General features: G+C 49.5%; 3 protein-coding genes and 1 long non-coding RNA gene across 11 annotated transcripts; 2 read left to right on the top strand and 2 right to left on the bottom strand.

Annotated features, from left to right (window-relative positions):
* The first annotated feature begins 9,692 nt into the window (after positions 1-9,692).
* On the top strand, positions 9,693-52,037 carry EPN2 (epsin 2). 6 transcript variants are annotated; one of them, XM_027683812.1, is made up of 9 exons: positions 9,693-9,802; positions 29,150-29,924; positions 38,645-38,757; positions 40,237-40,329; positions 40,603-40,759; positions 43,100-43,270; positions 44,797-44,889; positions 45,790-46,005; positions 47,599-52,037. In XM_027683812.1, exons 2-9 carry the CDS (start codon positions 29,330-29,332, stop codon positions 47,928-47,930), a joined length of 1,770 nt encoding a protein of 589 aa, XP_027539613.1. In that variant the 5' UTR covers positions 9,693-9,802; positions 29,150-29,329; the 3' UTR covers positions 47,931-52,037. The 6 variants fall into 6 exon arrangements, with proteins under 6 accessions (XP_027539613.1, XP_027539608.1, XP_027539614.1 ...); XM_027683807.1 differs by having other exon boundaries at positions 38,645-38,769; XM_027683811.1 differs by lacking the exon at positions 9,693-9,802 and adding an exon at positions 13,759-13,779 and having other exon boundaries at positions 38,645-38,769.
* A 6,138-nt stretch (positions 52,038-58,175) lies between these two features.
* B9D1 (B9 domain containing 1) lies at positions 58,176-61,869 on the bottom strand. Its single transcript, XM_027683814.1, has 7 exons — positions 61,779-61,869; positions 61,068-61,136; positions 60,868-60,979; positions 60,704-60,800; positions 60,183-60,245; positions 59,300-59,367; positions 58,176-59,171 (listed from the first exon to the last, which is right to left on the bottom strand). The coding sequence occupies exons 1-7, from the start codon at positions 61,854-61,856 to the stop codon at positions 59,026-59,028; spliced, it is 633 nt and encodes a 210-aa protein (XP_027539615.1). The 5' UTR covers positions 61,857-61,869; the 3' UTR covers positions 58,176-59,025.
* On the top strand, positions 60,240-63,874 carry LOC113967851. Of its 2 annotated transcripts, none has more exons than XR_003534302.1 (3): positions 60,240-60,356; positions 60,711-60,950; positions 62,775-63,873. It is a non-coding gene; the product is annotated as an uncharacterized LOC113967851 (long non-coding RNA). The 2 variants fall into 2 exon arrangements; XR_003534301.1 differs by having other exon boundaries at positions 60,264-60,356; positions 60,680-60,950; positions 62,775-63,874.
* A 5,999-nt stretch (positions 63,875-69,873) lies between these two features.
* On the bottom strand, positions 69,874-221,209 carry CACNA1H (calcium voltage-gated channel subunit alpha1 H). 2 transcript variants are annotated; one of them, XM_027683805.1, is made up of 36 exons: positions 221,088-221,209; positions 188,273-188,365; positions 186,815-186,926; positions 185,047-185,180; positions 180,095-180,192; positions 175,055-175,214; positions 167,482-167,797; positions 153,497-153,589; positions 150,829-151,609; positions 145,844-146,253; positions 119,221-119,372; positions 118,059-118,244; positions 117,339-117,456; positions 115,656-115,811; positions 112,806-112,896; positions 110,059-110,267; positions 108,297-108,731; positions 107,532-107,632; positions 107,029-107,152; positions 106,832-106,900; positions 106,538-106,722; positions 104,394-104,520; positions 103,680-103,805; positions 102,803-102,892; positions 101,863-102,076; positions 94,073-94,224; positions 92,112-92,221; positions 90,955-91,088; positions 89,981-90,051; positions 82,817-82,895; positions 80,938-81,059; positions 80,020-80,352; positions 78,199-78,351; positions 75,728-75,911; positions 71,837-72,039; positions 69,874-71,138 (listed from the first exon to the last, which is right to left on the bottom strand). In XM_027683805.1, the coding sequence occupies exons 3-36, from the start codon at positions 186,905-186,907 to the stop codon at positions 70,005-70,007; spliced, it is 7,143 nt and encodes a 2,380-aa protein (XP_027539606.1). In that variant the 5' UTR covers positions 186,908-186,926; positions 188,273-188,365; positions 221,088-221,209; the 3' UTR covers positions 69,874-70,004. The 2 variants fall into 2 exon arrangements, with proteins under 2 accessions (XP_027539606.1, XP_027539607.1); XM_027683806.1 differs by lacking the exon at positions 78,199-78,351 and having other exon boundaries at positions 71,861-72,039.
* Positions 221,210-277,473: the final 56,264 nt, after the last annotated feature.

Here is a 277,473-nt window from a genome sequence, read left to right as displayed (position 1 = left end):
TGTTACATGATGATGTCCTGCTGCACTGGAGAAGTATTTGGGAGGGGGGTCCCCAGTGCATCACACTGAATAGCCCTGCTGGTCATCCCTGCTGCAGGAACTGGGACTTCCATGTCGTTTCATGGCACGAAGTGGTGTTGGGGAGGCTTAGGTTTGATATTAGGAAAAGCTTCTTCCCCCAGAGGGTGGTTGGGCATTGAACAGGCTCCCCAGGGCAGTGGTCACGGCTCCAAGGCTGCCAGAGCTCCAGGAGTGTTTGGACAACGCTCTCAGGGACAGGGGGGATTGTTGGGGTGTCCTGTGCAGGGCCTGGAGTTGGACTGGATGGTTCTTGTGGTTCCCTTCTGACTCAGCCTCTGGTATTGCCCAGCAGCAGAGAGTTGGAGGCACCACAGGGCACTGGATGCCTTGCAAGGGCTCAGATGAATAATTAGGACAAGAGTTTGATAGTGGGAAAGCTCCAGTTCCAGGTGCATAGGGCTGCGTGCAGGAAAGCAGGGCTGGCAGTGATGTGGAGGATGAGGTGGCTGGAGGAGCTCAGGGAACCTGTGGAGTAACAGGAACAGGCTGGACTGAGCACACTGAGCAAAAAGGATTGGAGTCACTTCTTGGAGACCCTCAAAAACACCTTGGGAAAGGGTTACAGCCCCTCTCCAGTGTGGGCACCTGTGTCTTCTCCCTCTGGAGACCAGGAGAACAGCTCAGGTTCTACATCCCAAGCTGATACCTGCTTGCTGCTTCCTCAGCTGGGATCAGGAATGCAGCCTCCAGTGGTTTGCAGCTGTGCTGTTCTTGGCTCCCCAGGGCAGAGACAGCTACTGGTTCAGTAAATTATTTTAGCATATGTTTAAATCTACCTGTGCAGGATGGGCTTTGAGCACCTCTGGGTGCTGAAGGCTTAGGAAAGGTGCCACCTGCCTACGAGGCTCAGTGGAGGCTTTAGCCTTGAGGGTGGAAAACATGCCAGTGAATGGAGAGTCTAAGGATGGGGCTTTTGGGAGAAACCCAGGACAGCCTGTTTGGGAGAGCTGAGAAAAACAGTATGTGGGTGTGCTGCACTCGGCCTCTGCTCTCCAAGATGATAAACATGAAGGTTTGGAGCTGGGAGCCAATGTGTGGGAAGAGCATCCATTCTGCTTAAAACCAAAGGTGTCCAGCCCAGAAACTGAACACCAGTAGTGGTTTATAGTGAATTTTGGAGGTTATTGGGAGGATATAGTTGGAGGGGAACTTCTCACGAGGGCACGTAGTGATAGGGGATAAAGGGGAATGGCCTTAAGCTGAAGGAGGGTGGAGTTAGGTTAGACTGGGAAGAAATTCCCTAATATAAGGGTGTAGAGGCACTGGCTGCCCAGAGAGGTTGTGGACTCACCATCCCAGGGTTGTGTTCCAGACCAGGCTGGATGGGGCTCTGAGTACCCTGGTCTAGTGGAAAGTGTCCCTGCCCATGGCAGGGGGTTGGAGCTGCATGATATTTAAGGTCCTTTCCAACCCAAACCATTCTGTGATTTTTATGATAAGTATTGAAAGTGGGTGAGCAGACAGAATTCCTTGTTGTGTTCTCCTAGGATGCAGCAACACAGGGCTTGGACACCTCCCTAACCAGAGCTGTGTCTGCAAGATGCATCTTGAAAGAGGCACTCATTGAGTGACAGCATCTCCAGTTTCCTGCCTTCCCCCAGGCTCTGATCTCAGAGCAAAACAAGAGGTCCTGCCCTGCCTGGAGGGAAAACACTGGAGTGTCACGTTTCTTTCTCAAGTGCAGGCTGGAAAAGCTGATGCAGACACACTTTGAAACACGGCTGTAATGAAGAGCAAGGCACACAGGCTGTTTGGGTGGAAGTGCCTGTCAGCTTTCATTAGAGGGTCAGTTGGTGGCTTTTTGGAGGAAACCATCTGCACGGCACAGCCCTTCCTCTCCAAGTGGGTGAGATCCTGCTGAGTGCAAAGCACTTCTCAGCTGAACTGTGCAAGTGTCACAAACTCTCCTTCCGGCCCACTGGTGACAGATGTGGGGGTTTCATGACATCAGGCAGTTTGGGCTTCTTTGGCTTCCACCCTCCTGGTTTGGGTTGTTCAGCTGACGCGTTTCACCGAAGGCCACTTTCGGTATTGCTAAAAATCTGTGGCTGCACCATGGTTTGCACCCCCTGCCCCCCCCAACACGCTCTGAGTGATGTGCAAGCATAAAAGAGGCTTCTTGAGGGACAGAGGAAACTTGCTGTCTGTAGCAACTTGCTCTGCAGTTATTTTTGATTGAGGTTGTTGTGGTTCGTGCCCCAGAAGATGCTGGGCTGTGCACAGGCAGTTCCCAGCAGTGCTGGAAACTCTTGCCTTCTCTGATCAGAGATGTTTGATTTCTAAAGATCAGAAGGGAAACAGGTTCATTTGACTTCCTCTAATGTTCACAGGGTCAGGGAGTAATCCTGTATTTCTCCATCTCAGCCCATAAGAATGTGGAAGCTCGTAGGAGTATTAATTACAGCCCATTATAACCTGCTTGACTAGGTAAGATGCTCAAATGGTTCCTGAGACCTGCTGTTGTTGAAGATGGACATTTTTCCCCAGCTAAGGAAACCTTCTGGTTTTGAGGAGCTCAGAGCAGGGCTGATCCATGGAGCAGTCTGGTCAGATAGTGTTAGGATTGAAATTCTTGCCTGCAGTGCTGTGCAGTTTGTTTGCTTTGTGGAGTCTTGATGGCTTGTCGTGAATCTCTTCCAGCCCAGCTGGTGATTTTTTTAATCTGCTTTTTGATCACACAGGGACCATGTACTTACAGCTCTGCACTGCTGTTTAGTGTTTTTTACATTATGAAAATTCCTGGGAAGCCCTGTTGAGGACGAGATGCTCTTTGTGATGGGACAGCAGAGACACATTTGGAGTCACTGCCGTGAAGGCAGATATGAAAGTTTCAACTGGCTCTGTGAGCCTGGGAATGGAGGAAGTTACTTGCAGAAGTGGGAATCAGAAACCTAGAAATTGGGCCAAGTAATTAAGGACCGGCTGGGTGCTGTGCAAACACAAACCAAACGGACAGCCATTAGTTTTCATCTGTCAAGGGGGAAAGCTACCAGCTTTTCAGCTGGGATAATCATTGATGGGCATCCAGCTGTGATCCAGCACCACTGTTCAATGTGTTGGTTTAAAAGAGTGAACCCCAAATTACTGCAGCTTCCAGTCCTTGGTCTGCTTTGAGGGCCCATCTTTGTCTCTGTCTGAGAGCAGTGCTGTGAAATTCGAGCTAAAAGTGGCTGTAGCTGTGCAGCTCAGCTTCCAGTTGTGAGCACCACAACTGTGGTGTGATAGTGCAGATTTCAGCCTTGGTACCCCTGGTTGACTCCAGGTAAGTGGTGGATGAATTGCTGCACCTGCTTCCCATGGCCAAGGAGGTGCTTTTCTGGATTTTTGTGCTTAAATGTGAAACACCTTGTGCTGGAGTGTACCCTGTCCTCTGGGAGCAGTGGCTGGGTGCTTGGTTTTAGGTACACATCACTTCCCACCCCTCCTACGAGTGTACAAAGTCTTTTGCCACCTTCTCCAGCCAAAATTCCTGTCCCTCCAGGAGGAGAGGAGACCCAAATTTCAGAGGGTGCTACAGAGCCAGGAGCACAGCTCTCCTGACACTCTCCTCATGGTGAACCCCACAGGGTGGTTTCCCTCAAGGAACAGCTGGGAGGAGTGAGGATAATCCCATGCCACGTGAGATCCTTGTGCAACAACACAGGTCATTCTGCAGTTTGGCTGTTATTGTGAAGCCTCTGTCGGTCTGAGGATGGGCCTGGAGCAAAAGGGAGGGTCTGACTCTTCTGGTGACATTCTTTGGGTGGCTGCAGGAATGATGAGGAGGAACTCTGGATGACACTGTCCATCAGCTCCATCCTGGCAGGAAGTCCTCTTGTCATGACAAGGAGAAAGCCAAGAGGGATAGAACAAACTGTACCAAGTGTGATGGAGTACTTGTCCTCCAGCATGAGCTTACAGGCTCTGACTTGGTGGCTTGTTTTGGGGAGCCAGATGGTGACACTAAATGAGCCCAACTTCGCTGGGCCTGAATCTGCCACTCAAAGCTATGCAGATGGTCCTAATGGGTGAGTAATCCCAGCCTGGAAACAAGCAGCAAATCCAGGCTCTTCAGGTCAAATGTGCTCATTGTATCCTATAAAACAAGAAAAATACCTTCTCACCAGTCAGCGGGGCCTTGTGTGGTCCCATCCCCTTCTTTTCTGCTCATGTGGTGCTCATCTGGCCCTCTGGTGAGCTGGTTCAGGGAGCTGAACTGGCTGAGAAGCAACACTCCCCCCCCAAAAAAAGTGATTAATCTTCACCACAGGTGGTATGAGCTGGTGTTGGTGGTAGGGAGGGAATGGGAAGGGGTGGTGGAGGAAGGGCAGGAACCACAACACCCTGACTTAGGTCAATTAAAACTTGTGGAATTTCGCCCTGAGGCTTTAGTGGGATTTAATGTAAGCAGTGCAGTAGCCTTGGCTCCTTGCTGTGGCATGGGAGAAACTGCACCTACGGAGCAGTAAGGAGAAAGGAATGAGGGGAAGGTGCCCACAGATGAGAACAGCTCTGGCTTCTAAAGAAACACAACACTTGGTAATTACTAGAACTAAGCACATTTCCAACGTCACTGCCTCTTGCAGTGTCAGAGCACATTCATTTTGAGAAAACCAGAATGTGCTGGGCTTGCATTCCCTCTCCTCTTTTCATGAATCTGCAAACGTGTTCAGAAAAGGTCTGTTTTGAATACCCATATTAGAGGTGTATTAATTTTGAACTTGTCAAAACGAACATTTGCATTGGAAACAGTTCTACAAGTTTGTCTGCATCACAAATGAAACGAAACCCCTCCCGCTCTGTACTGATTCAGCTTGGGTTGATTCCAACTGAACTCGGGCACAGGTTCACTGGGCTCTACTCTCCCTCACTCAGCACCTTTCTGACTTCTCCCTGCTCACTACAATTATTTAAAGATGCTTGAAGGAACCAGGCTAAATGCGATGGGACCTCAACTGTTATTTTGGTTCTCCTTGCCTTGTAGATGAAGCCTCTAAATGTGGTAGGGCTGCAGACCCTGTGGATCCATGTGTCTAATTGAAGCAGACAAGACTGTAACTCAGACTTTGCATATTTCAATGAAATATTCATGAATCCAGGAGGGAATAACCCGGGGTGAACATCAAGTTGTATAATCTGAATATATTCTCTATCACTGTCAGCAATGTGCAGACAGCTCAGAAAATACTGAGGAGGGTCTGTGCTTGTTGAGAAACGTCTCACTGCTTTGGCTCTAAGGACAATAACGATTGTGTTTGCCCAGACTATTTAATTAGCAGATTTTCCCAAATTGGGCACTTAAGGACTTAAGTCCCCATTTACCCCATGTGAAAGCATGTGGCTTCCCAGGAAGGCTGAGAAACTCCAGCTCCCACCAGAGTTGGTGTGAGTGGAGGGTGCCCAACCTCCCAAGACAGGAGGCAGGTTCTTACTTGGCTATTTAATGCAGACTGAAGTGCTGAACACCAAGCACACCTTCATTAGATGATGCTCGTCTCTATTTTTGAATTGATTGCTCCGAAGACCTGTAGGTTAGGAGTGGGAAGGAAAATCAGTAATGGAGCAAAATGACTGTGATTTAGAGATCGGATTGCACACAGCCAGAGCCATGCATCAGGATAATGAGATTCAGTCTTGTTTGCTTACAAGCACTGGAGACAGAGGCAGAATACGCGATCCACCAAACCAGCTCTCAGGAAATGAGAAACAATAGGGCGAGGAAATCAAATTTCAAACTGCAGGGATATATTTATCAAGTTTTCCTTAGGATTTTTTTGCAGAGCTTTTTGGGTGTCCTCGGCGCAGCGTTTTCCCAGTGTTTTTTCGGGCAGCCGCCATATGGCTGGAGGATTAGATCACTGTAAAGCACCGTCGTTTGTGACCTATTTGTTAATGCGGGGCTGGGGTCAGCGACGAGGGACGGACGCACTTGTCATTGTTCGGCGCTTTTCAAGTGCTGTCCCTGTTGTCACTCACACCGCGGCCAGACATTTGGAACAAACTCATTAGCTAATTAGTGGTGTGCTCAGCCCCACGTGGCCGTAGTGGCTGTGTGGGCGATATTCCCATTATGGCTGTGGAACAGGCCCTCCCGTGGCTTCCTGGCAGCTGCTCTTCCCTAGGTTGGTTGGGAGGGCAGCGGTGGCTGGGCGGAGCTGGGGGAGGATGTGCCTTCCTCATCTTCACTGGGAGAGCCTCTTGCACAGCAGGTATCCCACTGCAGCACTGCTCCTTACCCTCCTGTTCCTTGTCCTGCTTTTCCTTGCCGTGCAACAGTCCCTCTACACCCACTCTCTGGGGTCACTGCCACCGTCTTATCCCCGGTGACCAGTGACAGGACCTGAGGCAATGGCATGAAACCACGTCAGGGCAGGTTTGGGCTGGATATTAGGAAAATATCCACCCTCAGAGGGTGGTCAGGTACTGAACAAGATCCCCAGGGCAGTGGGCACAGCACCAACCCTGACAGAGCTCAAGGAGGGTTTGGACAGTGCTCTCAGGAACATGGTGGGATTTGTAGAATCACAGAATGGTTTGGGTTGGAAGGGATCTTAAAGACCATCTTGTTCCAACTCCCCTGCTGGGGGCAAGGGCACCTTCCACTAGATCAGGTTGCTCCAAGCCCCGTCCAACCAGGCCTCGAACGGTTCCAGGGATGGGGCAGCCACAGCTTCTCTGGGCAACTTGGTCTGGTGAAAGGTGTCTGTGATTCTTGAGGTTGTCCTGTGCAGGGCCAGGAGCTGGACTCGATGATCCTTGTGGGTCACTTCCAGCTCAGGATATTCTGTGATTCTGGGATCTGCTGTCTCCCTGTGGATTGCTCTGCTGCCTGGGTGGTTGTGAGGGCGGTGCCGCGGCAGTCGGCTCCTGGAGCCGAACTCCCACTGCAAATCATGGCCTTGAACTCTGGTTCTGCCAACGCAGCTGAAACTTTGTGGGCTGGGAAGGATTTGAGAGTGGCTTGGGTCAATATCCAAGGTGTGGTACAGCCTGTTCCAAAGAGGGATGGGGCAGGGCTGGGGTGGGAAGTTTTCAGCGCCGGGTCCTGATTTAAAATCACAGGACAAATGCAGTGACCTCCTGTTTCTAATGCAAAACAAGGGCCACGGATGCACTGCCGTGAGTCCTTTCTCTCCTCAAGGGACCATCCCTTTGCAGCCTGGGCAAATCTCTGCTGGTGCAGCTGTGTCACTCTGATACCTGCCCAGTGGAGCAGGAACACTGCAGTTTAAGGCATTAACATGTAAATGATAGTAATAAAAAAGTGTAATTTTACTTGACTTGCTTGTTTTGCTCACACTAAGTGGCTCGATCTGGTTGATAGAAAACAGATTTTTTTGTCAGAGATGTTCCAGCTGCAGGAGCTTTTTGCTGGGTTCGCTGATTTGCACACTTCGACTGTAGAAAGACACCTGGGATGGAGCTGGGAATGGTGAGGAAGCCGCCTCCTGCTCCAGAGAGCTGTCTGCCCAGACCTGGAAGGAAGACAGGCAGGAGAGAAGGCAGCAGGAACAATCTTGTTCTTCCCATTTTATTTTAACCAAGAGCTTTCTTATCCTTCTTTAGAGCTGTCAGCACCTGATCATTAGGATTAATGAATGTGCACAGAAACATTGGGCTTCCATCATTGCCGTTTCCTTCTAAAGAAGAAAAGGGGGAAGGATTCTTTCAGCTCCTGCTGATAGCATCAGATGTGCGCTGATCCCTTATATTTTTCACCCAGAATTTAATTCTGCCTACCTCTCCTAGCTCAAGGTTAAGAGCTAAGCCAGCATTGCAGCTTGCTGCAGAAGATTTGGAGCTTCCCAGCTCCCAGATGGTGTTCAAGGCATCGGAACTTGCAGCATTTCTTAACAAGTTGCTTTTACTGCAGCTCACTCCGTGTTTCACTGCAGTCCCTGCTCTTCTGTATTTAAACCTCAAATCTGTGGCAGATTTGATACCGACTCCATGGGGAAAAGGGCTGAGCTGGTGGATGCTCCAACCCTGGAAGTGTTCAAGGCCAGGTTGGATGGGGCTTCGAGCAACCTGGTCTACTGGAAGGTGTCTCTGCCCATGTCAGGGGGTTGGAATGAGAGAGTCTTTAAGGTCTCTTCCAATCTAAACCATTCTGGGATTCAACAAAGTTTGCAGTGCTCGGCTGGACCCTCCTTTCGCTTTAAAGCAATACCTCATAAACTGGAGTTTGCTCCACCTTTCCATTGTTTTGTCATGCTTCAGTAAGGCAAGATTCCTCAGGAATTTGGGTTTTAAATAACCAGTAGCACTGCCCGGAGCCAGCTGTGATCCGAACAGAGCCAGCTTGTCCCCTGACCCACGCCAACCCCGACCGTCTCCCGAGCAGCGATGTCCCGTTTCCTTGAATTGTCTCACAGTTTTACGAAGGGAACAAATATATTCAGGCAGCATTACAATGGGTCCACCAACCTCCTCCAGCTTGCGATGCCGGACACAGGTTTAGTCATTATCCCCAGAGGGGAAGGACGTGTGCTCTGACCCACCCAGACCGTCCGGCTCCTCCTGCTGCGTTCGTGCCTCTGTGTCCCCACCAAGCTCCCCTTCATCGCCCAGTGTGGCAATCCAAGAGCTCCATCCCTGATCCATAGATATGTCCATAAAGTGTCCCTTGATCCATAAATGTGGTTATTTTGTACTGCTGTCTTTGGCAGGAGGGGGAAAGTGCAGTAACCGCGCTGTGCGAGGCAGTGGGAGCTGTGCCAGGGCAGGCTCAGGTTGGACAGTAGGAGGAATTTCTTCACAGGAAAGGTGATGAAACATCGGAATGGGCTGCCCAGGGAGGTGGGGGAGTCACCTGGAAGCGTTTAAGGAAAGACGAGATGTGGCACTCAGTGCTCTGGTCTAGTTGGCAAGGTGGTGATTGGTCACAGGTTGGACATGATGGTCTTGGAGGTCCTTTCTAACCTAATTGATTCTGCGATTCTGCTTCGGGGGCTGCCAGCCCACATTGGACCATGATTTTTGGGGGATCCCTGGCTTGGAAATGTTTCCCCTGGGAGCTGTGAGCACAGAGGGGTCTCCCCAAGCCTTCTCCTTCCATCAGAGGCAGCCAGGGGTGCTCTCTAAAGTGTTCCCTGATCCATAACTGTGGTTATTTTGTACGGATAGACGTTATTTTGTATTACTTGACCCTACTTTTTGAGGGATTCCTAGCCCTGAAATCCAGGGAGCCCTGAGGGGGCTTCCCAAGCCTTCTCCTTCCATCAGAGGCAGTCACGGACCCTCTCTAAAGCGTTCCCTGATCCGTAACTGTGGTTATTTTGTACTGACAGACGCTATTTTGTATTATTTGATTCTGTTTTTTTGAGGGGATCCCCGGCCCTGAAATCCGGGGAGCCCTGAGGGGGCTCCCCAACCCTTCTTCCCTCGGAGGCGGCCACGGACCCTCTCCCGGGGGTTCTGCCCGGCGGGCGATCCCCCCTTGTTCCTCCCTGGCGCCGGGTCTGGCTGCGAGGAGCCCCGGCGGAGGTCGGAGAGAGGGAAGGAAGGAGGGGAGGCAGCGAGGGAGCGAGTGAGGGAAGGAGGGGACGGGCAGCGCCGCGCTCCCCCCCCCGCCCTCAGCGCGGCCGCGCCTCGGGGCCGCGCGCGGCCGCCGGTTCCGCCTCCTCCGCCGCCTCCCCGCGGCCGCCGCCGCCATGTTGGATGGTGCGTGTGGGTGTCAAGCGCAGCCCGCGGCCGCCGGGCACCGGGACACCGGGACACCGCGCCCGCCCCGCGCCCGCAGGTCAGCGCGGCCCCCGCGGGGTGCGGGGCTGGGTGTGGGGGGGGACGGGCGGGGCCCCCCCCCGCCATCCCCTCCGCGCGGTGGGCGCGGGGTGGGCGCGGGAAGGGCCCCCGGGGGTCCCCGCGGGGCGGGCGGCGGGGCCGCGGTGGCCCTTTGTTGTCGCCGGTGGGCAGGCGGGTGGCGGCGGGGACGGGCTGGGCCCCCGCGGCCCGAAGTTTGGGCCTGGCTCCCGATGGGCCTCCCGGGGCTGCGGGGGATGATGGCGGGGGCCGGGGGGGCGGGGGGGCCCCCGGCGGCGGCCCCGGGGGGGGGGGGGGGGGGCTCCGGTCCGCCCTGCCCGACCCCTCGGCCCGGCGCTGTTCGCCTCGATCGCGGCGGGGCGGGGGTCATTTTATTCTGTTTTGAGTAATATCGCCATTTGGAAGGTGTGTATTAGTGCTTTTAATCATTTTAAAGGTCTGCTTTATATAGCGGGGTTGGACTAGATGGTCTCCGGAGGTGCCTTCCAGCCTTAACAAGGGGTCTGTGATATATCTCTATCTACCTATCTATCTGTTTATGTATCTGTCTATCTATCTACATATATATATTTTTTTTAATTACCTGCAGTACCTGTGATGCTACAGATTGGGGTTGGGTAGTCAGCCAGCTGTATTACATTGAGCATTATTGCTGGGAAATGTATTGAACAGTAATTATCACAGCCTGTCCGCTATGGAAGCTCCCTGTTTTAAAGCCATAAGGCTTTAATATAAATACTGAAATATTAAAATACGAGAATTTCAAGCCACGGGGCTTTAACATTGGTAGCATTTGGTCTCAGTTTTATGGGTGTGTAATGCTTCTCCCTCCCCCTTCTCAAGTGTGGTATCGTCACTGAGCTGAAAAGCCAAGTGAGATTTAAAATTTACAGCAATTGGACATATTTCTTGTTCTTACCTACTAAGAAAATACTCTGAATTATCTACGTGCACATCCATTTTCAACAGGAGGTCTAAAGAGTAGTTCAGCTTGGGAGGGCGTTGCAGATGTTACAGGCTGTAGAGCCTGACTTTAGGAGTTCAAAATGTAAATCAGGCCATGAGATTAAGTTTTATTATTCTGTCCACTGAAATACATGTTTTATGGTAATACAGAACTCTTGCATAATTCCAGTGTGTTCTGTGTTTTGTGAGACACAAGGTCATAGGAAATCGTATTGTTGGGATGTAGAATGTGGGATGTTAGAATGATTTTTGATTAGAAATATAAATATATTGTGGTGATATTATTAGTAAAATGTAGCCTATTTAGGAATTGCTTCTAAATATGTTTGTCTTGGCTGATTCTCAGATATGTTATTTTTGAGCAAACTCAAATACAGTGTTTTATTGGGAAGAATCAAAACTTTTGATAAATTTTCCTTTATAAACTCCAAGTAATGGTAAACTAGCTTGACCGAATTTCAGAGATAATGTCTCCTATATTAAATATTTAACTAAGTTATCAAACTTTATCAAGCACAAATGACCCATGAGTGTGCATTCCTGGAGGCAGATGCTGATAAGGCTGAATTGATTGTGGGTTACATTTGAGGAAGTTTGACTTGGGGGTGCTGATTGTAACTTCCTTGTTGCCATGAAGTAACTCTGCGACATCACGAGGGTTCTCCTGCAGGGCAGCTTGACTTTTATATGTACTGAGGGATGAAAATTAATATCAGCCTTTAGGAAATGAAATCTGTTGCCAACAGGATCATAGAATCATGGAATGGTTTGGGTTGAAAGGGCGTTAAAGCCCATCCAGTTCCACCTCCTGCCATGGGATAACACCTTCTGTTATCCCAGGTTGCTCCAAGCCCTGTCCAGCCTGGCCTTGGACACTTGCAGGGATCCAGGGGCAGCCACAGCTTCTCTGGGCAACCTGTGCCAGGGCCTCCCCACCCTCACAATTCCTTCCCAATATCCCATCTATCCCTGCCCTCTGGCAGTGGGAAGCCATTCCCCCTTGTCCTGTCACACCATGCTCTTGCAAATAGCCTCTCTCCGTCTTTCTCCATCTTTTCATGGACTTCTCTCCTTAGAAAAAAATAATTGCTCCCTTCCCTAGGTAGGAGACAAGTAGTGTTGGGTAATATTTAGGCTAAAAAAGTCCTATCTGTGAATTCTCTGGTGGTCCTGTGAGGACCAGAGGAGAGATCCCTGGCTGTCAGGTGGCCTGGCCAGTGATGTTCACGTTGGTTTTCACCTCCATTATTCCTACAGTCACTTTTAATGAAGAGTTGACAAACATCTGATGTCCAGTGTAATGCAGGGAGCAGAAATGGATTCAGCTTGGACTGACCACATCATTATTTACATAACTGGTTAATCATGCTAATTTTGTTCCAGCTGTCAGCCATTTGATTGCTTTCAAACTTGGAGCTTTTAAGAAGCCTCAAATCTTGGATCACTGCTGGGAAATGCCAAAGGCCTAATTTGTTACTTCATAAAATGCTGATAGCCTCTCTTGATACAGAAATTAGTGTTTTGCTTCTGTGGTTGGTATTTGTTGTGTTTTTCTTTTTTTTTTTTTAAGAGAGAGAAATCATTAAATGATAATCAGTTTTAGGAGAAATACATTACAGAGCAGTTATGATATTCCTGATTGTGCTTTTCTTAGGTCTCATACGTAGGATGGGGAAATGACTGTCGGTTTTGTTTGGTCTAGAAGAATATAAGTCCCTCTAATATCTTTATTTAATGACTGGTACTCAGGAAGCAACTTTCCAGTCTTCCAGTGCCATATTTGCAGAGCTCTAAATTGTCTCTTGGGAATAGCACTAATAGAAAATGAAATGTGCCTGGTTTGTAGGAACGCCTGTAATGTTCTTTTTCCACTTTGCCTCGCTCTGATCTGTGCAGGGGAAAATATCGAGACGTACCAGTATCCTGCTGGCTTAAGTGCTTCAAAGAACAGCAGGTTTTTGTGTTTTTCAGTAGCCTGGCTGCTCATTAGGAAGGCAGGAGACTCCATGGAGGAGAACAACATGGATGCTGCCCTCTGGGATAAAACCTACCAGGGCTCATTGTGGGGCCGCTGGCATTGGAGTGCCCCGGGTTGGTTCCAGGCTGGTGTGCGCTGGAGAACAGACCGTGAAAAGTCCGAGTTAGTTTAGGTGGCTGTTCCAGGGTTGTTTTCCTGTTCTGTGAGGGAAAAGGATTCAGAATTGGTTGAATGTCAGAGCAGGTGACTTCAGAGACCGTGAGCTCCAGGGTGGATCTGGACCTTGGTGGCTGAGCCTCTCGGTGAGTGGAGCAACAGGTAGAGAGCTCCAGAAGAACTGGTATTCCTTATTTATCGTTCTGCAAATAACAGTTTTGTCTTTGGTTTCCAAATTTGGCGTTTGCCTGATTTTCTGACAAGGCTCCAAACCATTGATAAAGGCAAAATAGTTGCCTCAGACACTTTTGAGGTGTGTTTGGTAGGTAACCAGAGGTTGTAGGCAGCTTTTAAGGAGAGAGTAGCTTAAAGGACCAAGCTTGAGTTCCTTCAAACTGTAGTGCACATGTTCAGTTACCCACAAGAAGCGAAATGCTTGTAAATATCTGTCAGTGGAGTTTGTATGAATGATTATACTAATTAGAAAATATTTTATGTCTGTTGGTTGCAGTCTCCCTGGACACTGGGGGTGTTTGCAGAATTTGGTTTGTATTTTGCTACTGAGTGTTTTTACATGGAAATACAACTTTGATTCATTATGCTAGTGAGATGCTTTTTTTTCTGTGTATATAATTTTTAGCTCATTTTTTGGTATTGTTACAAAAATTGAACTTGATTTGGTCTCAGAACCAGTCCCCTGGATTGCATTAATTGTTAATAGTGTGTCTCTGTGTTTCATATCACTCAGAGCTGTGAACAGAAATGCCTCTAACGAGTGCCTGGAGCTCGTGTCCAAGGTCAGGCCTGGGCTGTTCACGCTGCCTGTGCCTTGGCTTGCAAAATCCAGCTCTTTCCAGGTGGGGAAACCAGAGCTCAGGCATGAACAGGTCCCCACTGGCAGTGGGAGTGCAGCTGGTTCTACCTCTGGGACTGGGTAAAACCAGTCCCAGCCCAGGCCTGGATGCAGCTCCGCCTTGGAGGCTCCGCTTATCTGTGTTTCTGGTGGAGGTGGCTGGGGAAAGCTTTAAGGAATCTCAAACACAGTATGTTTTGTTGTCCTCAGACATACAAATTGTTTGCAAGTAATAATTCTCCTTCCACAGTCAGGAGTCGACTTCCCTGAGCTGTCTCAAGTAATTAGTTGAAATTTGTGCATGAGACCTCTGCAGTTCCCTTCCACGTTTCTGCAGCTCCTGCCTCTCCTCCCAGTGCTGTTTTATTCATGTTGTCTGCAGTTGCTGAGTCTTGTTGTGTCGCTGTATAATAAATACTAAATGTACAGGTCATGAGGAGCAGGAGAGTTTTGGAGGGTGACCCAGGCAGGAGAAGACTTTCCTCTCTCTCCTCCTACTTTCTTGACTCATCACTACTCGTCCTTTGCACGTGTGTGCATCTGCTCAGTGTTTATTTGAATAGCAGTCCTGGTTCCTCCTCCCCTTGTCTCCTGGTTGCGTTTCCTATGACATGGATTTGATCACCTTTAGACCCAAAGTCTTGGTTGGATGTTCTTTTTCAGCAGGAACTCCTGTTCTTATCCCTCCCAGTAAAATATTAATCTGTGAATCATTTGCTCTTTTATGCTCCTAGTGCAGCACTCAGCGAACAATACTTCAACAAATTAAGTCATAAATTTTTTTTTACAAGTTCAAAGCTGCTTATTAGTTTAAAACTAGGCCAGGCACCTTATCTAGAGGTGTTTTCTGTCCACCCTACAGGAATCTGAAGACTCACTTGCCTTGTTTGCTTTTCAGTGTTGCAGAAGCAATGGCTAATTTTGGGGGCTGCTGTTTTAGGGTATCTCCTTCAAGATCTATGGTGGAGTCTGGGGGTCAAGGCTGAAATTCAGCAGCCAGACATTGATTTAATCTTCCTCCTGTGTAACCTCATGGAGACTTTCCTGCCCTTCTGGAGATGTCACTTACATAATGTGATGTCTTCTAAAATCAGCCTGGGAGTTTTCATTATTGAAAAGCAGAAACCCAGGCAGAGTGAGCTCCCTGCTTCTGGTTGGGTTTGAGTTTTGCCACCAAGAAATGCTACAATACACGTTGTACCCCTGCTAGAAAAAAACTGTCAGCACGGGCAGCAAGGCACTAATGATGTCTGGGATGTTCTTTCGCAATTTTGTCTTTATTCTCTGAAATCATATTAATTTCTAGACTTAACATCAATTTAGTGGTTTCTGAACCTTTGCAAGGGCAATGGTCTTTTCAGAGCTTTGCTAGAACAAAGACATTTTAAGAATCTTAATAGAGAATCGTATAATCTTATTACAACTGCTCCTGTTTAAATCACTTCCTTGTACTTAAATAGCAATCTGTCACCAGCTCTTTCTTGATTGTAGTTTTTGTCAGTCGCAATTCATCCCCCTCCCTGGTTTTGTTGTGCTTTTTTTCTCCCTGATTGTGCAACCCTCAGGTTGGCAAAGCTCCTTCTTTCTCAAGCAGTTCTTCTGGCTCCGTGGGGACTGATCACAGGAGTGAATTGCTCACCGGTGTGAGGGTTGTGCAGTCCACAAACAAGACCTTTATGGGACAAAGCTCCCTGAAATAACTGGTAGAGACAGTTCTGATGTTCCTCAGGGAAAGGCAAGCCAGAGTATTTGTAAAGGTAACTTCCTCTCCTGAGGCACAGTCGTGAGTGAGCCCCTCTAACAGGTTTCCCTGTAGGAATTCTGTTCCCAAGAGGTTCCTGGGGTGTGTTTCTGGCTGGGTGAGCAGGCCCCAAACAGCATCTTAGTTTTGTCGTTCTCCTGATTTTTATTTATTTATTGTTCCTTTTAGTAATGAGGATTTCTTCAGCCAAATCTGTTGACCCAATTGCTGCTGAAGCTGCTTTTCTACTGACTTTCAGCTCTGTTTGGACAGGGATGAGCCTTGTGACAACAGCAGTAAGGCAGAGATGTTTGTTCTAACCTATGAAATCAGCCAGAATTCAAGATCATTAATTAATCCTCATCCTGCAGTTCCATTTAGAACTGTTTTAACATGCCTGTTCCTTGATGCAGAATGTGCTCTGCCACATGGTGCATGTAAAGGAAAGCACTTCAATTATTATTTGAAAAACAGGACTTTAAAGCTTTTAATTATTCACTTAGCTAATTAATCAGTGAAACACCCTAGCATTTGGTGACATTGCTGGAATGTGACTGGTGATGTCTGTTCAGAGATTCCTGAATTGTGCATCATCAGCAATATTCAGATCCAGGGAAGATCTGGTGCATCTTTAACATGCCTCTGATCAGGTACTTTAATTATTTGATTAAAAACTCTTTCTCTCATGGCCATTTGAAAGCATAAACTTGCCTCTGTTCTGTTATCTAATAAAATATTTGCCTTCTGAGCCCATCCTGCCTTATTGCAGAGGTTTGATTGTTTCTTGTAATGTTCTGCTGCTTGCAGTGGTGGTTTTTTTTTTATTTTTAGGGGCTTGGGATGCTTATTGCCAGTGAGAAGTGTTACTATATTTTTGCTGCTGTTGTTGAGCAGAGTTCATTAAGTTAAACTTTGTCTACCAATTTAGAAGAGTTTCTCAGAAAGTAAAGATAATGCCTCTGTTGGAATGTTCTTAGATAATCAGCAAAGGTGACACCGAGTGCTTTCCTTAATGTGAGCAAATGCAGAGCAGAAATCAATATTTAATATTGTAATTTTTGAGAATCTCTACAACTTGTATATGTTTTAAAGGCAGAAATTTCTACTTGCTGCTCAGAAGAACAGGACAACTTGCACTGAGCCGTGGTTGTTATGCAGCCCATGTTTTTTATACTTTTTCAGCCAAACAGCTGCTTTCTGAAGATTTTATTGGTAGTTGGATGATTCCTCTGAAAGATATTTGTGTTTATATGTTTACTGGTTCTCTTGGGAAGATTTAATAAGGAAGTAAAATACAGGAATGTTTACAATTGGTTTTACTTGGCTTTCAGAATTCTTAACTTCCAGAGAAGCTGAAGTATAAAAGCTCGAGTTCAGCAAAGTCACTTTTAAACTGGTTTATTGCAGAGAAGCACTGAGGTAGATCATCAAAGGATTTTTAGTCTCCAAACTGCTTAAGTGTTGTATTTAAAATTTACAAATCGCTGCCCCCTTTGTGGAACACTGGGACAGACTGAAATGTCTGGCTCTTTTTTACGTTTGACTACCTAGAGAATAATCTCCTTTTGCCCAGCCTGCTGCTTTAAACACACTGAACTGGCATTTTGGTGTCTTGTCTGCCAGCCAACAGTGTCTGTGTATATTTAATTTCATAATAATACAAACTTACGATGCCTCTAAGAGTATTTACATGGGCTTTAAAAGTCAGAACATGACCAGCTGAAGGTGTCCAATATTTGGGGGGTGCTCTGCAGGGAGCTCTGCTTTCCTTGCAGGCTGCTGAAATGTTGAGGAGGTGAAGAACAGCAGGAGAGTTTTGTAGGTTCTCTTCATTATTCCTTTTTTAATTTGCTTTGTGAGGGGTTGGTTTCTGTTCCGCAGGTGATGATCTGGATCAAGCAAAGTGTGTAAGCACGTCCTGGCCTTTGAAGGTGTGAGGGATTTGTTGATCTGGGACTGGCAGTTGATGCCAAACACAGCACCTGGTTGTTTAGTGCTGTTGCCTTTCCAGGTGTAAATGCAGGAAAACACTGGAACATCCCGAATGCAGGAATACTTTTGCTCTTTATGTGCCACACAAAGTTGTGTCTGGATGCTTTGGCTTATAGCCAGATTTTTAATCTTTTTTTTTTTGTTATTGTGTGTGTCAGCTTGGATAGTGTATATAATACTATAGTGCCTTTCCTGTCCCTGGAAATGCTGATTTTTAGTTTTATTTTAAGGAGGGATTTCTTCTTATTATTCCGAAGAAAAATAAACTTTAAAGGAGGAGGAAAATTTGTGCTTGTTTGTTGTTTTTTTCTTTTTTTACTTTAGTTTATACTTTATAGAAAGGCCTGAAATGTGCTGTCAAAGTTTTGTCTCTCATCTCACCAATTCAGAACTTAACAATTGAGCCGGGGAAGGTGGGGAAGGTCTCGTAGTTGAAGTAAGAGAAAGGGAGAATTAAAAAAGCATCCAGTGCCCATCCAACCTGTGAGACAGATGTGCCTTTGGAGGCCATGAGGCTTGTGCTGCCATCAAGCCCAGCTAGTCTGTTGTCAAAACTCCTATTTTAATAAAATATGGTGATTTTGGCATTTTCTCCTTTCATGGGAAACCAGAGTAAAGAGAATTAAGCCCCGCCTGCCCCTTCCGTGCTAAACAGATGCAAATCAACCCCCGTCCCTCCAGTTGCATCCTCTCTCCTCGCGGGTTTCTACATTGTTTTGATGAAAGCGGTTCTGGTGCCAACTCCCAGCCCAGAGGGAAGGTAGAGGAAGAAAAAAAAAAACCTCCCTGATCCCAGCTCGGTGATTAACACATCTTTTGGAGCTTGTAATGTCACCGTTCTGCTGAAAACAAAAGTTCCGGCGGCTTCGCAGAGCGTGGGGTTGTCAGAAAGACAAACATCAAAGTGGCAAGAAAAGAGGAGTTTATTTAAAATATAGGAGAAAGACTTAAAACGTTCGTGCTAACCTATGAGAGCTATTAAAAATTAAAAAAAAAAAAGCCTTTGAAGCCAAGCATTAAAGATTTAATAGTATTAATTGAATTAAGCTGTGGGAGTTGAGGATATGTAGACACATGTGTATGTGTTCTGAGACATCATCTGTGTTAAGGGAGCAAAGGTATTGAGGGTTGAATGAACTGCACTTGGTTTAGAAGGGCCACCTTAACAAAAAACTCTTTATTCTGGGAATTAATTAGAGTAGAATCCATTAGAACTGAGAGTGTAAACACAAGGACAAGGTACTTCCAGCCTTGGTGTACCTGGGCAAGGCAAAGCCAGCAGAGGAGTTTCCAATCTACATTTAGGGATAATTTTGTTTATATTATTAAGGCTGATTTATTTTCTTTAAAGATTAAATTCCTTTTCCTTTCTCTGTTATGAGGACAGTAATTTAATACCGTTGGACTCCATGGTAAGGTTTCTCCCCATCCCTTTTCGGCTTTGGGCTTTTTTATTGGTGGCTAAACTTTCATGTCACTTCATAATTATTTTCTCTCAAGAGTGGCTGATTTTGGTAGAACTTACCACTGTTTAGGAAGAAGAAGTTTGTCCCTCCATAGCTCTGTAAACAGACACCAAAGAAAAATCAGATTCAAGTGTGTGGCACTGTAACAATTGCAGTCACCTGGTGTTGAGGGGGTTTGTTGTTGGTTGGGTTTTTTTTCTTTTTGCAAATTAAAACCTCATTTTAATATATTTTCCCTGGACATTCACGAGCAGGGAAAAGCCATTTGTAGAAAAAAAGAGTAATCAAAGCTTGGCTTGGTAAAGGAAGGTGATGTCCAGGGGGGGAGCAACAGCAGGCAGGATTTGATTGCCGTGGAAATACTGTTGTGGAGAGACACCACCAACCCTCTCAAGAGGGATAACAAAATTGAGGGTCATCTCAATACATTCATTTTTCCTTCTTCGAGTGTGAGGAGGGTCGTGTGAGCCCTCCTTGCTGCAGATGTAGCTCCTAAATGATTCAGCTCAGTGTGTTGTAGAGTATTGATGAATTCATTACTGTTCCCTGATGGATGTTAATGGGCTGGGATTTCTTCAGTGCATTTGGACTAGATGGAAAAAAAAAAATAAAAGGTTAGAAAATGGAGTGGGTGAGTTTTTAAGCCACTTTTCGTGTTCTGTTTCTAAATCTAAGCAGAGAATGTTTTTCAGTGACTTGCATGAAAACTGTGGTTAAAGGAATAATCACCAGAGCAGAGATACCAGGCAGCTCTGGGAGGTACAGAGAGGAGCAGCACTACCCAGGGGATTTACTTGCTTTTTGTTTGATGTGTTCCAAGCCATAATCAGCTATTATGGAAACGCCAGAGGTGGGTATTGTCTTCTCCATGTGGACTCCAGATATCTGGAGTCCCAAGGCCATGGGCAGAGTTGCTGGTTGCAGAGCAGCAAAGCTAAGAGGGTATAACATGTTCTCAGCAAGAGCTGACTGGGAGAAAATGACCTTTAATGATGGAACAGGCACAGATGCTTTTGAGTAACAAGTCTTTGTCATCCTCTGGGAAACGAGCAAGTTGACTCCCACTCAAATAATTTTCTGTCTAAAAATCCAAAATAGATAAAAGAGTAGGTAGGATGTTACTGCTGGAGGACAGATTCAGAAAACTTGAGGAATTGTTATGCTGACAGCTGAAAATTCCTGTATATCTGCATAGGAGAATTTGGGATTCACTGGCATCTTCAAGCCAGATTTTTTTTTTTCCTCATTCCCCCCAAATCAACAAAATAATAATAAAACAATAGCAAATCATTGCATTTGTGAATATGGATAATTCTTATTAGTGACTGAATGAAGGAATTGTAAAGTTTTAAGCAGCATCATGAGGAAAAATCCTTCATGTCAAATGTGCTGATTTCTTTTTTTAAACCTTTAAGTGATTCACTTCCATCAAAGCTGAACTTTAGAGTACAGCTCAAAACCAGGAACTGGGGCAGCACAGAAGTTGACCAAAGTGACTTATTCTTGTATTATTCAGTGTTCTTGAGTTCTGTTTCATGATGAGAATCCAGGGTAAATCCAGGCTGCTGGAGGCAGGGTTGTGCCCTCTCCTCTGGAATTGCCTTTCCTGCCAGGGTGGTGATCCTGCACTGGACAGCTCTGATAGGAAGAGGGAGAAGAAGTAAGTTTGTTTGGAAAAGATTTTGGAAACTGTGTGGTGTGTACAGTGTGAAAAGGTAGAAAATACAGAGGAGTAAGAGGGAGAGCTGAACATTTAGTGTTGCAGGACAGAGCTAAAATCAGTGTGGAAAAGGAGCAGGGCCAAGATTTTATGGCTTTTGTTAATTTTGAAAGAGCAGAGGACCAAATTTCCTCCTCCTCTGTGGCTGTCCAAAATGGAATTAATGTGCTCCTAAGGCAGCAAAAGGTGATTTGCCAGAAGCCCTGTTTGCAGTCCTTGCCTCAGGTACCTGCTGAAAGCAAGTCCCAAAGCTGAACCATCCTCTGGAACTTGCCCAGTCTGAGGTTCCCGGTGCGGAGTCGGAACGGGAGAGGGCTGTGGAACTGCTGAAATGACTGGTACTGCCCTTAGTTGTGGTGCACTTGCAAGTAATTACAGTGACCTTGGGATTAATTGGTTGGGTGACCTGAGCTGTGAGAAACCCCAGCTCTCCCCCGGAGTGCGGGATCAGCTCGCTGGAGCGATTCCATCCGGAGATCTCCAGGCAGCAGAGCAGCAGGAGCAGGACTCTGCCTTCCACAACAGCCCTTGGCCAGCTGAGAGCTGAGTGTAACGTGAAGCCACATCCTCAGTTCCTCTCTGAGCCCGACTGCTGAGCAGCAAATCCTGGTGTAAAACCCTGGGGTTTGGGCATAACATTCCTCCAGTGGGGGCGGGGGGGATGGAGCATTTTGGGAGATATCTTTCCTGCTTTGCAATTTTACAGCAACTTAATTAGGCATAGAGATACAGGCTGGTTTGGGTTGGAAAGGTTTTTAAAGCCCATCTCATTCCACCCCCTGCCATGGGCAGGGACACCTTCCACTAGCCCAGGTTGCTCCAAGCCCTGTCCAGCCTGGCCTTGGACACTTGCAGGGATCCAGGGGCAACCACAGCTTCTCTGGGCAACCTGTGCCAGGGCCTCCCCACCCTCCCAGGGGAGGATTTCTCCCCAATGTCTCATCTCATGAGCTACAGGTAGCTCAGTTTTCTGAGGGTTAAAGGACTCTGATGTTGTTACCAGTTATGCCAGTTGAATTAAGACAGTGTGTTGACTTTTCAAGATGATTGTGCAAATCTGGTGGCTGTGAGGGAAGGTACTTGAAATTTTATGCCATGAATGGGCTTTGATGAGTGTGAGTAGGATATTAAATCAATCTCCATTTTCCTTACAGGCTTGTAGTTTGTGCTGGCAGGCAGCACACTGAAAAGAAGTAGTGTTTTGGATGTAAGGACAGGGGTGATTGAAAAAAGGAGTGTTTTGGTTGTATGCACAGGTGTGTCTCTTCCTTGAACAGTCCTTCTCCTTAGAAATTCATGTTGTAAAGTAAAAATATTAATTAATCCCTCAGCTTCTACCAGTAGTAGCGTGGAGAGTTAAACTGTTTTTTTCCCCCCCCAATCTCTGTCATGATGAGCATTTGCCTTTGGCCTGCTGAATTTATTAATGTGGTTTCATGTCTGTGGTGTGTAGGTGGGTTGGAGAAACTGCACTTGGTGACGTCTGCCTCATGTTAATAAAGTGCCAGATTAATTTAGTTAATGAAATCATTGGGTAATTAGTCGTTAGCAGTAGGTACCTTCCCAAAATATGGAGTGTGATACACGAGCACAGATCTAGATGAGTATGAATTTAAAAAATTTCAGTTCTGTAAGAAAACACTGGGGTTAAGGAGTGGAGCTGATATTTTGTGGTCTTGCAGGTTTTTTGGCTGTGTTGTTTGCAGTCCCTCCTGTGCTCAGGCTGAGCTCTGAGGGCCTGAGCAGGTGCCTGTCACCCCATAAGCAGCCTAAGGGGCAAGGCTGGACTTCTCTAATTAGTAATAGATCGTAAGACACATCCTCTGGCAAGAATATTGAATATCCTTCTCCCTTCCAAAAGGGAATATGGAAGGAGGGAAGTGTCTCCTGCTGTCCTTAACTCTGTTTAAAATATTATTCAAGTATAACCCGGTAAACTGAATTTATTTCAGATTGTTACCTTTCAGTCAAGGGACACATTGGGTGATTCATTTTTCTACTCAATTTGTGAGAATAACTGACAAAATGCTTTCATTCAAGCAGGTAATCCCTGGGGAACAAATTCCTTTGGAGAGTTTGGGGAGGTATTTTCACTGCCCTGTTGGATTAATTTGCATTTAGAATTTCTGGTTCAGTGCACAATGGCTTGACCTCACGCTGCTCTGTAATTCTGCAATATTCTGGTGTTCACTGCACACCCAGCCCTTTGCTGTGGGAAAAAGAAGCTGAGATGTGCCCAAAATACAGGTGGCACCGTCGGTGACACTTGACCCGGCCGGAGAAGGAGGGTGTTATTTTTAAAGAGCTGTTGTCAAAGCTCGTAAGCCTAAAATTAGCTCCCGGGGCAGGTCGGATTGGGATCGTTAGCGGTGATCTCAGGGCTCTGACAGAGCCTGGCCCCTCTCACAGCCCCGCAGAGCACATTTGCAGCCGCTTCCCACGCTGTCAATAATTCCAGCTGGAAAGTCAAATGGAGCTGGGGATGTCAAAGCACCACCAGCGCCTCTGGCTTGGTAGGTCCCAAAATAACGTGGGCAGGTAGTGCTGCCGTGTCCTGATGATGTGACATCTCTGCTCCTCACCCCTCTTTCCGTGCCCTCTGAGGAATAAGCTCCCCATTGAGCTCAACTCCTGGTGATTTAAGGAGACATGGAGTGGGAAAAGGTGTCACGGAGAAAACTTCAACAGATTGGTGCCCCTAAATCTCTTTTAGGGCTGAATGTCCATTCAAGCTGGAATTACTCTCTCTCTCTCTGAGCCTGAGACATGACTGTAAAACCACTGCAGAATCTAACCTTGGGAGTCATGAATATGCATCAATCTGAAGGAGAATTATCTTTCAGCATTAACTCTTTAAATAAAGAAATAATTTGGCCACCTGCTGTCTGTGAAAGCTGACCTTGTTCTCTCATTTGTAAAAGGGAGTGGAAAGCTTCCAAAACTTTGAATTTTGAACCATTTCCTCTTCTCAGAAATAACACTGAAGAAGACAAGCATTTAAGCTGTGAAAAATGGAAATGAAATCTTTCCTCTGGACTTAACCCTGTTCTTCAAACCCTTTGCCAACCTGTATTTGTAGCTCGTTTCCTAAATAAGTTTGAAGGTTGAGGAAGGGCATTGATGGTAATTTCAGTGTCTTCATTTGGCTGTTTAATTCCCATGAATTGCTGTTTTCTCTGCTGTACAATAACGAAAGAGAGCTAATAAGTGTGTTACTTGTTGGCTTTTATGTGTAGTGCCAAGCTGCTTCTCTGCTCTCAGTGCTCTCCTCCAAGTGACCACAATGTACAGTTGCCCCTTTTCCTGTTTGGATTTGGGAACAAGGTTTGTATTGCAGTTGGATATTATATCATGGGCGGTGTAATGATACCCTCTGGTCAGCCAGTTGTTCTCTGGGAATTATTTATGAAGAGAGTGGGGAAAAAAATCCGGGAGAGAAAATTTCTCCGGTAGTGTGGGATCCGGTGTAAGAAAAACGCCTTTGCTGTGATTTTTTTTCTGGATTACATTCCTGATTTTTATATGAAGGTTTGTGCTCAGTTTTTTTTTATCCTGAATTTCTGACCTGTCTGTGGAAAATGAGACTTTCTAAACCACAGTGGGCTTGGATTTGTGCACATAACGAGCTATGCCAAGAAAACAGGGCTGTGAATTTAGCATCAGGCAATGGGAATCCTTTTTCTTTGCCATAAATAGGAGCTGGCTCCCTGTTGGGGTCGGGGTTGTGTTTGTGTGTGTGCAGGTGTGGTGTCGGTGTCTGTCTGGGGGAGCTTCTTCCCTGCTCAGCATCTGGCAGCTCCTTCTCTTTGCCTGATTCTTTGCAGACTGGCGAGAATCTGATTTATCCTGGAATCCAGGTCCCTGGGGATCACCTGCCTCTCATTCCAGCCTGATAGCAAGGAGAGCAGATCTCTAGGTATTTGTGTGTATTCCCCCCTGAGAGGTGATGCAGGAAGGCAGGGATGTCTTTATGTAGATTGATGTCTGTAGAGACAGATCACACATTGACTGAAATAATACCTGTTTTCAAACCCTCAGTTTTTATGCATGTTACTTACAGTAAATGTCTAATCTAACTATATATGTTGTTTGTAGTACTGTTAATTAAGATTTTATGCAAGTGCCTGGTGAACTTCCTGTGTTTAATGTTAATTTTCACACTTGATATTAAAGGCTTTTTATATATTTCTGATCCATGCTGAGCTGGACTATGTATATATTTACCTTCAGGCTGATGTGGAGAGCAGATATCAGTGCAGACAAATCCTGGTTGGAGTTTTACATTCCAGAGGTGTGAATGGATTTTGCTGAAAGCCTGTCTATAGGTGGATTTGTGTAGCTGTTTTTCTTTGAACTACATTTATTAAGGACTTCGTGGCTTGGCCCCATTTCTGGGTTAGTCTCAGCAAGTCCAAGATATTTCCTCTTCTAGATTTCATTTGCTGAGTTTAATCTCTTGTGAGATAGAGAAATGTTGAGAAGTTCAGTCAGTAATTCCTTCTGCCTGCATATTGTGTGGAGAAAAGCACCAGGAGAACTCGTTGTGTAATGAAACTGTTGGAATGGGGAAAAGGAAATGGGGTGTTCCCCTCCAGGTTACCCTTGGAAGCACAGGTGAGCTTCACCTTGTCATCTACAGGCCTAGTTCCTTCTCTATTTAAAGATGACAAGCTACTTATAAACCAGAGAAAAAGGCTCCCTCTTCCCCTCTCCCTTTAACCTTCCACGGAAATCTTGTCAAGCTCAACGGGCCTTTTTCCTGTTGGGAAGGAGCAGCAGCTTTAATCAGCTGGTCTTGCTTTCTGCTTCCTTTGCAACTCTCCCGTCAAAAATGCAAACTCACATTTTTGCTGAGGTTGCAAGTGCATTGTGCTTCCTTGTGGTTTGTTGTGAGAACTCAATTCACTGAGGTTTCTGGAAAAAAAAATAAAAATCTAAACTTTCTGTGTCAGTGTTTGATCGCGCGTTAGAAACGGTTCCTGTTTCGTGCAGTCGGGATGTTTGGCTTTTTGATCTCTTTAATGATAAAAGAGGCTGTTGTGGTGTTTCAAGACTTGTGATAGTCAAGCAAAATGCCCTCCCACATGTGGTGAGGAAGCAGGGAGTATGTAAAGCAGGTACCAAAAGGCTCACAGGGCTCCCGAGTAGGGTCACTGCCACTGCCAAGCAGTTACCTGGAATATTGGTGCAACTACCACTAGAGAGGAATAACAAGCCCAGCAGCTTCCTACTCCAGTCATTCTTTGTGCTTTCACCAGAGTAAAATGAAATTTAGAGTAAGTTGACTTCAGTGGGTTATGAGTAGAATAAGATTAAAACATGTCCATCAAGAAAAGGAAAAAACCCAGACATGAACGTGGCTCTCATTAAATGCCTTTGTTTTCATGATTCAAAGATATGAAGGTGAAGGATCATGGCAGCCTCGATGGATTGATGGTTTCAGAGCTGTTACTGAACAACAAGTGAACTATTTTATTTCCTGAAAGAGTGAAAATGGCTCATTTCACTTAATCCAGTGTGTTCTCTTCTGGAAATGTTTGCTCTGATTGTTCTTCCAAAGCCCTGCTCCAGACTCACTCTCTGCTAGTAGCCACCTTCAGAAGCTTCACACTAGAAAAGCTTCCAGTTCAGGGTCCTGCCTTTCTTCCCTTGGTTTCTCCTCTGAAACCAGATACCTGGTTTCCTACTGGGGCGTAGCTGGGAAGGAATGAAAGCTCTTCTCTTTCTGGGGCTGTTTTTTGGGACCTTGACAGCTTTATGTTGCATTTAATCAGCTCCAAAAGTGAGGCCAGGGTTGGATCATTCTTACTCTTCTCACAGGCTGCTGTGCAGCAAAGCTTGGGAGACTTCAGGTTGAATCTTTTCTCTGTGCACTGGATTTGGTGCAAGAGGGAGAAAGGGGGAGCAGTCAGAGGGTTTGGAGCTTGACCTGGCGTGTGAGACTGAGCCCTGATGGTCTGTGCCCCTGCTTGTGTTGAGAGGAGATGATTAATTCTTCAGGGATTTACATGTGAGGTGTTAAAATGATTTTTTTCCCAAAGCTTAAACGAAGTTGTAAAGTAATAAAACTTCCCTTTTTTTTTTTCTTGGGAGATACACAGGTGAGGCACTTGCTCCTATATGTACTTGTCAAAATATTTTGGTAAGGCCTCTCATCTCTGGCCTTGAAGAAATAAAAGTCTCATAAAACAGGAATGTTTTTTTTCATAGATTTAATGCGGGTTAAGAGACAGGAAACGGGGTTAGGAGTAAATGGTTGGTTCTCACAGGGAAGGGCTGTTCCCAGCCAAGTGTCCTGCTAAAGATCAGTGCTCTTGCAAAGATTCCCTTTTCCAGATTGTTCCTAAATAAGGTGGGCAAATGGAAGCAAATCGCTCAGATTTGAAATGAATTTGAATTGAAAAGAAGGATGAAAGGTTGAGACCTGCTGAGGGATAAAGTGGCAGATGAAAAAATGCACAGGGAGAAGAAACGACCCCGGGTTCATCCGCAGGAGCAGAGACACAATTCCCAAAAGGCACATGGACTTTACACAGAGATTTGTGTTGGAGGATTTTAGCCTTGATGGACTTGTTATCTTGTTTTCTAGTCCTCCTGGGTTTGATTTTTCATGTTATTTACTGCTTTTCTGGTTGGATGACAAGCTCAGTCCTTGTGGGGGGTTGGATTCTTCTGCTCTGGGATCTGTATAACCATTGGAATTGTGTTTGTGATGTGCCTGGCACTTGGATCCTCTGCTGGCTCCACTTTTACCAGCTGAAGAAGTTCCTACCTGCAGCCTGCTCCTAGTTCTGTGTGACCATCCAGATGCCCCTGGATCCCTGGTTTCTGCTTTGGCTGTGAACTTGCCTTACCCATTATTGACATAAAGAAATGGTTTAGGATAAATAAGATATGTATTGTGGGCTTTTTAAAATTAATTTTTTTATTTTTTCTTACTGTTGCCCTGCCTTTTGCAAGTTGTGCATTAGAGAGTCATCACAGGGGCAAGTGATAATTTGGGCAATGTTAACTTTCTAAATGCCATGTTTATGTATGTTTATAGTGCACAAACTTGTAAATGCCCCAGAAGATGCCCCTTTTTATTCCTGTTGACATCAACCATCTGCCAACACATCAACACTCTCCTACAGCTGGTTCCAAATACTGGGGGAAACACCATTTACCTGAAGTTTAGTGTTGATCTCATTTAAAGTTCGTCTTCCATCATGTCATAGGAGTTTTTAATCTGCCAAAAATTAACCTTAGTGGAACGAGATAAAATACAGTAACTCACTGGAGTTGTTCTGTGGTGGTTTAACTTGCCCAGAATGGTTTTCTGGGAAGGGAATATGTCTTTATGCTGAAATAAATCCTCTAGAGCTGCTGTGACACTGAATTCTGCTCGCATTCCAAATGGCACCGTCGTCATTTGAAGAACGATAACAATTCCAGGCTTGAAATCTGTGCTTCCCTTCTCTCCAGTGTCTTTGTAAAGGGATAGGGTTGGTTTTTTGGAGTGTTTGGAGAAACATTAGAGGACATCTGGAATGGGCAGCTCTGTTCATGTGAGTTTGGTTGCTGAGTCCTTGCTCAGTGTTGTGCAACTGGTGAATATCAGGGGCTGTTCTGTGTTAATGGAACAGCAAAATCTGCCAGTTTGCTCAAGTAATTTATTCTAAAGCTTAATAGGCCTCTGTTTACTTGAAACAGTGACCTTAACTGAAGAACTGACACAGCTTTCCAGCTCCAGAGCTTGTCCTTGAGTTTTCTTGCCAATCATTTTGGCTTTACAGTTCCATTCTCAAATAATTAAAAATCCTTCTGTGCTGTGAGCAGAAACACAGAGCAGAAAGTGTGGGTCTGACGAGTGTTGTCAAATGTGCAAAATAAATGCATTTGGGGAAAAAAAATTCCCTTCTAATCTGCTTATCATCAAAGGTCACCTTGAGTTGGAATGTGTCATTTTGGGGCTCAGGTCTCTTCCCTGGGCCTCAGGATCTCTGAGTGGGCTTTAAACTTACCTGGGGTTTCAGAAATGGTTGATTTTTAGGAAGTTTGCTCATTCCCTTGGTTCAGATTCCTACAGGAATGGGAGCAGTTGTCAGTGTTAGAGAGAAGCTGCTAAACACGGAATTTCTGATGTGGTTTGATCTCAGCTCTGTGAGCACTGTAATTAAAAATTCTAGGTTTTTACTTTGGAAGCTAAACCTGTAATTTCTTGGACTTTGGTTTGATTTTAAAATTTTGCTGTTCCGTCAGCACGGTCGTTTTCTTCCTTTTGTTTTGCTCCGTGCTTCAGGTTTTTAATCTTAGATGTTTAATGTTACTCATGAGAAGAGCAAGTTGTTTTCAAAATGAGAAGAAATTCGGGGAGAAAATTCATCAGTTTGCTCTAGGAAATTTGTCCCAAGTGGATGCAGATTGTTGGCTGTGCAGGAACACTGATGTGCTTTGTTTTCTTTCCCTCACTCAGGTCGTGATTTTCATTTTCTCGTGTCATTCTCTTGAAGAGAGGAAATGGTTGTAGTGGAATGTGTTACAAATAAGCCACTGATACGGAGCCTTTGCAGTTCAGAAACGTTCATAGAGGAGCAAATTTAGCCCTTTTCTGTTTGTGTTCTGCAACCTGCCCGGGCAAAAAAGGGAACTAAAAATGACGACTTCGTCTATCAGACGGCAGATGAAGAACATTGTGAACAATTACTCAGAGGCCGAAATAAAAGTTCGGGAAGCGACCTCTAATGATCCCTGGGGTCCTTCCAGTTCGTTAATGACTGAAATAGCAGATCTGACTTACAACGTTGTGGCCTTTTCTGAAATTATGAGCATGATCTGGAAACGGCTCAACGACCACGGCAAGAACTGGCGACACGTGTACAAGGCCCTGACGCTCTTAGATTACCTGATCAAAACCGGCTCCGAGAGGGTGGCCCAGCAGTGTAAGGAGAATATTTTTGCCATCCAGACGTTGAAAGATTTCCAGTACATCGATCGAGACGGCAAAGACCAGGGCATCAACGTGAGGGAGAAGTCCAAGCAGCTGGTGTCGCTCCTGAAGGACGACGAGCGACTCAAGACGGAGAGGGCCCAGGCCCTGAAGACCAAAGAACGCATGGCCCAGGTGGCCACTGGGGTGGGCAGCAACCAGATCACCTTTGGCCGAGGCTCCAGTCAGCCCAACCTGTCCACCAGCTACTCAGAGCAGGAGTATGGAAAGTCTGGAGGATCCCCAGCGTCTTACCATGGCTGTAAGTACAGGCAAACACACGGGAGAAGTTTCCTCTTCCTTTTCTTTTGAGAGATTTTGCATCCAGATTTGCTGTTGGAGGTGAGGGTGAACCTGAGGTAGCTCAGTTGGTGGGAACATGGTGCCAGTAACACCAAAGTTGGTGTTCAGCTTTGGGTTCAGTCCCTTTATGGGATTCACTTGAGTTGGACTCAGTGATCCGTGTGGGTCCCTTCCAGCTCAGAATGTTCTGTGGTTCTGGTTGTGCTGCCTTTGTGGATCTGCTCCATGGCATTAATGTCTCCTCCACTGCCTGGTTAAATGTTTGGTTTGGAGGGGATGTGTGTGTTGACTTCATTTCAGAAGCAGTTGTTCTCTGGCAGTTCCCAAAGGCAGCATTGTCAGGCTGCTTTTGGGAACGTGCTCCGGTGTTTGATGTGGTGGGAGATTGGGAATGGATTTTTCCTGTTTTTTTCCTTGGAAATTCGTTCTTTTTGTTAAGTATAATTCATGGAATCATAGAATGATTGGGGTGGAAGGACCTTAAAGCTCATCTTGTTCCACCCCCTGCCATGGGCAGGGCCACCTCCCACTAGCCCAGGTTGCTCCAAGCACTGTCCAACCTGGTCTTGAATTCAAGAAAAAAATTAGAAATACAGAATATTTCCTGGATGATTTTGCTACTTTATGCTGCTGCTATTGTACTTTGGCAAGAGTGCTGCTGTTTAATTTCCTTTATTGCTTACTCAGCAGTTCTTGGAGTAGTAATGCTTTGAATTTGTCTGTATTTAAATATTTATACTCTCTGTCTTTGGTGTGTAAGTATCTCTACTAAATACTATATTTCATTCTTAAAAAATTAATACAATGATGTGGGAAGAACAAATTCTTTCTGCCACTGCTTGGGGGGAACTCCCTGTCATGTCAGGAAGAGGCCTGATTTGGCACTAAATCCTCCTTAATGTAAGTAATGATCTGATGAAAGCTGCTTTGGCTGGAATGTCAGTGGTTGTGGTCTAATTCTGAAGGAAAATCTTGTCTTTAAATGAATGTTTAGGGTGTGTGGAGGGCTGTAACCCAGCCAGGGTGGAGAATCCACTGAGCACCAGTTCTAGGAATCTGAAGTTTGTCATGTCCTGGGTCCCAAAGTGCTGCTCAAATCATAAATATGTGAGTGTGCAAACACTTCGTGGGGAAGGCAGGAGGAGGTGGCAGGAAAATCAAACTAAATCTGTCCATTTAAATCCATGGAGATGAGCAGGAAAAATTATTTCCCAAAAAAAGTATTTTGCAAATAATGTGCATGAAGGTTTTCAGGGATGAGATTTTTTAAAATCTTTTAATTAGGAGTTGGAAAACAGACCTCTTAGTTTTTGTGTAATAACCATATTTCTGTGTGTTCATATTTTCTATATGTACATAGGTTTTTTATAATAACCACACTAGAGCATTGTTTCAGTGTGACTTTTTAAAGCACATCACATATATTGTTACCACAACAATAACATTTTTTTTTCTTTTGAAGTCTGTGGATCACTGGTGACTACAGCAAAAATTCTTAATTTAGGATATAGCTTGAAATACTGTTTTTAACTTGGGCTGATGGACTAAATAATAGTGGCTGAGTTATGCTGAGCACACCTTGGGTTCCACAGGGTTATTGTTTCACCAGCTCCTGCCTCTAATTAGTGCCTGGAACTATTGTTTGGCATGTTAAATGCTACCAGAGGCTCCAAACTATTCCTCCCGGCAGGGTTGAGCAATGCAGGGTGTGTTCCTGAATTGTTCCTTGGGAGAAGCAGCAAGTTTGGCTCTTCTTTCACTCCAAAGTGTGGATTTAGTGGATGCTCCCATTTCCCTCTGTGTGTCTCCCGTGGCAGGATTGCTTTTGAGGTAATGATTTCTTAAGCTTTTCTTCCTCCTCCCCCCCTGAGCACAGACCTAAGAAGCTTTAGAAATCTCAGGCTTTTTTTTTTTTTTCTTCCTGGGTTGTGGCCTCTCCTGGACTTCTCACAGTGGATCAGCCCAAATACAGATGGCTGTCGGTTTTTATGTTTTGAAGTTTTAATGTGTTTTTGTCAGGTTTAACTGAGCATAGCAAAGCAAACCAGCACCTTTCAGAACAGCTGGGCTTCAATACTTCTGATATTGGAAAATCTTTAGATTTTAGAAAATCTGATATTGGAAAAAAACAGCTTTATCCCAGGAAACGAGGAAGGAGTTTCACTAAAATCCAGACATTTAATCTGTTACATAAATGTAGGGTCATTCCCGTGCCTTCTAAATTTGATGGAAAAGATGCTTTTCATTATTTAAAGTGAAAGAGATTGTATGCATCCTGTTTTATTTTTTTAAATGCTAACCTCCTTTTGTTCTGAAAAGATGGATTCAGTGAAATATGTGAAAGGAATTAAGTTATGCTTGGCTCCTGGGAAATATTCTCCTTGTAGCAGCTCGAAGATGTGGTTGCTGCACTGTATATTCTGGCAGAATTCTCTTTCATTCCTCTGAGCCTTTGAAGAGGAGATCAGAGACATTTAGATTTGCAATCTATAGCATGAGGTTTGCTTCTTAAAAATGTACATCCCTCCTCTTTGCTAAATATATCACATGTCTTCTTAACAGTCAAATATCAGTAAAGTTTGGGAGAGTTAACAGCCTTTTTGCCAACATCACTAAATGAAATATTTTGTCTCTCAGTGGTTTTGGCATCAGCACATTTTACTTTTGTTCCTCTTTAGTGGGGATTGCAGATTTTGGGAGTGCATTCCCCTTGCTTGAAGAGATGATGTCGGGATATAAAATCTCATTTTTGATGCTTTCTTGCAGAAGAAATGAAGGCTGAGCCGGCTGAAAGAGCTGGGTAGTTCCTCCAGGACAGATCACTGGGGGAACAATAACTTGCAGTGGATACTGTGCTGGATTGTGCCTGAGGGATCTCTTTCCTTTCTGTCACTTCCTAAAAGTGCAATATTGGATAAGTCAGTGACCCCTTTTTGCTTTGGTTTGCTCAGAATGTTGAATGAGCTGCACTGCACAGACTGAACACTGCAGTGCTCACACTCCTGCTCTTCCCAGACTCTTAACACCTGTGGGTTTGGATCCAACAGTTGGATTTTGTACTTGATGTTGAGCCAGAAAGGGTTTTCTTAAAGACTTGCTGGTCATCGTGTCCCAAATTTATCATTTATGAAAAAATAAAAGCATTACTTCCAGCCTGTGCAGTGTGGGAGAGTTCAAGATGGAAAAGGATCTCTTGACTGTTGAACAATCATCCCTCACTGCTGCAGGCAAGACTTGGCAAATAAGGACATTTCTCCCCATTTCCTTGTGGATATTTTCATCTCATCTCTAACAGTCCTTTAGAAACTGTGCAAAGTGAAATGGGGAAACGTGAGAGTTTTTAATAAGATCCTTTCCCCCAAAGCTTTGCCTTAATGACTTGGTTGGCCCTGAAGATCTCAGTGCTTGGGTAATTCCAGGGAGTACCTTATGGTGTGTGAATGTGAAAGTATTAGTATATTTTTGCTATTTAGTCTCATAACCTGGAGGTGGAAGCCAAGAGAGATACTAAAGCAAAAAGCAGAAATAAATCTCTTCCCAACCTCCATCTTGTCAACCAACATCCTGGGAACAATTGGTTTTATTTTCCAGTTGGCAATTAATGTTCAGATTAGGAGCTATTAAATATTCCATGACAATATGCATAATAGTTCTTTATTATTTTGGAAAACGTGTAAATTCTCTGGAATTGCAGGAAATCTGATGTCAGGTTTTATTTCACTGTGGAGGATTGTTCTTGTGTGGTGCTGAACCCAAACCTACTGGGGAGAGGAAGGAATATGAGGTGGATATCTGAAATCTTTTGGAGGAGAATTTCTTCGTGTCTAAAAAATTGTCTTTATGTTGGACATCAGTCGCCCGGTTTTGAAAACTTCAACCTCCTGCTCCTGGCCTTGTTTCATCTACAGCTGCCAGTGACCACTTAAATAGGATTCTGGATTTATGGCTGCACAGGGAAAAGTAGGGTGTTCTTAATATAGACCTCTTAAGCCTGAACTGGGGTGGTGTTCCAAGCCTGAGAAGTGCTGGTTGTGTTTTAAACCCAAGTTTACTGAGGCCTTACTGCTTTTTCAGAGATCCAATCCTGTCATGCCCAAGCCAGGATGTCCCTGTGATATTTTGGGTTGTCCACACCCCCTCCCCTTTGTCCATGTGCTCCCGTGGGTTTGGGAGGCAGAGCCAGGCTGGGGTGGCTTTAATGCCCTGATTTCATTGACACAAATGTGTGACCTGCTTTCAGAGCAGCACTGCCCCGAGGTGGGCTCAGCTCAGCTAAGCTCAGCTCACATCCATTATGCAAACAGCCTATTTGAGAAAAGATTGGTGAAAGATGGGCTGAAAAGGGCTTTTATGGATCTTGGGAAATGCCAAGTCTGTTAACCTTTCCTGTAAAGATTCTGGGAGCAATTTTCTTCAGGTGAATTAATGAGTTTTTAATGTTTCCAGTGATTATTGATATTAAGTTGACTCATTATTTAAAAGCAGTTTTGTGAAGCCTCTGCAAGGTTATGTTCTCTCATCTATTTCAGCTTTCTCTCCACTTTTATTTGGAGTAGAAAGTAAATCAGAGGAATTGCTGTTTGGGGTTTGACATGATAGGAAATTCATAGAATCCCAGAATGGTTTGGGGAAGGGACCTTAAAGCTCATCCAGTTCCAGCCCTCTGCCATGGGAAGGGCACCTTCTACTATCCCAGGTTAATCCAACCTGGCCTTGGACACTTCCAGGGATGGGGCAGCCACAGCTTCTCTGGGCATCCTGTGCCATTCAGGTTTCAGAATGCTCCTGTTTTTAAAGTTGGATTTTTTTTTTAATTTATTTAATAATTAGCAGGTTTTTAACAATTTGCAGGTTGGAACACGTCTCTGCCCTTCCATCTTAGTCAGGGAATATATGACTTATCATCCAACAATGAATCTGGATGAACAGTTTGGATAATTCCCGTAGTTTGAGGTGTCGAAGGAATGTGGCAGACTCCTGTCAGACATCACTTGACAACTTGATTAAATTCTCTCATCTTACATCTCTTTTTCTGGTGAAGGTGGGAAGTGCCATTGGTGTATCCAGGCTTCTGTAGTGGCACTAAATTATCCAACTGTGTCTGTTCAGCTGGATGTAGGGATCACCTGGGAGGAAAATGCTCCTAAAACCAAAACAAACCTCAAGGATTTGTTCAGGGTTAAATGAATTTCAGAAGTGCTCTGTGTGCTCAGTACAGTTAAATCCTGCAGGAAGGTTGAGCAGCTCCACCTTGTCACATTCAGAGGTGTTATTAACTCTCCTCTTGTGTCTGAAAGATTCTTTAATTCCCAGTGGAAAGGTGGATTACACAACTCCTCCTAGATTAAGCAGTTTGCTCATGCCTTTCCATCATTTGAGAGGCTAGATTGGCTTTTTGAACATATCCCATCTTTATTGGAGTGGTCTTTCATTGGAAGACTAACAAATGGGATCCCTGCTTGGTTCCCAAGGGAATTTCTGTCGGTTTCTGAGTTCTTACCTTGATATTAATCTCATTTTTCAAGTCAGCCTTGGTTTTGTCTACATTTGTGGGTGCACTGATTGAGGGAGGAAGCAGCTTTTCTTTCTGAACAGATGTGACTGAGAAGTGAAGTCTGTTCTTCAGAATTCCACCTGCAAATCAGAAAAAGAAAAATCCCAGGAATAACGAAACCAACCCCAAAACCCAAGCACAGCCTTCTGAATGGAAGTGCACAGTCTGACTGGTGTGCTGGGAGTGATTTTTGTCACTAATGCAGGCAGTGACTCTGCTTTCCGTGTCCTGTGTATTCACTTCAGCTCAGCCAGATCTATCGACATCTACAGAGGGCTTTTGATATTGCCAAAATATGGGAAATTATCAATAGATGTGTCTGAAAGACGTCAGAGCCTGGCCTGGGGACAGATGGTGGAGCAGAATCCTGCTTTAGTGATTAACTGAGGTTGGAGATGATTCCCTTGCCGAGCAGCCCTGTGGGAGCAGATTCCCACCAATTTGCTTCTGGGCAGCCTGGAGGGACTGGGATCTCCAAATTCCCAACAAAGCAGGGCTTAGCAGGTCAGAATTGATCTATTGAGTCCTATCTTACATAAACATCTGAGTTAACTGTCATGTGCTGGGGGATAAGGGATGCTTTGTGTGGCAGCGATCCTGTTACTAAGGCAATAACCTTTCTGCTGGATCCTGGGAATTCAAACCTTAATGCAGGATGAGGCCCAGATAGGAGTGAAGTTGCTGCATAAAGCATGTCAGGTTACTCCCAGGAACAGTGTTTTGAATATTCCTTAATCCTTTCTCAAACAATTTGCTGGCAGCTCTTTAATGTAGGTGGTTTTATAACACTGCAGAGGTTTAAATGTAAAATAGCAACATTCCTATAGTTTCATTTTTTTTTTTAAATGAGGCCCAAGGAAGAATTTCAAATGGGCATTTTTCCTTTTTTTTTTTTTGGAAGTGCCTTTTAGAGTTAATGAAACCAAGTAGAATGAATTGCTGGAAAAGCCTGAAAGTGAAAAGAAATAATTTATATCCGTGAGACACCGCGTTATCCACGTTCAGATCCTGGAGCTGCTGATGTTGGGCTCTGCTGGGAGCTGTGAGCTCATGGAGCTCCCTGCCAAAGCAATCCAGCCCTTCCTGTGCAGGGCTGGGAGGTGAGGACCCCCCAGGGGAGGGCCAGTGGGATGCAATTCCCGCTCCTTGCAGCTTTTCCGGGCAGAAGGGCCGTGAGCTGCTAAAAGCTGTGACGGGTGAGTGTGTTCAGCAAGTCCTTCCCGTGGAAACGGCAGGAAAATCAACGGGATGAACCCGTTCCACATCATTTTAAAGCCGTTGTACCATCAGCTTCTGAGTTGTTATGGAATGTAGTAACATCAACAGGGATGGAAAAGCTGATTTGCAGGAAGTGCAGGAAATCCCATTTCCCCCCACAATTGCAGTTGAAAAACTGGAAGACCAGGAGGTGCCTCCTTGCTCATGGTCCAGGTCCATCTGCTCTCAGGTGACTCTGTTGGTGTCCCATTTGTCCCACACTTATCCAGCTCTGGTTTTAAACTATTTACAACTCTTTCCTTCTCTATTCCCTGCTGGAAAACTGCTCTTCTCTACTTGTCTCTTAAATCTATTCATGGTCAATTTGTACCATTAGTTCTTGCCCCTTTATCTTAAATAGCTTTTCTGGCTCTGTGGTGTTTGCAAACCTGATATGTTTAACAACCATAAACTGCTCAATCTTCTTTTTGCAAAGATAAACACATAAAACATTCTCCATGCTCTGAGGGGAAGTGTTTCCACCTCCATTCTGGTTTTGAAATCACCCGTCTTGGATTTGAGTGACCAGAACTAGTGCTCATGTTCAACCTCTGTTGGCTGGGAATTATCACCTGCTTTAGTTATATTGTTTTTAATAGTCCATATAATATATTAGAGAGCCTGGCTGTGACTGTTGGAGCAAACAGGCTAAATTTAGTTATTTCATTTGAAAAAGGAATAGAATTGAGGGATGAGTAACATCTCTGTTGCAGTAAGGAGCTTGTCTGGTTGGCTTGAGAGCCTCAGGATCAGCACAACATGGAGGGATCGTTCTGGGGGATAAATTAATGTGTCCCTTTAGGAACAGAGTGGGGTGGGATGGAAAGGTCATTCCTTTTTTAGGGAGAGTCACCTGCCTTGAGGCCTGTTGGAGGAGAGAGGAAGGTGCACTTCTTGTTTTGAAATGTCATCTTTGAGAGACAAGACTGGGAAGTGTTTGGAGGATTAAAGTAGTGATGAAAAAGTGCTTTTTAAACATACTTTGGCAATCTCAAACATGCCCAGCTGGCCTGCTAAGAAGAAACTCGATTTCTTAGACCTTGCCATGCTAGTTTAAAAACATGATTACTCTGTATTAAATGTTAATGTATATTTTGCCAAACTAATTATTATTCCAGCCATTAACTACAAACTTCCTTGCCAAACTGAGATAAAATTTCTGTGTGAATGATTTGATGCTAGAGAATTATTTGTGAGAGTGAGCACAAAAAAATGTTTAGTTACTGTCTAGTGCTAAACCTACTAGTGTTGTCCCATTGGGATGGGAATTTCTGCATGTTGCTGTCGTGAAAACATCAAGAAAAGATGGTTTGCATGTTGAGAAATTGCACATTTTAGCTGTCAAGCTCGAGTGTTGCTCGCGGAGTGGGGGAGATCACAACTAGAGCTCAGCTAATGGAAATCTTCATCCAAAAAAAGACCAACCAACACCAAAACCCAAACAACGCCCCCAACCCATAGACCAAACTCTTTTTTAACAGAGAATGATACAGTATTTGTGTAAATTTGGGGTATGAAAGGCTGGCTTGTTTGTCCCTGAGCCTGCTCAGCAGTTAAGAATAGTTCTTTATCTTCCCATTAGGACTGTATTATTTTACAGAAAAGTGGGTGGTATCCAGTTTTACCCCGAGATTGGCCAACTCCCAGCAAATCCTTAGTGACATTGGGAGATGTGAGAAATATCAACAAATGTTTTCTTGAACAATTAATTCTCTGCATTTTGAAGTCGGTGTCCTACCCCCAAAGTTCTCAGGGGTGAAAACAGGGGCAGGGGGGATCCGGTCAGAGCAAGAATCAAACGCGCCACATGTTTGTTGTTGTTTGATGTATTTGATGTGCTAAACGTGGTGGGTTTTGTCTCCCAACAGCGACGTCCCCTCGAGTTTCCTCGGAGCTCGAGCAGGCCCGGCCTCAGACGAGCGGGGAGGAGGAGCTGCAGCTGCAGCTGGCGCTGGCCATGAGCCGGGAGGTGGCGGAGCAGGTCGGTGCCCGTGTAGGTTTTGCCTTTGATAGTTGAGATTGCAATCCTGGTTTGGTTTTTTTGTGTTGTTTTTTTTTTTTTCCAGTGGCAGCTTGGCTTTGCTCCAGGTGGAAAGGCCATTTTGGAAGATATTGCTCTTGGTTTTTTTTATTTTTGTTTTTGTTTTTTGTTTAATTATTATTTTTGTGGGTGTTTTTTTTTTTTTAAATCTCTTTTTTTAAAGTAACTCCAGCCTCCGAGCTGTTGAGACTAGTGGAAGATGACAGTCACTTTGCGAGAAGACTTTGTGTGGGAGGATGTTAATCAGCACATTACTGAAGATGTTTTCAGCTAATCGTGCTTCCAGCTCTTCCTGGTCCTGAAAACCTTCATTAATGTCAGTGAATTCTGATTCCAGTGGAATTTTGAATGGTCTGGTTGTTTGGTAAGAGTGTCTGGAACAAGAGGGTGACCTGACACAAAGTACCAGAATATATAAAGAACCTGGTTTAAAGCAACTTGATTCCTAATCTGTCACCTGAGTTATGTTGCTGTGCTAATTCTTAAGAAGTTCATTTTGAATTTGGAGTAAATGATGGATAAATAATTGTGGATAAAGTTTGCTGCATGTTAATATATAACGAAGTTGAATCTCACCTATGAGTGAAAATTCAAGTCAGCCCTGCTGAGTGAAATATTTTAGAGGTTTTCTGTGACAATTTAGCTTAAGCTGCATGTTAAGCATTAGTATCTCTGTGCTTGGAAAGGAAAACTATAACCCAGTAAACTTTATCATTATTGAGCAATAAAGGGAAAGAAAATATAAATCAGAACCTAATCAGTTGAAGTAGCTTGAAAAATGACAAGGGAAATACCAGCTGGGGGATTAGTCAACTTCTGAAAGATGTGATGCAAGCAAAGACATTTAAAGTATTTGAATGTACCACAAACATTGTAGTTTACAGATGTTTAAACCTTCAAATTACAGGGAGTTGGCTCAACTGATTCCCTTGGTGTTCTTTATAACACTTGTATCAGTGTGGAGGGAAGCTGAGAAAAGCCAGGGAAATTACAGTTTAGTTCCCTACAACCTTCAGTGGTTCCAAATCATGGTGAGAATTTAAAAACAGGCCCTTTACTCGAAGTTCTGTGGTGTTTCTACCTAGAAACTGAATTTTGGAAAGAATGTTACATTTATATTCCCATCAGGAATAAAACAACACGAGGGTAAATGTCAATCAGCAAACTGGATTGTGATGACACCGCTGGTGTTCCAGGGTCGGGGTGCTCCTGACCTCTGGTTGAGGAAAGAACCACAAGAAAATTCCTCTCCCTCTCTCAGTTATGTCCAAATTCTAGCAAATAATCCCACCAGCGGTGGCAGGGAGGGCTGGCCAGGCCTTTCCTGGTGGTGTCCTGCCCAGGGGTTGGATTCCTGGAGGGAGCAGCAGCCCAGTGCAGGCTCATGGTCTATATCACCAGTGTTGATTTCCTTTGCAGGAGGAGCGCCTCAGACGCGGAGATGATCTGAGATTACAGATGGCTCTGGAGGAGAGTCGCAGAGACACAATTAAAATTCCCAAAAAGAAGGAGGTAGTGCCTTCGACTAAGAAACTCCCGGTTATGCTGCCAAAAGCTGAAATACAGTAACACAAAATAGCTTAATACTGAGCTCTTTTATGCTTTTGGGATTGCTTTGTTGTGTAGCTTAAAGCTTCTTCCGTGTGGGTTAAATTTCGAACTACTAGTCAATGCAGGTGTGTAAAAGGAAAAAAAAAATAATAATAATTGCTTCTTCACTCTCACGGGTTTGTACTTCGGAGTGACAATGCTCTTGATTAAAGCTCAGATTATTCCTGCCCTCAGCACACCACTTTGTTGGACCTGATGGATGCCCTGCCCTCCTCGGCGCCGGCCCCGCCAAAAACGGAGCCGTGGGGACCTCCCGCTGTTGCAAACCAAACTGATCCCTGGGGAGGATCCACAGTTGCAGCTCCTGCCTCTGACCCGTGGCAATCATTTGGTAAGAAGAAAACTGCCAGGAGGAATGTTATTTAAAGGGTTTTGCTTTTTGATGTTGAGCTTTTCAAAGTTCCTCCATGTCCGGTGTCACGCTCGTGTATTAGTCCATCTTGATTGGTTCCCGTACTCTAGAACTGACATTCCCCAACTCATTTCCAAGCAGAAACAAATGGAAATTTCACTCTTCTTAAACAGCTGGGTTTTTGTGTGTGCATTCTATCCGTTGTCCTTCAGGCTGGTGGTTCTACAACCTCTTCTTTAAAGTCATTTACATCAGCATTCAACACACCACCAACAGGTTCCTGATGAAAATGTTGAAGTTTAATAATGAAATGCCTTGTTTGGGGTTTTTTCCCCTCCTCATGGTGGCATTTAAGGCACCTACAAAGCTGCTGGGCCAGCTGCAGGTCATCGTTCTAAGTGTCATCTGTTTCTCCTTTGGTGACAGGAAATCAGAAGAAGCCCAAGTTTTGGGCCCTGAGGCTATTTAGTGTATTTTTCCATGGTTAAAAACAAACAAAATCCGACTTTCTTCAATTCTCCTGCTTGATCTGTCACCCTCTGACAGGATTTTCCTTGCATCAGTTTTGGCTGGAGTGTTTTTTGTCAGTGCCTCCCAGCTTTATTCCACCACAGCACAACCCCTTACTCCAGCTTGCTGGTTTCTTGGCTCCCAAGGATAGTCCTGAAGGTATAAGATTTAGGAGTTTTCTGATAAAAAGAGTGACTCATTAAACTGTATTTCTCGAGTCCTGCATGTGCTGTGGTGTTCTAGTGGAGCTGATGGAAGCCCCGGGAAGGGATCTTCCCAAACACTCTCATTTCCTGCGCTCCCTTTATGAAGGAAAAGATGTTTTGGGAAGCTTCAGTTGATTGGAAATGCTGTCATTAGCATTTCTGGTGGGGCATTGCTGTAACTCAGCACTGAGGACAGATAAAGGAAATGTAAGTACCGGTGTGGGAATAGTTTGGCTTCCTTGGAGAGTTCTGGCATTTCCTGGTGTGGAGCTGCAGCGAGACCATGGGCCTGGAGATGAAAGAAAAACCAGCAAATTGGGATTTGTGCCATTTTGTGCAGCACTGAATTGGTTTATGAGAATATTGTGATGCCAAGGGTGGTTGTTATGTAGTTTTGAAAATTCAAAATAATTCTCAGTTGTCACTTGAAAGCCACTTGGTGGCTGATGATAATGGTTGTGCACGTGGGGCTGATCCTGAACTGCTCTGGGTTACACAGTCCTCAGTTAGGAATTAAACCATTCCTGCCGAGAAAGTTCATAGGGAAGAGGAAATGTTTGCATGTCCTGCCTGGTTTGGAGGTAGTTGATGGCTGTACAGTTGTACAGGATGTGCCTGGGAAGTACTGGGCTCCCATTCCTGGTGCTCCAGGAGGGGGATGGATGTCAGGCCTGAGCAAGAATGACCTTCCAGCACCCACCTGGCCCACTGCAAAAGAGACATGGGATTTACCTCAGTATTCCTGGGGTTTAATAACTTAAAATATTGGTAGAAACAAGAACAGAATTGCTTTGCTGAAAAGCAATAAATTAGGTTGGGGAGGAAGAAGAAAAACCTGGCAGGAAATTGTAAATGATGAGGGGAGTTTCCTTCTCTTTCCTTCTCCCTTTGTTTGGCCTTAAATTTCCCCTTTACCCTCGTGCACAACCCGAAGCAGTTTGGACATTGAATTTGTGCGAATGAAGGGTTGTCACAAATTTCCAATAAAAACAAGAATCCTGAACATACAGGCTTTGGGTTAAAAGAAAATAATAAGGGATATCAGTGGGAAGCTCAGATTTGTGTCAGGAGTGCTTACACACAGGAATAAAAAGCACAGCTGGCTCAGGGAAGCTGATTATGTTTTTAAAAAATAACAGTATGGTTAAAAGAGTTGGAAAATATCTTAGTTGTCTTTCTCCAAGTGTTAGTGTTTGGTATCTCATACCTTTTACCTCTGGGCTTTTTATAAACTTACTTTTCCCTGAGTTCATAAATAGACCCTGTGATTTAGGTCACCTCCAGTCAGGTATTGTCAGTTGTGGTGGCAAAGTCTGTAACAAAAGCATGTTTATTTTCTTGTTGGAACTGCAGATATTTTTATTCAGTTTGAAAGGGGGGGATTTGTTTATTCATCTGCCTTGCACAGAATTTCCTGGCGCTTGTTGTTCAGGGCATGTGACATTGATGCTGAGAGTTATCAGTGTTCCTGGTGCTGAACTGCTTCACCTGTTTATGTTCAGTGTTAATTGGCAGTAAAGGCACATAAGAGAGGTTAATCTCCCAGGAAAGCTTTCCAAAGTGAAGCTGGACTCACTGGTGTTCCCGCTGACTCTTTTTGCAGGTGCCAAACCAGCTGCTTCCGTTGACCCTTGGGCAGCACCAGCAGGATCCACAGCTCAGCCTCTGTCCAAAAATGACCCTTGGGCTCCTGCTCAGTCATCTTCTACTGCAGCAAAACCTTCTGTGGATCCCTGGGGACCAGCACCTGCAAACAAACCTCTCTCTACTTCTGGTGAGAAACAGCCTCATGTTATTTGAGTAATGAGGAGAGACCCCGATGATGTTCTTGCATTGTGTGGTTCAAAGCAGCTGGGTGCTGAACAATGTGCAGAACTGGTCTGTAAGATAAAAGGGAGTTGTAATAACTAGCAGGAAAAAGAAAATCAAAAGTAATTATTCTGACTTAGAGCTCTGAATTCGTGGTGCTGCTTCGTACTCTGTCCCTTCTACATTCTCCTCTTGGTGTTTGTGGCTGCCTGCTGGGCCCTCGGGACTGCTGCTGCTCTTGGGTTTTATCTTTAATTAGACAAGGACTTAATTTCTGGCAATGAACGATCCTATAATTTAAGCTTTCATCATGATAAACAGCCCTGCAGATGGATGTCTCTGCAGATGTAGATTGACAGGTTGAGCAGCTCCACACTCCGAGGAGACTTCTGGAGGTGCAAATGAAGGTTTGTTCCTTCAGACTGAGGGTGTGAAGTGATCCCTGAGCCCTGGGTACCAAGGTGCTGATGTAATTGTCTGTTCATGCTCTGTAACTAATGCAACCTTGATGAGTCTTAATACCTGCTATTTTCATATCAGCACCGTGGCTAAAAGCATCCCAAATGCATTTTCTGCCAGTCCTTCATCCCGGTACATAACAAACAAAGGAATCTGAGTACTACTAAAAGTTGTCTAATCAGCTTTCCACTGGGCAAAGGGCAATAATTGGATCATTGTGAGAATGAGTCTTTAACTTTGTTTTTCTTAAGCGTTGTTTTTATACTCAATCATCACTTGTTCTCTCTGGGTTTTGTCTTTTTGTGCTCTTTTTGGACCTTCATATTTGCTTGAAATGTGTTAAAGGTGAAAACTAAGTTAGAAAAACATTTCAACTAATTAAAAAAAAAACGCCACACGAACTTTAAAGCTTTTCAGGAGTGTGATTGCTGGTCATTTGGGTTTGGGTTGCTGCCTCCATTCTGAGGTAAGAGTGTGGAATTTTGAAATGGTGATGTTTTCAGTGGTTGTGAACTCTGGGCAAGTGCTGGTGCTTCAGCTAACGGGGCTTTGCCATCTCAGCAACCTTTGCTATTGCATTTCTCCTCCTTTTCACTTGGGAAGCACAAGTCAAATCATCACTGAAGCTATAACAGTGCTAAATTTGGCTTTGGAACTCTGTTCACAATGTGTTTTACTTGAGGGCTGATTAACACTTGATAGTTCAGACTATAAATCCATTTCTCCTTCTGCAGCAATATCTGCTTTCTCTAGTGCAGACAATCAACCAAACCTCAGCATGCTCAAGGTGTGCCCTACACTGATTGAAAAGCAAACTGCTCTGAATTAGTTGTTTAATTCTGTAAGAAAGAACAATTTTCTGACATTATCCTTCTCCCAGCTCCTGGGTAACTCCAGGACCACTCCAAGTGCTGCCCTGGAACCCAACAGTCTTGGTAACACAAATGGGTTAGGAATTGCTTCCAGGAGGATCAGGTGTGGGATGCAACCGAAGATGTGTTAATGACAGGGCTGTCTTGTTGTTTTGAACAGGAAGTACATCTTTTGACCTCTTCAGTAATTTGAATGGTACAGTTAAAGATGATTTTTCTGAATTTGACACACTTCGAACTTCCAAAAAGCCAGGTACGAATCCAGTTCTTAGCATGTGGACAGGTTGGGTGATAGTCACAGCAACAAATGTCTCTCTTCTTAAATTTGATTAGAAAACAAAAATCAACTTTCACAAAGGGAAGAATTAAAGCTGGTGGTAATGCAGCAGTAAAAGCTTTTTGTTCACGTTTTGGCCTGTGCATGAACTTGTGGGGAATGGGCCTTTTGCACTGTAATCCATAGAATTGCACTGCGTGACCTTTGGCTGCATTGACTCAGAAATTTATTTGGATTTTAAATTCCCACTATCCAACGAGTTTGGAGCAGGGCTTGTGCTCAGAGAGTCAAACAGAACCATGCTGACTGAATTCCTCTCATGTGTAAATTCTAGTAGGAAGATGAGAAAATACACTTCTATGAATGCTCCGATTTATTTTTCCTTTGGTCATTAGTGACTAAATCCAAACTGCCAGACCCTCAGTGTCAGGGCTGTGATACTGTGTGCTCTCAGGATGGTTCTGCCTGAAAGAACAGTGACTAATGCCCAGCTGGGCTTTTTGAACAACAAACCTGGGTGGAATCCAGCTAGGAAGGGCACAGCAGTGGTGTAGGGCAAGGGCAGAAGCCAAGGCTTTTGAGTATCTTTTCCTTGGAGCCTTTGAGTCCCACCTGGAGCAGCAGAGCTGTGGGAATGCTCATCAGGGCAAAGCAGGGAACGCCTTCAGTAGAGCTCTGCACCTCTGACTGCAGCTTTTTCATGCTCTCCTACAGAACATTTGTCTGCTTGCATGCTAAGGGTGTCCCTGACACACTCCAGCCTGACTAATCCCAGCGTTAGAACTAAACATTCCTGCTGTCAGACACTTCAAGGTTCTCTCTGCTTGGCCGTGTGGATTAATGGGAAGTTTTGTTTGTCTCTTTGTGTTGTTTCAGCTGAATCAGGTTCCACTTTGCCATCTCAGCATAGCGGTACCACAAGTCCTGATCTCTTTGATTCCCAGCACTCGAGTGGGACATCAGGAAAACAAAGTGCAGCTCGGAAAACCCCGGAGTCCTTTTTGGGCCCCAATGCTGCTCTGGTGAACCTGGATTCTCTGGTGTCTAAGCCACCACAACCTGTTACTTCACTGAATCCATTCTTGGCACCAGGTCTGTTTCTGCACAACCCTCCACGTTTCTGTTTTAGCTTTCCCTCCCTGTAGGAAAACTGTGCATAACTCAGTCCTGGTGGATTTAAAGGAAGGAGTTTGGGGCTTGTTTTTCTTGGTTGCTTCAGGCAGCAGATCATGGCTGAGAGCAGGAAGGTCTCAGAGAGGCATCCTGGGCTCATCCAGCATAGCGACAGTCCCTGAAAGCACAGACTTTCTGCTCTTTGTCTGCAGCTGAGCTTGGTTCCAGCAGTTTCCCTTCCCCTTTTGCCCTTGCACTCTCCACATTATCTGCCTGCAGCCTGAGAGCAAAATTCAGTGGGTTGCTGATCAGGCTGTCTTCAGGCTGGCACAGTAAACCAGTTCTCATCTGAAAACACATTCTCTGTATATGGAAAAAAAAAAAACAGGCTGTTGCAGTTCTCCTGTAAGCTGGGCTTGTTAGAAGTGAGCCCTTGCTTAGACCAGACTCAAAGGGTGACATTAAACACGTGGAACACGTATTTTTTAAAAGCAGAAACGTGCACTGAAATTTCCGCGTGTTGCTCACATGGTGAAAAACACCTTGAAATTCTCTTTCAGGATGGATTTTCTTCACTCTTCCAGTGGGGGGGGAAAGAAAAAAAAGAGTCAGTTTATTAAAGTCCTTGAGCAGGAAAAAGGCAGTGATTCTGAGCAGCCTTGGCAGTGAGCGCTGAGAGGAAATCTGTGTATCTGCCGTTACCGGTTACTACAAAAAGTTTGTGAGGGGTCACTGGGCCATCCAAATAACGCTGTGCACGGACGGTAAAAGGAATTTGCAGGGTTGGCAGCAATCCAGGGAACCTCAAACGCTGGGAAAGTTATTCTCTGCTTTTTCTAGCACCGCTGCAATTCGGAAACAAGTTGTTTACTTTGTGAATTCTTGTCCAAACTCGGTGCCAGAAACACGAAAATGGAGTTGGCTGGTGAGGTTGTGAGGCAAATGTACAAATCAGAGAAGCACAGAATAGTTGGGAAGGGATCCTAAAGATCATCCAGTTCCACCTCCTGCTGTGAGCAGGGAGACCTTCCACTAGCCCAGGTTGCTCCAACCTGGCCTTGGACACGTCCAGGGATGGGGCAGCCACAGCTTCCCTGGGCAACCTGTGCCAGGGCCTCCCCACCCTCACAGGGAGGAATTTCTTCCCGGTATCCAAACCCTACTCTCTGTCAGTTTAATCTGCAGTAAAGGAGCACAGAGAGCCTGCAGGTCTCTTCCCCAGTGCAAATTTTAAATAGCATTTAAAAACTATAAATTAGAGACCTGGGTGTCATGTTTAGGCATGTTCCAGGTAACCAAATTTGCAACATCTCTCTCTGGTCAGTACTATCAGGAGTGGGAACTGTTGGTCAGGGAAGGGATGTTTTGTGGGATTGATGGGTTCAAGGAAACAGACTGTACTGGTGCACCAGGGAATTTGGTGAGTGGCATCCAGGCAGGTTCTCCCCAGGGTGTTTTGGGTTTGGGAGTGTATGGGAATGAACAAAGGGTACATTCTTGGCCAGAAAAGACGATTTCCAGACCCTGGTGTTGATGTCAGTGCCATCTCTTTCCCTCTTCCCTGCAAACCAGGCGCCGCTACAGCCCCGACTCCAATCAACCCCTTCCAAGTGAATCAGCCTCAGCCGCTCACCCTGAACCAGATGAGAGCGAGTCCCGTGATGGGAACCAGCCCTTCCTTCAGTGCCGTGCCCCCGATGAGCATGGAGCCAATACCTCTGTCTTCCATGGCCCCCGTGCCCGTGGGGATGGCACCGCTCCCGGCGATGGGCACCGTGGCCTCGATCACCAGGATGGGCCAGGGGCTGAGCATTGCAGGATCAATGCCCCAACCTCTCCACAGTACAGGAATCCCGCCGTCAGCCTCCCAGTCTGCAAATACAACTAACCCTTTCCTCCTATAAAGACCCAATTAAAGGAACTTTTCTTTTCCTAGTGTTTCCAGGCTGAAGTCTTTACAGCGGAACGAACGTGGCCTGTGTGGACTGAACGGTGTGTGAGAGACTTGGAAGTAGATTTGCAGTTTACAGTTATGATCTTTGAAGAGTTGTCTCTACTTACCAGTTAATCTAAATCTAGTCTTTGCTACAGATGGTACCTTACTTTGGCTTGTTGAGCATCATGTGAAAATGTTCAGACTTTTCACCAAAGTTAGATTTCTGCCCATTTTGTTACTTTGTTAATCATTTCAATACACTTTCTAGGGAGAGAACCTGCCATTTTAAACTCCGTTGGCTATTTTGTAGATGTCAGATCATGTGCTGGATCCTGAAAATTACTATTTACCTGCATCTGTCACTTCCTATGCCCATATGATAGACCTGAGATTCCGAGTGCTAGTGAATGTTTTGCACATAACTACACACAGTTCTAGACTGTTGGTTCACCCATAGTCCTTACTCTTAGAAAGAGAACGATCCGGAGGGCCCAGGTGGCTGGTTTTTATGCATTAAACATTGCGAACTCGCACTGCTTGTGGTATCTGAGGTGTGACCGAGAAAACAAGCTTGTCTCTAAAGGAAAATAACACAAAAAAACCCCAGACTAAACACCCAAGAACATGCTCGAGTTGTCGATATGCCGTGTGCTGTCGTGCAGTGTTGAATTTGTACACTACTCTAAGGACTCCTGGAACTCTCTGTGAGTGGCTGCACTCGTGCTGAGTGAGTGTCCTGCTCTGTGCTTGTCCAGTACCAGCTTCTTTGGAAGTTTTTTCCATGTGTATTTTGTTTTTATTTGACTTACAATGTGAGTTGAAAGAAAAGGAGAAAAAAAAAAAAAGAAAAGACAAAAAAAGGACAAAAAAAATGAAATACAGTGGGACAATGAATTCAGTTTCACCGGGGCAAGCTTTAAAACTAATTCAGGCTTAACCTTGCTATATGCAGTTACTCTTGTATACTTTTGCACATATTTTGTTTAGTACAGTTTCATATTTGAGTTTGCAGAGTTACCTAATAGTCCTTTTTTTGCTAATTTTTATAATGTGGTTCTTATTTAACTGTCTGGTTTTGATAGATTTATCAAGTCTGGCTGAAAAAATTAAGATATTGGCAAATGTCATTTTTATGGTTTTAATGCCCTCTTATTTATGGTTTTAGCTCTTTGTTTCTGTAAAGAGAGTTTAAAAGGGAAGATTAACACTAAAATATTTACTTTTAAATGAAATATTCATAATGCAAATCAAAAACAAATCCTCGTGACTAATTATTTTTAGAAGAATTGAATTTGAGCGTAACATGATTTAAGACTACATTAAAAAGAAAAAACACTAAAGTCGCCTTTCCCTTGATTTGTTCCCGTTTCCCGACCCCCCCAGACTGGACAGACTTTTAGCCTTGATGGAAAACATCACAAGAGAGGCTGGTGGTGTTTTTTTTTTTTTTCCTCTTGTACTACTTCTTGAGCTGTTAAAAATCCTAATGTACAAACCACGACTCGTTTAATTTTATCGACTAATTTTTCCCGATGGAAGGTGCACTCCAGAGAAAAACCGTTCACTGGGAGCTGAACTGTCCCTTTTTCACTGGCATGTCTGGACTCCTCGGCACCGACCCACGCTCAGGGTTCTGGTGCAGCCCCGGCACAGCGCAGCCGAGCTCTGCTCCCAAATATCCGTGGGCAGGGATGTCCCAGCGCTCGCTCCTGCCTTGAGGGCATCTCTGCATGTATTGATGCATCTTGGTGGCCTTTTCCCTGCTTAGGAGGGGGGGGGAAAACCAGAGAACAAACCACAAAGAAGTGACCAGAGTTGTGTGTTCTGGTGTGCCGGAGCCGTGTGCCGCCGGAAAGGGACTGGGGTCTGTCTCCTGGTGGGAAGGGGAGGCTGAGAGACTATCAAATTTAGGGTACAATCACAGATTTTTAGCTGTGTAGGTCAGTGTAGCTCTGTTAGTGTGCGGAATGCTAAGTGTGTGGATGTTTCTATGCAGATTGTGGGATCCTCTTGGATACTGTGGAGTTGGGCGAGGAGGAGCCCGAATATTCATCTGCTCTCGTTTTTATATAGGAGGAAAGAGAATTACTGTCCACACCCAGTATGTCTTTAAAAACAAAACAAAACCCATTCATGTTGCCTTTCAGAATAAGGAAAAAAGACTTTACTTTTTGTTGTTGTTGAAGTTACTGAGAGGTGTAGACCAGGAAGGGTGTGATTCTTGCAGATGGGGGGGGGAAGTGCTTTCCAGCTGATCTGTGGCAAGATTTATTTTTTCCAGTTTGATTTTCTCAACAGTGGAATCGAGACCACTCGATGTTTTTTTCCCTTAGTGTGTCGCCTGAATTGCAGTTGGATGGGGCACTGTTCAGCCAGAAGTCCTGACCACATCCTGGGTAACTTTTTGGAGGCGAAGGTGGGGTTGAGAGTAAAGCATTTAAAGTGATGAAATGATCTACATGACTTGATAAAACTGTGCTGTGGGCCTGGTAGGGAGCCCTGGCTTTAGTGAAACTGCTGAATGGCCAATTGTTGCTTTAACCAAGTCACTTCTCCAAGAGCTGTGTTCCTTTTAATTGAATACACATTAAATATGGAGAGAGACATTTATGGCACAACAAACCATGACGGGGCTCTCAGAGGAGCCACGGCCCAAATCCTGGTGCTCTAAAGCTTTAGGCTGAGACTAACCAAGCCCAGATCCCAGCCTGGCACAGGGCTTGTGGCAGGAGATGAGTTTAAGAGGAGAAAGGGCTGGTTTGGTAAATCTTGGTTGCTGGGCTGGGCCGTGTCCCCACCTTATGCAGGAGTGGGTGGCACTGAGGGGGGTCCTGCCTGGGTGTGCCCCAAATTGTCCATCTCTTTTTGTGATGATTTAACTCCTCTCCAGGATAATCCTTCCCCCTTCCTTGCCCTCCAGTGTTCCTGCACGGAGGACGTGTGTGTATCCCATCACATCCGCTCTGCCCTATTTCTCCGAGCTCATTTTCCCCCTTCTTCTCCTTCTTTTTCTCACCTTGCAAATACTAAAAGTGCTTTTTTTTCTCTTGATTTTTTTAAAAAATGTTAGTAGCCCAAAATAGCCTTACTGGTCAAATTGACCAAAGAGAAAAAATGTTAAATATTTTGTAAAATAAAAAAACTAAAAAAAAAAACTTAAAAAAAAAAACAAACCAACAACCCACCCTTGGCGTAATTTTACCCCCCAAATAAGCTCAGTTATTTATTCAGTTTTATACTATAGAGAAACTAAACTCCATGGAGGGGACAGGGAAGGAAAAACCGTGGTGGGCTGTATTGTTTACAGCCTTTTTGGAGTCCCGTAGCCAAGACAACTCTTGTTCCCCATCTCCCCCTTTGCTGTTACAGTTTCTAACGTGTACTGTACGTCTGAATATTGCACAGGTTGCGGAGAAATAGGTGGTTTTATTTTTCACAGCAGAAGCTCACGACGACTCGCTTTCCTTCACGAGTGTTACAATTTCAATATTTACCAAACTTTTCATAATCCCGGGAGCCGGCTGCTTTTTACGACTTTGTGCTGACTTATTGACATTATTTACTGTATAAATAATTTATCATTTGTACTATTGTATCATAATGTCTGTATCTTTGTGTCATTTCCCCCCCCCGCCCCGCCCCCCCCAGCGATGTCACGGATGTGCTATTTAACCAATGCCATCAGAACAGTGGAAAGACACGGGGTTTGTAGGTGACTGGTCAGAATTAAAATTGTATTGCTTATATTCCAGCCGTGTTGCTTTTTCCAAGCCTCTGCGTGGCGTTTCTAACCCCTGTCGCAACCAAACCCCGTCGCCGCCGTGCTCGGGTTTGGTTTTTCCAGGAAGCTGGTGGTGGATTGGTGGAGCTGATTTAAGGCCTGTGGTGCCAGGAGAAATCTCACCGTGACTGAGCGATGCTGCTTTGTACGCTGGCGATGGGATTCCTTGGATGCATCCAGCACTTTCCCGGGACAGGCTGCTCTGGCTGGGAGAGAGGAGGGTTTCTATAGCTCACTGAGCTCGGGATCAGTTGAGACCTTACTAACTCAATAAAAATGAAGACTTGTTGTGTTGCAGGTGACTGAATTCCTTCTTTAAGCCACGTTGCCCCTGAAACAGCTCCACAGCAGTGGAGGGATCATCGGGTGCTGCCTCGCTGGGTTTATGTCCAGGCAGGAATCTGGGGAAGGTGTTTGTGGAATGAGGGTTGGGGAGCTGTGACGGAACTGCCTTGAGGAGCCCTTGCTTCCAATCTTTGTAGCTCAGTCTTGCCCTTCCCGCAGCCTTGGCTCTGTCCCGTGGATCACATGGCCCTGTCTGTGGGGAGCAGGGAGCTGCTTCCAGCCGGGAAGTGATTCCAGCTTCTAATTCTGGCTGGTTTAATTGAAGGGCACTTCATTAGCAGGCGGCGTCAAGAGCTGCCTCTCCAGAGCCCCTCCAGGTTCCCTGGCGTTTGTTTGCTGCCAATCAGGCTGATCACTAATCAATGATCACTCATTAATGCTGAGGCTGCAGAGGGGCTGGAAACCTGACTGCGGGAAAGGTGGCTTTGGGGAGAAAAGCCTCTGTTTTGGTTCCATCCCCGTGGCCCAGAGCTGGCTGGGGGTGCTGGGTAAGCAAGCTCCCATTTCCCTGGAGAACGAGGTCACCTCTGGTCAGGCCTTGGAGTCATTTTGCTTCTGTGTCCAGGCCAGTGAGGAAAACAGGAACGAGGTACCTGTTGGCTTTTGTACCCCTGGTTTTTCCAGAGGGGATGGATTGCTCCCTGCTCCTCACTGGAGGGCTCTGTGTGTGTTTTTATCACTCCTCTGACTGGTCTCTCTCAGCACTTTACTGTTTTACAGCTTTAAACTGACACAGGGCAAGGTTAGATGGGATATTGGGAAGAAATCCTTCCCTGGGAGGGTGGGGAGGCCCTGGCACAGGTTGCCCAGGGAAGCTGTGGCTGCCCCATCCCTGGAAGAGTCCAAGGCCAGGTTGGATGGGGCTTGGAGCAACCTGGGCTAGTGGAAGGTGTCCCTGCCTATGGCAGGGGGTGGGACTGGATGGGCCTTAAGGTCCCTGCCACCCCAAACCATTCTGGGATGTTATGATTCTACTACTGAAATTGCACATTTGAAACTGAAGCTGCTCTCTACAGGGAAAACACAGGAAGGGACCAAAGTGGAAATGTGGTGACTCTCTAACCTCTTCTGAAGGAGTTGGATACCGGCAGAGCCGAGGGGTTGCCGAGCGCTCCTCAGCTGATAAATCCCGTGGTGAGAGGAGATGTGGTGGGTGTGGGGGAGGTTTCTGCTGACCTTGGGCGAGCTGCTCCCCCCTCCCCGTCCCACGTTTCCTCCTGCTCTCCTGTGCAGGGAGGTGGATTTGCTGCTGTGCAGGGGATGAGGACTGTGGATAAGTTGTTATCTCCAGGCTCCTCCTCCGCGCTGCTGTTGCCGAAGTGTTTGTGCTGAGAACGTTCGTGTTGCCCCTTGTTTGTGCTGGGCCGAGTGGTGCAGCTCTGCCCCTTATGCTCTTTTTCATGGAACTGTGAGGAAAGGCCTTGGACCAGCTCGTGCTCTGGCTTTGGCAAGACCCCTGCAGAGCTCCCTGCAGTCTGCATTTCGGGGAACCACCGTGATTGATGCAGCCCCTCACGTTCAAAACTTCCACCTTTTTGTGGTTACCTGTCATCTGCCTCCCAGGTCGTCTCCTCCCCATTTGTGAGTTGGGACGTGAGTGAATATGGATTTCCTAAGGACAGGTGTTTGTTTGGGAGCTCAGGACTGGGAATGGTGAAGAGCCCCTGTTGTACATGGCAGTAGCAGCCCCATCTCTGTTTTGCTGTGGGTTGATTGTACCCTGTAATTGTGGAGGACTTGAGGTTTCAAGGAGTGGGAGGTTCCCCTTGGTGCCACTTCTCATGAGGGCAGTTAATTAACAGCAGTCTGGTGATCAATAGGGAGTTGGAATCCTCCCAGAGTAACCCAGCCCGGTGCTTTGCACAGGGTGAAATAATAAATCATGGATGGGAGAGTGTGGGGAGCCTTGGGGGGGCACAGCACATCCTCTGGCTTTGCAGGGGGGAGCCCAGGGCTGTACCAGACCTGGGTGGAGTTGTGGGACCTTCATGTGTTTGGTAACTATCTCTCTGAGTGATTAGGAAAAATTCCATGGGCAGGGACACCTTCCACTAGCCCAGGTTGCTCCAAGCCCTTGTCCAACCTGGCCTTGGACACTTCCAGGGATGGAGCAGCCACAGCTTCTCTGGACAACTGTGCCAGGGCCTCCCCACCCTCCCAGGGAAGGATTTCTTCCCAATATCCCATCTAACCCTGCCTTCTGTCACTGGGAAGCCATTCCCCCCTGTCCTGTCATTCTAGGCCCTTGTCCAAAGCATTCCATGATCAGCCTGCACTCACTTCCACAGCCTGGATGTGCTGCCTGACCTGTTCCCAGCACTTGTTCAGCAAATATGTTCCTGTTCTCAGGTGAAGGAAAATCAATGACATCTCAAATCGCCCGAATAAAGCTGTAATAGAGGTGGAGTTTGTCTTCCCAGCTCCCTGCCTGCTGCTGCCTGACAGGAAATCTCTCTGGGACATGGGAGCTGCCAGCTTTGCATCTTCATTGCTTAGAGATCCTCCCAGGCAGGAATGGCATCGTGGGTTTCAGCCCTGTTTAACCACTGGAGCTGCTGGAGATTGGATCAGAGCTCCATCCAGCCCGGGGAACTGTTGCTGGAGCAGAGACACTGGATTTCAGACACTGATAAGCTGAGTGATAACCCCGTGGTGAACCCACTCACTCTGCCGGCTGCCCTGGGATCAACACCCAGAGCTGGCTTGGTCAGGGGCTGGAGGAGAACATGCCTGGCTGCTGGAGCAGATGGAGGCAAAGATCCTTCACAGGATGCTGACTCAGCATGGACTTGTCCCACCCGTCCACCCACTAACTCCCGTGGAATTCCCCACAGTGCTGTGGCTGAGCCACCTCTAGGAATGCCGAAGATGGAAAATCATCAGACACCTTCCTTGTCCCCTTCCTGTCCTGGAACCTGTCAAAATCAGGCAGTAGTGGGGTCCATGTTCTTTCTAAAGGGCTTTCTTTTGGCTTGGGAATGAAATTTGGTGGTTTATCCAAGCTCCAGGGGGCCAGTTCTGCCTCGATGGAGCATCCCACGCAGAGCCCTCGGAGCCTGTGGGCTGCCTGGGGTTGTGTTGGGTCATGGTGGTGGTTTTTTTTTTTTTTTTTTATTTTTATTTCTTTTTTTTAATATCTTCATTAGCAAGTCTGGCACTAAATGTAGTGATATTCTCTGAGGTGAATTTGGGTCCTTAAATATCCTGGCCTGAATAGAGGTATAAAAATAGAAGCCTTGCAGCAGTTACGTGCGTCTGCTGCTCTTCCCTCTGAAGGACGAGGCTGAATCCCTCCCATCCTGCTGGGAAAGCAGGTTGTGTTCTGCCCTCCCTCCTGGGGGCTCAGCCCTGGTTTCCATGCCCAGAGGATGGTTCCTAAGGGATTTGTGGCCTGAAGATGGCCAGGCACTGGAAAAGTGTTGTCTCAGGTCCTCCCCACCTGCTGTCCTGTGCTCCCCAGCCCCGGTTACGCTGCAGTGGAGGGTGGTGAGTGCTCTGTAGGGGAGTGGGAGCTCTGGTTTGGGGGTTCTTTTTCTTCCTGTGCTCCAAACGTGGAGGTTGTTCCTGATTTGCAAACACCCACGAGTGTCTCAGCCCTTGGGGTTTGGTCTCACCCGTGTTTGACTCCCAGAGGACTCCTCAGGTGGTGGAACAAAACCCTGGGGGTGTCCTCCTGATGAGAAAGGGAAAGGGGCTGAAATCCCTTGTGGGGTGTGCATGGGGTGGCTTTTGCCCAGCTCTTTGCTGTGCTCCTGCCGAGGGGTTGCATGGCCTGGAAGACATTCCAAAGGGATGTTGTTGGCTGCTGGCGTGCCTGAGCCTCGGGTCTCCAGCTGGGCTGGGTGGTGGTGCAGGAGTGGGGGGTCCTCATGGGGGGCTCAGATCCTCGAGAGTGTCCCAGGGACACCTTGGACATGTCCTGTGTGGGCTCTGCAGAGCCACCTGCCCATCCAGCTGCTGCTCGGTGCCATTGGCACTGCCGGGCCAAAGGGACAGGCCCAGGGTGGGGGTTCCTGCTGGTTCTCCCTGGTGCTGGTGGGTCCTGATGTCCAGGACCCCGCATCTGTTCTGTCCTCCTGAGACCCCAAAGACCTGGATTTATCCTCCTCTATCTCCAGCATCAGGTCCTGGCACGATGCTCCAGTGACCTTGGCATGAACGGCTCATCCTGGGGCTGAAATGCCACAACCCTGAGTAGAGTTGGAGCTGCAGCTCCAATTTCCTTCAAATCTGGCTGCTCTGTGCTTCTCTCTTTTATTTTTCTGACTCTTTTTTTTTTTCCCCCTGCTCCTGACCCGGCACTGCTGCTGGGGGGCAGTCGCTGTCAGCTCTAATCCAGCTCATTTTCAGATGGAGATAATTCCCAGCCGCCGCAGTGCTGGTGGTGTAAAGCAGCCTGGCTGCCCTCGGGGCTCTCCGGCGCTCAGGGATGCTCACATTCCTGGCTCAGTCCCGTTCCCTGTGGCGCCGGGAGGTGTTTGCCCCGTGCTCTCGGGACAAGGGGCAGTGCCAGGGCAGCAGGCACCGCTGCACTAATTTCCATGGAGAACAGGAAAAACGTGGGCGTCCTTCGTTCAGCCTCTCAGCCGATTGTTATTAACCTCCTCCGACACCTTCCTAATGGTTGGAAACTGCCACGAGAGGGCAGGAGCTGATGCTGCTATTCCTAGTTTTGGTAGAAAAGGCTGTAAATAACAGTTCCTAAGGACTATCCCAATGATTTTCCTTTTTCTGGAGGGTTTGGTCCCCGAGCTGCTGTTTGATCCGTGTCCTTGGCTGTTTCCCTCCCAGGGTAAGAGCAGGAAAACCCCCATGGAGTGAGCACGGTCCAAAGCTTCTCCAGGCCAGGGGAGCAAAGGGAGCTGCTGCACAGTCCCCAGATATCTCCCAGCCTTCCTTTGCTTCCAGAGGGTCCCTCTCCGCTTTGGGATGGCTGAAGCCCCTCCCGTGTCAGGACACACGTTCTCAATGAAGGGTTTTTTCCTGCCCATCTCGAATTAGGAGGATAATGTCCAATTTCAGTGCCTGGGAGAGATTTCAGAGTAACAAAACAGGAGCTCCAGCAGCAGCTGAGAGCCTCGTGCCGCCCTCTGTGCCATCCGGGGCTGGGAATTCCAGTCCAGGTTTGAATAGAAGGGAGAATGATTAACCAGGAAACGAGCAGGGTGCTACAGCTGCCTGGAGACGGCTGAGAGGAAATCACTTCAAGCCTCTGCTGCAGCAAGGCTGGGTTTTACTGGGTTCTTCCAACCTTTAACTGCAAGGAACATTTAAAGGTCATTAAGATGTGCTCAAGATGTGTCAAAAAAACCCCCAAAATCCAACTAAACCCAGAGAAAATAAGCAAACCCCCCCCCCTAATAATGCAGGTGGCAGTGTGGGATCTGCTTGTAGAGCATCCTAAATATCTTACAGTGCCTCAAATCCTGGCTTATGGAGTTTAGGATTTTTGCTTTTTTAGATCTTTGCTTTTCACTGCTTTAACCTTTCCAAGGGTCCTGGCAGCTTGGCTGGGAAGGGGAAAGCTGGGTTGGGTCTGGTTGGTCTCAGTGGGGTTAAACGTCCAACAGGAGGAATTCAGGGGGTTGTAGCACCAGGATGCAGAGCTGTGTGTGAATAAATTCGGTGTGTCCTTGTGGGCACTTGGGTTTAACAGGTTCCTTGTGCCTGGGAACTCTGTGGGGCAGTTTTGCTCCAGCTGGAATGGGGGCAGGTAACTGTGCTCAAGGGAAAATGGATGTTCCAGCAGTAGTAGGTTCAGTGTTTGCCTCTGGAGTGTTCCAAACACAGATATTTATCCTGCTACTGTAGCAAACTGCTTCCCAAATACTTCTGAAAAGGAAACAAAATTCCTTTTGCCTCCTCTGAGCCAACAGGAAATATTTATTAATTTGGATTCCAACATGACTCAGTTCAGAGATTACATGAACTGTCAAAACAACTGGTGGAGGAGCTTTACTGGAAGTGTGGAGTCAACAAAAGCAAGACAGGAAAAATGTAAGAGATGAAAAATCATCCTTAACCACATTTGGAAAAGCATTTATACATGGTATCAAAGGTGCTAGTGCTCCCACAGCGATCACATGATGTTTTCAGAAATGATATTTATTCAATCTCACTGCTCAGCATGAAATAAGAACAATCTCTGCCTGGATTCTTTGTCCTGGAGGCTTTGTGGTTCCTCACTGTGTGTTATTACTTGTGTTTCTACAGTTTGAGGTCTTGGTAGTTCACTTCTAGGGTGGTATCCTCACTCTCCCAGGCACCTCCTGGGATTTGCAGTCAAACACAAGAGGCTACATGCCCAAAATTCAATCTGAAGATGACTAAGCAATTAGTCATTCCATTGTTACAAGCACTTCTTTCTCTCCTGTGCCTGTAAGAGCAGAGCCTCGATGATTTAGGGCACAAACAAAAGCCCTGAGCAGCAGAAAGACAAATAAATATATTTAGACAATTGGGTTTATTCAGCCTAAAAGAAATGCTCAGAGGGGGATGCATTTCACTGGACTGTTTTTGGAAGGTGCAATAATTTCAGTTCCCCATTTGTACCACAAAAAACCCCCCAAATTACTAAAAAGAACAGGGTTTGCAATGATTTTTTTAACCACAGGAAAACTCCTGCAACCGTGAACTTTCCATTTCATTATTTATATAAAAAGTGTACAAAAGGCTGTTATAAAAACATTTTGTCCCAGACTGTGAGACAGTCTGATACTGCTCATAAAAATGCTAAATATTATCTGATGGCATTAATTTGCATAATACTTCAACCTGTAACTTACTGAAAGGATTGTACTTGGTAGTTATTCCTAAGCCTCACGGGCTTGTGTTTCTTTTGGAATAATTCTCTCAGTTTAACCAGCTCCCCCTTTCCCTAAAAAGCCACAAAGTGCTCAACTTCTCTGTGAGCCTTTTGAGCACCTCGTGGCACAGTTCAGTACTTGTGGAGCCCTTGTGCCCCAGGCCCCAGGGAGGGGCTCTGCAGGTCACTGGGGGTCACGTCGTAGCCCAACTTCTTCAGGTCCTTGGTCATGATGTTGAAGGAAACAGTCACAAAGCCTTGGGATCTCACCCTCGTCACTGCAAGAGAGATGATGTGAATAAATCCAGGTTTTTGAATGGCTGTTGAGCTCAGATATCCAAGGAGGATCGTTCTCAGCTGCTCTTCCCACCCACAGATGGATGGCCAAGCTTAAGCCAGGACTCACCTTCTCGTCCCTCTCCCTGTGCCACAACTTTGGGGTCAGTAAATTCCGGGCGTCTCCCTGTGAGCCAACTTGGAGAAGAACACAGAAAATAACGAACTGGGTTGTTGAGATTGATCCAGTTCATTACATGCATGCCAAAAACACACAGAGGGGTTGATCAGACTCCCAGCTTTGGTTTGCAGTAGAGTTTGGAAGCTTGATTCACTTTATTACCTACTTCAATCAAAGTTAAATTTTGTCTGTCCAAGGAAAAAAAAACAACCAAAACTAATTTCATGCACATTATGGTGAATCCAGGTTATTTCTGGGATAGACTCTTCCTGTGGCAAAGGAATTGTTGGAACTGATTCACTCCTGATCACCCAGAGAGGCTTTGAATACATAGAAAAATAGACAAATTAGTGTAGGGCCTACAAAAAGGGAATCAGAAAGAGAAGAAATCAGCTGAATCCTGACAACACTGTGCAAGGGAAAAACCTCAATGCCCTCAGTTGCTGTGTACAGACTGCTCTTGGAAGGATATGTGTGTGTGTGTGAACAAGATAAAGGTTACAGCAAATGCATTCCAGATGGGAGAAAAGGTAGAATGGGAATTGTTTTTCCATGTTCTTTGCTTTCCAGGTTGCTTTTAATGTGGCTGTGCTTCAAAAAAATATCCTAAAAAGATTTAGGTAGTAAGTTCAGTACAGTAAACAGGTAGTTAACATGTTTTCAGAAAGCTTTTCAAAATACTTAGACAGCTAAAAATGTGATTTTACCTACAAACCACAAAACTACCTGGTTATGGTACAGAATATTCACGTCTGCACCAGTGATTTGCTGGACATGCCTTTGTGACCAAGGGCAAGAAGGACTTTAAAAACATAAACTCATTAATTATTACCTTGTAAACTGCTGCAGCCTCGATGTGGACTCTGGAACAAACATAGCAATGGTTCTTCTGTGCCTGAAGCAAAAAGAGACCCAGAGAACTTCAGAAATGGAGCAAACAGCAAGGGTTTTTATATTTATAGAGGCACCAGAATTTCAGACACATCAGAACACTGAACATCTAGAGGTGGGATACTTTTTCTTCCGAGAAAGAAGGGTTTGTTTCCATAGGAACAGTGTATATTCCTCCATTTCCAGAGGTGGGAACGAAAGCTTACTGAGTGCTGAGAGTGATGGGGGAGAGGCAATTTACTGTGCTTCATATCTGAGCTTTTTACAGGCCAGTTTGGGCTTTACAGGTGTTCACAGGACTAACAAAAATTACTTAATGGTCAGAGGCTTCTAAAAAATCCAAGCCCTTTGTACCATGTGGACAAGGCATGACGAGGAGACACGGGAGCATTTTTGTTTCTGAAACAACAGAGTAACTGGAACAAAAATCTGTTTCAGTCCTGAAGACAGGTTGTCACTCACCTTCCAGGCGTGAAGGGCACGTGAACAGCTCCATAACCTCTGACCACGTCGTGTCCAAAGAAGTCAGGCCCGTAAACGCTCAGCACAATCTGTGGCCCTGCAAGGAAGGGGGTGTGAGAGGAGGGGCTGGTCTAGGGGCTGGAAATCCCCCCCCCAGCACTCACAGCCAAAAGGGTTGGTGCTCTTGAAGGTGATGTCGATGGGGAAGTTCCACACGAGCGTGGTGGGCGAGACGTCGCTCTTGGAGGTGATCTGGGAGATTCCCTCCTCCAGACCCTGCGGGGGGAAGGTGGAGTCAGCTGGGGGCTGAGGGGGACCTGGCAGCCCCCAGGATGGGGGTCCGGGGGGCACAGTGGGGCTGTACCGCGGTGGGAACCCAGTCCTGGCCGTAGACGAAGCAGAACTTGCAGTAGAGGTCGTCAAATCCAGGGAACTGTGGGAGAGAGGGAGGTGTCAGTGGGGATTTCTGGAGTGAGGGTCTGCCTAAGGAACAGTGCTGAGGGCAGAGCTGAGGGCCAGGGTTTGGGGGGGCTGAGACCAGGCAGGGTTAGGAGGGGCTGAGGACAGACTGGGTTTGAGGGAGCTGAGACTGGGATGGGTCAAGGGGCTGAGGCCAGGCAGCCTCAGGGGGGCTGAGATTGGGCTGGTTTAGGGGGTGCTGAGGCTGGGCTGGGTTCAGGGGGCTGAGGACAGGCTTGGTCAGGGGGGGATTGAGACTGGGATAGGTCCAGGGGCCGAGGCCGGGCTGGTCAGGGGGACTTAGCACTGGTTGGGTTTGGGGGGGCTGAGGCCGGGCAGGCTTAGACGGGCTGAGGTTGAGCTGAGTTAGGAAGGGCTGAGACTGAGCTGAGTTACGGGGTGTTGTAGCCAAGGTGGGTTCGGCTGGGTTGGGGAGGCGGCTGAAGCCGGGCAGGGTCCGGGGGCAGAATCTCATCCCGCCGGGCGGACACGGGACCGAGGACCTGTCTCCGCGCTGTCGGTGCCGGGGGCCTGTCCCGCATCCCGGGGGTGTCCCAGGGGTGTCCCCGGTGTGTCACCCACTTGCCCGCTCTCGATCTCCCGCGGTCTCACCCACCTGCCCGCTCTCGATCTCGCCGCTCACGGCCAGCAGGAACACGCTGGGCGCCGCCATGGCGGCCGCGCCCGTTGCCATGGGGACGGACGGGGCGGCGCGGCGGACACGCTTCCCCCGCGCCCCGCTTCGCTTCGCGGGGCTCCCGCTCCCCAAAACCTCCCCAAAATGCGGTCAGACCACCCCCGTCACCCCCGGGACAGCCCTGTGTCACTCGGGACAGCACTGCTGCCCTCAGCACGGCTGGCCCGCAGCCCCTCAGCCCTTGGCCGCCCCGCCGCCCGCTCCCCCTTTATGCTCGCACCGCCCCACATTTAGAATTCCTGGCGTTATTTTTTATTTAGTATCAAGGTCTGTTGATATTTTTTATTTAATATCGATGTCTGTATCAGCGCCAGCCTTCCCAGCAGCTGGTCCCAAGCCTGTCAGAGTCCAAGGAGTGCTTGGACGATGCTCTCGGGCACATGGTGGGATTTTGGGGTGTCCTGTGCAGGGCCAGGAGTTGGACTCTGTGATCCTTGTGGGTCCCTTCCAGCTCAGGGTATTCCATGATTCCGTGGTGTCGAGGCCGTGGCCACTAGATGATGCTGCTGGCCGAGCTGAAGCAGCTCCGGCTCCTGGGCGAGGGCCAGAGCCACGGGGTGTTTCCAGGGAGGAAAAGTGGGAATAGTGATGAATTTTGTGGTCTCCAGAGGGTCAGTCTGCGAGCCAAGCTGATGAGGAGAGGAGGAGGCCAGTGGGGCTGTTAGTGTCCACAGCATGGTGATTATTCCTTATGGATATAAGCATAAACGCCTCTGTAATTCTGGGGTCTGGATGAGGCTGCCACGCTGCGGAAGGGAAGGGGAGGAAAACGGGATGAGGTTGGTTTAATGAGAACGTACTAAATAAAAGGAAGGAGGTGAGTTTGGTGTGTAAACAAGGTGGACGAATCCGCTGAGGCTTTGCAGAGCTGGAACCGCCAAAATCTGCTGCCCGGAACTTCTTGTTTCCCTGCAGGGACCACAACGTGACGGTGCTGGGCTGGTGACATGATGGTGATGTGACAGTGCTGGCCCTTTGGGACCGTGGTCGTGCCACTGCTCCTGCCAGGAATCTTTGCTGCCCACACTCACGTCAGCGCCACGGAGACTCAGCAACCCGGCCACCATCTGCCGTGCTTCATCCCTTCGCCTCCTTTCTCCATCCCACACCACGTTCCCCTCGCTGTGAGGAATTTGTGGGGCGTTTGGTTGCTGCCAGACCCTCTGGGGAAGGACGGGAGGAAAGAAGGAAGCCCTGGCTCGGCGCCTGTTTGGGTTTCCCACTGTAGCCAGTCGGAGCCCTTTCACAGATGGGCTGAGCAGAGATTTATGGCCTCAGTCCTCGTCCTCATCCGCTGTCTCCTTTTTCCCTCCCTTTGGCATACTGGTGGAGGTGGCTGTGCTGCTTTGGCTCCCTGCAGTGCCACACCATGGGCTATTCATTGCAGTCTTTCCCTAAGGAAAGGCACCAAGACAACCTTTTCTGCTGAAAGGGGTGCTGTGCATAAATACTGATGGCCCTGCCCATGGCAGGGGGTGAATGAGATGATTTTTAAGGTCCCTTCCAACCCAAACCACTCTGGGATTCTATATTGGACTGAAAGTAAACTACCATTACACTTCATGCTGAAAAATACCTTCCATGTTCCAATAACTGTATTCTCTGTCAGTATCTATCTCAACTCGATTTTTCAGGCCAAACAAATTTGACCAAGAGAAGAATGGAAGAGAAAAGAAGGAGAGATGGGAGGGAATGCCTGAAATTTTATCCTTTCTCCCCTGCCCTTCAGAAATGCTTCAGAGAAAATTCATTTGAACTGAAAATTATCAGGGGGGGAAATAAAGCAGTTTTGGAGCATCTGTCTGGAGCAGTTAGTGAGGCTGTTTAATTAACACTGCATTTGGCTACCAGCTACCTTGGAGCTTGCTAAGAGCCAATTTAAGGAATTTTTTTGTTGCCTGGCAAGTGATATACAGGTGCTGGAGGAATTCTATCAGCACTGGGAGACCTTCCCCATGACAGAGGGACAGCAGGAGGCTTTTTCAGCAGCCGTGAGTCATCTGTACCTGCCTCTGGAAGGGCTCTGTCCCCTCCCAGCCATAACAAGACCTTTTAGTCTTTCCTCCCTTGCACGCCCGCCTTGTTCTAATTGTCTGCACTTTTAATCTTCATGAGCAGAACGAAATCCCAAGCAAGGAAGTGTTTTTATCCTGCTGGAAAACTTAATTAACGATCCATCAGAGAGTTTGGTTTCCAAGCATAATGAAATCCTGTGGATCACGGCGACTCCACGGGTGTCATTTAACGAGGCTGCCACATAAAACATTCACCTCTTCTCCTGGACTTGTCCTGATCCTGTGATTTGTGATGGGACTAACGGGAAGCCTCACAGGGAGGAAGGACATGTGCCTGGTGATCACTGACTTGTCATCTCTCGCAGGTGCTGTGTCCAGGTTGGATCCCAGCTCCAGAAGAACCATTCCTGGTGTCCCTTTAGCACTGACCCCCGTGCCGAAGGCACGTCAAGAAGCTGAGGGATTTATGTTTTCTTCATTCCCAGAAAGAGCCAGGGGTTGGAAAGATCCAAACTGCTTGGAGCTCTGTCACTGAGAGCTTCTGAATCAAGCTCTGTACCATGAGCTGAACAGGCTGCCTGGCTCTGGGTCCATGGGCTCCCAGAGAACTCTTGGAGTGTCTGCGTGCCGATTTCCTAGGGATTGCCTCCACACTTGTGTGAGTGGGAATTGAGCCCTGGGGAATGAGAGAGCAACGGGGGGCTTCCCTTCTCCTGGGAAAAGCTGCCAGGCAGCTGGGATAGGGATACCTGGGGGCTGGATCTCCTGCTGTGCCCATTGCCCATCACCCTGGCTCTGGGCTCCTGCAGTATAACTGCAGCAGCAGCAGCAGATCCCTGTGCTGCTGCCTGGGAAAGGGAGTGGATGGACATCCTGTGCTGCAGGGAGGTAGCAGGAAGCAGGTACTTTGTCTCCCTTACCTGTTCAACTCTGATTACAGCAGCCTCAGGGCTGATCCATCGCTGCCAACAGGAGCTTAGGGAAGGCGGGAGAGACACAAACAAAAATACAGTGGCACGGCAAACAGAAGTTTATTTTTAATTCCAAATATTTATGATCAACACCTGCTAAATGGCCAGTGAAATACATTTTATGGCATCATTTATCTGCAATAAACCGGTTTTATTTTTAGACTGTTTGCACAACGTTGACTCATCCCTGCCTGTGCTTTCTCCCTGCGAGGAGGCTGCAGGGAGCTTCCCTGCCCTTTGTCTTCCCTGCCTTTTGCTCCTGCACTCAGAGCTTTTCCCTCTTGCCGCTCAGATCAAATGGCATGGAAGGAAGGGGACATTCCTGCTGAATTCTTGCTGAATAAATGTAATTTAACATTCAAATGTAATGTAACATTCAAAGGTTTAGTTTGTGGGAAGGCATCTGGGTGAAGACAGATGTGTTACGTGTCTAAATCATGGAATGGTTTGGGTTGGAAGGGACTTAAAAGTGCCTCTCATTTCATCCCCTGCCATGGGCAGGGGCACCTTCCACCAGACCAGGTTGCTCCAAGCCTTGTCCAACCTGGCCTTGAGCACTTCCAGGGATGGTCCAGCTCTGCCCCCACGTCCAGTCCTGTGCCAGGCAGGGCCCTGCTGGGTACGGGAGATGTCGCTGCCAAGGAGCTGCGAAGTGTCTGGTCTTCCATGAGGAATTAATTTGACTGGAACTTGTTATCATGGGTGAGATTTTTATTTTGGTTAATGAGCAAAATTAATTAGTAGCTTGGTCTGAGCCAGTCAGAATAAATTGACAAGCAGGCAGGAAGGGGGAAGAGGATGAGGAGGACCCCAGGAGCTGGTTCCCAGCAGGGTCATTGGATTTGATAAGGGCATGAGGAGTAACCAAGCTCTGGGGAAAAGAGGGGAAAGAGCATGAAGTCATCCTGCTTATCAGCTGCCCACTCTGGTGGTGACTGCATTTTCTGGGGATAACTCAGGTGGGAGAGCTGTTCTCTGTGCATCTGACAAACCTTGGGGATGTCTCCACGGGCAGCTTGTGCCTCTGCGTGGGGAAAAGTGGAATCAACAATAAGCTGCTCCAGGGGATTTCAATCAAATGTTCAAATAATTAATCTGGTTTCTTCCCTGTGGTGTGACAAAATGAGAGTTGTTAGCATTTTCTCCCTTCCATCATTAACAGATTTTTTTTCTCACTGGATAGTCCAGTGGCCACAGCTGGAAAAAACAACCCAACCCTGACATACAAGTGAGTCACACAAGTCCTGGCATGAGGGACAGCCTAAGGTGGGGATGAAACCCTCCTGGTGACACCTCTGTGTGCATCAATGTCAAACCAGGGCATCATGGAATAGAATCAGAATATCTTGAGCCGGAAGTGACCTACAAGGATCATCAAGTGGTGCCAAAACCCACGGAGTGCATCAGTGCCACCGCACATCCCTCATTCCAGAGAAAACCCTCTGCACCCTCCCAGCCTCCCAGTGGAGCTGACCCCATGGAAAGGGCTAAAACCCATCGTGGGAGAGGCAGAACTGCCTGTGGCAACACCATTCTGCTGGAAGAGGACGGAGCACCCACCTGGCATGAGCTGGAGTTATTCCAGGGGCACGGCGGGGTTCCAGCACAGAGACACGTTGAGCTGCTTAAAAACCAAGGAGTGACAAAGATTTCCCCTCAGCCCATGCTGTGGCTCTGTCAGGCTGTGCTAAAATTCCTAATTAAGTGCTCTTGTCTGGAAGATGAGCGGCCTCAGCCGTTAAAACACAGCCACAGCATTGAAAGCTTAAAAGGGGAAGTTTAATGGATAAAGTCAATTTAATTATTTATCCTAAGAAAGCTTGTACAAATATCAAATGCTTATTAGCATTCATGCAACCTGTCTGATCTCGCAGCACAGACAGATTAAGGGTTGGGGCTAATTTGGAGTCACATTCGGTTGTTGGTGATTTTTAAGGCTTTTCTTTTTTTTTCTCCCCAGCACAACAAAGAGAATTTCAGATTGAGAAATACCCTTGAAGCAGAGCCCCTGTGAAGGCTCTTTGTGATGGTTTCCTCTGCCCCTTCCTCAACGTGGTGGTTTTTAATCCCTGTTTGATCCCCACTCCTCGAGGCGGCTCCGAGCAAGCCCAGATGGACTCGGCGCCCATCCCTGAGGGCTGTGGGTTTGCTGGAACGGAGAGTGGTGGGGCAGAGTCTGGCTGATAAATGGACATGACTAAATTGTCATTAAAAATGCAAAATAGGCATCGATCCAATTAAATAATCATGACTTGCATTTGCCCGGTGCTTTTCACTTCCGATCTTAAGCAAGGCTTGCAGAGAGCCCGGGGGAAATTGCTTAATGCTGCAGAGATTTAATCAGCAAGAAAATTAACTCTGGGTGATGTTAAATGGGTTCTCTGTGCTGGTCATGGCCAGGTCTGGGCTGAGGATGCAGCTCTGAGGATTTTGCACCTGCATGTCCAGGTGAGTGTCCCCAAAAGAGATGTCAGGGAGAATTTCACGGTCACTGTCTGCTCTTAGAACGTTCAGTTGGAGCTTGGTTCTCCCCACACTGCTGGAATGTTCCTGCAGGCTCGTGGATGGAGTAGTTTTGGGTCCTGCTGAGCTTTGTGGGGTTTGGGAATGTGTGGCTTTGTCAAAAGGCACAGGACTTGGTGTGAGCCTGGGCAGAGCCAGGACCAGTGGCCATGGGAGCAAATATCCCAACTCATTCCTGACACACTGCTGTGGCCTCAAGCCCTTCCAACTTGGTCTACAACCACCTCTCCATCACCAAGATCAGCCTCCAGCCCCGTGGTGAGAGGCTTTTCCTCCAGCTCTGTGGCACCATGAAGGGAATTCAGGCACTGGGGACGTTTCCTTTCCCAGCAAAGCTAAATAATCCCAGCAAGAAATAACACCCTGAGTGTCCCCCCTCTGCCCAGGGACACACTGGGGCATCCCACACACCTCCAGGCAGCATTCGGGGGGATTCACCTTCCCTCCTTCCTCTCTGCTCCTTAAACTGCAACAAAAGGAGTTTCCCACCGTCCCCAAAGTGCTCTTAATAATGACTTTTATGACTCTTTCCTGGAATTCCTCACTATCCCACTGAGACAGAATCATTATTTACAATAATCCTAAATGACTCCTAATTACAGCGGCGCAGGTGCTCAGAGGCACAAAGCTGGATTAACAGATGGAGGCCCCTGTGTGAGCTGAGGGATCCTCCGAGTTGGGAGCGGCCCCAAACACCAGCAGGGATGGTCCAGACTGGAATCTGCAGCCCCAACGGCCACGTTGAGGCAAGAGGCTTTAGGGAATGCCGAGCTCTGGGAGCGGGATGGAGACCTCGGGCATCTCTGCGGCACAAAGTCAGGCCATGCTTCCAGTTTATACAGTTTAATAGATGTGAAACAAGATACATTTCCTTTTGAGTAATGAATGCATAAATAACAGAAGATATATGTGAATGCATAAATATGAGGCGGCACGGAACGAACCAAACGAAAACCACTGGTTTCATTTATCCCCCCCCCCGGATGTCTGTGCCCTGACCTGCTGGCACATCCTCGCCACGGACTCACTCATTCCTGCTCTTCTTTTCCATCAGCTTCCCATGGTGAAGCTGTGCCATGGGGAGAGGGCCTGGAGGAGGGGTGGGGAAGGGGCAGGGACCGGAGGCTAAAAAAGAAAAATCAACCCCAAAACTGCAAAAAAACCCCCGAAAGTGGTGTTAACAGTGACCTGGATTCCTCTAAAGGCTTCTCAGTCGGCGCTAGAAGGGCCTTGGGAAGGGGATGTGTCCGGGTGTGGGTGCAGGGATGAGGAGGGAAGACCAACAGGGAGTGCAAACGGGGGGGTCACGGCTGCCCCCAGGGTTTGATTGAAATTGTTCTGCCACAAGGACAAATCATCACCTTAAATGCTCACAAAGAACTTACCTAAGACAGTTCTTTACACCTTTACATACTGTATCAATAATTTACTTAGAACTGCAGTAAACAAAATACATTTCTTAAATAATTTACTATTTATTTGTTTTCTTTTTTTTAATCACTCTGTAAGTTTAACTTCTTTTGGTTTTTTTTTCATAGTTTTTTTTCCTCTGTGACACAAGAAACCGTGTTTGTGCACGTCAGTTCAGATTATTGCGACGTTTAACCTGAATTTCAGTTAAAAAAAAAAAGAGGGGGGAAAAAAAGCAACAGGACAGTTGGACACACGAGAAGAATGAATAACTTATTATTGCACTGGCTACAATTCAGTAGTGATTTGGTTTTTTTTGTCTGTAGTTAGGACAACCTCTAAAGTACAAAAGAAAAATGAGCGAGACGTCGATAAGCATCAGCTGTGAGGAGAAGCCGGTGGGATGATGGTGGAGGGGAGGAGAGGAAAGAGAGGGAAGCAAAGAAAGAGGAGAAACATTTGGAAAACGAATGGCTGGAATAATTAATTCCACAGAAAACCCAAGGAAACACCACCCAGTTGCGGAGTCACATGTAATGCAAAAAAACAGTATCTCTGTTTCTCTATAAAAATATGTGCATTATGAAGACAGAGTTTTTGTGGGTCTATTTTTTTTTTTTTGGTCTTTTTTTTTCCCCCTTGTTTTGTATCTCACAAATACATAATTTCTATTTATATAACTGCTGATATACAGACAATGTACAGCTCTCAGCTCCCCGGGCACTCCCCGCGTAACGTGACAGCTCCAAAAGGTGCCTCGGTAAAAGTTGAGCATCTTTAAAAAAAAAAACAACAAAAAACAACAAACCCAACAAAACAACAAAACCCCCAAGAGAATCCCCCAAATCCCAACGGCCGCCACCTCGGACCCGAATCAATGTGATTGAGGCCATGGAGGTGGGGTGGGAGGGACGAAGCGACGCCCCCGCAGCGACTCCACCTTCCCTTTAGAAAAGAAACCCCGAAACCTCTTCGCAAATCCCCTCCCCAAACCCCGTCCCCATTTCCTCCAGCCGTTTGTTTGGTTTCTCTTCTCATTTTTCTCTGTGTGTGTGTGTGTGTGTGTGTGTGGTTTTTTTTGCAAACTTCCGAACCAGTGACTGCGCTGGAGAGGGAAAACCCCGCTGAGCAGCCACCCGCGACCCCGCGGCCGCTCGGTGCCCACCGCGGAACCCCCACGTCAGTGTCAAGCCCTTGAGACCCCCCCTTTCCCCCCTCCCAGACAGCTATACTGGGTCATCCACGCCTTCTTCTGTGGCAACAGTCACGGGGGATAAGTCCTGCTTCCGGAGGGGGCTCTTGGCGATGCCCAGCAGCTCTTTGCTTCTCTCGCCGTTGCTCCGCTGAGTCTTTAAGTGATCCGGCTTTTTCAGTTCGGGGTCCGGCCGCGAGTCCGGCGTGGACTGCCCGCTGTCCAGGAGATCCGAGAGGCTGCTCAGGGAGCCGCCGTCCAACTGCTCGAAGGAGAAGTTGGGGATGGTGAGGTGCTCCCCCCGGCACTGGGGCTGGCCCCGGCGCTCCGCTTTGGAGCCCGGCTCCCCGGGCTGGCTCTCTGTGAGCTCCAGGGATTCTCTGTAGGCCGGGAACTCGCAGGACGGGGTCCTTCTCCTCAGCATGCTGTTCTCGGAGGGCTTGGTGCGCGGGGCCGCCCCGCCGTCGTCCTCCATGGGAGGATCTATAGAAATGCAGGGCGGGCTCATCTTCTTCTTCCTCCGGGCGCCGTGGATGTAGTCGGACTCCGCCTGGACGTGGGCAGAGGGCCGCTGCTTTTCCTCGGCGGGGTCCTGGAAGCCGCAGTCCCGGTCGCCGAGGGAGGGGCAGATCTCGATGGAGTGCCGCCGCTGCTCGTCGGCCCAGCTGGGCTTGCTGAGGAAGCCCTTGGTGTCGGTGCTGTAGAACTTCTTCAAGTCCTTCTCCCTGCGGCTGCCGGAGAGGCTGCTTGTGCTGCAGTTCTTGAGGGGCACCGGGGACGGGGCCGGGGAGATGAAGGGCGAGGCAGAGCGGCTCCCGGGCTCCGAGTGCTCCTCTGCCCAGTCTTTGGCCGAGCTGTTGATGTGCCGAACCTCCTCGTCCGCCAGGTCGGAGGGCTCGCCGGGGCAGCCCTCGGGGCCGGCAGGGCTGGGCGGCTGGCTGGGAACGCCGCGCTGGCTGCAGGGATGCTTCCGAGGCAGGGGGCTGGGGGGGCGGTGGGGGGAGCCCGGAGGGGTGGCCGGCAAGGAGGCGGCTGTGGAACGCAGGGGGCTGAGGCTGAGGGTGCTCTGGGGCCGCTTTGCCGATGGAGGTGTCTCTCCAGGCTCGGCTTGCGGGTTGTCCGCCCGGTCCGAAGTCTGTCCGTCCACCGAGTCCGTTCGAAGGGCCTCCTGGAAGGGGAGGAGAGAGTGGGGAGAGAGCCTGGGGATCTGCTGGGGCAGCAGCACTTCCAGTGGTGAAACACAGAATCATGGAACCACAGTATGGTTTGGGTTGGAGGGGACCTTCAAGATCATCTGCCATGGGCAGGGACACCTCCCACTAGCCCAGGTTGCTCCAAGCCCCGTCCAACCTGGCCTTGGACATTCCCGGGGATGGGGAGTCCATGGCATGTGGCAGAACAGTTGGTTGGTCTAACACACCCCGTACCACCCCACTGCGCCAACCCCATCAGACCTTCCTGTACAAGAGGATAAACCTTTCCTGGCCAGGGCCTACGTGTGCAGGGCTGGGATCTGCCGGGCCTCGGTCTTGCTCTAGCCCCAAATCCTGAGTCAGCACAACCCAACACAGTGACCCGGTGTAGGGCTGCCTGGAGGCTTCTCACAGCACTGGCAAAATGGAATTGGGCACCTTCTCCCCTTGCTTTAGCCCTTCCTTCCTAGAACAGCACATCCACGGAGATCAAAGTAGGTAAAAAGGGCCTTCCCCTGTGTGCCACTTGCTGAGACTGGAGTGCATTAAAATTCATGGCACAGAAACGCTTTGTTCTAAAACGAGAATTCTACTCTCAGCTCCAAGAAAAAAAACCCAAGAGAGGACTGGAGAAGAGGGGAAGGAGCCGGGTGAGTGACTACAAAACATTTACCTCTGCAGGTTCTTGGCCTCTCACCTGCCTGCACAGCAGCTTGCTGAGGACAGGAGACCGAGGTGTGACGTTGGGGGGAAGGACCTTCCAGCGGTGCCGGCCCTCGTGGCTGGGGGAGCAGACAGACAGCTGGAGGGACTCCACTGGGACCCTCAGGGAGGAACACGTGCCCACGGGCTGGGAGCGGATGGAGGTGATGGATCCTGGGACACAGAGAGAGAGAGAAAGAGAGCAGTCACTGCTTGGGTGGGAGATGGAAAAGTTTGAGGCAGAACCAGGGCCCACAGGCTGCAGGAGGGAAAAGGAAAAGCCTGCTGGGCCTGGCTGAAATCCCAAACCTCAGCATAAGCCTTGGGCAGTGCCAGGATTAAAAACCAGGTGTCCCTTGTCCTGTCTCCTGCTTTGAACACTCAGGGATGGAAGGAGGTTACACATGGAGGAGTCTCTGCCATTCAGCAGCATTCCATGGGGTTCTGCCTGCTCTGGAATATCCTGTTACAAACTTTACACTCACAGCCTCTTTTTTCTGTTTCAGGTAATGGGAACCTTCTCCTGCAGCTGCCACAACACTCAGGGTGTCCACCAGGACCACGTGGCAGCAAAGGAAAGGCAGGGAGTGGGGTTGCATTTGGAACCCTGACATTGCTGCTTTCCTGGTGGCATTGATTTGGGTGGATTTGTGATCCATCTGTTTGGAGAATGTGGATTTGGGAGGTCTGGTGGCTCTGCTGGATAGTCAGGACACCTGGGTTGTCTTTGCAGTGCTGCCAGGGATGGGCTTCAACCTCACACTGCTCTGCCACATGGAGACACGAGCAGCACTTCCCACCTACAGCCCTGGAGAGCCAGTGGGAGCCCTGCCATGGAATGAGGGGCAGCACTGATCCATTCTGTGACCAGGGACAGGACCTGAGGGAACAGCTGGAGCTGTGTTAGGGGAGGTTTAGGTTGGATATTAGGGAAAGGTTCTTCCCCCAGAGGGTGGTCGGGCACTGAACAGGCTCCCCAGGGCAGTGTCCAGGAGTTGGACTGGGTGAGCCTTGTGGATTCCAGCTCAGGGTATTCCAGGATTCTATGACTTCTCTGGGAGCAGACACCCCTGGCAGGCACAGGGCAGCTTTCCCATTCACCACAGCCCAACCACCACCACCACCAGCCCACGAGGCACAGCCTGGCTGAACATGGGCTGATCAGCAACTTGGAACCTGCTCCAAGTGCTCTGACAATCCCTGAGCTCATTTAGCAGGCTGGAATCACTCTCTTCCTGAAGGCTCCCAGTCCCCTGGCTGGGTCTGAAGGCAATCCCTCCTCTCCAGCCCCTTCGTGGTGCTGCTTTACTGCATTTCTGTGCTGTTTGAAAGATCTCTTGCTTTTCTGTTCTTTTGGCTGCAGGATTTATTGTCCTCATTAGCTTGAAACCCAACGTTTGTTCCTCCATTGCTGCTCCATGTTAAAAACACAGTTATCCATCACTTCAAGAGATCTCACCCAGAGGTCGAGAAACTTGAACCTCTGACAGAAAACATCCAGACACATTTCAGTTGCATTTCACAGAGAGATTTGTTGTTGGGGAGAAAGAAAAGTTAGTGTTTAATCATTTTTCTTTTGGAGCTTTTCTCCAGAACTCCACAGAAGGAGCAGAGCAACGAAATTTCCACCCCACTTCTCCCTCATTCTTTTTTGGGCTCCTCTAGACCCAGAATTTCAGGCTGAGTCTGTGCTGTTCATCTGCTACTCCAGGCTTTATAAAATGCTTTTTATGATGCAGAAAAGCTATGTCATAAAATCTGTCACAAACATGGCCATAAAACCCAAACCCTATGTTCTCCCCCCTGTCCTCAGTTGGAATTTCCTCCTGTTGGAAGCTTTCCATTGAGCTCTCATACAGGAAACCCAAACCCCCTCTAAACTGCAGGCTCAGGAACACCAAAGATCTCTGGAGTTGCATATTTTTTCTTGTGTTTTTCTAGGAAACCAGGAAACTGCACCTAAAACCAAAATATCACAAGATCTGGTCATCTCAGAGTGTTTTTACTGTGTGGTCAGTGGAGTACTGGGAGATGATGAGATCCTGAACTGACCTGGGGAGCCCATGGAAGCACAAACACTAATGGGAGTCTCCATGGGCTCAGTTTTACTTGCACATAATTTATGGGACTATGACTGGAAGAAGAATTTGGGCAGCTCAGGAGCAGCACAGCTTGGGGCGATGCTGGTTGGAAGCATCTACCACCAGGTAAAAAGTCATATCCCTGTCCCATCCCTCGCTCAAGTGCTCGTGGAGAGAAATTTGGGAAACATCACAGAATTCTTGGTCACTTCTACCCACCCCTGCCAACTCTGCAGCAGCTCTATACAGGTATAAATCCTGCTTTACACCCACTCCAGAGACGAAAACCAGCCCCAGGAGCCCAGCCATGAAATTCAACCTCTGTTTTCTTTCCTTAGCAAAGAATTTGCAGGTGAAATAATAATAAATACTGAGCAGAGAACACGAACTGGTGCCCAGAGAGTTTGAACAAATAGAGAGTTGTTTCACCCAAGGAAATCAGAGCAGACCTCACCAGCCCCACCAGGGTCTGCAAACCCCCCACTCATCCATCCGAGCAGTTCTTGCCTTTCAAACCACACCGGATCAAAGGAGCTGGGGCTGCTAAAAGTTCTTGGGAGCCACTCCAGGAGCACATGTGCTTTTAGGGAGGCAGATACTGCATTTCATATCGATTTCCCCTTCAAACCAGCTCACACAACAAAAGAGATGGAGAGGCATTTTCAGGGAAATGCAGTGTGGGTAAGTGTCCCCTCAAAGGCTCTGTGGAGCTCGTGCTTCCTGGGTGGTGGGGGCTCTCCATGAGATTCATTAGGAAGCACTGGAGAGTGGCTTCTAATCCTTATACTAATCCCAAATAAATTTCTGCAGCTCTGAACTTGATGTAGGGTCTTAAAAGACACTGCCCTGAGGCTGCAGAGTGCTTGAAACAATGGATGTGAGGAGCTCTGGCTGGAAGCAATTCCAACTCTGGCTTTTATTCGAGTTGATGTCATTGATCCTTGGGCCGATCATTTCAGGAGGAACGTGCAGCTCGTTCCCTTTTCCTCGGCTAACAGCCTGTCCTCTGTGCCTCAGGCATTGCTTGGGAGCCCCACTTCTCCCCAGACACCCCACCCACTGGCTTTCTCCTGGGAAAATACAGGGATGTGATGAAAACATGGAATTATGGGAAACAACCGTGGTGCTGATGGTCACCAAATCAAAGCAAGCCCTGCTCAGGCCACCTTCAGCACAGGCTGGTTGCTCCCCATATAACCATCACGTGCACCTGCTGCCCCATGGCTGGAATCATGGAATCATTTAGGTTGGGAAAGACCACTGAGTCCAACAATTAACCCAGCACTGCCATGTTACCACTAAACCATGTCCCCAAGTGCCACATCTGCGTGGTTTCTGAACACTCCCAGGGATGGTGACTCCACCACTGCCCTGGGCAGACTGTTCCAATGCCTGACCATGCTTTTGGTGAAGAATTTTTCCCTAATACCCAACCTAAACCTCCCCTCGTACAACCCGAGGCCATTTCCTCTCATCCTGTAGCTTGCTCCCTGTGAGCAGAGCCTGATCCCCACCTGGCTTCCCCCTCCTGTCAGGGAGTTGTAGAGAGTAGGAAGGTCCCTCCCTGAGCCTCCTTTTCTCCAGGCTGAGCCCCCCCAGCTCCCTCAGCTGCTCCTTCCCCAGCTCTGCTGCCTTCCATGAACGTGCTCCAGCCCCTCAATGTCTTTCTTGTGAAAAGCCCATAACCGGACATGGGATTTGACGTGTGCCCAGCACACCTCATCACTTCCCCAATCCTGGTTTTGTCTAGGAAGGGGAAGGGAAATCTCCACAAGCAGTACCTCTTTGGGCTTTGCAGGGATAGGTTTCCATCTCCACCTCGTGAAGGGGGAAGGGGGTTTTCGCTGGCATCACGGGCCGGAACATGTAGCTGTCGTTGGGCAGGGAATGCATCCGGGACACGGAGATCTTGCGGACTGTCAGCAGGTTCTGGGACTCCTGGGGCCTCAGGGAGGCTGAGCTGCCCTGTGAGGACACAGAGAAACGGGGGTCATCTACAGTGAGCTCCTTCCCATGTGCTTTGTCGTTCAAAACCTCCTGCAGGTGTTCCCCTTGGGGTGTCACCCACAGTGACCATCAGGACGCCACAGGTACACAGTGCTGAGAGAAGAGCTCAGCCTGTGGCTGTGGTCAAGTGAGACATCAATGACCCTCCACTAAGTCGATTCTTGGACAACATCACAGAGAACAAGCAAAGCCCACCCATTAAACACATGAGAAAACCAGTGCTTATCACATTGTTCTGCTCTGACACTCCCAGGGACACCTTCGGTCTGTCCTGGGGGTGATGTCCTTCTCCTCAAAGCTCTGGGACAGAGGAGCCAAACCAGCTTCTGGAAATTCTTGTGCTATCTCCCCAAACCACACACACGGGTAGACATTTAAACACACACATCGACACCCCTGCAAACCCCGTGGCCTCCCTCCTGTGACGTGGAGCATTTTGGGCACCACCAACCCCCAAAGGAGGCAGGGGGAAGGAGAAGACACTGTGGCAGTGAGTTATGGGGCTGTGGAGCCTGTTTGGGGGTAGCAAAGGCATTTTTCTTTGCTTGCTATCACTATGAAATGGGTCTGGTTGGAAGTGCCTGGACAGAGCATCTCACAAACCTGAAATCTGAGCCCTCACTGCCTCTCCCAGGCACTTTGTCACCTCAGGCACCTTCCAGCAAATCCATCCCGGGGTCTTAGGGAGCTTTAGGGACCCAAAAGATGCCTCTGTGGTGCTGATGGAGAAGCTGTGAGAGGTGATGCCACGACTTGGCCAAGTGCTGGGGGAGCTGGAGCCCCTGGAGCAGGATCTGCAGCCTGGCTCCCTGCCCCCAGCTTTGGTCCTAGACACATTCCCCTCACCACTGACCACATAATCTAAAATACAACTAATCACTCTGGTTTTCCTTTAACGTCAGCCTCCCAGTGACTGATTGAAAACATTTTCCCAGCTGCATGTCTTAAATTAAATGTATTTTGCTTTGCTCTGCTGGGCTGTTTTCCCTCTCTGCCAGCAAAACCCGGCCCTGAGATCCCTCAGGCTTGGAGGTCACCAAGGATCTGGTTAAATTAGGTTTTTTTCCCATATATTTCTGGTTAAAAAATTTCTTTCCTCAGCTCCCTAAAGACACACATCCCAAGATGAATTACTCGGTGCTTTTACCCTGTTGAGCTTGGCTGGGAAGCCGAGGGGGACCAGCAGGAGGGATTTACAGGTAGCTGGCATCCAGCACTGCCCGTGGTCGTGCCCAGGAGCCCTCAGGGTGCAAGCCAGGTCTCTGAGCTGATGAATTAATGCATCAGCAGCGTGGCTGTGCCAGTTGGCCCCTGGCCATCACAGCTAATAAGCTCCATCAGCACAGCAACACCTGAGCTGGAGGCAGGCGGGTGGTTGTTAACACCCCGCAGCCACACAGAGAACAAAAGGTCTTGCTCCACTTTCTCAGCAGTTTAACAGAAGGATCAGAGGATTTGGCTATTAAAGCTCAGTTTGTCTTTGCAGGCTCTCGTATGGACGGGACAAATGAACAGAAACCTCTTCTTGACACCAACCACCTCAATTTTTAAGGTTTCAGCTGTTGAGGCCTGATTAGGGACGTGGGCGAATTTCAAAAGGCTGCAGGGCCACTGAAGCAAGTCCTTGAAATATGAAATGTGGGCTGGAGGCTTGTTGGCTCCCAGCTGGTGAGCTGCTCTTGACAGCCTGATTCCATACCCTGGAAATCAGGATGGGACCTGGGCATTGGTTCAAGGGGCAATAGGGAGGGACTGAGCAAAGGGGGCTACAGCCCTTCTGGTCTGTTGGGGGATCTCCCAGAGCATCTCCTGAACCCACAGCTCTGGGGACTGCTGGAAGCCTGACCTGCTGAGCTCCTTCTGCCTCTGTTCCCTCAACACTGTATCATAAACAAGTTCTTACAGGAACAACAATAAAATCAAATTTGATGGTGTTTTCACCACAAAAAGGCTCTGCCTGCAGCTCTCGGTTTGATGTTTGAAGACACACTGCTCACACATCACACTGCACACCACATGTGACACTTCTTTTAGGGCTAAAAAGAGGATTTTCATTCCTATCCCACACATGGCTGCCGGCAGAGTCCTCTGGGATGTGGTGTTTTCCCAGCACGAAGGACAGAGGCTGGAAAGGACGGTTGTGGCTGTGAAGCGACAGGTTTGGGACAATTCCGACACCACCAGCAGCTGCACAGCACCAAAGCACCACGTCACAACGCAGAAGCAACAGTGTGACATCATTCACCTCAGCCTGGTGGCCTGGGCTTTTGTGGGAAGGTGGCAGGACATGGTGGGAAACAGAGCAGGAGGACAGGAATTCCATGCTGGGAGTCTCTGCCCCCTCCAGCGTGTCTGAGTCTGGGATGGCTAAAGACACACTCTCACAGCTCAGCACCTCCTTCAAATTGGGGAGATAAAAAGCATCAGTGGCACAGCAAGGCTGGGTCTAAACACTCAAACATGTTTGCCCCATGGCATTTCCTAATTGTCCTGTTCATCCAGAGCAGAAAGGTGGGCTGCAAAAAACTGTCAGAAAACACAGAGCATCTCAGAACACCTTCCAGTGCAGCTTGCAGGGAGCACAGGAGAGACTGCCCAGGACAGCCTGGGTGTCCCAGATCATGGAATCACAAATCCTGGAATGGTCTGGGTTGGAAGGGACCTTCAAGACCATGCAGTCCCACCCCCTGCCACGGGCAGGGACACCTTCCACTACACCAGGTTGGTCCAAGCCCTGTCCAACCTGGCCTTGGACACTTCTAGGGATGGGGCAGAGAGGAGAGTGAGGGAATTCCCACAGCCCCACTGCAGTGCCTCTGCCTCACTGCTGTGCAGGGAAGGGAATCCTCACCTGAATTCCAGCAATCCCACCTGCAAGGGGAACTGTGTGGCCAGGTCCCTGCTCACGCTGTTCCCCTCACCACCTCTCCCTGCAGAGTTTCTGGGGTTGAAAGGAGGCTCTGCAGGGCTCCTGGTGTGCTTGGGAGGTAGTGGAAGATGAGGAAAACCCTAAGAGGATGGACTCAGTTTGCAATCCCAGCCTGTGTGAAAGGATGTGCCCTCTCTTCCCAAAGTGAGAAAAGCAACCTGGCTGCTTCCCGCGTATTTTTCCTGCAGAAATGTTTATCAGGAACAACATTCAAATAGTGAATTCCCCATTGCTGTGTAACCAAATTTCTTCTTTCTTGCCTTAATAGAGTCTGATAGATTTTACAAAAATCTAATTTTATGTAACTTAATCTCACCCCCCCCATTGATTTCATGGTAGATTCATTTGTGATCACGGTGACAAAGCAATTCCATGTTCACTCTTAATCATACGCTGCTGACATGGGATAAGGCAATTATCTCATGCCTCTCCTTCCCCTCCTGGATTTCTGATTGCACTGTTTTCCTACAGGACTAACAGGAACGGGAGAGCAGGTAGTGTCTGGAAAACCAACCCAGGAACTTCCAGCTTCTTGCTGAGGGGCTCTGACAATTCCCAGGGTCCAAGTCAGCTGTGCCCCAAGCAGAGTACAGGCCAGTGGGGAAGCTGCAGTTTTTTACCAGTGCCCTTCTGATCTCCTCTGGAAATCCCAAAGTGGGATTAAAAAGAACCCGAGGAGTATGTCTGTGTCCATGTGAAGGGAATTTATCCCATGCCTTGCTGTATTTGTCAGGGCTGACAGTGCCAGCATTCCCAGGGCTTTAGGAGATTCCTCCCTGGTCCTGCTGCCCATCCTAAAGGACAAGGAGTGGCTGGGAGAGCAGGACAGGGACCTGTGGCTGTCATGGTTCCGAACTTAAAATTCACAACCTTGGAATGAACTGGAAGCGGCAAGAGATGGACTTTCAACCCTCCCCAGGAACAATGGCCAGGACAGCGTTTCCAGCAGCTTCCCCCTCCGGGAGCCCTTGGGAGATGACTCAGGACGTGGGGGTGGTGGTGACACCCCGAGGGACCAGCAGAGCCGCTGCCCTCCCACGCTGCCCTGTCCCTTTGGCTCTGTGTCACCTGGGATCTGACTGTCTGGTGACCATCCCCTCCCTGCCCTGAGCACAGGAGCTTTCTGGGAGCTCTTACCAGGGCTTGGTGCTTCACCTGCACCGCTGCCTTCCTGCTCTCCTGAGCCCTGCAGGGTGCCCGGCCCGCCGGGGCCACGGCACCGCCCCTGCTCCCACCCGGGGCCGAGGTGCTGGTCCCTCTGGACATCTCCAGCTCGATCTCAGCATCCATCTCAGCATCCTCCTTGGCCTCCTTGTTGCTCTCCTCCAGGTGCTTCATCAGCACGGCCACCACCACGTTGACCAGGACGAACTGCGCGATGAGGACGAAGGTGACAAAGTAGACGGGGGAGATGACGGGCAGGTAACTGAGGCAGTGCTTGTCCTCCCGAGTGCATTCTCGGAGAGTGTCCTGCAGCAGGGGGGGAAAAGGTGAGGGATTAACAAGGGCTGGGGCTCTGCTCGGGCTCCAAACACAGAAACATCCAATTAACACGCCCTGGACACAAAGGCTCGCACGTACAACTAAAATGGATAGAAAATATGAATTACAAAGAGGGGGATTGTGTTGGCCAGAGAGGTTGCAGACTCCCCACCCCTGAAAGTGTTCAAGGCCAGGTTGGACAGGGCTTGGAGCAACCTGGTCTAGTGGAAGGTGTCCCTGGCCATGGCAGGAGGTGGAATTGAATGAGCTTTAAGATCCCTTCCAACCCAAATCATTCTGGGATTCTGTGATACATCCCAAGGGCACAGGACACAGAACACAAGGTCACCTCTCTCAGTCACAAGGACTGGTATAATTTTCCTGAAACACTAGATGAAGGAACAAAGTTTCAGGCTGGGTGAGCCTTAGGACAAATCACTGCCTGAAAACACACCTGGCTTTGAAATCAGGAAGTTTAACTTGGAGGTTTTAAGAGGGAACCTTTTTGTTTTCACACAAAATCTGTTTGAAATCTTCATGTACCTACAGAGAGAAGAAAGAGCCCAGACACACCTTCATGATGCCATTCCAGTTGTCCCCCGTGGACACCCTGAAGAGGGTGAGGAAGGCCATGCCGAAGTTGGTGAAGGTGGCGTGGCGGCTCAGACCTTCACAGGGATTTTCATCGCTGCAATCTACGGGACAGAGAAGCAAAAACACGTCAGTGGAGCCACGTCTGCTTACCCAGAGCAGCCCCCCAAACCTGGTGGTGGGACCCTGGGCTGTGTCACACTGACAGGTGGCATCGGGATGTGGTGATCTCATGGTGGAATGAGATGAGCTTTAAGGTCCCTTCCAACCCAAACCATTCTGTGATTTCTCTGATTCTCTTTATGGGCAGAGCCAACACAAAGAGACCTAAAAGGAGGTGGAAGCAAGCAGAATTCCTGGGCTGTCTCAACAAATCCTGCTCTACAGCATCCTTTGTCTGTTTTCCTCTTGATTATGTCCTTGTCTTGATGATTTTTCACAGGGTGCATCTACCATGAGGGATAATTCACTGAGATAAAGTGGAGCAATTTGACATTTTCCCCCCGAGAATTAATATCCTAATGAATGCAAATTGAACAGACGAAATATCCCTCTTCCCATAAAACACAGGCTTGTTAAATATTCATCAGGTCAGGCAGCAATGTCTCTTGCTTGGGCATTTCACTCTTAGGTAATTATTTGGAGATAAATTGGAAAGAAAAAACAGACCCCCCCCCCACAAATGACCAGCCCTGGGGAAACGAGTGCTGATGGTGCCTGTGGCTGACATGGGCTCGCAGTGAGTGAGTGAACTATTTCCCAGTAAATTCCCAGTTTGCTGCCCCACAGCAGGCCCCAGGCTATGATCCTGGGGCTGGCATTGCCAGTGTATGTGTGGAAAACCAACCAGGATTCAGAGCAGCAGAAGGTGCCTCTGTGAACAAGCTGTTTCTCACCCTTGTGACAGAACAAATACATTCATATATCTAGATATGTAATATAAACCCACAGTATTTCACTTGGGGTGGAGGCACAATTAATTTTTTTTCCCCCCAGAATTTGTTGGAGGCTGAAAAATAATTTGGTTTTGGCTGAAAGAATTATTCTGCTTTCAGGCACTTGCAGTCTGAGCAGAGGGCTGGACTCATAAAAGGGATTAATGACAGCCATAAACCCTCCGTGCAGGAAGGGCCCTTCTGGTGCTCCTGAAGCCCTAATTGGGATGGAAGTGTTGAGGAGGCAGACACAGCTCCTTCCAACAGCATCTTTAGGGCAGGGACTGCTTTGCCCTGGCTTTGCTGGCTGTGTGTTTGCTCTCTGCCTCCACCTGGTTTTAGTGATGGACACATTCCTGACCAGCTCCAGTGTTCTCCAGCTGGAGGAATAACTGGATGAACCAGGAACTAACTCCCTGATTTCTGTAGAAAGGGGAAGGTGATGCTGAGAACAATGGACAGACAAGCCCTGGGCAGCTGGAAGAGCAACGTCAGCCAAGTGCAGGGAGCTCATGGGGCGTGTGGTGGAAGCTCCGAGGAGGGACATGTTTGTGGTGGCATCTCTCCAGCACCACTCTGACCACCATCCAGCTTTGCAGACTCATGTTCTGCCTTCAGTAGCAAACTTCCATCTTTGTGAACATATCCCCGCTGGACAGTTATATTTAAACAGTAAATAGTTCCTGTCCAGCCAAGGGTGGTGTTGGACAAGTCTCTTAATGTGTGTTTGTGCACGTTAGGCAGGTTCTGTGTTACATCCTCATGTGTCACCTGCGACCCTGAGATCAAGAGAGAACTTTCATCCTCAGAACATGAGCTGTGAAAGCTGAGGAAGGCCCAGGAACGAGAGAGAGAAGAAAGGAAACAGCGAGATACCAAATAAACATCAACCGGATGAAACGGAGGGCGTCGGGCTCATTACTCACCGAGCTTGCCAAACAATTCCACTCCCAGGGCAGCATAGATAAAAAACAGGAGCATAAAAAGTAGGCCAAGGTTCCCTACCTACACAAGGAGAAAGCAGAACAAGGGTCAGGCAAGTCGAGGTCACAAATTAAATCACTCCATCACATTTTAAACACAAGCAAAGGAGGGACGGGTGGCCAGAGGCAAATCAACCCCTGCCCAGGCTTCCAACACCCTGGTCCCCTCTCACAGTTCTGCTTTAATGGACCCAGAGAGCTCCTCTGTGGGTGGGAATGAGCAGATACTCCATGTGCAAAGCAGTCTCTGGTGCCTCTCCATCACCCTCCACTCATCTGGAACTTGGCCACTCTCAGGGACACTTCCCTACTGAGGGGTAATTTGTGACTTGGTGCTTTGAATTTCAAGGGCCTTCCCCTTCTGTTTGGGACTCTGAGCATGAAGACAGTGACAATAACAAGCCACCAGAGGAACTGCCTGGTTTCCAGAGGTTCCACTGGCCTGGAGGACTTTCAGCAAAGGAACACGTGCTCCAGGGAGAGGTGAAGCTCTCCGGGGTTTCCCCTTTGCAAACATTTCTCAACAACAACTTCCTGAATTTTAGCTTTCAGGGTCTCCAAGGAAAAGCCTTATTCCACACACCAGCACTGAAATGCAGGCACCTGGCAGTTCTAGGTGCTGCTGGAGGTGTTAATGAGCCCTGCAAGGTGACTGAAGGGGGGTGAGAGAAGTGAAATGATGCTAAAAGGTTCTTAATACCAAAGGCATTACAGTTATCCACACTGGAGTCCATCACCACACGGGATCCAGGCCTTGAAAACATCTCCAAGAGCAGATTTTTTTTTGTGATTCGGGCAGAGAACATGAAGGGCAGAGCAACCTGACCTGCTACAACCTGCAAGTAACTCTGCTCACATTTATCTCTCCTGCCACTTTAATTGCTTGTGTCTATCAGCTCTGACAGAGACAAAGTGATCGAGTTCCCCAACCACACGTGGCATCACAAGCATCATTTATCCCCAAATAACAGTGAACTAGGTGGTGATCCAGGTAGTCAGGCAGAGGGATTCCTGACCTCCAAGGTCTCTTCCAGTGAACTCCCAATTTGAGAGTTTTCTTCTCTGATGTGGCACAGCCACGGTGGTGTTGGGGATTTTGACCACACTCTTTAATTTGATCAGAAAGGTTATCAGTGTGATAACTGTTATCACAAAATTAACTCACTAAAGAGGGGTTTTTTTTGTGTTAAAGAAATGGGAGTAGTCAAATCACCCAGTGGAGGCTGTAAACCTTTAATTGCTGTAAACCCTGAACTGGCTACTCCATGCAGAGCTCTGCAATTCCACTAACATTATTACCATCCTCCAGTGAATAACAGAGATAAAACAGGGATGGTGGATGGCTGGGCTGGATTATTTCATCTGCCTGTACTGTCTTCTGGAATAATGTTTCCTAACTTGTGTCTGCTGGACCTGATGGTTTGGGAGACATTAGAAGGCAGCCTGCAAAGTGACTGCAAATGAGAAAACACAAGAAAACAGGCACATGCACAAATACACACACACACACACACTCTGCCAGGGAGGCAAATGAGCAAATAATTAAAGGGAAGGAGAATAAAAGTGATAAACAAGCCTTCTAAGTCAAGGGTATATTAAAGCCCTGCAGAAGAGGGTTTTGGATTTTGCTCAAAGCAGCCTGAATATTTTACTGCTATTTTAATGCCTAATAAATCAGCCTGCAAACTTATGGCACTGATGAAATTCCAAAGAATTTAGACTAACAACAAAGTTCTTACCAGGTTATCAGTCAAAACCATCATCTGGCTTTCAACATGCAAAGGATGTTATGAGCTGACATTTGCTCATAAACAATTTGCTACTTTCTAGTGGGCATTAGCAAAAGACTCTGTATTTATGATGGTGACTAATTGCATCACTGAGCCAACGTGGCTCATAACAAGTCCTTCAAAGGCCACAAAGTCTCATAACAGAGTCCTTCAAGGCACCACAGGCACAGCTTAAAAATGCTGAAAGAGCCCTGTTTGCTGCTGTGGGGTTTGCTGTGGTAAGGGGGTAAAGGTGATAAAGGAAAGGGGAAAGGGAAAGGGAAAGGGAAAGGGAGAGGGAAAGGGAGAGGGAGAGGGAAAGGGAAAGGGAGAGGGAGAGGAGAGGGAGAGGGAGAGGGAGAGGGAGAGGGAGAGGGAGAGGGAGAGGGAGAGGGAGAGGGAGAGGGAGAGGGAGAGAGAAAGAGAAAAAGAAAGTCTTCTTCAGCCCATGGCCTCCCCCAAGGCCTGAGCACAGAGAAGGACCCAAGGCTTGTTCCCAGGGATGGGCTGAGGTGGAGGCAGCAGGTCAGGCAGTGGCTGTGAGCAGAGGGAAGGCAGACTGAGAGTGTCTGTGACCCCGGGTGAGTCATTCCTCTCCTGCAACTCCACGTCCCCACCTCTAAGTCCCTCAGGGATAGGTCAGTAATATCTCCAAAGTGCTCAGAGATCTACTGAGACCAGTCAAGTAAAAGATGGGGCATGAATCATGTTGCTGGAAGGAATGGGAGGGGGCAGGAGTACAGCAGCCAAAGGCTGGGATGCCTAGGCTGGACTCTCCATCAGGAACACAAATCCAGCTCTGGTCAGAAGCCTCCACTCTGGCAGCCAGTGACCCAGGCAGGCTCTGAGAGGTGGTTCTGCTCCAGCAGCACTGAACAGGTCAGCTCTGGTTATCCATCCAACTCCCCCTGACTTGGGCTGGGCACAGAAAACTCCAGATATTCCCTTTTTCTGGCAGCCAGGGGCTATCCATCATTTCCTGGGGCTTCAGCACTGAGGAAGGCTGTGGACTGCAGGGAGTGAAGCAGAGATGAAGAACGTCTTGGAGATGTTCCTGGTGCCCTGAAGTACCTCAGAGAAGCCACAAGAGATGGAGATGCTGGTGAGCATCTTGTGATTCCTCCTGGACCTTCACTTCCCAGAATCCTGGCTGGCAGAGCTGTCTGTGTGCCTGGGACAGAGGGATGCTGTGGGCAGAGTCCTCTGTCCCACCCAGAGGAGCAGGGAGGGCCTCTATGAGGAGCTGCCACCCTCTCCTACCATTAAAAGGCCAGGAATAGCTTTCCTTTTCCCAAGGAAAGGGACTTTCCACACACCCAGCTGGCCTCTGCTCTCCCTGCTCTGGGAGTAAATGTCTCCTCTGGTCCCAGTCCTGCAATGCCTGGGTGAAGTCAGTTCCTCCTGTGCCTCTTCCAGCTCTGACATTCATCATTCCTCCATCACACCCTGGCATTCCAGTTGTTGATGCAGGCAGTGCACACAGCTCCCTGGAATGCCTGTCAAGAGCAATTTCTCACAAAACTAAGCCCCTGCCAAACCTTTCCAAGGACATGAGTCCTCCTCATCTTCCTTCCATCCCCCTCCAGCCAAAGCAATAATCCTGGCAGCGGGAAAGCACAGGCTAATTTATGCACTAAACCCCAGAGAAAATGGACACATTTGCTAGAAAAAGAGAGGCCATCTGTGAGAATTCCAGGATTAGTAGGAAGGGCCAGACAGACAACCTTGGAGGCTGTCACTGGTGAAACCACAGGCCACCAGCTGACCTGACCAAGCTGTGTGTCCACTCAGGCCCACAGTGCCAGGAGCCAGCAGGATGGTGCTTTCTGCACCTCAGGATTTCTGCTTCGCTGCTCTAATCCCTCAGGCATCTCTGCAGCACAGCCCCCACACACCTATCGTCCAAAATCCACCTCATCCTGGTCAGACATTCCCGTTCTTGCTCTCTGAGTTCACATCACTGGGGGTTTTCAGTGTCTGGCAAGAGCAGATCATTCCTTTTGTCCCCCAACTGCTGCGAGACAACGCCAGAAAAACCTCCTCAGAAGCTGACACTGAGATAAGCACAGGAATTACAGCACCAAAAGGAGATAAAGTCCTGGGCAGGAGCAAACTACAGATCCTGCCCTTCAGGGCACTGATAGAACAAGGAGTTCTTCCCTCTTTCCTTGGCAGAGAGTGCACCCAGGGGGAGATCCAAGCTCTGAAGACAAAGAGGAGGTGTATTGTACAGCCTGCACTTAATTAATGTGCCATCCATGGATCAAGGGAGAAAAGAGAAGGAGAAAGAGCCCAGATTTTTTGATAGGCAAGTTTCACGTCTTGCTGTTGTTGGCCCTGCAGAGGAAGGTGGGAATTGGACTGGATTCCCTTTGTCCTCTCCATCAGGAAGAGCTCTGGCAGCTCAACAGTGACTGCAGGGTTTCTTGGTGGTGGTTGATGCTGGAAGTGCTGTGTGGGGGATTCACTGACACCAGGAGCATTTCAACCCAGCCAAATCTGACAGCAGGTCATGCTACAGAGAGGGTGAGCTGGGCTTTGGAAAGCAGGAAATGGGAAAAGGACTAAAGGGCCACCATCAAACAGGAGTCTCACAGAACAGACTTTGCTTACGAATCCACCAGATGTACAAGCAAGGAAACACTCAGCTGATGGATGAGTGGTGTAATTCATTATTGAGCCTTAATGGGGCCAGAGCTCATAAAGAAGAGGAAAACACTTGAAACAGGTCTTGAAAACCTGCTTCATATTTAAAGGAGTTCAGTGCTCTGCTGTTTGCCAGACTGCAAGAGATTATTTTATCTATCATCGCTCCAAAAAGAAGCGCTAGAAGAAAAAAGCAAAATGACATCCAATGACCAAATAAACTTGGCTAATTCACGCTAAAAACACCAGATATTTTTAGCAGAAAGAGTAAACAAGAATGTATTTCATTAACAGGGGATGGCTGATTCCCTAACACTTTGCATCTTTAAAAAAAAGAACCAGGTGGCTTTTTTTTTTTTTTTGCTGGGACTAAGAGGACATGGGGAAGGTGGGCAGAGGAGGTGCCATTTTCAGATCCCTCCCTGACCATTTTTCTGTCTCTCTGGCCTCTCCTAATTTTTTTTCCTCTATTCCATCTCATTTTTTTCAGAGATGAGGTGGAGGAGAAGGTCTCTGATCCGGTGGACACGAGGTTACCAGACAAGGAAGGTGCAGCAGGGGAGGAAAACTTTGAAAAGAGCAGCTCAAGGCTTAGTCTGAAGTTCCAGAAGAGACTGAGCCTGTGACAGCCTCAATCTGGGATCAAAATGCTGCATTCCCCCAAATCTGGGGACAGTTGGTTCTCCAAGTGCTACTCAAACTATATCTACTGCTGAATAAAAAACAAAGTTGATGAAAATCACCCAAAAGAAAATAAGTGTTCTGCACTGACAATGCCTTGTCATCGTCAGCCCATAAATGGACACCACACAAAGAATTTCCCCCCAAACCTTAATGAATAAACATGAAATTAGCTTTTTTTGTCACTTAGAAGCCGCATTCAATGAGGATTTTCCAGCTGTGGTTTCAGGCTGCTAAATTAATTAGGGTAGGAACTCTTCCCCTGCCTTGGAAATGAAAGCTGCAGCTTTGTGAAGAGTGATTGTTGTTGGAGAGGTCACCCCAAACTTCCCTTCTCATTTTCTCAACTTCTCTGGAGGCCAAACTGGCATTTTTATCTGCATGAGATCTGCCTGGAATATCCCTGGGGTTTTCCCTTTAACAGAGACCTTGGTTGGAATGTAAACTGCAAGAACACCCCAGAGAAACCAAAAGCCTGGCCTGCAGCCACCCTATTGTTTGGGGGGCAGAGAAACCAGGGAGGGAGAGAAAATATGATCTGCAATCACAATGCTTTTTGAAAGAAAGAAAGAAATCAAATAATCTCTAGAAATGCCAAGCCAGGGGCCAGGTTGGGAAATCCCTGCTTTAGTCTCAGCCAAAATCCTTCGCTGCAAAGGAAATCTGAATACCAAAGGGCAAATGTCTCAGATTAGAAACATCTTCATGGCAGTGATGAAAAGTAAATGCAAATGGGTCTTTCCAAGAAAAAAGAATTTCCCCTTGTTTTCCAGTTCACTTTGAATAGATCAGAGGCTGGTTTGTACTCAGTAACTAAGTCACAGGGGTTTGTTTGGGTGATTACATGGAGTGGTTCTACTGATTCTCCTGTGGCCACTCATCCTCTGGAAGAGACGCCAACACAGTGTCTGCTCTTGGCCAAGCCACATCCTGCTGTTCCCAGGGAATTCCTCTGCAGACAGCTCCAGCTGATCCACATGTGGCTGCCCACCACCCCTCCCAGTCCATCCCAGGACACACAGAATGGATTGGTCCCACTCCTAAAGCCCCTTCCAGCAGCTCAGCTGTGGGATGTTCTGGAAGGGTTGAAAACTAAGGACTTGTCTGACCATGTCTGTGCATCCTCAAAGTGCTGCTGCTGAACTGCCAGGTCAGAGAAGATGACAGGGTTCTGGCACCTCATTTGGGACCCAGTTCTGGGTAAAGCCTGGCAGTAAATGTTTCTAGCACTGTCTGCTGGGATACAGCAGCCTGGTGATACAGGAAATTGGAATGTGCAGCTGACCCTAAAGAGCTCAGACCATGGAACTCACACACCACCAGAACACAGCCTAAAGAGGACAAGATTTAAAAAAACAAAGGAACCCTAAACTTCTCAGAATTCTTCTGATGGAGGACTGCAAGTCAGCAAAAAGTTTCTTTCATTCTTTTCTCACATAAATAGGTCAATAAAAACGTGCTCTCCAGGAACTGAACACCTGAAGGATCCTATCAAATGTCCAGACTGGCAGCATCATTGTTCCTCTTGCAGCTCAGGAGAACGTGGTGATTTGAGACTCCACTCCAAGCTTTTAACACCCAGAAACATCTCTCAAATTTGCTTTTTAGAGGCTGCAGCTCCTCTGGCAACAGTGTCCACAAACATGGTTGTTCCTGCCTCACAAAACTGCTGAGTTGGAAGCTCCCGGTGCTTTCACCAACATCCTTCTCTGTCTGTCCTTGTGTTTCCTGAACCTGCCAGTGAAATCTGTGGTTTGTGAGAGCTTTGACTTCCAAAGAGCTCTGACTTAAAAGAGCTCTGACTCTGTTAACTCTTTTTTCATCACTCTGGTTCTCCCACCTAACACACACCACGTGAGCAGGACATGCCATGAAAAACTCTGCTCCCAAGGCTCAGACAAAGCTGATCATCTCCCCAGGTGGCTTCTAGTGGCCACCAAATGGTGGCACAGAGCTGTCCCCAGGCCCACAAGGGGAACACACCAGGCATGGATGAAGTCTGGGGGCTTACCTGGGGAAGGGCTTGTACCACCGTGTCCAGCAGAGCTCTCATCCCTGTGGCCATTTTCAGCAGCTTCAGCACTGAAATGAGAAGCAAATCCTGGTCAGCAGGGCTGGGGAATATTGCAAGCAAAATCCATCCAGGAAATCCAGGTTCAGATCCTTTAGGGAGGGTTTCCATCTCTCTTACATCTGTTCATACATGTGGGAAGTTTGCTGCATCCTGGCAGGGCCCACAGAGCAGCTGAACATCCCAAGCACTTCCCACACCAATTAATGTTAATATCAGCAAAAATAGAGTTGTTCTCCAGGTGTTCACCTGGAGAAGAGAAGGCTCCAGGGAGACCTTAGAGTCCGTTCCAGTGCCTAAAGGTACTCCAAGAGGGACTTGGAGAGGGACTTTGGACAAGGACATGGAGTGACAGGACAAAGGGGAATGACTTCCCACTGACACAGGGCAGGGGTAGATGGGATATTGGGAAGAAATCCTTCCCTGTGAGGGTGGGGAGGCCCTGGCACAGGTTATTCAAAGAAGCTATGGTTGTCCCATCCCTGGAAGTGTTCCAGGCCAGACTGGATGAGGCTTGGAGCAACCTGGAATAGTGGAAGGTGTCCCTGCCCATGGCAGGGGCTGGGATTGGATGATCTTTAAGGTCCCTTCCAACCCAAACCATTCTGGGATTCCATGAAAACAGACCCAAAGCCACAAGAACTCCAGTGTGCCCAGGCAGGAAAATGGGAGAGTGATGGGGAGAGACTTCCCCAGTGCAGGGCATCATCTCAAGCTCTCAGTGCCACCACATCCCTCTCGTGTCTGGGTCAGTATAAAAGGTCTGTGATCCCAGGTTTCAGAGCCCTGTCTAAGATGCCACTGGAAAAACTGTTCTCTGGTTGACATGGAACCAGCAGGACTGGAAGAACAAACGGCCAAACCATTCCCTGAGGTGCCCGGAGGGATGGCTGAGAGCCTGGAGCAGGACACACCTCTGGCTATCCTGAGCACCCGCATGATGCGGATGATGGTGGGGTTGATGGGCAGAGCAGCGTTCATCTCAATCTCCTCCAGGGTGATTCCCACAATGGACAGGAGAACTATGGCCAAATCCAGCTGATTCCACCTGCAGAGACAGGAAGGGCGAAAAAATTAAAATCACACATGAACACAGCAGGGAATTGTATGTTAAAAACAGGCTCAAGCAGCTCCCAAATGCTTCTCCTCTCTCCCATTTGGGCCCAGGATCCTCTGTGTGGTACAAAAGCAGCTCCCTGCAGCTGGCACAGACACCCTGTGAGCCACAAGCTCTGGGAATTGATGGAAGATGACTGGGAAGTGTCCTTGCCTGCCCCCAGGCTAGAGGGACTCATGATGTGATGCAATACAGCTGCTCCCACGCTGTCACCTGTCCCTTGAATTATCCCACTTGAGTATCTTCGTTGATTTATGGCCTAACACTTGTAAAGGGCCTTTCACACCAGCACTGGGAGGGCAGCAAGAGGTGAAGAAACTGTTGTGTCCTGCACAATTTCATCACTAACATTGCTCAGAGCAGCTTCCAGCCACTCAAGTCGGGATAAATGAAGCAGACAAGCTGATCCTGTGGAAAAGTGTCCAGTCTTACCCTCCTCCCCAGCAGGTCCCCAGACCACGACCTGCTCTCACACACATTCACTTCCTGCTCAGTGGAATGCAGAATGAAACCTGTAGGTCTCTGCAGCTGGGCTCTGAGGGCAGAGGGGCTGAACACAATGAGCTCTGTCTGTGCCAAAAGGCTTTACAAAGCCAGCAGCAACCAAAGGACTTGTTTCGGGGGGACTCTGTGTCCTTAGATTGCCAAAACTACTCTTTGGAGGGCTGGGTTGATGCCAACAGGTTGTTTCTGACCTCTAAGCTGAGCTGGTGGAAAGGGAGGCACAGGGGGAAAGGATGCATCTGGAATTGTGTGTGATTTCCAGAATTCCTGCTGCAGTTCTCAGAATTTTTAGTCCCTACACTGGGTGAAGTTTGCACCCACAGCGAGACAGCCCTTGGCTCTTCCCTGCACTCAGCAGGCACTCAGTGTACATTCACCCAGCATCTGGCTCTGAAAGTGGGTCAGTTCAGCTCTGAATCCCAAATGCACAGGAGTTTAAAATACTCTCACCTGTCCTTAAAGAACCTTCGGAAACCAAACGCCACCAACTTCAGAAGGGCCTCGAACACAAAAACGATGGTGAACACGTAGTTGCAGTACTTCAGGGCTTCATCCAGGGACTGAAAAGAGAGACCCCAGTTAGACCAGCCCAGTTATTCTTTCCTAGACCCCTACCCCCCAGAGGAATTGGCAGGGACAAGGGTGACATAGGAACAGAGATAAAAGAAATAAAGTCGTAACAGCTTGCAGAGCTCGGTAAATCACACAGCAAAACTCAAATAAAGGATTAAACACTGATTTAAACAAAAACCTCAAAAGCACTAAGATGAGTTGGCCTAAAACTGTCAAGTTCAACTTCAGTGCACAACTTGCTCAGTCTGGGGCAGACACAAAAAATTTCACTCCTTCCCCACCTACTGAAGTTTATTTCTGAACTCCCCAGCCTTGGGCAGAATAAAGGACTTGATGGATCATCTCTTGATTCCAGCGTGGCAACCCCTGGGACAAAGGCTTTGCTTCAAAAGCTCAGAAAAATAAATAACATTGGAGCTGGATTAAATCTTGCCTTCTTGAAAAATGTTACATCTCTAGAGCTGGGCAAAGCGTGTCCATATTTGGTGCAACGTTCACGCTCTCCGTGGAGCCGCTTCGGAAGTCAGGAATCCACAGTGTTTATACTCCAGGATGATGAGTGTTTATAACGGATTTCATTGGAGCTACAGGCCAACAATAGCAAAAGAATCTTGCTGGGACCTCAAAATAGACAGCTGGAGAGTAAAACAGCTCTTTGGGTGGGGAGGGATTGGGGGGAGAGGAGGGAGGGAGGGGAATTTAGCTCAATATAATGTAGGCCTTTGTAATTTCAATAAGAAAACGATAATTATGAACATCCAAACAGACAGAATTGGGAATAAATGCAATAGAGGAGTCTGCAAAGCATGTCAGAGGAAGGCCCAGGGCACAGGAAGGTTCTCCTTGTCACCTCTGTGTGATGACTGGGCTTTGCCGACCCCACACACACGATGGGGTCACCACGGCATGACCATACACTGATTTTTTGGGAATGAGAGCTGGAAGTTTTTTAGGTGTTGGTATTCCTCACTTCACTACTCTCTCTACTTTTGTTGCAGTGTCTAAAACAAAATGGCAGCTTAAAAGAACACGAGACAATTCCCTACTCCACTCGGCTTCTCACATCATGTGTGATGGTTTGCAGTTGGATTTACAACACTGCGTTATGTGAACCGTAAACCAAGTGTAAATAAGACCTAATCTGGATAAATAACATTTACATGTGAAACAGAGGCTGTTCTGCAAAGGAATTATGGGGCAGAGCAGCACACAGGCAGCTGGGGTAAAATACACACCTTCCCCTCTGGCTCAGCATCCAGGGGGAATTTGCAGGTTACCTGGCAGACCATGGAATACTGGGAAAGAAAACACTGAGCCCCATAATATGATGGGAGAGTAATATATGGACAGGTTGTATGATCTATGCCAAAGGTTTGCTTGGGAAATGATGACTTCAGGATCTGTAAAGAAGGGTTGTACTTATGAGTTGGTTTATTCTAAATTCATTGAGGAAAAGAAACGTTGCTCTGCTCTGAATAACTTCAAGTTTATATTTCTTAGTGGAATGTCCTAAAACTTTGGACTGTTTTACAGTCAGTCACGTCTGGGATCAGGGGAGGAAATATTTGGATTGGTCTTTTCCTAGTAAAAGTTTAGTTCCCTCTCCACTAGCCTCATCCTCTGTTGTTGGGTTTTTTTTTTCAATCAAAAGCAGGGAAATGAAGGTTTTGGCCAAGGTAAGTGACTCCCAAACGCTAGAGGTGGCCTGGAGTTGGATGGATCGCCATGCTGAGGCTTTCAGAGAACAGGGAATGGTCAATGGTATCCCAAGGGAAGAGCATCCTCCGTTCCCCACCCTGCTGGGTTTCCCAGGTGCCAGACTGCTGGGCAGCTCTCACCTTTGGCTGGTTGTAGTGCTCCATGGACATGGTGATGACGTTGACCCCGATGATGAAGGTGATGAACAGGTCGAGGTAGTGGCTGGTGCAGAGGCTGTGGATGTATTTCCGTGCCGGGGAATAGTCGGCGTAGTAGGGCCTGCGCTGGGCTTCTGCAGGGAGAGGGAGAGGCACGGGATGAGCCAGGCCCTGCTGCAGGGCTGGTGCCTGAGGGTCACCTCATGCATACCTGCATCCAGGGAAAAGCCTGTGAAGAACTGAGTCAAGAAATCCGAGCGATTCCACCCTCAAGGGCCTCGGCGGGTTATCGGGACGAGCCAAACCTCTCGCGCCTGCTCGAGGCACCTCCGCGGCTTCGCCAACCTTCTCCCTCCCAGGCACTCCCTGTCCTTGCTGCTCTGCCTCAGGCTCGAGGAAAACCTCCTCAAGGAACAGGGCACAGAGCAGGCAGGGTGAAGAGCAGGGTGGAAACAAGACCCAAAGCCAAGAGAAAAGTTCCCAAAGCTTCCGACCCGGCTAAGGCTCAGCTCCGGGTCAGAGCCAGGCTTAGGGCTGGCCTTGTCAGGCTGGGCTCGGCATCTCCCCAATCCCACTGATGTCAGGCATGTTCCACGTGGGAGAAGAACACGAGCTGAGCTCAGCTGCTGGGACAGGAGGTTTTTGGGGGGTTTGCAGGGCACATGCTGAGGGTTAGTAGCACACAGGAGACACCAGCAGCCATGGAGAGGGTGCTCAGCACTGGGCTCTGCAAGGACAATCAGCACAAGCTCCTTTGGAAATATAAATGTAAGTTCATAGGCATAAAATACATCATGAACCAATATATATATACACATATATATATAAAACCAGGGCCTGGCTGCATCTAAAAACCTTTTTAGATTCAAGTTAAATATCCATTCAGGCTGTGACCACACGAATTTTCTATCTCTGCCTCTGGTCATGACTCCTCCTTTTTTCTCTTTGAAACAGGGAAATTTCTGCATGTGTTCCAAGTTCCTGGGGCTGTTCCAAGGAGAGTGTCTGGACCGACCCTGGGACTGGGCTTACTTATCCTGGGATTTACTGTGTGTGTCTCTCTTAAATGAGACTGTGACCACAGAGATGGCTGTGGGCACTCAGATGGAGTCAAATTCTTTTCAAACTTAAGAAATGTAAATATTCAGAGTTTACATAAGGCCAGGGCAGCATTACTGCAGATTTTGCAAGTGGAAAAAGACACGTTAGGTCATACCAAGCAGGAGCAGGATTGCTGTTAACAGAGAGGGGGTTTTGCAAATATGTCAGCAAATTAAGCTTTAAATGCATGAGCAGCTCAAAAAAAGAAATTGCTTTACCTTAAAAATATGGAGGGAAATGAGTTCAGGAGTGCTCCCTAAAATATATCTTCCACTCCTCTCATCCTGCTAATATCTTTCAGATGACTCTTTAAATGTGTGTGGGGGGGTTTGGTGGTGTAGCTGATGCCAGATTAGAGTCCAAACCCCTAAAATTAATTGGATAAAGGGAAACAGAATCTGTTGCTCTCTTTCAACTACAGCTTTTTTTTCCGGTAGTTAAAAGTACAGTGGAGGCATTTGAAAAACATTTCCTTCTGACCAGGGTCACCAAGACTTCTTTTTATTTTTAAGGGGTGTGGAAAAACAAGATGAAAGCAAAGAGAGTTGGTTTTGAACACATTTCTCTGTTGCTTTCATGTGCCTTAATCCTACGAGTCATCTTGGGCTGGCAGGGCTGTCTTTGCTACTGAGCTCAGCGTGCCTAAAAAATAATAATAAAAACATTGCAGGCTGATATTTATTTAAGCCTGTACAATGTGCTTTCATGTGTATTCAGGATTACAACATACTTTTTTTTCTTTTTTCTTTTTTTTTTTTTTTAAGGAAATGTCTTCTTGGGAATGCAAATAATCAGCTCATTGGGAGGTCTGAGAATAGCCTTAATAGCTAAAGGTAATATTAGGGGACTATTTATTGATGACTAATGGTTGATTAATGGATCTCAGAAGAACATTAGCAGGGATGGGTTGGCAGCACATAAGGAAAAGAGGTTGCAGGTGATTGTAACTCCCTTCTAACCTGCCCAAATGCAGCCATTGATTCACTGTGCAGCAAAATATCAGGTGTTTATTATAATTTATAAACTGCTTATATAAGGATAATCACAAGAAGACATTTTCCACCATAAAGCTGCTGAACAGAAAACCTTCTAAGCTGCCTGTCAGCAACACAACTCATTCTTTATGTGGGCTGGAGATAAAACAACTAAGGAGGAACCACCCAGCCATAAAGGTGGGTCTGTTTTACAGCCCAGAGGTGTCTCAGAGGTCTCTCTCTCAGCACAGGCTATGCCTGGTCCACTCTCTGCTCAGAACACTTTAACTCGACACGAGATGAGGAGCTCTAGGAAATGCCTTTAGGACACACACGACCTGAAGCCAAGGTTAACACACGGAAAAGAAACTTCTCCAGGGGAGACACATACAGGGACACTGTGGGATCAAAGTGACAATAAAAACACATGCACAGTGCCGTGCTCAGGGCAGGAACCCATGCAACGTCCATTAGAGGAGATGCTGCTCATGCCAGGCTGGGGGAAGAGCCGGGATGTGCCGGAGGGACACGGCAGCGGCGGCTCCCGGCAGTGCCGGGGTTGGATCAGTGGATTCCAGGATGGCAGAGGGGTTGCAGCGGGGTGGAAGCAGGGACAGAGCAGCCACAGCAGCTTCACTGCAGCTCTGACCCCTCCAGTAGGAGGGAGGCTGCATTGCAGAGCTCCAAGGCCCCAGCTCTGGTCATTCCCAACCCCTTTAGGAACAGTTTCACCTCAGCCAACAGCAAAGCAAGTGGCTCTGACCTCCTCTCAGTTCACAGTCATTTTTAACTCTAAGTGAGAATATACAACCTTAAACTCCCCAGTTTGGGTGCGAAGTGTTCACTGCTCCAACAGCCTGTTCAGCCAGAGACCTGGGGTCTGCAGGAGAACTGGGTGAGGAGGACTGTGGACCACGGGGATGTGGGCACAGCAAACAGGGGGGATTTAATCCATCATTAATTGCAGGAGGCCAAACACAACCTGTGCCTTGGCTTCTCCAGGGAAATGTTTTTTGGGATGAGGCTCCCACCAGCCAACCAGCAGACTCCTGTCACCACAGAATCATGGAATGGTTTGGCTTGGAAGGGAACTTAAAGCCCATCCAGTCCCACCCCCTGCCATGGGCAGGGGCACCTTCCACTAGCCCAGGTTGCTCCAAGCCCTGTCCAACCTGGCCTTGGACACTTGCAGGGATGGGGCAGCCACAGCTTCTCTGGGCAACCTGTGCCAGGGCCTCCCCACCCTCCCAGGGAAGGATTTCTTCCCAATGTCTAATCTAAACCTCTCAGTTTGGAGCCGTCACCCCTTGTCCTGTCACCCTGTGCTCTCTAAATAGTCCCTCTCCATCAAACACAGACAAGTTTCCCTTCAGCTGATGGTCTGAACTGGTGAAAATGCAGGAGGGAAAGGAAGAAACCATTAAACCCATGAAAAAAAGCAAAACCACAGCCCTTTCTCGCCCCTAATTCTAGATGTTGGCTAATGCTTGAACCTCACCTCCCTGCAGAGTATTTAAACTTCTTTGCTTGTGATTGTGCTGACATGAAAATTAATGAAGCACCGTCTCCCGGCTTAAAAGCATTTTGGTTGGCATTATAATTGCCAGCTACAGCTCCTCCATTACAATCCTCTGCATGAAACATTAGAAAGCCCTAATGGGTTTATCCAGGCTTGGCACAGAGCAGCTCCCTACCTGCAGCTGCCTGGAAAAATAAAGGAGATGGTTTGATAATTCCCTAGCTGGAAACACTAAACACTCGGATATACAGTGCCCAAAATTTTAGTTACAGCTCGAAATGTTTCTGCTGGATACACACAGAGGGTTGTGGCACTGAGAAGATGCATTAACTTAAATACCTCTGTGTGCTGTTTGAGACTGTTCTCCTCCAGAGAAGGGTTTACAGTCAGTGCTTTGAGAGGAATCTCTGCTGGGTCTTAAAACTGGCCTTTCTCTTCCACGATTCCCAGACACAGCTCTGCTGGGAAATGCCTCGGAGGAACACATCTGAGGCCACAAGAAATCGGGGAAAAAGCTTTTCTTTTTCAGAGTTCTCAGGTTTTGGGGTCTTCCCTGGGACCAGTGACACAGTGACACCACTGCAAGGCACTCCCTGGTCCCAGCTGGAGCCTTCCCTGGGCTGTGATTCTGTGATTTCCAGCTTTTCCAGCATTACCTGCCCTGCTTGCATCACCCAGGGTCAGCCAGACCTGCTTCCAGCCTTTGAAGCCCAGAGCTGACCTGACACATCTGCTGCCTTCCCAGCAGACACAGGACACTTGGATTTGGCCCCATATCCTGAAGGCAGAGGAGATCAAGCTGATCCACATGTTTTTAATGAAAAACTTCAATCTGGGGAGGCTGGTTTGGGTCTGTGTCTTCTGAGAACCTCATTAAAAGGTTGGGAGCAGCAGGATTGTTAAATTCCACTACCCTTATCCACCCACAGATACAGTGGATGGAGCAGTGACGGCCTCAGGAAAATATTCTGGTTTATCTTGAATTTTTCTCTTCACATAAAAAAGTTCACTGTGCAGTCCTGCCTTTAAAACCACATCAAATGCATTTCTACAGGGAACTCAACCCCCTGCCCTCTGTTTTCCTGTGAGCAGAGTTAACCTGCTGTCACCCTGTCCCCAGTCCCTCCAGGAAAGTGGCCCTCAGACGGGAAAGAAACGTTCTGGAATGCTCTGAGGTGGTGCCTGACAGCAGAGGTGTGGGCTGAGAGGGACCTTCCTGCTGAAAGCACCCCCAAACCAGACATGGTGACTCCCCATCCCACCTGCACGGGGTGTGTCCTGCTGCAGGGCTGTGTCCTCCACGGAGCAATCCCTCTGCAGAGCCTGGGAGCTGCACCCAGGGACCATCCAGGTGCTGCTAAGCCGAGGTTTAACCCGTTCCCAGGCCTGAGCCCAAGCCTGCCACGGCTCCGTGGTGCATTTCTGCATGTGCAGGTTTGGACAGATGCCACGGAACCCTCAAAGCACAGAAGCACAGGGGACACCACAGACAGGAGACAGGACACAGAGACAGGGTGCCAGGCAGACAGTGAGCCCAGATGGACAAGTGTTGCTCAGATAGTTCATTTGTGGGCTATGGTGGATCTTACTCCTGTTAACAGCCCTAATTGTTCCTTCTCTTGTGGTCTCTCGAATGCTAGATACGGTGACTGAATTAAAAGCAGGGCTCTCTCTCAGGCTTCCCACGTGGGCTCCTGGCTCCTCCACTGCTTTGCTGGGCCCATCCTGCCACGTGGCCTCACCTGCAGCTCCATAGGGTGACACACAGAGAGCTGGGACACATGGAAGCAGTGGAAGCTGCCATCCCACCCCTGCACACACACACACACACACACACACACACATCCCAAAGAGACTCTGCCACGCACGGCACCAAGCACAGCTCACATCTTTCTGAGTCTGCCACGGGTTTTCAACAAATCCATCATCTTCTGATTTACCCAGGAGGTGAAAACTCCTCCCATTGAAATGACCAAAAAAAATTAATTAAAAAAAAAATCCATTCAAATGCCAATAGCAATCTTCCAAAATGCATATCAGATATTTGATTTCACCTCGTTAACTGCTCAAACTCGAGTGCCAAGCTGTCCTTGCTGAACAGAGGCAGGTAGAGCCAGACAATCTAAGGGAACCTTCTGGAAGCCCAGCACATGGCCAAATGTTTTGCCTCTCAGTTGCTATATTGCCTTGATCACCTTCCAGAAATCTGTCCTCCTCCCTGTGTGCTCTCAGTGAAATGTTACAACTCCTCTGTGCAGTGCCTGGGTCTGCACTCTAAAATATCTCCTCCAGTCTATCCTTGGAGACAGCTGGATAAAGAGGGGCAATGTCACAGTGTCCATCACTTTGACAGGGCTCTTTTTGGTGTCTAAACACCAAATCACAGCCAGGCTTTTAATAAGATTTACGTCCTAGTCAGGAACAGCAACTGGCTGTGGCTAAGCTGTGCCTCCTTACCTGTGCCATGGTCTATTTTCTCTAAGGATGCTTAATGTTCTCTGTAAATAGCTTTTTTTTTAAAATCTCATATAAACTTCGAGTTTATCTGAATGTCTTCTCTCAGCACATTGGGGTAGAAATTCTGCACCAAGAAACTCAGGCAGCCTGAAGCTGATTTCTCTTACTGTGCTGGGAATGGTGCCTTCAGCATTCCCACCCTCGAGCTCAAAAACCAAAAGGGGAAATGAAGTTGCATTTAAACTCTTCTGAATCTCTGCAGAGATTCAGTGTTTGCAGGTGGCTAGTTTGAGCTGGGCTTTATTTTAACCCTTAGCTACTTAACTCACAAAAACCAAATGGGCTTGGCCTTCACCCTGGTGTCAGGTCAGCCTGTGGAGACCACGGTGCAGACATTTGGTCTCCCATGGCTCTGATAAAGAGGACCACAAGAGCAGGGGATACAGGGATACAGCAGCCCGACTCCAGCCTGGATGGATGGAGGGAATGGGATGGGGTTTCTCCTAGCAATGCCTGTGCCCACTGTGTCCTTCGAGCTGGGCTGAAGGCTATTTTCCCAGCTGAAAATGGATACCTATGGCTTGATGTCTGGGAGACAACTGGCCATCTGTCACAATATTAGGTCCTTCCAGGAGATTACACAGGCAGGCAAAGGGACACAGCACTGCTGTGGCAAGCAGGGCCTGAAGCACTCCAGCCTGATCCCAGCCTAAGCTCATCTCTGATCACAGTGGGCATGTTCCATCACTTACTCCCCAAAAACGCTTGCCAGCATCTAACGCAGGTTATCCCTGCTCACTAAACTTGTGGGAAGTTGGTGTGGCCGTTTTCCTGGCAGTTTTCCTGGAAACACCCACCAGGCAGCTTGTCCCAGGTGGAAGCTGCCGAGGAGCTGTGGAGGTGAGGATTAATCCAGGTTTGGGTCAGGAAAGGAGCACAGGCTCAGGTGTTTTTCTGGTCTGGTTTGATGGTCCCTGATGGATCCATTGAGAAGCAGATTTTGGGCCTTTTGTTGCACCCTAATGGTCCCTGCAGGGCAGTGTTTCCATGGAGACTCCTTGCACACTGGGACCCAAGGTGGGTCCCAGCACACTGCTCAGCAGGGAAGGGCCACCCCAGCCTGCGACAGGACAAGCATCTCTTGTAATGGACATTTTCCAGAGGAGAATTCCCCGGCCAGCCCCATCCTGGGGCTCCTCTCCTCTCCCCAGGTGTGTCCATGCCCCCATGCAGGTCCGTGGCATGCGGGGCCATGCGCCAGGACTCTAAAAAAAGCATCACAACTATTTTGTCTAAGAAAAGAACTAAGAAATCAAACCACCACCACCACCACCATCCTCGGATGCAAGCGGCACGTTAAGCCACGGGGTGCCCCCGGAGAGGCCTCCAGGCACACGGGGAGCTCACTCCCCACATCCCTTGGACACACTGAGGTGCTTGGGACACCCCAGCCTTGCAGAGAGGGACAGAGGGCTCTGCCTGGAGGAGGATTTTTCCCCCGAGCCAGGTAAACAGGTAATACTTCCCACCAGGCTCATCCAGGACGGCTCCAGGGCATCGGCAACCCGAGGCTTAAGGCACCGCCAAAGAGGCAACGAAGCAAAAAAACAACCTCTCAAATCCCATGGAAAACAAAACCGAAGGAAAAAAAACAAAAAAGATCTGGCTTTGGGAGCAGGCAGGGCTCAGAAAGATTTTGGTTTGTAAGGCAGTCTACCGACCAGACAGGTACATCTCCTTACTCCTGCGCTTTTTCTCCAGGCGTCGGAGTCGCTTCTCCTCCCGCCGCCGCGCCTCCTCCGCCTCCTGGTGCTGCCGGCACTTGTGGAAGTTCTCCACCACCACCCCCACAAACATGTTGAGCACGAAGAAGCTGACGATGAGCAGGAAGGAGATGAAGTAGAGAAGCATCCAAGGGTTATGGTTCTGGATGGGCTGGTGGGGGAGTTAAAAGACAAAGGGAGAAGTGGCACAGACGAGATGTGTTTAAGGCAGGGCTTTGGGTGCTCTGCAGCAACAAGACAGGACAGTTGTTTACTGTGGACTGGGAGGAGATTTTTCCCAAAACAGTTGCCTCTCCTTCGCCTTCTCCCTCACTAAAATGTCACTTCTGGTGTAAAACCCACCATAAGTTGGCTTACAGGATTTAATCATTTTGGCATTTGTATCATACAGCTAAAGATAAACCTCAGTGGATGTGCATCATCCCACCAGCAGGATCTTTTTAGCTAAAGATAGGCTCCACATTTCTTTTCTTATTTGAGATGTGGGCTCGTGTTTCTCAGTTGTTCTGAGATCTTCAGAAGCCGGGGAAAATTAAGTACAAAGTGTTACTGTAGCTACTATGGGGTGCTAATGGGAGACTTGTGACTTTCCTTAGAAAATGCCATATAACACAGCAACTGAAGGTCTCTTTCACAACATTCCTGGTTATTTCCCATCCTCGAGTACCCTCATTCTCATTAAAAGCCCTGTCAGTGCTTGCTTGTACTACATAGGGAGCTGTAAAAGCAGCTCGGTGGAGAATGGAGAACTCGGACAGCTCAGCGAGCAGTCAGGACCTCAAAGGTCCTGTAACTCTGCTCTGTCCTGGGACTTCAAAAACGCTGGAGTCACCCAGGCATGAGACTTCTGAGAGCAACTCCCTGCACTCTGCAGTACCTGTTGGTCAATGCCCACGGCGTCCAACCCGTCGTACATGATGTTCACCCACCCGTCCTTGGAGGAGAGGACAAACAGGGACATGAGGGCCTGCAAGAAGACAGAAGACATCGGTCTTGCCTTTTAGTCCCCAGAAAAGAAACCAGAACCAGACAATCCTCGTCAAAACCAGTCCACAGCTCATAACACATCACCCGGCCTGGAGCCGATGGACAAGTGCAACAGTTTTTGTTTTACTATTTTCTAAACCTGGTTTAAAAGTGAGCAAACGAGGTTGTTACTGCTCCTTTTCCCTCACATATAGGCTGACTTTTGCTCAGGCTTTCAGGTCATCAAAGCATAATTAAAAATCAGGATTTCAGGCTGGCCCAATGTCACGTAGTTTCAAAAAGCAATGATATATCCCAGCTCCTACTATGGGCTGACTTGCTTTTCAGCCAGGAAAAAGCACTTTTTTTTCATTTTCGAACATAACAGCTAGAAATCAAGGGACTAAAAGGGACAGTTGAGGTTCATACACGAGAGACTGCATCCCAAAGCAGTAGCTTTTATTTATAGGAGACAACACTCTCCTATTAACAAGGAATTGTGTAACTCTAGGAAGACTCTCTCCAAGAGATCAAGACGTGACCCGATCCATTTTTACCCATAGAATTATTTACCCAGAGAACACCCACAGAAAATTTTACTCCTAGAATCGTCTGGGGTAGAAAAGAGCTCTAAAAGTCATCGTGTCCAACCATTAACCCAGATGAATATTGAAGTCATTCTTGGAAACTTCCTGTGATGGAGGTTCCAACACCCTCCTCAAGCTGCACATTTTAAGCGTTCATTGATTAAAAGCTGGTACAGAAATCCCTGCAATGAAGGATTTTACCTGCCCCAAGTTGTCAAAGTTGTACTTGCGCCGGACCCATTTGTAGCGAGCGTTGGTGCAGTCGCTCTTCGTGGTGATGTTTTTGACATCAGGACCATCACAGTAGTAGAACTTCCCTTTAAAGAGCTGCATTTGAGAAGCACAAAGAAAAGAAAAAAAAAGACACCACCAAAAAAAGCAACTTTGAGAAGTCTGTTCTCTGATTTGTCTTTCTTTCCCTGAGCAGAGTTGGTTGCCAAGTGGGAATTCCTCTCCCTTCCTTCCAGCTCACACACATGGCAGGAGAACCCCTCTGGTTGAACCTCAGCCCTGGGACACTGCTGTGTGTTGCCTCAGACACAGAAGGAAGGTGATCCTGCAGGCCAGCCCTGGCTTGCTGGGAGGATGATGATATCCTGTACATCCCAGCACACAATGCCAGGAGGGATTTGGGAATTTGTCTGTCCCTTCCCCAACCCTCAGGCAGGCTGAGCCGGTGCTGTGCTGTCCCTCGGGGAGGTCTGTCTGTCTTCTAATCCCGAGGACCTCCCAGTGAGCAGATGTCAACCCCACCCCGGGGCATTTCTCCCAGATCCTGGCTCTTCTTTCCTGACTGAAATCTGTTTTGGGGATATTTAAGCTCATTACTTCCACCTTAACCCCAGCAGGTGAGAAAAGCAGCTTCCCTTTTGCAGCAGTCACTTACAGATGGCCACAGTGAGGGAAATACTCTACCTGGACCCCTAAAATCCCAAAGATAATGAAGAAAGCACAGCAGATGAGAACAATATTCCCAATAGGTCTCAAGGAGGAGATCAAGGTTTCCACCACCAGCTTCAGACCCGGGGCTCTGCTGATGACTCTGGAAAAAAATGACAAGACAATGAAGCTTTTAATTTTTATGCATGACCTGTAATTATCCAGCTGCTTTTCCTCTTCTCTGGGCTGCAGGGAAGCTGACACAACCCTCCTCTACCTGCAGGCAGCGTTCAGAGACAATTAATGACTTATCTGGACAAGCAGAACATCCCCAGTCACATTAGATGGAATTCAAACCGTGTCAGACACTCTGTCAGCAGAGTTGGGCTGTTGTTGGTCAGAGCGAGGAGGGAAGACTCTCTATGGGCAGAATATCTTAAAATTCCCATTATGGGGCTGTTTGTACCTCTGTCCAGAAAGGTGTTCCCTCTGAGGGCTCCGATCCGAGCAGAGGGGTCCAAACCAGGCAGGAACCTCCTTCCTCACACAAAAAGTGTGAACAAATTTACAGTGGTGCTGGAGACTCTTTCTACAGGTGGAAGAGTAGAGGCCTGGGCCCCCTGACAACTTTTCAAACAACGTAATTCCAATTTGCTTCCTAATTAGTTCCTGAGCTGCCCCTGAGCTGACAGGAACCTGTGAGCAGCAGCTCCACAGCCAAAGGGTCAATCTCATTAGGGAGCAGGTTGCTGTGAGTGCCCTGAAGTAGGTTTTGGGTGTTTTGGAGAACAAGTGTGTTGCTTTCCCATACGAGTGCCTGGAGAATGGCTCTCCCACGGGTGTCTCAAAAATGTGCTTGCACACCTGAGTGTAACAAGCCCAAGCAGGCTGTTCTAGGAAGGGGAAGGTGGGTGTTTTGACTGAAGAACATCCAAGCTGGTTTTAGGAGGGGTCTGTAGAGGGGACAAGGTGAGTCCTTGCACGGAATGATGCCTTTGTGGCTGCCAAGCCCAGAGAAAAGAGCAGAGCTGTGTCTGCAGGGACAAGGCCTTTCCTGTTTGAGAGAAATCATGTGGAGTCTGAACTGCACCTCCAAAGTGTTAGGAATGGTCCCTGGAGTAATCCTAGGAGAGGCTGTGCTAAGTGAAACCATAGTGAGAGGTGATGAATTCCTTTCTATTCATAGGATCTGGCCTAGTTATTCTCAAAGACTAATTTTCTCTTTTCCCTTTTGCCTTTCTTTAGGAACTGCCTGTGCCCTGAATTCTGTTCCTAGTTATGTGGGTCAGACAAGTGCCCTGAGGTGCTGCCAGGGTGACTTGGCCAGGGTGACTCAGTGGCTCCTGGTGAGCGAGCACTGCCAGGGGACCCTGATGCCACCAGCAGAACAGAGCATGGGAGCAGGAGAGGAGGCAGAAACACTAAATTACTTGTCACTGAGGGAATACAGAGCAGCAAAAAGCTGCTCTTCTTGTGGTCCTGGGCCTAAAACATTGGCTCTTCCTATCACTCTCACAAGTATGGCTTTGCACCAGAAAGCCAGCAGGTTTCTGGAGGTGACTATCTCATTTCCCCTGAAATTTCATTTAAAAAAGGCTTGTGTTTCTTGCCAAGCAGGATGGAAATAGAACTGGAGCCGGGAGTGATAGAAATCCCCCCAAGCACCATCACTCTTTGTTATTGCATAATCACAACCTCGATACAAATTCTCTTTACTCCTCTCCCCCAGCACTGAAAGCTCTCCCACCCTGTGCCTGGCTGAGGGAGGGGTTGTTGTGCAGTGCTCTGAGCAGGCACTGGAGCTTATCAAATCCCTGTCAGCACCTGTTCAATGGCAAATTCTCTGCCATCCAACGCCAGCTCTTCGCTGGGGGGCTGTGCAGTTGAAGAAGGAGCCAGACTGATTTGTAAAACCCTGATAAAAATGCAGTGTGGAGGAGGCACTGGCTGCACTCGCTGCCTGAGTACAATAACACCTCTCACTCCAAACTCCAGCCGCTCGTTTCTGCGCTGGAGAAGATGAATTATAACTCATTTCACTGTTTTCAAACAGTTTCACCAGTTTAGTGCTCCCCACAGATGCTTCTCCTCATATTGGATTTCAGTTTTTCGTGTTATTAAGCCAGACCTTGATGGATCATGTGCAATTTTTTCAGTCTCTTCGATGTACCAGCACATACCGGAGAGGTCTCAAGGTCCGCAGAAGCCTCAAAACGCGAAGGACACCCAGGATTTTGGCTCCTCCTGCTGATGCCATGGACACAATAATGTCAATGATAGACACAAAGACCAGGACTCCATCCAGAACATTCCAGCTGCTCTGCAGGTAGGTGTTCTCCCCAGAGAAAAAGCCAAGAGCTACCACCTACAGCCAAGAGAAGAGAGACATTTAAATCTTCCCCCAGATCATAACTATGCCACGTTCTGGTCTTTGCCAGGCCTCGCTGTGGGCCATGGAATGAAGCTGTAATTACCTTAACCATCATTTCAGCCACAAAGATGGCAGTGAAGATGTAATTAGAAACACTGAGGAATATCCTTTCCTGTCAAACACAGAAAAAGAAAGAAAGGCGAAGTTAGAAAACAAACATCTTTTCTGTTGCAGGGTCTTGCCCCGAGAAGATGAAGATGTGGATGGGGCATCGAGGAAGAAAATGAGCCAGGTACTCACTGTGCTCTGTGGGTCTATGTCTGGTCTCTCCAGTGCAATAGTGATGCAGTTGAGAAATATAAAGACCAGCACCACGTGATCAAACATTTTGTGGGCAATGACCTTCTGGCACATCACCCGGAACCTAAAAAATGGTGGGGAGAAAAAAAGGTCCTTCAGGTGTCTGGGGCAGTAACAGACTCCTACCCAAAAGCCTTCCCCAAGTGTGCCACCAGCATCATCCCAGGTGGTGAGCCAGTATTTCCATTCTTCAGCCATGATTATCATTAATTATTAATTACTATTAATGCTGGTCAAATCACTCTTCTTCCTAGACAGGCATGGAGTGAACCTCACAAAACTTCTGCCCACACAGAACAGAAGAAGTTGCCTCAAAATCAGGAACTGGATTTCTAAAACCCCGTTATCAGAGAGGGAGTTTTCTCAGGGGAAGACTCGCTAGGAACGCACCATTCCACCACCACAAAAACCTGCTGGGCTGGCATTTCACTGGGATTTCTTACCGATTCTGGGGGGAAAACAAGTAGAGGGACCAGTCTTCGTGAGTCTTGCACCACTGGGGTTTGTAGGGCTCCAGGACTTTGCGGATCCGGTAGCAGTAACTCTGGGAAAAAAAGAAGAAACACCTTTTCTTCCTCTTTTATTTTCCTGCCTCTTTAACTTTCACAGGCTTTTTGTGAAAGGGGGGGGAGGGGGGCAGTACATGGGATTTCACAGTGCCTGTGGGCTGTCACAGCTTTTGGTGGGTGTTGTCACAGCTGTCCAGCAAAACAGGGAGGAAAAGGGGTAGAACAGGGGGGTTGTAGAGTGACATATAAACATGACTTGTAGGCAGGTGTTGTTCTGACACCCAAAGTTGTGCCGAAACCAAAGAGGCCTGAAACAACCAAAAAGCTAAGTAGGAAACATTCTTTTCAGACTTTCGAGATGCCAAACAGCTCTTGTGAGAAAAGACATTCACTAGTTGTTTTGTCCACAGCTCCTTTTTGGAGGCATCCTGGGCCAGTGGGACAATCTTAATCAGACCAAAACCGAGGCAAATGGATGCACATCCCCCTGTGGGAGACCACTGCAACAGCCCAACTCAGTGGCTTAAAAAAAGAGATCTTTTAGGAAGTGAAGGCCTGTCCCTCGGATCGGGATCAGCGTTCCCTACACCAGCCACGAGGCAGCAACACATTTCCACGACGGATTTTTTAACCAGCCCTCACGGGAGTGGAAAAGCCACTTAACACAGGAACCCCCAACCAACCTCCCCCTCCACTCACATCCTCCATGTCGTCCTCGTAGTCCAGGGCGTCCTCCTTGTGCCCGTCGACGCGCAGGAAGAGCTCGCTGGGCACGTGCACCATCTTGCCGTTGCAGTCCTGGAACTCGGGGGGCAGCACGGCCACGGGGCTCACCCCGAGCGAGTGGCGCACGGGGGGCAGCTGGAGCAGCTCCGGCAGCTCCAGGGAGCCGTGGTAATCCAGGGATTCCGCCCGGCGGTGCAGCGAGGGCCGGCTGACCGTGCTGGACTTGGCGTCGTCCGAGTCGTCGTCGGTGCTGCCCTTGCCCTCCCCGGAGAGCAGGGACTCCCTCTCTCCCGACTGGTTCTTCTTCTTGAGGCTCGGGGCCCTGCCCAGGCTGTTCCAGCTCGAGCGCCGGCTCCCCCAGTTGCTGCTGGTGCCCCAGTTGGCGCAGGGGGAGCTGCGGAGGCTGGACTGGGAGAGAAGAAAGACAGTTGAGGGTTTGCTTGCAGGAGGAAGCCAAGGCACGTGGCGTTTTGCCCAGATTGGAAGATCCTTCTCGTTGCGAGTCTCGCCTTCCCCTGCCATCTTCCCTCGCCGTTCCCATCCCATCAGGCCAAAGCCCTGGGATGGGAGCCCAGCACCCGGCCAAGGACATGTTGAAGGTGCTCCTGATCCTCACCTGCGGCACAGCTGCCAATCCTCTGTCCTGTGTGACCTCCCACTGCCCTGACAACACCAATTCTCCAGGAAAACCAAACCCAAGTGTCCTTTGGGAATCACGCCCCTGTTTCCAATATTTTCTCTTCAACTGAACGCATAAGGCAGTGGAATGAATGTTTTTCTCACACAGATTTCTGGCACAGATCAGGCTGGGCCAGTGTTTGGCAGGTTGAGAGAGCTTAAGGTCAGTGCAGAAAAGCCAGAAGGAAACTCCTTTTCTCTCCATGGCTTCCTCCCAGCACAAAGCAAGGCAAACTGCCTCCCTCCTCCTCCTCCTCCTCAGTGCTGGGCAGCTCTTCCCTGACTGCTTCATCTGCCTCTGGCTGGTGGCACGGACGTGCTCTCCCAGAAAGGATTCAAACGATGAACAGCCCTCTCCAGCACCTCACCATCCCATGAAAGCCCAAGGCAAACAACAGTCATCTCTATTTTCTTTTCAAAAGCATTACATTGACTAAGCAGCTTTACCGAGGGGGATAGTGGCTCTGCCTCTGCCTGAAGTGCCTTCATGGTCTGCTGCCCTGATTTGAACATGATACTGCAGTTACAGAGCACAGGAACGGGACAATAAGCGGCAGCAAAAATCCACTTTGTCTGTTGACCCGCTGCCTGTTTACACAGAGCTGCCCTCCTGCTCCCCTGCTGCAGGCAGGCACAGGCAGCTGCCAAAGCAGAGCTCCAGCCAGACCTCTGCTCCATGAGCTGTGCCTGCTGGCAATCCATCAGCCTGCTCCTTGTTCCCTCTATTTCCCCTCCAGCGGGGCTGCTGCGCTGTAACCAGAGCTCAGCTGGGTTGGGAAGGACAAACGAGGCTTCATCCCCCTTGTAAATCCAAGATACAGCCCCCAAACACCGAGGGGGGAAACAGGTCTCATCCTCATGGGATTGCCTGGCAGCTTCTCTGAGACATCACAAACAGCCAGTGTGGTTGGGAAAAGATTCCTGCCCCTCCTCTGAGGGGTTTTGGGGTAACTGTGTGAACTTACGACTCGTCTCAGGCTGTGAATCTCCACCGAGGTGGCTTGGCCTGGACTTCCAAGCAGGAAAACACCAAATCCCGGTGCGTCCCGGAACCTACCAAGGACTTCTGATCGTAGCTCGCGGGGTCCAGGGAAGCGTTGCTGCCTCTCCTCGAGTCCACAAAGGTGTGCACGGAGTCCATGTGTGGGGAGCACTTCGGGGTGGGCATCGGGGTGGCCGCCGTGCGCAGGATGATGGGAGGGGGCATCGACCCCCTGCCCTCCAGGTGCCCGTTGGGGGTGACAGCCAGGGAGTACATCTTCATCTCTGGGCAGAGGGAGAGAGGACACGGGGTGAATGCTCAGCTGTGGGAATCACTTTTCCAAATCACAGAATCACAGGAACACGCTGAGCTGGAAGGGACCCACAAGGATCATCCAGTCCAACCCCCAGCCCTGCACAGAACCATCCCCAAGAGTCACACCCTGTGCCCCAGAGGATCAGCCAAACCCTCCTGGAGCTCTGGCAGCCTTGGGGCTGTGCCCACTGCCCTGGGGAGCCTGGTCACTGCCCAACCAGCCTCTGGGGGAAGAACCTTTTGCTGAGATCCAACCTGACCCTGCCCTGACACAGCTCCAGCCATTTCCTGGGTGCTGTCCCTGGTCCCCCCAGAGCAGAGCTCAGTCCCTGCCCCTCCTCTGCCCCTCCCCTGCCCCTCCCCAGGAAGTTGGAACTGCAATGAGGTCTCCTCTTCTCTTCCAGAGAGGATAAGATCCCCCCTCCCCACTGTGTTAAAAGGCATCAGGCAAACACCACAACCTCCTAAGAGGCCTTCAGCCCCACCTGGACTCGGAACTCACTGCTCTCCAAAGGAATCATGGAATTATAAAATGGTTTGGGTTGGAAGGGACCTTAAAGGTCACCTTGTTCCAACCTCCATGCCATAGGCAGTGATGCCACCCACTAGATCATGTTGCTCAAAGCCCCGTCCAACCTGGCCTTGCACACCTCCAGGAAGCTTCTTTTGCTCACTGTTTCTTGGGATTTAGAGTGGAGTTATAGTTATGAGGACTAGGAGAAAGCCTCTGAGGAAAGGACACTGAGGACTGGCTAAATTCACCCTTTTAAGTTCACCTCCTGTCTGTGTCCTACAGTGTAGCACAAAGATTTTTGTCCAGTTGTGACGTGGTCCAAGTCCCTTCACAGGGAAGGCACTCAGCAAACAGCAGGGGACAGGAAATGGAAGCTGCTTTTACACCCCCATCCCTAACAGAGAACTCTAATGGCACTGTGGTCATCACAAGAAGCATCTTTTTCAGCTGTAGGGCAAGGACAGGCTGTAAAACCCACGTGCACACTGAAGCCAAACCAGACCTAACACCTCCAGCCCTACAGAGCGCCAGGATGCTCCAAACCAAAGGCTGGTTTCAAACCCAAAACTAGAGCTGAACTAGTTCCTGCTTTACTGGGCTTGGTGGGTCCTGGTTTCATATCAGAAATCAGTTCATATTTCAGAACCAATCTCAAGGAGGGGGAAGGATCAGCAGCAAAGCAGGGCAGGGCTGCAGTGAGGAATCCAAGTGAGTGCATTCCCTGCTCTCTGGCTGCTCTTGCAGTGCACTTTGCTTCTGTTGGATCATCTGTTCAGCTGCTGGTTTGTGCACAAATGCCTGACCTGCACCACAGAAGGCCATGGGAACACTGCCATTCACCCTGGGGGTGGAAGTTTCAGCTCAAAATTTGCTAATCTGCCAAACACATTCCTCTTGGCCCTGTATGTGTTACAGACCAATGGCTCTGCAATAGAATTGTTAAAGCCTTTTTGCTGTTTAGTCACCAGTTGGCACCTCTGAGACTTAGGGAGACACACAAGCACTCCTGGACTTCAAAGGCAAGTTCAGCCTTGTTTTCTATTCCTGTATTACCTGAGAAGAGGTGACAATGTTTTTTTCCCCCCTAGAAATCTCTTGTTATTTGAAGCTGCTCAACAAATAGTTGGTGCAAATCTGGTGTAGAGTTGTGCTGTGGGTTCCCTGCCAATTATCTGCAATGGATATTTGATCACTTGGTGTTTGGGATTTGTTGCTTCATCTGCAGACTGAGTAGCTCCATCACCTCGCTGTGATCCAGCTCTGTCTCAGCTCCCCCAACAAATTATTCTGCCCCTTCCTCAGCTGAATTCCATCTGCTCACCACAATCAATATCATCTCCTCAGCTGAAACAAAACCCAGTTTAGAAACATTTAAAGTAATCCTAGCAGAGCCCAAGCTGGGAATCAAAGTACAGAGGAACTAAAGTGGTTCCTGTTTGCCATCATGCCATTCACTCTGTTAAAATATGGGATCCCTCCTTGTCACCTCCCTGGCTGCAAACTCTGCAGAGTGAAGGCTGTCACCTACTATTCCATGTTTTTAGTGCTCTGGTGCAGTGTGGCCTTACCTCAAATCGATTGCCAGACCCTCCTGTAACACAAATGAGCAGCAACATTTCCATCAATCAAACCTCACCCAAATGCATTTGTGTGGGAAACCAAAAAAAACAGATGAGAACATGATTGATTTGAAAAGCTGCTGAGAAGTAGGGTGAGAACATTGCTGTCAGCAAACCATTCCGAGGGAACGGGACAGGAGGAATGATGAGACACAGCAAAATATTCTCGTGGAGTTTAAATTAGAAAAACATCTGTTTAAAGGAAATATCAATGCTCATTTAGCTTTCGCTTTGCAGAGCTGCTCTGTGGGCTCAGCTATCGGATTAGCTGCCAAATAAAAGGGATTCTTCCAGTTTCCCCCATAAGTTCCTGTGAGAAGATATGGAAGCAGAGTCACAGCTGATCCCAGGAAAATGTGGACACAAACCCCCACCTGTTGCTCGGAGGTCTTTCAGCTTCTCAAAATCATCATCAAAGTTGGCAGATGTCTTGTCCTCATCTGTGTCTGACCTAGTGGCATCACCCTGCAGAGAGGAGGGGGATAATTAATAGACATGATAATTTGGATTACTCAGCACCTCTGCTCCCAACAGTCAGTTTAAGAGCAGCCCCAAGGAATGACCCCAGGCAAGTCCCTATTCTATATTTTGATTAATTTTCACACTTGGACAGGAAGGAGGATGATGTGGCTGTTCCTGCCATGTTGTGTTTCCTACCACACCAACCTCCTGGAACAGTGATTCCCAGAGAACACCAAAATGCAGCTGCAATCACAGGAGTGACCACGAAAAACTGGCATGGTGGGATTCCATGTTTACACTCCCCACGATCCCAGCTGAAAGCAGTCAGGGTTTGATGTCAAAGGATGCTGGAGGGTTTTTCTTCTTTATTTGACAGCCCTGTAAATTTGACTTAGATCTGAAAACCCAGCCCTGGTTTGCTTCCTTCAGGCCGGCTGGTAACCGAGATTGTACTGGGAAATCTCTCGGCAATGCTGAGGCAGAGGGAATGAGGCAGCACAGAGAACAGCCAACCACCCTCACCCTGGCTTTCCTCCTGAAAGTCCAGTTAATTTTCCCTTTCAAACATATCTACTACCAAAAATGATCAGCCTGGGACAGAAGAACTTCTCCTCCTTGCTGCGGGAGAGATTCCAGCAGACTGTTGGCTTCGCTCTGGCTGGATTCATCAAGACTGCAGAAAATGTGTGCAAATTGATAGCAAATGGTTGGATTAAAGCAGCTGATCCCAGAAGAAGGAGCACAGTTCCCTCACTGATGCCTGAACAAATCACCACGGTTTCTAGAGACACGGCGCTGAAGTGGCAGCGAACTTAATTTCGTCCGTGATGGATTGCAAACTGGTGCAGCCAAGCAGCCAGGATGACTGAAAGGCTTGAGCTCCCTTATTCATCTTCTCTGTTTTAGAGCAGAAACACCAGCAGATGAAAGATTTGCATGATTTCAGAAGGTTTGTCCGCTTTCCCAGAGCAGCTCTGGGGTAGATTTCAAACTGACACGGGAACAATGTAAGCACAAATATGCAATTATGGTCCTGTTTGAAGTCTGGCTGCTTGTTGGACTGAGCACAAATGTACTAAAAATGGGTTTGTGGCCATTTAAGCCTGTTCTCTTCTAGGCATACTCCTGGCAAACTCGCTCCACAGGCAGAGCAGAACCTGGGATCAAGCTGGGACCGTGTCCTGAGATTCACAGGGCAATTTTTTTGTCCTTGCTGAAACACTGCTGATGGTTCTGAGTTCAGAGCAGCTCTAACGTGCACCCTCTCAGCTGCACAAGTCTCCCAGGAGTCACTCTCCAGTTAAGTAAGAGAAACACCTGAGCAAAGGGAGGAGAAGTGCCCTCGGTGTCTTTAGTGACTGCTAAGAACAACCCCCTGTCAGAGGGCAAAGTCAAAGGGGACAAAACAAGGATTCTGCCATATTCCCAACCGACCAACGGAACCAGGGATGACAAAAGAAAACCCAGCTCCACTGATACTTCTTCCCAAAGTTATCCAGTGAGGCTGCAAACATCTTTGGTTCACAACCAGAACTGGGACTCTGAGCAACCTGGTCTAGTGAAGGGGGTTGGAACCAGCTGAACTTTAAGGTCTCTTCCAACCCAAACCGCTCCAGGATTCCATGATTTATAAGTGCAAGGCTTGACTCGAGCCCTGGCAGCTGAAATCCAGCCTTGAGAAGGGTTTTCTGCAGCACAGCTGATTTCTCTCTCCCAGACAAGTGAGAAGCCCACGGGCTCCATGTCAGGGTTTACAAGAACTGGGAGTGGAGAGCAAAATGTGCCCTGCAAATGTCATGCCCGTGGTTGGTGGCCTTTTCAGAGGCAGTGCTGGGTGAGTAATATAAGCTTTGCAATCCAGTGCTTACACACATTTAAATCATGGTCCATAACAGCTCTGAAAGGAGCCATTAAGCCTGAGCTTAAAGCCCAGCCATTTGTCTGGCTCAGTGATCAGGCACTCAGAGGGTTCTGCACTCAGAGGCTGCCCCTTCCTGGCTTCACATGAGCACGTCATGAACCTCCAAGAGGGCAGGTAAGGAGTGGGATCTGTTCTGTACAGAGATACCTGCAGGCTGCCAGGCTGCTCAGCAGAGAAAACTTTCTTCTGCCTTAAAGCATCATCCTAAATACCTCAAAATTTAAAGTCTGAAGCCTTGAAATGCAGCTTTTGAACAGCTGGGCTACTTGTGCTGCTGTGCAAATAACACAGGAGGGACAGAGTCCCAAGGGAAGGTTTGGACTGAGACCCAGTTCACATCCTGCCTGGTCCACATGACTGGAACTGGCTGGAATATAAGGTCTTCCATAGAGTAGAATATCTATATCTATATCTATATCTATATCTATATCTATATCTATATCTATATCTATATCTATATCTATAAAAAAGATATATATATACATAGAATAGATTATAGAATATAGAATATGGAATATAGAATAGAAGGCCTGAGATTTGCCATAAAGAAACACAAAACACAGGATATATGGGAGACTTGCTGAGTAAAATTACTCCTAAATTATTTCTTCTGTGTCACACAACAGACCCTGGAGCAGATCAACCAAAATCCTGGTCTCCCCAGCCCCCACACCCAGTGGGCCTTAATTACGATTCACAAGAGCTTCATATGCCCAGCCCAGCTCATCTACACCCCTCAACTTTACATTTCGGGCTGTTTGCATGGTGGGATGTTGCACTGACACAGACCCATCCCTGCAGGTGTGTCAGTGCTCTCCCTCCCTCTGCTCCCACCTCTTACCTCTGCCTGGAATCCCTCAACCAGGATGGCAACGAGGAGGTTGAAGAGCACGTAATTCCCGAAGGTCATCAGGGCCACGAAGTACAGAGCTGCCCACGAGGAGGTCGAGGCCATCCCGTTGTACAGGACCACGTTCCAGTCCTCCTGAGTGAGGATCTGCAGGGAAGGGAAAGGGAAGGCTCCAATTACTCCTCCCATGCACAGCAGCCACGTTCAAACACTGTCTCAGCCATTCCTTCCCCTGCTTTCGACCTTTTCTGAGCGTAATCACTCACAGGTCTCACGAGACGAGGCAGCAAAAATGTCCTTTATTTAGATCTTCACATGAGAGCTCTCTCCTGGCCAAAGCTCCCTCTGGCACTCCCTGTCCAGATCCCAGATATCATAACATGAAGGATGCACTCATCCTAATCCCATTATTTCGTGGAGGTATTGCCTCCTTTGATAACCATCAGCAGATAACAGACCTGAGGCCACAGATCTTGTCTCCTTTCAGGCTGCTCTTTATAAGGCAACTGGAGCTGAAGGAAAGGGTAAGGGACAGGATATTTGATGGGATAAATGACATTGGGTGGCTTAAGAAATTCAGGGAAGCAAAGCGGTTTCCTTTAGGTAAAAGCACTGACAAGCTGGGCAAAAAAAACCCAAACAACACACATCCTTGCAAAAAGCCTTGCTCCAAGGGATTTCCTCAGAGCTTTCCTGGAGCTCAAAAATCCCGGGGCCTAAGCAAAATGGATGACAGATTCGTGTTCCACATTAACTTGTCCTTGCAGTGAAAACGGCCTCAAACTCTCCTGCAAACAAGGCAGCTTTGGGGAGACAGGACTGAATTTAGCTGCACTGAGTCACGTCACTCAATACCCTTCATGGGACACAGGACTGAGCCCTTGTGCTCTGTGCCAACTGCAATTCCCAAGGGAGTGCCAGAATAAATGCAGAAATCCGTGTGTTGGTGAGAGAAAAACGTGAACCTCTGAGGCTGCTGCTGATTTGCCTTTGCTCCTTTGCAAGAAGTTCTGTTTTTCACAGTTCTATTTTTCTCCAGACTGGTTTCCACCCTGAATGATGCTGTGGTGAACACCTACCCTGTGTTGAGAAACTTGGCTTAATGTTACTTACACCGTGCTCCACTTGTAGCACTGGGGCCCTAAAGTCTGAGCCTTGAAACAGAAAAGACTAATCTTTGTATTAAATTGTCCTTGAGACAGCAGCTTATTGTGGAATATGTCAGTAATTTCAGGCACAAACCAGATCTTGGCTGCAGAGGAAACACAGTTTTTTACATAAAGACTTTCCCAGCACCTCCAGCTCTGATTTGTGACAGTGTTTGGCACTCCCAGTTACACGAAATTGTTTGCAAAGTGCATTTTTGGGGCAGTGTAGGTAAGTTAGGAGACAGAGGTCTCCTTTGCAGAATAGGGGCAGAATGAGCAGCAGACTGTGGGTCTTGATCTTACTGATTATATAAAAGGAAAATAAGGGTGGATTTCCTTCTTCTTTTGCTCACAAGAGACATGCACAGTGCTGATTTTAGCAGATTACTTCTTTATCAGGGCTTACAGACACAGAAACACAATCTCTCTTCCCTAATAACTAAACTTGACACTTATTGGAATAGTTCTGTGAAATAAAAAGTCCACGTGTTCCACATTAAAACTCTCCCAAGGACCCAGAGCTTACCTGAAATACAGTGACAATGGCCCAAAGCAAGGAATCAAAATTCTTCCTATCTGGAACTGTGTCTCCTGTATCAGTTTTCAGGCTGAACTTGCATCCAAAAAGATGCATGCCAAGGATGCTGGAGTGGGGAGAGGGGGAGATGAGAGAAACATTATTGTGGGAAATACGGTTGCAGGGAGGATTGCAGTGATTTTTTTTGGACACTTTTCCCCTCCCAGTGTTTTGGGTGCTGGTGGAATCTCCTGGGAAGACGGGATCTGCTCCAGCACTGGCATGATCACTGCTCAGACCCTGCAATTTGGCTCTTCTGTGCCACATTTCATTACAATTTTCGACACTAAAGGGATCTCCTTCACCTAGAAAATGACAAACCCTGTTGCCAGCTCCCTAATCCAACTGGTTTCCAACAAAAGGGTCTTAAGGAGCATTATAGGGTCAAACAGACCAACGTCTTGGGGTCTGCATGACCTCCATTCCAAATGTAACACTGGTACAGCCAAAGGAGCCTCTCAGGGACCCAAGGAGCAATTGTTGCCTGTTTGTGATCTTCATCCACCTACAGAATTAGAGAACTGCAGGAAAAACAGACTGAAAAGGGGTAAACAGTCTGTTGTGAGCAGTTCTACCCCCCAGGAGCCTGCAGTGTCCCACTGTTCCAACCTCAACGTCCCTTAACCAAGCTGGGCAATCAACCAGAGAAGAGCTGCAAGCCTCTGGTACCTGAAGATGAAGATGAAGAGCATGAGCAGCATGCAGAAGGTGGCCACGTTGTCCATGGTCTTCATGAGCACCACGAGCTGGCGGCGCAGGGCGGGCATGAACCGCACCAGCTTCAGCACCCGGAGCAGCCGGAATGTCCGGAGCACAGACAGGCCCCCGTCCGACTGCCCAATGATCTCCCAGACACTGCAGGAACACGGGACAACAGCTGGAACCAGCAGCACCACCCGGGGGAAGCCCTGAGGGTGGTTTTCCCACAGGATTTCCTACAGGGATCGTGCCGTTCAAGCCCCACGGGAGCATTTATCTGCCTGTTCCTTTATTGCTTCTGGAAAACACCTTCACTCCCAGTTCACCTTCACATCTTATCTGCACAACTTATCTCCATCACAGCTGGATTTTGATTTTTTAATTCCCTGGTTTTCTGTGGTTCTTCACAGCACATCCCCTGCCAGGCTGCACCACTCCAGTCTGTCCCAAGCCCACCCACAGACCGTGGATCATGGGTTTGTACCACGAACATTCAGAGGGATTTACATCTGCTGGGGGGGGTTGGTTTCATCAGGCCACAGAATGACCTGTGTTTCAGGTCTCTGTTGCTCCTCCCTGCTCTGAATCAAAGGGATGGGCCAAGGGAAGCCAAGAGCACTATCCTGGGTTGCATCTTGAATTCTCTACCCCAAATTACTGACCAGCACTGCTGGAAAGAATCCCAGCTCTGAGGGGTGCACAAGTTCTCACTCACGTGTTGTGGCACCCCCAGCTTAGGCTGGGATGGTGTTCCCTGGGAGAGGACAGCAGAGCAGTGCCCTCTTTACCTCCTGCTTCCCCAGTTCCAGCCTGAGTTATGTTAATTTGGGACAGGGAGGGCACTCTGCTGGGATATGGACACTCACTGCTCTCCTTTCCCAGGACCAGCCACTCTGCACTTTGGTGGAAAATCGCCCCCAGTGCCAGATGTGTGGCATAAATAGACTTTGTTCTCCATCTGCCAGATCCATTTACTTTGGACAGCCCTTCTAAATGACAGGGATCTAAAATGCCAGCACAATTATAGCACATCCCAGCCCTGGATTAACACATGCCACGTCATTCCTGCTCCCCAGCCCACTCCCCAACTGGGCTGAGCCCTCAGAGAAGCAGAGAAAAAACCAGCAGTGACCTGATGACAACGATGATCCCGTCGAAGATGTTGTAGGGGTTCTTGATGTAGCCAAAGATGCCAAAGGCAAGGAGTTTCAGGAGCATCTCCAGGGCAAACATGCTGGTGAAGACGATGTTGCTGATCTCCAAGGCATTGGTCAACTCATCCGGCTACAGGGCAGAAAAGCAACGGGGTCAAAGAGATGCACAGAGGAAATGGGAAAGGCTGGAATGTTCCTCCCACTGGGATTTGTGATAATGATGCACAAATGCTACACCTTCCCATATTCCTCCTGGAAAGCCATGGAGGCAGATAAATGTCTGAGGGGAACAGCAGACAAACCTCGTGGATGGTCCCTGTGAATCTTAGTGGAAACACAGAATCCCAGCCCGTTCCTGGAGCAGCTGCAGAACAACTGTGCCCACTGCATGGGCCCAAAAAATTAAAGCTTTCCAAAGGAGAGGGGTTATTTACTGTTCCAAGATACAATTATCCAGGTGAATGGCTGGTGTGGCTTCTAAGCTTCTATCTGGACTCACATGGGTCAGGCTGTTTTTACTGCACTAACCCCAGCAGAACTTTATGGATAATGCAATATCCAAACCAGGACCCCTGGTTTGGATAGATGAATATTCACATAAAACCGATATTAAAACAAAGTATTTTTCTTCCAGATATCTCTTCAGAGAATTAGGCAAACAAGTGTCAGTGAAAGTCAGCAGGATCAACAGTTTTATGTCCCTTGAGATATTTGTCTCCCTTTGGAAATTGTCCCAAAAGATCCCAAATGATCTTTCCTTCTGAAGCCCTGGTTAGTAACACAGAGCAGATTTTGTTCAAGTGACAGCAGCGTGGACCTGAGAGTCAGGATTCCCTCCAGGATCAGTGTGGGTTTCTCTGAGTTTACAAGGCTTCATGCAGCTCAAATCCAAGATTTTTCCATTCCCCTCCTCTGTCACCAGCACCAAATTACCTTGGGCTACAATCTTGTTTTCAGACAGAGCCTGAGATCTTCTTTTCCTGGCAAGTGCAGCAGTGACTGTCCAGCCTCCAGGCTCTGGCACAGCAGGGACAGACACAAAAGGAGGGATGGGGTTGGCCCACGCCCTGGAGCTGCTCCCTCAAACAGCACCAGGCTCTGCAACGTGCATTTCTACATTTCTAGTTCAAGGCTTGTTCCTTTGCAAGAGAAAATGAGTCTTTTTCATTTCCTTTTCCTCGGTGTAATAATATTGTCTAGGAAAAGGTGTGATTTTCATATCTGACTCATCTCCTGGACTGACAATGGTTTCCTTTATTCCCTGTCCCTCATTAGACACCATGGTAAGAACTGGCTGTTTCTTGGGGACGTTGTTGCACTATCTGAGAGTCCGAAGGGAGAGACCATTGTAATACTGTGGCACCACCACATTTAACTCCACACTCTGCAAACCAAACCCTTGGCAATGGAAGGAGAGGGTGAAAGAGTTAACTTGACTGCAGGAAGAGCCCAGACATCCCCTCCTACAGGCAGTGCCAACCTGTGGGCTGCTAATGAACCATCACTCACAGCTAAATCACTTTATGCAACAGTCTGTCTGTTGCTCAACCATTTATCCAGGGAGAAAGCACTGAGAGCTCAGTCCTCATGGTTACAGTCCATACACACCAATTCCCAAGGGACACCAGAGGAAGGACTGTGCAGTTTTCAGTTCTTTAGTCTCCAGGAAGCACATGAGCAGCAGGATCACCTGCCCGCCCTCCTCACACCTTCCTCCTGCAGGGAGGGGATTCCCACCCTTACATCCACCCCATTCCCCTCCCTGATGGTGCCAAAACATCCTGGGCAGAGTCTTCCCTCAGCAATGAAAACACAGCTAAAGAAAAGGGGTGCTCTGGGGTGGCACTGAACCAGAGCCCTGACAGAGACTGAGCTGAAACAGCCCCGTGGGCTCCCGGGAGTCTGAAAGTCACAGTGGGGACAGGGGACACAGTCACTGTAAGTCACAGTGGGGACAGGACACCACTCTCACAGTGTCCTCGAGCTGTTGGTCAGGACCTGGCATGTTTTATGGGGTCAGACAAGGGCACTCCTGACCAGCAGCAGAATAACCTGATAAATTCTTGTGTCCCTCTGGCAGCAGATTGAGAGCTCTGGGACAGGCTGTGATTGAGAGTGTGACTGACAGTGGGACAGGGTGTTCAGGGCAGGCTGGGGATGGCTCGTTAGAGTGTTGAGGCTGGGAAATTAGTGACAATCATCAGCAAGGAATCACACAGAATTATCTGAGGTTGGAAAAGACCTCCAGGATCATCGAGTCCAACCTCTGACCCATCCCCACCTTGTCACCCAGCCCAGAGCACTGAGTGCCACATCCAGTCCTCCCCTGGACACCTCTAGGGGTGGGGACTCCACCACCTCCCCGGGCAGCCACTTTCAATACCTGACAACCCTTTCCATGAAGAAATTCCTTCTGATGTCCAACCTGAACCTCCCCTGGTGCAGTTTGTGGCTATGTCTTTTCCTGTTGCTACTTTCCTGGGAGAAGAGACCATCATCATTCCTGACAGGAACTGCAGCTTGGTGGGGTTGTTCTGTAGCACTTTCTGCTGGGACACATGGAAAACCTGCCCACTGCTACCTCCAGACCCTTGTACTCTGCCACACAGCAGCCACCTCATCCTTTGAAGTCAAGCTTAGTGCAGTGCTCTCCAAGCTCACCTTGCTGCTGCTGCCAGATGTGCTACCAAGAGTCACAATTCCATCATCAAAACTTGGAGAGCTGGTGATCACTTCAATCCCCCTAATCCTGGAGTTATGCAAATACAGAATCAATAAGGCTGGAAAAAAAACCTCTCAGATCATTGAGTCCAACCATTAACCCAACACTGATGGGAAGTCATTCTCAGAGCTATTACCAACAAAAGCATGTCCTCCTTGAAAAGAGTGAGCTGAACAAACCTAACAACACCCTGAGGCAAATAAAAAGAATTTGTAGGTTGTTACTCTCTAAAATCCCCATTTTCCTAAGCCAAGGTCAATATTTTTCTGTGGCCTGTTGAGCACATGGCATCTGCCAATGTCATTGCCTGAACCGATTTACCAATTTCCTCTGACAATTTGTGCCCTCATTGCTTTGTCTCCAGCACCGTGACTTTTGTTTTGTACACAAGTTCAGGGAGCGCAGGAGAAAAGCTGCAGTGATCTGTCAGGGGAGGGAAGAGAGGGGAAACAGAGGACAAGGAGGTGGCCCAGATGAGGTCACCGGGAGCCGTGACGAGGAGCTGACCCAGCAGATCGGAGCCCGGGGCGAGGCTGATGGACAGCAGGCACTGCAGAGCCAACCTCGGAGCAGGGATCTTCATTATCCTTCAGGGATCGTGTGTGGCGTGAGGCAGAGCTAACAGGGTGACAAGGACTGCTGTCAGGAGGGGTGTTGGAGCAGGGGCACGGAGGCAGGACAAGGATGGATGGCCCTGAGCGCCGGCCAAGCCGCTGCCGGGAGCTCTCGGATTATTGGAGTGGAAGCTGAACAGCAGATGAGCCAAACACCCAGTGCTGCAGCCTTCAAGTGTAATGACCTTCTCTCGACACCAACTGGAGCCCGGAAAACGCTCCATGGATATTTTTATGCCTCATGAACTGGTTTATTGCTCACAGCAAACATTTCCCGCTCCTCTCGCTCCCCGATGAGCAAAGATCCAGGAGGAGGGTCAAGGAAGAGCCACTCAAAAGCCAAGACGGATGTGGCCATCCCCCTGGAGTCAGCCACTAGGAGACACTGTTGTTTTGTTCAAACTGAAGCCAACCCCAGAGCAGGAATTTTTTCCAGGAGTCTTTTTCTATGGGTAAAACAAAATGTTGATTTGCTGAAAACAAAACTTCTCATGACGAGGATTATTTTTGTCCAACTTCCTGGCTGGAAGATAATGAAGTTGCCCCAAAACTCAAAAATTAGTGAAATGTCCATTTGGACCTTCTCAGAAAAGGAAATCTCAGGCTTTTGGCTTGAGAGGTGGTTGTGTCATGAAATGCAACTTCCTTTCTAGCAAGGAATGGTTAACAAAGCTTGGCAGCAAAATGATGCACTTCCAGGAGAGCAGTTCTAAAGTGCCAATTTTTTTGTAAATCTTAACAACTCTGACAGGGAAACTATTTGCCCACCATTGGGCTCCAAACTGCATCAGGGAAAGATTCCCTTTTCAAACTCAGTGAGAGAGCACGACCCCTCATCAAATGTGGGCATCCCCATCCACATCTTTTGCTGCTGCAAATGTTGATCTTTACATCAGTCCAGGTTTTCAGAGCCAGGCCAAAAGGCAACCAGGTGGCATTGCAGGAGGATACAAAACGCTCAGGAATCCCCACGATGGATGCAATATGGGATATGCAATATGGGCAATGCTGTCCCACTGGTACAAGGGTCCACAGTGCCAGATGTGAGGGCTGGAACAGGAATTGCTGGAGACAACCAGCAAAAACGAGCACAGAGAGTGGTTTAACCCACAAGTCCCACTGGCAGGTCCCAGCTAATGTTCAATAAAGGTTCAGGTTTGAGTGTAAACTTTATAGATTTCAGATTCAAATTCCCATCCTTTGGCTGCAGGAGTTAAGTTTCCCACTATTCAAGGGAAGGGGGATCAATCTGTGAGATTTCAGCATCCCTGAATCTGAGTTTAAAGGAAGAGCAAGCCTCGACTGCAGGCAAAACACGTCCCACCTCCGCTCACTCTGAAGGCCATATTTATGCTGCAGAATGTTTCAGCGATTCAAAACTATGCTTTTATTAGGGACAAACCTCAAATGTTTCAGCAGTTCATTCTGAGTTCAGATAAACAGACAAAAAAAAAAAAATCCTTTCCTAAATAGTTTAGGCCTGAAAAACCTCACAAGGCCAGTTCTCTTTCTGAGAATCTGATACTCCCGGTTTTAGCAAGGCGCAGCACAACCCCCAGAGCCTTCCTGGAATCAAGAAATTCAATAAAAGAGAAACCCATAATGGTCAAATTATTGATGGCTCCTACAGGCAGAGAATGAAGAAGGGGAGTGGGACTTTGCAGCCTTAGATTCTCTTTGTGTAACTGAATTACTGCAGTTCTTCAAGGAAGATCATCTCTTTGTGCCTCTTTTCCCTCTTGCCCATCTTCCCCCTCATCTCTTTTGATTGCTGCATCCACAACCACCTATTTTACATAATTTAGGCACAATCCCCAGCAGGACACTGGGGCTGGGGCACCTTTTTGCTCTGAGACTGAGGAGAAATAATCACACCTGGATTAAACTGGAGAAAAGGGCTGTTGGGCACCCCGTCCTTCCTGCTGAATGAACAGGGAAAGAAGTTTCCAGAGTGAAAGATGTGCTTTGCTCCAGAAATCCTCTCCCCAAAGGCCAAGGCAGCTCCTGAGCTGGGAGAGCCAAGGCTGGCAGAGCCACGAGGAGCAGTAAACAAACCCTGGACATTTAGTCTCATAAACATCCTTTGCACTTGGGTTGTTTTTTTTTCCCTCTAGTCCCGAGCCTAAAGCTGTCAATGGGATTTTGAGCACTTGTTTATGTTAGCTTTTCTGCTTTACATTTTTAAGCTGAGCCTGCAGAGACTCTGACCAGGCAGAGCAATGAACTGTCAATGTGCACTTTGCTTCTGGACACCCCGTGTTGTCTCACCTCACTTTTGAGCAATCACAATTTTCCAGTTACCAGGTATTCCACTGCAACAGACTTCATCTCTCTGCAGTCCCTGGGATCATCCCTATTTCACAGAATTAAAACCCAAAGGGAAAGCAGGAGAGGCAGGGAGCAGGGGACAAGGCATCCAGGGACCTGACAGACCCAGTCCCATCCCTGCCATGGGCAGGGACACCTTCCACCAGCCCAGGTTGCTCCAAGCCCCGTCCAACCTGGCCTTGGACACTTCCAGGGATGGGGCAGCCACAGCTTCTCTGGGCAACCTGTGCCAGGGCCTCCCCACCCTCACAATCTGAACATTCCCTGGACAAGAAGGGAAGGAGAGAAGCAACATCTCCCAAGCAGGGACTCGATACAGCCACAGTTCCAAGCAGAAGAGACGAGGCTGCCCTACACTCTGCAAGCTGCTTGTTTTTATTTACAGCTCCTTCATTCCAATGCCCCAGGAGCAATCTGGGAATTGGTCCTCTTTGAGGGAGTTTCAGGAGCCAGGGGGTCACGGTGGAAGCAGAGCTGGCAGGGAATGGAAGTGACACCCCAGCAAATGTGAAGGCTACATTCTGACCTTTATTTTTCTCCCCTTCTCTTGCTTGTCAAAGTCTAACCCGAACAATTCTGATATTTCTAAGGTAAGTGAACAACCAACCAAACAGAAAACCCCCAAGCAACTGCAGACCTGGCTTCTTCCTCCTCTGCATTCCCTGCCCTTAAAAAATAGGAATGATGCAAGTGGGCTTTTCAACTTCTGCATCTGAAAACATTTCTTGTGTAAACCATTTTGATGTAGTTTGTTTACTACAAGACTGGACTCCTACTGTCTTAAAATCAACTTCAAACCAGTTTAGTCAATCTAGACTGAGGTTCCAACCACAGAAATTGCCTTCCTTTCATGTGATATAACTTGTCTTCCTAGGAAAAAGGGTTTGGATGGTGTTCTCCCATGCACACGAGAGCAGTTCCAAGTTATTTATGCTCTTTGGCCTTGGAAAGGGATCAGGGATTTGAAGCAGGATGCCCCAGCTCCAAGAAGACTGCCCTGGTCACAAAGACCTTTGCTATTCTGAGGTGCCACTGCCCCAAATTTAACAGCCAGCCACCACAACCTCCCAAAAACCACAAGCCCTGCTCAGGAAGGGTTTATCTCTCATTAATGTCTCTGCTAAAACTGTGACATGGAGGAGTTTGTGCTTCCTGATGAAATAAGTGTTTTGCTGAGAGATTTCCAAATGGGCTCTGCTCAAAAGTAGGCTGGAAACAGAAGGAAGGAGAGATCTCGTCCCCACACCTCCTGATGGATGTTCCCTCTCTGGCTTTGGAATTAAAAATGAGAATTTATTCTCTCAGTCACCTCTACTCTCAGGTTTTATGCCTTCCTCTAAACGGGATCCTTCATGTGGAGCGATAACAGTTTAATTGAAGATAACTGATGGTAATTTTTCCTCCTTTCAATTGACCTACTTGATCTCCTAATGCTCTCTGGAATTGCTTTTACCTGGCTGCTCCACGGCATGAAAGTCACAGCCAGTAATTCTGCACCCAACTGCAGATGCCAAATGCAAACCACTCCACTCCTTCCTGGAGCTCTAAAATGGGACAGGGGTGGAGGGAGGGAGGAGGCTGCACATGGGACACTCCAGCATTAAAACCAGAGCCAGCAGAGTGAATGTTAACCAGCAATGCCCATATTCCAGAGCCACACACTCCCTGGGATTTTTGTGTCAGTCCTTCAGGTCCGTTTGGCATCGGTATTGGGAAGGAATCCTTCCCTGGGAGGGTGGGGAGGCCCTGGCACAGGTTGCCCAGAGAAGCTGTGGCTGCCCCATCCCTGCAAGTGTCCAAGGCCAGGTTGGAGCAACCTGGGCTACTGCAAGGTGTCCCTGCCCATGGCAGGGGGTTGGAATGAGGTGGGCTTTAAGTTCCCTTCCAAGCCAAACCATTCCATGATTCTATGTCTCCTGGCTGGGAGTATTTTCTACAGAAGAAACCCCAGATGCCACATTTTCACCTCTTGCAACACGAGTGACAGCTCAGAGAGAGTTTGTTCTGTGGGATAATCAACTCTGCTGTAGCTTCCTTAGCAAGCTTCCCAGGCAGAAGGTCCCACATGGCGCAACATATTTGCAGTATTACTTTCCTATTTCTCAGTTTCATTCAGCAAAATGCAATTTCATTTCAAGCGACATTTCGACGCCAAGCAGGATTAGATCAACTGCTGCCTCCTCCACCCTCCCGAGGAAAGGACCTGGGCAATCTGAAGTCTTATCAGCAGTGGTTCACAAAGCTAAAGCTACTGCTCTTGAAAAGTAGGCCAATCAACTGGATTATATCTTGATGGAGGATCACTTGGTGTGACAGATGGCTCAAAAAATAAGCCTTAAAATGAAAGAAAACCCCCAGACTGTATAAAATAACCCCCCAAACCAGGCCAGAAGTGTTCAGGTTTAGTTATCAAACAAGAAGGCACAGGAGGAAGGAGCCAGCTCTCCAAATAACCAGGGAGGAATGCCTCCAGCAATACAGCAGAGCACTGGAATAGCTCACCCAGGAGAGATGCTCGAGCGTGGACTCTGCACACTGGTCACACCTGTCAGCCCCAATACACTGATTAGTGCCAAGGAAAAATGGGAATATGCCTGAACCGAGGACAGGGAACGTCTCCTCACTGCTCCAGTGCTGGGTGCAAGCAACAACCCCCCTTCAGTCCCAGCAGGAATTGTCCAGGACACAGCACGTGTCAGGAGATGCCTCTGGCAACTTCTCTCTGCTCTGCACTGGGGCAGCCTCACCCTCAATCTTGGGGCAGTTTGGGCACCACTACATGAGGAAGATCTGAAGCCATTAGAGAGAGTCCAAAGGAGGGCAGTGAAGATGGGGAAGGGCCTTGATTTGAAGCTGTGTGAAGACACTGAGGGCACTTGGGGTGTTCAGCTGGAGGAGACTGAGAGGAGACCTCACTGCAGGTACAACTTCCTGGGCAGGGACTGAACTCTGCTCTGGGGGGACCAGGGACAGCACCCAGGGAATGGCTGGAGCTGTGTCAGGGCAGGGTCAGGTTGGATCTCAGCAAAAGGTTCTTCCCCCAGAGGGTGGTTGGGCACTGCCCAGGCTCCCCAGGGCAGTGGGCACAGCCCCAAGGTGACAGAGCTCCAGGAGGGTTTGGATGATCCTCTGGAGCACATGGAGTGACTCTTGGGGATGGTTCTGTGCAGGGCTGAGGGTTAGACTCGATGATCCCTGTGGGTCCCTTCCAGCTCAGCATTTCTTTGATTCTGTGATTCCAGAAACAGGCCCATCCCTGGTCCCCCTTTCCCTCTCCTCTTTGGCAGCTGTTAAACACAAGCAGGTTTCTCTCCACTGCCACCTCACCCCACATGGGTTTGGTTCCTTTAAGAGCCTCTGGCGAAAATCCAGGGAAATGATACAGCCTGACTCATTCCCATCCATATGCTGGTGGAGTCCTTCAGAGCCCCGGTGGATCCGTGAGCTGTGACATCTCCGAGCAGGGCCTGTGCTCACTCCCATCCAATTTATCTGGCTTATCCCTCACCAGAAAAAAAACTACACTCACGCAAGGAATTACAGTCACACTGCAAAGCTGTTTGTTCTTGACCACTATCTGTGCTGAACTCAATCACAAATGGCCAAAAATCATCAGCTTAATGCCCAAAAAAATCAGCTTTGTTTTGCTGGTTAAGCACAAAGCACCCATTAAAAAAAAATAATGTGTCATTCATACTGATTTGTTTTCCTTTTTATATATGTATTAATAAATACATTTTTATATTTAGGCTGAAAATATCTTGTATTCCAAATTGTTAACTAGAAAGAAGAGCTGCAGTCTACCTTTTCCTTTCAGATGGAAACTGAGTCGCAAGATATCAGGAGCTGGAATGTTTAAGAATAAGATACACACAAAGAATATGGAAATTTGGTACAGCCTCTTTCAGACAACAATGAACACCGAGACCCTGCCTTAGGGAATCTGCCCAGGAAATGAAGGTTAATTGTTGATTTTCTTTGCTAAAACCCTGCAGCCACATCCACTGAGGGTGGCAAGAGGCTGAACACTGATAAAGACCCATTTCCAAACTCTTTGATGATACTTTAGCAATGATTCCATGATCTTTATCCCCATCCAAACCACTGTCTCAGTCTCTGATAACAGAGAGATCAAAGGCCTTTGGGTTGTCGTTAGCAGGCAAACTCAACAGAGGTTGTTTACTTCACCCAAGCTAATGGCACTGGAAATATTTAATCAAAAAATGGACACACTCTCTCTATTACTGCCAAGATGATTCAGAAGGGGCCACTTAAATCTATTTTGTCAAACCATTACTCATCCCTTGCTGATAGACCTTTATGGAGAGTCCCTTTGAAAAATGCACATTCGTGATCTGTGGGCTCTGCCCTGGTATTGGGACATGAAGCACATCAGGAAAACATGACAGAGGGCTCTGATGGGAAGAACAATGTGGGGAATGTGTTTAGTCTGTCTCTGACAAAGACCTTGACTTAATCATCTTCTAAGCTCAAGGAGAGGAGCTGAAGTGGCTTGATGGGGAAATAAGTTCAAGGAGAGGGTAATTCTTCAGAAAAATGTGAGCAAATTGTCTCTAACCAACCTCCCAGTGCTGAGTGGAAGAGGGAAAGATTGAAGAAGATTTGGAGAGATTTTCTGAGGTTCAAGGATCTTGGGGTAGAAGAAGAAAACAAAAATGTTGGGTGGACATCAGGAGAAAAGCTGGGGTTGTGTCTCACCGAACAATGGGGTGTTTCCTACCTGAGACTGTGTTCTTGGGACACCAGTGCCTACAGTGAGATTCTGAAAGTCAGGACTCCCAAACTCTTTTTCTAACTCCTAATCCAATATCTTGGCTCTCACATGATCCTAAACATGTATCAGAATTTGGGCACAGGTAGTTCTTTACGGGTTTCCCTTTGGGATGTGCAGAGAGAGACTTTTATGAATCCCAGAATGGTTTAGGTGGGAAGGGACCTAAAAGCCCATCCAGTTCCAACCCCCTGTCATGGGCAGGGACACCTTCCACTAGCCCAGGTTGCTCCAAGCCCCGTCCAACCTGGCCTTGGACACTTCCAGGGATGGGGCAGCCACAGCTTCTCTGGGCAACCTGTGCCAGGGCCTCATAGGAAAGAATTTCTTCCCAGTATCCCATCTAAACCTACTCCCTGTCAGTTTGAAGCCTTTTTCCTTGTCCTATCATTCCAGGCCCTTGTAAATAGTCCCTCTCCATCTTTCTTGCAGGTTCCCTTCAGGCACTGGAAGGCTGCAATTAGGTCACTCCAAAGCTTCTCTTTTCCAGGCTGAACAATCCCAGTTCTGGTTAATTCCAAAGAACCAGGGACATTCACCCTCTAAATGGCATGAAACCACCTCCCACTCTGATATCAGGAGGGTTAATCCTGTCTTAGAGCCCGAGGATGGACCAGGTGAGTTGAGCTCTATTTACTGTGGCTTTTGTGACACTGGACCCTTGGGTTCTTAGGATCCAAATCACTGCCAGGGTTTGGATCTTACTACTTTTTCCACAGGCTGATGAAGCTTGAGGACACCCTGTGGGGACAACGCAGCCCGGGGAACCTCCAGCCCTTTTGTCTCCCAAGACAGGACTGCACTTGGTGCAGACCCAATTTTGATACAGCTCCTCTGCACCTTCCAGAAACGCTCCTGAAGAGCTTAAAATTCAAAAGCCTCCTGAGGATGGAAATGATTATCTGCAAATCCACATCTGTAACCCAGGCAGCAGCTCCTCCCTGCTCAGCATCAAAGACAGCCTGGGAGGGAGCCAGGAGAACAAATTCAGGGGAAATCCACCTTTCCTCCCCTCTAGCAACCCCGAAGCAACCCAAGCAATTGTTACAAGCTTACTTTTGTCCCCAAAACCCCAGTGCTGTGAAGAGCCCAGGGTGCTCCAGCCGGCAGCCAAGGCAGGCAGATGGAAGTTTGGAGCTGCCGAGCTGTTCCTGTGAGTGAATTATTGATCCGTTCTTTTTAGCCACGAGCACCAGACTAAAGCTGCAATTAAAACCCATCCACGGCGATCAAAAAAGAAAAAGCAAAGACAAAAAGGTACAAACCCAGAGTCTGTGTCTGCCAGCAGCCTGCAGAGTGTACAGCTGGAAGGTTACAGCGGGAACGAGCCGCTCCCGGGAGCTCATCACTCCATTTTAGCTTTTCAATGTGAAACACAGAACGCCCTGAGTTGGGAGGGACCCACAGGGATCACCCACCCAACTCCTGGCCTTCAACAGACACCCCAATAATCCCACCCTGTCCCTAAGAACGTTCCCCAAACGCTCCTGGAGCTCTGGCAGCCTTGGTGCTGTGCCCACTGCCCTGGGGAGCCTGGTCAGTGCCCAACCACCCACCTTTTCCTGAAATCCAACCTTAACCTGCCCTGACACAACTCCAGGCCATTCCCTGGGGTCCTGTCACTGGTCACAGAGAGCAGAGATTGGAGCTGCCCCTCGGGGGGAAGCTGCAGACCCTTCATGTCTGAGAAATTTAAAAATAACAACTCCAACCACCATCGTCCCTCTCGCTCCCTGAGACAACAGCAATTTGTTTTGCTGAGGCAAGAAAGGACAAAAGAGGTCAGGAAGGAACTCCAAGGCACAGCTGCCCTTCAGCATAGTTGGATCACTTGGTAATTCCAAGCTTTCACTTCGTTCAGCATCCAAGTGGGAGCACAAAGCAGCAGGAGAGCTCAGGGACTCTTGTTCCTCACCAGGTGTTTGTATCTTACAGTTGTTGGATTTTCACCTGGCAGAATTCCTTGATTTCAGTGGAGCCACCACTGAGTTTGGAGGTGGCCCAGTGCTTCCACATTTCCACCATCTTGACAAAAAACCCCAATGAAATGAAATTATATTAAACAACCACCAATATTCAGAGATGACCAAGGATCAATATTCACAGAAAATAACTGTGCTGACTCTGCAATGTGTTTCTCCTGTAATATTTATTCCTAGCATTGGGAGAAGAACACAAAAATCTGGAAAACAGGACTTAAAATCGGAGAGGTGACTTTCCATTGCACTTTTCTCATTCCTTTTGTGTGAACCATCCCTCACCCCCACACCTGCCCTGGATTTCAGCATGTTTTTATTGTTATGGGGACAAAATGGTACAGGGAAGGAAAAAAAAAATGTTCACTCATTCTGATTTTATAGATTACAAAATCACTACTGAAATAATAACATTCGATTCTATTAACCCTAATTAAAATTACTGTAATTCATTACTAGCACGAGGCTTGGACGGGGCTTGGAGCAACCTGATCTAGTGGAAGGTGTCCCTGCCCATGGCAGGGGGTGGAACAAGATGAGTTTTAAGGTCCTTTCTGAACCTTTCTGTGGTTCTATGATTATTCCATTTGGGACCTTCTTCCACGCCACAAAATGTTTTCCTCCTGGCAGTTTTTCCCTGCTGTGGCTCCGAGGAGCGGGAGCGACGCTTCTCCCGCAGCAAGAGCCACACAGGAGGAGCAGACACACAGGAAGGGCTGCTCCAACCTGACCTCACAGCTACACCAGCTTCTCCAGGGCTTGGATCCACCTCCCTGCCCTGGGAGCAGGGCCAACCACCCCCTCCTGAAGAAGCAATCCAGAGGAAAAACCCAACCTGATCCCCATCCTCCAAGCGGCGATGTCGGCGCTCACAGGAAACAGGCAACACAAGGTTTAATTTGCAGAGAGTGGGAGTGAAAGAGAATCCAAATGAAATCTCCTGTGCAGTGGCTTTAATAAACTAGCAAAGCTACAACACCAACCATGTGCAAACAGCGAGCCCTTGAGAAGGCAACTGAGCCTGCAAACGCTTCTGCCTTGACGGAAAATCCTCCTCAGGGGTCTCCAAAACAGATAGACCATGGTGAAAGCTGTCAAATTATTTTATGTGTGGGATACACAGTGGATCTCAAGCAATTATTTGCTAAAACCCAGGACTTGCTCAAAAATGCTCTTGCTGGAGAAGGTGGTGAGTGTTTCCATGGCAATGATTGCCTTGGTGACCATGTGCTGCTAAACCACCCCCGACCTTTGGGCATCTGAGCACAGCGAGGGGCTTCCTCCTTTGCTGTCTAATGATGTTTTTTAAAATTTGAGTTCATCCCCGTCCAAAAGTTGCCTAAGGTGGTTGTGCAGAGACAAGAGAAGCAGGAATTACTACCCAGAAGCATCCTCTGTTGTCCCCTGCCCCTGGTACCCAACCCTGAGTTAACCTTTCCACCAGTCAGGTGCAAAGCAAGCCCAGCTCCAATCCTGGCTGGTCCTGAGCAGTGCTGAGCCTCCATCTATAAACTAGGAAATCAAGCACAGGAGGCCCAGGAATTCATTAGCCCAGACATCAAAAGCACATGAATCTATCTGCATTTAAACCTTCTCAGAGAGGTCACACTGAGAGACAGTTGTGTTAACAAGGTGAAGAATCGAGCTGGCACATCAAAAAGCAGCTTTGCACATAAGCAGGTTTCCTCCCAGGTGGGAAATTCATCCAGATTTCTGTGGAAGAGTCCAAAATGTGCCTGTGTCTCCCTCCAAACAAACTTTGTGCTATCACAAAAGCTTTATCCTGAGCTCATGGAGCAGAAAATTGTTGCATCTCTGCCTTTCAGAGCTTTCCTTCCCAACTTTTATCACTGGACACAAACTCCTTCTGAGCGACCGTTGGCCCGAAACCTGATCCAACTGAACCATTACATGAGTTTCTTTGTAAATTTGCACAAACCCTGCACTCTGCAACTCCAAAGTGGTTTCTATGGAGATGCCAAAAAAACCCCACCAAAAAAACGGAACCGCACGGCAAAAACTTGGGAGAGCAGCAAACGGCAGGGGAGAGGAGTGTGAGGAGGGAATTAGAGCCCTGTTAGCTCGGGGCTGAGGGGAACAGGGGTGAGTTACAGCTCTGGTGACAGGCATTACCCACAGTGACACTGCAGTGAGCACCACGAAGGGTTTAATTAACTGCAGGCAGCGGGGCATTAACAGGGAGAGGAGAGCCCACCCCATTCCCGCATGGATCAGGAGAGGGAGGGATGTGAGCATTCACAAGGCAGCAATCCCTGTGCATTAAGAGCTTCTCAGAAGAGCCTCTCAGAGCAGCTCAGCCTCCTTAATCTGCACTACTCGGCAGAGGAGTCCAAACCTTGCAGCTCCCTCCACGGGCTGTTTGAGAGCCTTTGAAACAATCCCAACACACAACAGGAAGGATGCGATTGCTGGCAATGGGTGTGAACTGTCCCACGGCCCCACCCCATCAGTCCTGATGGCTTCACCATTTGCATCTCTGAGACAGAGCTTTCACATCCCATCCCATCTGTAAGGTCCTGCTGGATCAGAGTTCTGGTCTGAACTGGTGCCCAGCTTTCCTGACAACCCAGGTTAGGTCCCAGTTTGGCTCCACTCACAGAATCACAGAATATCCTGAGTTGGGAGGGACCCACAGGGATCATCCAGTCCAACTCCTGGCCCTGCCCAACAATCCCACCCTGTCCCTGAGAGTGGAGCATCCAAACCCTCCTGGAGCTCTGTCACCTTGGCGCTGCACCCACTGCCCTGGGGAGCCTGGTCAGTGCCCAACCAGCCTCTGGGGGAAGAACCTTTTCCTGAGATCCAACCTGACCCTGCCCTGACACAGCTCCAGCCATTCCCTGGGTGCTGTCTCTGGTCACAGAGAGCAGAGATTGGAGCTGCCCCTCATGAGGAAGCTGCAGACCCTGATGAGTCTCCCCTCAGTCTCCTCTTCTCCAAGGCGATTCAGACATGGAAAGGTCCATGGACATGGCAAAAACATCATATGTTGTGTTCACACCATGACCTCGAGCCACACAGAGCCCAAACCTGAGTGCAGTGACCCTAAAGAGACAGAGCCACGAGCCCTAAGCCTCCAACAAGGCCTTCCACACCAAGTCCACTATTCCCAAGTACATTTGAGACTTTCCAGACAGACAAAAGTCCTGTTGAAACAAAGGCTAAAAGCTATTTTTTCTTATTTAAGCAAATCTCCATTAAAATCAACCAGCCAGGCCTTCACACTTCAGTCTGTGCAGACACAGGAGGGAGGGAGGACATGGGGACAGTGCAAGTGTGGCAGGGGACACTGAACTGCCCAGACTGCCCTGGCTGGGGCACAGGCAGAGCATCCCTGCCTTCAGCCACAGGAATCAGGACATCTGTTTTTAAGAGAAAACACAATAAATGATCTGGAGCATCTTCTACCTCCTGGTGAGTGGTCACCCCTGGGATTTGAACATATGGCTGCAGCAAGCCTGGTTAGTGCCAGTCTGATTCTTTAACTATTAAACCATCCCCTCAGGCTCTGTATCCTGTATTTTCTGTGTGTTCATACAAGGGAAAAAGAATTTGATTTGGGGTTTCGAGAATTTCAAACGAGGATACACAATTAGAAAAGGATTTGCTTTGGATCATGATAAATAACCCTGGGCTGGAGAACCTCAGAAAATATCTGTTCTTTGCTCGGCTGTGAGGGCACAAAGCCTTCTGCAGGGCTGTTTTACATGCTTTCCCCAGAGCCCAAACTTGTTAACCTTCATTTCACTGCATGTTTTCAGAGGAGTGACAGCTGCAGCTCTAAATACAGCATTCAGATTTCATGTCAGAGTTAAAAAATCCAATATGTATGAAACCCTCTGCTATTACACACCGACTGGCAAGGAGGGGGGGGAAAGGAGTGGGAGGAAACCCAGAGCGTTAAATCATTTCTGAAATACAAAAGGACTTCTGCAAGCTCGGGTAGGAAACATCCTCTCCACTGTTCACTGGGGCAGCTTTACCTGTCTGTTAGTCTGAGCCTGCCTGTCCATCACTCTCCCACAGCTTAAACTCAGTCTCGGGAACAGGGAGAATCTGTGCTTGGGAAAGGAAGGAGCTGAGGAACATCCTCAGCCATCAAACTCCCCACGCTGCAGCCAGGGAGTGATTCCTGCTGCTCTGGGGGGTGTCTGGATATGGGGGGAGCCCAGTGGGAAGGAAGGGATGTAAATAACATCATTCCAGCCTGGAAAGAGCAGGCACAGTTCGGGAAGGAAGAGCAGGGAAGAAGAGGAATGGGAATGCTCTTTTGGCCATCTCTGAGAAGTGTTTTGGTGGGTTGTGCTGTCCTTGGGGAAGTGGGGAGCCATCCCCCCATCCCCTCTGGCTCGAGGTGCTTCCAGAGGCATCCACAGCTCCTGACAGTCCTCAGCTTTAACTGGGATTTCTGGCACTGAATCCCCCTGCACTTCCACGCTCTGCAGCTCAGTCCCTTGTACTTTGGCACCACAGCAGAGGATCCCTGCCAGCCCTCCAACGTACCATATCAGTAGTTCTGCTTTAAAGACATTCAAGATGCTGATCTCTCCTCTTGGCAGCTTCAGGAGACTTTAGCACAAGTGAGAGACCTTCTGCAGCACAGCCCCATAACACAGGCCACTGGCAAGGAGATAATTGCCCAGCAACCCACGCTGCTCTGGCCTCCCTGGCTCAAACTCATTTCCACAAATGACTTCAAACTGCACTCCCTGCACCCCTGACCGGGACAAACGATGCTCACAGGGTGGATGTTCTGCCTCTGAACCCTTCAGGAATAAAAGAAAAACTCTGATTCTCTCCAATATCCCACCCTCTCCCTGTGGTTTGATTTATTTCTTCTCATTGATTGGATTTGGGGCAGCTTGGAGCTGTAAAATTCCTGCCTGCACTCTGGATAGCTGAGAGCAAGGGGAACACAGAGCCAGGGCTTTATTGCCCTGGTCCCATCACTAAGCTCCAGGTAGAGCTGCCAGGAGCAGCCAGCACACTCTGGCTTCACAAACCCCCTCAATCCAAACAGACAAATCCATGTATAGTCATGCCCAGAGCCAGGGAACTGCAGGGTCCATCCTTCTGCAAAGTCAATTCCCTTTGGAGTACAGAAAATAAACTACTTTTCTTTCTGCTGCTTTCTCCAGGGGCACTGGACTAAAAAGTTTTGGATCTGTCTGTGTGTGGGACAAGGAGAGGACAAGGACAGGGAGAGAGGAGGTGCCAATCTGTACAGGGATCAGGCAGGAGAGAAAACTCCTGAGAAATCCCCTCATGGGGGAAAGAATCCAAGGGGGCTCCTGCCCCATCCTCCTCAGTGGCAGAGTCCCTGCTCTAACAAGCTTTACCACTGATGCTCCAAGGCCTGTGAACAGTGTTTTTCCCAAATTGGGAGTCAGGCTGTCTTTAGGGCTGTAAACCAGACAGAGCAAACAAAAATAGAGCTTTAAAAGAATGCATGAAGGAATGCCAAACCTCCCTCTTTCTCCAGCAAGAGTCTCGCTCCTTTCAGATGCAGTTTTCTCCCCCCCACACACCTCTCAAAACCACTTATAAAAAAGCAGCCCCATCTGGTAACAAAAGACCCAGGAGAAGCTTTCAAGGAGGCATTTAAAGCTTCATTCATAATTGTGGGAAATCTCACTGTCCTGGGTGGAGAATCCTGGTTCAAACCCGAGGGAAATTCATGGCCGGGGTAGAGGGCAGCAGGGAATGTTCCTGGTTGGTTCTGTGCAGGGTGGTTCTCCCTGGTGGAAGGTGATAGTTTGCTACTCTGAGCACTTTTAATCCTCTGCCTGTGGTGGGTTCAGCCAGTTCTGCCTCTCAGCTCCAGAGGGACGATGTGCAGGACACCTGAGCAATGCCACAATCTCCACACTGAGCTTTCACCCTGAATTACCAGCATTTCATACACTGCCAAGTACAACCCCCCTTTCTGCCCAGGTGTGGCATGGCTGTTTTTTTTTTTTTACACCTTCATAACATTTTCTCAGTTAAATCCATATTTTAAGCCTTTCTGTGTTCTCCAGGTCTGCAGAGAAAGCAACCACGCACAGGGAATGGCTGGAGATGCACAGAAGTATTAAATTAAACAGGATCATTTCCTTTGTTTCCTCCCAGCTGGGAACCACAATCCACATGCACCGTCAGTCCATGGCACAGCACCAGCAGGTTCTGCCTTCCCCATCTGCAACCCCCTTGTGTCCACTCCTGCTGCATTTGGGTTGAATTTGGGCTCTAAACTCAGTTCCAGAGTCTACCTGCAACTCCCAGGCACATTAGGAAAAAAATTCTTCCCTGTGAGGGTGGTGAGGCCCTTCAGGTTGCCCAGAGAAGCTGTGGCTGCCCCATCCCTGCAAGTGTCCAAGGCCAGGTTGGAGCAACCTGGGCTAGTGGGAGGTGTCCCTGCCCATGGCAGGGGGTTGGAATGAGATGATCTTTAAGGTCCCTTCCCACCCAAACCATTCCATAATTCTATGTTATAAACTGGTCCAGGAGAGCTGCAGTGCTCTGTTCCCATTCCCACTGTTATTATTACTTGTAATGACACAGGATCACAGAATCATTAAGGTTGGAAAAGCCCTCTAAGATCATGAAAGCCAACCTTTGACCAAACACCACCAGCCCACGAAACCATATTTTGAACACTTCCAGGGGTGTGATCCCACCACTGCCCTGGGCAGCCCCTTCCAATCTTTCAGGAAAGAAATTTTTCCTAATATCCAACCTGACACATCCAGCAGGCCCTGCCTGGGAGCCCCACATGGCAGGTTGATGTGCACAGAACAAAACACACTCCTTGCCTTTCAGACCAAAAATCCAAGGAAACACAAGATGGATACAGACAGCCCGGGGAAGAGTCAGGAAACAAAGACATCCCCTGCTAACAGCAGTGTTCCTGCTAGACCAGCAGCTGCATCCCTCCTGAGTCAATCCAAACCACTCCTTGCTTCCCACCACGACAGGGCACGATCCTCTCCAAGCCTTGCCAAGATGCCTAAGCATGTTTTCCTGCCCCCACGGGCTGTTTGACTGTCTCAGTCTTTTACAATTCCCCCTCTGCTGTTCTCTGCTATCCCTGCTCTTGTCCCAGCTGGGAGGATGGAAAGCTGCTGCCACATGCTTGGGCTGCTCAGAGGGACCTGGCTGGGGCTCTGCATGTTGCCTGAGGGCACAGTGATGTTTCTGGAGCTGCTGGTTGCAGCTGCCACGAGCCACACGCTCCAACTCTTCCTTGAACTCACATCTTGTCATCGCTCAGACAAGGGACTTGCTTTGGAGCACCCGATCAAGGCCAAGCCTCTCTCACAAAAACCCACTCCCAGATGAAAAGAACTGAGCTGGCAGCCAGCAGGAAGGCACAGACTCAACACACAACACCACTCTCTGTTTGGGAAAAGCCACTTCCTTCATGACGGGGTCCCTCTGCCCGGCTGTGCCAAACCTCCCTGTCCCGGAGCACGTCAGAGCCACTGGCACACAGGGTTTGAACTGGCCTCCCCTGGCTGTGATTTACACACATCCCTGATGAAATGCAGCTGGCAAGTGCACTCTGCTTTCGTTCTCAGGGCTGTGCTACACTTGGTTTATTTTACCTGCCAGCTGAAATGCAAACAATCTGTCTGCATCCCCCATGTCCCGGCCCGCTGCCATCGCGTGGGGCTCGCAGGGCTCGGGAGCCTGGCAGGGCACTGAGATCTGGCTCAGCTGAATCACTGCATGACCCAGATGGAAGAAACACATCTGGTGGGTCCTGCACCCTGCGGGGCTGGTCCTGGTGCTGAGCACATCTCCAGTTTCCACCCAGCAGCCTGTGCTGGGAAGGCCGTTCCTGTCACCTGCTTGTGATTTATGTGGCCAATCCCCCACCACAGAGAGCAACTAATGGCACAAGTGAGGGGAAGGAACCGGTGGGAAAACGTGCCCGCAGTTCCACAGGGAATATGTGAATTATTCCCCAGGCTAATGAGCACATCCATAGGAACCAGCCCAGACTGCAAACCCCCCTGTTGTTCTGTCTCTCCCCCGACTGCTCGGCATGTCAGCACTCCCTGAGTTATTACCCTCACTTTCTGCACTGGAGAGGTGCTGTTCCTGTCTGCTCAGAGGCACAGGAATGGAAGGATCTCATATGCTTTCCCTTATATAGTAAAAAAAAATATACCAAGAACATATGATCCAAGAGAAGGAAAACAGAGCAGAGGAGGAGTCGGTTAAACGAGAGGGGAGAGTAAGACAGAGAGGAGGCTCCTTGAACACCCCTTGTGTCAGGCTCCACATCCTTTGCCATGACAGCTCAGGTCCAGCAGACAGTGATTTAACCCTGAGCCAGGGTTAAATCTGCTTTTCCACCCTGCTTTTACCCGAGAATATTTGCCACCAGTTCATACCACCTTGTCTCTGACCCTTGATTTCCCTCCCCAAATGACACCTTGCCAGGTGTAAATGCTGCTGGACCTGAGCAGCTTTGCAGCCTGAACTGTGCAGAGGGATCCCCAAACTGTTCCTGACCTGACAGAGGGTCTGTCTGAAGAAAAAGGGGGCCTGGATGAAGGTGGTCTGGAGAGCAATAAAAACATGGTATAACCTTGGGGCACAAAAGGTGGAAAACGCCCCTTCCTTCCCCAAGTTCACCAGACAAAGCCCTTCTCTTCCCTCCCAAGAGGTGGAGGCAGAATTCAGGTTATCACAAGTTGTTTGTTGAAAAAGCCAAATTTCCATCACTGTGTGTGTTCTCCACTGACCAAACCAAGCCTTGGGAAAGCCCACTCTGGGACCTCAGAGAAGGAACAGGGAAGGGACAGCCTGGGATGGACCTGACACACCACAAACACATAAACCAAAGGACTGCTGAGGGCAGAATAAGCCTCCCATCATTTATGCAATAAGCACAAACACATTGGGTGGATTTTCTCATTCCAGGACTGGGGGAATCTGTTTTCTTCAAGTGCAGCCAGTGTGTGAGTTCTTAAAATTGGATCCTGCAGAAATTTGGAAGAGTGAACAAGTTTTGCGAGCTGAAAGTGAGACTCTCAGGCCAGGATAGTATTTTATTGACTCACAACTCAAAAGGAATTTAAGCAATTTGCTTCAAACACTGCTGAAAGATTCTCCTCTGCTTTCTGAGTAAGTGCTGAGCTTTCCATGCCAAACCAATTTTTCAAGGCAGAAGTGACAAATGCTGAAGTAGGACGTCACCGGAGAAGTGAGTTGCTACTTTAAATCACACAGAATTACTTTTACTCCAGAATAACAAAATGTGCTGCTCAAAACCAATCCTTCTCTCACTCTGACAAGCCACGGACCACTGGGTGCCCCTCAAGGTCAGCTCCAACCTGCTCCAAAAGCAGCTGCTCCGAAGGAAACAGGCCATGGATGAGGGATCAGAAAAGCAATTAAAAGCTCTTTGAACAGCAATAGCTCGGAACAAATACTAATTTGTACTTCTCTTCTGAGAAGTGAATGTAAAATAGCATTTCTAGTGCCATTTGATGTAAATTGAGCCTTTTATGTGGAATCATTACAAGTATCAACAGCTACTTCAGCAAATTCCTCTGGGAAGCTGAGTGGGAGGCTCTTCTTACAATTTAAACCAGAGGTGCTCCTGGATGATTTCAGAGCTCCAAAGGGGTGACACCAGCATTTCTCCTGGACAAAGGAAGGACTCTGTCCTTGCACTGGATAACCACGGAGCTGGGAATCAAGGAAACCTAAGAAGCAGCAATTATTTCCTCAGAGCAGACAGTAAAGCTGCTCCTGGGACAAAAAGGAGTCACCTTTCAGTGGCTGGAAACGTCCATCCCTTTGCCAGGTGTCCCATCCCCCTGTCCCAAAGGCAGGGCAGAGGAGATGCCTCTGGAGTGCACTATTCCTGCTCGGTTGCTGCAGTGCCGTGGCATGTTCTCAGCCACTCTGGAGAACTGTCAGCTGCAATGAATGCACAACAAAATCACCCAATGTACTGAAATTGCCTGGAAGATTAATGCAAGGATTGCCTTCTGCTCTGTACTTGGCTTTCCTCAGCTGTGGGAGGGCTTAAAATAAATAAATAAAGCGCAGAAGGAAAAAAAAAAAACCAACAGGAATTCCAAACCAGGCAATTAACCTTTGGAATCCAAGTTGGGCTGCTGTTAATTAAGAGCATCCTGGAAGCTCCTAATTCCCAGCTGTGTCTGAGGTGCAGTTGGAGCAGGAGCTGCCTGTGAACCCCACGGATGAGCTGGGCAGGATCCGACTGCTGCTAATGACTGGAATCCCAAAAAAACTCGCTTCCCATCAGCAGCTGCCTCCTGCCACAAATGGGATGTGCTGCCATTAAATCTTTATCCTGCCTCGTGAGAAGAGCAGGAGCACTAAAGGACAGCTCTGCAAAGCAGCTCCAGCATCTCCTCATCTTCCTGAGAGTCAGCCACTGTGTCCATGGCCATGGGACAGGATCCCGGGCCTCGAAGGGAATTACAGGGTAGGAAACAATGGTTTTAAACTGCCAGAGGGCAGGTTTAAATTAAATGTTAGGAAGGAATTCTTCTCTCTGAGGGTGGGGAGGCCCTGGCACAGGTTGCCCAGAGAAGCTGTGCCTGCTCCTAGATCCCTGGAAGTGTCCAAGGCCAGGCTGGAATAACCTGGGCTAGCGGAAGGTGTCCCTGACCATGGCAGGGGTGGGAACGAGATGAGCTTTAAGGTCCCTTCCCATCCAAACCATTCCATGATTCTATAATTCTGCATGGGCTACATGCATTAAATGGAGTGGTGCCAACCACATTAGCCAAGAGCAGCCAGAGCAGTGCTGGGAGCTTCACATTCCCATAAAATCACATCCTGAAGCCTTGAGGAGATCTGGATATGGACAGGGCTCTCATTCATCTGGAGGTCACCTTCCTGTCTTGCCAAGGGGTGCTCCCAAAGCTCTGCTACAGCACCCACGTCCCCCTGCCCTGTGGTTACAAGAAGGGCCAGAAGCCCACCAGGTTTTGCCTCCAGCCTGGCACCTTCCAACCTCGATTCCCTCACCCAGAACACACGGACAATGATGCTCCATTGCCTCAAGAGGGCTCCGTGAGACTTCTCTGCAGAGCAGTGCCGTGTCCCAGGATGAAAGGCAGGATAACACAGGACCAGCACTGCTGTATCTTCCTCACCATATGTTGTTCAGAACCCCCCACCCCTCCCACACGCACAGGATCGATGCCTTGGCTCTGAACAGCACTCGAAGCAAAATGTCTGTGCTGTGCCCATCTACTTGCAAAGCCACTGATGACTAGGAAGTCTGACAAGCTGGAAAAGAAAGGCAGGAAGCCACTAATAATTTTTTATAAAAGGGATTTGGCATTTCCTCACAGACAGTGAGGTTTGGGGAAGGCTTTTCTGGGGCTGCTGCACTGGTTTGTTTGCAGCCCAGTTTGATACAACCAGTCACTGGCTGAAAATAACTGGCAAAAGTCAAGATCAGGGAACCTGCTTGAGCTGCTTCACCCAGAACAAATGGTGGGGAGTGTTGGTGGGACAGTTTGCCCAGAGAAATTGTGGATGCCTCTCCTCTGGAAGTGTCCAAGGCCAAGTTAGATGTGGCTTGGAGCAACCTGGGCTAGTGGAAGGTGTCCTTGCCCATGGCAGGGACAGGAACTGGATGAGCTTTAAGGTCCCTTTCAACCCAAACCATTCTGGGGTTCCATGATTCTGCTTTGCAGGGATTCAGGATCCAGGAGAGCCCTTCCCATGGTGTTGTCAGCAGGCACAGAGCACCCAACAGGAGCCCCTGATCGCTGCTCTCGGGGCAACACTGAACAGCTTGGTGGGAGCAAGGAAAACAGAGGGACAGCCACAGAGTGCTCCTAAATCCTTATGCCTTGGGGAATGACCTCCAGGTTTGCCCTTGGGAGGGTGGAGAAGGAGATATGGCAATACCCACACCTGGTTACAGCCCAGGGAAGGCTCACACCTCGCCTGGTAGGACCTGCCCCGAGCAGAGGCCTGGGCAGCATCTGCCACTCAGGAACCAGAAAGCTGTGATGGAAGTGTTTTTCCTGGCAAAGCTCATGGCTTCCCCAAACAGAGCTGTTCTCACCTCACCTCCACCCCAACACCACTGTGGGGCCGGGACACTTGGCTCAGGCACCTCCTGACCTCCACACAAAGCAGCCCCCACCCCGAGCCTCGCAGCCAATTCTCACACGAGGGGGGCTGCGGGTTCCCAAATCACCCCACTTTGCCACAGAAGCCCCGGATTTTCCTGCCAAACACTCTGAGAGCCCAGAGCCCTTTCCTATTGGTTTTGGACAGCGCCTCATCCTCTGGGACACTGTTGATAGGGAGGGTTTGGGTGAGGTGTCACCACGCTGGGCTCCGACAGCTCCACTTATCCCACTGTGTCCCAGGGAGACTTTGCAATCAGGCACGTGGAGCAACTTTTACAGGTCTCACTTCAAAATTCCTCCCTTTTTATTGGGCCCACACTGGGCAGTGCTGGTGGGAACCTGATGCTCCGTGGCCAAAAGCTGCAGAACCTTTATTGCCATTGGCTTTGAGATGGTTGAAAGCAAATCTTTTACAAGGTAAAACCCAACATAAACCTGACAGCTGCAGCTTTCCTGTGTGAGCAGCAAGGATGTAATTATCACAATTTACCTCCATCCAGGTGATTGTGGACAGAATCCATGCGATCCCTGGGTTTTCTCACTGCTGCCTGCCTAAGGTTTTCCCCCAGCTCCCATCACAGCAATATCCAAGGACTGACAAAGCTGTATCCACCTGACAAAAGGGTATCCATGCAGAAATGCAGCTGCCAAGAGGAATGAATGGTCTATTCAGGAGCTATTGACAAGGTGTATTTCCCAATTTTAAAACTTGTTGTGCAACAACTCAGCAGACAGGAAGCCGACAGCGACAGCTCTATCCTTGTTGGGTTTGGACACTCTCTGCTGGAACTCTGAACCAATGTATTGTTGCACACCCGAGGTTTGGGTGTTTTAGCTGAGCACTGGCTTTTGTGAAAAAAAATATGTCTCAGCTCGAAATATGGGGGTTTTAAAGCACAGGAGCGGAGAGAAAATCAAGTAGCAGCACTCTAGGGGATTGTTTGTCATGGTCCTGAGCAGGACTTAATCCTGGGAAATGATGGGAAAGATAATGCAGAGCCTCTTGTCCTGCCTTTGGATGTATTATGATACTCAGTCAGCCTTTCCTCCTCACTCTTGAACGGAGAGACCACGGAAAAGAGGAGGAACAGCTTCATAAATAACTTTGACCTGTTCCTGATCCTGCAGTGAAGATTTTGGGGGAGCACTGGCTGAACCTCTATCCACCTCCCAGAAGATGAGCACAAGGATCTCCTGGCCTCACTGGGATGCATTTCCTGCACCTGATACAGAGGCGGCACAAGAAATTCCAGAGAAAACGGTTGAAAATAAACAGTTTTTTTCCAAGAAAGAAAAGCCCAGAAGAACATAACCTTCCCAGAGCGACCAACTGGAGATACTCAGATGACTCACCTCCCTTCTCCCACTGCACAGCCCCTCCAGCCTCCACCAGCCAACAAGGACAAGCTGTCCTCACTGCCAGCACCGCTCTCTGCCATCCCCACGTTCACACTAACACTGGGAAGAACAGCACAGTTCCTCTCCAACCACTTAAAAGAAAGGCCTACTTGCACCCTATGAGACCAAAGCAAAGGTTTTGGAGCCCTCAGGGAGAAACTAACCCTTGTTTATTGTTCTTTGCTGTTTTAGCACTGCCTGATCGTTCAAGTCTTTATTTAAAGGTCCAGGATCAAAGAAGAAGTTTCTGCACTGCAAGGTTCACTGTGCACCACCACCATCGGACCAACGGGGTATTTCCACCAGAAAAATTCGTGTTTAAATGAATAATTCAGAGCCAACAAGCAGCCAGGCTCTGAGCAGACGTGGCCAACACACACATTTAAGCTCAGGACACCTCAGAGCTAAACTCCTCACCCCTCACTCTGCCAGCCCCCTTCCAGGCGTTCCACACGCCAAGGACGCTTCTGCTCATCGTGCATGTACAGGATCAAGCCTTCAGTCCCATTTGGTGTTTCCAAATGGCACAAAAATCGCTCATTCCTCTTCTGACACGGCTCTGAGAGTCATCCCACGCCACCAAACCCCCGACCCCCAGATCTCCCTGGGGCAGCGCCGCCCTCACCTGCTCGTGGTACTCGATGCCCATGCTCAGGGTGTTGATGAGGATGGCAATCATGATGCCCCGGTTGAAGTACTTGCTCTCCACGATCCTCTTCAGTTTGCTGCCAAAAGCCTTCCACAGCTGCACGACCTTGTTCCTCTCCTTGGGTTTCTTCTTCTTCCTCCTCCTCCTGCCCCTCTGCTGCTGGAGCTGGTCCCGGTGGTCGCCGTGCCGCAGGTCCTGCGTGAACTCGTAGACGCCGTTGCTGTCAGAGTCGCAGCTCTCGGAGTCGCTGAGGGCGAACTCGGGGTCATCCAGGAGGCTGGCACAGAAGGGGCAGTCCTGGAGCTCACAGGTCAGGGTGGGGCCGGGTGGGCTGGGCAGGGGGGCTGTGCTCAGCCCCGACAGCCGGCTGGGTGTGCGCCGCAGACCTGCAAGGGACACGCACACCGTGAGCCACCGCGCCGGGATACCCCGCTCTGCTCAGCCCCGGGCAGGGCAGCTCCTGCCCCCTCCTCCAACAAATGCAATCATGGAATCTTTCAGGTTGGAGAAGACCTCCAGACCAACCTTTGACTGAATAACACCAGCCCGTTAAAGCACATTGTGAAGTGCCGCGTCTGCTTCACGGCGCTGACTCCTGGTGGCTCTTGGAGGTGTTTTCTGAACACTTCCAGGGATGGTGATCCACCACTGCCCAGGGCAGCCCCTTCCAGTGGTTAGCCACTCTTTTAGTGAAGAAATTTTCCCTAATATCCAGCCTGAACCTCCCCTGGCATAACTTGAGGCTGTTTCCTCTCCTCCTGTCCCTTCTTCCCTGAGAGCAGATCCCAAACCACCCCCTCTCCCCGGCTTCCCCCTCCTGTCAGGGGGTTGGAGAGATTGAAATGCTCTCCCCTGAGCCTCCTTTTCTCCAGGCTGAGCCCACCCAGCTGCTCCTCATAGGAATTATTCTCCGTGCCCTAAAAAAGCCTTCCAGCCAGCAATCTTACCCAGCAGCTCTGGGTTTGCCTCATTTTCCTCCTCTGATTTCCTTTCCCCCAGCCCTGACACTCACCCTCTACCCCCTCCAGAGTGTGGCACCCATTCAGTGCCCTGGGCTGAGGGAAGGCTGATGGACACACCTCTCCTTTTCAATTATTCCCGATTACCTCTGCCCAGGCTCACATCATCAGTGATACCTGAGAGCTATCAAGCTGTTACACCCAATTTAGCCAGTGCTTCCATTTAGCTCATAATGAGGAGGGAGAGGGAAGAACGGACCAAAGGTGGCTCCAGGCCACGGATCACAGCTCTGGGAGTCACGTAGTCCCCTCAGTCTCCTTCATCCCTCCTTCAGCCTTTAATAAAGCTCAGGTGAATTCTTTGCTGGAGGCCCAGGACTGAGTGTTCAGGGTGTTTTAAAATCAGACACGTTGCCACATGTTCTGCAGTGTGAGGAGAAATCCTGACTGCCCTCGTGGAGCCAGGGAACGGAGAAGACAGGGACAAGTGTAACAAGGATAATTTGGGTGGAATGGGAACCAGATTTTATTTCCTCATATTTAACATATAACAAATTCTTAATTTCCTCTTATTTAGGAACCAAATTCTTAGTTTCCTTATATTTTGGAACCAGATATAAATAGCAAGGGGAAAAAAAAACCCAACATGAACACAATACTGGGAGCATGGGACCCTTCCCACAAAATGCCATTTAAGCACCAATGGAAGTTTTCCTTGAGATTCAGAGAAATAAGTCGAGGGGACAGTTTTCCCCCTATGATAGGATCATTAAGGTTTGAAAAGAGCTCCAAGATTGAGTCCAACCATTAACCCAGCACCATGTTCACCACTAAACCATATCCCTAAGTGCCACATCCACCTGCTCCTGTCTGGAGATTGGATGGGGACCACTTGGATTGGTTTTGGGGAGTCCAAGATAAAAGCATTGGATGCTCCTGGCTCTGGACCCTGGAGCTTGGAGCTCACCCAGCAGGAATGCTGATTTCAGCCACTCCTGGCTGAGCACATCTTTAAAGAGGAGGCAGCACCAAACAAAGCCAAAGCAACCCAATCACTTGAAAACTGGGTTGTGACAAGAGTCAAAATACATTTTACTTGTCTGAATGTCACAGGGACATCACTGACCTTCAAAACAGCCTTGAAAGCCAGGACAGGGCTCCTGGTAATACATCAAGGACACCAGGAGGATCAGGAATATTTCCCCCTTGCTCAGCCTGCAACAGCACTGCACTCCAGCTCCTGATCAGGACTGGTCCAACATGAAAAGGCTCAGCACAGGCACAGTAGATGGACAACAGAGGGAAGGGGCTTTCCAGACAGCTTTTAATGCTATCAAAGTGTTAAAAATTATATGAAACACACTGGCGCCACAGATGTCTTCAAAATACCAGAGTCTCCTTGGCTGCCTGCTAAAATAACCTCCCAGCATTGCAGGGCACGAGAACACAGAGGAACAGCTTGTACTTTATGCTGTTCAAATCCACAACAAAAGGAGGGAAGAGAATACTCTCTCCCACAACTGCATCTTTCCCAGCAGACACCAACCTTGTTTCCAGCTGGGGCTGCGAGTGCCCTGGCTGCTAATGCCTCCTTAATGCTCTCAATTATCACTTCTGGGCTCTCCTTGCACAAGTCTTGCAGTGAACAGACTCTGCTTGTTGGCTCATAAGAGGAGAGAGGGAATTAGGTGAATTTGGGCAGCTCTTTGTTTGCCCAAAAAGGCTGAGACCAGGAGGGCTGGGAGAGCTCGTGAGCCCACCTCACCTTCCCCACTGAGAACTGGGTAGGACCTCACATGGCTCCTCTGCTGAGTTTAGGGATGGAGAAACACGAGTTGGGACCTGTGTCTGGCAGAGCTACACCCTCAGGAGCTGGTTTGTTTGGCACCAAAGATCATCCTGAAGCCTTGAAGTCATATCCATCACCTCTGATCTGTGAAGGTGGTTGTGGCGCAGAAGTGAATCTGACTCAGCCCCGTTGGGTTGGGAAGGAGGGCCTGGAAAGAGGCAGAACCATGGAGGGGAAGAGCTGGGCACTGACACATGGTGTGACAGAAGCGGGAAGGAGGGCCTGGAAAGAGCCAAAGCCATGGAGGGGAAGAGCTGGGCACTGACACAAGGCAGGACAGGGTCTCCAGATGGACCCGGCTGCCTCCCATCCCTTCCCAGCCCCTGTGCTCCTCGGGGGATGGATAAGCAGCAGCTCAGCAGCCAAGATCAGCAGCATCCACCCCTTCCCCTCCACCCCTTCCCCCAGCTGTGACCACACTTCTGAAAGAGACAAAACAATTCCAGGAGATTTGTTTAAAGCATTTTGGCATCCTCGGGGCCGAAATCCCTCTGTGAAAAGAGGACACTATAATTGCATTATTAATAACAACTCAATCTAATCTCCAGCTTTCAAAGAACCACCGCAGGCCACGTGAAAACCTCCAAAATCCCTGAACTGGCCCTGGGATATCACAGTTGGGACTGAGATTTGGGACTTTCTTCTCCTGAAGACCCCAGGAGCAGCTCCCCTTGCAAGCATGAAGATCCAAACCTCTGACTTCAGCAGTTCCTCCTTGCCTTCCTGCTCCCAGACTTCTGCAGAGCCTGGGCTTTTATCTCAAGGTAAATACACATTCTCCCAGTAACCTTCACTCATTTGCACAGTTAGAGATGAACCAGTGATTCACATGAAGTCCTTGCTGAACAAGAGAAGAACGCTGGAACTAACCTTGCCCCCTCTGCCAAGCTCCCGAGTGTTCAGAAGCGGCTGCCCAAGGCGGTTTCTATAAACAATCCACTTTTACCCTTTTGTATGGTCACTTGGAAAAAAAAAAATAAAAAATTCACAAAGACAAGCCACCCAACCTCTCTGGCAAGTAACCTTTCCTGTGACCCCCCCCAAGCTAGGCTCATACATCACTAGGGTAAATATTTGTGTCCATGCACACGCAGATAAACAGTTTTGGAAAACACAGGCATCGAAAAAAACAGATGACGACTTTGCTTAAAGAGATTAAAAAATAGAAGCTGGATGTTTTTTGACTTTTCACTGTTTGAGGGCTCAAGACTATTCCTCAGCCTTCAGCTCCAGCTACAAGGGCTGGAAAAACGTTTTGCAAAATAGAAACCCAAGTGTTGCGTGTAATCACTGCTCCAGTGGGTGATTTATATGTGAAGGGAGATAAAACCTCACTGACTGTTCTGGTGTTGCTGCAGTGTGCACAGATAGGGATGGGACTGAGGTACAAAAGAGTCCCCCAAAATGCTCCTCAGACTGAATGGAGCTCCAAATCTGCAGGAACACCCAGTGCCACATTTCTTCTGCACAGGGGGGAGTGCCTGAGATGTGCAGCTCTGCTGCTCCTGCCCTCCTCACATCCTCTGAGGACTGGCACAGAGCACGACCCTGCAGTGGCCATGGGCCTCCCTCCAAACCCTCTGCTCCTCCTTGCCAAGAAGAAATTCAGAGGCTCAGGGGCCCCTCAAAGCAGAACTGGAAGTTTTTAGAAGTGTCTGGTTTGAATTTTTGCAGACCCTCCCTGTTTTAAACTTCTTACACTTCCTCTGTCTTATGCTTCTCCACCAGTTTTCACCTGCTCATCCCTTTCAAGGTACCTCCCAGCCCCTGGGGCTTCTCTGCTTCAGGGATGGAGCTGGCAGGTCCATCACTCACTGAGATGTAATTCCAGGGGGTGCCCAGGTCTGTTCTTGGGTGGGAAGAGAGGGAGAACCTCCGGGATATCACAAGGCACGTGAGATGAGCTCAAACCCACGTTTTGTGACCACAGGAAAGAGGCCTCCAACAACTGCCTGGACCATCCTGTATCTCGCTTTACCCAGTGACTGCAAATACGAGGACAGAGGGAACAGAGCTCCCAGTCTTCACCTGTCCTTCTTCTGCCTTCAGCAGCCACAAGGCCACCACAAACACCTCAGCTCTTGAGCAATTCGCCCTTTGCCCAGTTTTCCTAAGCAAAAAAAAAAAAAAAAAATCAATTTGATGATCCTTACCATGTTCTCCTACCAGTTGCTGCAGCTTCCCATAAGAATCCACGCCCAAATTCACCGGGCTATTAACCACGGCCACCGGCGAATTCCCGTTCTTCTTCCCTTTGGGAACGGGCACGGAGCTGACTCTGCTCGTCGGCGAGGGCAGGATGGTCGGGTAGTTCATGTTGCCGCGGCCGGAGAGTTTGATGCCGGCAGGGGCGTTGGAAGACTTGCAGCTGACGGGGGGTCCCTCCACGTGGCAGTCGGCGTGGTAGATGCTGTGCACGGACTCGGCGTCGGGGCGAGGGGCCGGGCCCTGTGGGTTGGGGGACGGGGGAGGCAGCATCAGCTGGGCCCCAGGCTTCATGACCTTGAGCTCCAGGTCGCAGATCTCCGGGTTGGGGCGCGGGCCCCGCGGGCTGCCATTGCTGATGTGGTAGTGGTGGTGGTGGTGGTGGTGGTGGTGGTGGATGAGGTGGTGGATGGAGGTGATGCGTTTGCGGCCGCGGTGGCTCTGCCCGTTGGTGGTGCCGCTGTTGGGGTTCACCTTTTTCCGGCGCTTGCTCTGCCAGTTGTTGTACAGGCGGATTGTCCTGCGCTTCACCTTCCTGAAGATGTGGCAGATGTACTTGAGCAGCTCCTCGTAGCAGCTCCCCGGCTCCGAGAAGCTGGCGATTGTGCTGTCGTTGGAGAGGTACCGGGCCCGCTGCTCCTGCATCAGCTGGTTCTCCCGCTGCTTGGTCTCGGAGAACTGTGTTGCTATCACAACCAGGCACAAGTTAATCATGAAGAAGGAACCGACCTGGAGGGAACACGGGGAGAGGGATTAGCAGGGATTTCACGCTCCTCGTCACCGCACGTTGTCTGGACACGAAGTGCGGCTTCTTGGTGAGACTTCAAATGTGCCAAATCTCAGGGCCTGCTCACCAAATGTCACGGCCACGTGTGCCCAGGCTGCTAAATTTGCTCCTAAACCATGCTAAATTATTCTGGCCATGGCAAAGCGAGCTGTTAACAATGGCCCTCCCACTTTCCTCCCCTCAACACGGATGACATTTGCTACTAATGCCGGGTGGAACACGAGGCAATCAGTCAATCAGTCACCACCACAGAACAAGCTGTCTTGGACATTTGGCCAACCTGCAGGGAGAGATGGTCTGAAGTCCAATTTGTGCTGTATTGGAACAGAGTCTTTTCTTCAGTCACTTTGATCACACCCTAACAGGATCCACCTTTTTACTCTTGTGTCTCTCTGGCACAGAGAAATGCACCTCCAGGAGGTTCAGTGCTCCTAGAGGGGCCTGATTTATTGCCTGGTTGAGTTGATGTGTTCTTGGGTGATAACTGAGTTTTAAGTCCCAAGGACAAGAATGTGAAGTGACCTAAGGCTGCATTCTTCCCTCAGCTGTTGAGCCCACAAACTGGTTTTTCACCGCTTGGGTTCATAAATCCACCAAAGGGAAATGTCAAATATTCCCAGCAGGGAATTGGTGCCCTTGGGCGTGAACAGGACTGACGTCAGGGAAGTGCCACTGTCTGCAGGGCCAAACCTCTGTGCTGGGCTCAGCAGGACACACATGGATTTAATCTGGACCATTGTCTGGGGAATCCTCAGGGGAAGCCATTGGGAGATGGTTTGTGGTGCTGATCTCCAGTTTGGAATAGCAGCCTGGATGCTGGCAGGGAAGCAGCAAGGGTGCCTTTCCCAGCTCCAAGTGACTTGGAGATTAGTCACCTTCTGGCTTTTCTGCAAGGATCCATATGTAGAGAAGGGCTCAGAGCAGTGGAGCATAAATCCCTACTATTCATGGCCCATTGCTAAAGCTCAAAAACCACTGACTTCAAAATGCTCTCCATGACTGGGACACTCTCAGTGCTCTGATCCATGCCTTTCCCACCGCTGGTGAGAGCTGGGTTCAATTCCCATGGCCTTCAAACCCACACTGACGAGGATGGGGTTATATATAGGGAATACCCAGCCTCCAAAGCACTTCTAAGTGCCTCCATCCCATGTCCTGCCTTACAACTACAAGGTACCTTTCCCTCTGCTTCCTTCTTGACTGAAATGCTTCCCTTTTCCACATGTGTAGACCCCTGGAGAAGGTTGTGCCCACTGGAAAACCAGAACCTTATTAACATGGAATGGCATCTTCTGAAGGCAACCTCCAGCACCTCCAGTGGGTAATACTTTGTTTTTAGGAATGACAGCACTGTAAGACCTCAGCAAGCTGCAGTGCTATTATTGGGATTATTGTTATTTGAAGGGTTCAGGTGAAGTACAAAAGTTTGAGGGTCCTCCACTGAGAGGAGGTGTCCTCTGGCACACTGAGGAGACTAAAGGAAGGAAAGCTACAGCCTCTCTGCTTTTTGTTCTGATTAACAGTTGCTTGGCCAAGGCACGGCAGTTCAGACACATCAAGGTGACAAGCCCAAGACTGGGAGGGCGAGAGGGAGGGGAGACCATATGGCCTGACAGGCTGTGACTGTGCAGCACAGGGGACACTGAGCAGGGCTGTCACAGCCAATAATCTGCCCCCACAGCACGAACCACAACCTGCATGATCACACCTGATGGCAGCAGGAAGGTCTCCCACCCCGAGCCCTACCTGGCTCTTCCCTGTGAAGAGCCCAGGGAACAACTTGACCCCACAAGGAAAAGGAATAGGAGCATCTCCCAGTTCATACTTACTATTATAAGCAATATAAAATATATAAAATTGTAAAAAGAATGTGCATCCATCACGTAATACATGATGTCAACCCATCCTTCCAGGGTTATAACCTACAGGAAGACAGAGAAAGAAAAGTATAAGAACAGAAGTCAACCAAAAAGTTATTAGATGTCAATCTCCTGATGGTTCCTGGTACTCATCATTCCACAGCACCTCTTGGGATCCATCCAGACCTGCTGCACTTCTGTTCCCAGTTGGCTTAGTGTGACCAAAGGACTGGCCTGAGGTTTCTACAGGAATCTGGCACAATTAAAATGATGAAACATTCAAATAAACCACCTGAAATACTGGTTTTGAGGCAGCACCAAGAAATTCCAAGAAAGAATTCTGATCAAAAAAGCCTCTGTGTGCAGAGATCTGGAGTTTTACCTTTGGCTCCTGGTTTTGTGATGCTACCCATAAAATTCCCAGTTTTTGAGTCAGTTCTGTTTCCTCGAAACCAATTTCTTTGCGATTCCTACTGGCTCAGGATTACAACTGCATCACCAATATCATAGTGGGAAAGCATCTGAATGGAAGAGACTTACTTTAATTAAATATAGGATTGATTTAATACTCGTTTTCTCAGTCTTCCTTTCACTAAAAAAAGAAGCTGAGGATTTAATTAACACCACACAGGCTGTGTGCAGAGCAAAGTGAGTTCTACCACGTGATTTACAGTTCTTATTTAGATAAAACACACCAAACTTCTGGTGCAATCTTGCTGCTAATCCTGGAGCTGGAATTCCAGCACCATTTCCATCAGAATCAAAGCTCCTGCCTGAACTGACTCACGGTGACTTGTCACACCAACGTGAGCCTTGGTGGCCTTGGCAAAACCCTGAACTGCTCCTGCCTCCAATTCCAGTGGCATCATCCCTGATTTAAACCATGTTTGCAGCGAAGGAACTTGCTGTGGGAAGAAAAGGATCAAACCTCATCAGTGTAGAGGGCTTTCTGTGGGAAAAGCTGATCCATAAAGCACTTGCTGTCAAGGCAGTGAATAAAACCACGGCCTTGGCCCACCAGGGCAAAGCCCTTTCAAGGGAGTCAGACACAAATCCTTGACTCTTTCCTCCTGTTTTTTTCAGTCAAGGAACTGAAAGAAGGTTAGACATGGATGTTCAGGACGTGAGCACGTGTCCAAGGGGAGAGCTTGGCTGTACCCACAACCATCAGCACTCCCAGTTTCCCTGAGGCTGTCGGGGCTCATTGCATCCACTCGTGGGTGCTGGCAGGGAAATCCCACCTACCTGTGATTCCTCACCCTAAAGTCACAGTGCTGATGTTTTAGCAGCCAGTTTTCAAACCCACTTGCTGTGTTGGAGCTCGTGTAACCTCACACCCCCCGTGCAGCCGAGCGAGAGGGCAGCAGGAACAGCTCCAGCTAAAACCAACCAACAGGATCTGCCAAGGAGCAGGGAAAAATTGTCTCTGCAGCTGCTTTACTCTGCCAATGTTGCTAAAGACTCAGAGCAATCAGGTCTGCTCACACACTAGCTGCTTTACACAAACATCTCCCACATCTCCTGTTCCTCCTTATATCCATTAGATATTCCTTCATATCCCACCCTCGCTGCTGGTTTGTGATGGTCAGCAACTGGACAACAATGCTTTGCTTCACAGAATCATAAACCCATGGAATTGGATTGGAAGGGACCTTAAAGGCCATCCAGTCCCACTCCCTGCTACAGGCAGGGACACCTTCCACTAGCCCAGGTTGCTCCAAGCCCTGCTCAACTTGGCCTTGGACACTTCCAGGGATGGGGCAGCCACAGCTCCTCTGGGCAACCTGTGCAGTGTTTTACCACCCCCTGAGTAAAGATTTTCTTCCCAACATCTAATCTTATCCTGCTCTAATCTAACCCTGCTCTAATCTAACCCTGCCCTAATCTAACCCTGCCCTCTGGCAGTTTAAAACCACTGCCCCTTGTCCTGTCCCGACCTGCCCAGAAGTAGCAGGGGTTTAACAAACCCCAAAAGAATCCTTTTAGTCAACGTGAACCCCAGAGATCAACCTCTGGCAGATGGTTTCCAGCAGAAGAGACATTATTTTTTGTGTGGATTCCAGGGCTGTTATTCCCGTGGAGCCTGGGAAGGGGTTAAGCCGCCTGGGTTTAACAATCAGGGCAGCAATCGGGGTGTTCAGCCGCGTGGAACGGACAAGCAATCAAAGCCCAGCTGCCCCTTCCTGCCTTTCCCTGAACACGGGTGAAACATTTATAGAGAGCAAAGTTCTTCCTGGGTACGTCCCTCGCCTGTGTGGGCTGTGCTCTGCAGCTGATCCTCTCACAGCCAGTGCAGGTTCACAGGGAAAACAGAGGGATCAAGTCGGGAGGTGACATAAGGCTAAACCAAATCACTGCCAATTACCCAAGAAATCGTTTCCTTTGTGCTCTGCAAGTTCCCTCCCTTCCTTCCCTCTGTTTGGAGGCACAGCTGGCACAGCAGGTGCTCCATCCATTTACACTTAGGGATGACAAATGAGCCCAGAGACCCCAAATACATCAGCTACACCTCTCCACTGAATTTGCATTTGGCTGGCAACCCTCAGATCTAACATATTAGAATGATTAACAACAGACCCCTCCGCACAAAAGGAGTTTCCTGAGGGCTGCTCTTGGGCTTCTGCAGGTGCTGCCACCTCCCCACCTGGGAAACAGCTGCTGAGACAACGCTGAGGGCCAACCAACATTTATAGAGATATTTTTCTTGCATGCTAGACAGCACTTTGAATAAGAATCAATCAACACGCCAGGTTTCTCCTCCGCAGGGCTCAGAACGCTCATCCTGCTCTGCGAATATTTAAGACGTAATTAGGACTTGCATTATTTACCACTCACTTGTAAAGCAAGGGGATACAGGAGGCATAAACAGACCTCTGGGCTTTTCTTCTGCTGTTTGACATCTCTGGGGGTTCATTCTTGGCCTCACCACCCAGCATAAGGGCAGCAGTACCGAGGGGAAGGATCCCAGAGCTGCTGGGATTGGGGAGTAGCAGCAGTCCTGGAGGAGAGCGGGATCACAGACATCTGCCTGCTTTTTCTAATCAGGGAGCTCTGGAGAAATGCAGGACAACACACAGGCACAGCCACCTGTCTGGTCTGGAACAGGGTCTGAGATTTTTCCAGCCTGATTCTTGCCTTGCTGGGGCTTCTTCCTTGCTGCCCTTTCAAGTGCTCCAAACAACTTCACAGGGACGTTTTCGCTGCACGTCCCCAGCAGGGCCTGGGTGTAAATGGGAACCAGACCATCTGAACCTGCCAACAGCTGGTTTATACACCACAAACTGAACTCTCCAACTATTTTTGGAACTCAGACAAAAGCATCTGCACAAGGTTCGCTGCTGCACTGCACACTTTGATCCCACACACTTAATTCTCAGACCAGATGAACTTGTGGATGTCCCATCCCTGGAAGTGTTCAAGGCCAAGTTGGACAGGGCTTGGAGCAACCTGGGCTAGTGGAAGGTGTCCCTGCCATGGCAGGGGGTGGAACTGGGTGACCCTTAAGGTCCCTTCCAAACCAAACCATTCTGGGATTTCATGAAGTCAGGGGGAAATCCAGCAGCTCTCACCACTCTCCCAAGAACATGGGTATATTTTTCCAGCCTTGCTTTGCCTGCTGTTCCTCCCTTGGGGCACCCTGACTGCAATCTCACCTATTTCACTAAGCAGAAATGACTTCCTCCTCTCTTCACTTTCCAGTTTGATTAATCCACTTGACTGCACCTCCAGCATTTGGCCCTCCAGGCCCTTTGGAGATGTCTTCCAAGGACCTGGAGCACCTTTCTTGTGCCTTCCAATCTCAGCAATCCATTCTCAGTAATTAAATTCTGTTCAAGCCATGGTTGTTCACAGAGAGTCACATTAAACAGCATCTCCAAATGTACCAGTTCAAAGCCTCCAATAAATGCAACACACAATTATTTATCCACGGAGATAAGATGGCAAGAACACGTTTCCTAATTCAGCTCTGATGAAAAAGATGTGCAAGGTACGTGGCACCAATATTGGCAGCTGCAGGGAAATAGCTGAAAGATTCCATTAAGATGATTGGCACAGTTGTGCTGGAGGGGGCTGCTGGCTCTGATTGTGCTGCAGACCCAGCGGGAGAGGAGATCACAGGACACGCTGAGCTGGAAGGGACCCACAGGGATCATACAGTCCAACCCTCAGCCCTGCACAGAACCATCCCCAAGAGTCACACCCTGTGCCTCAGAGGATCATCCAAACCCTCCTGGAGCTCTGGCAGCCTTGGGGCTGTGCCCACTGCCCTGGGGAGCCTGGTCAGTGCCCAACCAGCCTCTGGGGGAAGAACCTTTTGCTGAGATCCAACCTGACCCTGCCCTGACACAGCTCCAGCCATTCCCTGGGTCCTGTCCCTGGTCCCCCAGAGCAGAGCTCAGTCCCTGCCCCTCCTCTGCCCCTGCCCAGGAAGGTGTAACTGCAGTGAGGTCTCCTCTCAATCTCCTCTTCCCCAGCTGAACACACCAAGTGCCCTCAGTGTTCTCACACGGCTTCAAATCAAGGCCCTTCCCCATCCTCGTGTCCCTCCTTTGGACACTCTCTAATGGCTTCAGATCTTCCTTATATTGTGGTGCCCAAAACTGCAGATGTCCCCTCAGCCTGGGGAAAGGATTTTTGCCTTCAGTGGCCTGGGCTGGGCAGAGCACAGAGCTGTTCTCCAACCCACTGGAGGCCCTGCATGATGCTCAGGCTGATTCTCTTTCCCTGCTTGTTCAGTCCTTCACCTCTCACACACCATGGGCAGGGATGGGATAAATCATTTCTCTCCCATTAACACCCATGAGGGCAAGTACTAAAGCCCCCAGTCTTACGTCTGATCCTCTCTCCTATCACTGCAAGAATTTAATAAAAACCTCACCCAGGTGAACATAAAGACAATTTTAACTTCATCGATCCCTGGCTTGGACACCAGTCAGGCACTCCCTGATCACCCCACTAACATGAGCAGGATGAGAGTGGACAATCAGACTTATTTTTCAGTCTTCTGTGATTCTGACCCTCCTGCTTTGCTCATGCCACAACAATTTCATCAGTTGTAATAAAGATGCTCGTCTGATTTACAGCAGCGTAATTGGGGACAGAATCAGGTCTTCTAGTCAAGCTAATCAGAGTCAATCTGAACCTCCAGAGTGAAAATCACAAGGGAGATGGAGATTAAAGATGCTGGCAATTAACTCAGACCTCCTCATTGCTCCCAGGGAGACAGCAGGTTTACATTGTTTTTTCTGGGGTTACTTCACAGAACAATTTCTTTTATTATGTCAAGAAGTTTCATCATAAAAATCCTTGCCTTTGAGCTCTGCCAAAATTTTTGCAAGTTCTTGGCTATAGCCGATTCAAGAGCAGGTTATTTTTTGCTTTACTGTCCTTTAAAAAAGAAAAAGAAAAAGAAAAAAAGAACCATCCAGGGGGAAAAAACCCACCCGAACTCCAACCCAAACCGCTTCGATTAGCCAAGTCAAACACTGAATTACTGAGGATTAGAAGGCACTAATGGCTGGTGCCAGGGGGGCTGCTGCAGCTTGGAATCAACCTCGAGGTGCCACTAATCAATGGAGGAAAGTTGGGAAGGCGACTGTGAGAAGTGGAGCTGAACAGGTGAGAACTGAAGGCAGAGCACACGAAACCACAGCTCAGCCCCGGAGCTTCCCCGTGGCAACGTTTCACTCCTGTAATTACCTCAACCAACTTCATTTGTAGCGACAGCCTCCCCTAAGCCTGGGACCAAAATCAGCAGCTCAGCCTCTACTGAGAGCCCTACAAAGCTCAGCTCTGGCCAGCAGGAATTCCTCCTGATTCTGATTCCAGAATTGCAGGTGCTCCCGGTGTCTGGCTGAGGCAGGAGGTGATCCAGAAACACAGAGAGACCCAAGTGTTTCCAAGCCATTTCAAGTCTTCACCTTGACTGACAGCTGTAATTTGTGCTCAGCCACTTTTTGCTTCGGCCTAAATTGAGTCCTCTGGGGAAAGATGGGCATTATCTGCATCAAAACCAATTACCCTGAACCCAACAGCAACCCTGGGTCCTGCCGTGCTCGTTTGGGTTTATTTACTCTTTACCTCCTCGCTCCCCTGGCCCTGCTGCAGGGCCTTTTTGTGTGTTATTTTTATAAACTTTATCAAGACAAGATCCAATGCTATAAATTGTGAGAGCTATTAATTACTATGATGGTCTCAGTAAGTTTTATAAGGCCTTTAGTATCCATTTCTGAAAGGCTCTTTATCTCTGGGTTCTGCCCTCTCAGGCACATTGATTTGGCTCCCAAGCACTGCCCAGTGAATAACAAGAGTATTCCACAGGCAGAGTGCTTGGCAGATCATCAATTCACTATTTTTGAAGTCAACCTCACAATTTTAATTATTTCCTCATGAAACATCTTGTTAAGTAACCTCAGTGGTCAGAACAACAGGTTTTATTACACTGAGTAATGTCCTCTGAACAGATGCTTTTCCTTTCACTTTGAGGGCTTGCTCACTGTAGCCGTTTCTCTATAAACTGAGAGTCTTGCAAAGCATGAATCTGCTCTAAAAAGTAGCTCTCAAGACAAAAAAAAAAAAGGTAACTGGGCATCTTTGCATGTCTTGGACTCCTGATCTCTCAAATTTGTTCCCCATAAATGCAATCCCTGGTCAGCGCTACCAGTTCTCAGTGGATCTTGAAAAGCAAAGTGTACAATAAAGTGTGTAATAAAGTGAGATGCTGTTGTTGGTGGCCCAAAACCACATGAAAGTGTAGCTATGGGCTTAAAACCAGCACAAATCCAGGTTTTGCTACAAAATGAAGGTGAGTTGTTGTTGCTGTTTCACACTAAATAATGCAAGATCCTCATCTGACAGCAAAAGCCTCCCGATTTCAGACAACTGATTTCAGACAACTGCTGCTTCTGACAAATCCCACCTCAGTCCATATTCATGAGGTTTGATTTACTGGCATAATTAGCCTCTGTCTCCATTGTTTGTGTAAAGTATCTTTTGCACAGGGAAGGTATTTAACTGTTTAGCTTCAGCAGTGACGAGTCCATTGTGGGAGAGAGCCCCATAAATCAGAGTTTTACAGCAGAGCAAAACTGAAAGATGAGAGCTTGCAAGGAGGACAAGGGCACCAAAACCAGACTGAGATTCTTGCTTATAGATGAGTGTATCTCACAACTTGTTTAAATTATATATTAGAGATTATTAGGGCAAAGGGTGCACAGAGGGAGCCCCCTGTGCAGAACTATGACACCAAACACATTTCAGGTGTCCAAGTGTCTGAGCTTTACTCATTCACACTAATCAGAGTGTGGGGGGTGTATCTTGTTCTCCTGGATGGATCCACCAGCTCACAGTCTGGGACATGAGGGTGAAGGAGCTGAACCTTTGGCTCAGCACACGAGTCTCTCCCAAGCTCCCAGAACAAGGTTCAGCAGCAGCAGCTGATCATGGAGCAGATTTGGGGCAATCAAACCAAATCAAGATTTCCCCGTAAGAACTACAGACCTCTAGAACATCCTGAGTTGGAAGGGACCCACAAGGATCATCCAGTCCAACCCCCAGCCCTGTACAGAACCATCCCTAAGAGTCACACCCTGTGCCCCAGAGGATCATCCAAACCCTCCTGGAGCTCTGGCAGCCTTGGGGCCGTGCCCACTGCCCTGGGGAGCCTGGTCAGTGCCCAACCAGCCTCTGGGGGAAGAACCTTTTGCTGAGATCCAACCTGAGCCTGCCCTGACACAGCTCCAGCCGTTCCCTGGGGTCAGTTGTGATGTACTTCAGGATCAGCAGATTTCTCATCACCTCACTGGACTCCAGTTTAGGTCATGGCTTGCTGAAGACAACCCTCTTCCTACTCTAAACACAAGAATACACGATAGAGGCAGGATGAAACTCTTCCAAAACTACAGAGGCTGCAGAAGTTTTTCAGGGTCCCTCCAACACCCACACCAGGGATCAAGGTGGCCTCTCTGACTTGTGCTATTTGGGACAATTCCTTCCAACCTTCAAAATGAAGGAGATTTTCCAAAAGCAACTACTCCTCTTGGAAGCACACTCGGAGATGCTTTAAAAGGGCTGGATATTTTTAGATTGGTCGTTCAGCATGAAAGCTCTTCAAGTGCAGAAAGTGATGTTTATTTGGCTGACCAAATTTTAAAAAAAAAAAGCAACACCAACAAAACTCGAACCCCACGATTTAGAGGGAAATATTTTCAGTGATCTAAACCAGATTCAAGTTGAGTGACAAAGCATCATCCTGAAGCAGCGGAAATGAAAAGCTTTGAACTATTTTCTTGCCAAATCCAGCACAGATAAGCATTGGTGACACATATCTCTGATTTAAAGAATGAACCATTTGACAAAAAAAAGTCCTTTTGGCCAAAAAACTATGTACTCAATGAGCACTGAAAACATGGGCACCCACTGTGACAGTTCCTTCTAAAAACATGGCTAAAAACTACACTGCACACACAAACACAACTGCAGTTGGAAACCTCAGACCCTTTTCCTTCTGCTCCAGTGTCTTTTGGCTCTTCCCCAAAATTTTTAAAGACTACTGGAAGTGGGAGAACAGAGGTTGCAGCAGACAGGCAAGCAAGAGCATTACTAGGATCCTTGTACAATTGGGGAAACACTTCCTGAGCTGGAATTTTGTAAAGAGCTTGGCTGAGGTGTCCTGAGGTCCCAGCAATGGAGAAAGAGGCCCCCAAAAGGTCCTCATTAATATCTGAGTGACAGCCCAGCCAGGAAGAAGTAGACTAAGTAAGATCCAAGAGGAATAGGATAAGGGGGGATGGCTTCAAACTGACAGAGAAGCTGTGGCTGCCCCATCCCTGGAAGTGTCCAAGGCCAGGCTGGACAGGGCTTGGAGCAACCTGGGCTAGTGGAAGGTGTCCCTGCCCATGGTAGGGGGTGGGACTGGATGAGCTTTAAGGTCCCTTCCAACCCAAACCATCTGTGATTCTAAGAATGCCCCTGCCAACCCTGTCCTGCCAGTAGGTCCCAGATTGCAGGTTTGTGCTTCCCATCTCCTCAGACAAGATCCTTTCTTGGCTGAGTGACAGCACAGACAAGAAGGGACCCCGAGCTCATTCTTGTGTTTGGCCACAGCAGAAGTGCACTGAAGAACACACAATTTTTACTTTAACTCAAACAGAAGATATCCTTCCCATTAGAGTGTTAGCTGAAAGATTTCCAGGTGATAAAGGAACCCTCAGGGAAGGATTTCAATCATGAGCAGCAGCCGACACAAGGTGAAGTGGGCAATGGCTGTGGAACAGATCAGGGCACCACATGACAGTGAAAGGGGACAAATGAGCCTTTGTCTTTCCAAAGCTGAGATCTCCCCCAAGCTCTGTACCTGCTCAGCTGGCCCAGCTGGTTGGGGTGCAGAGTCAGCACCACGGAGACAAAACAAGCTCCTCGTCAGCACAGAACACCAGGTCAGGATGAACAAATCCTTGATTGGACTGAGACAGCTTCCACAAGCTCCCAGGGGCTTTTCTGACAGGCTGGAGCACGGAAGAGGTACCTTCCCATGCAGACAAGAGGGCTCTTCGTGCAGCACACGCTGTCACTGCCAGCTGTCACACCTGCTCTGCCACTGCCTCCGGAGGGACGTGTCCACCCGAGGACAAATGAAGGAGGAAGTGGGTGGAAGCAATTCCCTACCTTCCCATCCCAAACGTGTTCTCTCTCCTGAGCTGGTCACCCCCACCTTCATGGATGTGACACCCTCACAGCTTTGGTGAGCCCAGGTGCCAGGAGAAGTTCTCCACCTGAGAACACCCTGAGCTCTTGCAGCAGCCGACAATTCCTTTAATGCCACTCTTTTCCGGACAACTTTCCTGGGAAGGCGATCCAGCTTTTCCTTCCTTGGGCATTCGCGTCGTGTCGTGTGCCTGCTGGGCTGTCTCCAGCTCTCCTGCACACAACCAGGGTTTTTCTTCTCCCTGACAGCAGGATGGGGGCTGCTCACTGCAGGAGTGTCCTCTGAGAATGCCCTTGCCGAGGCCGGAGCTGTGTTTTCCTTGGATGACTTGATTAACTCGTTCACTGGGATGTCTTCCTAAGCAAAACCTCGGAGAGGCAACGTGTGCTCAGAACAACAGAAGCTTGAATGTGAGAGCTGCTCCCAGGGACTCATTCCAAGAGGGTCCCTCATTAAGGAAGCCCTTTAGAAAATGCAATTGCTTCCAAAATACATGTGAGGAAGACGCCACAGGAAAGGTCACTCAACAGCACCAGTGGAGTCCCAGCCCCTCTGAATTGCCAGACAAATCTCTCTTGTGTTGAATGGACATTTCCTGAATCGCACAGACATTTCCTGAAATGTCCATGTAATTTTTTCTGACACATTTGCTCTCAAGGCTCAGTCCTACCAAACACATCCAGAGGAACAGCGTGTTCCCTTCATCTCATCTTGGTTCTGCCTTGCTGATGGTTATTGTTCCTCCAACTAGTTTTGCCAAAAGCATTGTAAAGTGCTTGTACAGGTCCTACTTTCCTACAAATCATACACAGACTCACCCGAGCGATGGTTCTGTGGTTTTCAAAGCAGCTGAAATCATCTCCTCTTCCCAAACTTGGCCACCCAAACCCCAAGCCAATATTTCTGCATTCATGCCTGGCCACCCCGAGGCTGCTGGTGGAAGGTGGCAGGGCTTTGGTGGCTCCATTGAGAGTGTCAGTAATTCCAATTAAATTGGACTTTGGTTAGGTGGGTAATTTATCATCCAGAGCGTGACAACAGTACCTGTAATTACTGCTCATATTGCTGTGGCTGAAATTCATGTGCAATAAAGGGATCTTAATATCATGCCAAACCTCACAGTTAATTTAGGTTCCATCTCCTTTCATTTATTCTGTAATAAGCTAATTAGTTCACATAATTTGCCATTGAACGTGCCTTCGTAACAAATATATACACGAATTAGCTTATTACACAACAAATGAGGGGAACCAAGACATGAATCATTTGCAGGATTACATAAGGAATTATTGTCCTTCCCAACACCCAGACATGCAGCCATTGCCTTTATTACTTTTAGATATTTTGATTTGCACTGGGTTGTTCTCCTGTCTGGTGCCTCCGGCTTACTCTTCTACTTGGAAGGTCAACAGCTCATTTCACTGTTCAGTGTGTCCTGCTGCCACCTGCAAGTTCAGGATCACCTCCATGGAGGGAAATGTCTTTCAGCTTGGCTGCTGGAATGCCAGTCCTGGCAGCTGAAAGAGCCTGCCCCTACTGCTACCTTGGAGCACCACTTGCAGCATGTTCTGGAGCAGAGACTTTCAGATTTCCCTGGCAAAAACCTGCTTTTGGTTTGGTTTGTTTGTGGTCTGAACAACATCAGCCTGTGCCCTTGGAGACTCCTGGGCACTGTGCTTGGAATCTTCCAGCTCTTAAACCACACTAGATCTTAGAATCATAGAATTAATGCTCCTCTTGTTCCACCCCCTGCCATGAGCAGGGACACCTTCCACTAGCCCAGGTTGCTCCAAGCCCCGTCCAACCTGGCCTTGGACACTTCCAGGGATGGGGCAGCCACAGCTTCTCTGGGCAACCTGTGCCAGGGCCTCTCCACCCTCACAGGGGGGAATTCCTTCCCAATATCCCATCTAATCCTGCCCTCTGGCAGTGGGAAGCCATTCCCCCTTGCCCTGTCACTCCAGGCCCTCAGAAATAGCCCCTCTCCATCTTTCCTGTAGCTCCTTCAGGCACTGCAAGGCCACAATCAGGTCACCCCAAAGCCACCACTTTTCCAGGCTGAACAAACCAACCAGATTTCCACCTCATTTGGGACAAATCCCAAGGGATGCTCCATCCAGCTGTGTCCTCAGCTTGCCATGGTGCCCACTGGAGGTTTGCCAGACCTTAAGGTTCACACTCCACACTATAACTCCTGCAAAGCACCACGGATTCATTATCCTGCAGAATAATGGATCAGGACAGTTGGGCCTGTCTCATCCAAGTGCTTTCTGCCAGTAATTCCACACCAATTCACAGGGAAGCTCCTGAGCCACTAAACCCATCAGTTGTACTTTCTGCACTACTTACTTTGAGGCCTCATCTAACTGCTGACCTGGTGCTCCCCAGCTTCAACTATTAAATGTAATGAGAGCACAGCTCAATAGCTTTATTTGTTAAATGTTCTCTGCTCACAGCAATTGTTTTGATTTAGCATCTCACCTCCTGCAGTCATGATTTACTCTTTCCACACCCCAGTTAAGCAAGCACCTTGCTCCCAGCAGCTGCCTTTTTACCTGGAGTTATAGTGTTTCCAGCTTCTAAAAATGAGCCCTTGGTTCTAAAAGGAATAAAGACATAACAAGAATTTTAGTCTGGAAATCCTCTCCAGTGTTTGGATGGCCTAAGCAGCACTAAACCCAATCATAAACCTCTTGGCAGCTGCCAAAATGATCTATGGATACAATATCCAACCTTGCCAGACACTCTGCTCTGCCCAAAGGAATCAGCTGAAACCTCTCCTGGGGCTGGTTTGTTCTTCCCGGAGTTAAAGCTGCACATTTTCAGGTCGAGGAAACAAAATCCCGAGGTGAAATGAAAACCTGCAGCCTGTAAAAAGGCTCTGGAGGTCAAAAGGAAGCTCCTGGTCATCCTCAGTGCCCTGGCACAATCCATTGTCCTCTGCCCTCTCCCTGCAAGAACATTAGTGGGAGTCAGACAGGACTTCCTGGGCACATCCATCAGCTCTGCCAAAGAACTGGAGAAAAAGGAGAATTCCAGAGCAGCCAGAGTCCCATTTACTTTGATTTTCCTCTTTTCTTTATCCAACACTCGCCACCAGTCAGCAGCTCCTCTCTTGACACACCAATTCCAGGAAAGAATCAAAGCATTTCCACAAACAGCCTCGTAGAGACCTGGGATCTGCCTGAGCCCTTCTGGATCTGGTTCTAAGCCTCTGAACCACCAGCAGTGTGATTCAAGGTGAGCTGCTGTGACAGCAGAGAGCAGACAAGATGCTCAGAGCAAACACTCACTGCTTTGCAACTCCCAGGTGAAAACTGGAAGTTATTAAAGTTCATGGTGTAATATGAAACTGGAAGGAAATTCATAAATTAAATGTGGAGCTCTGAATGAGTAATTATTCATCATTAACAAAACTAGAAGGAGAGTTCTTTTCTCCTTCAGGAATAGATGTCACCTGCACTTTAGGAGGGCTAAATAAAACGGGGCATCCAGCCAAGAGCAAAGAAATGTGTTAAAACCAGAAATTGCCAATTAAAAATGGAAAACAATAGATGGATCATTTCAAACAGGGCAGCCCTGGGAGACCAGAGGCTTTGCACTGCGTGGATGAGCTCTCCAATGTTCCAGAGCTACAAATGCTTTGAGAACACTTCAGTTGCTGGAGTGTTTTGCCACCTGTAAAGGCTCCCCCAGTCTGAGCCAGAAGCACTTTGGTCTGCAGTGAAGAGCTGAAAAGGTGTGGATCAAGAGAGGCTCAAATTCCATGTGAGCAGCATCTCCTCACAGGTGTTCTGGCCAGAACAGCTTTTATCCTCCTTCCAGCACACCATGCTCACTAGTATCATCCTGTAATTCTAGAATCAGGCCCAACTCACATTATCAGGTTCATGCATTTTAGAAGGAAATTAAATCTTGCTTAAGAACTTCAACAACACTCTCGGTTTCCTGATGCAAAAAAGACCCTACTCCCAAAAATCCCTGGGATTTAGCTGATTTGCAGAGCTAGAGCTTGCCCTACCTTTCCCTGCCTCGAGGATTATTCTCCTCCTCTTCTAAAATGCACCAAAAAAAAAAAAAAAGTTATTCTCTCCAAATTGCACCATTTGTGCAATTTTACTCCACGTGTCTCTATTCACAGTTTCACTCAGGTACAAACTCCTCTCTCCTCAGAGACGTTTATTAAAACCTCTGCAAGCAAAAAGATGACAAACCCAATTGAAACAGAGATGATCTGGGAGAATCCTACCTGAAAAATAGCTATCCAGGCATATCCAATGTTATCAAAATTGATAGCTCCGTTGTGCGGGTTCACGTCCCCCGCCATGCACACGTTGTAATACTGGTTCCAGTTTATGCAGGAATTCCTGCTGCTGGAGTCGGGATGGTACAAACTGGGGGTGTAGGAGTCCATGCTCAAGGTGCACTCCACCTTGTACTCCTTCCTGTTTGGGATGTTGGAGCACTTCTGCATCCCGTTCTCCCGGTGCGACGAGCAGATGAAGGGGTTCTCCTCCGCCTCGTCTGTGCGGTAGTAGGGGTGCAGGAAGGTCAGGTTGTAGGTCCTGGAGGGGGAAGAAAGGGAAAAATAAGAGGGAATGATTCATCCCTTGTTTCAGCAGCAGCAAAAGGTGCTGTTTTCTGTCCCTGGCTTGGGTGGGTTGTCTCTCCTTTGCCCCTCAGCCCCACCAGACTGGGGACAGCAAGTCCCGGATGAGATGAAGCCGTGGGAGGACACTGAGGGCACTTGGGGGGTTCAGCTGGAGAAGAGGAGGCTGAGGGGAGACCTCACTGCAGTTACACCTTCCTGGGCAGGGGCAGAGGAGGGGCAGGGACTGAGCTCTGCTCTGGGGGGACCAGGGACAGCACCCAGGGAATGGCTGGAGCTGTGTCAGGGCAGGGTCAGGTTGGATCTCAGCAAAAGGTTCTTCCCCCAGAGGCTGGTTGGGCACTGACCAGGCTCCCCAGGGCAGTGGGCACAGCCCCAAGGCTGCCAGAGCTCCAGGAGGGTTTGGATGATCCTCTGGGGCACAGGGTGTGACTCTTGGGGATGGGCCTGTGCAGGGCCAGGAGTTGGACTCGATGATCCCTGTGGGTCCCTTCCAGCTCAGCGTGTCCTGTAATTCTGTGTGATACCAGCCCCTAAAGTCATCTACAAAGCTTTTTCCATCCTGTAAGACACCAGTGATCTTCCACTTAAAGATCAGCCTGAGTTTCCCCACCCAAACAGGGCAGTTGAAAGTATGAAACGAGAGGGTACAGACAGAAAATCCCGGCAGCGCTTCCCAAAAATCTCGGGAAGTGTTTGTTTGCATGTAAGGATTTTAAGGTAACTCTTCTGATGTCCAGAACAGCTGATGGCAAAGCAGCTTCCAAACAAATGTGCCCCTCAGCATGTCTCTGATGAGGGAGCTGAACTTCCACAAGGAGAGACCCATCCCAGGCCACCCTGAATTCCTTCTGCACTTCCATAAGAAAAGGAAGACACACCAATGGGAACCGTGTGCCTCCTGCATCTCTGATTTAATGGGCTTGGATAAAGCTTATGGCTCTGTTATAGCCCAGATAAGCAAGTGCTGTCACTGCAGCATGGCAGGGACGTGCCTTTGCCCAAGTGCTGCCCCAGATCAGGGAGCAGGCAGAGCCCAGGACTTTTCCTGCTGTTTGGTCAGCATTAGTGAGAGCCAGCAGCACTCCCTGCTGAAGCACTGCTCAAAATGGGAAGGTGCATTGCCCTAGAGCTGACTTTATCCACTGCTTTATCCACTTTTCAGAGCTGCAGGGATCTCAGATGCCCCATAATCATCTGGAGATAAGGGAAAGGCACCACACAAATTACCAGACCAAGCAAGATGTGGGGAGAAGATAAGCAGGTAATTCTTCAAGACAGGACAGCTCTATTTTTATCTGTTTCTGAATGCACCTATCTATTGAATAAATTCAGCTCTAACTGGTGCCAAACCAGTGTTATTCCATAAAACTGCTTGAAATTGCTCCCCAAAACCCTTGAGTCAAGCAGGAGTCACTCAGTGATAAGCAGAGAACAATTGCTGCAGGGCAGAGCTGAGGGGAAATCAGCCCTGAGCAACTTTCCTGGGGAATTTGGTTCTCTTCCATCAATGAATTACTTGAGATGGCTGTCGAGAGTTAATCCAGCTTCAGGAATAGGCAAGAGGAACAAATTGGGCATTGTTGGCTGGGATTGTATTCAGCAGCTATTCCCCTCCCACTGCACAGCATTCCCACACCTCCAGACAAAGCTGTAACATCACCCTCTCTGTTTCTACGCCTGAGATTTCAACTTCAAAGATGTTTTTCCTCCAGAACTGCCTGAAAGCCTTTCCTTCCCCTCCCACCAAATGGTCTCACACGAAGACATTTCCATATAAACCGAGCTGAAGATCAGGGCGGGAGCTCCACAGGACAGTGTTTGCTGGAAGATCAGACACTACAAGCACCAGTTTGTCACACAGAGGGAGGTAACACAGAGGCTTGTGAAGGATTAAAACACACTGGGATTCAGGGATGTGCCTACAGACTTTGGCAAAGACAGCTGGAAACCTGGGAGAAGAAACAGAGGGAGGAGAGACCCAAGAAGTGAGTTCTAATTCCCAAGGGGCAGAACTACAGGATCAACCCCCCTCCCACTGCAACCGGGATGGCCCTGGATGAGCCACACACACAGAGATTTGGGGCTTTGTGCATCCCATGAATCACCATTTAGGAGCCCTGGGCTGCCTGAGCCAGTGCCCTGGGCTGGGATCTAATAAGCTGAGTAGAGGAGTCAGGCACAAACTGCCTGGAGAACCATAAGAACAACATCCTTTGGTGTCTGTGGGAGGAAAATGGGACCAGGAAAACAAAGCCCAGCTTGGCTGTGAGGGGTGGGGGAAGCTCCATTCGGTTCTGCTGCTGCCTTATTGATTTTATCCTTCCTTTCCTCTGCCTTCCTCTTTTCTGCAACTGTCCCCCAAATAATTTATTAACTAAAACTTTCCCTGTGACAGGCTAAAATCAGTCATGTGTAGGGCCACTTTTCAAGCCCTTCCCTCTTCCCTGGGCACAGACACACCAAGATCCTTCCCCATCTGTCTGGGGAGGATCCAGACCCAGGCGATGCTCCACCACCTTCAAGTGAAGAGGGGAAGGGACACATGAACTCACAGCAAACATGGCAAATTGAAGACCTTTTCTTAGCTCTGCTGCTTAAAGACCTTTCTGGCAAAACCAAAAAGGGGAAAGGAGGAAGAAGAGCAAGAATGAGAAACAGGAGTGATGTGGAATGAGGGAATCCCCAATATCCACAAAATAAACGAGTTCTCTCAGCCAAGACCCTCCACCTCCACGTGCAGGAAGGGTCAGCCTGACCTCCCTGTTACTTGCCAATGGGTAGGGTGCAAATAACTTATTAATGCTAATGAATCCATTAATGACAAGACTCTGCTGCTCTGGGGAAAAGACAGAAGAAACGAAGCTCCAGAATGGATTTGTTATCACATTAGAGAGGATTAACACCCCTTTCCCAGCCAGCTGCCCTCTGCACATCTTCCTCTGCAGCTTTGCAATGGATTCCTCTTTCTCTCTTCCTGAGCATGTTCATGTGGAGGAAAAACAACAGCAGGGCAGGAAAGTCCATTCTCTCCATGCCAAAGGAATTATTCTCTGTTCCATCTGCCCTCAACCACAGTTTTCCCACCCCAACCATCTCATGCAGGACATTACAACCACTGGAGTCTGGTGTGTGCCTGTGCTGAGCACAATCCTGCTTCAGCTTTGTGAGGAGCAGAGGAGGAAAGGGAAAAGGTGGAAGAAACTCAGCACCGAGCAGGATTTGTTCCCTGCAAGAAGAAGCTGCTCTCGGAGGAAATCCTGCTGCCAACCAGCACTGCAGCACAGAGCAAAGCCAGGAGGAGCAATTAAGCCCCTTTCAGACAAACTGAGCTGCCTGTGCCTCCTCCCAGCGCTGCACCAGCCCAGGAGCCAAAGGTAGAACAACACTGAGCACAGGCTGGAGTTAACTCAGGCTGAGGAGCTCACATCAGAACTGTCCTGCGGCACCAGAGACACTCAAAGCACTTCAGAGCCCTCTCCCATCTCCTGCTTCCAACCCACTGAGTTCCTTGAAAGGCTCCAGGACTGGAAAATGCTGCTCTGCAGAACAACACAACCCCAGCAGCAACTGCCCAGACGAGCTCGGGGTGATCCAGTTCCTCCCTTTACAGAGCCCAGCTCGGGAGGGCAGGAGGGAGCCCGAGGGGCTGTGTGGGACACACACATCCCAGAGATCTTACACAGAAACTGCTGGCTCTGCTTGCCCTTCCCACACAGGCAGAACGAGTTCCTCTTTCACACCAGACCAACCGAAAAGTCCTCGTGGAATTCCCCCTCCAGCTCCCACTGCCCTCACTCACAGACAGCACAGACCATCCCGGCACTGCTATTCCAAGCAGTTGTCCCAGGGAGCTCCCCAGGGCTTGAAGAGGTGTTTGAGCCACCAGAGACCTCCAGAACATCCCTCTGATCTCCAGGGCAGGGTGGGGAGTGGCAGATTCTCCCACGTCCCAAACACAAGGGACCCAGGTCATTTTTTGCCACCCCACCACTGCAACAGCCCAGTAACTGCTTGTAATTCCTTCAAAGTTGCTACTGGGAGTCCTTAAACAACCTCCAGGATATTGCAATTCTCCAGGAGAGAAAGGAGATATTTCCAGTGCACCCCAAAGGAGCCCCCAAACTTCTATCAGAATGTGCTGCATTTAAAAATAGTTGCTTTAACTTGAAGCAGCCAACTCTCAAGGGGGATGGAGAAGGTTTCCACAGGAAGAAGAATGATGGCAAAAATCAAAGTCACTTCTTCCACCTGGTGCCTCCAGTGAAGCTGAAGGCCCAGGAAGCTGCTGGCAGTGAGGGTGTGGGGCAGTAAGGAGCTGTATTTGAAGCACTGAGCTTGTTTAAACTTTGTTTACTCCAGAAAATTTGGGGTTATGGCCCTTCCTTGCCTGGCCCCTGGACTCTGTTCAGGTGTTCACCCTCAGTTCAAAGCAGTTTTGTTTTCAGCTGGGAGGGTTTGGCACCACCACCAAGGTGAGCCCCTCCAGGAACTCAGGTGTTCTCTTTCTGGGGCTGTAAGGAAAATCTGAGCCAGGACCATCGTGCTCAGCCCCAACCTGGGCTGATCCATCCATCCCCCAGCCCCTCCCAGACTGCTGAGGGGCTGGGAAACCTCTGTGCCCAGAGAAGTTGTGGATTCCCCATCCCTGGAAGTGTCCAAGGCCAGGTTGGACGGGGCTTGGAGCAACCTAGGCTAGTGGAAGGTGTCCCTGCCCATGGCAGGAGGCTGGAACTGAGTGGTCTTTTAATGTCCCTTCCAACCCCAACCATTCCATGATCCTATGATCTGAGCAACAGCAGGAAGGTGTAACCCTGAAGTGCTTTCCATGTCACTCCCTGCCTTTTTTCCCCTTTATAACTTGCTGTTGGGATGTTCAAGACCAGAGCAGGGGTGAACCATATCCTGATGCCTGGAACTATGGATTCGGGAGAACGAGTCAGAAGTGACAAAAAAGATCAATTCCATTTGTATTCTCCAAAACACCTGGGACAGCTTCTAGCAGGAAATGGAGGGATTGGATCATTGCAGGTCTAAAGTTAAGGCAGGAAACAGCCCAAAACAGCAGCACCAGTCTGGGTGATGGCACTAGAGCACCCCACATGTGTCCCACTGATCCTGGCACCAGCAGGGCTGGAGGAGCCCTTCCTGCAAAACTCCACAGCCTCCTTTGTCCAAATGCCTCTGGAATGCTGGAACTTTAATCACAACATCCCTGAGCACGTGGCATGAAGCAACAGGACCTATGCAGAGCCACCCAAATCCCCCACAACCTGCTGCTGGAGGGACCCAGGGAGCAGCTCTGAGCTGTGGTGAAGGGGAGGAGGAGAAGATTCCTCACAAACCTCCTCGGGAACAGCTCCCGCGGCTCAGCCCAGAGCCCGACTCTGCCTTCCCCTGACTGGGAGCAAGACCCTGATAAGAAAATCCTGGGCTGCCTTTGATGCTGCTAATGGCCATTACATAACTGCCTGCTTAATATCTGTACTTAGCAAACGTTTTCCCCTGTGGTTCATTTTTAAAAGCTCCACTTTGCAGAAAATCACACGGTGTTTAAAAACCCGGGTGAAGAGACGAGAGGGAGACTCGCCGGGGCTAATTACAGCTCGCACCAGCCCACCCAAGCAGAGCTCTGACACCACAATTTGGGCTTTTAAGTGACAGCTCAGGGGTTCCTCTGAGCCTGGAGGGTCTTGGTGACCAGCAAATACCAGCTGGGGGTGCAGGAGAGAGTTTGGAGCATCAAGGTGGTGGAGTGGGAACACACACTCACGGCTGACTCATTGATTTTCCGCCTTTCAGCATCTCTGGTGGGAGGAACAAGGGCCACCAGAACTGGTCTGCAGGACAGGGAAAGGCCTGGAGAGCTGAGGGCCACAGGACTGAGCAGTGAGAGGACCTGGGGTAGAGCTGAGGGACAATCTCTGCTTGTCTTCCAGACAATACGAGTTGTAGACAGCAGATGATTACACACAGATGTAATTACAGGCTCCATCTTCTCTTATAGAGTTAGAGCTGCCCTAAATAGCTGGTCTCAGGCATTTCCTCACCTCTGAGCCACTGACATCCTCAGCAGTCTCTGACAGGAGCCCTCCGAAGGGTTTTCCCAGGCAGAGCTCCCTGTCCCGTGGGAGCTGGAAGGCTGCACTTTGCTTTCCTCTCTTTGTTGTGCTGGTGGGTTTGAAGGTGTCCTGACACCCCTGAGGGGGCAGGGGCAGAACAGCCCAGGCTCAGTGTCCTGCTGAGGGAGTAGCAAGAGCCGGGGTGTCCCATGGCATGGGATGAGCCAGGAGCCATCCCGGTGCCAGCAGCAGCTCCAGGGACAGGCTCTGAACACAGCAGGGCTGGCACCAGCGCCCAGGGAAAGCCCCAGACATGGCAAAGGATGAAGCAGACCCAGGACTCTTCCAGGGAGCTCAGGCAGGAGCCAAAGGCATCAAGAACAAAAAGCTGCAGAGAAGCACAACACCAGCACAGCCCAAACCAGGACTAAGAGCCAGGGCTGGGCTTAAATAGAGCTGCTGGGCCAGGGGCAGGGCGTGGGTGGGGGGCCCAGGTGAGGCTCCCCAGGGCACTGAAGGCTTAGGAGCACCCTCACACCTGGCAGGGATGTTGGTCCACACAGCTGCCAAGTTTCTGGAAGAACCAAAACTAAATTTGCTTCGTTAAGGTTGGACTTGATGATCTTGGAGGACTTTTCCAACCTTAATGATTCCATAATTCTGTCAAAAAAAGCAGGTGCTGCCCATCCCCGACGCATGTCCAACACTGAGAGCCCTGTACAAATGCTTTTAATGCCTTTCACATCAAGCTTCTTATCTTAACACACCTACAGAGACTTATCTGTGTGTTCCAGCAGCATCTCCCACCTCCCAACCCCCTGCCAGGGGCTGGGGTGTGCTCAGTGACCCCCAGACCTGAACCACTCGAAAAAGTGGCAGTTCCAGGAGAGCTGTAATCCTTTTGCTTGATCTAAATCCTTAAAATTCCCAGAGTCAGGGCTCTCAGCTTCCTCAGGCAGAGATAATCCAAACCACCACCATCACCATTGTCCTTCAGGTGCAACTCCAACCCCTCAGGAACTTGCTGACAAGTGGATTCTTTTGTCGGACAAAAAGTTCCTGCTTGGAGCTGCCGAGCGCTGGGATTTCTCCAGCAGGAGAGAGGAAGGAAGAAAAAAAGGGGAGGGTTTTGTTTATTTTGCTGTACTTACATTGCAAAATTCCTGTCTAGGAAACACCTGTTCCTCAGCAGCCCTGCCCAGAGCTGGACACCCACAATCCCAAAGATGAAGAAGACAAAGAAGCACAAGAGGAGGACGTTGCCTAACATAGGCAGAGTATCCAACAGCAGGGTGACCAGGATTCTCATACCTGTGGGCAGAAGGAAAAAAAAAATGGATTAGAAGAGCCCTTAATGGGAAAAAACACCATTCCCAGCTTGGTTGTGCAACCAGTGCACCCTGGGGAGAAAAACTGGGATGTTGATATTTATCCCTAAACTTTAAGGCTGAAAAGGAAGGTAAAGAGTGCAAAAGGCCCAGCAGGAAATGGGAACAAACAGCACATCTCCAAAGGGTGGGATTTTCAGATGTTTCAGCAGCACTCAAAGACACACAAACATGGGCAGAGCTGCCAGACAGCTTTTCCTGGGGAAACACCCCCAGGAACCATCAGCCTCTGGAGAAACTGTCAAAATATGTATTTATAAACATATCAAACATCTCTCGTGAGTCACACAAGTTGTTCCCTAAGCAACACAGAGCCTGGTGTGGGAGGATCACAGGGCCTCTGGTGTGGGCAAGTCCTCTCCCATGGAGTTCCTCCTCTTCCTCCTCTCCTTGCTGGCCACAAGACTGGAAAACAGGGGAAATTTTGACTTTTCTGAGGGTGGAAAGGATATAAATTTTTCTTCCTCCAAGGCAAGCTCTGCTCCCTTTCCCTCCTCCTGTGCAGGCTGTGGGGGAGCCTTCCCAGCGGTCCCACCCCTCTCCATGAACCTTTGGTCTCCCTTGGCACCTCTGCTGCCTGGGAAATGCTGATTTCCAGGCAAGATATTCCACCTTGAATATTCCAACTCGAGGAATGAGTCAACCTTGCAGAGCCTCAGCAAAGCCTGGCATCTTCCAGCATTGACTGGGCAAGGAGGCAGGGATGGGGTTGGCACCTGGGGGCTGCCCTGCCTGACACATCAGGGCACCTTCCAACTCAAGGATAAAGCAGGAATGAAAAGGGAATAACGACTCTCAGCTCAGCAGTTCCACGGAGGTCAAAGGAACCTCTGAGACAGCGACCAGCCATCAATGAAAAGAGCAGGAGACAAAGCAGGAAGCTGAGCTGAGCTTCGGATCCCAACACTCCACAGGGAGCAGGGCTCAAGTTCACGGCACTGGGAATCAACGTGGCTGCTGGTGGGAGATTTTATCCCGCTAAAATTCCCCTCTGCAAACACCTTTGCCTGCCTGCCTTTGTGGAGCCTTTTCTCCCTCCCTATTCCCTGGCAGGATGCTGCTCTCCATCAGTCATCCCGTGGGAATGGAGAGTGGCATTGACACGGAGTCTTCCTTTCCCCATTGGAATCCACCTTGGCTTCTCCCAAGCCATGCCCGACGCCTCTCCTGCTGATTCCACAGTGCTGGGCTGCAGCCCTGTAGACCTCAGGGATGAGGAGGGTCTCCAGGAGAGACGAACCCCTCCATCCCAGCCCTTCCCAGGCAGCGCTGGCAGGAGCTGGAATCCCGTCACGCCGCTTCATCCCGCTCCGCCAGCGGAAATCCAAGGCAGCCAAGCGGGGCCGGAGCTGCCACCACCCTGTCAGCACAGCACGAGGGGATGGACCAGCCCGGCCAAGAAGTCTGTGCTGATAAATAATTAGGTGTGAGGAATGACCTCTGCACCCAGGGCAGGAGCCTCCCAAGGTCTCCGTGCCCAGCTGTGCCTTGGCTCCGGCACAGCTTCCCGTGGCTGGCGCCGGCAGCGGATGCCTCTCCGGAGGAGCCGCAGTCCTGGTGCCCAGCCCTGTGCCAGCCACCCTCCAAACCCCGTCCCTGTGCTGCCCCGGTGCCAGTGCCACCCTGCAGGGAAGGGACGTGGCAAATTCCATCCCTTGGAAACACAGGGAACAACACGAAGCACAGGGAAAGCCAGAGCTGGAGGCAAAGGGGGGTGATTTCCTAATGTTTGATTCCCAACTTGTGCTGTGATCATAAGCCCAGCCCTGTGCCAGCCACCCTCCAAACTCTGTCCTGTGCTGCCCCAGTGCCACCCTGCAGGGAAGGGACGTGGCAAATTCCATCCCCTGGAACCACAGGGGAACCACAGGGAACAGCGCCAGCCTCGGCTCCGAGCACAGGGAAAGCCAGAGCTGGAGGCAAAGGGGGGGAGTTGATTTCCTAGTGTTTATTCCCAACTTTTGTTGTCATTGAAGCCCCCTGGGAGCACATCCCACGGCACAGCCCTGCAGGCTTTCCTTGCAAATCTATCTTTGGAAAAGCAGAAAAGACTCACTTAATTCCCACTGGAAAGACAACACTGGGCTTTTCTATTTTTTCCCCCCACTCTCACTAATATCCTCGCTCTTTTTTTATCCAAAAATGGTTAAAATTTATCTCCCCGTGCCAGACAACTTTTTTTCTGCTCAGCTACTTTTGGTATTTTGGGCTGTTTCGTGGCACCATTCTCGGGATTGAATCCATCTGTTCCTCATCCACTCAGGGTGCTCCGGCCTCTCAGGGAATGTCAAGTGTGCCATGGGAAGAGAGCACAAGCATCACTTAGGCTGAAACAAGGCTCAGGATTCCTTTTCATTCCCATTCCATGTGATGCCCGGTTGAAACCACACAGTAGAAAAATAAAAATAAAGCACTGAAGTGGATTTGAAAAAAAAACCTCAGTGACCACTGCTAAAAAAAAAATCCCGACCTACAGCCCCTGCCAAAGATATAAATTGCAGGAATTCTATTTTTCCAGTCATTTTCAAGGAATAATTTCTAATAGAGACGATGTTTTTATTGGCTGGGGTTCTTCTTTCTTTTCTTACCAAACAAAATCGAAATGAAATAATCTTGTGGGTGACTTTATTGTGCCTGGAAGCAAAGAGCTAATAGTGCTGGCTGCATCCCAGGAAAGTGCCCAGGAATGGCAGGGATAAACTTCCAGGGGAGTTCTCCAGGATCTCTGCTTCCCTGCGTGGTGACTGACCACCAGACTCGTCTCTCCTGACCCAGCTGGAATTTGTTGTGCTCCGTGTCCTTGGGTGTCTGTCCCTGAGGCAAAAATCCTGTTCCCGGTGCTGGGAATGGCATGGATGGTGCTGACCAGGAGCTGCTGGCTGGGATGTGCTGGATATCCAAGGTAATCCCTTGACTAAGCTGTAGCATCCTCAGGGATGAAAGACTAAAAGTGTCACTCTTTCATTACCAGAAACAGCAAAAATGCAATATAATAGAGGGATGTCACCGCTCATTCCATGCAGACCCGGGATTGTATCAGTCTGAAACAGTAAAATTCCCAGTGTTCAGAGGGGATGGAGTTGGTGGCTCTTAAACAAGTGAAGGCTGTGATGATCCTCCCTCCAGGAACAGAGATATTTCCAAGAACACTAATCCTGCCCTGGCACTGGTTCAAGACACCGGTGCTGGTGTGAGCCCAGCCCAGCTGCTCATCAAACCAGGCAACTCCACCCCAAACCTGGGCTGAGCTCACTGCACTGAATCTCAAGGAATAATAATAAAATAATGGAATATTTTCTATTGTCTGTCTTTTGAAAAAAAAACCCCGAAAAATCCCGTGGGAAGGGCAGCAGAAACAGCCTGAAAGGCTCAGTTCAAAGCTTCACTATCAGAGTCCAAAGGAAGAAAAATCATGAGCTTTTGGCCACAGATCCAAATTTCACCTGAACTTGGAGGCGTCGGGATTAACTGGCGGGTAAACCCTCCAGTTCCCATGCTGAACCCCAGCTGGAGACTCCCACTGTTCCATGGGAGAGCTCTGAAGGGTTTCATGGATTTAGAGAACTTTCAGAGGGAGCCTGATCCTCGCCCCAGCCCGGAGCCTCCGAGCCGAGCACGTGCCACGTCCCTCTGCTCCAGCCACGGAGCCACCGGGCTCCAAATCCCAGAGGGAAACTCTGTGTTGTGCTTTGGGGCAGCTCTGAAACCCTGGTGACAAAACCTCAGCAGGAAAACAAAAGCTCCAGAGGGGGTTTCATGGTCCCTTTCAGCCCCTTTTTGTCTTGTTTTGAACTGACGATGTCACGGCCGAAGTCACGGATTTGAGTCGATTTTTTTTCCCCCCTCAAGAAAAATCCTGTAGAATTGGGAGTTCAGAGAGAAACTTCAAAGGCTCCTGTGAGTAAACATCCATCTGTTCCCTCACATGTTCCTCTGGAACCGAAACCCTTCTGGGGGAGGTTGTTTTGCTGTCCCTGGAAGTGCCGACACGACGGGCAATTAATCCAGGCAGGATGTGGGGCTGTGCCATTCAGAAGCGCTTTCAAGAAGAACAGGAAATGCAGGAAATGTCCTTTTTTTTTTTTTTTTTGCAAGGGACCTCTGTGATTTCCATACAATTCTGCTGCATTTTGATTGGAGTGGAATTTGGCTGCAAGCTGATGGGAGCTCCATGAAACGAGCACCTTGCTCAGTGGTGGCCGATTCCGGCAGGAAATTATTTCAACTTGTTGGGTCGTCTTTCAAATTGGATTTAGGAGACAAGCAGCTGAAGCCACTTGAAAATGGATTTAGGGGCCACTTGAACTCTTATCGTGCATGAACCCAATTTTGTTCTACATGACAGCAAATTTTAGCAGCACACGGAGGCTCCCGCTCTGCTAATCCTGAACACGGAGCCACGGAAAGACCTCAAACTGCTGAGCAGGGAAAATGAACCCACCAGGGCAAGAAGATCCTTCTTAGAACTGACCTCTCCCCTTCCTTTATAGGAACTTTATTTAGTTTACACAAGGAGCAGGGAGTTATTTGCCTCAGAGAAGTCATGAAAACGCTGGAAAGCAGCCACAAAAATTTGGGCCCCGGGTATAAAATCTACTCCCCTGCCCTTTGCTAACGCTAATAACGGTAATAAACGATCTCCAAAAATTAAAATCAATGAATTTGGTCTTGGCAGCAGGAGAGCAGACTACTAATGCGAGGCTTAGCCCACCCAGAGCCAGCTGGGATGGCTTTAGCCCCCCTGGTTTTCCAGTTTTCCCAGTGGTGCCAAGGCAGTGGTGCCAAGGGAGGGGTCTCACTTACTTGGGACCCTGTTGATGGCTCGCAGCGGCCGCAGGACCCGGACGGTGCGGATGGCGGACAGGCTGACGTTGTGTCCATCCAGGGAATACTCCATCATGCTGTGGGGAGAGAGGAGAGCAGTCAGGGTCCTGGGAATGGGGCTGCCTGGAGTTCTTGCTGCCCGCAAGCCCAGCACTGCAAATCCACCCACTCTGTGTTCGCGGCTCGTCCCGGGCATCAGTGGATGCAATTCCTGCACCGTGTGCCTGGAAGTGTTCCAGGCCAGCTGGATGGGGTTTGGAGCAACCTGGGCTAGTGGAAGGTGTCCCTGCCTATGCAGGGGGGTGGAAGGAGATGATCCTTAAAGGTCCCTTCCAACCCTTACTGCAGGCATAGGTAACACACTGGAAAGCAGGATGTACCTTCCAGTATCTGAAGGGATACAAAGAGGCTGGAGAGGGACTGTTCATCAGGAACTGCAGTGACAGGACAAGGGACAAGGGGTTCAAACTGAAAGAAGAGAAATTTCAGTTCAATATACAGAGGAAATTGTTCCCTGTGAGGGTGGGGAGGCCCTGGCACAAGTTGCCCAGAGAAGCTGTCGCTTCCCCAGCCCTGGAAGTGTCCAAGGCCAGGTTGGACGGGGCTTGGAGCAACCTGGGCTAGTGGAAGGTGTCCTTGCCCATGGCAGGGGGTTGGAATGAGGTGATCTTTAAGGTCCCTTCCCACCCAAACCATTCCATGATTCTGTGACTTGGCACGACAAGGAGCTGCAAAGTCAGGCCCACAGAACTCAGGGCAGAGAGGGAGCTCCCAAATATCTGCTCCGTGGTTCTCTCCTCTTCCAGCAGCTTATTTTACTCCAGTGGCACATCCACAGCCTTCCTGGGGAGGTGACTGCAGCTCCAAGCAGCTCCAAGGCAGTAACATGTTCCTGATACATCCCCCCCACCAGCACTCCACAGTATTTACACACCAGCTCATCTCCCCCACCACGACAAAAACTGAACACCCGAGCTGACAAACAACGTTGGAGCAGTTTGATTTCCATTTGATTATTAAAGGAGCATTTTCTTTTTCATGCTTCATCTCCATTTGCCATAAACATTTCTCTTCCAGGCTGGGAAGGACGTTAAGTGAAGTCAGTTTTCTTGCTCTTTTATAGCAATGAGTGGCAAATGTGTGCAGTGTTGTTTTTTTAATGGGGTTATGGCTAGTTAGCATGGCTGTAATTACAATTTATGAGTCTGACTACAGGGAAACACTTGTAAATATGTCACAAATCTCTCACCACGCCTGTTCAAATAACAGAACAGCATCAAAAGCAACGCTGTGAGTGAGCTGTTGGATCCTGTGGAGAAAGAGCTTTTGTTTTGGTTTCTTTTAAGTAAACAAACAGACATGGAAGGACAGAGGCAAAAAGGAGCTGAACTGCTGCAACCAGGCCCTGCAGAAGCTTCAGATTTTCCACAGAAGCCTCCTGCAGCCAGGATGGACCAAAATCCTTACGTGCCATCAGGAAGCAACAGCTGAGTGGATTTTGGGCACAGGCAGAGGAGGTTTGGTTTCGGGCCAGCTCATCACTGCCCATGTGCCCATGCTCAGCACTGCTGGAGCCTTGCACTTTGTACTTGAAGCCTTGCCCTGCTCCACACTGTTTAATTAGGAATATCTGGATGTTCTGATGTTTGCCTCTCTTCTGGCTTTGTCCTGGAGCTCTTTGGTGTCACACTGAGGTGACTTTGCCCCATTCCCCCCACCTTGCTCTGCAGAGGCTCTGGTGATTTGGAGCTGTTTTCAGTGATAACCTTCCAGAGATATTTTTTTTTTCCTGGACTAGTTAGTGAGTCTTCATAAATCCAACCCACCTTACAGCCTGTATGTAGGAGCTGAGCCAAATCTGATGAACAGGACCCGCTGAGGACACGGGCTGTCGGCTGCACTCGGTGATCTTAGAGGTCCTTTCCAACCTTAATCATTCCATTATTCTAAAAGCTTCAAAACTCAGCACGGCACAAACCCAGGCTTTAAACTTCCTGTGTGTTTGTGAAGCTGGAGCAGAGCACTGGGAACCAGCCCAGTGCCTCATGAAGGACCACACAGCGGGAAAACCATGGGAATGCCCGTTCACACCCGCACGGAGGGGTTTGGAGCCAGCACCGGGTGTTTGCTCACAACAGACCTTGCAGGAATAGGCAAAGTGTTGGTTAATTCCCCAAAATGAGCAGTGCCAGGGCCTGGATCTGTTCACTGCCCTGGCCCCAGGGCAGCACGTTCCCAATCTATCAGGTGGCTGAGTAAGTGGATCTGAGTGCAACTGATACAGCTTGTGAGCTCCTATAGCATGGAAAAGGAGCAGGAACTGCTCCAGTGGGAGCTGGGTTTGTACCACAACATCCAAAATTAGCATGTTGAAGGGCCAGCTCCTGGAGCCTCACTTTAACTTGGTCCTTGGAGCTTCAGGGGAGCTGGTAAAAGATGAATTAATTCAGAGTTTGCCCTAGGAAACAGACTTTCTGACCCTGAATCTTTGGATTTCCGTGATATTCCATTCAGGATTTGAAAGTAAGACTCAGGGGGATCTATATTACCCACTGAAGCCAGCCTGAAACACTTGATGGATTCCACACTGGACTTTCTACAAGCAGAGAAATGGTCAAAGGTTTCCTTGTCAAGGCCAAGCTCGGGGTCCTGTTCTCAGATCAAACCCATAAATCAAGAATACCTTGGAAAAGTCCAACAGAAACCTGCTGGAGCTGGAAAATTCAGACAGGCTGGCACTTGGTGGGTGGTTCCCTACAGCCTCTGGGCACTGAAAAACAGGAGGCACGGGGTGTCTTCTGCCACCAGCAGCTCCCAACCCTTCAGCTGTCAAGTTAAAAGATGTCCAAAGCATATCATGGGAGCCTGCAACGTCTCCAGGGAGCAGATAGACAAGAAAAGCTCTCTGGTTTCAGCTCTTGTGAACAACATTCTTGATGCTGAGGAAATGCTTTCAACTTGGCTGCTGGACAGACGGAGCCGCTCCGAGCTCCCCTCGGCTTGAAATTTTCCAGGGCACATTTCTCAGGCGAGGAAAACATGAAAGGGCTTTCAGAGCTGGAACAAACTTCAGACACAATCTGTTGCTAGAGGCAGGAGATATGTTTATTTTGTAGTTTCCCTGCTCACCCTCCGCTCTCTTTGGTGTGTGGCTGGTGAGGCAAATCAGCTCCTTTGAGGAGACGGAACGGGACAAACAAAGCAGGCAGCTCTGCCTCTCACTTGTTTCCCTTCTTATCAGAAAAAAACCTCATAATAACTCCATCACATCCATCTGCTTGCTGGAAAAAGCAGCTCTTGTTATTCCAGTAGCGTGTTCCCTGCTAAAACCACCTCCAGTTTTAGGAGCAGACACTGGATCGAAGGGTGTTGGTGGGAGAGGTGAAGCCCAGACATTGCACAGCTCCTCCTTGTCCTCCACCAGTGCTACCAGCCAGCCCAGCTCCCAGTCCAGCCTCTCCTCTGAGAGATGGGAAGTACTGTCCCAGGTATGGCTTGAATACACCAAAATCATCTGGATATAGCCCAGGATCAGCCGCAGAAGTTGTTATTCCTCTCCTCATCTCCAACCTGAGTAATGCCAGACCAGCAGCAGGGCTTCCCTGCGGGGTCTCCTGGTGCTTCTGCTGCTTTCATCCTTCTGAAACATATTCCAGCCATGGAGGGTGGGGAAAAGCCCAGGAAAACCACCCAACTGGTTCACTTTCCCCCTCATCCCGGGTGCTACGAGAGCAAAGCTCCTGGTGCCAACCCTGCCTCTGAGGGCTCAGCCCTTCTGCCTCCCTGTGCTGTGTCATCCTCCTGCTTTTGGGATGACCTGTGTGATGATGTGGATGACCCTCTGCTCACCCCTCAGGAGAGCCCACCCTGCATGCCCAGCGTGGGGAAACGCCGTTGGTTATGGATGGTTATGGAATTCTGATCCCGAGTTCTCCCGCCCACCACAGCCTCGCTTTTCCCTCCCCACTTAAACAGCAGCTTAAACACCGCAGCAGCTTTGGCAGGAAAAAATCATTAACTGGTTCTTTTTGCTGTCCCTGATGTTCCTTCCTGGGCTGGAACCACACACGGGGTTCAAAGGAAGCTCCGCTCAGGAGAGCTCATGTTTTATTCAAACTGCTCAGGCCATTCCTAATTGTATTCCAGACAAATAACACGGAGCAAAACAAAACTCCATTAGTGCAGTGGAGATGGTACATCACTAATGGAAGGGGAAAAATGCCCCAACATATTACAAGGATGTTCTAATTAACCCCAGGCTGGTCATTATAAACCCAGGAATTCAGAGCTAAGGCAGTAATTAAAGCATTATATCCCTTCCCAGGGGCTGCTAAGCAGGTAAGAGAGCCCAAGGTTTCTAAACCCATTTATTTATTGGAGAAAAAGTTTTAGACTTGCCAAGCTTTTAGTCCACTCAGTTATTCCCTGTGGGTGTGAGGGAACTGGTGTCAAAAGCAACAGGATCCTCCTTGTACCTGTTTGTTAACACATCCTGCACAAACCAACAGCTGTGGGAGATGGTTTTCAACTGCAAATCAAGAGGAGTTTACAGGAGGCATTTGCATGCACTTGTAATTTGGGTGAAATTCTGGCCAGCTCCTTCTGCTGGAATTTCAACTTTCTGAACCAGAATTTTGGGCTCAGTTCTCCTCGTTTGGCCAATTCCTGCCTCCCTCTGATGGCATCCCAGCAGGAGCAGGGCTGAGCTGCTCTGGGCTTTTGGGTTTTTTCGCCTGATATTCATAACCCACCCCAAAAACGGGCATGGTTATGAGGTGGGGTACGAAAAACAAGAATTACGAGACTTTGCCTTGGCTTGAGCCTTCACAAAACACGATGAAAACCAGCCAGGCCAACCGACAATTTTGGCTCTTTGGGGTTTTCCTGCTTTTCCCCACCAAGAGCAAACCTTGCTGAGGTTTTTCACTGACCCTGCCATCACGATGAAGAAGTCCAGGCGATTCCACGTGTCTCCAAGGTAACACTTCTGCCCAAAGATCCCCAGGGCCACCATCTTGATGACCATCTCCACCGCAAAGAAAGCGAAAATGAAGTCGTCGAAAGCCTGGAGAGCGGGACAGGATGGTCACAGTCAGTTCTGCTGCGCTCTGGACTCAGGCAGAGCAGAGACCCCAGTGGCCACTCCATGGACAGCCTGCCACCAAAGTGCCACCTCCCAACTCCAAAATAAAACCTGCTGCACCTCGTGGGTGGTGGCAACCCCTGAGTGTAGCTCCTGGGTCAGCCTGGGAAGTGTCAGCAGCTCTTATTCATCTAGTGACAAATCTATATGGACATCACAGCCCCTCTGCTCTGGAGCCAGGCTGGAAGAGCTGGGGGGGCTCAACTGGAGAAGAACTGGCCCCAGAGAAACCTGAGAGCCCCTTCCAGTGCCTAAAGAGGCTCCAAGAGAGGTGGAAAGGGACTGTCAGCTTTACCAACCAACCTTTCCCATAATAAACTCTACAGAAATTTTGCTCCATCATTTCAGTTCATTTAATAACTGGCATCCAAAAGCCTCCATAAAGAAATTCAGGCTTTTCCACCTCGTGTTCTGGCTTCCACTCCCTCCTGCAAGCTGGGACAGGGGGAGGGATAACGGTGGATTTACTCACAGCCCTTTTTCTGCCTGAAAACCTGCCAGAAAGTTCCCACGGCCAGGTTGGACTGGGCTTGGAGCAACCTGGGATGGTGGAAGGGGGGGGAAGTGGATCTTTAAGGTCCCTTCCAACCCAAACCATTCTGGGATTCCACGAAGGATCTCACTGGCTGGAACACTCAAAGGGAGGTGAAGCAGCAGATCCGTGTGGGATTCAAAGGAGCCGAGCACATGGTAATCCCTGCCTGGGCTGATGTCATGCTTTGGGAACACGGCAGGTTGGTTCCCAGCCTGAGGAATGAGTTGCTGCAGGAAGCCCAGCGCCAAGGTGCAGCCCACACACCAGATGCTGCTGGGATGTGCTTCCAAACCCAATCCTGCGGGCAGATGGCAGCGAGGGCACTGCCAGGGGAAGGAGGAGAGACCAGCGGGATGCCCGGGATGGCCAACCAGGGGCTGGGATGCACCTCCCAAAGGTCACTTATCCCAGGACCTGGCAGTGCTGTGCTCCAGCTGGGGGGCTCTGCTGTGCAGGACAGCGGACACGGGCTCATCCCTTGTTCCCAAAGGAGGGAATGAAGTGGCAAAGTCCCCGGTGCCACATGACATAGACTGGACTACACAAATCCAAGGGGGGGAACTGATGGACTGCAAGGGGGAGAATCCCCATGGAACTGGCCACAGAATCCCAGAATGGTTTGGGTTGGAAGGGACTTTAAAGATCACCTTGTTCCACCCCCTGCCATGGGCAGGGACACCTTCCACTAGCCCAGGTTGCTCCAGCCTGGCCTTGGACACTTCCAGGGATGGTGTTTAACGACCCCAGTGGCAGCTGGCTGCCCACTTGTGAGCCCCCCTTCCCTTATTAAGTGTGCAGTGAAAGGATCTTGCTGGATCAAGTCCCACTCAGCCTTTGAGTTTCCCCCAAGGCCACGGCAGCAGATTTCCTTGGAGGCTTTGCCTGAGGAAGTGTGGCTTCTTGGAAAAACCACCTTGGGAAAGGCTTTCATGGTTGAATCTTGGGGAAAAGGGACAACACAGGGGTCCACCCTGCTCCACTCCACCCATCCCAGGCACGCAGGGCAGGGTGGGATCCTCACCTCCAGGATGGTGCAGCGCTCCGACTGGCACTCCACGTCCTCGCAGGGCTGGAACATGCCCAGGGTGACGCAGTTCAGCAGGATCACCAGCATGCTGACGTGCTCAAACCACCTGGGAGCAGGGTTAAGGACAGCACAGGCTTTGGGAGGGGGGAGGCTGAGGCAAAGAACACACCAAAAACCCTTCTCCCATCCAAAACCCTTCTCCTGTGACAACTTCCACCTCCACATCTCCCAGTTTCAGCAGTGGATCACCCCAAATCTTTCCCTATTAAGGTAAAGAGAGCAAACAAAGGCACCACAACCACCAAGACCCAGCCTGTACCCAATCCCTTGCTCCAACCAGTGAGGCCACTCTCCTTGTTTCCCTCTGGAGTCATGGGAATAGGTGCTCAGTGCAGGTTGTCTCCTTCCAATCCGGTTTGGACACCTCAAGGAGTTACAGATTCCCCTTTTGAGATCTACACCACGCCCAAGGATGAAGGTAAAACAGAGCCAAGCTGGTGGCACAAGCTGGCAGGGCCAAGGATGGCAACATTTTGGGATACAGGATGTAAACCAGGACCCACCAGTCCTCACCTAACAGTAACAGTATCCAAGTAATAAGTGGTGACTTGCAGGAGTGCAAAACAGCCCGAGAGCTGCTGGTTCCTGCTGCTGGGAGGACTAATAAAAATCACAGAAAAAAAAAAAAAGATTTGGGGGGACTGAACAGGAGTTTCACAAATTGAGCATGAACGAGGGAACTGTTTTAGGAAAATAACTGGAAACATCTGGGTATGAATAAACCTTTTTGCTTCCAAACACACACATACATGTGTGAGAGAAGCACACAGACATTGTCTTATTCCTGATAACAGCAATTCTGCTTTGGAAACCTCAACAAAAACCCCACCATGTTTATCCCTGCTGCTTTTAGAAGTATTTTATCAGTTCAGCACAAGATTTATTGCAGCGTAAGATTAAGTGCAGGGTTGCAGATCAAACTACTTTTGCACCCACTGTCATTTATCCAGATAAGAGGGAAAAAGAGAAATCAGCAGGGTCAGGTCTCACAGCTTCCCTAAAAACCTGATCCCAACCCACTTCTTGTTTTAGAGGGGGCTTTAATTTGAAAAGCCAAAGCTGGGAACACCTTGCTGGGAACCAAACATGTCAGGCTTGGAAACCCACTTGTCTGAAATGGAAATGCATGAAATAGGATAAAGAAATGGAATAAAACCCCAGGTGAGTGGAGCAGGAGGAGCTGGAGCAGGAGAAGCCCCAAGGACTTGTGCCCCACTGAAATACTGATGTTGGTTTAATTTCTCCCTCCCTTAAATGACTTTTTCCTCATCTTTAAGGGCTGTTTGGATCCTCTTCCCTCTTGCCTAACTAGAAGCAGAGTGACAATCCTGTCCTACAGACGAAACAGCCCCAACAAGACTCAAAGCCCAACCATGGCCATATCCTACTCACAGTGTTTGCACTGTCTGATGGGATCCATGTGAAATTCCCTATAAACAGGGCTCCTGTGCTATTCCCAGGGCTCCAATATCATTCCCAGAGAACCTGCAGTTGCATTCATTTTGCTTATTATACTTCTAGATATGGTGGTTTTTTTCCTTTAAAGTAAAAAAAGTAAGAGTCTGTGAATTTTGAACTGCTAAAAGGCTCAGCTGAGCTGCCCCAGACCTTTGTTCAGGTGCTCTGCTCATCAGATCTCAAAAAAAACCTTATTCTTTTAGTCTTCTAAACGATCTAATTGTGGCTTTTTATGGTTAAACAATCACCTGCATGAGGAGAATTGTCACTGGAGTTGAAATCAGAGCCCTGATTCCTTAAAGACAGGCAGAGCCACTCCTGTTTCCCTGTCTGTTTAACACCAAAGTTCGGTGTCTTTTAGGGTGGCAGAAGAGTTTGATTTTCCAAGAGAAAAGGAAAGGCTGTGCCATTGTGGTCACAGATGTTTAGAGGCTGCCAGTGTTGTCAGCAGGGTCAGGCACAGCCACGGGTGGGAAAAGAGACAAAAGCAAATTTGGGACGGACAAGAGACAAAAGCAAACTTGTGCTGCCTTTGAAGGAAAGGCTGAAAAGGTGGAAGAAAACCCACTGTAGGGAACAGTTTTGCTTTGGCTGGAGAACAGACTGGAGAAGGAATCCCCTGCTCAGGGATTCAACATTTCTGGGGATGCTCCTGTCCTGTCATTCCCAATCCCTCCCCGAGGGGATGTGCTGGAGGGGTCTGAGCTGAGATGCCCCGTCCTGCTCAGCCCCTCCAACCCACCTTCTCCTCTTGCACCTCTGGCTCCCTGAAAGGCTTTAAGCTCCTGCCCTATTTATTTTCCCATCAGATTAATGACAGTGAAATCCCTAATTGGAAAGCGGGATTACCCCAAGGGCTCTGCCCTGACGGGACTAATCCTCCCTCCCGCCGGCACTCAGACATCCAGGGGGACTTCAGTTCACTGCCCCTTCCTCACCCCAAAAGCTGGGAATGAACCCCTGAGTGACTGGTTTTCCAGAGCCCCCCCAAAGCCATCCAGCCCCAAAGCAAACCCCTGGGCAGCAGGAGGTGATGCTTTTGGCAGGGTGGGATTATAGTTCCCAGCATCCCTCCCACAGAGCCTTGGCCAGTTTGGAATGTCCCTCAAGGAAGAAAAGTCCCATTCTGGTTTAATGGGAAAACACCCAGAGGAGAAAACAGAAGGTGACAAAAGTCCTCCAAGAGCAGCTCAACACCAGCCCAAACAGCAAGGATGTGGCTGGAGACAGAAGTCCCCCGGCATAGAAGCCTTGTGGATGTTCCCACACAGCTCATCCAGCTGTTTTACAACCAGGAGGTCACGGAAGGTGAGGGATGGTCCCACCAAACTCAGCCCTACAGGCTCTGCTCACAGCCCCGGTGGCCCTGACCCGTGTGCCGCTGGCACCGGGATCCTCCTGGGATCCTCCCGAGATCCTCCCGCTCCTCCCTCCCCGGCAGATCCGCTAAAACCGTGACTCTGCAAAACTGGGAACAACTTCGGAGGAGTTACCATGGCAACCGCTGCTCGGGAGGCCACGGAAGCACCACCCAGTTTACCGGCGGCAACTTCCCAACTCGCTTGGAAAGGGAGAAGATGCGACGGGGAGATCCAGGCGGAGCGCTGGAGGCAGAGGGAACTGCAGAGGGGTCGCTCAACGTCGCTCCCTCCGGCACAAATTCCAGGGAAACGACATCTCAGGGGCAACTGGGCCAAGCTGAGATTCCCCAAATGTCCTTTGGGAAGGAGCTGGGGAGCAGCAGAGCCCCGAGGGGCTGCTCCCTGTTCCCAGCACCGCACCGTGGGGTCAGCACCGGCCCTTGGACTGAAATTTAATCCTGAGTTTAACCCAGTGGCAGCACAGAAACCAGGCTCTGCCCTGAAATGCTGCTGTTAGTGCAGAGAATGATGCTGATGCTCTCCTGAGGCCGATGCTCTTCATCAGCTTTACTGAAATCACCTCCCAGCAGAGACCAGTGGCTTGAGGATGGAGAGCTCTGGTTGCCAGAAGATGCCTCAGCACGGGCAAGACCTTTCCTTCCCTCTGCTGTGCCAGTTTAGCTGGTGAGGCCCTGACTTGGTTTAAAAAGAGAGATGGGAATTCAAGGGTGTGTTGGAAGAATTTCATGCATTTTAGTCAGCAAAACAAGGTGGAGAATTCCTGTTTCTAGAAGACTTTCACATCATAAAATAGTGTGGCTTGGAAGAAACCTTTCAAGGTTCCTTTAAAGGAAGGAAGGAAGGGACACCTTCCACTATCCCAGGTTGATCCAAGCCCTGTCCAACTTGGCCTTGGACACTTCCAGCGATGGGGCAGCCACAGCTTCTCTGGGCAACCTGTGCCAGGGCCTCACCACCCTCAGTGTAAAATCCTTACACATCTATAAGGGGATTTTCCGGTCTGCAGGTCAAAACCATTATTTAAAACTTAGAACTTCTCTTAAATAGAAAAATGAAAGGCAAATAAACTGCCTGTCTTGTTGGAAAGGTCACTTCTCAACATCTCTTTTTGAATTTCCTCAGTACAGGTGAGGCTGCCAGGCTTCAACCCTGGTCTGGGTCTCATTGCCTCCCCATCAGTCACCTCCCCACTCCAAATAAAGCTCAGAAACCTGCAGTGATGTGGGTCCAGGTCAGGCTCAGCCATTCCAGAACCCAGACAATCCCTTCCCCAGGCAGTTCAGCCACGCTGCTCCTCCCCATTTTGAGGCAGATAATCTCTCCCATCCCTCACTCAAATTCTGCAGATATTTCTGCAATAAACACAGCAAAAAACGCTGGGACTGTATTCCCACTGTGCCACAAACTCCACAGCTTTCATCCCATGCCTTGTAATGGCTCTGCTTAAATTCCCAGGTCTTTCAGAGAGATCAGCCACAGCTTCAATTAAAGTTCCCCAACCAACCCCAATCCCACCCCTGATTTCCAGGTTGGAGAAAGGCAGGAGCCACAGGACTCCCAGCAACAGAACCACGGCAAGACAAGCTCACAGTGCTCACTATTTTCACATAATCTTATCATTTTTAAGCCAGTCAGGGGATTTTGGAGCCTGAACCCATTATTTTAAATGCCGGGATTTGGCAGGATCGTGGTTATTCCCGTTCTATCTGTACCTACTGCACACGGTGCTGAGGAAGAACCCAAAGCTAGAAAAGTCAAATTATAGTTACAAGGGGAACATATGTTTACAGAGGAAGCAGCCAACTGAAATTTCAGTTTTTATAGTTTAAGATGTGACTAATGCACTAAATATACACACAGACACACACACATACATACATATATATATATATATATATATATATATATATACACATATCTGAGAGACTGGGATTTTCAGAGCACTCTGGGCATCGGGCACAGGGGAGACTCCATGGGCTGGGAGGGTTTTTCCAACCTCTGAGTGATCAGGGTCACCTGAAAAGTTTGGGTACCTATGGGAAGCTGCTCCAGAATGGGAAATATTGAATTAAAAGTACCAAGTGCCTGTTTTACCAGTATTTAGGTGCGTTGCCCAAATCCCAGCAAATTACAGCAATCACACTTCCTGTTCCTCCGTGCCACCAGTGACAAGAACAACTTTAAAACCTGCAATATCCACCTCACCTTGTAGGAGAGTAACAGAGAACAGTCCAAATTTAATGATATTTGGTAAATAGGAGCAAGAAAAAAATAAAGAGGAGGGGAAAAAAAAAAGTACAGAACTGGAAGAAAAATGAGTCAGAATAAAATTCCCAAGAGGCAGAGCTGGCTGGTGCTGGCATAATTTTAAGGAACATTCTTATTTTTAAAAAGTTGATTGATTAAAGCTATTTTTAGTGCCCATACTGCACTGGATCATTCGGGTTCGTTTGCTTAGGAATTGTAAAACAAAATGAGGCAGCTGCACTTCGGGAATATTGACCTTCCCAGCAGCACCACAAACACAGCCCAGGAGCAACATCTCAGCCCCAAAGACACCAAGCTGGAACAGGACTTTGGAGATGGGGCTGGTTGCAGAGAATTCTGGTTGAAGGAAGGATTAGCCTGAGTTACTGGAATAATTCCATCCCACTGGTTTGTTACAGAAGAACCATCAATCCAACTTGGTACCAGCCCCAAGTGGATCTTGAGTTCTGCTGGTCTGGTGCAGAATGTGCCTTTCTCCCCCAAAATGGGAATAAATCCCTTTGCCTTGCACAAAGATTAGTTCTGGAAGTGTCCAAGGCCAGACTGGATGGGGGTTGGAGCAACCTGATCTAGTGGAAGGTGTCCCTGCCCATTGCAGGGGGTGGAACTGGATGAGCTTTAAAGTCCCTTCCAACCCAAAGCATTCTGTGATTCGGTGACTGGGAGCTGATTTTGGGGCACAGCTCCTGGATCTGGCCATTTTTGGCTGGAGCATGGCAGGTTCCAGCCCTGAGCATCCCAGATGTGCCAGATGTGTCGCAGCCAGGGCATCCCAAACCTGGAAAACTTCCCTGCTGTGATGTCCTTCATCACACAGCGCAGAAAGAGAATCATGGAATGGGTTTGGTTGGAAGGGAACTTAAAGATCATCCAATTCCACCCCCTGCCCATGTCCTGTCCAACCAGGCCTTGGACACTTCCAGGGATCCAGGGGCAGCCACAGCTTCTCTGGGCAACCTGTGCCAGGGCCTCACCACCCTCACAGGGAAGAATTCCTTCCCAATATCCCATCTAACCCTGACCTCTGGCACTGGGAAGCCATTCCCACTTGGCCTGGCACTCCAGGCCCTTGTTCAAAGTCCCTCTCCAGCTCTCCTGGAGCCCCTTTAGCCTTCTCCAGGATGGAGGTTGCCCCCACACCTTTCAACACCTCCTCTGGTTTCTGGCACTCTGGGCAGCTGGAACAGCATCTGCACTGAAGGAATCTGCTCTGAACTCACTGAGAAGTTGGGATTTGTCCTGCCAGGGAGAAGTCACCGTGCTGTGCGAAAGAGGTCCCCAAATAACCCACCCCCTACCAAACCTCAGTAATGAGTGTGTGCAGAGATCACAGCTCGTTCACAGATCACTCCCTAGCAGTAAAAGGAGACTAAATCCATCTTATTATGCACCTGAAATCATTCCCCTTGCTCAAGCCAATCTTTGGGAGCTGCAGTGAGTTCAGGATTAATTCCCCATCCCTGGCACGTGTCCCTTGCAGCAGCTCCCTTCCCTGCCTGTTGTCACAGCTTTGGGAGGCTGTCACCAGACAGGATCTGCAGCTACTGGGGATTAAACTTCAAACCCCAAGGATGACACAGGAATAAAGGCACCTCGAGGGGTGCACAGGCTGCCTCCCGCAGTCAATCCAACACTAATCCCCCCTGTTCTTGGAGATTTCCAAGTGTAAAACCAGGATCTGTAAAACCTGATGGTTCCTGCTGCTCTCCCCTGCCCTGTCTCTCCAGGACAAACCTGTCCCAGAAGATCTTGTACCTCCCAAAAAAACCAGCTCAGCAGGGAAATCAAGGCAACACAAAGCAGAGCCACAGGAAAACCTTCCCACATCAGCACCCGGGAAATGGTTGGAGGTGATGGTCTTAGAGGGCTCTTGGAATCAGAGAATCATGGAATGATTTGGGTTGGAAAGGACCTTAGAGACCATCCAGTTCCAACCCCTCGCCATGGGCAGGGACACCTTCCACTAGACCGGGTTGCTCCAAGCCCCGTCCAACCTGGCCTGGGACACTTCCAGGGATGGGGCAGCCACAGCTTCTCTGGGCAACCTGTGCCAGGGCCTCCCCACCCTCACGGGGAAGGATTTCTTCCCAATATCCCACCTCAATTTCCCCTCTTTCAGTTTGAAGCCATTCCCCCTTGTCCTGTCATCACAGTTCCTGATGGAAAGTCCCTCTCCAGCTTCCTTGTAGGTCCCTTCAGGCCCCTCTTTTCCAGCCTTGATGATTCCATGATTCTGTGACTGCTCTGAAGCCCTCGAGCGCTGAGCTCGGGCCAGCCAGGAAATCCTCTGTTCCTGCCACCTCCATGCATCCTGATCAACCCCCTCAACAATTCCAAAGTGCTATTCCTGATGGACGGCACACAGAGATCTCAGGGCCAGAGATCTTCACCCAAAACGAACCCAAACAGTCCCTAAACACACCACAATCAGTTCAGCCCCCGAACTTGCTGAATCCACCCAAACAAGAGCGTTCCACGCTCCCTGAATTCCCAGGCATCCTTCACCCAGCCAGGAGACAGGGATGGGAGAAGTGTTTTGCCTGGTCCCTCTGTCTGCCTGACTCACTTGATTAAAATAGATAAAAGCACCGATGGAGCAGTGACAGGCGAGGGGGAGCAATCAGAGCAGGTAATTGCCTGAGAGAGACGGGCGTGGGTGAGACACCAAATCCCCGGGAATGGGGTCAGGGAGGGCAGGGAGCTGCAGCCGCAGCCTCGGGGGTGGCTCAGTGTCATGGCAACCCCGAGATGAAACCTGGCTTCCCGAGCTGCTGCTGCTGCTGGGGGGAACCCCAGGCAGGAGGCTGAGCCCCAGACAGCTCCTGAGCCAGCTTGGCTGGGTGATGGGGACACGGGATGGCGACATTTGGGTCCGGCCCTGCCCCGGCTGAGCTCGGCTCACACACTGGGAAATCATAGAATAGAATCATAGAATCAGCTGGGTTGGAAGGGACCTCTGAGATCATCAAGTCCAACCCCTGATCCACTACTGCTGCAGTGGTTAGACCATGGTTCCTGCTGCGCCACAGCCCCGGCTCCGTTACCGGCACCCGCGGCCACGCAAATGTCACTCGGTGGCAACAAAGCCAAGGCTGTGGTCCCTGGGGTCAATGAACAGCTACACCAAATGTCATCCAGCTGGAACGCCCTGAGTAACTGGGAAAAGCTAATACAGAGGTAAAATGCAGGGATGCTCACAGGGCATGAAGTTTGTTTAGAGGAAAAGACGGATTTCTCCACAGTCCGGAGCTCCGAGAGCTTCTAGGTTTGGTCCCGTGGCTGCTGTGACTCCTGTGCTTTGCTGCCACTGTGGGCAGGGGCTGCCTGGGTGACATTTGGTAGCTTCACATGTACATGTGGCACTTGGGGACATGGGTGGCCTTGGCAGTGCTGGGGGAACGGTTCAACTCAATGATCTCGGAGGGCTTTTCCAACCTAAATCATTCCGTGGGTCTCTCTCCGCCTTCACACTTGACCTGGGCACAAAACCCACCCCAAGCACCCCTGTGCTCCCTGTGGATGGTTTCCAGCTGCTCCCAGGGAAGGTGCAGGGCACAGGCACTCACTGCCTGCCCGGCCAGCCCAGGGGGACACCCAAGGAACAGCTCCTGACACACACACACAGAGCCTGGATGGACTTTTGCCATTTCTATTGATCCTTCCTGGGGTTACTTGGGAAGTAGAGGGAGAAAATATTTTGCAACTGTAGTCAAGTGAAAAGGAAACAGGCACTGAATGCAGGGAAGGGGCAGAGGGAAGGGTGACCCACAAGAGGTGCTGGCACCTGGAAGCATCCCCAGCTCAGGCCTGGAGGGGGGTTTCTAAACAGAAAAACCTTTCTGACTTATTGTCTGTAACATCTGCTCCCACTTGTGCCGTGCTGGAGAAGACAAATCAGTCCAAAAGTGTGGCTGATCTGCAGCAGAAATGCCCTTTTCACCTCAGGGATGACATTCAGATGTTTCTCTGGAACTCCACTGGTGTCTGAGCTCAGTGAGCAGAGTTATCCCTGCTCAGCTGGGCCCTGCCAGGCTCCAGACCCTGGGCCTGGCCTTGGGGAGGCTTCTGGGCTTTGCCAGCTCCCTCAGTACACCCCAAGGAAAGGTGCAGCTGAATTTTGGCACTGCTGTCCCCGGGTTTTCCCTGCCTCTGGGGTGGGAACAGCCTCAACACAGCAGCTCTTCCAGGCAGATCCCTGTGCTGGCCCTGGAGCAGAGCCACAGCCCAGCCCTGGGATGCTCCCAGTGGATCCTGAGCCGGCTGTCCATGGGAAGGAGTGTGCACAGGGCTAAAGGAGGCAACCAGGGGCAAAAATGAAGGACACTAATAATAACTATCATTAAAGCAGAGGGGATTTTGGTGCCTTCCCACTTTCTATTCCCTGCCCGGGCATCCTTGGTACCCAAGAGGATGTTGGGGTGTCCTGTGCAGGGCCTTGATGATCCTTGTGGATCCCTTCCAACTCAGGAGATTCCATGACTCTATAACCACCAAGTTTTAGGAATTTTCCAACCTTACCAAGCCTATGATTCTGTGACCCTGGAAGTCTCCGTGCTCTGCCCCAAGAAACCTCCACACTTGCTCTCCTCAGCCAGCACAGCTCCTTCCTTTAACTCAGCCGTGGAAAACTTCAGTCCTGCTCCCAAAGAGCTGAACATTTTGCACCTGGAATCTCGTGATGGATTTGCATAAGCAGCAACATCCATCACTGACAGATAACACTCACCTACCCCAGCACTGCCATTTGATGGATTGACCTGCTCTGTTCAAAGAGAGAATTACTGGGAGAGCAAAGAGGTTTGGTTTGTTTTTTTTTTCCTGACTGCAATATTGAAAAAAAAAGGGGGAGGATAAAATAAAATCCCCAATCAAACACTTCATGGTACACTTGGATCCATGGCACATTCTTCTGATGAATAGAGGCAATTATTTTTCAGAATAATTTAAGCAGCTTGGATTCAAGGGGCAGTTCAGAGTGACACTGAAATGAGCTCAAATTTAAACCAAGCTTTATTAGCAGCTGGTGATTTTCGACTTATTGCTTCAAAGAACTCCATGTCCCACGTTTGCAGAGCAATAACTCCCCAAATTACAATGAACTCAGCAGGTGAAGGACCCCAGTGCCAGAGTTGCTCTATCCCTGGGGGTGCTCTGGGATGAGGCAGGTGATGGGGATGCCACCCCTGTGCCATTGGGGACATTACAATGACAGAGGTGACACATGGCAGTGCCCCAGGGGGGGTTAATCATCCTCTCCCACCCTTCTCACCATCCCCAAAACCTCCCTATTTATGTTGAAGGCTTAGGTTTCCCCTGACAAATCTGGGTGGGTTGGATGCCTCAGTTCTTTCTCTTGGATGAGCAGGTGAATGGTCAGGACTGGACGCACCCCAGCAAGCCTGAAGGAACCCCTGAGACATAACAGAGCAGCTGAATCCTGAACCTCTGCCCCAAATGGGAGATGAACCTGAACCCCTGGACCTGGGGATGCCCCTCAGCTCAGGTGCCATCGAGTGGCCCCCTCTGTGGAGGGTCCTACAAACCTGCCACCAGCAACACCACCACGCTGTTGAGAAAAGGAATTTATAAGGAGCTGCTGGCCTGGAGCAAATCCCACTGCAAATCCTGCCTGGGGGCTTGTTCCTGGGAAACCAGCCACGTCTGTCCCTGCTGCAGGTCTGGGTGCCTGGAAAAACATTTCCCAGGTTCTCAGCCCTTCCCTTGGGCTGTCACAGCTGAATTCACCCGAGAGCTGGGACACATCCCTGTGCTTTAGCAGCTATAATGCCAGTGTAAATACATTCCCACACATCCCCAAAGATGTTCTCCACGGCTTTTCTATCCTGGGAATTAGCAGCCTGGCTGCTGTGGTATCCGAGAGAGCCTCATGATCTTTAATGGCTTCTCTGCATGAGTGATGCAGTTACATGCAGCTCACCCAAAATGCTCTTTCATCTTCTCTATGTGCTTTTCCTCCTTGGCACTACTCTCCAGTTTTATTCCCTTTCATCTGAGCCTTAGGCTGTGCTGGGATGACAAATCCAGCCCTTAATGCCCAAGGAAATGAGGCCCAGTTCGGATGCAGCAGGTCGGAGGTAACAAGAGATCTCAGATGCAACTAAGCCAAAAAATGGGGAAACGGCTCTGAATCTCCTCCCAGAAGCCCATGGGATGCTCAAAAGGGACTGAAATTGGGGGACAACTCCCACATGGCAGGTGGGAATTGTGGGTCCCTGCATTTCTTGCTGGAGCTGAACCTGGAGCTCTGGCAGATTCCCAATGGATGAACTATGTTGGTATATATGAAACTGAGGATTGTGATGATCTCATAACAAACTTCTTGAGGTTATGGGTTATAGAGCATGCAGCTTCCAGATCTGGATCCTCCAGTCCCTGCACCTCCAGCTGTGCAGTGCTCATGGGTCACACATGGATTTAGGAACTATGTCAACATGAGAAGTCCATGGACTCCCCCATTCCTCTGCTCTACAGTCCGAAGATGTTTCACCACCAGCATTTTGGCTCATTGGTTATCTCCAAACCCAACAGGAAACACCCTCTGCAGTGCCTCTCTCCCCACCAGCTGTCACAGAGGGGATGGGAAAGGGGGGAGGAAGAAATCCAGTTATTTTGGTCCATGGTGATCCATACATTGCACCATCCACAGCAAAACCAACATGCAAGTGTGTGGTTTTTATCCTCTGTGGGGGACCCACCACAGGGCACCAGGGAGGTCACGCCTATTCCATGCTAACTCCCACTTGGATCATACTGTTGCTCTGACTGGAGTAAAAGCTGGGAGCCAGAAAATGTGTTTTACCCAGTCCCAGTGGTTGGGTTGGGAATAACAACCCCTTTTCCCCTTGCAGAAAGAGTCCAGCCATGGGAGTGACTCTCTAGGTCAGAAGGTGATTTCCAGGCACCTCTGAAAATGTTTCATCTGCTCCAAAATCTCCAGCAGAATAAAAAGCAGTGCAGCCCCTGATCCCAATTTTGCTGGGGGTGGAGACTGACAAAGGGTGTGCCAGAAAATTGCTGGAAATGGTTAATTGTGCTCAAGTGCAGAAGCCAACAAGCCAAACTCTGGGATTTCCACCAGTCTCCTTGTGCACAGCCCTCCTGGCACTGACTCCCACCCACCCCAGCACTGATATCCCACCTCAGGGATGCCCAGAGGCTCTGGGATGAGGATGCTGTCCTGGGAAGGGGTGAATGTCCCTGGAAGTGTCTTTTGCAGCCATCTGAAACCAGCTGTGACCCAACAGCTGTCTCAGCCAGGCTCTGCCAAGCCAGGAAAAGCCCCCAGGAGCCTGAATTTTTCTCCCTGTTTGCCTCTGCTGTCTCTTGCTTCTGCCTCCAACTGGAATATTACCAAAATAAATAAACAGAGTATCTCAAGATGCAGCTGAGAGAGAGAAAGGAGGAGTGCTGGCCATCCCTTTGGAGCTGGGGGAAATGAGCCAATTCTCAGCAGATTTTCAGGCCACACAAGGTTCAGACACGGAGTCTCTAACCCAGACCTCCAGGTCTGCAGCTGCAAAGCAGCTCCACGAAAGCCCAGCTGAAACCAGGGAGCCAAGAGGGATGGTCACATCTTCCCCCATGGGGGCACATCCCACAGGATCCTTCCCTCCCACTCCAAGCCAGCTCCGAGCAGGACAGGCTGGGGAACTCAAGGTAAGGATGCTGCTGGAAATGGGATTTCCTCACTAATCAATCCCCAAATATCTGTGCTGGTGGAGAGCCCAGCAGACAGACAGACACAGGCAGAGTCAGTGCATAAATCACCCAAGTGCCCAACAGGGCTCTTTTTCCTGCATCATTTTTTCATTTCAAACCTTTCAGCCCGGCCAGACCCTCCCCAGTCAGCACCAGCAGGCACTGGGAGGAGGTGAGTGGCTGCTCCATGACCCAGCAGGGAATGGCCCCATCCATCTCCTGCTCAAGGCTGACAAGTGCAATTGCTTCATATCCTCCACAAAATGCACGGAACGAAACCAGGATCTATTTTAACACATATTCAAAGGGACACTGTCAAGCAGCCGAGATCCAAAATGAGAGATTTCGTAAACAGAGCAACCAAACAAAAGACTTACAAAGCTTGATATTAATAGAAAAGTTATTGGGCTGCTTTTTTTGCCCCCCCCCCCCTTTCCTTTCACACAGCAATAAAAGAAAGCTCCTTAAAAATTCCCCCTGCAGTGTTTGCAACCCAAACAAACAACATTATTCTGACACATGAGAAACGAGCCCCACGAGGAGCCAGAGCTGCAGGGAAGGCACAGGGGGCAGCTCCAGGAGAGGGGACAAAAGGCTTTAACTCCCTTCTCCCTCCCTTTTCACCCCTGTCCCCAAATCCTCCTACCTCAGACACCCCAGCAATGGAGGGATTCCCCAGGAGGATGTTCCTGTCCCTTGCAGGATGTTCCTGGTGCTGCTGCAAAATCAGCACTGAAGGAGCAGAGCCCGGGGTGGGGATGAGCAATAAAATTTGGATTTAAAACCACGAGGAACATGGGGGAAGGTTCTGAGCAGGCCAGGTAGGAGCTGGAGCTGCCTCCTGCTTCCTTTAGGCTCATTAGTGGTGGGTGTTCCCTCAGGGAGGGGTATTGGCAGGCTGGGCTTGGTGCCTCAGGTTGGGGGAAATCCCAAAATATCCCAAAAACCAGTGGGGTTGCACAGGGCTCAGCATGGCTGGGCTGTGTGGCTGTACCACCTCTGTGCCCACAGAGAAGGGCTCAGAGGGGTTAGGAAGAGCATTGCTTGGGATGTGGCTCTTGGGAATGTGGGATGGAGAGGAAGGGAGCGAGAGGAAAATGGGGTTGTTCAGTCTGGAGAAGAGAAGGCTCCAGGGAGAGCTCAGAGTCCCTTCCAGTGCCTAAAGGGGCTCCAGGAGAGCTGGAGAGGGACTTTGAACAAGGGCCTGGAGTGCTAGGCCAAGTGGGAATGGCTTCCCACTGCCAGAGGTCAGGGTTAGATGGGATATTGGGAAGGAATTCTTCCCTGTGTGGGTGATGAGGCCCTGGCACAGGTTGCCCAGAGGAGCTGTGGCTGCCCCTGGATCCCTGGAAGTGTCCAAGGCCAGGTTGGACAGGGCTTGGAGCAACCTGGGCTAGTGGAAGGTGTCCCTGCCCATGGCAAGGGGTGGGACTGGATGGGCTTTAAAGGTCCCTTCCAACCCAAACCAGTCTGGGATTCTGTGACATATCATGAGACTTTCTGGCTGAATAAAGTGACACAGGCAACATCTGGGATTAAACCTGCTAGAAAAAAACTCTCTGGCTTCATAAGTAACTTAAGAGCTGTGGGACTGTGCCTTGATGGTGCAGCAGATCCCCTGCTTGGATGTGGGAGCCCCCCCAAAATTCCTCCCAAAGCAGGGAAGGCTCACTCCCTGCCTTTCACCTCCTGGCAGCCCCAGCTGTACAAGCACGGGAGATGCTCAGAAAAGCCACAAGCAAAAGCCTTGTCTAGCCAGGTCCCGGGCTGGAAAATGAAAAAGGAGTTGCAATTTGCACTTTAAATGAGTTAATGCTCCTCAAGTGCTCTCGTGTCAGAGCCTGGAGTCGCAGCCAACGGCACAAAATGCTAATTCAGCTCCGCAATCAATGGGGCCTTTCTCAGAAGTGCCTGGATAATTAGGGGAGAAACAGAAAGGAGGGTTTTAAAGAGGCAAACAGCTGGAATTCATTACCTCTCTTTAGGATCTGAGCTGGCAAAGCAGGAGGCTCCTGAGGGCTGCCATGGGCAAGTTTAGGTACTCCCGGGAGCTGTGATGCGACAGGGATGGGCAGGATGCCACTCTCCATTTCACTGGAATGAAGAAGACCTAAAGGACCAGAGGGTGGAACTAGAACCAGCAGCTCATCAGATGTAGGAATGACCCAAGTTGGGCAGGGAGCACATCCCCAGTGCTGATCCATGGGAGCACTTGGGGAGGGATGTGCCCGCAGGGAATGGTGGAGTTTGGGGCCAAGGGAAACAGAGCTGCAGCCCAACTATCTCCTGATTCACCAGGTCTCCAAAAGAATATTTATTTAGCAATTGAATAAAAAAGATCAGTTAAAGGCATTTGGAAAGACTGCAGCAAAATACGGTCTTTCCTTGGGAGAGAATTCCTCGTCTGGTTCCCTCGTCTAATAAACACTTTGGCATTAACGAGACCCCTCCTCAGCATCTCTCACAGCTTTCAAAAGAGCAAAAATCACCAGGAAAAACACCTCACAGGATGGGATGCCTACGGACATCAGCAAAGCTTTGGGGAAAACACACAGAACTCAATCTCTTTGAGTTTTTTCTGTGCACAGACTCAGCCCAGCCCCTGAGCCCACAGTGTTTGGGGTCTGCTGTGTGGGGAGACTCCTCCTGACCCCAGGCAGGACAGCAGGAAACCAGAGGAGAACCAACATCCACCTGCACGCTGAAATGAGCTCAAAGAGGGGGTTTGGGCTGCCTTTCCCTGGGGCTAAATGGTTACAAAACTCAGTTTTCATAATGTTTGCACTGGAGAGCGACAGGGACCAGCCAGAGCTCGGCGAAGGCTCTGAGGGCTGGATGAGCCAGGCTTTAAATCTGGATAGAAATCCCCTGGATTTGGCCCATCTTCCTGGGGGTTTGCCTCCTGAGGGGGCTGCAGGGAACAGGCTCTTTGCTTTGAGCACTGATGGACATTTTGATGTTAAGCTGCAGCGGTGAGTGACAGATTTTAGGGTTTAGTCCTTGGTCAAGCACAGCTGTAAACCCGACCAGCGCTGGCCCTAATCCAGCAAAGCACTTAAACCAGCCTTCTGCAGATTTCACCCAGGCTTAGAGTGGGCAGGGCTGCAAATGCAAGGTGAGGATGAAGCACCAGGAGGGGAGGATGTGATGCTGCCTGAGTTTGGGGTCAGCAGCCAGTAATGGGGCAGGAGGGGAATTCCCAGGACATCACCGTGTGTGTTATTTACACACATTTCAGCATCAAGCCAGGCCCAAGGAGGAACAGAATGATGCTAAGTGGTGGCACAGAGATGATTACCCTGAATTTCTCAAGTTTTGCAGTTCAGGTTTCATCATCTCAACTCTCTCCTTCTAAAAAATCCCACTGTGGGTTGATTTCCAAGAATGAGCTAACCCAGGGCTTTGAGCTTTAACTGGGCAATTCTGTGGCAACGAGAAGTTGGCATCTTGAAGGACAACCCCCATGTGGTGTTTCTGCCATTCAATAACAGAGGGAAGATAAGACATGGGTTCAAATAAAATCTCAAGGCGTCACAGGACACACAGAGCTGCAAGCAGGTTTCCAGGCTGAGCTGGAAAGCAATAAACTCCAGCTGAATGCAGCAATTCCCACCTCGGGCTGAACTCTTCTGGAGGAGTTCTGGCCTGTATACGCCAATCTCCTTTTCCTGGATATAAAATGAAACATAAGACAGGTATAAATTCATTTGCAAGCACAGACAGGCTGGGAAAAATCAGAGAAGACACTCAAAGAAGCAGCCTGGGCAATCCTTTGGAAAGGCTTTGCGCTGCTCCTCTGGGAGAACACGTCTCATGGATTTAGTTCCAAGGTACTCCACGCTCAAGTCATTAGATGTGCATAATAAATCCAGGGAAATCCCTAAACCCCTTTCTGTAGGTTAATTCTGGGAGTTTTTAACACTTGGTGTGGCTGAAGGGGTCAAAGGCTTCGAGTGCGTGAGTTGTCCTTCCATGAGTTGATGTCTCGCCTCCAACCCCAAGTGCTGTGTCTGAGCTGCCCCAAGAGCCTTCCCTGGCCTCGATTCTCCCCAAAAGAAGGACATTTGGAGGTGCAGACACTGCACACTTCAGGCTCTTCCTAACTTTCCCTTGTGTGCCTCCTCTGGGGAAGCTCCGGCACGTCCAACCTGGTTAAGCCACCAAGCTGCAGCGCTCATCACCTGTTGAAAACCCTCAAGACCTGGTGGTACCCAAACTCATTTAGCATAGTTAATTGCAGCCCTAATGAACATGAATCTTGCCCCCCCTGTGGTTTTGACATGATTGCTTTCTCCACCTGTTCTCATTGGAAGTCTCCACACAGGATATTCCGGCCTGGCTCTGTGTTGTACCCAAGAGGCTTCTCTGGAGATGGGTGTGATGCAACAAGGCATCTCCTCTCTCTCCCATTGGTCCATGGCAATCAACCATTGAAGCAAAACTGTCCCCCAGAAGATTCCTGTGCCCTTCTCTGTGCCCTGAGCGAGGTGAGAATGGAAACAGCCTCTTCTTCTGGTTTCCACATCGGGACCAGAAGTTTCCATTGTTCTCAATGTAAATACCAGTTTGGGGACCTCAACATCTCCTGTGCATCTCTGCCTCTCAATGGCTTCAATCCACAGCCTGCTTGCCTCCAGTTCAGAGAATCTTAGACTGGTTTGGGTTGAAAGAGACCTTAAAGATCATCTTGTTCCACCTCCTGCCGTGGGCAGAGACACCTCCCACTAGACCAGGTTGCTCCAAGTCCCCTCCAACCTGGCCTTGAACCGATGGGTTCAAACTGTCCAGTTCTCCTACAGCTTCCTACCAAGCACAGACATCATGGCTAATGAGCTGGTGCTCCTGCCATTTTTCACCATGAATCCGTTAGAAAGTTCCCAAACTGCAAGCAAAAACCAAACCACGCAATAACAACAGTGTCACTGCCCACAAGAAAACCAGAATTCTTTACAAAATTCCTCATATCTGGCTGCAAGCAGCAGAAACTCCTCAGCCTTGCATGGGAACTTGTCAACCCCTTCTTCTAGCCATGAGTGAGATCCTAAAATCCACTTTTCTCCCCCCAAGATGCTGCAGTGTCTGTAACACCAGGTTTGGCAGGACCAACTCGCTGTAGCCCTGATGTGAGCTGATGTTTCCCAACTGATCCCTCTTCCCAGCCTGGTTTGGTGCTGAAAACAGTAATTTTTAGTGTTGTTCCTCTCTGGCTGTGTTGGACAATCGTTGCTTTGCTGTGGCGACAGCACAAGGCCCTGGGCTGTGCCCGACAACCAAACAACTCCCCCAGCAAGACAAATATTTTGCCGTCTCCAGATTCTGCATCGAGCAAAAATAACTCTCAATTCCCCTCTCAATTAGTTAATGTCATGAAGGGCTGAAATGTGCATCTAATTGTGCCTTTCTTGCCTCAAATTATCTCTGGGAAGCAGCTCAGTCCGTGCCAGTCCCCTGGTACCACAGATCACAGCCAGGATGGGGACAACAGGGCAGCACATCCTGGGGGGTCCTCAGGGGGAAGGGGAAAAGGGTTTTTGGGGGGAAAAAGGGAGAGAAAGAGATGGCAAAAGCAGAGGAAGGGAAAGCTCTGGGCCACGGTGCAGGTGGCAGGGACTGGAGCAGAAGTGGGGCTGGAAATTCAGAGGATGCTCCAGCCCTAAGGCACATGGAGAAATACATTTAACTGCAAAGAGAAAATAAGCCAAGAAGAAAAAAAAAGAACATTTGCTCGTGGACTAGAACTCCTTAATTGTAACAGACCTAAACTGGGGAATTATCCTTTGTTTCCCAACAAGCCCTCAGAAAATATTGAAGCAGAGAATTGACTGGGACAGTCTCGAATGCCCCTCGTGGAGAGTCACAGTGACCCCGTGCACCCACGGGCGGTGGCTTCGTCCCCCTTGGTGGCTCTGAGCCGTGTGGGGTGGGATGACACCCACGCTGGCTCCTGGGGAGCCCGCCAGCAGCTCTCCCTGCCTGTCAGCTCTGCTTTTTTTTCTCTCTCTGGGCGATGAATAACGAGAATAAAAACGAGAAAGCAAGCGGTGTGACAGTCAATTACTGCCTGTGATTAACCACCCGAGAGCAGCCCCTGCTCAAAACACCACTTGATGCTCCTTTTGAAGCGAAACGGTTCCTCCGGAGCGCGGGATGGACATGGAAACGGGAAAACAAAGGAGCTGCTGATTTATTTTCTTGTTTTCTTATAGAGTCACAGCTTTCCTAAATGTTAATGACTCCCACACACACAGAATTTGCATATAAGCCTGCGTGTGTCGCTCTTGTTAGTGGAGGTGTTGGGGTGTTGAGGGAAGGAGTCATCCCAAACTGCTGCCCAACTGTCGGGAGAGGGGATGACACTGGGATGAACCCAAAATGAGGGTTCTCAGAGGGGCAGGATTTAGTTCTGGTGGTGATTGCCATAATGTGATTTTATTTTTGGACAGATATCCCCAGAGAAGCTGTGGCTGCCCCTGGATCCCTGGAAGTGTCCAAGGCCAGGTTGGACGGGGCTTGGAGCAACCTGGGCTAGTGGAAGTTGTCCCTGCCTATGGAACAAGATGATCTTCCAGGTCCCTTCCAACTCAAACCATTCCATGACTCTATTCCCCCCCCCCCCCGGAAAACTGCCTCTCCAAAAAGTCCAAGAGTTACCTGAAGGTTTACAGCGCCATGAGATGAGCAAAACATTATTTCTCTTTATCAACCCTCCTGTGGGTGTCACAGAGCCCAGGAGACTCCAGCACTTCCCACTAAACCTTCTCAATGAAGGTCCCGTTTAGAAACACTTCATGATTATGTATTAAATGATTATTAGAAGCCATGACTGTGCATTCTTAAACAGCTTATTGTAAATCATCCTGCAATAAAACACCTCAAAAATAAACTCTCAGCTGCTGATGCTTTAATAAGCTGCAATAAAAACACGTATCAGAGCTTGTAATGCTGCTGAGCTTAACTCCAGGCAGCTTTAAGGAGCTAATTTAAGTCTGATTGACACCTTCAGCCTGCAGACACTTAGGCAAGGCAGCAGGAGTGATGCCCCTGTTTGGGGATGCTCATCCCAACGGGATCCCAGGTTGTGCAGGAGCAGGAAAACCCCCCGGATGTTAAAACGTGGGCAGAGAGGGAAGCCTGAGGCATCCCAGCTGCTGGGAAAGGGGAGGTTGTGCAGGGAAGGACGAGCAAGGCTGAGCCACTGGCTGCACAAGGAAACTTGGGTGCAGGAGTGTTTTTCCCAGGTGAAATTCCCAAGTTTCTGAGTTTTTCTGCATGAGCAGCCTGGCACATGCACAGCTTGGATGCAGGCAATGATGGATGTTTTGGCAGAGGGAAGGAGTCAGGAACCACCCCTGCATCCCGATGGATCTGTAGCCCCCAGGGCAGGGCTGAGCCTCCTGGGTGTGCCTTAAACCCAAACAGGAGCAGACACTTGTTCTCTGTGCACTCCCTGCTCACAGCCAGCCCTGATCTTTTCAGCATTTCACTCCCACAGACGAGGAGGATTTGGGGAGGGTGAGGCAGAGCTCAGGTGTCCCCTCCAGCCATGGTCACCTCGGGAACCCCAGCACTGGGGCCGTTTTCAATCCAATTATCTGCAGAGTTGCAGCATCTTCCCTTGGCCAGGATGAGAGAGGAGCCAGCCAGATCTGTAACTCTCCTGTAACCCTGCTTTTTATGAGTGTTTAGCACAAGCTCCTTGGAAAACAAACAAACAATCTGTAAGAGCAGAGGAGCTGCTGGAACACCAAGGGCTGCCCTGGATGCCACAAAGAGAAATACCTGCAGGGATGTTTGCTGGGAGACGGAGGGTTCAGCAAAGCAAAGGGAACTTCAGGGCAGGTGGCTCATCAGAGCCCCTTTCATGCTGCAAAACTACTTTCCCTCCATTGTTTCTCTGAACAGGGAATTTTGCCTTGGACCGTGGCTGAGCCCAGATTGCACTTGGATGGTACCTTTTGTTCCTCAAATGGAAAGGACTGAAGGAACTCAACCCTGATGGAGATCACAGCCTCACTTTTGGAGAGTCCAAGCACTCCTGCTGCCTTTGCTTTTCCTTGCAGGAAGGGTTTCTATGCAGGGAAATCAATCCAGGGAAGGAAAAGGCATTAAAATGGTGCAAAGAGCTTTCACAGCTGAGCAGAGCAGTTCTTGGTCTACCATTTGCTGCTCAGAAATAACTAAGCCACTTCTCTGAGTGCCTGGAGACCTTGACACCAAGAGAGGCTGCCCAGCGTGGCCAACTGGGACTTACAGGCACAGGAGGGTCATAAAAAAGCCAGATGTTAATGGCAAAATCATTCCCCAGCGATCGCTCAGAGCCTGACACAGGACCTGCACAGCACTGAAGCATCACGTGGTCCCTCTGGGGCTTAAAAAAAAATGCCCTGTCACATATTACAGCATAAAATTGCCCTGTTTCATCAGGGAACTGAAAGTCAAGGGTTATTCCCTGGGAAATAAGTCTCCTTGAGAGGGTTGTTTCAGCAAACAGGGCACCAGCACTGCCCTAATGCCTCACCAGCACCACAGAGCTCTGGGGTTCAGCAGCAGCGCTGCCTCCCCTAATTAGTGCTCTGGTAATTGGTTAGGAAAGCAGCCAGGCCAATCTGATATTTGGATGGCCCAAAATGGGAGGATGCAGCGAAAGAAATTTCCTGCCAGAGCTCCTCTGCAGTCAGGAATTGTGCCAGGGCTCCGCGGGTGGGAGGCTCCCGGCTCCCGGCACGTGCTGGAAGTGTCCCCGTGTCTCCTGCCTGGGGGACCAGAGGGGCTCAGGGGTGGCTGTGGTGGACAGTCCCCATTTTCCCAGACAAAAAAAAAAAAGCCACTTTTACACCTTATATCCAACTTGATATTGGGTTAGATATAAGGGAGAAGTTTGTTAAAATTAGGGGGGGAGGCCCTGGCACAGGTTGCCCAGAGAAGCTGTGGCTGCTCCATCCCTGGAAGTGTCCAAGGCCAAGTTGGATGAGGCTTGGAGCAAGCTGGAAGGTGTCCCTGCACACTGAAGGGGTGCTGGGCTAGATGACCTTTAAAGGTCCTTTCCAACCCAAACCATTCCATGATTCTGTGATGCCTGAAGGCATTGAGAGACCCTGACAATAAATCCAAGAAAAACCTCGCCTCAGAAATCCTGTCTGCACCTGATTTTCTGTATTTATATAATCCAATTGAGGTTAAGCCACAACCCAAGGGAAGAGCAAAGGTCTGCACAGTGGGAGCTCCTGGCCCTCTGTTTCCAGCCCAGCTGTGTGGGCTCCTGATGGATGACTCTGACAAACATTCCCATTTGAGGTTTCCATCCAGGCACAAAACCTGACCCTGCTGTTGTGACCCAATGAGTGGCATCAGCGTGGCAAAAAGATTTACAACCTTTTGAGGCACAGGAGAGCAGGAGGCTGGAAAGCCATCCCTGGGGAAGGCTGGGAGAGGAGGATCTGTCTCCGCTCCGCTCCCGGCCCGGCCCATCCATCCTGTGGAGCAGCACAGGCAGAACTGCCTCCAATTCTCTATTAACCCCCACTAATGTGGCAGCCCCGGCCCACAGCTCCATCAGTGTCAGAATATGAATGGAATTAGGATTTGATGGAATTGCAGTTCCAGCAGAGCAGTGACAGCAAGGGCAGTGCAAATATGGATCCTCTTCCCATCTCCCGTGCCTCGCCGGAGCAGCCAGAGATAAATTTCCTGAAGGCTCCAGGAGCTGAGCAGTATCCATACATCTCACTTTTCCATCTTTTCTAAGGACACAGAGCTTAGGAGGTACCCACTGCCAGTTAAACCTAAATACTGCCCGTGCTTCTTGAAACCCTGGGGACTGCAAAGAGAGAAGGACAGAAGAAGGACAAATTGCTCCAGTCCTGGATCTCACAAGAACTCTGGCCCTGGAGATCACCTGGCTCTGTTGTTCTCACCAGGATGGAGCTTTTCCATTGGCAAAGACACCAACCCAGAAGCCCTGGTGAGGGGCTGCCAAGATCTGGCTGCACCATGGAAACATGGAAGGTGAATTTTGGCTCAGAGCTTTTCCCCAGGGGTCTGCTGCCCTGCACGTGCCTGAACCCTCCGGGACCAGCTCCAGTTCTCCATCAGCCTCATTAAAGCCTCAAGTTCAATTTGCCACATTTAACACGAGACTAAATCCCAGAATCAGGGAATCAGAGTTCTAAATGAGGGGCTGTGCACGGCAAAACCTGAGGTTTGCACCTCGTGGTTTGCAGGCACGGGGCAGGAATCAGTGCCAGGAGAAGCACGTGGCCCAGAGCCCTCCACGGCCCCCATCAATTCCTTTGAAATCTTAATATTAATAATTAACCACGTTCCACTGCGTTATCTCTTCTCAGCCCCTTCAATGCAACTTCCCCGTCTCGAGGATTTGAAAGGGACTGGGAGTGACATCAAATGTTAATACTTAGGGACAACACTGAAGTAAATAGATAAAAGCATCCCACCCCTTCCTTTCTCCAGCTCATCATTTATTCTGTTTTCACATCCTCCATACGCTCGTTTGGCAATGACAAAGTTGCATCTTTTGCAAAACACAGAAATACAAGTTGGCTCGGAATCGTGACTAAACAGCCCCTTGAAGGATTAAAAATAAGGGGAAAAGCAGAGTTTTCTTCCCCCCCCAACGGATTCCAGCACATAAAATCTCAGCTGAAGGCCGAGAGAGTGGAGAAAGAACATTTTGGTGCTGCAGGAAGGATGTGCCAAAGGAGACACGGACACTGTGGGACGTGGTCAGGGATGAAGCATTTTGTTGTTTTACTCTGATTTCAAGAAATAGCTGCAAACAGTAAGAACAGACTTGAACTAAATCACCAGGGGGTAGATCCGGCAGCAGATCCAGCGTCTGCTGTGCCTGAGAGAGATCAGGAATTCAAAGCCTGTTCTCCCTCTTTCACGCTCCAGAAAACACCCTCAGACCTCCCTGGGCACCACGTTACTGGTACAAAAAAATCCAGTGAACACCTTCCCATCTCTGGAAGTGTCCAAGGCCAGGTTGGACAGGGCTTGGAGCAACCTGGACTAGTGGAAGGTGTCCCTGCCCATGGCAGGGGAGTGGGATGAGATGAGCTTTAAGGTCTCTTCCAACCCAACCCATTCTGGGGTTTCATTTAAAAACTAATCAGCAAAATAACATGCAAAAGGGAGCAGATCTGGGTGAAGCACAGGGAAGGCTGCAGGACGTGCAGTGGCTGTGGCTCACTGGAGTTCATCCACTGAGTCCTCTCCTTGTCCTACTTGAGATGTTTTATCAGCATCGTCATCAGGAGGGAATGACTTTGGTCTCTCCCTCTCGGCAGCTTCCTTATCTGCCCCTGGCATTGCTTTAATCTCTTTGCCTGTTTGTTTGCTCTGTTTCTTCAGCTGGAGACAGAAGTTGAACTGAAAAATATTTGCATTCCAGTTCAGAGCCACTGAAAAGGCCTCCAGACTCCTCCTCCCAAGGCATGGAAAATCTTAAAGATCCAACTGGTTGCAGAAAACCCAAAGAAACCCCTCAAAGCCACTGGCCTGGGGATGGGACATGAATTAACCACATATAAAACCCCCCAAGCCCAGGGGCCTGGGGGCAGCACTCCCATCTGCTCCTCCCGGCGCATTCCTACCCTCGTTATTCCCTTAATTAAAGCGGGATTGCCCCGTCGTGGTGAGAGGGAAGAAGAACCCGGTTCCCTGTCAAGGAATCCCGAGAATATTTGCAAGGAGCTCTGTTTTCCCCTCGGTTTGCAAGAAGCTCGTGCCTACTGAGCAATTCTCCTAAAAATACTGGGAGTGTTTTGACATCGAACGGCGCCAGAAATCCCCCCCCGTCCGCGGCGCCGAGGGAAGCATATGCTCCACTCCATTCCAAGGGCTCCTCCAAAAGCTGGGCTGGGAGGTTTGGGGGTGGAGAACGGGCTCTAAAATAGCATTTTGCAAACTTCTGGGGAAGGTAATTGCCAACAGAACGTGTAACTCTGGAAACGTCTTAGCAATTAAAAGCGACGAAACCGCGCGAGGAGGATTTCCCCCCGTTCCCTCATTGATAAAACCCGGGGAACACAGGGCCTTCCCCTGCCTGCATCCAGCAGGGAGATGATTTCCCGACAGGCACCACCCTGGGGAGAGAGGAAAAGCCTTTGCCACTCTCCTGGTTTTCTTTTACAGCAGCCCCCAAGAGCACAGCACCATTTTTAATGCCGGAGTTGAGCAGGGAATTGCTTCTCACCACCCGGTTCGCTCAACTTCGTAGAATCCCAGAATCATTCAGGTTGGAAGAGACCTCCAAGATCATCAAGTCCAACTGTTCCCTCAGCACTGCCAGGTCCACCATTAGCCCCACATCCCCAAGTGCCACATCCACACGGATTTAAAATCCCTCCAGGGACGGGGACTCCACCGCAGCCTGTTAAAGTGCCCGAGCGCGCTTTCCATAAAGGAAATTTTTTCCTTACAGCCAATCTAAATTCGCTTCAAAACACCACAGAGGGACAAGGCTGTAATGGAAGATTAGAGAAAAGCCATCTCCTTGAAGGCCCAGCAGCCCAGCACCCTCGTCCCAGCCCAGGGCAGGGCACGTGACCGCGGCACACAAAAGCAACGCCCAATTTAAGACCCGCTCCAGCCCTGACCTGGTTTTTTTAACTCATCTCGAGGAATGCATTAAACACAGCCCTGGTGATCAAACTGCTTTGGGTGGAAGCAGCAGCTCTGATTCCTCTGGCACATCACCGTGGCTATTTTCTCCCTGTAATGCCCTTATCTTTCCCGGAGTGTTTCCTTTTTTCTGGGTTAAGATTCAAATGCTACGGAACAAAAAAAAAAAGCGGCAACCAGGTCTAATTTATTGAACCGACTGATTTCCACGGCTCTCACTGTGCACTCTGCTTCGGATGAACAATGAATAAGCTGAAAGAACAATACTCACTCTTAATTAAATGGTGCTGCAAAAAAAATATGCATTGGGCTTGGACCATGGCCATGCTGCTGGAGATTTATTGAATTTGACAGTTTAATATGCTCTGAATATCTGTGCTCCTTCATAAGTAGTGCTCAGAAAACAGTTTAAATATGCTTTCAATTTAATTAGACCTCGTGCCTCCTTCCCGCCTTGTCAGTGCCACGAGCTGACCCCGAGGGCAAAGGGAGGGAGGGCAGCGGAGCCACCTCTGCTGCTGAGGGTCCAGGGCACAGAGGGGAGTGGAGCAGCACCCAGGTGAGCCAGGACATCCCTGGAGCACAGGGGTGTTGGTGTGCATGGTGGCCACCTCCACGTGTGGAATCAGAGAAGCATCAAGACCTCCAAGACTGTCAAGTCCAAATACCACCAGGGCCACCAAACTGTATCCTGAAGGCACAGCCTTGGCCAAGGCCACCCTCGGTGTCTTTGGTGTCCCAGTGAGGCACCACCCAGGGTGCTGGTATCCCAGTGAGGCGCTTTGGTGCCAGAAAACAGCTTCTGCAGCCCCAGAAATGATGAAGCTCTGAAATGAGCTGCTGGACTGGCACCAGCACCCTCCCACTCTTGGCATTCCCAGCTCAGAAATGCCAGGAGATGAACGGGCACAGAGACCCGGCCCACACTTGGCTCACCAGCAGGACTCACTTTTCACCCCTCCCTCAGCAGCTCTGTCTCTGCTAAAACAGGGGATCTCATGCTCAGACCTCCCGACCACAAGATGTGGTCTTGAAGCAACAAAATGTGCCACCACGTGTCTGCTGAGCCAAGGCCTCAGAAATGAAATGTGTTCAAGAGAAAAGGCCCCAACAAGAGGTGGAAAAATTCATGGAAACCATAAAATAGTTTGGGTTGGAAGGGACCTTTAAAGGTAATCCAGTTTCACCTCCTGCCAGGGGCTGGGACACCTTCCACTAGTCCAGGTTGCTCCAACCTGGCCTTGGACACTTCCAGGGATGGGGCACAGCCACGGCTTCTCTGTGCCAGGGCCTCCACACCCTTATTAAAAATAAGGACTTGGAAATAATTTCTCCTTTCCCCAACTCCGTGGAGATGTCTTTGGGAGTTGACAGCAGAGCGACAAAGTTGCCAGCACTCAAGCCACCGATAGATTAATTATCCCAACTTTTGGAAGAGGGACATCTAATTGAATCAAACACACTTCAGGAAGCACTAATTGCTGTGGAAGTGACTCTCATTTACCCAAAGGGCAGCTGCACTCAGGGAAGCAGAAGCGGCTCCGCTTTCATCTCACCAACATCCCATCCCATTACCTCTGACAGCTCCTAATGACACCCCAGACATGGAGAAGCTGCCCCATAATTACAGCCCTGCAGCTGAGGACATGCCACAACATTTCCCTTCGGCTTTGGGAGCTGGTGGCAGACGTGGAAGTGAGATACAGTTTGGTGGGAGTCGTGTCTCCCATCCCAAACTGACCCTGAGCTTTGGGGGTGCAGAGTCCTGGTCCCAAGTCTGGGACACTCCCCCTCCTTCCCTCAACCCATCTCAGCTGCAGACAGGCACCATCTTTTTCAGGGATTGGCAGGATTGGGGGAAAAAAAAGACCTGTAAAATTGCACATTTTTGGATACATGAGGAATTAGGATTTGCAGAGCTTTAGGAATATATGAGGAGTGATGTGTGAGTTAATGTGAGCCGACATAATGAACCCAATCCCGGGATTACCTTCCACCAGTGGGAAATTCTGCCTTGTGGCTTTCCCTCATCTGGGAATTGTAACTTATTTTACAGCACAATTACGAGGAGCGGCAACAAGGATAATCAGGCACTTGATTTTTCCCCAACAACTCCTTTTCCCTGCTGTATTCCCAGTTTTCTGCCATTGCTCATCTGTGCCATGGGCTCAGCTGGCACATCCCTGTGGAATAGCACCTTCCAGCACCTCGGAGCTGCCAATGGGTTTATCCTACAGCACCCTATAGAAAGCTACTTTGCCTGGGATTATCCGCTCTGGTTTAGCACAAAGGAAGCAGGACATAATGAGGTTGAGTGACTGGCACAAGATCACACAGGGAACTAATTACCCCTGGGCCTGCCTGGGTGTTCAGCACCCTCCAGAGTGGAGCATGTGCAGGAGGGTGTTGAGGATGGAATTCCAAGAACTTGGCACTTGATGATGGACAAGTCCACGGCCAGGGCAATGCACCCCACCCCACCTTCCACCACAGCCATCAACAATGAGATTGTAAGCCAGGAAATCCTGTGACATTCAGAGCTCCTGAAGCTCGGGCAGGGAATACAGTGTGGCTGAGAGCAGCAGATTCAGGGATGGGGCTAAAACTCATGGAAAAACGCTGCTTTTCCACCCTCTAATAACGAAGCACTTGTACTGGAGTGACCTGAATGAGAGGGTTGAACTAAGGGCTGCCCAAACCAGCCCACCAAATTCTTCCTTTGATGGCCCAGCAGCCTCGCTCTGTGCTAAATCCCATCCACTCTGGGCAGCAGGAATTGCCTGGTGTCGTCACAGGCTGGCCTGGTTTAATCACGTTAAAAGCCACGGAGACGGCATCATCCCGGCATCATTCCGGAATTATTCCGGATCAGGGATGAATAAGGCTTTTAAAACCAAACCCAAACCCGAGCAATCTGCTTACGAGAAAAAGCATTGCAATAAGGAAAAGTCAAATTGTTGCTATCAAATGCACTTTTAACCAATCAAACCTGCAAGTGCGGAACTGTCGGGCCCCAGGAAGGCTGGAGGAGGAGGAGGAGGAGGAAGAGGAGGAAGAGGAGGAGGAGGTGGCTCTTCCCAAGTGTTTGGAATCACTTCCAGGGCAGATCACAGGTAATTTGGGTCAATGCTTAAGACATTAAACCATTGCTACAAACCTTGGGATTTAACAAGCTTTGGGACTTAGCAGGCAAGGGATAAAGCAGCAGAAGTTTAAATACTTCCAGGGACATTTGTCTTCCATGCAATGCTACACCCTGGGAAGTCCTGTAATACCCTCTGGACCTCTTTTGGGGCCGTTCCCTGGTAAAAAGAAATTTGAGGAAAAGGGTGAGGATGATGGGGGATTTGGGAAGCCTTGCTGGAGGTGATGTGCACACCTGCAAGGCTGGGATGCAGCATCAGAATCCTCTCCCTCAGCTCTCATCTTTTCCTAGAATTCCACTTAATGAGGAATGTTGCCCTGCACAGAGGTGCTGGTAAGTTGGCTTTTTCTGGATATCCAAATGACTAAAATACTCAGAGCAGCCCCCTCCTTAAATCCAGTCCTGTGCTGGAGCCTTTAGGCAAAGAGAAAAAAGAAAAGGGAGGGAGGGAAAATAAAACAACTCCCATCCTCATTCGTGGGCTTCACATGTTCCTTCAGACCTGGAAAAATATCAGGGGGTTAAAGAAAAAATGTCATCTCTCCAAAGGGCCTCCCGGGGAGGAGCGTGGGAGAGAAAAGCTTCTCTTTCCATATGGTTTGTGCACGGAGCTGGGAACGGACTCCTCTGCTCCAGGAGGGTGGTTGGTGCTCCATGCCAGGCCCTGGAGCTCAGAGAGTTGATCCAGGAACTTTCTTTGGGAGCTCCCATCCCAAGAGGGCTCTCAGGCACCGCAGGGATGTTTCCTGCCGTGACCACATGTGTGCAGGGAAAGTTCCTTCAGCCCCCTCCTGCAGCCTGGGGAGAGCTGTCCCTGCTGAGCTCCTGGCCAGGGTAATGAGACAGGGGTGTCCATGGAGAAAATTCCCATCCGAAAGCTTTTAATGGAAAGCTCTGAAGCACCCGACGAAAAATCCAAAAAGGAAAAGTGTTTATACCGTGAAACACCTTCAGGATTTTTTTATAATTGACACATTTTGGAAAAGCTTATCTATTACCTGGGAGCAAACAAATGCATTTTATTCAAGGGAAGTTGATGGAAAAACTCTCACTGGTCCTGCAGTCCCTGAAACCGCCTTTCCCTTCCAAACCTTGGCTCAGGTGGTGCCTGCAATACTGCAGAGCAGCAGTGCTCTGGTTTTACAACCAACACTTGCTCTGCTGCTCAGATCAGCACTTTAAAAGCCCTTTAAGGCTGCCAGATGATCCCCAGCAGTATCAGAGATTGCTCTGATTGAGCAGCAACCACCCCGAAAACCTTTGGGTGATGCACGGGGGGCACCGTGGGGTGGAGAGAACTTAGTGCTGGCCTGGGCCACTTGGCTGGGATATAAACCTAAAGCTGAGCTTGGAGAAAGCTCAACACAGTTTAAACACAGTTTAATCCAGCTCTCTCTGGTTCTTTACAGGATGGGTGGGAGTGAACCACTCCAGTCCTCCTTTTCTGTTGATGTGGACCTTGTGTGTGGTATTAGCTGGCACTGGAGAAGCACAGGATGGTTTGGGTTGGAAAGGACTTAAATTTCATCTTGTTCCACCCCCTGCCATGGGCAGGGACACCTCCCACTAGCCCAGGTTGCTCCAAGCCCCGTCCAACCTGGCCTTGGACACTTCCAGGGATCCAGGGGCAGCCAGAGCTTCTCTGGGCAACCTGTGGCAGGGCCTCCCCACCCACACAGGGAACAACTTCCTCCTTATATCGAGTCTGAATCTCCCCTCTTTTAGTTTAAAACCATCATCCTGTGCCCTACCAAGAAGTCCAACTCCTGCTCCTCACAGGGACTCTGAAGCTTTTGGTCTAAAGGCTTTATCATCCGTGCCTCGTGTGGCTCCGAGACAATTGTTGGCTGTTGCTGCTCTCAATCCATCCCTCTCATCCATGGGAAGATAAGCAGCAAAAAAAACCAAGGTGCAGACTCCAAAGCCTGGAGCTCACCCTTCAGGAAAGCTCTCCAAGAGCTCTCCAGTGCTTGTTGTTCCGAGATCCTGCTCGTCCCTCAATCCCAAGGATTCCCCTGGGGTTTTCACAGCTGGTTTCACACCAAAGGAACAAGAAAGGCAGTGGAGAGCCCTGGGCTCTGGCCAGCAGATGTGTGTGCAGAGCAGCACTGCCACCACCCAGCTCAGGGCTGCTGCTCTCCCTGGGGGCTCTCAGGGATGTCCCACCCACCCCTCCACCTCTCCTGCTGCCTGGTGGAGCTCCCACAACCCACAACCCCCTCTCCAGCCCTCCCAACAACTCCCCAAAGGGCTGGCACAGGCTCAGCCATTCCCATGACATTTACTCCCACCAATGCTCAGCACAGGGAGGATTTGGAGCTCAGCTTGACATTTGTGGTGGTTTCTCCCGAAAACATTCCGGTGCTCACGCACTCCTGTGGGTTCCTGCTCATCCAAGCACTTAAAGACACGCACAACATTAAACATTTTGGGCTAAATCCGTCAGGCTGAGCACAGGACAAGCTGAGTGCCTCCTGATCCCCTAATCCTGCTGTGTGGCAGCACGAGGGACACACAGGAGCTCTGCAATGAGGAAAATAACGGTGGTACCCGGTTACCTCATCTCTGCTGCCTCAAAAAGTGACACAGATGGAGCTGCAAAGATGGGAAATGGCATTTGGGACTCTCAGCTCCCCACTGCCAGAACCCCAACTCCTGGTGGTGGCTGAAGGGTGTGATTTTCCAGCAAAAAAAGGCAGCTTTGGCTCTGATTTAGTCAGCAGTGGGTGCTGGAGCAAAGCTCTCTGTTGTGTGATGCACCATCTCACTGGTCAGCCCAGATTTGGGGAGGGCAGAGAGGGCATCCTTCCATCCTGGTGCCTGCAGCTCCACACCAGCTGGGATTCCCTGCTCTCCACTCCTTGGGATCTTACTGAGGTCTCCAATGATGCGGGAGTGGAAAAAAATCAGAGAATCCCAGAATGGTTTGTGTTGGAAGGAACCTTAAGGCTCATCTCATTCCACCCCCTGCCATGGGCAGGGACATGTTCCATTAGACCAGGCTGCTCCAAGCCCTGTCACCTGGCCTTGGATCCATCCACATCTCCAGCAGCAACACAGGCTCTGTGATCAGCCCATCCCCCTCCTGCCCTGGCATCCCACGTCAGCCACCAACCCCCCTGGAATTCCTGAGGGGTTTGGCTCTCCCTGAGAGCCCCGAGTGCTGTGTGCCCACAACCAGGAAATTCAACCATTCCCAACCCAGCAATGGGGGAGGCAGAGCAGCAGGAGAGAAATGCAGGAAGAAAAACACTCCTGTGTCCATCCTCTGCTCCAAGGCTTTGCTTCAAATCACCAGGGAGCAGCCAGGGACAGGAACAATCCATGGAAAACACAGAAAGCTCTCTGCCTGCACCCTGGTTTGGGGAGCCCTTGGCACCCCATGCTCCGGTTTCACCTCCACCTCTCCCAGCTGCCGAGCCGAGGTGTTGGTGCAATGAGTGGCACCATCCTGGCCTCGTGCACCCCATCCCCATCCTCATCTTGCTTCCCAATGCCAGGGGAGAGCCAGCAGCAGCCCCAGGCTACGCCCTGTGCGCAAACAGCTCCGCTGAGCTCAACAAGTGCCCTGGTGTTGTGTGGCTGCTGCTCCGCAGCCCCTCGGAGAGCCAGGGAAACAAAACAACACAGAAACCAGACAACAGCCTCAAAATTGCCTTGGGAATGGTCAGAGATGAAGTTTGGCTTCCCAGCTGAGAAAACATTCCTGGCTGCTGCAATATCTGCTCTTGCAGGTGGCTCCCAGTCCCCAGGAGCTGGAGGCACTGGCCGTGTCCCGCATCCCACAGGCTCCAGTGGGTTCTGGGGACAAACCATCCAAGCCCTCTGTGTGGGCACAGGAACAGGCTGTTCTCAGCCACCTGTGCCCAGTGTTTTCCTCCTCTGTTATAAAATGCATTTTGCAGCATCATAACCCACATCAAAGCTGCCTTTGAACACAGGTATTTACTGTGCTGAACAAACACCTGCAACCCACCGGGGGACCAGCGCTAACACATCCACAGTGTGAGACTGGCAGGGATCACAGACGGGCTGGGAAAGGAGGGAAAACCCACCTTCTGGGCTCAAAGAAAGGTTCAGAGAGAAGGGGGTGAAGGAGAGAGCACAGAGCAACACACAAAGCACAGGGAATCTGAGCCTGTCCCTCCCGAGGGAATCTGTGAGCAGACACTGAGGGTGGGGAGGCCCTGGCACAGGGTGCCCAGAGAAGCTGTGGCTGCCCCATCCCTGCAAGTGTCCAAGGCCAGGCTGGAGCAACCTGGGCCAGTGGAAAGTGTCCCTGCCCATGGCAGGGGGTGGAACTGGTTGAGCTTTAAGGTTCCTTCCCACCCAAACCATTCCATGATTCTATGATCTCACCTCCCATCCTGCCACAGGAGCAGGGAACTGGGAAATTTTGGGCTATTGGCATTATTAAAATGAACAAGCAAGAGTTTGCAAGCAGTGGATTCAGAGACTGCAGGGAAGAGGTTTGCACCAAACCAGGAAAATCTGGGTTTGCAGGAAGCAAAATGCAATGGAAACTCCATGGGGGAAAAAGCCAGGTCTGGGTGATGCCAGCTGGGATACAGGGGCCAAAAACCCCCAGTGGGAACGTGCAAACCTTCAAGTTGGAACTGGGTGATCTTTAAGGCCCCTTCCAATCCAAACCACTCTGTGATTCAACTTCCTGATGTGTTTATCCTGGGAGTTGGGATGCTCTTGGCACAGTGGTGGGCACAGGAGCAGGATGGAGCCGAGGTCGGAGCAGGGGACACGGAGCAACTACCAACGGCCTCCCCACGTGCAGAAAGGACAAAGGTTTCCCAGAAAAGGCCAGAGATTTCCAACAAAATATCAACTGTTGGGGTGGGCCACTCGACTGCCACGGCACAACCCCTGCCAGCAGCACAGCCCGGGGATAACCAGCCTGCCCCGGCCCCTCCACCGGGGCCTTTCATCTGCTGCGAATGGGAGCGAAAAAAAAAAGCACAAAACCCACAGATAAAGCTATTTTATGCCCAACTTGCTGCCAAAGAACTATTATCAGCGTTCCCCGCTTTCACCTCCCCTCTGTGCCTGCTTGTTCCAGATGACTGAATAAAAGAAAATCAGAATAAAATCAAAAGAGTGAGACTGCGAAAGCACCGGGCGCTTTCAAACAAGGCCAGCACGATGGTTTTAAGCCCCAGATAGAGTCACAATGGGATGGCCTAGATTCCCCAGCTCTTTTTTTTTTCCTTTGGTTTCCTGGACTGCAAAAGGAAGGAGAAACCCCCCCGTAAAACCCTTCCCTCACTTTCCCTCAGAGCAGATGGACAAATTAATAAACGGAGCGGGAGAAGGAGAGCAGGAGCTCTAACGAGCCCAGCTGAACACAAAGTTCATTTTTCCCCCCTCTGCTTAAAAACCTTTGGCATCAGGAATTTTTCCCGCCGTGTCAGTCGTTCCTGGGGATGGGGAATGTCGCACAGAGCAGGGGGAGAGGAGCCTTGTGGTGCCACCAAGTTCACAGCACGTGACGCCGGGTTGGGCCCCCCAAACACGGAGCAGCCGGGTGGGATGGCTGGGAAATCCAGCCCATCCTTGGCAGCCCAGCCCGGTCTTAACTTACACGGTCAATCCCAAGGGTTCCCCCGCGCGAATTCCCCGGCACCGCGTCGAGAGCCTCCGATCCCGACGGATATTTGATCCTTGCGACGTGTCAGAGCTAAAAATACCCCCCAGCCTGGGAGAACCAGGAATAGCCGGGCATTCAACGGGACGGGGCTCACCCTGGAATTAAGTGGCTGGATGTGGAGTTTGGTGTTTCTCCTGCACACCTTGGAATCCACCTCTCACGGTGTTGCCAAGGGAACGCTGCTGAAGCGCTTCAGAAGCAGCTGGCAGCTGCCAGCTTGGAAAGGGCAGCCTGGGAATGTGGGCGAGCCGAGGCGGATGCGGCTCCACGGGGTCCCGGGGAGGGGGCAGGAGCTGCACCTGAGCGACCTTCAGGTGAACCTTGGTGAGTCGTGGCTCTTTGCACCATCAAACCACCCCGTAACCTGCTGGAGAATCTGTTGGCAGTCTTGGAATCTGGCGCTGGACTCTCCCTCTTGGCTTCTCTTTTCTGCTTGTTAAGTCAAAAAGTGTCTCGTTCCACCCTCGCAGGGCAAAGAATGAGCTTTGGACTTCAAAGGATTGAACACCAAGAACAAGCCCAGAAAATCAGGGATCATCCCTCTTCTACTCACAGGTAGCTCCTTGTTTTATTTCTTAAACATCAACCAACTCGCCCACTGCCTCACATCCCCCAAATTCTGCTCTCCTCCTTGGCCCTGTTGACAAGTCCAGGACATGGAGCTGCTGGAGCAGGTCCAGAGGAAGCCACAAAGATGCTCCAAGGGCTGGAGCCCCTCTGCTCTGGAGCCAGGCTGGGAGAGCTGGGGGGGTTCACCTGGAGAAGAAAAGGCTCCAAGGAGACCTTAGAGCCCCTTCCAGGGCCTAAAGGGGCTCCAGGAGAGCTGGAGAGGGATTTGGGATAAGGGATGGAGGGACAGGACAAGGGGGAATGGCTTCCCAGTGCCAGAGGGCAGGGTTAGATGGGATATTGGGAAGGAATTCCTGGCTGTGCGGGTGGGGAGGCCCTGGCACAGGTTGCCCAGAGAAGCTGTGGTTGCCCCTGGATCCCTGGGAGTGTCCAAGGCCAGGTTGGATGGACTTGGCTGGAGGTCCCCAGCCCCAGCGCCCCCCTGGGCTGTTGGAGGGTGAGGGCTGGATGCCACCAGAGAGAACGAGCTTGAGCCAGGGAACCCAACAGCACAGAGGTCTGCATCCTTCTCCATCAAGGCCCTGTGAGCATCCAAGTCCTCCAGATGCACTGGGATGAAGAATTCAACACGTCTCCTTCTCCAGTCATGCCCAGAGGGCTCCGTGGCTACTTCCAAAACACCCCCAGCAGCGGGGCCAGTGCCACCAAGGGGGTTTGGGTGGGAGCAGAGAGCACAGAGCAGCCAAGATGGGCTGGATGGCTCTTCCCAGAGAGCAGCTGCTGCAGACTGCAGCCCTCATTTCTCTCCATCATCACATTTCTGGGATAACGGAGCTGCAGGGCAAGTCTATCACTGGGGATGACAGGTTTTATAGTGGGCTGTGCTCTTCATAATAAGCCACTTTTGAGGACTTGGCCACACAACTCTTATTAATGTTAAAGTGACTAATGGACAGAACTCTCCCTGGGCATAAAGATAGGAATTATCTCCTCTTCTAAGTATCCCTTTCCATCCCAGGCTGTCAGGCCTTGTCTCCTTTAACTGCTTCACCTTTCCCTCTCACTGTCACATTCCTATTATATTATCTTCCTCTCCCCAGCACATTTTCCAAAAGGGGTCCTGGTATCTGTGCAGATAAAAGCAGCTCCCGCCAGGCTCAGGGAATTCTTTCCACCCGCTGGAATGGCAGCGGGACCCGGCGGGCGGAAAAACGCAGCCACCGGGATTTAGGCACCCTCTGCCCGGGATTCCCACACGGCAGCAGTCCTGGGGGCTGAGTCCTGCCACACCCTGGGCTCCTGGTGATGGATCCTTCGGTTCCCAACAGCATCATCTCACTGCAGGTAACAGTGACAGGCTTTGATTTGTGTCTCCAGGCAGGAACACTCCTGACTTCCATTGAGCACGGAGCAGAGGGAAGAAAAAAAGCCTGATATTATACCCTTATCTCAGCAACACGGGTCAGCAATTCTTTATACTTGACTGGTGACATGACTTTTCCTTAAAGGCTGCAGGAGATACAATTTCATTTTGCTAAACAAGCCCAGAACAGCTTTTCAGTTACCTCCGGGGGTGACACCGGGAATGGGAATGTGCTCGGTGCCACGAAGGCAGGAGCAGCCAGGGAGAAATTGTTCTGCCCTTGGAAATGTCAGCCTGGGAAGACCAGGCAGAGGCAGGGCAGGGGCTGTTCTGCATTTTGGTTACAGTGGTTCTTGTGGGTCATAAACCTCAATTATAAATAAAGTCCATCCGTGCGCCTCAATCTTCTGGATCACAGAATCCCAGCCTGGTTTGGGCTGGAAGGGACCTTAAAGCTCATCTAGTTCAACCCAGGGACACCTTCCACTGTGCCCCGTCCAACCTGGCCTTGGACACTTGCAGGGATGGGGCAGCCACAGCTTCTCTGGGCAACCTGTGCCACCACCCTCACAGGGAAGGATTCCTTCCCAAACTCTCCCCCGAGGGTGGGAGTGTTACAAGGCACCGAACGCTCCATTCACTCTCCAAGTCAAGGGGTAACAGTGAGATAACACCTCACTCCTGTGACAACCAACAGGCACCTGGAGCTGTGAAAAACACCCCACTGAGGTTGGGGTCACCTCCTCACACACACATTTTGTTTCCCACACAGCAGTTCCCCCTGCACAGCTCAGCAAACGAGCACGAAACAGCATCAACCCCAAATCCATTTGTTGTTTTGAAATTAGGATTTTTTTTTCAGGGCCCCTTTCCTGGCATCACTTTCTCCTTAAGAGAAGCTCGACAGGCTCACTGGGGGATAATTCAGTGCTGAAATGTCTCCCACCAAGGCTGGAAGAAGCCCAGGCTGTGGTGGGGAGCTGTGGTTGGCCACACCACACAATGAAGGAATGAGAGAACTCTGAAGTCAGGAGAAAGAGGGAAAAGGATCGAGCCAGGAAGATCAGGAAAGGGCAGGAAATTATTAACACGTTACTTTCTGGTTGTCTTTAGGTTGCACAGCTGTTTGAGGTATTAGATGACCATGGATACATCAGATTTGGGGTGTTAATCCCCCATTTCTTGCCTTGATCTGGACAGGAGGGCAGGGAGCTGCAGGGTCCTGCTGCTGAGGGTTCACATCTCAAGGACATTCAGGAGAGGGGATGCAAAAGAACCAAGGGAACAGCTGACAATATGGGGACCTTCTTTCCCAAAAGCCACTGGGGTTGAAAGACAACTTCAAGGGATGAGGAGACGAAGAGACAGGAGCCCAGCAACTCCTCCTGGGTCCTCTTGCAGCCCAGCACCACCATCACCTCCAGGCAGAGCTGCAGGGAGGCACCAGCAGAGGATGTGCCACACTGCAGGGCAAGGGAAGCCAAGGCCTTTGCTCTGCCATGTTGGGGCTGGAAGACACAAAGGGGCCAGAGAAGCTTTTGCCTTTGCTTGAACCTTGCCTGAAAACATGGGAGAGCACCTTCAGTGCTTCTTGAAGGAGCAATGCTGACACTGAGCAGCCTCCAGAGACAAAAGAACCGATAAGAGCACAAGTGGGTCTGACCTGATCAGCCTTCTCCTCCTCACAGCACGTGAAAGCAGCACAGAAGGTGCCAGGTCTGTAAAAGCAGAGGATCAAGATGGGTATTATAATACAACCCTCCATGGCAATAATTATTGCTGCTGCCTTTCCTTCTCAAAGTCAATCAGCCTTTACTGCCTCGAAATCGAACTAAGACCAACTTCAGAACGTGCCCAAGCGACACTTTTTGGCCACTTTCCCGAGGCAGAGCCCAGCAGAGCAACTCTCTTGTGCCGTGGCTTTATCCTTCCAGAGTTGCAGGCTTTGGAAAAGCTTGCACTCAGTATAAAGAATTGCCTCAGAGAAATCCAGCTCTTTGTCTCCATCAGGAAAAGACAAACAGGGGCTGTCGGAGCCGCAGGGGCAGGATCTGCTAAACGGCAACACTAACAGGCTGTTAGAGCGTGGGGCTGAGAGTGGGATGCCCCAAGCCACGGAAAAAACAGCAAAACAGGTTAAAACCCAAATCTGACAGCAGCTGAAAATGGCCTTCCTGGTAGACGGAAGGGCTGAGGAAGGGAAGCAGGTCCTCATCCATCAGCCTCGGGGAGAACACGGCATGAAAAGCAGCGACCGCCCCGGGAGCGCGAGGATTTGTCAGGACTCGAGCCTGAGGAGATCAGTTCTATTTTACCAGCCCTTCCTTAATTACACACCTCCAAAAAGCCTCGTTTTGCCAAGCCTGGCAATCAGTCTCCCACGCACACGAGGAACACCAGGCTCAGGGAGCACAAATAACCATCCCGAGCCCTCCGAGCCGGCACTCCCGCTGGAGCCGGCGCTGCCACGCCCGGCACTCGGCTCTGCCCGAGCCACAGCTGTTCCAGCAGCTCCAGGGCAGCTCATCCCGGCCATAAAAAAAGGGATAAGCCTTCTCATCCCTGCCAGCAACACCCTGCACGGGACAGCTGAGAAACAGCTGAGTAATTGCCAGGGGAAGGGCCGGAGGACGGGGGGGGAAGCCCTGGAAGACGATACCGGAGTGGGAATTCGGCGTGTGTGATGTGAGTGCAGCTCCTGGAGGATCACACACTGTTAGACCAGCCCAAATTATAAGCTTGGAGGGCCTAATTCATGGATGTTGATGGCCTGACTCATGTTGAGCCCTGTGTTGTTATTCAGTGATGACAACTCTGAAAGTGGCCACGGGGGACCAAGTGCTGGGGCGAGGGTGCTGCAAAGCCACCGGTGGGATAACCAGAACCAGATAACCAGAACCAGATAACCAGAACCAGAAAACCAGAACCAGAAAGCCAGAACCAGAAAACCAGAACCAGAAAGCCAGAATCAGAAAGCCAGAACCAGAAAGCCAGAACCAGAAAACCAGAACCAGATAACCAGAACCAGAAAGCCAGAACCAGAAAGCCAGAACCAGATAACCAGAACCAGACAGCCAGAACCAGAAAAGCATAACTAGAAAACCAGAACCAGATAACCAGAACCAGAAAGCCAGAACCAGCTAACCAGAGCCAGCCCCTCTGCCTATGGTGATCTCCTCTTTCTGCAAACCAAATTTTTCATTCTGTGCTAAATACAGAGAGGAACCATCTCAGAGCCTGCAGCTCAGACCTACCACAGGGCTCCAAACATCAGCCAGGGCTTCCCATCCAGCTGGTGCTTCAGGTCATGGAGAACCCATGTACTGGGGTGGGAGGGGGTGTGCTAAATTTAAGCCATCCCTAAATCCTGCAGGGAATCCCAACACAAAACATAACCCTTGGAAAAACAAACCTTCTGCCTCCAAAAAGCTCAAGCAGCCCATCAATGGGTTGTGGTTTGGGCCACGTCCAGCCCCACCTTTCAGACAAGGTTATTAGTTCTGTCTGGCAGGGACACCTCCCACTAGACCAGGTTGCTCCAAACCCCATCCAACTCGGCCTTATTTCAACCCAATAATTCCATGTGGCTGTACCCACACCAGGAGTGGGTTATTAGGTAAGTTTATTGTTTTATCTGATGGTCACACCCCATCCCACAGCACCTTCTGCACCTTCAGTTCATCCAGGTCGGCTCATCCCTGTGATCCACACACAAATCCCCCTCTTTACAAGTGGTATTGTTTTTCCAACATGTCTGCACCTTCCATACCTTCTCTGGTCCCCTCAGAAGGACCCTGGACATTATCTCACCTGCTCTCCATCTCACCATATGTTATTTCTCTGCTCTGTGACAACACATTTTGGGTCATTTTGTGTGTAGCCTCCAGCAATTCTGTTCCACAGTAATTAGAACTCATCAAGCGAGGCGGCTCCAGAGATGATTAATGCCAATTACTCTTTAATTAATGTTCCTTCCATGCTGCTCCTGCCACTCGCCCTCCGTGGAGCTGCAAGGACCTTCTGTCTTCCACAGAGTCCTGGTGGGTACATCTACAGGGAATTATTTGGGTTGGGTAAGGCCAGGTTGGACGGGGCTTGGAGTAACCTGGACTAGTGGAAGGTGTCCCTGCCCATGGCAGGGGGTTGGAACGAGATGAGCTTTAAGGTCCCTTCCAACCCAAACCATTCCAAGATCCTATGAAAGCATTTGGAATTAATCTCCAGCACACACATATCAAGGCAGCATCAGAATCCTGGTATTTTTTCAGGTGCTTTCTTGGGGCTTGTACTTAATCCAACCACCACCTTCGTGCACTCTCAATTACAAGCTCTGTTTTCTATTCCAGGTGCCATAAACATCATCTGTCTTCATTACAGGACCTCATAAATAAGTTCCCAACTAAAGACCAAGCTCCCACTGAGCCCAACGAGGTTTCTCAGAGTTGGATCAATTTTTTAACAGTTTCTGAGGAAAACCCCTGTGTGAGAACCTTCCCTGCTTTTCTGTTCCATCAAGGGATGATTAAACATTGTTTCCTGTATGGGAGCAAAAAAGCCCTTCAGGAGAAACAGAACAGATTCAAAATCATTGGAGTTATAAATTATTTAGGGTGGAAAATCCCTCCAAGATCATCGAGTCCAATTGTTCTCCCAGCACTGCCAAGGTCACCACTAACCCACGTCCCCAGGTGCTACATCCACACGGTTTTTAAACCCCTCCAGGGATGGGAACTCTGCCACCACCCTGGGAAGCCTGTTCCAATGCTTGACAACCCTTTCCATGAAGAAATTTTCCCTAATGTCCAACCTAAACCTCCCCTGATGCAACTTGAGGCCGTTTCCTCTTGTCCTGTCACTTGTTGCTTCGGACAAGAGACCGACACAAAAATGAGTTTTTCAATTTGCAGCTGCTTTTCCTGCTCATCCTCATTTCCTGTGGGAAATAGAACCCTGGGATGCTTGGGGGGGATCCTGCCTGGTGGGGTCAGTGGAAAATGCCCTGGAGAGGGACCCAGTCAACACAGAAAGCAATGTGTGGTGGAAAGAACTGGGAAAATACAAGGGGTATCCAAAAAAAAAAGGTGGGCTGCAGGGACCCCCTGAGCCAGGGGGATGGAGCCATAGGTTGGTCTTCAGCAGTCTCACAATTCCAAACAGGACTTGCCCAGAAATCCAGCCAAATTCCTTGCGGGAAGGAAATGGATTTGCAGCCATATCCACCAGAGAGAAATTTGGCCCTTCAAGTGTTCTTCTGTTGTTTAAACTCAATGTGACATTTACTCTCTCTAATGTCAGATCTTTAAATCTAAACACTTCAACGAGATTATTTCCCAGCCTTTCATTTGCCTTCCTTGATTAAGGTTAACTGGTCCCTCTGGTCGGGGCCAACCACACACACGTGAGCTGTGTGGAACGAGGGAGGAATTCCGAGGGATGAAGCTCCCGGCACATCAGTCAGGTGCAGAGAGTGACCTTTCCTCCAAGGAGACCTGGACTTTGGGCACACAAATAGCTGGGAAAAAGAGGTTTGGGAGAGGTTTGAAATGGGTATGACAGGTGGTGGAGCCCGAGCTGGACTTGGGGAAGGCTGGAGGGAAGAAGGGATGCGGGGAGAGGTTCCATTCCACTCCTCTGACAGTGCAAGGGAACAGATGGCCCTTTCTCTGATAACACTTTATCATCAGGGTTATTTAAAGAAACTGCCCAAACTCAGCTACTGAGTCTTTGAAAACTGTGTTTTACAAGAATAGAAATGTCTAAAAGATAAGAGATGTAACCTCTTGGCAGCCCTTGCCAAGGAGATCACGTCAGCTGGGAATGGATACCCCAGGAAGATTGTTCCAAAATCATGACTCTGGAACTGTAATGAGACTTTTTACCAGGGTCTGTAGGGATAGGACAAGGGGGAATAAACTAAAATAGGTTTAGATGGGATATTAGAAAGGAATTCTTCCCTGTGAGGGTGGGGAGGCCCTGGCACAGGTTGCCCAGAGAAGCTGTGGCTGCCCCTGGATCCCTGGAAGTGATCCCAAGGCCTGTTGGACGGGGCTTGGAGCAACCTGGGCTAGTGGAAGGTGTCCCTTCCTACATCAAGGTTTGGACTAGAGGAGCTTTAAGGTCCTTCCAACCCAAACCATTCTATGACTGTGATTCTATAACATCTTGCAATCCGGAGTACCCCCAAATTGTCTCTACCTTACTGTAAGTATACAAACAGGAAAGACAGAACAAGCAAGACTCATCCCAGCCTGTTGGATGAGCGTTCCCAGAGTAAGGCAGAGGGAAGACCCCAATCCACAGTGATGGAAACTCCTTTGGAGCCACACAAACCCTCAGCAAGCCCAGGGAGGTTCTGCACGAGCACCACCCAACCCTGCAGACACTGAGGCTCCTTGAGCTCAGGGAGCTGCAGGGCAACCCAGCAGTGGGGTCAGCACGGAGTTCCCTTGGGATGGGGAGTTCCCTTGGGATGGGGATTTCGCTGCCTGAGGCTGAGCAGGCAGGAAAAGCCAGGAGGAGATTCTGGGGAGTTCACTGCTGGAGAGGCCGCGAGCGGAACCCGCAGGCAGCGACTCCTTAACGAGGCAATTTTGGGAACTGGCTGTGGTTTCACCAGCTGGTTCCACCAAACGGGAACAAACTGTCTCCAGCCCAACCTGGAGAAGGATTGACAAAGGACCTTGAAGGAGGAACCACATCCCAGGCCCATTAACATGACTTAAGAATGTGCTTTCAATTTGGGGCCCCAAGCCTGTCTGCTCCTGGCCAGGGACAAGTCTGGGGCTCGGCATTTCTTATTTAGTCTCCTGGTAGAAGCAGAGCAGGAATTACATTCATCCCAGATTCTTTATTACTCAGGTTTCTAAGGCTCCTTACAGTTGCATACCACTGTCAGCTCGAGTTTCTCCATGAAAATAATTAAACCAAGTTAAAATCAGTTTGCATGATGCAGGGAAAAAAACCCCCACCTCAAAAAATCCCCCAGGCTGGACTTGGAGCAACCTGGGCTAGTGGAAGGTGTCCCTGCCCATGGCAGGGGGTTGGAATGGGATGAGCTTTAAGTTCCCTTCCAACCCAAACCATTCCAGGATTCTATGAACTCCATGGATTTATTTTAAGGGTTCACAAACTGTGGGTTACATCCTGCATTCCCTGTGCGCCACCACACAGGCTGATAAGCATGGAGGGATAATTCCTGGCTGGATTTATCCCTCTCTTCCCAGTGCTCATGGAACGCCGTGCCGGGCTCCCGGCCTTGCCATGCACATCCCTGATGGTTCTCCTGGTGTTTATCCCCCTGGAAAACTCAAGCCTGGCTAAAAGGGGGCTTTTACAAACGCAAAGGGAACTGTTGAAGCTGACAGGAATTGTTTATTCCTGCCATGGGGATGGGAAATAGAGGTTGAGCACAATTCCAGCTTCCTGAAGCTGGAACAACATTCCTGGATTATCCCGGGAGCTGGAAGGACACAACCTACTCAGTGCAGGCTGGGGCAGTGGGGCTGCACAGCCTCCACCTCGGAATTAATATCATTTATTATGGGGCCAAACAATTCCCAAAGGACTTTGCGACCCCTCGTGCAACCACACTGTGGAAACACAACGGGAAGGGTGGATGTGGCATCCCAGCCACTTCCCAACACGAAAATTCCTTCAAAAAGAAGGACCAGGTCTAAGAGATTCCTCACCTCGGCAGACCTTTGCCAAACCATTGGGTTTAAACTGCTTTGGGGACCATCAGCCTGTTTCCCAACTTAAAAAAAAAAAACCAACAACTTGTATTCATTTTTCTCCTCTGCCTCATGACTTTGCAACTATGCAAAACACTGCAATCCAAGTGACAGGGCCAATTTGTTAAAAAAGGGGGGGAAAAAACTGAAAAAGCAAGAGTTGAAAAAATAAATACAGCGATCCCAGATGATTTGCCAACAGGGAAAAGAAAACACCCTCCAATCTTGCTTTTCAGCAGTTTTTTTGTTTGGGGGGTGAAGAGTCTCTGGTAGGTCCTTGTCTGATGTATTGATTTAATCAAGTTTCTGTTTCATCTTGCTGTTGTTACCATAGTTACAAGCTGCTGACAAGGTATAAATGCAAAAAAAAAAAAAGTCACATATGCATAACAATCTATGAAGTTCCCATTTTATTGTTTAGAGCCCAATTAAATCTATTCCCAGGAGGTTTCTTAGGGAAGCTGCTTTATAATCACTCTGGAAAGGAGGTGTAAACTTGCTCTCGACCTGGCAGCACCAGGTTAAGGGCAATAGCTGGAGCAATTGGAAAAATTTGATTAATTGGAGAAATTGAATTAATTGGAAAAATTGAATTAAGATCCGAAATGTCAGCCCGTTCCTGGTGATCCCAAAACTGCCCTATCCCGCTCCAGGACAATGAGCTACGAGCAAAGCTCAAAACCAGCCACAGCCCTGGCTTTGCTCCTCGTGTTATTTGTGGCTCCCTGCCTAAAACATCCCACTGGCTCCATGAGGAATGCCAAATCCACTGGGAAAAAAGGCATGGCATTCTGAGCTCGGAGCACAGGAGGAGTCCTGCCCTAGTTCAGGGCTGGGGGGAGACTGACACCTATCATGTGAGTATATGTGTATATATATATATATATATATATGGATGGATATATTCCTTAAATAATGAGGGAATAAGTGGAAAAGTGGGAGAAAAGACCTAAAAGGGAAATATCAGTGCATTTTTCCTTTTTTTTCTTTTTAAGGTTACACCCTCCCCTTCACTGCAGATCAAGGGAAAGGTCATGGAAATCAGAGAGGGAGTTCGACAGGAATTGAGATCCTGATGTTGGTGCCCAGGTTTGCTATTCCTGCCATTATAATAATAATAATAATTATTATTATTATTAATTATTTTGATGGAAAACTGGCTGTGGGCAGAGGAAGGAGCCTGTCTTTGTGGTGGATCCAGGACGGGGTGCAAACAGGGACATGGGAGCTCCGAGGGCTCCCTCCCTTCCTCCCGCCCAACTCCTCGGGAGATGGGAATTCTTGTTCCCCTTCCAGCCCTGGATCACCCTGGCAGACGAATGCCTGGCTGAAAGCATCCCAGAGAAATTAGGGAAGGAACTAAGCAACCAGGGTGGCAGTTTTTTTTGCCAGAGGACATATCCTTAAAATAATTGCATAGAGCCAGGCGGGCAATTAGGGAATGCCTGGGGATGGGGGAGAGCCGGAAAACAGCCCCCAAAACTGAGACAAACCCAAGGACAGGCAGCAGTTCCAAGCCATGATCTTATCCAGCATTTTGCAGATCTTGTGGGGAAGGTTTTTGCCCCTCCCCCAAAAAGTTAAATTTAAATTTAACCTCCCAAACCGAACTCGAAATGTGAATTTTGATAAAAGGGCTCGTGCTATTCCACACTGGAAATGCAAAGCAGCATTTCCTCCTCAGAAATGGGAGAGGGGGGATCTCATGTCCTTCCTGCAAAGCTCCTTCTTTTCTGTAAATCTCTGGAATTGCCTCTGTTTGAAGCAACAATTTCCCAGGCAACGTTCTCGTTTTCCCCCTGGAGAGCTCAGAGTTACCACCAGGCAGGGAATTATCAAGGAGCAGGAAGGATGAATCCCAAACTATTTCATTTAAAGGCCTTTTCCCACATGTTTGCAAGTCCAGTGTTCAGCCCTACACACGATTACACCTTTAGCTTCATCCTCTCTATGAAATCAATAGATTTTCACTGTATTTCAGGGTGAAAATTTTAATTTAAGGGATTTACGAGGCCATCAAAGAGAAAAAGTTGGCAGCTAGAACATTTGGAGATTGTATTTCATAAAATAAATTAAGAAATATAAGCTATGGTAAAGGCAGCACTGGTTTTCTTTCATTTTTTGTTCCCCTTTACACTTTTTCCTCCTTTCTGGGTGTTTTCCAGTGACTGGAGAAATATTAAATCCACTCTCTGGGCCAGGACTCTCAACATGCTTACGTGGAGGGGGTTTTTTTTTGTTTGTTTTTCACATCCCCCCAAAAAATCAGGAGATATTTGATGTTCTAAATGTCCTGGAAGCACCATGGGGTCATGGCAAGGAACAAGGCACAGGCACTTCATTGGGGAATCAACGAGAAAAGGCTGGAAAACAAAGAGCAGCCAAGGGCAGGGCAGGATTCTCCATCCCTGGGGGCTGCTGCTGGCTGGGCAAAGCCTAAAAAGGAAGGTTTGAGCTTGAAATTGTCAGTTTTCTAAGGAAACCTCCTTAAAAGATGAGCTAGGGATGGAGCTGGAGACAAGGGAGAGGAGGGAAATGACTGAACTGGGATAAGACCCACTGTGTGTGTGACATTATTCTGTTCTTACTTTGGGCTTTTGGGGAATTTCTACTGGCTTTTAACAAGAAGTAAATAGTTCTTGGGAAGTCCCCCTGCCATCTGGGATAGGTTTCACCCCAAAGGACTTCTGCCAATGTTTAACTAAACCAACAGCACCTCCCTGGGAATGAGCCCTGAAGCCCTAAAAGTTGGATTTTTTTTTTTTAATGCCTGACATAAAACCATGGAATGCTTTGGAAGGGAACTTAAAAGACCATCTAATTCCACCCCCTGCCATGGGCAGGGACACCTTCCACTAGCCCAGGTTGCTCCAAGCCCCATCCAACCTGGCCTTGGACACTTGCAGGGATGGGGCAGCCACAGCTCCTCTGAGAAACCCATCCCACCACCCTTACAGGGAAGAATTTCTTCCCAATATCCCACCTAAATCTATCCTCACACTTTCATCACTGCTGGTTCATCAGCACTTCCATTTCTCCTATTTTGGGGGCAAACATAAATAGGGGCTGAGGGATGGATTTGGTTTTGCCCCTCAGATCAATCGGAGTTCCCAGATTTGTTCCCATCAATTGCCAAAAGCCAGCTTTTGGCAGCTGTTAAATTGGGAATTCTCCCACCCCCACCAGCCTGGCTAATTGTTACACCGCTCTAATTATGCCTTTAAAGTTATCCCTCACGAAAGTGTAATTTTGCAGAGCATTAATTAAAGAGCCTGGGTGACCAGCACTAATTGTTATGCTCATCTACCTCCCCGACCCACCGCTCAGGAGGATTAAAGCCAGAAGTTAATATTTGCATTTAAATCCTCTACACGGAGGAGAGAGGGCAGGGAGGAGGGATAAAGACAGCGTGGGTTGTGTTTGAGGGGGAAGAGATGCCTCCAGGTTGGGAATCACACCACATCCACACGGCATATCCATCCCAGGACATTGCTCCTGCTGCTGGGGAAGGGGCTCAAACTGCACAACCAAATGAGAAAATGGGGGTGAAAATGGACAAAAATAGGGGCAAAAAGGGGGTAAAAAGAGAAAAAATGGGGAAAATCCATCTGATGGCCAAGGGCATGTGGGTGGCTTGGCTTTTGCTGGATCCAAAGCCCTCCTGATCCCGCCGGCGGCTCAGCTGGGTATTTCTGTTGTCAGGGAAGGGATTCTGATGAGTCACCCTTCAGCAAAAGTTCATGCAGAGAGGAAAGGGGGGGGGCACACCAGGGAGATTTCCAAACATGGCAATGTTTATTTGAATTTCAGGCTGAAGGAGATATTCTGAAAGATCTATAGAAAATATTTCCTGGTGATTAAAGGCTGCTGGCTACTGGATATCGCCAGCGGTCCAGGGAAAGGGAACTGGGATTGCTGCAAAGCCCCAGGGCACGCAGGCACAAAAATAACCCCAGCACGGATTCCCTCTCCATGGAATCACAATCATTTGGGTTGGAAAAGACCTCCAAGATCATCGACTCCAACCTGTGACCCATCACCACGTTGTCAACCAGAGCGGAGAGCTGTTCATCCCTTGAACACCTCCAGGGATGGCAAATGCTCCATAAGGAGCATTCTCCCAACAGAACCAGGGATTTCACAGCTTGGCTGATCCCAAGGTGATTGTTGGCTGTGTTTAGCCAGGCCAGATGTTGTCCCTCACCTGCACAGCTGGCCCTGAGCTGCAGCCACAGCTCCTCTGCACCAGCACTCGTGACCCGAGCTCACGTCATTCCCGACCCACCAACACGAGGCTCCCGGCCAAGCTCAGCAGCGAACCTTTGGCTCCAAGCCATGGAAAACTCAGGTAGGATAATTATACAAGGTAGCAAAATGCAACAACAGACTCAGCATCGTTCCCTGTGGGACAAACATCCCGGCTGGCAGCAGGGAGTGGGTCCGGACACAGGGAGAACGGATGGAGCAACACTCAGCAAAACGGGAATTCAGAGGGAGTTTGGGTTGCAACTTTCTTTGCTGCTGGGAGAAACCCCTCAGCCCTAAAATGCTCTTCCAGTGCATCACAAAAATGTGTATAAATAAATAAATACAGTGTGTGTTGCAGCGTGTGAACGTCAGGGAGATATTCCAGGCTGAGGTTAAAGCAAGGACTGTGCTATTCCAGCACGGATTCCCTGCTGTCCTGCGGGTGGGCAGAGGTGGAGATGCTCATGGGGGCAAGGAAGCAGCTTCCCAGCCCAGCCACTCACACCAGAGCAAGCCCAAAGGAGGCAGAAGATACAAGAGGGAGGAAGCTCTTGGAAAAAGCTGGTATTCCCACCGTCGGGATGAGCTGATCCCGACAGAGGGACAGCACCTGAGCCAGCAGCTCCACAGTGCAGGAGGTGAGGCAGAACAGCAGCTCCTTGACCCTGGAGTGTGTGTATACACATGGAAGAGCTGCTTCCCGGGATGTGGCAATTACCCACCCTGCAAACAGCAGCAATTACACCACGATACCTGTAATTACTCCTAATTCAGCCAGCCAGGAAGTTCGCTACCTGATGGAGAATAATTAGTCAGCAGCACAGCGTGGTTAATGTACCTGGGCTGCTAAAGGAGCTGATCAACTGATGAGCTGCTGTTCCAGCTGCTGGAAAAGCAGAAAAAGCAGGAAAAGTTGAGGGTGAGTGCGATGCTCAGCTGGGGTGGTGTCCTGGCTCCAAGGGGAGCACAGCAGAGGCCCTGAGGCATTGCCTTTAAGGCAAGGTGGGATTTCAGGGATGGCATTCCCAGGATAGGTATTCCCCATCCAAGCTCAGTCCTGTCTCAGTTGCAAACGAGCCTTGCAGCCCCCTCCTCATGTCCCTGCTGTGCAAAGTTTTCTAACCAGAATCTCCTCCAGTTTAACACCACCAGATCTCCCACCCAGCAGGAGCACACGCTCTCCACTGCTCCCCTAAAGCCTCCTTTGAGTCACAAACAGAGCTGGGTTGTTCTCTGAGCAGAAGCACCAGTGGCTGCTGCACCAAGGAGGGGTGAACACGGGGACAGCACTGGGGTAACACAGAGCTGGGTGTCCCGTGTCCCCGTGGCCAGACACAGATGGGAGCAGGCTGTGATCACACAGCTGTGCAGCAGCAAGAGAGCTGAGTGCTGCTTGGTAAAAATCACAGAATGGTACAATGGGTTTAATTCCCTAGGCAGCCTCATCTCCTCGGATGGTAAGATTGACGGGGAGATAGACAACAGGTTAGAGAAGGCATATAGTGCTTTTGGAAAACTCCATAAAAGAGTATGGTGTAATAAACACTTGAAGAAAAGTACCAAGATCAGTGTTTACAGAGCCATAGTGCTGTCTGCTCTCTTATATGGTTCCGAATCGTGGGTCATCTACCGCCACCACCTGCGTCTCCTAGAACGCTTCCATCAACGCTGCCTCCGTCAAATCCTAAACATCCACTGGTCAGATTATGTGACCAATACACCTGTTCTAGAACAGGCAGCAATCACAAGTATTGAGGCCATGTTGCTGAGAACACAGCTGTGCTGGGCAGGACACGTCTCCAGGATGAAGGACCAACCACCGCCTCCCTAAGATCCTGCTTTATGGTGAACTTGCCACTGGCTGCCGCAAGAGAGGAGCCCCGAAGAAAAGATACAAGGACTCCCTGAAGCAACAACTCAGCCTCGGGCATATTGATCACCATAACTGGTCTACTCTGGCCTCCAATTGGGAGGTCTGGAGACACATCATCTATAACGCTGCTGATGCCTTTGAGAAAGCTCGCAGGATCACCCTTGAGGAGAAAAGACAACGCAGAAAGAATCGAGCCTTGCAGAATATACCATCTAAGGAGTCTTTCTGCTGTGTCTTTTGCAACCGGACACGTCTATCTTGTATTGGCCTTTTTAGCCACCAACGCGCTTGCAAGAAAAGTGGGTAGAGCCCTTCCCAAGTCTTCGGTCGCGAAGCCTGGCCATGATGATGACAATGGGTTGGGTTGGAAGGACCTTAAACATCATCTCGTTCCACCCCTGCCATGGGCAGAGATGCCTCTCACTATCCCAGGTTGCTCCAAGCCCCGTCCAACCTGGCCTGGGACACTTGCAGGGATGGAGCAGCCACAGCTTCTCTGGGCACCCTGTGCCAGGGCCTCACCACCCTCAATATCACCTTGTGGAAAAGCTCCACTTCCAGCCTCAGACGGACCCCGTGGCACCTCAGGAGCAGCATCTGAACGCATACACACACACAGACACACAGACACAGACAGACACACAGATACACAGTGGCTTTCCCAGCTCCAGAGGTGGCCACAGGCTTTCCTAACTGAGACCCCACATAAGGGGCTTGGGGAAGCCCCAGAGGGGCTTGGCAGGACCTCAGGACTCCAAATGCACACCACACGCTGCTGACGGCCAACCTGCCTCTGCTGCCTCCCCCCCCCCGGAATTCCCCCCCGGAATTCCCACCCCAATCCGTGATCTCTGCCCGTGCCCGGCAAGGGGGGCTCGGGTTGCTGCTGCCAGACCCACCTGCCCCCACTCCCACGCTCCGGGAGGGGGCCATGGGGATCCCGCCGGGCTGGGAGCAGGAGGCACAGCCCGCCTGGCATTCCCAGGAGGAGGAGCAGGACACATTCCTCCCGTTGGGACGTGCCAAAGCTCCCGCGGCGCAGCTGTCCCTGCACGGGATACCTTCCCCTGCAAAGGCAGGGCTGGAATCACACACACAGGCAGGATCACACACACACAGCCAGGGAGAGGGGGGCTTTTACCACTCCTTGGGGGAGCAGAGCTCTGCAGACACAGCCCAGCCCTTCCCTGCGGAGCATTCCCGCTTGGCACAGGCTCTGCAGCCACTTTGGGATTGCTCCATATTTTCTGGCCACGCTGGGATGCAGCTGCAGACCCCAGTACGCACAAGTCCTCTAGAAAACCTTCTTGACCATCCAAAAGGGGACCTGAGTGCCCTGACTGTGCTGTGGGGGGCTGCTCATCCCCCTCCAAGCACAGACCTTCGGGGACACGCAGGGAAGGGCAATTCCCGGCGGGAGGATGGAGGGGAGGCTCTCACACGTGCAGAGGGGACAGAAACACCAGCTGAGCCCCCTCAGCTGGAGAGGAGCCACGCTGACATGTGGATCTGACAGAAAAGGCGAGGTTGGAGGAGTGGGGGGAGCTGAAAGCTCCATGACAGCGCACATTTGACCTTGAGATTTTCCCCGTCGCAGCCAAGGATTAAACGTCCGTGGGAGTTGCTGTGCCTGGGAGAGCTCCAGTGTCTCCAGCCCGGGCTGTGCCAGGGTGTGGGATGGCTGGGCACGTGTCAGCAGGGACAAGAAAAGCCTCTCTGGCCCAGGATCCCAGCAGAGCCTGGTACTGCTCCCGTTCCAAAGGGTGCTGCCCTCAGCCAGCCCAGCTCTGCCAGGGAAGCTTTTGGGGGCAGCTTTTGGGGGCTGGTGGTTCCCTGAGCTGCAGGGTTAGGGAGGAGCCCTTCCCTGTGGAGAGCAGGGGTGAGGCAGGAGAGATGCTTCCCTGGGACCAGGCTGCAGGAATACAAACCGCTGCTTATGAAAAGCTGGGAATTACAGCCAAGAAACTCGCTCCCAGCCCAGGTTTTGCTGCTGGCTGACACCTCCCTGTCCCCTGAGGTTGGACCTGCAGCAGCTGCTGGGCTGTGACCGCAGCTCTGCCTGCAAAGGCAGCTCAGGGGCAGATCCCACTGAGCTTTGCCACTCTGGGGAGGGGGCTGTGTCACCCCCTGGAACATCACAGTGCCCCAAAATTGTGCTGGGGATGTGGCTTTCCCTTCCCACAAGGCTCCCTCCTCTGCACCACTCACCCCCCAGCAGCAGAGCTCTGCAGAACCCCCAGCAGGACCCTGTGCCCCTGGCAGGGCAGTGGCAGAGGCTGAACTCAAAAAGCCATTTTAGGTATTTTAAAATTTTGGGATCCCAGCCTGTTTTTTCCCCTCTGCAGGATGACTTCTGGAACAAAATAAGACCCAAATGATGTCCTGTAAATCCCAGCAGCCACCACTCTGATCCTTACCCTCTCTCCATACAGAGCTTTTGGTGCTGAGCACTAATTAATGCCCATTAATTAACAGGTGATTCCTGCAGGTGGGAGTCCCACCTGCACTTAAACCCAGGCATTTACTTAAGGTCCTTCTCACCCGATGCAGCACAATTAACACAAACTCATCAACAGAACACACAAGAAACCCTGGAATCTCCAGGGATGGACACACAGATCCTAAAGCACAAACCTCCAGCTCCTCCCTCATCTTCAAATCCCCCTTTGGAGCCGAATTTGACATTCCCAACTGGGAGCAACCGGTAAGAGACAGGCCAATGACAGCAGCTACAGTGGGAGCAGGAGCTGGGTTGTGTCCCCACGTCATCACCCTCCCTGTCATCACTCACTCCACACCTGTCACTTCCTTCCCAACTCCTTATTTTCCCAGGAAAAATGTGAAGTGAAGGAAAAACCAGCAGCTTTGATGACTGGCTGCTGGACTGCCAGAGCGAGGAGGCTCCACTTCAAGCCAGCGGGCTCATAACACTTTTCTTTTTTGCTCCATTTCACAAAAGGGAAGATTTCTCCTCTTGCAAATTTATTTAAAAATAGACCCACTCCCCATTAATGCCACAAGGCTCAAAGTGAGATTCTTCCCAGTGTTGCCTTATAAGTCCTTATTTTGCAGAAGTTTATGGCTGGGCAGTGAACACACACACACACTCCTGACTGGATTTTTCTCCCTTTTTCCCAGCTCCTCCATTAACCACTTCCAAGCTGTGTAGGAAGCAAAAAGGGGACCTGCTGCTTCCTTCCGCTTCCAGGGACCTCCCCACACCCCAGTGCCCCCTGACAGCTGCAGTGGTGGGGCACAGACACTCCTCACACCCCCAAAGAAACCCCCAAACATAATTAATAAAATTCTCATAAACCGGTTTTTAAGAAGTTCTCCAGGAGGGTGATAAGAGAAGGGTGGTTTTACAGCATTTTTCCAGCACCTCCCAGCTTTCCAGGGCACACTCACTCCTTTCCACTTGGAAAAGAAAGGCAGAAGGTATCAAAATGACAGCCTTGGACACCAAGGCTCTCCTGACATCCAATACTGCTGCCTTTGGGGTTTTTCTAGCACATAAATGCTGGATCAGGCATTTTGTCTCCTCCAGATGCCAACACAAAGCTAAAGCTGACACAAACTCCATATTTATGGCTCTGTTCAGCTGGATAGAAATTCCCCTAGGTGTGTATCCCAGATTTGAAGTGCTGGAAGGGTCTGGAAGTGCTGGGAATGGGGATTCCTGATCACCAAATCATGCCCAAAGCAATCTGGGACCGTGGCAGATGCCAAAGCCAGACCCATCCCAAAAGCTCTACAAAACAGCTCCAAACCTCCTGCTTCCTCCTAAAGATGCCTGTCCCTGGGGAAGTTTGGCATCCAGACCTGGATCTGGGGACAAAAGGAGCCTTTCTGCCGTTTTCCAACCCCTTCATCCATGCAGGGGGTGGGAGTTCAGCACTGGAATGGTTTGATGCCCCCCAGGACAGTGGGGCAGAGGGGCTGGGGGGGAAGGAGGGCTGGCAGCTCTGGCACAAACACAGCCCTTGGCAGCACCACAAATGCAGGAAAATCCCATTCACCTGCAAGCCTGGCTTAGGTCACCAGGCTGGAAGTTTGGGAGCGGGAATGCAGATTTTATCAGATCCAAGATCCATCGGGAAACGCTGGGAAGATGCGACACCCCGGCAAAATAACTCAGCAGAACTGCAGCTCCAGGCTCTGCCCCGTGACAGGGCTGCTGTGGGGGACACAATGGGGTCATGATGTCCCCCAAGGGTCCCCAAAGCCCTGAGCAGCCCAGATGATGAGGTGACTGCTGCTACCACCCCACTGGTCCCAACCAAAGCAGGTCCCAAACCTTCCATGCTCTTTAGCCCTCTCTGTTCAGCCTCCTGAGCTTTAAGCTCTCTGGAGAGCTCAGCTGACTTCCAACCCCATTAGCTCTAAACTCCCTGGGGAGTTCAGCTGATTTCCAACCCCATCAGGCAGAAAGCAGGATGTCAGATCTGTTCAGAGGTGATTGTGGCCTCTGAACACCCAACCCTTGAGTTCCAACGCGTCCCACTCGAAACGCTCCCTTCGGCACCCACAGCGACCCCTGCGCCCCTCCCTGACACAATAAACAACAAGGAAGAGCACCAGAGGAGACGTTCCTGGCTGCTGAGCACCTGGTTTGTCTTTGAAAATGCAAAGCTGTGTGATTTTACAGCAAACCCACCCCTGGAGCCGCGTGTGGTGCCGAGTGAGGAGAGGCTGCGCCGGCGCTGGCTCCGTGTCTGACGCAAAGTGCCACTGGAAGGGGATTTTCCAACATCAAAAATGCTCCTTGTCTTCTCTAACAGGGACAGAGGGGGTTGGTTTGGCCTCCTTTCAGTCCTGTTCAAACTTGACTGTGCCCAGGGTTTGAACTCGGGGAGTCTGGGAGAAGTGGAACAGGGTGAAAGGCAGGAGAGGGGATGGAACAACAGGAGGGGGAAAGGAAAAACTGGAAGTGCCACGGTTGATGGGTGAGAAGAGAGTTTTCTGGGGCCTAATGGGCACAGGTTGGGAAAAGCATCATGGAAAACCAGGAGAGTCCACACTACACACAGCACCAGGGCTAATCCTCCCTTTCTAGGAGGAATCATCCAAACCCAGCATCTACACTGCCAAAGTCTGTTGACTGCCAATATATCAACTTTAACCAGTTTAAAATCAATGTAATCAAATTTTAAAACAAAATTTGGCTTTCCAAGAGCACGTGGTGACCAGGGACAGCACCCAGGGAACGGCTGGAGCTGTGTCAGGGCAGGGTCAGGTTGGATCTCAGGAAAAGGTTCTTTCTTCAGAGGGTGGTTGGCACTGACCAGGCTCCCCAGGGCAGTGGGCACAGCCCCAAGGCTGCCAGAGCTCCTGGAGGGTTTGGATGATCCTCTGGGGCACAGGGTGTGACTCTTGGGGATGGTTCTGTGCAGGGCTGAGGGTTGGACTGGATGGTCCTTGTGGGTCCCTTCCAACTCAGCGTGTTCCTGTGATTCTGTGAGTTACCCCCAGCAGAAACCAGGATCAGTGGGAAGCTCTAAAACTAAAGCTGCAAACAGCACCACACATTCTGGCATGTGGATGTCTATCCCATCATAACCAAAACATTCCCTAAATCCTCAGGATGATGATGCCCCCACATCCCACGGGAGATGGGATCCATCCCGGCACGAACTGCAGAGCCCAGAGCAGCTGCCCCTGCTCCAAACTGGTCCCTCCCGCCAGCACAACTCCAACTTTTCACCAAGTAAGACCTTCTGGCTGTGTGTGAGACGATGAGTCAATAGAAGTTGATTATAAGATTAATGTTGATGAATGTGCTCATTAACCCCAGCGCTCACAATGACGGGACGTGGTGCCAACTCTGTGACATGGAAAGGCAGGAATTCATGGAGTGAGGGACGATGTGGGGAATGGCAGCATTCCTGAATATCCCAGGGTGTGAACATCCCTAATGGCACCAGGATTCTCCTTCCGAAAAAGAGGCACCAGCTCGGCCCGAGTGGTGTCATTTTCCTGTTAAAATATTTTCTTGTTCCTTTTCCTTTTCAAAACCTGTCATTGAACAACTCCTGACAACGGGGGTTTAACTGGATTTTAACTTGGGGTTAAATTCCCAGCTGGTTTTAAGCAAATACTTATTTTCGGTGCCCACTCCTGGCTGAAGGTTCTACTGGGTGTCTCTGAAGGCTTTGGGAAGTGATCCGAGGTTCCTGGAGAATGGGAGCCAGGAGACCTGGATGGGGCTTCTCTGCCAGAGGGAGGAATCCTTCCCTGTGAGGGTGGGGAGGCCCTGGCACAGGTTGCCCAGAGAAGCTGTGGCTGCCCCATCCCTGGAAATGTCCAAGGCCAGGTTGGACGGGGCTTGGAGCAACCTGGTCTAGTGGAAGGTGTCCCTGCCCATGGCAGGGGGTGGCACTGGATGGGCTTTAAAGTCCCTTTGAACCCAAACCATTCCATGACTCTCTGATTCTCCAGTGCCAGACAATACCAACATTCACATCCATGATGGATACCAGCCCACCTTCGCCTTTGCTTCATAGGAAATGAACCCTCATCCCAGCACACCGGATCGCTCCTGGCAGAGTCACCTGGAAAATGCCAATTCCCATTTTCTTGCCTGCATTTTCCATCCTCAGATCCCTCAGTGAGTCAATAGCTTGGGGCTGCAGAGGAAGATGCTCCCAGTCAAATATTCAATAGTTATTAGATAACTTTGCCTCCTGTGTGTAGGTGGGTTGCCAGGTTATGCTGGCACGTAACACCTGAAATTACATTTCCGGGGGGAGAAGACTCTCCACCACAGGCAGGAACTGGATTTATAGGCTGGGAAGGACATTACCTATCTATGATCACAGAGAGAAGGATAGAAAAGCTTTTGTTTGGACACATCTCTTCCAGCTTTTCATCTTAGGACATCAGCAGCTGATGTTCAGAGACACCAGCGCTGACCCATCCGGTGTCATATCCTGTCCTAGTCATCATCCATCTGCCTTGGACCAGTCCATCCACCACCCCTAATAACCCAGGAGATGATCTCATTTGAACTGGGAACTTTCAGATGGGACCATTGATCCCTGATAATCATGGAATGGTTTGAGTTAGAAAGGACCTCAAAGCTCATCCAGTTCCAACTCCCTGCCACGGGCAGGGACACCTTCCACAGGAGTCAATGTGTAGCCTGGGCACCCCCCAGACTCTTCCTCACACTCAAACTGCAAAAATTTCAGGAGTTTTTGCTCATTCCACCTGGAAACAAGAGTTTCCAGCAAAACCTCCTTTAGATGGGCACAGGAGCGTTGTCCCTGTAGCAGCCGAGCCACCTGGGCAGGGACTCTGCCTGGAAAACACTTGGATGGCCTAAAATATCTTGGACAACACCCCCAGGCACATGGGGGGATTTCTGGGTGTCCTGTGCAGGGCCAGGAGTTGGACTTTGATGATCCTTGTGGTTCCCCTCCAGAATCATATTCCATGATTCTGTGATCTGAGCCCGCTGGAATTTGGTGGGTTTGCACGTCTGGAGACAATTCCTTGTGGCACATCTTAATTCTTCAATAAAACCCTGCCCTTCAAGAAAATATTCAGCCTGAGGATCCTTGTTTTCATCTGTGCCACCCAGAGAGGCAGCTGCCTGCTCTTGGTCTGGGCTTCCAACCTGCTGGAATCAGGGAATCTTGGAATGGTTTGGGTTGAAGGGACCTTTAAAGGTCATTTAGTCCAACCCCCTGCCCTGGGCAGAGAGAGCTCCCACTAACTCTTCCCAGTAAAATCACAGAATCCCAGAGTGGTTTGGGTTGGAAGGGAACTCAAAGCTCATCCAGTCCCACCCCCTGCCATGGCCAGGGACACCTTCCACTATCCCAGGTTGCTCCAAGCCCTGTCCAACCTGGCCTTGGACACTTCCAGGGAGCAGCCACAGCTTCTTTGTGCCAGTGTTTTACTCCCTTCCCTGCACACACATGGGGCAGAGAGGATATTCCTCTTTCCCCCCTCCCTTGCTTCCTTTGAGATCCAACCACAGAAATTCAGGGAATTCTGCCTGCACCATATGGTTGCTCTGAATCCAACGGCACAAATGCCAAGTGTAATGTCTGCAGGTGCAGGATGCTGGTTGGATTGCACTAAACCACACATGGATAGTTAACTTCAATTACCAGGTGGGAGCAGAGCTGTGGACAGCAAGGGAAAAAAAAAGAAAAAAAGGGAAAACCTCTTAAAAATGCCAGTGTAAAGCATTAACTCCAATCCCAGCAGCTCCTGCATTTCCAGCAGGCAGAGCTTTCTCCCTTTCAGATTTCTAATAAAGACACAGCTACTTGAAAGCAAATTCCAGGTGGGGGTTTTAGATGACAAAAGTGCTGCTCAGTATTCCAAACGTTTCTTAATTCCAGGCTGGAGCTGCAGAAGTCCTGGGATGCTGCCACTGTTTAGATTAGAGCCCTACTGGGAGGTTTCTCCTGGAGACACCCCATATATGGATTACACAAGGAGAACAAAAAGCAAGAAGGGAGCAGGATTTGGGATTTGTCAGGTCCCGAGTTGGATGACTTCACCTAAATCTCATTTTCCTGCCACTTTTACTCTGCCTGATGAAGGAAACTTTGTTCCCTCTGAAAAAAACCTGTCGCCCTATTCCCAACCACTGAGTTTGTTCTCAAAGTCAAGACTTGGGATGTGCAATTCCCTGGACCATCGGGTGGTCCATCACCCCTCTGTTCTCCTGGCATTGCTCTGGGTCAGATCTCCAAAAGGAGATGTCAACATTTCCCACTCCAGTGTTTAAAGACCCTTCCAAGTACAAACAGAATTTGTCCTTTGGGATGTGTCTTTCCTTTGAAATGAGCGGATAAATGGATAAACTTCCCTACTCCCAGTGCCCAGGAATCCAGGCAGCCCAGGGCCGGATCCTGCACTGCAAATCCAAGGCACAGCTCCATCACTGTGGAAAGACACACTTTGTGATGCCTTGAGCCCCTCAGCTCGACCAGAAGCACCTCCCTCCCCATCCAACACTGTTTGCTTTGGCAGAACGTTGTTCCAGATCCATTTCCCAGCTCACACCACACCCCCTCCTGAGGCTCTTCCACATTCCTGCCAAAACCAGGCTCAACACTGAGCTGATGGATCAGCTCAAATGCTTTTGAGTACTTGGGCTCGTGGTGCTTCCTCAGCCCACCGGAGGAAAACAAGGAAAGCCCAAACAGCCCCAAGCAAGGCCTGTTCTCAGCAGCAAGACAGGTATTTCCATCAAGGAAGACCCCTGGAATCCCCTTGGAGGCAGCAGAGTAGGAAAAACAAGGATGCATCTGCTCATCCTAAACCACTTCAGGGCCAAATCACCGAAAACCACCTCAGAGGTCCCCTGTCCTTCATGGAATCATCATGGAATGGTGTGGGTGGGAAGGGACCTGGAAGATCATCCAGTGCCACCCCCTGCCCTGGGCAGGGACACCTTCAACCAGCCCAGGCTGCTCCAAGTCCCATCCAACCCGGCCTTGAGGGTGCACAGGCAGCTCGTGCTGAGGCCCCCTTTGGTTTCCTTGGGAAAGGAGGCTCTGCCCTGCAGCCTTCCCAAAGCACAGGACTTTAAAACACTCCCCAGACCTCCCTCCAGACACATCCAGGATGTTCTGCACCGGCATCACCAACTCCTGCCTCGTCACCGATCGATCCTGACAATGAGCCGCTGAAACGCCGAATTTACTCATTTTTCCCTTTCTCCCCGCTCTCCATGCGTGCTATAAATAGCCCTGGCATTTCTGTTGGTACAGCCTGCCACGTTGAAACTTGATTTAAAAGTAAAATTGGCCGGACTCCTTGGTAAATTCTCATTGTTATCCATCTTTACAGATGTCCTCCCCTCCCAACACCGGCTGAGCGGGAAGCGAGGAGCGGAGACGCCGAGTGAAGTCGTTAGGAAAGATTTCCTGACAAACCTCGGGCACGTGGAGGGTTTGGGGCATTTTTCACCTCCCATCAGATGAGCTCAGACATCTCCACACTCCTTCCCAACTCCTGCTCTAGCCAGTCCTGCTCTTCCCCTGCACAGCCTGGGCAGAGGGAAAGGACAAGGATTGGGTGTAGTCATGTGGCTTGATTAGAGATTTATCGGTTTTGGGAGGAATTCTGGTGAAAGGGGGAAGAAATTAAGTTTTCCCTGAGTTGTTTTTACTTTGAGAGCTTTCTCCCTGCTGCTGTCACAGCTCACAGCCAGCTTTAGGCAAGGGGGAATGGCTTCAAACTGAAAGAGAGGAGGTTTAGTTGGATATTGGGAAGGAATTCTTCCCTGGGAGGGTGGGGAGGCCCTGGCACAGGTTGCCCAGAGAAGCTGTGGCTGCCCCATCCCTGGAAGTGTCCAAGGCCAGGTTGGAGCAACCTGGGCTAGTGGAAGGTGTTCCTGCCCATGGCAGGGAGTGGCACTGGATGGGCTTTAAGGTCCCTTCCAGCCCAACCCATGCCATGATTTGGGCATTGAACAGGAGCTTTCCCAGCACGGGGTTCCCTATTAAACTCTTTTTGGTTATTAATGCTGCCCCTTCATCCCCAGTAGTCCCCACGTCCCCAGCTGGGCACTTCTGGGCATCCCAAGGTTGTGATTCTCTTCCAAAGTCATTTCACAGCACGAACCAACCAGGAAAGTCCTGCTGGGTCTGGAGATGATGAGACTGAACTCTCCAGTGACTTTTGGAGTGTCCCCAGCACCCACAGCCAGATGGGCACCCTGCCAGCCCCCAGCAGGGCTGGGGTTGTGTGCAGCCACCTCCCCATATCCTGTTTCAACATCCCCCTCTTCCCAAAACAAGAGCCCCCATTCATGAGTTTTTCCTCGGCAAAACAAAAATCCCCCGGGGTTCTGGCAGACTCTGTCAGCAGAGGAGTTTATTATTTCTCCTGCTGCTGTGACATCCAGAAGCTCTCCAGACTCCATCCATAGGTTGGGTAACCTTAACTTCCCAAGGGAATCCCGTGGGCTGGTGATTAATGCTGTGCCTGGGACACAGCCCTGCTCCTGCCCCATCACTTCCCACCCCGGATAAATCACCAGCTCGCTCGTGCCTCCACCCTGAGAGCAGGACTCCCCTTCCCCAGAGTGCTGGGAAGATAAATCCCTTAAAAATGGTGAGATATGGTTTCAGTGGGAATTATATATCTACCAGGCTTTCCTCTGCTCCAAACTCGACCCGAGACCCGGACTAACCGCACCCCGCGTGCGTCGCGGCAACGCGGTGGGAGCTGAGAGCATTCCTTTGAAAGGACTTCCCAGGCTTTAAACTGCAGCCTCTGTTCCTCACACGCCTCAAAGGCACCTCTCTGCTGGAGGGGAGAAGGGAAAAGCACAAACACAAGCCCTTCTGTGCTTGTGTGTCAGCACTTTCTGCTCCTCTCTCTCCACGGGAGTGCGAGCTCGGGTCTCATCTGCATTCAAACCTCTGCATCTCACGTGGCCCATCTTATATCTGATCAGTAAGAGAAGATCACAGACATCAAGTGCCTTATTCCAGCAGCCCCCAGAAATCTCATACCTGCAAGCCAGGCTGTGATGAGGATTTTTTTAATGCCACAGTGGAGCAAACTTACCCAATTATTTTTAAAGATCAGCTCCAAGAGAGTATTTGTGCGTTATAAAATCATAGAACGACTTGGCTTGGAAAGGACCTTGAAGATCATCTAATTCCAACTCTCCTGCCATAAATTTCTATGTAGAATCTTATGGAAACACAAAATGATTTGGGTGAGAAGGGACTTTCAAGATCATCTCATTCCACCCCCTGCCATGGGCAGGAACACCTTCCACTAGCCCAGGTTGCTCCAAGCCCTGTCCAACCTGGCCTTGGACACTTCCAGGGATCCAGGGGCAGCCACAGCTTCTCTGGGCAACCTGTGCCAGGGCCTCCCCACCCTCACAGGGAAGAATTTCTTCCTCATATCCCATCTAACCCTGCCCTCTGGCAGTTCAGGACCAGTTCTGGAGGATGAAGGACATCCCAGCATCCCCATCCCTTAATCCAAGGCAGCTCAGCTTTGAGGTGTGAATTGGGTCCCTTCAGCCCCAATGTATCAGCCAAAACAGCCTCTGGAGCCAACACACGGAAGAAAACCCAACTCCTATCTCAACGATGCAACTTTCAGTGCAGAACTATGGACAGAAAACTCCCATTTTAGAGCTTTTTTAGACCTGCAGAGCAGGAGATCCCAGCCCAGCAGCAGGTTCCTGATAACCTAATGCAAGAGGAAGGCAGAGGAGAGAAACAGTGACCTCCTGCACCCGCACCATGCTTTGTTCTTAACAATTCTTAGCTCAAAAATCCTCAAATTCATTTGAAAGTCAAAAAAGAAAACTGGAATTTTATGCTTAAGTCCTGAATCGTGACTAAAAATGGACTTTGCCAGCCTAAAGCACCGTCAGCAGAGCCCAGGAAGGGCCTTCCCAACCAGCACAGCAACAAAGCAATATTAAAAAACAAATTAAACGCCCTGTTTTCCCACACAGGGGTTTTCCCACGTCTCGGAAAAGCCGGATGGATTTTCCGAGGCGACGCTTCGTCAGCCGGGAGGGGACCGGGGGGACCACTTTGCTCACCGAGCACAGCGAGCTCGACTCACCAGCTCACTTTTAATTAAAACAGGGGAGCTGGGCTTTAGCTGCCTTCTTTACCACCAGATCAAACCCAGATTTGGAGCTAAAGGAGGTAAAAAATAAATAAATAAAAGCATTTAAAAAAAAAAAAAATCATTTCGGCTGCAGACGGGTTGTGACGGTATTTGAGAGGACAGGAAAAAACAGAGAAGAAAACAACATTTTGGGTTTTATCTGAGGCCACCACGAAGCTGTTCTCTGCTCTGTGTGTTCCTTACCCAGCAGAAATGCTGGTGGGATCAGGTTGGGGTGTTTATCACGGAATTATTAAGGTTGGAAAAGCCCTTTTAAGAGCGTCGACTCCAAATATTCCCCCGGCGCTGACTAATGTCCCCAAGTGCCACATCTACATGGATTTTAAATCCCTCCAGGGATGGGGATTCCATCCTTTCAGTGAAGAAATTTTCCCCAATATCCAACTTAAACCTCCCCTGGCACAACTTAAATCCTCTTGCTCTTATCCCACCACCTGCCTCGATCCCAGACTGGCTCAAAACTTGTCCATAACCCAGACAGGCACAAAATATTTCCAGGAATCAGCTCTTCCCTCCGCTCTGGGCAGCTCCCAATATCTCCTTGGAGCAATTCCTCTCCGTGAATCCCTTTTCCATCCTCTGGTGTCCCTGTATCCCTCCGTGACATCGTCCCTCAGCCTCAGCCACCAGGGAGCCTCCGTAGGTCCCTTTTAATTTTTTCCGTGAGCATTTTCAGGAGTGCAAAAATTTAATTAATTTCTGTGAAACAGGAGATCACAGAATGTTCTGGATCCGCTCCTGACCACCAGGATCAGCTGGAAGGGAGAGGATTGACCCAGTGCAGCCCAGACAGGATTTGCTCTGGCGTTTCTCACGCCCACGCAGATACTTTTAATTATCCTCACAGAGCTTAAAGAGAGTAATTTGTGTGGCCACTGTCCCTGTGCCAAGCCAATCCATTTCTCTATTATTTTATTTATTTATTCCAACATAAGCCTTTCCTGCTTGCTCCACGGGAGGGTGGATCTTCCAACCCTAAAAAGTCCCGAACGAAAGAAAAAGAACCGAGCGCCAAAACCCCCAAGATCTGTCAGTTAAATTAAGATTTAAACACAACGGGCAACTGATTCTGTCATGAAATACAACCAATGGAAAAGCCCTTTTGATGGTTAAAAATCAACATTTAGGGAGGGGGGGAGATGTTATGAGCCGATACAGAAATGTGGGATGAGCAGAACTCGCTTTGGCACATGGAACAGGATCAAGTGATCCCAACCACTGTTAATTTATTGATGAGAATCAATGATGCTGCAACAGATTGGACATCACTCTCACGCTCCCGTGATCAGGGCTGCTGGGAATATTGTCCCTGCTCGTGGCATTCCTATAAATCCTCCTTTTTTTGCCTCCATTTAGGGGGGAAAAGCAGCCTTTTCCATGATGAATCACGTCCCGTGCGAGCCTGGCTGGTTTGTTCGCTCCCAAATTAGCAGGAGAGGGAAATCTGAATCTGTGCAATTCCATTAAGTTTATGGAAAAGGTTATACAGGATGAGATGCCTGTGATGGGAGGGACTGAGCCAAGAAGCTACACTGAGTTCTCTGGTTTTCTTAGGAATTTGTATTTTTGATCCTTGGGGAAGGATCTTGGGAGAAGGATGGGGGGCAGGGAGCAATTTCCAGAGGAAAAAAGAAATTCAAATGAAGTCCTGGGGAAAGGACAAAACTAATCAAAATATTCAGCGTGTGCTCAATTTGTATTTCCAGGCTGGGTTTTGAGGCTTTCTTATTTTTAATTCAAAATCTGGGCAAGTCTGGGGAAAAAAAACAGCTTTAACCCCCTCCCCCCCCAGTGAATGCAATCACCCCAGGGAAAAAAAAGAGGGATTAGAGCCTGAGGTACAGGAATATGGATTATTCCATACTTTTGCAAATGGAAAATAAATCATCCTATTACCTTGGAGCAGCATCAACGCAATGAGGCTCCCAAATCCCCGCTGGGGCCAAGGGAGGGGAGGAGGGTGCAGATCCATGGGGATAGGCCCTACATGGATCCCTCCTGCAAACCCAGGAGCATCCTTGGGATAGGAGGGATCAGCTTTCCCCAGAAAGTTTTAAGACTAGATTAAAAAAAGACTAAAAAAAAGACTAAAAAAAAATTGGTTTCTTCTTCTAATTAAAAGCAAAAAAAATCAAACAATGGGTAATTAGCAAGTGGAACAGCAAAGCTGCAATTTGGGTGTCTCCAAGGGGAAAGCCCAACAAGTGGCAGCTCCACCCCCAGCTCCATAGATTTCTTTGCCCTTTTTTCTTTGATCTGGTTTATCAGGGAGAATTCCTACAAAACTGGAACAACTTGACAGCGGGAAAAACCCGGAGCAGAGCCCAGTTGAACGTCTCCCCTCACCCTGAACCCCCTCCCTGCCCCCCCGAGACCCAGTTAAACAGAAAAGCCAAGCTCTGGTTGGTTCTGGCAGCTGAGCACAGGGAGATGTTCCACAAAGTAAATGTTGGGTGATAAATAATAAATCAGAGACTGGAGTAAATAGATTTTTACCCTCAGCAATGAGGCTGCACGAGATGTGGTGTCTGGGAAGGCTGTAGCACTCAGGAATTAGCAGTTTGAACCCAAACACAGCAACCCCGAACTGGTTAATCCTCCATAATCCACCTAAATCCCGTGGGAACTTTTGCCTCTTTCTGGCTGGGCCATACAAGAGGTTCCCACTGCTCCTCTCCAGGAAATCTCATTCCTTAATTACAGCAAGGTCTCATACCAGGGAGAAATCCTTCCCTGGGAGGGTGGGGAGGCCCTGGCACAGGTTGCCCAGAGAAGCTGGGGCTGCCCCATCCCTGGAAGTGTCCAAGGCCAGGTTGGATGGGGCTTGGAGCAACCTGGGCTGGTGGAAGGTGTCCCTGCCAGGGCAGGGGGTGGAATGGGATGAGCTTTAAGTTCCCTTCCAACCCAAACCATTCTGTGTGTCCATGATTCAAACCCCAGGCTGGCTCCTGATGTTTCAAGGTGAGGGTTCTTTCACCCCAATTTCACTGCAGAAATCACTGAAAAGGGCAAAGATGGGGCTAAAAGCCCCAGCCTGGGGTGATGGGCAGGGAGAGCAGCAGCTCTTTGCTGTTCATCCTCCACCTTCCAACGTGCTCGGGGTCTCCAGCTTGCGCCAGACATCTCAGGAGGACAAATCTTTGCCCCAAAACTTGATGCAGAGCAGACAAAATCCCCCCCCAAAAATCCTCCCAAAAGCCCTTATAAATTTGTGGCCCCAAAGGCATCCCCTGGCCTTTGGAACACAACCCAAGCAAGTGGCAACAGCAGGAAGAGATCTGTGTCCTGTGAGCTCTTAGAGCTCAGGAGCTCTTCCCAAAGAGAGCTGAGAGCCACTGGCACCCAAGAGGACAAGTAATCCTGGAGAGAGACAATCCTGCCAGGGCAAGGGATTAAATTCCCAGGTGATGGGCCCTTCTATCCACACTCATGTCACGACATGTTCTGGCCTCAAGCCCAACCTGCCCTCCAGGGTCTGCTATGTCCAAACCCAGAACTCAACACAAGACACCAATCAAAGACACGCCAGGAGGTGACAGGAACTGAATCACCTCAGCCAGAAGAGAGCTGTGGATGCCCCTGGTCCACTCCCTCCTGGAGAGGACCTCGCCACCAACCCACCCCAGATCTCAGGGTTTCACCCTTCAGCTGCACCATCCTCATCCCCTGTGCTCGTTGGGGTCCATGGGGAGCCCCCAGGGTGTCACTGTGCAGTCAGGAAGCCCAGGAGGGTTTGGTGACAGCAGGCAGACGTCCCCTCTATCCCCTCCAAGAGCTGCCTGCTGCTTTTCCTCCGGCTGGGCTTCCCCATCCCCTGCACACACCAACCACCAACCAGCCCCATCACTCCTTTCTGGCCGAGAAAAAAATCACTGGATGTGCCATTCTCGACAAATCAATGCCATTGATCAAATTCTAAGGGAAACCAGCAGGAGCAGGAGGCAGCAGGAAGGGCTGATCTCATTTTTGGGGTGAGCTCTGGAACGTCACCGCTTTGTTGTTCCAGAGCCCATCGACAGCTGCCTCTCCCTTCCCAACCCTGCTGTCAAAAATAAGGGAGAGATGATTTTTTTCCTCCCTTGGTTCGGGGAAAGGTTCCCTTTAGCACGGGAAATGTGAGGAAATACAGAGCAGCCACGAGCACCACGGAGCAAGTGGGAAAACATCTCCTGGGAACCGGCACAGGACAGGCAGTGCTCGGAGAATGGGAGGTCAACAGCTGGGCTGAGGGCAAAGGACCATGGCAGGTCAAGAGCATTCGGAGGAGCTGAGCTAAAAAATGATAATAATAAAAATAAAAAGCTGGTGTGACGAGCTGGCTGCTGCTCTGCCAGGGCTCTTCCAGGCCTGGAGTCACCGCCCTGCTCGGCACCGTTCCCAACATGAGCCTGCACTGGGCTGGTGGAATCTGCTGCTTCATAATTTGGCTTATTTATCTACTGTCCCTCTAAGGCAGAGGGCTGGAAAACCCTCTGGAAAACCAACATCTTCCCGAAATCCCCCCGCGACAACCTCGGGAGTGCGACAGGCACCGCCCGACTTCGGGAGCGAGGAGCCACCTCCAACAGCACACCCTGGACCAGCAGGAGCCTGCCAGACACTGGGATTTCAGAGAATTCCAAAGGATTCCAGGCAATTATCATCATTTTAGAGGAATAACCTTGTTTTTGAGGCGCTCCTCTTTCAGCCTAAGTCAGGTGTCTGCCTAGAAATCCGCTTTGCCCCTGTCTCAAAAAGCTCCACATCATCTTATTCCCCCCCAAATCCAAGCAGGGCAGGCTAAGCCAGAGATGAAAAGGACCATTTGAAGATGTAAATGGCTTGAGGTTGGCAGGTTTTTTTCAGGGTTTGCTTCAGGAGAAGCTGAATTTGGGATTTTTTTTTTTTTAGGTTCTCATTCTAAAGCCAGTTTCCTAATTTCAGCCACGAAAGAAACAGATGAGCCATCCACGATGCTCTTAAAATGGGAAAGCTTTAAATTCAGCATAATATTTATCATTTTGTCTTTTTTCTTCCCCCCTTCTGCTGATGGTGAGGAATAAAAGATGGTTTTAGTACCCCCACACCTGGGCTGCCCCCAACAACCAAAAACCAGCCCCGCTCAGGAGCTTCAGAAGGGCCACATAAAAATTAACAGTTCATGAGAATATTCCTATTAACATTTGGCTTTATGGTTTCCCTCCCTGAACAAGGAGTGCTGGTTCTGGGAGACACGAGGCAGCGCCGCTAAAACAAACACCGGGAATTTGTGAAAGGATTTTCCTGTTGGTTTTGTTTGCTTAGAGCAAGTACAAGGCCAAAATCAATTGATGAAGTTCATTAAGAGCTCTGCCCCCGTCAAGGAACAAAAAAAAAAAAAACAAAACCAAAAACTCCCGAACCTTCATTTCACCTGCTCAGCACCGGGAAATTTGGCCTGAAAAGAGCAAAAAAAAACACCCTCAGCATTTCAATGTTCCCTCCAATACCTGCAAAATCCCTTTTTAATTATATTTTCTGCGTTTTTGGAGACAGGCTTTGCATTCCAACTCGCACGTTGGGACAGAAGCTGAAGTGGAAAACTTGTGAAATCCAGGTGATGCCAACTGGAATCGTCCACTGACCACACACTGAGCTGGGCTTTGCCAGAGGTTCTTTCTCCCAGGATAAGGAACTGAAATCCCAGGGATTAGGGGTGAGATCCTCATCAAAGATCTCATCCCTCCTAAGGCTCAGCTGTGATTTTTTTTCCCACAAAAGCCCACGAGAGGACCCTGCACATCCATTGTCTCTCTGCCCCTCCCTGCTCCTCTAGTCCGGCATCCATCCCTCAGGATAACGGAGACCCTTTGGATTAGGGATTTTCTATCCATTTTTTCCCCCTCACAGCTCCAGCAGCAATAAAAGAAATGAGAATTTCAGCTGAATTTCTGAGTCAACAGCGTGAAGTTAAACACAAGCACACTGTGGCATTATTGGAGATGACACAGCAACAGTAATTCCTTCAAATAAGGAAAAGAAGGAGGGAAAAGTCCACCAGTTCCATCAAGTTCCTATAAGGCCTGAGCAGAGTAATCCAGGCAGAAGGGCAACACATCATCTGGCAGGAGACCCTCTGGGCTTCCCAGAGACTCCACAAAAAAAGGGAATGTGCTCAGAACTCGTTCCTGACTCCCAATCTGATGCAAAAGCAATAAAAATCCAACATCTGGGCGGGTGGCGTGCTGGGATTTGTGCGACACTGCGGAACGTGGGAACGGCACCAAAACCAATCAACAAAATTATCTCCCTGTAAATCACTGCAGCACAGCTCCCATTCTTTCGTGCATCCTGTAGCTTTTCCCAGTTTTCCCAGCGAGCCACAAACAAGAACGAGAAACAAATCTCTTTGTGATCCAAAGGCACATTTACACCCGGGGAGAGGAGGGACAGAAACCACCAGGAGATTCAGGAGACCAACCTGGATCTCCCCCATCCCACCGTGTCGTTTCCACGTGGAAATAATACACTTGGAACATTTCCTTCCCAAATTGTGTATTCATGCAATTCACACTTTGAATAAATAAATAAATAAATAAATGAGCTAGCATCGACACAGCACCCCATGAATGCTAATGGAGCATCCCCAGCGCTCCAGGAATTTTTTCCTGCTGCTGCTCCTTTCACAGCTCAGCAGGGAAATGGTGACAGGAGCTCCCTGGGGACAAGTGGGACCTGAACTTGAGGGGGGTTGAGTCACTGCTTGAGTTACTGCCACCCTAAAATCAACCTCTGGGGAGGTACAGAAGTCCTGGCACCGAACTAGACAACAACACACTTCCTGGTTTCCTGAGTGCCAAGTAAATCCCCCAAACTGTGGATTAAATCTGTTTTTTCTCCTGTATAAAGGTGTTTTCCCACACGCTTTGCCTGGATCCCGATTCCTCACCCTGAAGCCTCTGAACCCACAGATGAGGGATAAGGTTCTTCCTTCTCTGGCTTAAATCAATCCATCAGTGTCCTCTGCAAAGCTCTCAGAGCTTCACCCCAGCCGTGGCTCATCCCAGGAGCAGAGTGATGGATCAGCCTGTGCTGTGAACCAGGGAGGACACCGGGGACACCGAGCCCAGGGCTCATCTCAGAAGGACCAAATGCAGCTTTCCAGGGCTTGGCCTGGTCTAGGATGGCTGCACTGAAGACTTCAGACTTGTGAGGATTCTGCCAGGGCTCCTTCTCCTGGTGCTCAACTCACTCCCATGGCCCATGGATGGACCTGCCACCACAACCGAGTCCCTTGGGCTCAACTGGCAAAGCTTTGTCTGCCCCACTTCCCACGGGTTTATCCCCTTCTTAAGGAACTCAAATTAAACCCCAACCTCAAACTTGGATTATTTCAGCGGAAGAGAAAGGATGAGAGAAAGACAAGTGGTTTTCCAGGAAATCAGCCCAGATCAGCCGGACTTTGAGTCACCCTCATGCCGTGTCCTGTCACAAAACTAACTCAGGCAGACAGTTCAAGGACCTGCACAGCTGAGATCTGCAGGAATGAGGGGCTGAGGGAAGAGGGGAGGTGTCTGCTGTCTGCCTTTCCCGTTTTCCAGCGCTCCCTGTCATTCCCTCTGCTCCGCTCGTCTCGCCGTGACTTTCCGTAGAGGACGGGCACGGATGCAGAGGGGACTCTGCAAGAACAGCTCCACAAACCACATTAGCTTTCAAAAAAGCCCCCTCTGCCTTTCAATCAAGCCAGCCTGAAGACCTTAAATAATAAAATCTCCTTTCAAGATGATGTGATCAAAAGTGACATCAGAGAAATAAAGGGGGGGGAGGAAAAAATAAAGATTAAAAAGAGAGAGAAAGAGAATGAGAGAGAGAGAGAGAGAGAGAGAGAGAAATGGGTTGTCCTGGCAACTGGCCTACCTTCCCAGCACTCCAGGATTAGTGCAGGAAATAAATGTTTTCTAATTAAATTCATAAAAGGTGGCATTTATCAGAGGGTGACCACTTAAGGTTTTGTTGTAGAAATGGTTATTTTCTTCCAGCGGAAGGATTTAATAATGGCCTGGCTTTGATCTCAATGCAACACTTACATCCTCTTTTAATTGAACAGAGGAGGGGTTTTTTTCACTTTAAACAATAATAGTAGAAATAGTGAATAAAGCCTAAATCAGCCCCTCAGATTAGGAAGAACTGGCTGTGAACAGCCTCTCCTGTGCAATGATATAATTCCAGGGTAATTATCCCGGCTTTCAAACGCTCCGGGAGCGATGGAATCACACCCACTGCGCTGAAATGGGAACCTCGGAACACTCAGCAGTTCCACCTCAGGCTTCCCAGGCTCAGGACTTCCCGCCACGAGCCAACTGGGAAGCTGCAGCACTGCCCGGCAGCCTCTCCTCCAAGGTCAAGGATGGCAGAACTGCAACAGCAGCCTTGGAGAAAGGCTGCCAAGACCTCATAAATCTCCCTCAAAGCTGACCTTCCTTCTCCAGGCACCGCCTGGAAACCGGCAAAGGACTGGTGGTGGGAGCTGGAAAGGCAAGAACAGCGGCACCGGAGCAGTTTTCCACGTGCCTTTGCTTTTCCTTTTTCCTGGGGCTCCCAAAGAAGCCTCAGATTGGGTTATCAAACTGTTAAGAAGCAGAACTCCTCCTGCAGTTGGATTAGCATGCCCTGATCCTCACAGGATCCCGGGATGGCTCACCCTGGAGCGGGGATTGGTGCTATGGGAAGGCAGCTGCTCGGGACAGTGGAGAGGCTCCGGCGCATCTCTTAAGGCTTTGAACTCCAGGACCTCTGGGAGATAAACAGTCTAAATTAAGCAGCAAAACATTCCAGGCTCCCTAGCAAAGCCATCCATTTTGGAGAAGCCCTCGGAAAGCAAGGAGTCCACTGGAGATGGCCAGAGGAAGGCAAAACATTCCACGGTGACTCCGAGTGACCTCGCATGGATTTCAAGAGAAAACGAGCGTTTTACTCCAAGACTCCACGTTCTTCAGGAAAGCAGCAGCTCTTCGAGTGCTGCTCATCTAAATAAACCCATTTAGATGATTTCACATGCTAAACTGGAAGCACAGGCTGGAAGGCAGGCATTTGATGAAATATTTATCACTCAAAACCAACGGAAAAACAGCCACGAGAAGGGAAGTGTGTTTTTAAAGAGGCTTCTTTGCAATGTGCAGTTCTGAGGAAGAACGATGGGAGCAACAGAAATGGGCCTGAGAGGAATAAGAGGGAACAGAAATGGGGAGGGAGGCAGGTGGAGACCTCACCAAGAGGGCCCTGCCCCTCCTTGTCAGGGCTGCCAGGTCCCATGGCAGCATGGAGAGATCATGGAATGGTTTGGGTTGGAAGAGACCTTAAAGCTCATCCAGTTCCACCCCCTGCCATGGGCAGGGACAACCGTCCACTATCCCAGGTTGCTCCAAGCTCCATCCAACCTGGCCTTGGACACTTGCAGGGATGGGGCAGCCACAGCTTCTCTGGGCAACCTGTGCCAGGGCCTCCCCACCCTCCCAGGGAAGAATTCCTTCCCAATATCCCATCTAACCCTGCCCTCTGGCAGTGTGAAGCCATTCCCCCTTGTCCTGTCACTCCAGGCCCTCGTCCCAAGTCTGTCTCCAGCTCTCTTGGAGCCCCTTTAGGCACTGGAAGGGGCTCTCAGGTCTCCCTGGAGCTCTTCTAGAAAAGCTGGTGGGAGAACAGGCATTTTTTACACAGAAGTGTGACAAAGAACCACTGTGGCCTTTTCCTCCTCCTCCCTAAAACTGATGACCTGGAGAGATTTCAATTCTTAGCAGGGCACTGTACTCCTGGCACACCTTCCCTTCCCAAAGGCAGCTTTTCCAAGGCTCTGAGCACCCCCAGGTTCATGGGACAGAGGTGACAACAACCCATCCTCTAACCAAACATCATTCCATGCAACTGTGGCACAACATCTGTTGGGAGCCTGGACAGCCACAACCAAAGTCTGTCTCTGCCTCCTCCCCCCACCTGCCAATCACTTGTTGGGCTGCATTTCCTTAATTTTCCCATTCCTTGCACAGTGATAATTTCAAGCTGCCAAGATCCAACCTTCTTCTCCAGACAAACGAGATCAACAGCAACGTCCTGTCTCACAACCCCTTCAGTTTATTTATGATCTCTCAACTATTCAATTAGCTCCAGTTTACCCGGCTGGGAGACGGGGAGGGGATCTCAGCTCTGCTTCAGAGCCCCCATCAATCACCAGATGAATTATTCACGGCTTTACGAGGGATCGTTAGCGCTGCTCTTTCATACCTGGGAACACACACGTGCCCAAAGCTTTGGGTGATCAGCGCTAACGCTGGAGAACTTTCATCTCAGTGATTGCAATCCTGGGAGAAACGCCCTCGGCTATTCTTAGGCAGCTCAAGTCTCATCACGGAATAAAGATTCGGGATTTCTCAGCGCTCCCAAGTCCTGCTCTCGCTCTCCTGTAGTACTCTCAGTACTCCATTTCTGCCATCTCAATTCCCGAGGTTTGATTTATCCACACCTACAGAGCACTACTCAAAAAAAAAAAAAAACAACACCCATAAAATATTCCTGAAAGACGCTGCGAGAGGAAAAAATATCATCATGCCCAGAGCCCATGATGGGAGGTGACTTGGCTTGAACAGATCAGTCAATACTGCCCGGTGAAAAATGGACCTTCTGATGGGTTTCAGTGTCTGCTCTGCCTTGAACAGCAAAAGCACTTAAGTGCTTATGCAGAGGCTGCTCCTTCACTGAGGATTTACTGCCAGGGCAGGGGCTGGGGGGGGGCAGTGGCATGAGCAGATAAACTGCCAGGCCCTGGAGATCCCCATCATCCATTATCCTCCTTTCTGTGCCTTGCCAATGAGCCGCTGCTGATGCACAGGAGATTTCTTTGTCCTGTCGGATTCAGGCCGTAAATTAAAGAGAAACCACTTCTTTTATTCCAGCTGAACGTTATTGAGGCTTCTCAATTGCTGCCTTTTTTTGTTCCAACACTTCATTTTCCTGCTGGGAAGCAGCTCAGTCCAGCACATCAACTACCTGGGGGCTCCCAGCTCTCCACCGGAGGTTTCACTTGGGCAGTGTCACCTCCAGCTCTGGGGGTGTCCAAGGTCAGGCTGGACAAGCCTTGGAGCAACCTGGCCCAGTGGGAAGTGTCCCTGCCCATGGAACAAGATGATCTTTAAGGTCCCTTCCAACCCAAACCCTTCTAGGATTCCATGACTTGTGCCCTGTTGTCCCTCCCAGAGAATCCGGCTCCTTCCCCCAGTCCTTCCCACCACCCCAACCAGCTGGAACACAGCACAGGCCCAGCGGATTCCCAGAGCTGAGGATCGCCCTCAGGAGGAGAGAACAGTTTTTGGGGTGTCCAGGATGATGGATACACGTGGGACTCGAAAATCTCCCTCTGCAAGGAATGGCAGGAAAATCCCAGGAATCTGAACCCTGAACTCTTCACAAAAATCAGTGAGGAGATTCAATCCCTACTTTTGGCTGTGCCTAGAGATGTTATCCATAAAATAATCCCAGTGTCAGCCCTTGCTGGCTCAGGGGACTGACCTCATCCCACAGCACCTCCTATGGAGCTGATATCCATGGAGCAAGCCTGGATCAGAGCTCCTGGATCAATCCACGTCACAACATCAGACAAACGAGTTGGGATCTGAAGCTGAGCAACTTTTGTAGGACAGGTGATGGGCAGCTGAGTGTGGCCCTCTGCCCCAAAGTGCTTCTAAACCCTCCTGCTTCCAGGCAGGAATTTCACCTCTGGCATTGCAAGGGGACAGGGAAAAAGTCAAGCACCAAACCCAAACTAAAAACTTGTTTTAGGGGGCAAAAAAACCCCAATGAACCTAAACCCCAGCACCAGGTCAGACACCAAACACCCCCATGGGTGCAGCAATGGGGGGTTTGGGGGGAAAAACCACCAGAAAGGAAGGGATCAGGTTGGGAATTTCTGGTGAAATGTTAAAACTGTTTAAAAAAAAAAACAAACCCTCTCTGAACTTGCAGGTGCAGGAGGAGGGAGCACAGGAGTGATGCCTCCTCGATATAAATCCCTTGGCTGGCATTAAAAGGAGCTTTATCTGCCCATCCAAGGCGGTGGCCCCAGAGCCAGGCAGGGGATCAGGGACATCCGTTGCCATGGGAATGTTATTACCAGGAAACAGGGCTCAAGGTGGAGAGGAAACCCCAGAGATTCATTAGCAACAGGTTCCCATGGCAACAGCTCCAAACTCATTAATAGTTCTCCCTTCCCTTCTCCCCACCCCAAATAAAAAAGCAACACACAACTTTTTTTCTGGAGCGTGGGGGGGGTGAAAATCCTGTGAAAATCCTCTGGGAAAGCTGAGCAAAGGAGGGGGGATGGACACGGTGCAAGAAACAGCCCAGGGATTCCCCTCCTCACCTCCCCAAATTGCCTTTTTCACCCACGGTATAAAATAAAAGGAAGATTTTAGGGTGGGCACTCCCCATCATGTCAAGGGCTCTGAGCACTCCTGGTCAAAATAAGAAGATTTTTCCAGTCAAAGTGAGAAAGGGCAGGAAGTTCAGTGGTTTCCTCCCTCCTGCCATGTCCCCCCACGGCCCCTCTATCCGTGTGCTCCCATCAAGACTCACTTTCTTGGCTAAATTTGCTCGCCCTGGATTCCAAACTGCGATTCCTTTCTCGTCCTAAAAAACACAGCTGGAAGCTGCGGGAAGTGTTACTACGGAGAGAGGGAGCAGAAGGTGGGAAAGATGGGAAAGGCAGAGGAAGGAGAAGGAAACCCAGACTCTGGCACTGCTCCCTCCCTCCCTCCCGCCTTCCCCGGGAAGCACAAACGCCCTCCCTCACTCCCAAAGAATTCCCTGGCTGGGAGTTTTTATGGCACTTCCAGGAAATCCCTCTGTGCTGGGAACATCTCAGTTCACGGGTCAGGGAGACAGGTTAAGTCTGACTTGGGAAAGGAGAGGGGAGGAGATGAAAACTTGGATGGAAATGAAGGAAACCTTCTCTGTTTTCTGCTGTAACAGCAAATTTCCCGGGAATGAGGAAACACCTGGGAGCCACAGCAGGGAATTTATCTGGAGCAGAAAGAGCATCCCCCTGGGAGCACCTCTGGAATACACACCATGGGGTCAGGCAGCACAGAGGAAACCTGGATTCTTTTAATAAAAACTCCTTTTTTTTTCCCAGCCCACTGGAGGTTTTCTCCATTTACACCTGTTGTGCTTTTTTGTGGAGCAACTGAAGTTTAAGGGACAGCAACACTTGACCCCTATAAATACATATATATATATATCTATCTAAGTATGAATATTCCTGGGAAAAGACATCCCCTTCCATACCTTTATGCCTCAAAACCTCAGCCAGGCTTTAACACACAGATTCAGCTGAAAAAAGGGGGTTGCAAAGCATTTCCTCACTTCATTTTGCTGATATTCTGTATGGGTTTTTTCCCCTCAAAATGAGAGCTCTGGTGGTTCAAAACCTTTCCCAAATCCACAGTTCAAATCAGAGTTAATGCCAAACCTGTTCCTATGATTTTTCCTACAGGTTTCAATGGGTTTTCTCCCAGGACAATTAGGTGGTGTGTGGAGTATTAAGTGTTCTGGAGCACTTCTGTAACAATAGTGATTCCTCTCCAAGCCAAATAACATTGAATTAACTGTAATAATAGTCTAATAACTAAACAAGCCTGGGGGGAGAACACATGGCTTCTATTTTTTTTTTTTTCATGTTTGCTTGCTTTCCATAAATGAGAGATAATCTCTTCTGATAAACTAATAGGAATATCAAACAAATCAAACCAGCCCCCGTGGGTTTTATCCTCTGCAGTTACAATAAAAGGCTCAGGCAATATTAACCAAATGCATTTCACATGCAAATATTAAAACCCAGCCCTAGAGCTGTCAGACTTCCAGGAAGGGGTTTAGACCTCCAGCCTAAGCTCTCAGTCAGATGCCAAGTAGTAAAACCAATATTTTTGGCTGGAAGAGCCTCTCACATCAGAGGAACTGTCAGATAGTGCAGATTAACACATTTAGGAGATATATATATATATATATATATATATAAAATAAATATACGTACACATATGTATGAGCTCTTTGGTTTATATAAATAGCAAACTGTGCTCACTGCTGGCAGGAGACAGAAATCGGATCAAATCAATAAATAATCAGGTTTAAGGCAATTTTTCTCTGCTTGTTAATGTCAGGGCAATGCTTCCAAGAACTTTTCCCTCTCTGGACAAGGAGATCCCTTTTGGGAATCTCTGTGTGCTGCAGCAGTGGATGCACATCTCACATGGATCTGTTCCAAGGTTTCCAAGTAACAAATTAATTCCTCTGGCGCTTTAAAAATCCAACCCTAAGCAGATGAACTGAATGTTGGCTGTTCATAACGTAGAAGATCCACCAAGGCGAAGATAAAAGGGGATCCCACCCAGGGATTCCTTCCTCCAAAAGAACTCCCACCCCAAAATGACTCGTAATTTCAATTTGAACAAATCCAGCCCCAGATATCATAAAATCTGACATCACAACTGCTTTTCCTTGGAGTAGTTAAAAGGCAAGAAGCTGCTTCAGAGCCCCTTTATTGCAACTGCTTGGGATGTTCTTAAAGGTCCAGAGGGGCTGGAAAGAGAGGGAACAGCCAGGAAAATCCCAACCTGCCCCCAAATGTCCTTAAATCTCCCTTTCTTTTAATTCTGCCTCAACAAGATGGGGTTTTATCCCATCCTGTGATGGGTCAAAAATAACACACTTGTTAGAGCGGGATTGGGATGGAAGGAGCAAAGTCAGGGGATGTGATTTTGTTGTTCACCATGATAAGAGTGTGAGACTTGGATAAGGAAGATCTCAGTGGGGTCAGGAGGGAGTTCTTGGCTCATGCTGGGACAGTCCAGCTGAGCTGGGGGAAGGCAGGGCCAGGGTGAATGGTCCAGGGCCACTCAGGGCCACAAGGGATGCTCTGCAGAGCACAAGCCCCTCGTACCCAGTGGATTGGATGTCCAGCATCTTTGGGAAACCCTGATCCCTTACTGGGAAACCATGGAAACCCAGAACACCCCCTTGCTCTGAGTCCTGGAGACAAGGGATGTTGGCTGTCCCTGTCTCTGCTGTCACACACCCACTGACAGGCCTCAAGGACGTGGAGTTTGCACTTCAAGAAAGAGCAGAGAAGGGCAAAATATTCCTGTCAATCCAGTGTCCAGATCCCTCTCGGCCCCCACGTGCTGCTGAGCCCCTGATAAACACCAGCTACAAGAACATTTCCTGCAGGAAAAGCTGAGGTGTGGAAGTGCAAGATGGTTTTAGAAACATCTAGAGCTTAAATTTAAAGTATTACTCTAATGCTGGTGTTTAATTGGCATAACAAGTGGAATTAAAACCGATTTGCCCCGGGTAGGATTAGACTCAAGGTTTAAAATGCCCTAATAAATGTTGCTGTTGGGTTAATGTGGCTCCTTGGAAATTGTGGGATTGTGGTTAAGTTTTTCAGGATACCTACACTGCAAATACCTTCACTGGGAGGACCTGTCATCCTCTCCTGTAAGGTTGTAGGATCCAAATGGGTTGGAAGGGACCTTAAAGCCCATCCAGTTCCATTCCCTGGGCAGGGACACCTTCCACTAGCCCAGGTTGCTTCAACCTGGCCTTGGACACTTCCAGGGCTGGGGCAGCCACAGCTTCTCTGGGCAACCTGTGCCAGGGCCTCCCCACCCTCCCAGGGAAGAATTCCTTCCCAATATCCCACCTAACCCTCCTCTCTGTCAGTTTAAACCCCTTTAAGGTAGAATTCCATTCCAAGGCCATCACTCTGGTACCTCTCACCACAGCCAATGTTCACTTCAAATAAGCTCCTAGAGAAAAGGAAAATCAAGGTATTTTCAGTCTCTGTATAGAACAGTGATTCCTTCCCTCAAGGACAGTATTTTATCTGCTGCATAATGAGAGGAAGAAATCCCACCAGACTAAAGCAAGAGTTAAAAGTGCTGCAGAAACTGCTCCAGGTTTCCAAAAAAAAAAAAAATATCACTGGATCTCTGAAGCCTCTGGCTTCGGGACATGGTTTCATCTTTCAGCATAAAAAAGCACTGCAGGCCTCTTTCAATATATAAATGGCCTAAAAACCCAGGGAAAGCCACGTCCCTCCTGAGCTCTTGAATGATCTGTGGCAGGGAAGATTTGCCACAACACCAAAACAACAGGAAACAAATGTGTGGAGAGGAGGGAACATGATTCCTCCTCTGTGTGCAGAGACTGCTCCAGGGAAAGATGGTCCCACCAAACTCTATCACTGCCTCTAAACCCGCTTTAAATGAAGAATTCCAAGTATTCCTATTTCTCTTTAAGCAGAGCCATGACAGTCTCAGCTCAGCAAACCAGCCCAGGGATGGTTCAGAAGTGGGTTATGGATTTCTTGGAACAATCTTACCACAAGAACAGCAATAACAACATTATCAGAACTCTCCAGGTGGAGACCCCAAGGTGTTGGTCCCAAATCTCTCTGTTTCCCCAATTTCCAGCAGCCCTCAGCTCCTGTAAGGCAGCAGCTGCAAACCCCAAGGTGCTCCCTGGCCCTCGATTAAATCCTTTTAGAACCTCTGGCTTTCATGTTCACTCAGAGCTTTCAAAAAGCCTGAAGTCTGCAAATCCTGCACAAAGCAGCCTCCTGCAAGGTCACCCCCGTGTCCTCCTGCAGCCTCATGGCCCATCTCATCCTGAGACAGCTGCAAATCCCACAGGAAAACCTGCTTCTCCTGCTTCTCCCGCTTCTCCCTTCCTGAGGAACACCGTCCCTTCCTCAGGCTGTTCTTCAACACCAAACTTGGGGTTGTCAGAGCCCCCACTGACGGGCAGTGGCTGAGTTTGCCTTGGGGATGGGAACAGCCACACAGTTCCATGGAATCATTTAGGTTGGAAAAACCCTGTGAGATCACAGTTCAACCATTCCCCCACCACTGACCCGTGTCCCCAAGTGCCACTTCCACAGGGCTTTAAACCCCTCCAGGGCTGGGGACTCCCCCCCTGCCCTGGGCAGCTGTGCCAGGGCTGGACAGCCCCTTTCTAGGAAGAAATTTTCCATGACATCCAACCTGAACCTCCCTTGCACGACTTGAGGCCATAAGCTGCACGTTGTGCTGAAGATGTGTCTCCAAAAGATCCAAAAGCTGGATCTTTTTTCCCCCTGGATCTATCACTTGGCCTAAAGAGAGAGAGAGAGAGAGAGCTTTCCTCCAGCCTTGCCTTGTTTCTGTCCTTGGATAACACCACCTGAATCCACATTTCCATTCAATAAAACATCTCTGCTTTCTCAGAGCCACCAACCGTTCAGAGTGATGGACTAAAGAATAAAACACACTGAAGGAGTGCAGATGAAACAGTAACTTTTTTAAAAAAATAGATAACCAGAAGTGCAGAGCTCAAAAAAAAAAAAAAAACAAAAAAAACCAAGAAGTGCAGAGCTCACAAAAAAAAAATAAAAAAAATAAATAACCAGAAGTGCAGAGCTCACACCAGACTTGGGTTTAGTTCCTGGGGTTGACCAACATCCACCTCCAAAACCACGGAATTCCAAGGAAAAATCAATGCCTGCTCCTGCAACCACAGCCACCAAAGAGGTTGGTGGTGGATTCGGGGTGTGAGGGATCCCAGCAGCCACAGGGAAGAGGGACAGGGGAGGAAGGAGACCATCATCATCCCGAGAGCATCCCGGAGACGTCAGGATCCTCCCCAGGACAGGATGTTTCTCCAAGCTGTGGTTCTCACCCTGAGGCTTAAAAACACCTCTTTTATTTCGTTTTCTCCCTATTTCACCTCTTTCTCCTTGTGACACTAAGACAGCCTGGCCTAAATGTGAACTCAGCTCTAGAAAGGCAAGGCACAGACCCTCTGAGCTCACGCTGATTTCCACGTGTCCACGATTAACTCCATCAGACACACGGATATTTTTCCCAACGTTTCTCACATGCTCTTCAGGATTCCCCGTGAAAGCTGGAGGAGCTGTCAGCAGCCTCGTCTCCAAAGGTAGGGAATGAGGGGGAAAGGGCCACAAGCCTGGCCCCTCCTGCCCATGGCACTGCCTCCTGCTGCAGCCCAGCCACATTCCACCTCCTGCATCCCCCTGGAAGCGCTCCCAGTTACCCACAGCTCCAAGGCTGGCACAGGAGCAGAGCAGGAGATAAAGTTGTGCTTCCAGCTGAGATTTAAAGCTGCTGAGTCAATGAGGCAGAGAGATAGCGGAGGGGAGAGAGAGAGAGTGGTGCAATAACTACTCTGTCCTCAGCCAGCAAAGATGAACAAATTGGCTCCAAATCGCCCTCCTTCATTTCAGAGCTGGCTGGACACCCCTCATCCATCAGCTGCATCCCGGGAGCCCTCCATCCTCATCCTCCCTCCTCAGCCACAAGGCACAAACACAAAGGAAGAGCTGAGGCTCAACCCAAGTTCCACGTGGTCCCCACACAGGCACCTTCAGCTCTTCCCAACCCAATTTTCCCCATTTTGCAGCAACATCCATCCCTTTCCTATTAATCCACTCTCCCAGTGTGCTTATTATTTAAGCTCTGCATTACTTAACTCTCCACCCCTGTTTGGAGACACAGTTGGCAGAAAAGGCACAATGCAGGATAAAATTGTAACTTCTCATTTGTTTCGGGGGCTAATTACCACTTTTATTGGGTTTCTGGGCACGAGCACGTGCTGCACATTCTGCAGGGCACAGCTGGCACACCAGAAAGTGATCCTGGGAGCAGCACAAATTTCACACTTTGCTTTTCAAAGTGTGGGGAAAAGAAATAATAACTGGTCGTTAGGCATGGAACAGATCCCATTTGTCAACCTGTTTTCTTGGGTTTAGTGTCAGGATGTGGGTTTTCCCCACAGTCCCTCATCACAGGGTCGCCCCAAGCAAGTTGAAATGAGCTGAGCTTAAAGAGGGCATTATTGGGATGATAAAGCTTTTGTTGTTCCTCTTAAATTATGGAACAATCCCTGGCTATGGTTGAGTGTGAGGGGCTCTGAATTCATGGGAGAGCAGCACCCCGTATCCTTATACCCTCCCATATCCTAGTTTTACTCTCTAGGCCTCATCCCAAGGGCTTCTGAGGTATTTTACACCCCTTTACCAACAGATCCATGGATTTCCATCCCATATTTCCACTCACAGGACGGTCCTTCCATTCCTGCACATCCCAGGAATTGGTGCCCCCCGGGATGCTCTGCCCACGCAGACCCCTCACCACAGGGCAAGGCTGCACAAAATACACACAAAATACACACAAAATACCAAGGAGCCAAGCCCAAACCATGCAGGAAACACCCTCCTAAACCTGGGCTCAGCTTCAGCACAGCCCTAAACACTCCAAGTTGTAAAAAGGGTAAAGACACAGCCATGTGCTTTTTCCCCACGGAAAAGGAAGGGGAAGAAAACTTCTCAACCTCTCTTTTGTTTGGAAAAATAACACACACTGTGAGATGTCATGAAAACATTAATTTGCAGCACAATGGGAGAAAAAGGCCTTTTCTGAACCCAGAAATAACAATTAAATAGCTCCCCTGGGAGAGAAGAGCAGTGACAGGAGTGCAGGGAGAGGGCAAACACCCAGGGGTGCTCCTGGGCACTGCCAGGACCCTCCTTTGCCAAGGAAACATCTCCCTCCTCATAAACCTGGAGTGGTTGCGTGGGATTAACTCCCACAGGTTGGAGACAACAAAAACACTGCCTGGAGCAAGCAGGGAAAGCTTTCCTGGAGCCAGGGATGGCATCTTGGCAAGCAGAGCCCCAGGGAAGAAGCTCATCCTGCTGGCACTTGGCCACCAAACCCTCCCTCCTATTAAAACATCGGCCCTTTGCTGGTTGGGAAGCAAAAAGCCAGGGATTTGTTTTTCCAACACAGCCTTGGCTCCTCACAGAGGAATCAAAGTCTCAGCAAAGCCACCTACGCAATTTAAATCCCGATTTAAATCCCCCTGGGCAGAGCAGTGCCAAGGCACAGGTACCGTGCATGTGGGAGCAGCAGGGATGGATCATGCCGGGCAGGGACGGTGCCCAGGGTGGGGAACTGGCACCAAGAGAAGGGCTTGGGGTGATGGAACACCCAGCTCAGGTGTGGTGGCAGCACCAAGCCCCTGCTCCTCCCGCTTTCCATGATTCCCAGCTGCAGGAGCCCCGGCTCTGTCCCTCAGATGGGATTTTGGGGGATGGCACCTCCTCCCTTTCTCCACGTCCAGGCTGTCCTGCATCTCATCACCCCCTCGAGGTGCCCATCCTGTGACAATTCACCTGGTGCTTCCCAAACACTATTTCCAGGAGGATTTATCCCACAGGGATCAGCTGTGCCACTGATCCCGGAGCTGAGAGCAGGAACTGCCACCCTGGGGCTGAAGGTACCTGAGGCTGCACCTCCCCAGCCCAACTCCAAAGTCCAGCCACTTCCAGAAAGCTCCTCATGGTCCTTAGGGCCAAGATGTTCCTCCAAATCACCGGTTTTATGGAAAACTCCTTTCCATGCAGGATGCATTTCATCTCAAGGGAAAAGGATAGGTCCTGGAAGCAGCTCCTGAGCTGCCAGGCACCTGGGTGAAAGTTTGACTCTCTAAGCCTCATCCCAAGGGCCTCAGACACATTTTACAGCCTTTTGCCAACAGATCCATGGATTCCCATCCCATATTTCCACTCACAGGACGGTCCTTCCGTTCCTGCACATCAAAGGAATTGGTGCCCCCCAGGATGCTCTGCCCACACAGAGAATACATTTATTTCCTAACTCACTGCTCTGCCCTGGACTTCTTCAAACACCAAAGCCACAAAGCACCACATCCCTCCAGCACAGCCTGATGCTCTCCCAGGACACCAACCCCATGTGCTTCACCTTGCACAGCCCTGTCTGCTCTTGGAACGAGATCTGAAAAGCTGGAGTCACGTTCACCTCAACATCAGATATTCATTTTTGGCCGAGGAGCATCTGTGCAGCCAGCAGGGAAGGGGCCTGATCAGTCCCATGCCGACTTCCCACGTCAGGTTGGGTTTTATTTAATGGGATGGCTCTCCCAGGTCATACATCTCCAGCAGCCCGGGCTGAAGGAAGCGTTGCCTGATGTTTATAGTAACAAATCTGATAATCAAATACAGTCTGGTAAATGACAAACTGTTTATTTTCCCCCCTCACATGAGGAATTCTTATAAAACCGCTGAAACGTTCCATTTAAAAGTCATTTACGTGGCGACGCTCCGGGTGTTGTCATAAATCAGGGGAGAAACAGCCTCAGGAATCATTTCAGAGCCTCAAAATAATCCCAAACAGGAATTTTCTCTTCACGCTTCAACTGAGAAACATACAAGTGTATATATATATATATATATATTTACTTTTTTCCCCTTAATTTAGACAAAAGGATAAATGGGAATTTTGAGACACAAGTGGAGCAGCACGAGCCGAGGGCTGGCTGGATGCTTCCACCTCCCTGTCCTGGTGGGATCACAGCAGACTTTGGATCCTTTACAATTTCCTTCCTTTGGGACACCCAGGTGGGTGAGCCCAGCCAGGCATTTAAGGCACAGGGAACAGACAGCACCCTAAATTATGTCCATACCTTCCCAACTGGTCCCACTAAAGGAATGCAACTGGGTCAGCCCAAAGTTTTATCCACCTCCTGTCCTTTCCTTGGCAGGGTAAATACACAGAGAAAAAGAACACAGAAACAAGGGAAAGTAAAGCAATAACCTTCCCTGTATTGAACGACCAGTGGGGATCTCTTGATCCAAAGGTCAATACAATAAATAAAACTGAATTAAACTTCCAGACTTTACCAAAGAAGCACCAGATTCTTGCTATAAATTGTTAAATATCATTTTTCCAAGCAACGGAACCAGAGGCATCCAACCTGTACCAGAACACGGGTCCTGACCACACTCCAACCTCACTGATGTCCACAAATATCTCCAGGGGGAGGTTCTGCTCCAGATTAGGAAGATCAGCAGCCATTCATGTCAAAGCAGGTGGGAAAGGAAGATCATGGGAGCAGAATCAGGTCCCCATGGGTTTACTTCTGAATGTGGAATCCTTTCATCAGCACTCCTGAAACCTTCAGCTGGAGGACAACCGAGCCCTCAAAGTTCTTCATGCTCATCATTAAGACACTTCCAGGAAAAAAAAGGGACAAAACAAAACAAAAAAACAAAATCCCTCCTTTCCCAGCCTGCTCCAGTTTGAAGGATGTCAGCAGGGAAAGCCAGCTGAGATCCCACCCTTCCCCCAGCGAAGGAACTGGGTGTCCACCCACATCTCACTTAGATCCTAATTTGCTCCCTACTCACCACCCGTGCTCGGAACGTTCCCCGGGAGCTCCAGCAGCCAAGGTTTGGTATCTCGTGGCCAACAGGCTCCTGAGACCTGTCCCTGCACAGGCAGTGCTCCTGGAGCAGGGGGTCACCGGGCACACACGGAAAAACACCAAGAGCAGGGTGTTTTTCCAGCCAAAAGAGGTTCTCCAGGCTCAGCACTATCCAGGAATTTGAGCAACGCTCAGACCCCCAGTGAACACACATCTCCCTAATCCCAAGAAGCATTGCTAGGAAACTGGTATACCCAAGGGGCTGCCTCATAAGACCCAAAGGATTTGTGTCCAGCAGGGGCAGATCAGGAGAGTCATCCATTATCCACATTCCAAAGGCTGGTAGGAGCTGCTGGATCTGCCCTGGGAGCTGCAGAATGAGTTTGTGAATTGGGATAAAGCACTTCCACCCACCAGAAAGGCAAACCAGACCCTGCCCACAGCCCTCGGACCTCACAGTGAATTTAGTCAATGCTGACATTATCCCGAAGTTCCTCCAGCCCTCTGCAAAGAGCACCTGGAAAAACAGGAACCAACCATACTTTTATCAAATAGTCACAGGATTAAGGACCATTCCAGAAATACTCTGATAAATGTGGAGCTTTCTTCAGGCCCAAGTGATTCCCTCCAGAAAGGCTGAGATCTGCACAGCTGCCCCGGGATGCAGCCTACCCGATTCCCGTTCATATTCATGGGGCGGAGAGAACAAGAACTTCCACGGGAAGACCGATTTTTTTCCTCAGCTTTCTTTCCAATGGCCTGACTGAAGCTCTTCAGGGTGGAAGCTCAGTCAGGCTCTGAGCGAGGAGTTGAAGCTTTTGGAAGGCTCTCGGCTCCGCAGCCCACGGGAAGGGCAGCGCGTCGTGGTGTTCCAGGGAAAACAACACCCCAGGATGCGCCAGCAGCGCGGAGCCCGATTGATCCCGTCCTTCTTGGCAGCCCTGTGACACACACCAGGGCCAGGAGCCTTTTTAGGGATGCTGGTCCAGGCATTCCAAGGCAGACAGCATCCCGTGGATGTCTGGTGCCCTCGCTGCGGCAGGCGGGGGAGCGCTCGTTTGGCACCGGATCGCTCCAGGAGCCATTGGAAGTTGCAGAGAAGCTGGACAGCATCCAAAGGGAGGCTGGAGCAGGACAGGCTGCTGGGGCCAAGCTCATTCCTTGAGCACTGCCTTCCCTGGGGGAGGATGTGTCTCCCTGCTCCACAGCCCAAGGATGGGAAGCCCGGTGTGACCCCAGGAGTGATTCCTTTGGAGCGAGGTGTCCACGAGCTCTGCCGCAGGGGGGACAAAAAAAATTCCAAGCCTGCTTTCCAAGGGTTGTTCAGCACTGCCTGCTCCCAAACTCCTGCCACTCTGCTGTGCTGAGGCTCCATCCCAGCGTGCAGGACGAGCCCTGCTGCACCGTGACCTCGGCTCCCCTGCCAAGGACACGCGCGGGCGAAGGGGGGACGTGGAGATGAGGGAATTCTGAGGGCTCTGGGAAGGAGCTCGGAGGAGGCGAAGCGAGAACAGAACAACAGGCTCAGTTCTGTCTCAGACAGCAGCAGACAATCCGAGGTGGAAGTGCACTGTCTGGGGAATGCTCCAAGGAAGCCCAGCATCCCACCGGAGCGTCCCGGCTGTTTTGGTAAGACACTGTTAAAGGCCCAATTCTCTAAACACAAGTCACTCTTTGTACAGATCTGGGCTGGAAATGTTACATTAAACCCCCTCCTTTGCCTCGCTCTGCAACTGCCAAGCGAAAAAAAATACCACGAGCCCGGGATGTTTCCTTTGCTATCTGGAGTTATTTATAATAAACTCTGACTGAACTGCACACCCGGGGCCAGAGGAGCAGAGGAAGCAGATGAAGGGTGGTAAAGCTCACCCTGCAATCCATCACTGCCCCAAAGCCCTGCTCAAACCAGGCAGAGGGTCTGGCTTCCATCAGGCAAAGCCAGGAAACGTGAGGTTAAGGCCCAGCTTAAACCTGGTCCTTAAGTGACCCCTGACACGCCGGGACTCCAGGGGGGGACTCCTGCCTTGCCTGCACTTGGCTGTGCCCCAACAGGAGCTGTAGAAGGAGTCTGGGATCCCCACACGACCCCACCTTCCTCACCCTGATGGAGCATGGGGGTCAGACAGGTCACACACGGGTCACACATGGGTCAGAGCCCACCAGGCTGAGGAGCAAACAGCTCCATCCCACCTGAGCACTCCTCCAGCCCCAGCTCACCACTCCCAGAACCGGTATTAGGGCTGACATTAAACTGCAGGGCTGACTCAGAGCTGAGGATGTTTTATCCTCCTGAATTTCTCTCCAGCCTATGAAGGATCACAGGCTGCCAAGACACACCACCTCAGATGTAGCTCCTCTTTCCTGTGAGGAGCTGGTGGCTTAAATCCATCCTTCAGGTGATGCTGCTGTGACACCAACTCACCCTGGGGAGCAGGATGTGCTTTCAGACATTTAGAGCTCAACTGGCAGCTTATGAGGAGAAAGTGATGCAGAGCAGGCAGGGGATTGATCTTGCCCAGCTGATCCCTCTAGTCTGACTTAAAGGCAAACTTCACAGCCCTTCCTGGAATGAACAGTCCTGCTGGGTCACAGGAAGCCCAGGGGAATGCACAAGCACAACAGAGAACAACAACCTCTCCGGGGTGGAAGGGGCCACGGAGCCCACGGGCAAAAACCAGGATTAGATAAGTCAAACACCAGCTAAGCCTGCAGCAAGTTGGGACTGCTGGTGTCCACATCACAGCCATTGAGCTGAAGTTATTCTCCTCCCCTCACCCTGTCCTCCCTCAAGCCAACAGAGGTTCTTCAGGAGCATTTGCAGAGCACTGACAACACGGCTTTATAAATTCATCCTGATCTCTGGTACCTACTTCTTAGATCAGGTTCTGCTCAGGTGGATATGAACTACTTTGAAGATGCTTCCCAGGAGGAATTACAGGTTCCTGTGTCACAGGGTCTCCCCCCACCTCCACCACTGCACAACCCCTTCCAAATCACCCCCTTGCTCCTCTCTCACCTCCTCCAAGGAGCCTTCAACTCACCCTCTCTCCAAAGCATTCCCAGCCCAGATTCCCTCTCACTTCCAGCTCTATGGCACCTGCAGCAGCTCTGGGCTCAGCCAAGTGCTGCCCTGATGCAAAGGGGCTCCGTGATGGATTGTTCCAGCAGCTCCTCGAGCTCCAGCCCTCGATGAACACTCCCAAGAAAGCCTGGTAGGTGCTCCTCAAAACCTCAGAGCTACAGAGGAACCAGCAGTGACTCAGCAGGGCCTGGGAAATTTCAGTGAGAGACAAGTTTTCTTTTAAGGGAAAACTTTAAAAAAGTGAAATTAGAGTCAATGTGGCCTTAAGACAATCCTTAATCTTGCTGGGGCTGAGCAGTTTTTTTTTCCAGTCACTGCACTCTGTTCTGGAAATGGGATAAAAGATTTTGGTTCATCCTAAGGGGATCAGGAGGCTGCAGGTTGGGGATGGAGCCACTGGAGCAGGACTTGTACATGGCACAAACCCTGAGGGAGGGTCAGGAAAACCAGAGTGAGCCTTCAGCGTGGGATGAAAGAATCTGGGCAGGACCCCAGCTGTGGAATCCCTCTACAAATCCTCAGTGATGGAGTTACCCCCAACATCCCTTTTTAAATCCCAAATTATCAGCTCAAGGTCAGGTTCAAGGAGTCTGTTCAATAAAACAGCAGCTTTCTTAAAGTGTGCTTCCCATCACTGTCACCTCTCCCGCTTGTCTGCCTGTGCCCAGAAGCTCAAATATGTTAAATTTCAGCCTAGAAAATAAAAGATTCAGGAGAAATAGGTGATATTTTATTTCCCCCCCCCTCCTCAAGAGTTGCTCTGCACTGTTCAGTCCTCCAGGCTATGGAATTCAATAAACCAGAATGTTTGGATCACTCGGAGCTGCCTCGGCCCCTCAGAGCCAAAGGAGCTGAGATTTAACAACAAAATCCCAGAGTGCATCACACCCCTACAGACTGTGCACAAACACACCTCCAAAAGGGCCTGGGAATGAGAGGCTGGGGATCTACGCTGTGTTTAGGGAGTAATCCTGCCCCTGGACTCATCACTGAGGTTCCCTGACCTGCAACACGTGGCTGAAGAATAGTCTTGGTTTCATTCCCAAACCCAAAGTGCTGCTTCCCTAAACACCTCCCCAGGGGAAACCCAAAAGCAAGGACAAAAACCTTGTGAATTCCTCATTTCACCCTAGGACTTCCATCTCCACGTCTGGCAGCATCCTATGGACTGACCCATCCAAGGAATTCACTTCTTGCCAATCTCCTCCAGAGAGGTTTTCATTCCTTTACAAAGCCAGCGAAGTCCTTTCTGCTGGAAACAGCAGCACATTGACCCTGGAAGGCCACAATTAGGTCACCTCAAAGCTGAAGGAGGAGAGAAGGTGTCAGGGTGACCTAATTGTGGCCTTCCAGGACCTGAAGGGAGCCAAGGAAGAGGGAGAGGGACTATTTACAAGGGCCTGGAGTGGCAGGGTTAGATGGGATATTGGGAAGAAACTGTTCCCTTTGAAGGTGGGGAGGCCCTGGCTCAGGTTGCCCAGAGAAGCTGTGGAAGTGTCCAAGGCCAGGTTGGATGGGGCTTGGAGCAACCTGGGCTAGTGGAAGGTGTCCCTGCCATGGCAAGGAGGTGGAACAAGATGATCTTTAAGGTCCCTCCAAAGCAAAACCACTCTGTGATTCTAAGATCCAGAGACACACTCCCACATATTAACTATGCCCACACAAATGTTGCCTTTCTGTTCCTCTGCTTTCCCATCAGCTGTGCCCAAACAACTTCAGTCTGTGGTACCCAACCCCATGTCTTGCTTTGTCTCCAGGGAGCTCTTCATCCTTCCCTCTCTCTGTCATCCCCAAGGAAGGAGGTGGCAGCTCCTCCTTTCCCTCCCTCCCCACGTCAAGCAGCTGCCTGGGCTGCAGCTCCTCCGAGAGCGGAGCAGATCTCAATGCAAATACCTGTGTTCTCATCACAACCCTCCGAGGGATTCACGGGACAACAGGAAAAATCAAAACAAACAGGAGGGTACGACAAAGAGTTTGGGCACGACAAGCTCCGCAGGGATCCCGAGGGATGCTCCCCCCAAAAACATCCCTGTCCGGAACATTCATCCACCATCCCAGCTGATGGGAGTCTCCAGCCTTCTGGAACATGACAGATGTCCCAAACACCCCGTGCTGCAACTTCTGGTTTACTTTCTGCAGCAAAATCTACCAGGATATTTGATATCCAAGCAAATCCTCCTGCTCTGCACCGCAAGGATGAAGGGAAGGGGCCAGGAGCAGCCACAGGGCTTGGGTTCACCCTCTGAGTAGCTGTGCAGGCAGAAAGTCATCCAGGGATGGCTTCTGGAGGTCCCGATTTGGAGCAAAATGGCAAAATACTGGGAGCATTGTGAGAACACACAATTTCCATCTGTCCATTGGAACGGGCGGAATTAGCTCTGGGAGCTGCTCAGTTAATCCACTGCCAGCCCAGCCTGCCTGGTACAGCGCTCAGAGCAGATTTGGACTAAGGGAAAGAAAGAGGAAAATTGTCTCTTACAGCTGCATCTTGTCAAAGCTCCCCTGCCCTGCCCTCGGCAGCTCCGGCGCGACTG

This window comes from Neopelma chrysocephalum, unplaced genomic scaffold, assembly GCF_003984885.1.
Source record: "Neopelma chrysocephalum unplaced genomic scaffold, ASM398488v2 Primary Assembly neopelma1_65, whole genome shotgun sequence".
Classification (NCBI taxonomy): Eukaryota; Metazoa; Chordata; class Aves; order Passeriformes; family Pipridae; genus Neopelma; species Neopelma chrysocephalum.
This window is presented reverse-complemented; position numbering and strand designations above follow the sequence as displayed.

What these genes read in the sequence shown, in the direction of transcription:
- EPN2 (XM_027683807.1), top strand. Translation starts at nt 29,330, where the DNA reads ATGACGACTTCGTCTATCAGACGGCAGATGAAGAACATTGTGAACAAT. An exon ending in CGGAGCAGGTCGGTGCCCGT is followed by an intron (nt 38,770 to 40,236) that starts GTAGGTTTTGCC and finishes TTTCCTTTGCAG; the next exon opens with GAGGAGCGCCTCAGACGCGG. An exon ending in TCGAACTTCCAAAAAGCCAG is followed by an intron (nt 44,890 to 45,789) that starts GTACGAATCCAG and finishes GTGTTGTTTCAG; the next exon opens with CTGAATCAGGTTCCACTTTG.
- B9D1 (XM_027683814.1), bottom strand. Translation starts at nt 61,856, where the DNA reads ATGGCAACGGGCGCGGCCGCCATGGCGGCGCCCAGCGTGTTCCTGCTG. An exon ending in GAGCACCAACCCTTTTGGCT is followed by an intron (nt 60,801 to 60,867) that starts GTGAGTGCTGGG and finishes CCTTCCTTGCAG; the next exon opens with GGCCACAGATTGTGCTGAGC. An exon ending in ACAGGGAGAGGGACGAGAAG is followed by an intron (nt 59,172 to 59,299) that starts GTGAGTCCTGGC and finishes TCTCTCTTGCAG; the next exon opens with TGACGAGGGTGAGATCCCAA.
- CACNA1H (XM_027683805.1), bottom strand. Translation starts at nt 186,907, where the DNA reads ATGCTGGTGATCCTGCTGAACTGCGTCACCCTGGGCATGTTCCAGCCC. An exon ending in TTGGGATTTTAGGGGTCCAG is followed by an intron (nt 103,806 to 104,393) that starts GTAGAGTATTTC and finishes TCTCAAATGCAG; the next exon opens with CTCTTTAAAGGGAAGTTCTA. An exon ending in CGAAGGTTCTTTAAGGACAG is followed by an intron (nt 91,089 to 92,111) that starts GTGAGAGTATTT and finishes CTGTCTCTGCAG; the next exon opens with GTGGAATCAGCTGGATTTGG.